The sequence below is a fragment of the Cynocephalus volans genome, chromosome 15 (genome assembly GCF_027409185.1).
Source record: "Cynocephalus volans isolate mCynVol1 chromosome 15, mCynVol1.pri, whole genome shotgun sequence".
Classification (NCBI taxonomy): domain Eukaryota; kingdom Metazoa; phylum Chordata; class Mammalia; order Dermoptera; family Cynocephalidae; genus Cynocephalus; species Cynocephalus volans.
The window spans coordinates 2,144,440-2,432,797 of record NC_084474.1 but is presented as its reverse complement, the minus strand read 5'-3'; positions in this window follow the sequence as shown (position 1 = coordinate 2,432,797).

Below are 288,358 nucleotides of genomic sequence, written 5' to 3'. Positions count from 1 at the left end.
TCTGCATAAAGAAAAAGTGAAAGACTCAGAAGATAGAATATTAAGGTTGTCAACCATGATTTGGAAGCTGGGGGCGTGGGGGATGAAAGAAAGAAATAAACTGTTGTATCCCATTTCCTTGAACATTCATGGAAATTTCAACAAAATAATAAAAAGATTGTTAATGTGCATAAAGAAAAAGAGTAAGAATGCAGAAGATAGAATATTAATGTTGTCAACCATGATTTGGTAGTTGGGGGGGGTGGGGGAAGAAAGAAAGTAAGAAAAACGGTTGTATCCCATTTCCTGGAACATTCATGGAAATTTCAATAAAATCATAAAAAGATTGTTAATCTGCATAACGAAAAAGAGTAAGAATGCAGAAGATAGAATATTAATGTTGTCAACCATGATTTGGAAGCTAGGGGGGTGGGGGATAAACGAAAGAAAGAAAAACTTTTATATCCCATTTCCTTTAACATTCATGGAAATTTAAATAAAATCATGAAAAGATTGTTAATCTGCATAACGAAAAAGAGTAAGAATGCAGAAGATAGAATATTAATGTTGTCAACCATGATTTGGAAGCTAGGGGGGTGGGGGATAAACGAAAGAAAGAAAAACTTTTATATCCCATTTCCTTTAACATTCATGGAAATTTAAATAAAATCATGAAAAGATTGTTAATCTGCATAACGAAAAAGAGTAAGAATGCAGAAGATAGAGTATTAATGTTGTCAACCATGATTTGGAAGCTGGGGGGGGGGTGGCGGAATAAAGAAAGTAAGAAAAACTGTTGTATCCCATTTCCTTGAACATTCATGGAAATTTCAACAAAATAATAAAAAGATTGTTAATCTGCATAAAGAAAAAGAGTAAGAATGCAGAAGATAGAATATTAATGTTGTCAAATATGATTTGGAAGCTGGGGGGGTGGAGGATAAAAGAAAGAGAGAAAAACTGTTGTATCCCATTTCCTTGAACATTCATGGAAATTTCAATATAACAGTAAAAAGATAGTAAATCTGCATAAAGAAAAAGAGTAAGAATGCAGAAGATAGAATATTAATGTTGTCAAACATGATTTGGAACCTAGGGGTGGTGGGGGATAAAAGAAAGAAAGAAAAACTGTTGTATCCCATTTCCTTGAACATTCATGGAAATTTCAATAAAATAATAAAAAGATTGTTAATCTGCATAGAGAAAAAGTGTAACAAAGTAGACGATAGAATATTAATGGTGTCAACCATGATTTGGAAGCTAGGGGTGGTGGGGGACAAAAGGAAGAAACAAAAACTGTTGTATCCCTTTTCCTTGAACATTCATGGAAATTTCAATAAAATAATAAAAAGATTGTTAATCTGCATAAAGAAAAAGAGTAAGAATGCAGAAGATAGAATATTAATGTTGTCAACCATGATTTGGTAGTTGGGGGGGGTGGGGGAAGAAAGAAAGTAAGAAAAACTGTTGTATCCCATTTCCTGGAACATTCATGGAAATTTCAATAAAATAATAAAAAGATTGTTAATGTGCATTAAGAAAAAGTGTAAGAATGCAGAAGATAGAATATTAATGGTGTCAAGCATGATTTGAAAGCTGGGGGGGTAGGGGGATTAAAGAAAGAAAGAAAAACTGTTGTATCCCATTTCCTTGAACATTCATGGAAATTTCAACAAAATAATAAAAAGATTGTTAATGTGCATAAAGAAAAAGAGTAAGAATTCAGAAGATAGAATATTAATGGTGTCAAGCATGATTTGAAAGCTGGGGTGGTAGGGGGATTAAAGAAAGAAAGAAAAACTGTTGTATCCCATTTCCTTGAACATTCATGGAAATTTCAACAAAATAATAAAAAGATTGTTAATCTGCATAAAGAAAATGAGTAAGAATGCAGAAGATAGAATATTAATGTTGTCAACCATGATTTGGTAGTTGGGGGGGTGGGGGAAGAAAGAAAGAAAGAAAAACTGTTGTATCCCATTTCCTGGAACATTCATGGAAATTTCAATAAAATAATAAAAAGATTGTTAATGTGCATAAAGAAAAAGAGTAAGAATGCAGAAGATAGAATATTAATGGTGTCAAGCATGATTTGAAAGCTGGGGGGGGTAGGGGGATTAAAGAAAGAAAGAAAAACTGTTGTATCCCTTTTCCTTGAACATTCATGGTAATATCAATAAAATAATAAAAAGATTGTGAATCTGCATAAAGAAAAAGTGAAAGACTCAGAAGATAGAATATTAAGGTTGTCAACCATGATTTGGAAGCTGGGGGCGTGGGGGATGAAAGAAAGAAATAAACTGTTGTATCCCATTTCCTTGAACATTCATGGAAATTTCAACAAAATAATAAAAAGATTGTTAATGTGCATAAAGAAAAAGAGTAAGAATGCAGAAGATAGAATATTAATGTTGTCAACCATGATTTGGTAGTTGGGGGGGGTGGGGGAAGAAAGAATGTAAGAAAAACGGTTGTATCCCATTTCCTGGAACATTCATGGAAATTTCAATAAAATCATAAAAAGATTGTTAATCTGCATAACGAAAAAGAGTAAGAATGCAGAAGATAGAATATTAATGTTATCAACCATGATGAGAAAGCGGGGGGGGTGGGGGATTAAAAAAAGAAAGAAAAACTGTTGTATCCCATTTCCTGCAACATTCATGGAAATTTCAACAAAATAATAAAAAGATTGTTAATCTGCATAAAGGAAAAGAATAAGAATGCAGAAGATAGTATATTAATGTTGTCAAGCATGATTTGGAAGCTCGGGGTGCTGGGGGATAAAAGAAAGAAAGAAAAACTGTTGTATCCCATTTCCTTGAACATTCATGGAAATTTCAATAAAATAATAAAAAGATTGTTAATCTGCATAAAGAAAAAGTGTAAGAATGCAGAAGATTCAATATTAATGTTGTCAACCATGATTTGGAAGATGGGGGGGTGGGGGATGAAAGGAAGAAAAAAACTGTTGTATCCCATTTCCTTGAACATTCATGGAAATTTCAATAAAATAATAAAAAGATTGTTAATCTGCATAAAGAAAAAGAGTAAGAATGAAGAAGATAGAATATTAATGGTGTCAAGCATGATTTGAAAGCTGGGGTGGTGGGGGATTAAAGAAAGAAAGAAAAACTGCTGTATCCCATTTCCTTGAACATTCATGGGAATTTCAATAAAATAATAAAAAGATTGTTAATCTGAATAAAGAAAAAGAGTAAGAATGCAGAAGATAGAATATTAATGTTGTCAACCATGATTTGGAAGCTAGGGGGGTGGGGGATAAACGAAAGAAAGAAAAACTTTTGTATCCCATTTCCTTTAACATTCATGGAAATTTAAATAAAATCATGAAAAGATTGTTAATCTGCATAACGAAAAAGAGTAAGAATGCAGAAGATAGAATATTAATGTTGTCAACCATGATTTGGAAGCTGGGGGGGGTGGGGGAATAAAGAAAGTAAGAAAAACTGTTGTATCCCATTTCCTTGAACATTCATGGAAATTTCAACAAAATAATAAAAAGATTGTTAATCTGCATAAAGAAAAAGAGTAAGAATGCAGAAGATAGAATATTAATGTTGTCAAATATGATTTGGAAGCTGGGGGTGTGGAGGATAAAAGAAAGAGAGAAAAACTGTTGTATCCCATTTCCTTGAACATTCATGGAAATTTCAATATAATAGTAAAAAGATTGTTAATCTGCATAAAGAAAAAGAGTAAGAATGCAGAAGATAGAATATTAATGTTGTCAAACATGATTTGGAACCTAGGGGTGGTGGGGGATAAAAGAAAGAAAGAAAAACTGTTGTATCCCATTTCCTTGAACATTCATGGAAATTTCAATAAAATAATAAAAAGATTGTTAATCTGCATAGAGAAAAAGTGTAAGAAAGTAGACGATAGAATATTAATGGTGTCAACCATGATTTGGAAGCTAGGGGTGGTGGGGGACAAAAGGAAGAAAGAAAAACTGTTGTATCCCATTTCCTTGAACATTCATGGAAATTTCAATAAAATAATAAAAAGATTGTTAATCTGCATAAAGAAAAAGAGTAAGAATGCAGAAGATAGAATATTAATGTTGTCAACCATGATTTGGTAGTTGGGGGGGGTGGGGGAAGAAAGAAAGTAAGAAAAACTGTTGTATCCCATTTCCTGGAACATTCATGGAAATTTCAATAAAATAATAAAAAGATTGTTAATGTGCATTAAGAAAAAGTGTAAGAATGCAGAAGATAGAATATTAATGGTGTCAAGCATGATTTGAAAGCTGGGGGGGTAGGGGGATTAAAGAAAGAAAGAAAAACTGTTGTATCCCATTTCCTTGAACATTCATGGAAATTTCAACAAAATAATAAAAAGATTGTTAATGTGCATAAAGAAAAAGAGTAAGAATTCAGAAGATAGAATATTAATGGTGTCAAGCATGATTTGAAAGCTGGGGTGGTAGGGGGATTAAAGAAAGAAAGAAAAACTGTTGTATCCCATTGCCTTGAACATTCATGGAAATTTCAACAAAATAATAAAAAGATTGTTAATCTGCATAAAGAAAATGAGTAAGAATGCAGAAGATAGAATATTAATGGTGTCAAGCATGATTTGAAAGCTGGGGTGGTGGAGGATTAAAGAAAGAAAGAAAAACTGCTGTATCCCATTTCCTTGAACATTCATGGGAATTTCAAAAAAATAATAAAAAGATTGTTAATCTGAATAAAGAAATAGAGTAAGAATGCAGAAGATAGAATATTAATGGTGTCAAGCATGATGTGAAAGCTGGGGTAGTGGGGGATTCAAGAAAGAAAGAAGAACTGCTGTATCCCATTTCCATGAACATTCATGGAAATTTCAATAAAATAATTAAAAGATTGTTAATCTGAATAAAGAAAAAGAGTAAGAATACAGAAGATAGAATATTAATGTTGTCAACCATGATTTGGAAGCTAGGGGTTGGGGGATAAAAGAAAGAAAGTAGAACTGCTGTATCCCATTTCCTTTAACATTCATGGAAATTTAAATAAAATCATGAAAAGATAGTTAATCTGCATAACGAAAAAGAGTAAGAATGCAGAAGATAGAATATTAATGTTGTCAACCATGATTTGGAAGCTGGGCGGGGTGGGGGAATAAAGAAAGTAAGAAAAACTGTTGTATCCCATTTCCTTGAACATTCATGGAAATTTCAACAAAATAATAAAAAGATTTTTAATGTGCATAAAGAAAAAGAGTAAGAATGCAGAAGATAGAATATTAATGTTGTCAAATATGATTTGGAAGCTGGGGGGTGGAGGATAAAAGAAAGAGAGAAAAACTGTTGTATCCCATTTCCTTGAACATTCATGGAAATTTCAATATAATAGTAAAAAGATAGTTAATCTGCATAAAGAAAAAGAGTAAGAATGCAGAAGATAGAATATTAATGTTGTCAACCATGATTTGGAAGCTAGGGGGGTGGGGGATAAAAGAAAGAAAGAAAAACTGTTGTATCCCATTTCCTTGAACATTCATGGAAATTTTAATAAAATAATAAAAAGATTGTTAATCTGCATAGAGAAAAAGTGTAAGAAAGTAGACGATAGAATATTAATGGTGTCAACCATGATTTGGAAGCTAGGGGTGGTGGGGGACAAAAGGAAGAAAGAAAAACTGTTGTATCCCATTTCCTTGAACATTCATGGAAATTTCAATAAAATAATAAAAAGATTGTTAATCTGCATAAAGAAAAAGAGTAAGAATGCAGAAGATAGAATATTAATGTTGTCAACCATGATTTGGTAGTTGGGGGGGGTGGGGGAAGAAAGAAAGTAAGAAAAACTGTTGTATCCCATTTCCTGGTACATTCATGGAAATTTCATTATAATCATGAAAAGATTGTTAATCGGCATAACGAAAAAGATTAAGAATGCAGAAGATAGAATATTAATGCTGTCAACCATGATTTGGAAGTTGGGGGGTGTGGGGGAAGAAAGAAAGTAAGAAAAACTGTTGTATCCCATTTCCTGGAACATTCATGGAAATTTCAATAAAATAATAAAAAGATTGTTAATGTGCATTAAGAAAAAGTGTAAGAATGCAGAAGATAGAATATTAATGGTGTCAAGCATGATTTGAAAGCTGGGGGGGTAGGGGGATTAAAGAAAGAAAGAAAAACTGTTGTATCCCATTTCCTTGAACATTCATGGAAATTTCAACAAAATAATAAAAAGATTGTTAATGTGCATAAAGAAAAAGAGTAAGAATTCAGAAGATAGAATATTAATGGTGTCAAGCATGATTTGAAAGCTGGGGTGGTACGGGGATTAAAGAAAGAACGAAAAACTGTTGTATCCCATGTCCTTGAACATTCATCTAAATTTCAACAAAATAATAAAAAGATTGTTAATCTGCATAAAGAAAAAGAGTAAGAATGCAGAAGATAGAATATTAATGTTGTCAACCATGATTTGGTAGTTGGGGGGGGTGGGGGAAGAAAGAAAGTAAGAAAAACTGTTGTATCCCATTTCCTGGAACATTCATGGAAATTTCATTATAATCATGAAAAATTGTTAATCGGCATAACGAAAAAGATTAAGAATGCAGAAGATAGAATATTAATGCTGTCAAGCATGATTTGGAAGCTGGGGGGTGTGGGGGAAGAAAGAAAGTAAGAAAAACTGTTGTATCCCATTTCCTGGAACATTCATGGAAATTTCAATAAAATCATAAAAAGATTGTTAATCTGCATAACGAAAAAGAGTAAGAATGCAGAAGATAGAATATTAATGTTATCAACCATGATGAGAAAGCGGGGGGGGTGGGGGATTAAAAAAAGAAAGAAAAACTGTTGTATCCCATTTCCTGCAACATTCATGGAAATTTCAACAAAATAATAAAAAGATTTTTAATCTGCATAAAGGAAAAGAATAAGAATGCAGAAGATAGTATATTAATGTTGTCAAGCATGATTTGGAAGCTCGGGGTGCTGGGGGATAAAAGAAAGAAAGAAAAACTGTTGTATCCCATTTCCTTGAACATTCATGGAAATTTCAATAAAATAATAAAAAGATTGTTAATCTGCATAAAGAAAAAGTGTAAGAATGCAGAAGATTCAATATTAATGTTGTCAACCATGATTTGGAAGATGGGGGGGTGGGGGATGAAAGAAAGAAAAAAACTGTTGTATCCCATTTCCTTGAACATTCATGGAAATTTCAATAAAATAATAAAAAGATTGTTAATCTGCATAAAGAAAAAGAGTAAGAATGAAGAAGATAGAATATTAATGGTGTCAAGCATGATTTGAAAGCTGGGGTGGTGGGGGATTAAAGAAAGAAAGAAAAACTGCTGTATCCCATTTCCTTGAACATTCATGGGAATTTCAATAAAATAATAAAAAGATTGTTAATCTGAATAAAGAAAAAGAGTAAGAATGCAGAAGATAGAATATTAATGTTGTCAACCATCATTTGGAAGCTAGGGGGGTGGGGGATAAACGAAAGAAAGAAAAACTTTTGTATCCCATTTCCTTTAACATTCATGGAAATTTAAATAAAATCATGAAAAGATTGTTAATCTGCATAACGAAAAAGAGTAAGAATGCAGAAGATAGAATATTAATGTTGTCAACCATGATTTGGAAGCTGGGGGGGGGGTGGGGGAATAAAGAAAGTAAGAAAAACTGTTGTATCCCATTTCCTTGAACATTCATGGAAATTTCAACAAAATAATAAAAAGATTGTTATTCTGCATAAAGAAAAAGAGTAAGAATGCAGAAGATAGAATATTAATGTTGTCAACCATTATTTGGTAGTTGGGGGGGGTGGGGGAAGAAAGAAAGTAAGAAAAACTGTTGTATCCCATTTCCTGGAACATTCATGGAAATTTCATTATAATCATGAAAAGATTGTTAATGTGCATTAAGAAAAAGTGTAAGAATGCAGAAGATAGAATATTAATGGTGTCAAGCATGATTTGAAAGCTGGGGGGGAGGAGGATTAAAGATAGAAAGAAAAACTGTTGTATCCCATTTCCTTGAACATTCATGGAAATTTCAACAAAATAATAAAAAGATTGTTAATGTGCATAAAGAAAAAGTGTAAGTATTCAGAAGATAGAATATTAATTTTGTCAAGCATGATTTGAAAGCTGGGGTGGTAGGGGGATTAAAGAAAGAAAGAAAAACTGTTGTATCCCATTTCCTTGAACATTCATGGAAATTTCAACAAAATAATAAAAAGATTGTTAATCTGCATAAAGAAAAAGAGTAAGAATGCAGAAGATAGAATATTAATGTTGTCAACCATGATTTGGTAGTTGGGGGGGGTGGGGGAAGAAAGAAAGTAAGAAAAACTGTTGTATCCCTTTTCCTGGAACATTCATGGAAATTTCATTATAATCATGAAAAATTGTTAATCGGCATAACGAAAAAGATTAAGAATGCAGAAGATAGAATATTAATGCTGTCAAGCATGATTTGGAAGCTGGGTGGTGTGGGGGAAGAAAGAATGTAAGAAAAACTGTTGTGTCCCATTTCCTGGAACATTCATGGAAATTTAAATAAAATAATAAAAAGATTGTTAATGTGCATAAAGAAAAAGAGTAAGAATGCAGAAGATAGAATATTAATGGTGTCAAGCATGATTTGAAAGCTGGGGGTGTAGGGGGATTAAAGAAAGAAAGAAAAACTGTTGTATCCCATTTCCTTGAACATTCATGGAAATTTCAATGAAATAATAAAAAGATTGTTAATCTGCATAAAGAAAAAGAGTAAGAATGCAGAAGATAGAACATTAATGTAGTCAACCATGATTTGTAAGCTGGGGGGCGTGGGGGATAAAAGAAAGAAAGAAAAACTGTTGTATCCCATTTCCTTGAACATTCATGGAAATTTAAATAAAATAATAAAACGATTGTGAATCTGCATAAAGAAAAAGAGTAAGAATGCAGAAGATAGAATATTAATGTTGTCAACCATGATTTGGAAGCTGGGGGGGTTGGGGGAAGAAAGAAAGTAAGAAAAACAGTTGTATCCCATTTCCTTGAACTTTCATGGAAATTTCAACAAAATAATAAAAAGATTGTTAATCTGCATAAAGAAAAAGAGTAAGAATGCAGAAGATACAATATTAATGTTGTCAAGCATGATTTGGAAGATGGGGGTGTCGGGGGATGAAAGGAAGAAAGAAAAAGTGTTGTATCCCATTTCCTTGAACATTCATGGTAATATCAATAAAATAATAAAAAGATTGTGAATCTGCATAAAGAAAAAGAGTAAGAATGCAGAAGATAGGATATTAATGTTGTCAACCATGATTTGGAAGCTGGGGGGGGGTGGGGGATAAAAGAAAGAAAGAAAAACTGTTGTATCCCATTTCCTGGAACATTCATGGAAATTTCAATAAAATCATAAAAAGATTGTTAATCTGCATAAAGAAAAAGAGTAAGAATGAAGAAGATAGAATATTAATGGTGTCAAGCATGATTTGAAAGCTGGGGTGGTGGGGGATTAAAGAAAGAAAGAAAAACTGCTGTATCCCATTTCCTTGAACATTCATGGGAATTTCAATAAAATAATACAAAGATTGTTAATCTGAATAAAGAAAAAGAGTAAGAATGCAGAAGATAGAATATTAATGTTGTCAACCATGATTTGGAAGCTAGGGGGGTGGGGGATAAACGAAAGAAAGAAAAACTTTTGTATCCCATTTCCTTTAACATTCATGGAAATTTAAATAAAATCATGAAAAGATTGTTAATCTGCATAACGAAAAAGAGTAAGAATGCAGAAGATAGAATATTAATGTTGTCAACCATGATTTGGAAGCTGGGGGGGGGTGGGGGAATAAAGAAAGTAAGAAAAACTGTTGTATCCCATTTCCTTGAACATTCATGGAAATTTCAACAAAATAATAAAAAGATTGTTATTCTGCATAAAGAAAAAGAGTAAGAATGCAGAAGATAGAATATTAATGTTGTCAACCATTATTTGGTAGTTGGGGGGGTGGGGGAAGAAAGAAAGTAAGAAAAACTGTTGTATCCCATTTCCTGGAACATTCATGGAAATTTCATTATAATCATGAAAAGATTGTTAATGTGCATTAAGAAAAAGTGTAAGAATGCAGAAGATAGAATATTAATGGTGTCAAGCATGATTTGAAAGCTGGGGGGGGTAGGAGGATTAAAGATAGAAAGAAAAACTGTTGTATCCCATTTCCTTGAACATTCATTGAAATTTCAACAAAATAATAAAAAGATTGTTAATGTGCATAAAGAAAAAGTGTAAGTATTCAGAAGATAGAATATTAATTTTGTCAAGCATGATTTGAAAGCTGGGGTGGTAGGGGGATTAAAGAAAGAAAGAAAAACTGTTGTATCCCATTTCCTTGAACATTCATGGAAATTTCAACAAAATAATAAAAAGATTGTTAATCTGCATAAAGAAAAAGAGTAAGAATGCAGAAGATAGAATATTAATGTTGTCAACCATGATTTGGTAGTTGGGGGGGGTGGGGGAAGAAAGAAAGTAAGAAAAACTGTTGTATCCCTTTTCCTGGAACATTCATGGAAATTTCATTATAATCATGAAAAATTGTTAATCGGCATAACGAAAAAGATTAAGAATGCAGAAGATAGAATACTAATGCTGTCAAGCATGATTTGGAAGCTGGGTGGTGTGGGGGAAGAAAGAATGTAAGAAAAACTGTTGTGTCCCATTTCCTGGAACATTCATGGAAATTTAAATAAAATAATAAAAAGATTGTTAATGTGCATAAAGAAAAAGAGTAAGAATGCAGAAGATAGAATATTAATGGTGTCAAGCATGATTTGAAAGCTGGGGGGGTAGGGGGATTAAAGAAAGAAAGAAAAACTGTTGTATCCCATTTCCTTGAACATTCATGGAAATTTCAATGAAATAATAAAAAGATTGTTAATCTGCATAAAGAAAAAGAGTAAGAATGCAGAAGATAGAACATTAATGTAGTCAACCATGATTTGTAAACTGGGGGGCGTGGGGGATAAAAGAAAGAAAGAAAAACTGTTGTATCCCATTTCCTTGAACATTCATGGAAATTTAAATAAAATAATAAAACGATTGTGAATCTGCATAAAGAAAAAGAGTAAGAATGCAGAAGATAGAATATTAATGTTGTCAACCATGATTTGGAAGCTGGGGGGGTTGGGGGAAGAAAGAAAGTAAGAAAAACAGTTGTATCCCATTTCCTTGAACTTTCATGGAAATTTCAACAAAATAATAAAAAGATTGTTAATCTGCATAAAGAAAAAGAGTAAGAATGCAGAAGATACAATATTAATGTTGTCAAGCATGATTTGGAAGATGGGGGTGTCGGGGGATGAAAGAAAGAAAGAAAAAGTGTTGTATCCCATTTCCTTGAACATTCATGGTAATATCAATAAAATAATAAAAAGATTGTGAATCTGCATAAAGAAAAAGAGTAAGAATGCAGAAGATAGGATATTAATGTTGTCAACCATGATTTGGAAGCTGGGGGGGGGGTGGGGGATAAAAGAAAGAAAGAAAAACTGTTGTATCCCATTTCCTGGAACATTCATGGAAATTTCAATAAAATCATAAAAAGATTGTTAATCTGCATAACGAAAAAGAGTAAGAATGCAGAAGATAGAATATTAATGTTATCAACCATGATGAGAAAGCGGGGGGGTTGGGAGATTAAAAAAAGAAATAAAAACTGTTGTATCCCATTTCCTGCAACATTCATGGAAATTTCAACAAAATAATAAAAAGATTGTTAATCTGCATAAAGGAAAAGAATAAGAATGCAGAAGATAGTATATTAATGTTGTCAAGCATGATTTGGAAGCTGGGGGTGGTGGGGGATAAAAGAAAGAAAGAAAAACTGTTGTATCCCATTTCCTTGAACATTCATGGAAATTTCAATAAAATAATAAAAAGATTGTTAATCTGCATAAAGAAAAAGTGTAAGAATGCAGAAGATTCAATATTAATGTTGTCAACCATGATTTGGAAGCTGGGGGTTGGTGGGGGATAAAAGAAAGAAAGAAAAACTGTTGTATCCCATTACCCTGAACATTCATGGAAATTTCAATAAAATAATAAAAGATTGTTAATCTGCATAAAGAAAAAGAGTTAGAATGCAGAAGATAGAATATTAATGTTGTCAACCATGATTTGGAAGATGGGGGGGTGGGGGATGAAAGAAAGAAAAAAACTGTTGTATCCCATTTCCTTGAACATCCATGGAAATTTCAACAAAATAATAAAAAGATTGTTAATCTGAATAAAGAAATAGAGTAAGAATGCAGAAGATAGAATATTAATGGTGTCAAGCATGATGTGAAAGCTGGGGTAGTGGGGGATTAAAAAAAGAAAGAAGAACTGCTGTATCCCATTTCCATGAACATTCATGGAAATTTCAATAAAATAATTAAAAGATTGTTAATCTGAATAAAGAAAAAGAGTAAGAATACAGAAGATAGAGTATTAATGTTGTCAACCATGATTTGGAAGCTAGGGGTTGGGGGATAAAAGAAAGAAAGAAGAACTGCTGTATCCCATTTCCTTTAACATTCATGGAAATTTAAATAAAATCATGAAAAGATTGTTAATCTGCATAACGAAAAAGAGTAAGAATGCAGAAGATAGAATATTAATGTTGTCAACCATGATTTGGAAGCTGGGGGGGGTGGGGGAATAAAGAAAGTAAGAAAAACTGTTGTATCCCATTTCCTGGAACTTTCATGGAAATTTCAACAAAATAATAAAAAGATTGTTAATCTGCATAAAGAAAAAGAGTAAGAATGCAGAAGATACAATATTAATGTTGTCAAGCATGATTTGGAATATCGGGGTGTCGGGGGATGAAAGAAAGAAAGAAAAAGTGTTGTATCCCATTTCCTTGAACATTCATGGTAATATCAATAAAATAATAAAAAGATTGTGAATCTGCATAAAGAAAAAGATTAAGAATGCAGAAGATAGAATATTAATGCTGTCAAGCATGATTTGGAAGCTGGGTGGTGTGGGGGAAGAAAGAATGTAAGAAAAACTGTTGTGTCCCATTTCCTGGAACATTCATGGAAATTTAAATAAAATAATAAAAAGATTGTTAATGTGCATAAAGAAAAAGAGTAAGAATGCAGAAGATAGAATATTAATGGTGTCAAGCATGATTTGAAAGCTGGGGGTGTAGGGGGATTAAAGAAAGAAAGAAAAACTGTTGTATCCCATTTCCTTGAACATTCATGGAAATTTCAATGAAATAATAAAAAGATTGTTAATCTGCATAAAGAAAAAGAGTAAGAATGCAGAAGATAGAACATTAATGTAGTCAACCATGATTTGTAAGCTGGGGGGCGTGGGGGATAAAAGAAAGAAAGAAAAACTGTTGTATCCCATTTCCTTGAACATTCATGGAAATTTAAATAAAATAATAAAACGATTGTGAATCTGCATAAAGAAAAAGAGTAAGAATGCAGAAGATAGAATATTAATGTTGTCAACCATGATTTGGAAGCTGGGGGGGTTGGGGGAAGAAAGAAAGTAAGAAAAACAGTTGTATCCCATTTTCTTGAACTTTCATGGAAATTTCAACAAAATAATAAAAAGATTGTTAATCTGCATAAAGAAAAAGAGTAAGAATGCAGAAGATACAATATTAATGTTGTCAAGCATGATTTGGAAGATGGGGGTGTCGGGGGATGAAAGAAAGAAAGAAAAAGTGTTGTATCCCATTTCCTTGAACATTCATGGTAATATCAATAAAATAATAAAAAGATTGTGAATCTGCATAAAGAAAAAGAGTAAGAATGCAGAAGATAGGATATTAATGTTGTCAACCATGATTTGGAAGCTGGGGGGGGGTGGGGGATAAAAGAAAGAAAGAAAAACTGTTGTATCCCATTTCCTGGAACATTCATGGAAATTTCAATAAAATCATAAAAAGATTGTTAATCTGCATAAAGAAAAAGAGTAAGAATGAAGAAGATAGAATATTAATGGTGTCAAGCATGATTTGAAAGCTGGGGTGGTGGGGGATTAAAGAAAGAAAGAAAAACTGCTGTATCCCATTTCCTTGAACATTCATGGGAATTTCAATAAAATAATAAAAAGATTGTTAATCTGAATAAAGAAAAAGAGTAAGAATGCAGAAGATAGAATATTAATGTTGTCAACCATGATTTGGAAGCTAGGGGGGTGGGGGATAAACGAAAGAAAGAAAAACTTTTGTATCCCATTTCCTTTAACATTCATGGAAATTTAAATAAAATCATGAAAAGATTGTTAATCTGCATAACGAAAAAGAGTAAGAATGCAGAAGATAGAATATTAATGTTGTCAACCATGATTTGGAAGCTGGGGGGGGGTGGGGGAATAAAGAAAGTAAGAAAAACTGTTGTATCCCATTTCCTTGAACATTCATGGAAATTTCAACAAAATAATAAAAAGATTGTTATTCTGCATAAAGAAAAAGAGTAAGAATGCAGAAGATAGAATATTAATGTTGTCAACCATTATTTGGTAGTTGGGGGGGGTGGGGGAAGAAAGAAAGTAAGAAAAACTGTTGTATCCCATTTCCTGGAACATTCATGGAAATTTCATTATAATCATGAAAAGATTGTTAATGTGCATTAAGAAAAAGTGTAAGAATGCAGAAGATAGAATATTAATGGTGTCAAGCATGATTTGAAAGCTGGGGGGGGTAGGAGGATTAAAGATAGAAAGAAAAACTGTTGTATCCCATTTCCTTGAACATTCATGGAAATTTCAACAAAATAATAAAAAGATTGTTAATGTGCATAAAGAAAAAGTGTAAGTATTCAGAAGATAGAATATTAATTTTGTCAAGCATGATTTGAAAGCTGGGGTGGCAGGGGGATTAAAGAAAGAAAGAAAAACTGTTGTATCCCATTTCCTTGAACATTCATGGAAATTTCAACAAAATAATAAAAAGATTGTTAATCTGCATAAAGAAAAAGAGTAAGAATGCAGAAGATAGAATATTAATGTTGTCAACCATGATTTGGTAGTTGGGGGGGGTGGAGGAAGAAAGAAAGTAAGAAAAACTGTTGTATCCCTTTTCCTGGAACATTCATGGAAATTTCATTATAATCATGAAAAATTGTTAATCGGCATAACGAAAAAGATTAAGAATGCAGAAGATAGAATATTAATGCTGTCAAGCATGATTTGGAAGCTGGGTGGTGTGGGGGAAGAAAGAATGTAAGAAAAACTGTTGTGTCCCATTTCCTGGAACATTCATGGAAATTTAAATAAAATAATAAAAAGATTGTTAATGTGCATAAAGAAAAAGAGTAAGAATGCAGAAGATAGAATATTAATGGTGTCAAGCATGATTTGAAAGCTGGGGGTGTAGGGGGATTAAAGAAAGAAAGAAAAACTGTTGTATCCCATTTCCTTGAACATTCATGGAAATTTCAATGAAATAATAAAAAGATTGTTAATCTGCATAAAGAAAAAGAGTAAGAATGCAGAAGATAGAACATTAATGTAGTCAACCATGAGTTGTAAGCTGGGGGGCGTGGGGGATAAAAGAAAGAAAGAAAAACTGTTGTATCCCATTTCCTTGAACATTCATGGAAATTTAAATAAAATAATAAAACGATTGTGAATCTGCATAAAGAAAAAGAGTAAGAATGCAGAAGATAGAATATTAATGTTGTCAACCATGATTTGGAAGCTGGGGGGGTTGGGGGAAGAAAGAAAGTAAGAAAAACAGTTGTATCCCATTTCCTTGAACTTTCATGGAAATTTCAACAAAATAATAAAAAGATTGTTAATCTGCATAAAGAAAAAGAGTAAGAATGCAGAAGATACAATATTAATGTTGTCAAGCATGATTTGGAAGATGGGGGTGTCGGGGGATGAAAGAAAGAAAGAAAAAGTGTTGTATCCCATTTCCTTGAACATTCATGGTAATATCAATAAAATAATAAAAAGATTGTGAATCTGCATAAAGAAAAAGAGTAAGAATGCAGAAGATAGGATATTAATGTTGTCAACCATGATTTGGAAGCTGGGGGGGGGGGTGGGGGATAAAAGAAAGAAAGAAAAACTGTTGTATCCCATTTCCTGGAACATTCATGGAAATTTCAATAAAATCATAAAAAGATTGTTAATCTGCATAACGAAAAAGAGTAAGAATGCAGAAGATAGAATATTAATGTTATCAACCATGATGAGAAAGCGGGGGGGTTGGGAGATTAAAAAAAGAAATAAAAACTGTTGTATCCCATTTCCTGCAACATTCATGGAAATTTCAACAAAATAATAAAAAGATTGTTAATCTGCATAAAGGAAAAGAATAAGAATGCAGAAGATAGTATATTAATGTTGTCAAGCATGATTTGGAAGCTGGGGGTGGTGGGGGATAAAAGAAAGAAAGAAAAACTGTTGTATCCCATTTCCTTGAACATTCATGGAAATTTCAATAAAATAATAAAAAGATTGTTAATCTGCATAAAGAAAAAGTGTAAGAATGCAGAAGATTCAATATTAATGTTGTCAACCATGATTTGGAAGCTGGGGGTTGGTGGGGGATAAAAGAAAGAAAGAAAAACTGTTGTATCCCATTACCCTGAACATTCATGGAAATTTCAATAAAATAATAAAAGATTGTTAATCTGCATAAAGAAAAAGAGTTAGAATGCAGAAGATAGAATATTAATGTTGTCAACCATGATTTGGAAGATGGGGGGGTGGGGGATGAAAGAAAGAAAAAAACTGTTGTATCCCATTTCCTTGAACATTCATGGAAATTTCAACAAAATAATAAAAAGATTGTTAATCTGAATAAAGAAATAGAGTAAGAATGCAGAAGATAGAATATTAATGGTGTCAAGCATGATGTGAAAGCTGGGGTAGTGGGGGATTAAAAAAAGAAAGAAGAACTGCTGTATCCCATTTCCATGAACATTCATGGAAATTTCAATAAAATAATTAAAAGATTGTTAATCTGAATAAAGAAAAAGAGTAAGAATACAGAAGATAGAGTATTAATGTTGTCAACCATGATTTGGAAGCTAGGGGTTGGGGGATAAAAGAAAGAAAGAAGAACTGCTGTATCCCATTTCCTTTAACATTCATGGAAATTTAAATAAAATCATGAAAAGATTGTTAATCTGCATAACGAAAAAGAGTAAGAATGCAGAAGATAGAATATTAATGTTGTCAACCATGATTTGGAAGCTGGGGGGGGTGGGGGAATAAAGAAAGTAAGAAAAACTGTTGTATCCCATTTCCTGGAACTTTCATGGAAATTTCAACAAAATAATAAAAAGATTGTTAATCTGCATAAAGAAAAAGAGTAAGAATGCAGAAGATACAATATTAATGTTGTCAAGCATGATTTGGAATATCGGGGTGTCGGGGGATGAAAGAAAGAAAGAAAAAGTGTTGTATCCCATTTCCTTGAACATTCATGGTAATATCAATAAAATAATAAAAAGATTGTGAATCTGCATAAAGAAAAAGAGTAAGAATGCAGAAGATAGAATATTAATGTTGTCAACCATGATTTGGAAGCTGGGGGGGGGTTGGGGATAAAAGAAAGAAAGAAAAACTGTTGTATCCCATTTCCTTGAACATTCATGGAAATTTCAATAAAATAATAAAAAGATTGTTAATCTGCATAAAGAAAAAGAGTAAGAATGCAGAAGATAGAACATTAATGTAGTCAACCATGATTTGTAAGCTGGGGGGCGTGGGGGATAAAAGAAAGAAAGAAAAACTGTTGTATCCCATTTCCTTGAACATTCATGGAAATTTAAATAAAATAATAAAACGATTGTGAATCTGCATAAAGAAAAAGAGTAAGAATGCAGAAGATAGAATATTAATGTTGTCAACCATGATTTGGAAGCTGGGGGGATTGGGGGAAGAAAGAAAGTAAGAAAAACAGTTGTATCCCATTTCCTTGAACTTTCATGGAAATTTCAACAAAATAATAAAAAGATTGTTAATGTGCATAAAGAAAAAGAGTAAGAATGCAGAAGATACAATATTAATGTTGTCAAGCATGATTTGGAAGATGGGGGTGTCGGGGGATGAAAGAAAGAAAGAAAAAATGTTGTATCCCATTTCCTTGAACATTCATGGTAATATCAATAAAATAATAAAAAGATTGTGAATCTGCATAAAGAAAAAGAGTAAGAATGCAGAAGATAGAATATTAATGTTGTCAACCATGATTTGGAAGCTGGGGGGGGTGGGGGATAAAAGAAAGAAAGAAAAACTGTTGTATCCCATTTCCATGAACATTCATGGAAATTTCAATAAAATAATAAAAAGATTGTTAATCTGCATAAAGAAAAAGAGTAAGAATGCAGAAGATAGAACATTAATGTAGTCAACCATGATTTGTAAGCTGGGGGGCGTGGGGGATAAAAGAAAGAAAGAAAAACTGTTGTATCCCATTTCCTTGAACATTCATGGAAATTTAAATAAAATAATAAAATGATTGTGAATCTGCATAAAGAAAAAGAGTAAGAATGCAGAAGATAGAATATTAATGTTGTCAACCATGATTTGGAAGCTGGGGGGATTGGGGGAAGAAAGAAAGTAAGAAAAACAGTTGTATCCCATTTCCTTGAACTTTCATGGAAATTTCAACAAAATAATAAAAAGATTGTTAATGTGCATAAAGAAAAAGTGTAAGAATGCAGAAGATACAATATTAATGTTGTCAAGCATGATTTGGAAGATGGGGGTGTCGGGGGATGAAAGAAAGAAAGAAAAAGTGTTGTATCCCATTTCCTTGAACATTCATGGTAATATCAATAAAATAATAAAAAGATTGTGAATCTGCATAAAGAAAAAGAGTAAGAATGCAGAAGATAGAATATTAATGTTGTCAACCATGATTTGGAAGCTGGGGGTGTGGGGGATAAAAGAAAGAAAGAAAAACTGTTGTATCCCATTTCCTGGAACATTCATGGAAATTTCAATAAAATCATAAAAAGATTGTTAATCTGCATAACGAAAAAGAGTGAGAATGCAGAAGATAGAATATTAATGTTATCAACCATGATGAGAAAGCGGGGGGGGTGGGGGATTAAAAAAAGAAAGAAAAACTGTTGTATCCCATTTCCTGCAACATTCATGGAAATTTCAACAAAATAATAAAAAGATTGTTAATCTGCATAAAGGAAAAGAATAAGAATGCAGAAGATAGTATATTAATGTTGTCAAGCATGATTTGGAAGCTGGGGGTGGTGGGGGATAAAAGAAAGAAAGAAAAACTGTTGTATCCCATTTCCTTGAACATTCATGGAAATTTCAATAAAATAATAAAAAGATTGTTAATCTGCATAAAGAAAAAGTGTAAGAATGCAGAAGATTCAATATTAATGTTGTCAATCATGATTTGGAAGCTGGGGGTTGGTGGGGGATAAAAGAAAGAAAGAAAAACTGTTGTATCCCATTACCCTGAACATTCATGGAAATTTCAATAAAATAATAAAAGATTGTTAATCTGCATAAAGAAAAAGAGTTAGAATGCAGAAGATAGAATATTAATGTTGTCAACCATGATTTGGAAGATGGGGGGGTGGGGGATGAAAGAAAGAAAAAAACTGTTGTATCCCATTTCCTTGAACATTCATGGAAATTTCAACAAAATAATAAAAAGATTGTTAATCTGAATAAAGAAATAGAGTAAGAATGCAGAAGATAGAATATTAATGGTGTCAAGCATGATGTGAAAGCTGGGGTAGTGGGGGATTAAAAAAAGAAAGAAGAACTGCTGTATCCCATTTCCATGAACATTCATGGAAATTTCAATAAAATAATTAAAAGATTGTTAATCTGAATAAAGAAAAAGAGTAAGAATACAGAAGATAGAGTATTAATGTTGTCAACCATGATTTGGAAGCTAGGGGTTGGGGGATAAAAGAAAGAAAGAAGAACTGCTGTATCCCATTTCCTTTAACATTCATGGAAATTTAAATAAAATCATGAAAAGATTGTTAATCTGCATAACGAAAAAGAGTAAGAATGCAGAAGATAGAATATTAATGTTGTCAACCATGATTTGGAAGCTGGGGGGGGTGGGGGAATAAAGAAAGTAAGAAAAACTGTTGTATCCCATTTCCTGGAACTTTCATGGAAATTTCAACAAAATAATAAAAAGATTGTTAATCTGCATAAAGAAAAAGAGTAAGAATGCAGAAGATACAATATTAATGTTGTCAAGCATGATTTGGAATATCGGGGTGTCGGGGGATGAAAGAAAGAAAGAAAAAGTGTTGTATCCCATTTCCTTGAACATTCATGGTAATATCAATAAAATAATAAAAAGATTGTGAATCTGCATAAAGAAAAAGAGTAAGAATGCAGAAGATAGAATATTAATGTTGTCAACCATGATTTGGAAGCTGGGGGGGGGTTGGGGATAAAAGAAAGAAAGAAAAACTGTTGTATCCCATTTCCTTGAACATTCATGGAAATTTCAATAAAATAATAAAAAGATTGTTAATCTGCATAAAGAAAAAGAGTAAGAATGCAGAAGATAGAACATTAATGTAGTCAACCATGATTTGTAAGCTGGGGGGCGTGGGGGATAAAAGAAAGAAAGAAAAACTGTTGTATCCCATTTCCTTGAACATTCATGGAAATTTAAATAAAATAATAAAACGATTGTGAATCTGCATAAAGAAAAAGAGTAAGAATGCAGAAGATAGAATATTAATGTTGTCAACCATGATTTGGAAGCTGGGGGGATTGGGGGAAGAAAGAAAGTAAGAAAAACAGTTGTATCCCATTTCCTTGAACTTTCATGGAAATTTCAACAAAATAATAAAAAGATTGTTAATGTGCATAAAGAAAAAGAGTAAGAATGCAGAAGATACAATATTAATGTTGTCAAGCATGATTTGGAAGATGGGGGTGTCGGGGGATGAAAGAAAGAAAGAAAAAATGTTGTATCCCATTTCCTTGAACATTCATGGTAATATCAATAAAATAATAAAAAGATTGTGAATCTGCATAAAGAAAAAGAGTAAGAATGCAGAAGATAGAATATTAATGTTGTCAACCATGATTTGGAAGCTGGGGGGGGTGGGGGATAAAAGAAAGAAAGAAAAACTGTTGTATCCCATTTCCATGAACATTCATGGAAATTTCAATAAAATAATAAAAAGATTGTTAATCTGCATAAAGAAAAAGAGTAAGAATGCAGAAGATAGAACATTAATGTAGTCAACCATGATTTGTAAGCTGGGGGGCGTGGGGGATAAAAGAAAGAAAGAAAAACTGTTGTATCCCATTTCCTTGAACATTCATGGAAATTTAAATAAAATAATAAAATGATTGTGAATCTGCATAAAGAAAAAGAGTAAGAATGCAGAAGATAGAATATTAATGTTGTCAACCATGATTTGGAAGCTGGGGGGATTGGGGGAAGAAAGAAAGTAAGAAAAACAGTTGTATCCCATTTCCTTGAACTTTCATGGAAATTTCAACAAAATAATAAAAAGATTGTTAATGTGCATAAAGAAAAAGTGTAAGAATGCAGAAGATACAATATTAATGTTGTCAAGCATGATTTGGAAGATGGGGGTGTCGGGGGATGAAAGAAAGAAAGAAAAAGTGTTGTATCCCATTTCCTTGAACATTCATGGTAATATCAATAAAATAATAAAAAGATTGTGAATCTGCATAAAGAAAAAGAGTAAGAATGCAGAAGATAGAATATTAATGTTGTCAACCATGATTTGGAAGCTGGGGGTGTGGGGGATAAAAGAAAGAAAGAAAAACTGTTGTATCCCATTTCCTGGAACATTCATGGAAATTTCAATAAAATCATAAAAAGATTGTTAATCTGCATAACGAAAAAGAGTGAGAATGCAGAAGATAGAATATTAATGTTATCAACCATGATGAGAAAGCGGGGGGGGTGGGGGATTAAAAAAAGAAAGAAAAACTGTTGTATCCCATTTCCTGCAACATTCATGGAAATTTAAACAAAATAATAAAAAGATTGTTAATCTGCATAAAGGAAAAGAATAAGAATGCAGAAGATAGTATATTAATGTTGTCAAGCATGATTTGGAAGCTGGGGGTGCTGGGGGATAAAAGAAAGAAAGAAAAACTGTTGTATCCCATTTCCTTGTACATTCATGGAAATTTCAATAAAATAATAAAAAGATTGTTAATCTGCATAAAGAAAAAGTGTAAGAATGCAGAAGATTCAATATTAATGTTGTCAACCATGATTTGGAAGATGGGGGGGTGGGGGATGAAAGAAAGAAAAAAACTGTTGTATCCCATTTCCTTGAACATTCATGGAAATTTCAATAAAATAATAAAAAGATTGTTAATCTGCATAAAGAAAAAGAGTAAGAATGCAGAAGATAGAATATTAATGGTGTCAAGCATGATTTGAAAGCTGGGGTGGTGGGGGATTAAAGAAAGAAAGAAAAACTGCTGTATCCCATTTCCTTGAACATTCATGGGAATTTCAATAAAATAATAAAAAGATTGTTAATCTGAATAAAGAAAAAGAGTAAGAATGCAGAAGATAGAATATTAATGTTGTCAACCATGATTTGGAAGCTAGGGGGGTGGGGGATAAACGAAAGAAAGAAAAACTTTTGTATCCCATTTCCTTTAACATTCATGGAAATTTAAATAAAATCATGAAAAGATTGTTAATCTGCATAACGAAAAAGAGTAAGAATGCAGAAGATAGAATATTAATGTTGTCAACCATGATTTGGAAGCTGGGGGGGGTGGGGGAATAAAGAAAGTAAGAAAAACTGTTGTATCCCATTTCCTTGAACATTCACGGAAATTTCAACAAAATAATAAAAAGATTGTTAATCTGCATAAAGAAAAAGAGTAAGAATGCAGAAGATAGAATATTAATGTTGTCAAATATGATTTGGAAGCTGGGGGGGTGGAGGATAAAAGAAAGAGAGAAAAACTGTTGTATCCCATTTCCTTGAACATTCATGGAAATTTCAATATAACAGTAAAAAGATAGTTAATCTGCATAAAGAAAAAGAGTAAGAATGCAGAAGATAGAATATTAATGTTGTCAACCATGATTTGGAAGCTAGGGGGGGTGGGGGATAAAAGAAAGAAAGAAAAACTGTTGTATCCCATTTCCTTGAACAATCATGGAAATTTTAATAAAATAATAAAAAGATTGTTAATCTGCATAGAGAAAAAGTGTAAGAAAGTAGACGATAGAATATTAATGGTGTCAACCATGATTTGGAAGCTAGGGGTGGTGGGGGACAAAAGGAAGAAAGAAAAACTGTTGTATCCCATTTCCTTGAACATTCATGGAAATTTCAATAAAATAATAAAAAGATTGTTAATCTGCATAAAGAAAAAGAGTAAGAATGCAGAAGATAGAATATTAATGTTGTCAACCATGATTTGGTAGTTGGGGGGGGTGGGGGAAGAAAGAAAGTAAGAAAAACTGTTGTATCCCATTTCCTGGAACATTCATGGAAATTTCTTTATAATCATGAAAAGATTGTTAATCGGCATAACGAAAAAGATTAAGAATGCAGAAGATAGAATATTAATGCTCTCAACCATGATTTGGAAGCTGGGGGGTGTGGGGGAAGAAAGAAAGTAAGAAAAACTGTTGTATCCCATTTCCTGGAACATTCATGGAAATTTCAATAAAATAATAAAAAGATTGTTAATGTGCATTAAGAAAAAGTGTAAGAATGCAGAAGATAGAATATTAATGGTGTCAAGAATGATTTGAAAGCTGGGGGTGTAGGGGGATTAAAGAAAGAAAGAAAAACTGTTGTATCCCATTTCCTTGAACATTCATGGAAATTTCAACAAAATAATAAAAAGATTGTTAATGTGCATAAAGAAAAAGTTTAAGAATTCAGAAGATAGAATATTAATGGTGTCAAGCATGATTTGAAAGCTGGGGTGGTAGGGGGATTAAAGAAAGAAAGAAAAACTGTTGTATCCCATTTCCTTGAACATTCATGGAAATTTCAACAAAATAATAAAAAGATTGTTAATCTGCATAAAGAAAAAGAGTAAGAATGCAGAAGATAGAATATTAATGTTGTCAACCATGATTTGGTAGTTGGGGGGGTGGGGGAAGAAAGAAAGTAAGAAAAACTGTTGCATCCCATTTCCTGGAACATTCATGGAAATTTCATTATAATCATGAAAAATTGTTAATCGGCATAACGAAAAAGATTAAGAATGCAGAAGATAGAATATTAATGCTGTCAAGCATGATTTGGAAGCTGGGGGGTGTGGGGGAAGAAAGAAAGTAAGAAAAACTGTTGTATCCCATTTCCTGGAACATTCATGGATATTTCAATAAAATAATAAAAAGATTGTTAATGTGCATAAAGAAAAAGAGTAAGAATGCAGAAGATAGAATATTAATGGTGTCAAGCATGATTTGAAAGCTGCGGGGGTAGGGGGATTAAAGAAAGAAAGAAAAACTGTTGTATCCCATTTCCTTGAACATTCATGGTAATATCAATAAAATAATAAAAAGATTGTGAATCTGCATAAAGAAAAAGAGTAAGAATGCAGAAGATAGTATATTAATGTTGTCAAGCATGATTTGGAAGCTGGGGGTGGTGGGGGATAAAAGAAAGAAAGAAAAACTGTTGTATCCCATTTCCTTGAACATTCATGGAAATTTCAATAAAATAATAAAAAGATTGTTAATCTGCATAAAGAAAAAGTGTAAGAATGCAGAAGATTCAATATTAATGTTGTCAACCATGATTTGGAAGCTGGGGGGTGGTGGGGGATAAAAGAAAGAAAGAGAAACTGTTGTATCCCATTACCCTGAACATTCATGGAAATTTCAATAAAATAATAAAAGATTGTTAATCTGCATAAAGAAAAAGAGTTAGAATGCAGAAGATAGAATATTAATGTTGTCAACCATGATTTGGAAGATGGGGGGGTGGGGGATGAAAGAAAGAAAAAAACTGTTGTATCCCATTTCCTTGAACATTCATGGAAATTTCAATAAAATAATAAAAAGATTTTTAATCTGAATAAAGAAATAGAGTAAGAATGCAGAAGATAGAATATTAATGGTGTCAAGCTTGATGTGAAAGCTGGGGTAGTGGGGGATTAAAGAAAGAAAGAAGAACTGCTGTATCCCATTTCCATGAACATTCATGGAAATTTCAATAAAATAATTAAAAGATTGTTAATCTGAATAAAGAAAAAGAGTAAGAATACAGAAGATAGTGTATTAATGTTGTCAACCATGATTTGGAAGCTAGGGGTTGGGGGATAAAAGAAAGAAAGAAGAACTGCTGTATCCCATTTCCTTTAACATTCATGGAAATTTAAATAAAATCATGAAAAGATTGTTAATCTGCATAACGAAAAAGAGTAAGAATGCAGAAGATAGAATATTAATGTTGTCAACCATGATTTGGAAGCTGGGGGGGGTGGGGGAATTAAGAAAGTAAGAAAAACTGTTGTATCCCATTTCCTGGAACTTTCATGGAAATTTCAACAAAATAATAAAAAGATTGTTAATCTGCATAAAGAAAAAGAGTAAGAATGCAGAAGATACAATATTAATGTTGTCAAGCATGATTTGGAAGATCGGGGTGTCGGGGGAAGAAAGAAAGAAAGAAAAAGTGTTGTATCCCATTTCCATGAACATTCATGGTAATATCAATAAAATAATAAAAAGATTGTGAATCTGCATAAAGAAAAAGAGTAAGAATGCAGAAGATAGAATATTAATGTTGTCAACCATGATTTGGAAGCTGGGGGGGGGTGGGGGATAAAAGAAAGAAAGAAAAACTGTTGTATCCCATTTCCTTGAACATTCATGGAAATTTCAATAAAATAATAAAAAGATTGTTAATCTGCATAAAGAAAAAGAGTAAGAATGCAGAAGATAGAACATTAATGTAGTCAACCATGATTTGTAAGCTGGGGGGCGTGGGGGATAAAAGAAAGAAAGAAAAACTGTTGTATCCCATTTCCTTGAACATTCATGGAAATTTAAATAAAATAATAAAACGATTGTGAATCTGCATAAAGAAAAAGAGTAAGAATGCAGAAGATAGAATATTAATGTTGTCAACCATGATTTGGAAGCTGGGGGGATTGGGGGAAGAAAGAAAGTAAGAAAAACAGTTGTATCCCATTTCCTTGAACTTTCATGGAAATTTCAACAAAATAATAAAAAGATTGTTAATGTGCATAAAGAAAAAGAGTAAGAATGCAGAAGATACAATATTAATGTTGTCAAGCATGATTTGGAAGATGGGGGTGTCGGGGGATGAAAGAAAGAAAGAAAAAGTGTTGTATCCCATTTCCTTGAACATTCATGGTAATATCAATAAAATAATAAAAAGATAGTGAATCTGCATAAAGAAAAAGAGTAAGAATGCAGAAGATAGAATATTAATGTTGTCAACCATGATTTGGAAGCTGGGGGGGGTGGGGGATAAAAGAAAGAAAGAAAAATTGTTGTATCCCATTTCCTGGAACATTCATGGAAATTTCAATAAAATCATAAAAAGATTGTTAATCTGCATAACGAAAAAGAGTGAGAATGCAGAAGATAGAATATTAATGTTATCAACCATGATGAGAAAGCGGGGGGGGGTGGGGGATTAAAAAAAGAAAGAAAAACTGTTGTATCCCATTTCCTGCAACATTCATGGAAATTTAAACAAAATAATAAAAAGATTGTTAATCTGCATAAAGGAAAAGAATAAGAATGCAGAAGATAGTATATTAATGTTGTCAAGCATGATTTGGAAGCTGGGGGTGCTGGGGGATAAAAGAAAGAAAGAAAAACTGTTGTATCCCATTTCCTTGAACATTCATGGAAATTTCAATAAAATAATAAAAAGATTGTTAATCTGCATAAAGAAAAAGTGTAAGAATGCAGAAGATTCAATATTAATGTTGTCAACCATGATTTGGAAGATGGGGGGGGTGTGGATGAAAGAAAGAAAAAAACTGTTGTATCCCATTTCCCTGAACATTCATGGAAATTTCAATAAAATAATAAAAAGATTGTTAATCTGCATAAAGAAAAAGAGTAAGAATGCAGAAGATAGAATATTAATGGTGTCAAGCATGATTTGAAAGCTGGGGTGGTGGGGGATTAAAGAAAGAAAGAAAAACTGCTGTATCCCATTTCCTTGAACATTCATGGGAATTTCAATAAAATAATAAAAAGATTGTTAATCTGAATAAAGAAAAAGAGTAAGAATGCAGAAGATAGAATATTAATGTTGTCAACCATGATTTGGAAGCTAGGGGGGTGGGGGATAAACGAAAGAAAGTAGAACTCCTGTATCCCATTTCCTTTAACATTCATGGAAATTTAAATAAAATCATGAAAAGATAGTTAATCTGCATAACGAAAAAGAGTAAGAATGCAGAAGATAGAATATTAATGTTGTCAACCATGATTTGGAAGCTGGGGGGGGGTGGGGGAATAAAGAAAGTAAGAAAAACTGTTGTATCCCATTTCCTTGAACATTCATGGAAATTTCAACAAAATAATAAAAAGATTGTTAATCTGCATAAAGAAAAAGAGTAAGAATGCAGAAGATAGAATATTAATGTTGTCAACCATGATTTGGAAGCTAGGGGGGTGGGGGATAAAAGAAAGAAAGAAAAACTGTTGTATCCCATTTCCTTGAACATTCATGGAAATTTTAATAAAATAGTAAAAAGATAGTTAATCTGCATAAAGAAAAAGAGTAAGAATGCAGAAGATAGAATATTAATGTTGTCAACCATGATTTGGAAGCTAGGGGGGTGGGGGATAAAAGAAAGAAAGAAAAACTGTTGTATCCCATTTCCTTGAACATTCATGGAAATTTTAATAAAATAATAAAAAGATTGTTAATCTGCATAGAGAAAAAGTGTAAGAAAGTAGACGATAGAATATTAATGGTGTCAACCATGATTTGGAAGCTAGGGGTGGTGGGGGACAAAAGGAAGAAAGAAAAACTGTTGTATCCCATTTCCTTGAACATTCATGGAAATTTCAATAAAATAATAAAAAGATTGTTAATCTGCATAAAGAAATAGAGTAAGAATGCAGAAGATAGAATATTAATGGTGTCAAGCATGATGTGAAAGCTGGGGTAGTGGGGGATTCAAGAAAGAAAGAAGAACTGCTGTATCCCATTTCCATGAACATTCATGGAAATTTCAATAAAATAATTAAAAGATTGTTAATCTGAATAAAGAAAAAGAGTAAGAATACAGAAGATAGAATATTAATGTTGTCAACCATGATTTGGAAGCTAGGGGTTGGGGGATAAAAGAAAGAAAGTAGAACTCCTGTATCCCATTTCCTTTAACATTCATGGAAATTTAAATAAAATCATGAAAAGATAGTTAATCTGCATAACGAAAAAGAGTAAGAATGCAGAAGATAGAATATTAATGTTGTCAACCATGATTTGGAAGCTGGGGGGGGTGGGGGAATAAAGAAAGTAAGAAAAACTGTTGTATCCCATTTCCTTGAACATTCATGGAAATTTCAACAAAATAATAAAAAGATTGTTAATCTGCATAAAGAAAAAGAGTAAGAATGCAGAAGATAGAATATTAATGTTGTCAACCATGATTTGGAAGCTAGGGGGGTGGGGGATAAAAGAAAGAAAGAAAAACTGTTGTATCCCATTTCCTTGAACATTCATGGAAATTTTAATAAAATAGTAAAAAGATAGTTAATCTGCATAAAGAAAAAGAGTAAGAATGCAGAAGATAGAATATTAATGTTGTCAACCATGATTTGGAAGCTAGGGGGGTGGGGGATAAAAGAAAGAAAGAAAAACTGCTGTATCCCATTTCCTTGAACATTCATGGAAATTTTAATAAAATAATAAAAAGATTGTTAATCTGCATAGAGAAAAAGTGTAAGAAAGTAGACGATAGAATATTAATGGTGTCAACCATGATTTGGAAGCTAGGGGTGGTGGGGGACAAAAGGAAGAAAGAAAAACTGTTGTATCCCATTTCCTTGAACATTCATGGAAATTTCAATAAAATAATAAAAAGATTGTTAATCTGCATAAAGAAAAAGAGTAAGAATGCAGAAGATAGAATATTAATGTTGTCAACCATGATTTGGTAGTTGGGGGGGGTGGGGGAAGAAAGAAAGTAAGAAAAACTGTTGTATCCCATTTCCTGGAACATTCATGGAAATTTCATTATAATCATGAAAAGATTGTTAATCGGCATAACGAAAAAGATTAAGAATGCAGAAGATAGAATATAAATGCTGTCAACCATGATTTGGAAGCTGGGGGGTGTGGGGGAAGAAAGAAAGTAAGAAAAACTGTTGTATCCCATTTCCTGGAACATTCATGGAAATTTCAATAAAATAATAAAAAGATTGTTAATGTGCATTAAGAAAAAGTGTAAGAATGCAGAAGATAGAATATTAATGGTGTCAAGCATGATTTGAAAGCTGGGGGGGTAGGGGGATTAAAGAAAGAAAGAAAAACTGTTGTATCCCATTTCCTTGAACATTCATGGAAATTTCAACAAAATAATAAAAAGATTGTTAATGTGCATAAAGAAAAAGAGTAAGAATTCAGAAGATAGAATATTAATGGTGTCAAGCATGATTTGAAAGCTGGGGTGGTAGGGGGATTAAAGAAAGAAAGAAAAACTGTTGTATCCCATTTCCTTGAACATTCATGGAAATTTCAACAAAATAATAAAAAGATTGTTAATCTGCATAAAGAAAAAGAGTAAGAATGCAGAAGATAGAATATTAATGTTCTCAACCATGATTTGGTAGTTGGGGGGGGTGGGGGAAGAAAGAAAGTAAGAAAAACTGTTGTATCCCATTTCCTGGAACATTCATGGAAATTTCATTATAATCATGAAAAATTGTTAATCGGCATAACGAAAAAGATTAAGAATGCAGAAGATAGAATATTAATGCTGTCAAGCATGATTTGGAAGCTGGGGGGTGTGGGGGAAGAAAGAAAGTAAGAAAAACTGTTGTATCCCATTTCCTGGAACATTCATGGAAATTTCAATAAAATCATAAAAAGATTGTTAATCTGCATAACGAAAAAGAGTAAGAATGCAGAAGATAGAATATTAATGTTATCAACCATGATGAGAAAGCGGGGGGGGGTGGGGGATTAAAAAAAGAAAGAAAAACTGTTGTATCCCATTTCCTGCAACATTCATGGAAATTTCAACAAAATAATAAAAAGATTTTTAATCTGCATAAAGGAAAAGAATAAGAGTGCAGAAGATAGTATATTAATGTTGTCAAGCATGATTTGGAAGCTCGGGGTGCTGGGGGATAAAAGAAAGAAAGAAAAACTGTTGTATCCCATTTCCTTGAACATTCATGGAAATTTCAATAAAATAATAAAAAGATTGTTAATCTGCATAAAGAAAAAGTGTAAGAATGCAGAAGATTCAATATTAATGTTGTCAACCATGATTTGGAAGATGGGGGGGTGGGGGATGAAAGAAAGAAAAAAACTGTTGTATCCCATTTCCTTGAACATTCATGGAAATTTCAATAAAATAATAAAAAGATTGTTAATCTGCATAAAGAAAAAGAGTAAGAATGAAGAAGATAGAATATTAATGGTGTCAAGCATGATTTGAAAGCTGGGGTGGTGGGGGATTAAAGAAAGAAAGAAAAACTGCTGTATCCCATTTCCTTGAACATTCATGGGAATTTCAATAAAATAATAAAAAGATTGTTAATCTGAATAAAGAAAAAGAGTAAGAATGCAGAAGATAGAATATTAATGTTGTCAACCATGATTTGGAAGCTAGGGGGGTGGGGGATAAACGAAAGAAAGAAAAACTTTTGTATCCCATTTCCTTTAACATTCATGGAAATTTAAATAAAATCATGAAAAGATAGTTAATCTGCATAACGAAAAAGAGTAAGAATGCAGAAGATAGAATATTAATGTTGTCAACCATGATTTGGAAGCTGGGGGGGGTGGGGGAATAAAGAAAGTAAGAAAAACTGTTGTATCCCATTTCCTTGAACATTCATGGAAATTTCAACAAAATAATAAAAAGATTGTTAATCTGCATAAAGAAAAAGAGTAAGAATGCAGAAGATAGAATATTAATGTTGTCAAATATGATTTGGAAGCTGGGGGTGTGGAGGATAAAAGAAAGAGAGAAAAACTGTTGTATCCCATTTCCTTGAACATTCATGGAAATTTCAATATAATAGTAAAAAGATAGTTAATCTGCATAAAGAAAAAGAGTAAGAATGCAGAAGATAGAATATTAATGTTGTCAAACATGATTTGGAACCTAGGGGTGGTGGGGGATAAAAGAAAGAAAGAAAAACTGTTGTATCCCATTTCCTTGAACATTCATGGAAATTTCAATAAAATAATAAAAAGATTGTTAATCTGCATAGAGAAAAAGTGTAAGAAAGTAGACGATAGAATATTAATGGTGTCAACCATGATTTGGAAGCTAGGGGTGGTGGGGGACAAAAGGAAGAAAGAAAAACTGTTGTATCCCATTTCCTTGAACATTCATGGAAATTTCAATAAAATAATAAAAAGATTGTTAATCTGCATAAAGAAAAAGAGTAAGAATGCAGAAGATAGAATATTAATGTTGTCAACCATGATTTGGTAGTTGGGGGGGGTGGGGGAAGAAAGAAAGTAAGAAAAACTGTTGTATCCCATTTCCTGGAACATTCATGGAAATTTCAATAAAATAATAAAAAGATTGTTAATGTGCATTAAGAAAAAGTGTAAGAATGCAGAAGATAGAATATTAATGGTGTCAAGCATGATTTGAAAGCTGGGGGGGTAGGGGGATTAAAGAAAGAAAGAAAAACTGTTGTATCCCATTTCCTTGAACATTCATGGAAATTTCAACAAAATAATAAAAAGATTGTTAATGTGCATAAAGAAAAAGAGTAAGAATTCAGAAGATAGAATATTAATGGTGTCAAGCATGATTTGAAAGCTGGGGTGGTAGGGGGATTAAAGAAAGAAAGAAAAACTGTTGTATCCCATTTCCTTGAACATTCATGGAAATTTCAACAAAATAATAAAAAGATTGTTAATCTGCATAAAGAAAATGAGTAAGAATGCAGAAGATAGAATATTAATGTTGTCAACCATGATTTGGTAGTTGGGGGGGTGGGGGAAGAAAGAAAGAAAGAAAAACTGTTGTATCCCATTTCCTGGAACATTCATGGAAATTTCATTATAATCATGAAAAATTGTTAATCGGCATAACGAAAAAGATTAAGAATGCAGAAGATAGAATAGTAATGCTGTCAAGCATGATTTGGAAGCTGGGGGCTGTGGGGGAAGAAAGAAAGTAAGAAAAACTGTTGTATCCCATTTCCTGGAACATTCATGGAAATTTCAATAAAATAATAAAAAGATTGTTAATGTGCATAAAGAAAAAGAGTAAGAATGCAGAAGATAGAATATTAATGGTGTCAAGCATGATTTGAAAGCTGGGGGGGGGTAGGGGGATTAAAGAAAGAAAGAAAAACTGTTGTATCCCATTTCCTTGAACATTCATGTTAATATCAATAAAATAATAAAAAGATTGTGAATCTTCATAAAGGAAAAGTGTAAGAATGCAGAAGATAGAACATTAATGTAGTCAACCATGATTTGTAAGCTGGGGGTCGTGGGGGATAGAAGAAAGAAAGAAAAACTGTTGTATCCCATTTCCTTGAACATTCATGGAAATTTAAATAAAATAATAAAACGATTGTGAATCTGCATAAAGAAAAAGAGTAAGAATGCAGAAGATAGAATATTAATGTTGTCAACCATGATTTGGAAGCTGGGGGGTGTGGGGGAAGAAAGAAAGTAAGAGAAACAGTTGTATCCCATTTCCTGGAACATTCACGGAAATTTCAATAAAATAATAAAAGATTGTTAATCTGCATAAAGAAAAAGAGTAAGAATGCAGAAGATAGAATATTAATGTTGTCAACCATGATTTGTAAGCTGGGGGTCGTGGGGGATAGAAGAAAGAAAGAAAAACTGTTGTATCCCATTTCCTTGTACATTCACGGAAATTTCAATAAAATAATAAAAGATTGTTAATCTGCATAAAGAAAAAGAGTAAGAATGCAGAAGATAGAATATTAATGTTGTCAAACATGATTTGGAAGGTGGGGGGGGATGAAAGAAAGAAAGAAAAACTGTTGTATCCCATTTCCATGAATATTCATGGAAATTTCAATAAAATAATAAAAAGACTGTGAATATGCATAAAGAAAAAGTGAAAGACTCAGAAGATAGAATATTAAGGTTGTCAACCATGATTTGGAAGCTGGGGGCGTTGGGGATGAAAGAAAGAAAGAAAAACTCTTGTATCCCATTTCCTTGAACAGTCATGGAAATTTCAATTAAATACTAAAAAGATTGTTAATCTGCATAAAGAAAAGGTGTAAGAATGCGGGAGATAGAATATTAATGTTGTCAACCATGATTTGGAAGCTGGGGGGGCGTGGGGGATGAAAGAAAGAAAAAAACTGTTGTATCCCATTTCCTTGAACATTCATGGAAATTTCAACAAAATAATAAAAAGATTGTTAATGTGCATAAAGAAAAAGAGTAAGAATGCAGAAGATAGAATATTAATGTTGTCAACCATGATTTGGTAGTTGGGGGGGGTGGGGGAAGAAAGAAAGTAAGAAAAACTGTTGTATCCCATTTCCTGGAACATTCATGGAAATTTCATTATAATCATGAAAAATTGTTAATCGGCATAACGAAAAAGAATAAGAATGTAGAAGATAGAATATTAATGCTGTCAAGCATGATTTGGAAGCTGGGTGGTGTGGGGGAAGAAAGAAAGTAAGAAAAACTGTTGTATCCCATTTCCTGGAACATTCATGGAAATTTCAATAAAATCATAAAAAGATTGTTAATCTGCATAACGAAAAAGAGTAAGAATGCAGAAGATAGAATATTAATGTTATCAACCATGATGAGAAAGCGGGGGGGGGTGGGGGATTAAAAAAAGAAAGAAAAACTGTTGTATCCCATTTCCTGCAACATTCATGGAAATTTCAACAAAATAATAAAAAGATTGTTAATCTGCATAAAGGAAAAGAATAAGAATGCAGAAGATAGTATATTAATGTTGTCAAGCATGATTTGGAAGCTCGGGGTGCTGGGGGATAAAAGAAAGAAAGAAAAACTGTTGTATCCCATTTCCTTGAACATTCATGGAAATTTCAATAAAATAATAAAAAGATTGTTAATCTGCATAAAGAAAAAGTGTAAGAATGCAGAAGATTCAATATTAATGTTGTCAACCATGATTTGGAAGATGGGGGGGGTGGGGGATGAAAGGAAGAAAAAAACTGTTGTATCCCATTTCCTTGAACATTCATGGAAATTTCAATAAAATAATAAAAAGATTGTTAATCTGCATAAAGAAAAAGAGTAAGAATGAAGAAGATAGAATATTAATGGTGTCAAGCATGATTTGAAAGCTGGGGTGGTGGGGGATTAAAGAAAGAAAGAAAAACTGCTGTATCCCATTTCCTTGAACATTCATGGGAATTTCAATAAAATAATAAAAAGATTGTTAATCTGAATAAAGAAAAAGAGTAAGAATGCAGAAGATAGAATATTAATGTTGTCAACCATGATTTGGAAGCTAGGGGGGTGGGGGATAAACGAAAGAAAGAAAAACTTTTGTATCCCATTTCCTTTAACATTCATGGAAATTTAAATAAAATCATGAAAAGATTGTTAATCTGCATAACGAAAAAGAGTAATAATGCAGAAGATAGAATATTAATGTTGTCAACCATGATTTGGAAGCTGGGGGGGGTGGGGGAATAAAGAAAGTAAGAAAAACTGTTGTATCCCATTTCCTTGAACATTCATGGAAATTTCAACAAAATAATAAAAAGATTGTTAATCTGCATAAAGAAAAAGAGTAAGAATGCAGAAGATAGAATATTAATGTTGTCAAATATGATTTGGAAGCTGGGGGTGTGGAGGATAAAAGAAAGAGAGAAAAACTGTTGTATCCCATTTCCTTGAACATTCATGGAAATTTCAATATAATAGTAAAAAGATAGTTAATCTGCATAAAGAAAAAGAGTAAGAATGCAGAAGATAGAATATTAATGTTGTCAAACATGATTTGGAACCTAGGGGTGGTGGGGGATAAAAGAAAGAAAGAAAAACTGTTGTATCCCATTTCCTTGAACATTCATGGAAATTTCAATAAAATAATAAAAAGATTGTTAATCTGCATAGAGAAAAAGTGTAAGAAAGTAGACGATAGAATATTAATGGTGTCAACCATGATTTGGAAGCTAGGGGTGGTGGGGGACAAAAGGAAGAAAGAAAAACTGTTGTATCCCATTTCCTTGAACATTCATGGAAATTTCAATAAAATAATAAAAAGATTGTTAATCTGCATAAAGAAAAAGAGTAAGAATGCAGAAGATAGAATATTAATGTTGTCAACCATGATTTGGTAGTTGGGGGGGGTGGGGGAAGAAAGAAAGTAAGAAAAACTGTTGTATCCCATTTCCTGGAACATTCATGGAAATTTCAATAAAATAATAAAAAGATTGTTAATGTGCATTAAGAAAAAGTGTAAGAATGCAGAAGATAGAATATTAATGGTGTCAAGCATGATTTGAAAGCTGGGGGGGTAGGGGGATTAAAGAAAGAAAGAAAAACTGTTGTATCCCATTTCCTTGAACATTCATGGAAATTTCAACAAAATAATAAAAAGATTGTTAATGTGCATAAAGAAAAAGAGTAAGAATTCAGAAGATAGAATATTAATGGTGTCAAGCATGATTTGAAAGCTGGGGTGGTAGGGGGATTAAAGAAAGAAAGAAAAACTGTTGTATCCCATTTCCTTGAACATTCATGGAAATTTCAACAAAATAATAAAAAGATTGTTAATCTGCATAAAGAAAATGAGTAAGAATGCAGAAGATAGAATATTAATGGTGTCAAGCATGATTTGAAAGCTGGGGTGGTGGAGGATTAAAGAAAGAAAGAAAAACTGCTGTATCCCATTTCCTTGAACATTCATGGGAATTTCAATAAAATAATAAAAAGATTGTTAATCTGAATAAAGAAATAGAGTAAGAATGCAGAAGATAGAATATTAATGGTGTCAAGCATGATGTGAAAGCTGGGGTAGTGGGGGATTCAAGAAAGAAAGAAGAACTGCTGTATCCCATTTCCATGAACATTCATGGAAATTTCAATAAAATAATTAAAAGATTGTTAATCTGAATAAAGAAAAAGAGTAAGAATACAGAAGATAGAATATTAATGTTGTCAACCATGATTTGGAAGCTAGGGGTTGGGGGATAAAAGAAAGAAAGTAGAACTGTTGTATCCCATTTCCTTTAACATTCATGGAAATTTAAATAAAATCATGAAAAGATAGTTAATCTGCATAACGAAAAAGAGTAAGAATGCAGAAGATAGAATATTAATGTTGTCAACCATGATTTGGAAGCTGGGGGGGGTGGGGGAATAAAGAAAGTAAGAAAAACTGTTGTATCCCATTTCCTTGAACATTCATGGAAATTTCAACAAAATAATAAAAAGATTGTTAATCTGCATAAAGAAAAAGAGTAAGAATGCAGAAGATAGAATATTAATGTTGTCAAATATGATTTGGAAGCTGGGGGGTGGAGGATAAAAGAAAGAGAGAAAAACTGTTGTATCCCATTTCCTTGAACATTCATGGAAATTTCAATATAATAGTAAAAAGATAGTTAATCTGCATAAAGAAAAAGAGTAAGAATGCAGAAGATAGAATATTAATGTTGTCAACCATGATTTGGAAGCTAGGGGGGTGGGGGATAAAAGAAAGAAAGAAAAACTGTTGTATCCCATTTCCTTGAACATTCATGGAAATTTTAATAAAATAATAAAAAGATTGTTAATCTGCATAGAGAAAAAGTGTAAGAAAGTAGACGATAGAATATTAATGGTGTCAACCATGATTTGGAAGCTAGGGGTGGTGGGGGACAAAAGGAAGAAAGAAAAACTGTTGTATCCCATTTCCTTGAACATTCATGGAAATTTCAATAAAATAATAAAAAGATTGTTAATCTGCATAAAGAAAAAGAGTAAGAATGCAGAAGATAGAATATTAATGTTGTCAACCATGATTTGGTAGTTGGGGGGGGTGGGGGAAGAAAGAAAGTAAGAAAAACTGTTGTATCCCATTTCCTGGAACATTCATGGAAATTTCATTATAATCATGAAAAGATTGTAAATCGGCATAACGAAAAAGATTAAGAATGCAGAAGATAGAATATTAATGCTGTCAACCATGATTTGGAAGCTGGGGGGTGTGGGGGAAGAAAGAAAGTAAGAAAAACTGTTGTATCCCATTTCCTGGAACATTCATGGAAATTTCAATAAAATAATAAAAAGATTGTTAATGTGCATTAAGAAAAAGTGTAAGAATGCAGAAGATAGAATATTAATGGTGTCAAGCATGATTTGACAGCTGGGGGGGTAGGGGGATTAAAGAAAGAAAGAAAAACTGTTGTATCCCATTTCCTTGAACATTCATGGAAATTTCAACAAAATAATAAAAAGATTGTTAATGTGCATAAAGAAAAAGAGTAAGAATTCAGAAGATAGAATATTAATGGTGTCAAGCATGATTTGAAAGCTGGGGTGGTAGGGGGATTAAAGAAAGAAAGAAAAACTGTTGTATCCCATTTCCTTGAACATTCATGGAAATTTCAACAAAATAATAAAAAGATTGTTAATCTGCATAAAGAAAAAGAGTAAGAATTCAGAAGATAGAATATTAATGTTGTCAACCATGATTTGGTAGTTGGGGGGGGTGGGGGAAGAAAGAAAGTAAGAAAAACTGTTGTATCCCATTTCCTGGAACATTCATGGAAATTTCATTATAATCATGAAAAATTGTTAATCGGCATAACGAAAAAGATTAAGAATGCAGAAGATAGAATATTAATGCTGTCAAGCATGATTTGGAAGCTGGGGGGTGTGGGGGAAGAAAGAAAGTAAGAAAAACTGTTGTATCCCATTTCCTGGAACATTCATGGAAATTTCAATAAAATCATAAAAAGATTGTTAATCTGCATAACGAAAAAGAGTAAGAATGCAGAAGACAGAATATTAATGTTATCAACCATGATGAGAAAGCGGGGGGGGTGGGGGATTAAAAAAAGAAAGAAAAACTGTTGTATCCCATTTCCTGCAACATTCATGGAAATTTCAACAAAATAATAAAAAGATTTTTAATCTGCATAAAGGAAAAGAATAAGAATGCAGAAGATAGTATATTAATGTTGTCAAGCATGATTTGGAAGCTCGGGGTGCTGGGGGATAAAAGAAAGAAAGAAAAACTGTTGTATCCCATTTCCTTGAACATTCATGGAAATTTCAATAAAATAATAAAAAGATTGTTAATCTGCATAAAGAAAAAGTGTAAGAATGCAGAAGATTCAATATTAATGTTGTCAACCATGATTTGGAAGATGGGGGGGTGGGGGATGAAAGAAAGAAAAAACTGTTGTATCCCATTTCCTTGAACATTCATGGAAATTTCAATAAAATAATAAAAAGATTGTTAATCTGCATAAAGAAAAAGAGTAAGAATGAAGAAGATAGAATATTAATGGTGTCAAGCATGATTTGAAAGCTGGGGTGGTGGGGGATTAAAGAAAGAAAGAAAAACTGCTGTATCCCATTTCCTTGAACATTCATGGGAATTTCAATAAAATAATAAAAAGATTGTTAATCTGAATAAAGAAAAAGAGTAAGAATGCAGAAGATAGAATATTAATGTTGTCAACCATGATTTGGAAGCTAGGGGGGTGGGGGATAAACGAAAGAAAGAAAAACTTTTGTATCCCATTTCCTTTAACATTCATGGAAATTTAAATAAAATCATGAAAAGATTGTTAATCTGCATAACGAAAAAGAGTAAGAATGCAGAAGATAGAATATTAATGTTGTCAACCATGATTTGGAAGCTGGGGGGGGTGGGGGAATAAAGAAAGAAAGAAAAACTGTTGTATCCCATTTCCTTGAACATTCATGGAAATTTCAATAAAATAATAAAAAGATTGTTAATCTGCATAAAGAAAAAGAGTAAGAATGCAGAAGATAGAACATTAATGTAGTCAACCATGATTTGTAAGCTGGGGGGCGTGGGGGATAAAAGAAAGAAAGAAAAACTGTTGTATCCCATTTCCTTGAACATTCATGGAAATTTAAATAAAATAATAAAACGATTGTGAATCTGCATAAAGAAAAAGAGTAAGAATGCAGAAGATAGAATATTAATGTTGTCAACCATGATTTGGAAGCTGGGGGGATTGGGGGAAGAAAGAAAGTAAGAAAAACAGTTGTATCCCATTTCCTTGAACTTTCATGGAAATTTCAACAAAATAATAAAAAGATTGTTAATCTGCATAAAGGAAAAGAATAAGAATGCAGAAGATAGTATATTAATGTTGTCAAGCATGATTTGGAAGCTGGGGGTGCTGGGGGATAAAAGAAAGAAAGAAAAACTGTTGTATCCCATTTCCTTGTACATTCATGGAAATTTCAATAAAATAATAAAAAGATTGTTAATCTGCATAAAGAAAAAGTGTAAGAATGCAGAAGATTCAATATTAATGTTGTCAACCATGATTTGGAAGATGGGGGGGTGGGGGATGAAAGAAAGAAAAAAACTGTTGTATCCCATTTCCTTGAACATTCATGGAAATTTCAATAAAATAATAAAAAGATTGTTAATCTGCATAAAGAAAAAGAGTAAGAATGCAGAAGATAGAATATTAATGGTGTCAAGCATGATTTGAAAGCTGGGGTGGTGGGGGATTAAAGAAAGAAAGAAAAACTGTTGTATCCCATTTCCTTGAACATTCATGGAAATTTCAACAAAATAATAAAAAGATTGTTAATCTGCATAAAGAAAAAGAGTAAGAATGCAGAAGATAGAATATTAATGTTGTCAAATATGATTTGGAAGCTGGGGGGGTGGAGGATAAAAGAAAGAGAGAAAAACTGTTGTATCCCATTTCCTTGAACATTCATGGAAATTTCAATATAACAGTAAAAAGATAGTTAATCTGCATAAAGAAAAAGAGTAAGAATGCAGAAGATAGAATATTAATGTTGTCAACCATGATTTGGAAGCTAGGGGGGGTGGGGGATAAAAGAAAGAAAGAAAAACTGTTGTATCCCATTTCCTTGAACAATCATGGAAATTTTAATAAAATAATAAAAAGATTGTTAATCTGCATAGAGAAAAAGTGTAAGAAAGTAGACGATAGAATATTAATGGTGTCAACCATGATTTGGAAGCTAGGGGTGGTGGGGGACAAAAGGAAGAAAGAAAAACTGTTGTATCCCATTTCCTTGAACATTCATGGAAATTTCAATAAAATAATAAAAAGATTGTTAATCTGCATAAAGAAAAAGAGTAAGAATGCAGAAGATAGAATATTAATGTTGTCAACCATGATTTGGTAGTTGGGGGGGGTGGGGGAAGAAAGAAAGTAAGAAAAACTGTTGTATCCCATTTCCTGGAACATTCATGGAAATTTCTTTATAATCATGAAAAGATTGTTAATCGGCATAACGAAAAAGATTAAGAATGCAGAAGATAGAATATTAATGCTCTCAACCATGATTTGGAAGCTGGGGGGTGTGGGGGAAGAAAGAAAGTAAGAAAAACTGTTGTATCCCATTTCCTGGAACATTCATGGAAATTTCAATAAAATAATAAAAAGATTGTTAATGTGCATTAAGAAAAAGTGTAAGAATGCAGAAGATAGAATATTAATGGTGTCAAGAATGATTTGAAAGCTGGGGGTGTAGGGGGATTAAAGAAAGAAAGAAAAACTGTTGTATCCCATTTCCTTGAACATTCATGGAAATTTCAACAAAATAATAAAAAGATTGTTAATGTGCATAAAGAAAAAGTTTAAGAATTCAGAAGATAGAATATTAATGGTGTCAAGCCTGAATTGAAAGCTGGGGTGGTAGGGGGATTAAAGAAAGAAAGAAAAACTGTTGTATCCCATTTCCTTGAACATTCATGGAAATTTCAACAAAATAATAAAAAGATTGTTAATCTGCATAAAGAAAAAGAGTAAGAATGCAGAAGATAGAATATTAATGTTGTCAACCATGATTTGGTAGTTGGGGGGGTGGGGGAAGAAAGAAAGTAAGAAAAACTGTTGCATCCCATTTCCTGGAACATTCATGGAAATTTCATTATAATCATGAAAAATTGTTAATCGGCATAACGAAAAAGATTAAGAATGCAGAAGATAGAATATTAATGCTGTCAAGCATGATTTGGAAGCTGGGGGGTGTGGGGGAAGAAAGAAAGTAAGAAAAACTGTTGTATCCCATTTCCTGGAACATTCATGGATATTTCAATAAAATAATAAAAAGATTGTTAATGTGCATAAAGAAAAAGAGTAAGAATGCAGAAGATAGAATATTAATGGTGTCAAGCATGATTTGAAAGCTGCGGGGGTAGGGGGATTAAAGAAAGAAAGAAAAACTGTTGTATCCCATTTCCTTGAACATTCATGGTAATATCAATAAAATAATAAAAAGATTGTGAATCTGCATAAAGAAAAAGAGTAAGAATGCAGAAGATAGTATATTAATGTTGTCAAGCATGATTTGGAAGCTGGGGGTGGTGGGGGATAAAAGAAAGAAAGAAAAACTGTTGTATCCCATTTCCTTGAACATTCATGGAAATTTCAATAAAATAATAAAAAGATTGTTAATCTGCATAAAGAAAAAGTGTAAGAATGCAGAAGATTCAATATTAATGTTGTCAACCATGATTTGGAAGCTGGGGGGTGGTGGGGGATAAAAGAAAGAAAGAAAAACTGTTGTATCCCATTACCCTGAACATTCATGGAAATTTCAATAAAATAATAAAAGATTGTTAATCTGCATAAAGAAAAAGAGTTAGAATGCAGAAGATAGAATATTAATGTTGTCAACCATGATTTGGAAGATGGGGGGGTGGGGGATGAAAGAAAGAAAAAAACTGTTGTATCCCATTTCCTTGAACATTCATGGAAATTTCAATAAAATAATAAAAAGATTTTTAATCTGAATAAAGAAATAGAGTAAGAATGCAGAAGATAGAATATTAATGGTGTCAAGCATGATGTGAAAGCTGGGGTAGTGGGGGATTAAAGAAAGAAAGAAGAACTGCTGTATCCCATTTCCATGAACATTCATGGAAATTTCAATAAAATAATTAAAAGATTGTTAATCTGAATAAAGAAAAAGAGTAAGAATACAGAAGATAGTGTATTAATGTTGTCAACCATGATTTGGAAGCTAGGGGTTGGGGGATAAAAGAAAGAAAGAAGAACTGCTGTATCCCATTTCCTTTAACATTCATGGAAATTTAAATAAAATCATGAAAAGATTGTTAATCTGCATAACGAAAAAGAGTAAGAATGCAGAAGATAGAATATTAATGTTGTCAACCATGATTTGGAAGCTGGGGGGGGTGGGGGAATTAAGAAAGTAAGAAAAACTGTTGTATCCCATTTCCTGGAACTTTCATGGAAATTTCAACAAAATAATAAAAAGATTGTTAATCTGCATAAAGAAAAAGAGTAAGAATGCAGAAGATACAATATTAATGTTGTCAAGCATGATTTGGAAGATCGGGGTGTCGGGGGAAGAAAGAAAGAAAGAAAAAGTGTTGTATCCCATTTCCATGAACATTCATGGTAATATCAATAAAATAATAAAAAGATTGTGAATCTGCATAAAGAAAAAGAGTAAGAATGCAGAAGATAGAATATTAATGTTGTCAACCATGATTTGGAAGCTGGGGGGGGGTGGGGGATAAAAGAAAGAAAGAAAAACTGTTGTATCCCATTTCCTTGAACATTCATGGAAATTTCAATAAAATAATAAAAAGATTGTTAATCTGCATAAAGAAAAAGAGTAAGAATGCAGAAGATAGAACATTAATGTAGTCAACCATGATTTGTAAGCTGGGGGGCGTGGGGGATAAAAGAAAGAAAGAAAAACTGTTGTATCCCATTTCCTTGAACATTCATGGAAATTTAAATAAAATAATAAAACGATTGTGAATCTGCATAAAGAAAAAGAGTAAGAATGCAGAAGATAGAATATTAATGTTGTCAACCATGATTTGGAAGCTGGGGGGATTGGGGGAAGAAAGAAAGTAAGAAAAACAGTTGTATCCCATTTCCTTGAACTTTCATGGAAATTTCAACAAAATAATAAAAAGATTGTTAATGTGCATAAAGAAAAAGAGTAAGAATGCAGAAGATACAATATTAATGTTGTCAAGCATGATTTGGAAGATGGGGGTGTCGGGGGATGAAAGAAAGAAAGAAAAAGTGTTGTATCCCATTTCCTTGAACATTCATGGTAATATCAATAAAATAATAAAAAGATAGTGAATCTGCATAAAGAAAAACAGTAAGAATGCAGAAGATAGAATATTAATGTTGTCAACAATGATTTGGAAGCTGGGGGGGGTGGGGGATAAAAGAAAGAAAGAAAAATTGTTGTATCCCATTTCCTGGAACATTCATGGAAATTTCAATAAAATCATAAAAAGATTGTTAATCTGCATAACGAAAAAGAGTGAGAATGCAGAAGATAGAATATTAATGTTATCAACCATGATGAGAAAGCGGGGGGGGGTGGGGGATTAAAAAAAGAAAGAAAAACTGTTGTATCCCATTTCCTGCAACATTCATGGAAATTTAAACAAAATAATAAAAAGATTGTTAATCTGCATAAAGGAAAAGAATAAGAATGCAGAAGATAGTATATTAATGTTGTCAAGCATGATTTGGAAGCTGGGGGTGCTGGGGGATAAAAGAAAGAAAGAAAAACTGTTGTATCCCATTTCCTTGAACATTCATGGAAATTTCAATAAAATAATAAAAAGATTGTTAATCTGCATAAAGAAAAAGTGTAAGAATGCAGAAGATTCAATATTAATGTTGTCAACCATGATTTGGAAGATGGGGGGGGTGTGGATGAAAGAAAGAAAAAAACTGTTGTATCCCATTTCCTTGAACATTCATGGAAATTTCAATAAAATAATAAAAAGATTGTTAATCTGCATAAAGAAAAAGAGTAAGAATGCAGAAGATAGAATATTAATGGTGTCAAGCATGATTTGAAAGCTGGGGTGGTGGGGGATTAAAGAAAGAAAGAAAAACTGCTGTATCCCATTTCCTTGAACATTCATGGGAATTTCAATAAAATAATAAAAAGATTGTTAATCTGAATAAAGAAAAAGAGTAAGAATGCAGAAGATAGAATATTAATGTTGTCAACCATGATTTGGAAGCTAGGGGGGTGGGGGATAAACGAAAGAAAGTAGAACTCCTGTATCCCATTTCCTTTAACATTCATGGAAATTTAAATAAAATCATGAAAAGATAGTTAATCTGCATAACGAAAAAGAGTAAGAATGCAGAAGATAGAATATTAATGTTGTCAACCATGATTTGGAAGCTGGGGGGGGTGGGGGAATAAAGAATGTAAGAAAAACTGTTGTATCCCATTTCCTTGAACATTCATGGAAATTTCAACAAAATAATAAAAAGATTGTTAATCTGCATAAAGAAAAAGAGTAAGAATGCAGAAGATAGAATATTAATGTTGTCAACCATGATTTGGAAGCTAGGGGGGTGGGGGATAAAAGAAAGAAAGAAAAACTGTTGTATCCCATTTCCTTGAACATTCATGGAAATTTTAATAAAATAGTAAAAAGATAGTTAATCTGCATAAAGAAAAAGAGTAAGAATGCAGAAGATAGAATATTAATGTTGTCAACCATGATTTGGAAGCTAGGGGGGTGGGGGATAAAAGAAAGAAAGAAAAACTGTTGTATCCCATTTCCTTGAACATTCATGGAAATTTTAATAAAATAATAAAAAGATTGTTAATCTGCATAGAGAAAAAGTGTAAGAAAGTAGACGATAGAATATTAATGGTGTCAACCATGATTTGGAAGCTAGGGGTGGTGGGGGACAAAAGGAAGAAAGAAAAACTGTTGTATCCCATTTCCTTGAACATTCATGGAAATTTCAATAAAATAATAAAAAGATTGTTAATCTGCATAAAGAAATAGAGTAAGAATGCAGAAGATAGAATATTAATGGTGTCAAGCATGATGTGAAAGCTGGGGTAGTGGGGGATTCAAGAAAGAAAGAAGAACTGCTGTATCCCATTTCCATGAACATTCATGGAAATTTCAATAAAATAATTAAAAGATTGTTAATCTGAATAAAGAAAAAGAGTAAGAATACAGAAGATAGAATATTAATGTTGTCAACCATGATTTGGAAGCTAGGGGTTGGGGGATAAAAGAAAGAAAGTAGAACTCCTGTATCCCATTTCCTTTAACATTCATGGAAATTTAAATAAAATCATGAAAAGATAGTTAATCTGCATAACGAAAAAGAGTAAGAATGCAGAAGATAGAATATTAATGTTGTCAACCATGATTTGGAAGCTGGGGGGGTGGGGGAATAAAGAAAGTAAGAAAAACTGTTGTATCCCATTTCCTTGAACATTCATGGAAATTTCAACAAAATAATAAAAAGATTGTTAATCTGCATAAAGAAAAAGAGTAAGAATGCAGAAGATAGAATATTAATGTTGTCAACCATGATTTGGAAGCTAGGGGGGTGGGGGATAAAAGAAAGAAAGAAAAACTGTTGTATCCCATTTCCTTGAACATTCATGGAAATTTTAATAAAATAGTAAAAAGATAGTTAATCTGCATAAAGAAAAAGAGTAAGAATGCAGAAGATAGAATATTAATGTTGTCAACCATGATTTGGAAGCTAGGGGGGTGGGGGATAAAAGAAAGAAAGAAAAACTGCTGTATCCCATTTCCTTGAACATTCATGGAAATTTTAATAAAATAATAAAAAGATTGTTAATCTGCATAGAGAAAAAGTGTAAGAAAGTAGACGATAGAATATTAATGGTGTCAACCATGATTTGGAAGCTAGGGGTGGTGGGGGACAAAAGGAAGAAAGAAAAACTGTTGTATCCCATTTCCTTGAACATTCATGGAAATTTCAATAAAATAATAAAAAGATTGTTAATCTGCATAAAGAAAAAGAGTAAGAATGCAGAAGATAGAATATTAATGTTGTCAACCATGATTTGGTAGTTGGGGGGGGTGGGGGAAGAAAGAAAGTAAGAAAAACTGTTGTATCCCATTTCCTGGAACATTCATGGAAATTTCATTATAATCATGAAAAGATTGTTAATCGGCATAACGAAAAAGATTAAGAATGCAGAAGATAGAATATTAATGCTGTCAACCATGATTTGGAAGCTGGGGGGTGTGGGGGAAGAAAGAAAGTAAGAAAAACTGTTGTATCCCATTTCCTGGAACATTCATGGAAATTTCAATAAAATAATAAAAAGATTGTTAATGTGCTTTAAGAAAAAGTGTAAGAATGCAGAAGATAGAATATTAATGGTGTCAAGCATGATTTGAAAGCTGGGGGGGTAGGGGGATTAAAGAAAGAAAGAAAAACTGTTGTATCCCATTTCCTTGAACATTCATGGAAATTTCAACAAAATAATAAAAAGATTGTTAATGTGCATAAAGAAAAAGAGTAAGAATTCAGAAGATAGAATATTAATGGTGTCAAGCATGATTTGAAAGCTGGGGTGGTAGGTGGATTAAAGAAAGAAAGAAAAACTGTTGTATCCCATTTCCTTGAACATTCATGGAAATTTCAACAAAATAATAAAAAGATTGTTAATCTGCATAAAGAAAAAGAGTAAGAATGCAGAAGATAGAATATTAATGTTCTCAACCATGATTTGGTAGTTGGGGGGGGTGGGGGAAGAAAGAAAGTAAGAAAAACTGTTGTATCCCATTTCCTGGAACATTCATGGAAATTTCATTATAATCATGAAAAATTGTTAATCGGCATAACGAAAAAGAATAAGAATGTAGAAGATAGAATATTAATGCTGTCAAGCATGATTTGGAAGCTGGGTGGTGTGGGGGAAGAAAGAAAGTAAGAAAAACTGTTGTATCCCATTTCCTGGAACATTCATGGAAATTTCAATAAAATCATAAAAAGATTGTTAATCTGCATAACGAAAAAGAGTAAGAATGCAGAAGATAGAATATTAATGTTATCAACCATGATGAGAAAGCGGGGGGGGTGGGGGATTAAAAAAAGAAAGAAAAACTGTTGTATCCCATTTCCTGCAACATTCATGGAAATTTCAACAAAATAATAAAAAGATTGTTAATCTGCATAAAGGAAAAGAATAAGAATGCAGAAGATAGTATATTAATGTTGTCAAGCATGATTTGGAAGCTCGGGGTGCTGGGGGATAAAAGAAAGAAAGAAAAACTGTTGTATCCCATTTCCTTGAACATTCATGGAAATTTCAATAAAATAATAAAAAGATTGTTAATCTGCATAAAGAAAAAGTGTAAGAATGCAGAAGATTCAATATTAATGTTGTCAACCATGATTTGGAAGATGGGGGGGGTGGGGGATGAAAGGAAGAAAAAAACTGTTGTATCCCATTTCCTTGAACATTCATGGAAATTTCAATAAAATAATAAAAAGATTGTTAATCTGCATAAAGAAAAAGAGTAAGAATGAAGAAGATAGAATATTAATGGTGTCAAGCATGATTTGAAAGCTGGGGTGGTGGGGGATTAAAGAAAGAAAGAAAAACTGCTGTATCCCATTTCCTTGAACATTCATGGGAATTTCAATAAAATAATAAAAAGATTGTTAATCTGAATAAAGAAAAAGAGTAAGAATGCAGAAGATAGAATATTAATGTTGTCAACCATGATTTGGAAGCTAGGGGGGTGGGGGATAAACGAAAGAAAGAAAAACTTTTGTATCCCATTTCCTTTAACATTCATGGAAATTTAAATAAAATCATGAAAAGATTGTTAATCTGCATAACGAAAAAGAGTAAGAATGCAGAAGATAGAATATTAATGTTGTCAACCATGATTTGGAAGCTGGGGGGGGGTGGGGGAATAAAGAAAGTAAGAAAAACTGGTGTATCCCATTTCCTTGAACATTCATGGAAATTTCAACAAAATAATAAAAAGATTGTTAATCTGCATAAAGAAAAAGAGTAAGAATGCAGAAGATAGAATATTAATGTTGTCAAATATGATTTGGAAGCTGGGGGTGTGGAGGATAAAAGAAAGAGAGAAAAACTGTTGTATCCCATTTCCTTGAACATTCATGGAAATTTCAATATAATAGTAAAAAGATAGTTAATCTGCATAAAGAAAAAGAGTAAGAATGCAGAAGATAGAATATTAATGTTGTCAAACATGATTTGGAACCTAGGGGTGGTGGGGGATAAAAGAAAGAAAGAAAAACTGTTGTATCCCATTTCCTTGAACATTCATGGAAATTTCAATAAAATAATAAAAAGATTGTTAATCTGCATAGAGAAAAAGTGTAAGAAAGTAGACGATAGAATATTAATGGTGTCAACCATGATTTGGAAGCTAGGGGTGGTGGGGGACAAAAGGAAGAAAGAAAAACTGTTGTATCCCATTTCCTTGAACATTCATGGAAATTTCAATAAAATAATAAAAAGATTGTTAATCTGCATAAAGAAAAAGAGTAAGAATGCAGAAGATAGAATATTAATGTTGTCAACCATGATTTGGTAGTTGGGGGGGGTGGGGGAAGAAAGAAAGTAAGAAAAACTGTTGTATCCCATTTCCTGGAACATTCATGGAAATTTCAATAAAATAATAAAAAGATTGTTAATGTGCATTAAGAAAAAGTGTAAGAATGCAGAAGATAGAATATTAATGGTGTCAAGCATGATTTGAAAGCTGGGGGGGTAGGGGGATTAAAGAAAGAAAGAAAAACTGTTGTATCCCATTTCCTTGAACATTCATGGAAATTTCAACAAAATAATAAAAAGATTGTTAATGTGCATAAAGAAAAAGAGTAAGAATTCAGAAGATAGAATATTAATGGTGTCAAGCATGATTTGAAAGCTGGGGTGGTAGGGGGATTAAAGAAAGAAAGAAAAACTGTTGTATCCCATTTCCTTGAACATTCATGGAAATTTCAACAAAATAATAAAAAGATTGTTAATCTGCATAAAGAAAATGAGTAAGAATGCAGAAGATAGAATATTAATGTTGTCAACCATGATTTGGTAGTTGGGGGGGTGGGGGAAGAAAGAAAGAAAGAAAAACTGTTGTATCCCATTTCCTGGAACATTCATGGAAATTTCATTATAATCATGAAAAATTGTTAATCGGCATAACGAAAAAGATTAAGAATGCAGAAGATAGAATAGTAATGCTGTCAAGCATGATTTGGAAGCTGGGGGCTGTGGGGGAAGAAAGAAAGTAAGAAAAACTGTTGTATCCCATTTCCTGGAACATTCATGGAAATTTCAATAAAATAATAAAAAGATTGTTAATGTGCATAAAGAAAAAGAGTAAGAATGCAGAAGATAGAATATTAATGGTGTCAAGCATGATTTGAAAGCTGGGGGGGGGGTAGGGGGATTAAAGAAAGAAAGAAAAACTGTTGTATCCCATTTCCTTGAACATTCATGTTAATATCAATAAAATAATAAAAAGATTGTGAATCTTCATAAAGGAAAAGTGTAAGAATGCAGAAGATAGAACATTAATGTAGTCAACCATGATTTGTAAGCTGGGGGTCGTGGGGGATAGAAGAAAGAAAGAAAAACTGTTGTATCCCATTTCCTTGAACATTCATGGAAATTTAAATAAAATAATAAAACGATTGTGAATCTGCATAAAGAAAAAGAGTAAGAATGCAGAAGATAGAATATTAATGTTGTCAACCATGATTTGGAAGCTGGGGGGTGTGGGGGAAGAAAGAAAGTAAGAGAAACAGTTGTATCCCATTTCCTGGAACATTCACGGAAATTTCAATAAAATAATAAAAGATTGTTAATCTGCATAAAGAAAAAGAGTAAGAATGCAGAAGATAGAATATTAATGTTGTCAACCATGATTTGGTAGTTGGGGGGGGTGGGGGAAGAAAGAAAGTAAGAAAAACTGTTGTATCCCATTTCCTGGAACATTCATGGAAATTTCATTATAATCATGAAAAGATTGTTAATCGGCATAACGAAAAAGATTAAGAATGCAGAAGATAGAATATTAATGCTGTCAACCATGATTTGGAAGTTGGGGGGTGTGGGGGAAGAAAGAAAGTAAGAAAAACTGTTGTATCCCATTTCCTGGAACATTCATGGAAATTTCAATAAAATAATAAAAAGATTGTTAATGTGCATTAAGAAAAAGTGTAAGAATGCAGAAGATAGAATATTAATGGTGTCAAGCATGATTTGAAAGCTGGGGGGGTAGGGGGATTAAAGAAAGAAAGAAAAACTGTTGTATCCCATTTCCTTGAACATTCATGGAAATTTCAACAAAATAATAAAAAGATTGTTAATGTGCATAAAGAAAAAGAGTAAGAATTCAGAAGATAGAATATTAATGGTGTCAAGCATGATTTGAAAGCTGGGGTGGTACGGGGATTAAAGAAAGAACGAAAAACTGTTGTATCCCATTTCCTTGAACATTCATCTAAATTTCAACAAAATAATAAAAAGATTGTTAATCTGCATAAAGAAAAAGAGTAAGAATGCAGAAGATAGAATATTAATGTTGTCAACCATGATTTGGTAGTTGGGGGGGGTGGGGGAAGAAAGAAAGTAAGAAAAACTGTTGTATCCCATTTCCTGGAACATTCATGGAAATTTCATTATAATCATGAAAAATTGTTAATCGGCATAACGAAAAAGATTAAGAATGCAGAAGATAGAATATTAATGCTGTCAAGCATGATTTGGAAGCTGGGGGGTGTGGGGGAAGAAAGAAAGTAAGAAAAACTGTTGTATCCCATTTCCTGGAACATTCATGGAAATTTCAATAAAATCATAAAAAGATTGTTAATCTGCATAACGAAAAAGAGTAAGAATGCAGAAGATAGAATATTAATGTTATCAACCATGATGAGAAAGCGGGGGGGGTGGGGGATTAAAAAAAGAAAGAAAAACTGTTGTATCCCATTTCCTGCAACATTCATGGAAATTTCAACAAAATAATAAAAAGATTTTTAATCTGCATAAAGGAAAAGAATAAGAATGCAGAAGATAGTATATTAATGTTGTCAAGCATGATTTGGAAGCTCGGGGTGCTGGGGGATAAAAGAAAGAAAGAAAAACTGTTGTATCCCATTTCCTTGAACATTCATGGAAATTTCAATAAAATAATAAAAAGATTGTTAATCTGCATAAAGAAAAAGTGTAAGAATGCAGAAGATTCAATATTAATGTTGTCAACCATGATTTGGAAGATGGGGGGGTGGGGGATGAAAGAAAGAAAAAAACTGTTGTATCCCATTTCCTTGAACATTCATGGAAATTTCAATAAAATAATAAAAAGATTGTTAATCTGCATAAAGAAAAAGAGTAAGAATGAAGAAGATAGAATATTAATGGTGTCAAGCATGATTTGAAAGCTGGGGTGGTGGGGGATTAAAGAAAGAAAGAAAAACTGCTGTATCCCATTTCCTTGAACATTCATGGGAATTTCAATAAAATAATAAAAAGATTGTTAATCTGAATAAAGAAAAAGAGTAAGAATGCAGAAGATAGAATATTAATGTTGTCAACCATCATTTGGAAGCTAGGGGGGTGGGGGATAAACGAAAGAAAGAAAAACTTTTGTATCCCATTTCCTTTAACATTCATGGAAATTTAAATAAAATCATGAAAAGATTGTTAATCTGCATAACGAAAAAGAGTAAGAATGCAGAAGATAGAATATTAATGTTGTCAACCATGATTTGGAAGCTGGGGGGGGGGTGGGGGAATAAAGAAAGTAAGAAAAACTGTTGTATCCCATTTCCTTGAACATTCATGGAAATTTCAACAAAATAATAAAAAGATTGTTATTCTGCATAAAGAAAAAGAGTAAGAATGCAGAAGATAGAATATTAATGTTGTCAACCATTATTTGGTAGTTGGGGGGGGTGGGGGAAGAAAGAAAGTAAGAAAAACTGTTGTATCCCATTTCCTGGAACATTCATGGAAATTTCATTATAATCATGAAAAGATTGTTAATGTGCATTAAGAAAAAGTGTAAGAATGCAGAAGATAGAATATTAATGGTGTCAAGCATGATTTGAAAGCTGGGGGGGAGGAGGATTAAAGATAGAAAGAAAAACTGTTGTATCCCATTTCCTTGAACATTCATGGAAATTTCAACAAAATAATAAAAAGATTGTTAATGTGCATAAAGAAAAAGTGTAAGTATTCAGAAGATAGAATATTAATTTTGTCAAGCATGATTTGAAAGCTGGGGTGGTAGGGGGATTAAAGAAAGAAAGAAAAACTGTTGTATCCCATTTCCTTGAACATTCATGGAAATTTCAACAAAATAATAAAAAGATTGTTAATCTGCATAAAGAAAAAGAGTAAGAATGCAGAAGATAGAATATTAATGTTGTCAACCATGATTTGGTAGTTGGGGGGGGTGGGGGAAGAAAGAAAGTAAGAAAAACTGTTGTATCCCTTTTCCTGGAACATTCATGGAAATTTCATTATAATCATGAAAAATTGTTAATCGGCATAACGAAAAAGATTAAGAATGCAGAAGATAGAATATTAATGCTGTCAAGCATGATTTGGAAGCTGGGTGGTGTGGGGGAAGAAAGAATGTAAGAAAAACTGTTGTGTCCCATTTCCTGGAACATTCATGGAAATTTAAATAAAATAATAAAAAGATTGTTAATGTGCATAAAGAAAAAGAGTAAGAATGCAGAAGATAGAATATTAATGGTGTCAAGCATGATTTGAAAGCTGGGGGTGTAGGGGGATTAAAGAAAGAAAGAAAAACTGTTGTATCCCATTTCCTTGAACATTCATGGAAATTTCAATGAAATAATAAAAAGATTGTTAATCTGCATAAAGAAAAAGAGTAAGAATGCAGAAGATAGAACATTAATGTAGTCAACCATGATTTGTAAGCTGGGGGGCGTGGGGGATAAAAGAAAGAAAGAAAAACTGTTGTATCCCATTTCCTTGAACATTCATGGAAATTTAAATAAAATAATAAAACGATTGTGAATCTGCATAAAGAAAAAGAGTAAGAATGCAGAAGATAGAATATTAATGTTGTCAACCATGATTTGGAAGCTGGGGGGGTTGGGGGAAGAAAGAAAGTAAGAAAAACAGTTGTATCCCATTTCCTTGAACTTTCATGGAAATTTCAACAAAATAATAAAAAGATTGTTAATCTGCATAAAGAAAAAGAGTAAGAATGCAGAAGATACAATATTAATGTTGTCAAGCATGATTTGGAAGATGGGGGTGTCGGGGGATGAAAGAAAGAAAGAAAAAGTGTTGTATCCCATTTCCTTGAACATTCATGGTAATATCAATAAAATAATAAAAAGATTGTGAATCTGCATAAAGAAAAAGAGTAAGAATGCAGAAGATAGGATATTAATGTTGTCAACCATGATTTGGAAGCTGGGGGGGGGTGGGGGATAAAAGAAAGAAAGAAAAACTGTTGTATCCCATTTCCTGGAACATTCATGGAAATTTCAATAAAATCATAAAAAGATTGTTAATCTGCATAAAGAAAAAGAGTAAGAATGAAGAAGATAGAATATTAATGGTGTCAAGCATGATTTGAAAGCTGGGGTGGTGGGGGATTAAAGAAAGAAAGAAAAACTGCTGTATCCCATTTCCTTGAACATTCATGGGAATTTCAATAAAATAATACAAAGATTGTTAATCTGAATAAAGAAAAAGAGTAAGAATGCAGAAGATAGAATATTAATGTTGTCAACCATGATTTGGAAGCTAGGGGGGTGGGGGATAAACGAAAGAAAGAAAAACTTTTGTATCCCATTTCCTTTAACATTCATGGAAATTTAAATAAAATCATGAAAAGATTGTTAATCTGCATAACGAAAAAGAGTAAGAATGCAGAAGATAGAATATTAATGTTGTCAACCATGATTTGGAAGCTGGGGGGGGGTGGGGGAATAAAGAAAGTAAGAAAAACTGTTGTATCCCATTTCCTTGAACATTCATGGAAATTTCAACAAAATAATAAAAAGATTGTTATTCTGCATAAAGAAAAAGAGTAAGAATGCAGAAGATAGAATATTAATGTTGTCAACCATTATTTGGTAGTTGGGGGGGGTGGGGGAAGAAAGAAAGTAAGAAAAACTGTTGTATCCCATTTCCTGGAACATTCATGGAAATTTCATTATAATCATGAAAAGATTGTTAATGTGCATTAAGAAAAAGTGTAAGAATGCAGAAGATAGAATATTAATGGTGTCAAGCATGATTTGAAAGCTGGGGGGGGTAGGAGGATTAAAGATAGAAAGAAAAACTGTTGTATCCCATTTCCTTGAACATTCATTGAAATTTCAACAAAATAATAAAAAGATTGTTAATGTGCATAAAGAAAAAGTGTAAGTATTCAGAAGATAGAATATTAATTTTGTCAAGCATGATTTGAAAGCTGGGGTGGTAGGGGGATTAAAGAAAGAAAGAAAAACTGTTGTATCCCATTTCCTTGAACATTCATGGAAATTTCAACAAAATAATAAAAAGATTGTTAATCTGCATAAAGAAAAAGAGTAAGAATGCAGAAGATAGAATATTAATGTTGTCAACCATGATTTGGTAGTTGGGGGGGGTGGGGGAAGAAAGAAAGTAAGAAAAACTGTTGTATCCCTTTTCCTGGAACATTCATGGAAATTTCATTATAATCATGAAAAATTGTTAATCGGCATAACGAAAAAGATTAAGAATGCAGAAGATAGAATATTAATGCTGTCAAGCATGATTTGGAAGCTGGGTGGTGTGGGGGAAGAAAGAATGTAAGAAAAACTGTTGTGTCCCATTTCCTGGAACATTCATGGAAATTTAAATAAAATAATAAAAAGATTGTTAATGTGCATAAAGAAAAAGAGTAAGAATGCAGAAGATAGAATATTAATGGTGTCAAGCATGATTTGAAAGCTGGGGGGGTAGGGGGATTAAAGAAAGAAAGAAAAACTGTTGTATCCCATTTCCTTGAACATTCATGGAAATTTCAATGAAATAATAAAAAGATTGTTAATCTGCATAAAGAAAAAGAGTAAGAATGCAGAAGATAGAACATTAATGTAGTCAACCATGATTTGTAAGCTGGGGGGCGTGGGGGATAAAAGAAAGAAAGAAAAACTGTTGTATCCCATTTCCTTGAACATTCATGGAAATTTAAATAAAATAATAAAACGATTGTGAATCTGCATAAAGAAAAAGAGTAAGAATGCAGAAGATAGAATATTAATGTTGTCAACCATGATTTGGAAGCTGGGGGGGTTGGGGGAAGAAAGAAAGTAAGAAAAACAGTTGTATCCCATTTCCTTGAACTTTCATGGAAATTTCAACAAAATAATAAAAAGATTGTTAATCTGCATAAAGAAAAAGAGTAAGAATGCAGAAGATACAATATTAATGTTGTCAAGCATGATTTGGAAGATGGGGGTGTCGGGGGATGAAAGAAAGAAAGAAAAAGTGTTGTATCCCATTTCCTTGAACATTCATGGTAATATCAATAAAATAATAAAAAGATTGTGAATCTGCATAAAGAAAAAGAGTAAGAATGCAGAAGATAGGATATTAATGTTGTCAACCATGATTTGGAAGCTGGGGGGGGGGGGTGGGGGATAAAAGAAAGAAAGAAAAACTGTTGTATCCCATTTCCTGGAACATTCATGGAAATTTCAATAAAATCATGAAAAGATTGTTAATCTGCATAACGAAAAAGAGTAAGAATGCAGAAGATAGAATATTAATGTTATCAACCATGATGAGAAAGCGGGGGGGTTGGGAGATTAAAAAAAGAAATAAAAACTGTTGTATCCCATTTCCTGCAACATTCATGGAAATTTCAACAAAATAATAAAAAGATTGTTAATCTGCATAAAGGAAAAGAATAAGAATGCAGAAGATAGAATATTAATGTTGTCAAGCATGATTTGGAAGCTGGGGGTGGTGGGGGATAAAAGAAAGAAAGAAAAACTGTTGTATCCCATTTCCTTGAACATTCATGGAAATTTCAATAAAATAATAAAAAGATTGTTAATCTGCATAAAGAAAAAGTGTAAGAATGCAGAAGATTCAATATTAATGTTGTCAACCATGATTTGGAAGCTGGGGGTTGGTGGGGGATAAAAGAAAGAAAGAAAAACTGTTGTATCCCATTACCCTGAACATTCATGGAAATTTCAATAAAATAATAAAAGATTGTTAATCTGCATAAAGAAAAAGAGTTAGAATGCAGAAGATAGAATATTAATGTTGTCAACCATGATTTGGAAGATGGGGGGGTGGGGGATGAAAGAAAGAAAAAAACTGTTGTATCCCATTTCCTTGAACATTCATGGAAATTTCAACAAAATAATAAAAAGATTGTTAATCTGAATAAAGAAATAGAGTAAGAATGCAGAAGATAGAATATTAATGGTGTCAAGCATGATGTGAAAGCTGGGGTAGTGGGGGATTAAAAAAAGAAAGAAGAACTGCTGTATCCCATTTCCATGAACATTCATGGAAATTTCAATAAAATAATTAAAAGATTGTTAATCTGAATAAAGAAAAAGAGTAAGAATACAGAAGATAGAGTATTAATGTTGTCAACCATGATTTGGAAGCTAGGGGTTGGGGGATAAAAGAAAGAAAGAAGAACTGCTGTATCCCATTTCCTTTAACATTCATGGAAATTTAAATAAAATCATGAAAAGATTGTTAATCTGCATAACGAAAAAGAGTAAGAATGCAGAAGATAGAATATTAATGTTGTCAACCATGATTTGGAAGCTGGGGGGGGTGGGGGAATAAAGAAAGTAAGAAAAACTGTTGTATCCCATTTCCTGGAACTTTCATGGAAATTTCAACAAAATAATAAAAAGATTGTTAATCTGCATAAAGAAAAAGAGTAAGAATGCAGAAGATACAATATTAATGTTGTCAAGCATGATTTGGAATATCGGGGTGTCGGGGGATGAAAGAAAGAAAGAAAAAGTGTTGTATCCCATTTCCTTGAACATTCATGGTAATATCAATAAAATAATAAAAAGATTGTGAATCTGCATAAAGAAAAAGATTAAGAATGCAGAAGATAGAATATTAATGCTGTCAAGCATGATTTGGAAGCTGGGTGGTGTGGGGGAAGAAAGAATGTAAGAAAAACTGTTGTGTCCCATTTCCTGGAACATTCATGGAAATTTAAATAAAATAATAAAAAGATTGTTAATGTGCATAAAGAAAAAGAGTAAGAATGCAGAAGATAGAATATTAATGGTGTCAAGCATGATTTGAAAGCTGGGGGTGTAGGGGGATTAAAGAAAGAAAGAAAAACTGTTGTATCCCATTTCCTTGAACATTCATGGAAATTTCAATGAAATAATAAAAAGATTGTTAATCTGCATAAAGAAAAAGAGTAAGAATGCAGAAGATAGAACATTAATGTAGTCAACCATGATTTGTAAGCTGGGGGGCGTGGGGGATAAAAGAAAGAAAGAAAAACTGTTGTATCCCATTTCCTTGAACATTCATGGAAATTTAAATAAAATAATAAAACGATTGTGAATCTGCATAAAGAAAAAGAGTAAGAATGCAGAAGATAGAATATTAATGTTGTCAACCATGATTTGGAAGCTGGGGGGTGTGGGGGAAGAAAGAAAGTAAGAGAAACAGTTGTATCCCATTTCCTGGAACATTCACGGAAATTTCAATAAAATAATAAAAGATTGTTAATCTGCATAAAGAAAAAGAGTAAGAATGCAGAAGATAGAATATTAATGTTGTCAACCATGATTTGGTAGTTGGGGGGGGTGGGGGAAGAAAGAAAGTAAGAAAAACTGTTGTATCCCATTTCCTGGAACATTCATGGAAATTTCATTATAATCATGAAAAGATTGTTAATCGGCATAACGAAAAAGATTAAGAATGCAGAAGATAGAATATTAATGCTGTCAACCATGATTTGGAAGTTGGGGGGTGTGGGGGAAGAAAGAAAGTAAGAAAAACTGTTGTATCCCATTTCCTGGAACATTCATGGAAATTTCAATAAAATAATAAAAAGATTGTTAATGTGCATTAAGAAAAAGTGTAAGAATGCAGAAGATAGAATATTAATGGTGTCAAGCATGATTTGAAAGCTGGGGGGGTAGGGGGATTAAAGAAAGAAAGAAAAACTGTTGTATCCCATTTCCTTGAACATTCATGGAAATTTCAACAAAATAATAAAAAGATTGTTAATGTGCATAAAGAAAAAGAGTAAGAATTCAGAAGATAGAATATTAATGGTGTCAAGCATGATTTGAAAGCTGGGGTGGTACGGGGATTAAAGAAAGAACGAAAAACTGTTGTATCCCATTTCCTTGAACATTCATCTAAATTTCAACAAAATAATAAAAAGATTGTTAATCTGCATAAAGAAAAAGAGTAAGAATGCAGAAGATAGAATATTAATGTTGTCAACCATGATTTGGTAGTTGGGGGGGGTGGGGGAAGAAAGAAAGTAAGAAAAACTGTTGTATCCCATTTCCTGGAACATTCATGGAAATTTCATTATAATCATGAAAAATTGTTAATCGGCATAACGAAAAAGATTAAGAATGCAGAAGATAGAATATTAATGCTGTCAAGCATGATTTGGAAGCTGGGGGGTGTGGGGGAAGAAAGAAAGTAAGAAAAACTGTTGTATCCCATTTCCTGGAACATTCATGGAAATTTCAATAAAATCATAAAAAGATTGTTAATCTGCATAACGAAAAAGAGTAAGAATGCAGAAGATAGAATATTAATGTTATCAACCATGATGAGAAAGCGGGGGGGGTGGGGGATTAAAAAAAGAAAGAAAAACTGTTGTATCCCATTTCCTGCAACATTCATGGAAATTTCAACAAAATAATAAAAAGATTTTTAATCTGCATAAAGGAAAAGAATAAGAATGCAGAAGATAGTATATTAATGTTGTCAAGCATGATTTGGAAGCTCGGGGTGCTGGGGGATAAAAGAAAGAAAGAAAAACTGTTGTATCCCATTTCCTTGAACATTCATGGAAATTTCAATAAAATAATAAAAAGATTGTTAATCTGCATAAAGAAAAAGTGTAAGAATGCAGAAGATTCAATATTAATGTTGTCAACCATGATTTGGAAGATGGGGGGGTGGGGGATGAAAGAAAGAAAAAAACTGTTGTATCCCATTTCCTTGAACATTCATGGAAATTTCAATAAAATAATAAAAAGATTGTTAATCTGCATAAAGAAAAAGAGTAAGAATGAAGAAGATAGAATATTAATGGTGTCAAGCATGATTTGAAAGCTGGGGTGGTGGGGGATTAAAGAAAGAAAGAAAAACTGCTGTATCCCATTTCCTTGAACATTCATGGGAATTTCAATAAAATAATAAAAAGATTGTTAATCTGAATAAAGAAAAAGAGTAAGAATGCAGAAGATAGAATATTAATGTTGTCAACCATCATTTGGAAGCTAGGGGGGTGGGGGATAAACGAAAGAAAGAAAAACTTTTGTATCCCATTTCCTTTAACATTCATGGAAATTTAAATAAAATCATGAAAAGATTGTTAATCTGCATAACGAAAAAGAGTAAGAATGCAGAAGATAGAATATTAATGTTGTCAACCATGATTTGGAAGCTGGGGGGGGGGGTGGGGGAATAAAGAAAGTAAGAAAAACTGTTGTATCCCATTTCCTTGAACATTCATGGAAATTTCAACAAAATAATAAAAAGATTGTTATTCTGCATAAAGAAAAAGAGTAAGAATGCAGAAGATAGAATATTAATGTTGTCAACCATTATTTGGTAGTTGGGGGGGGTGGGGGAAGAAAGAAAGTAAGAAAAACTGTTGTATCCCATTTCCTGGAACATTCATGGAAATTTCATTATAATCATGAAAAGATTGTTAATGTGCATTAAGAAAAAGTGTAAGAATGCAGAAGATAGAATATTAATGGTGTCAAGCATGATTTGAAAGCTGGGGGGGAGGAGGATTAAAGATAGAAAGAAAAACTGTTGTATCCCATTTCCTTGAACATTCATGGAAATTTCAACAAAATAATAAAAAGATTGTTAATGTGCATAAAGAAAAAGTGTAAGTATTCAGAAGATAGAATATTAATTTTGTCAAGCATGATTTGAAAGCTGGGGTGGTAGGGGGATTAAAGAAAGAAAGAAAAACTGTTGTATCCCATTTCCTTGAACATTCATGGAAATTTCAACAAAATAATAAAAAGATTGTTAATCTGCATAAAGAAAAAGAGTAAGAATGCAGAAGATAGAATATTAATGTTGTCAACCATGATTTGGTAGTTGGGGGGGGTGGGGGAAGAAAGAAAGTAAGAAAAACTGTTGTATCCCTTTTCCTGGAACATTCATGGAAATTTCATTATAATCATGAAAAATTGTTAATCGGCATAACGAAAAAGATTAAGAATGCAGAAGATAGAATATTAATGCTGTCAAGCATGATTTGGAAGCTGGGTGGTGTGGGGGAAGAAAGAATGTAAGAAAAACTGTTGTGTCCCATTTCCTGGAACATTCATGGAAATTTAAATAAAATAATAAAAAGATTGTTAATGTGCATAAAGAAAAAGAGTAAGAATGCAGAAGATAGAATATTAATGGTGTCAAGCATGATTTGAAAGCTGGGGGTGTAGGGGGATTAAAGAAAGAAAGAAAAACTGTTGTATCCCATTTCCTTGAACATTCATGGAAATTTCAATGAAATAATAAAAAGATTGTTAATCTGCATAAAGAAAAAGAGTAAGAATGCAGAAGATAGAACATTAATGTAGTCAACCATGATTTGTAAGCTGGGGGGCGTGGGGGATAAAAGAAAGAAAGAAAAACTGTTGTATCCCATTTCCTTGAACATTCATGGAAATTTAAATAAAATAATAAAACGATTGTGAATCTGCATAAAGAAAAAGAGTAAGAATGCAGAAGATAGAATATTAATGTTGTCAACCATGATTTGGAAGCTGGGGGGGTTGGGGGAAGAAAGAAAGTAAGAAAAACAGTTGTATCCCATTTCCTTGAACTTTCATGGAAATTTCAACAAAATAATAAAAAGATTGTTAATCTGCATAAAGAAAAAGAGTAAGAATGCAGAAGATACAATATTAATGTTGTCAAGCATGATTTGGAAGATGGGGGTGTCGGGGGATGAAAGAAAGAAAGAAAAAGTGTTGTATCCCATTTCCTTGAACATTCATGGTAATATCAATAAAATAATAAAAAGATTGTGAATCTGCATAAAGAAAAAGAGTAAGAATGCAGAAGATAGGATATTAATGTTGTCAACCATGATTTGGAAGCTGGGGGGGGGTGGGGGATAAAAGAAAGAAAGAAAAACTGTTGTATCCCATTTCCTGGAACATTCATGGAAATTTCAATAAAATCATAAAAAGATTGTTAATCTGCATAAAGAAAAAGAGTAAGAATGAAGAAGATAGAATATTAATGGTGTCAAGCATGATTTGAAAGCTGGGGTGGTGGGGGATTAAAGAAAGAAAGAAAAACTGCTGTATCCCATTTCCTTGAACATTCATGGGAATTTCAATAAAATAATACAAAGATTGTTAATCTGAATAAAGAAAAAGAGTAAGAATGCAGAAGATAGAATATTAATGTTGTCAACCATGATTTGGAAGCTAGGGGGGTGGGGGATAAACGAAAGAAAGAAAAACTTTTGTATCCCATTTCCTTTAACATTCATGGAAATTTAAATAAAATCATGAAAAGATTGTTAATCTGCATAACGAAAAAGAGTAAGAATGCAGAAGATAGAATATTAATGTTGTCAACCATGATTTGGAAGCTGGGGGGGGGTGGGGGAATAAAGAAAGTAAGAAAAACTGTTGTATCCCATTTCCTTGAACATTCATGGAAATTTCAACAAAATAATAAAAAGATTGTTATTCTGCATAAAGAAAAAGAGTAAGAATGCAGAAGATAGAATATTAATGTTGTCAACCATTATTTGGTAGTTGGGGGGGGTGGGGGAAGAAAGAAAGTAAGAAAAACTGTTGTATCCCATTTCCTGGAACATTCATGGAAATTTCATTATAATCATGAAAAGATTGTTAATGTGCATTAAGAAAAAGTGTAAGAATGCAGAAGATAGAATATTAATGGTGTCAAGCATGATTTGAAAGCTGGGGGGGGTAGGAGGATTAAAGATAGAAAGAAAAACTGTTGTATCCCATTTCCTTGAACATTCATTGAAATTTCAACAAAATAATAAAAAGATTGTTAATGTGCATAAAGAAAAAGTGTAAGTATTCAGAAGATAGAATATTAATTTTGTCAAGCATGATTTGAAAGCTGGGGTGGTAGGGGGATTAAAGAAAGAAAGAAAAACTGTTGTATCCCATTTCCTTGAACATTCATGGAAATTTCAACAAAATAATAAAAAGATTGTTAATCTGCATAAAGAAAAAGAGTAAGAATGCAGAAGATAGAATATTAATGTTGTCAACCATGATTTGGTAGTTGGGGGGGGTGGGGGAAGAAAGAAAGTAAGAAAAACTGTTGTATCCCTTTTCCTGGAACATTCATGGAAATTTCATTATAATCATGAAAAATTGTTAATCGGCATAACGAAAAAGATTAAGAATGCAGAAGATAGAATATTAATGCTGTCAAGCATGATTTGGAAGCTGGGTGGTGTGGGGGAAGAAAGAATGTAAGAAAAACTGTTGTGTCCCATTTCCTGGAACATTCATGGAAATTTAAATAAAATAATAAAAAGATTGTTAATGTGCATAAAGAAAAAGAGTAAGAATGCAGAAGATAGAATATTAATGGTGTCAAGCATGATTTGAAAGCTGGGGGGGTAGGGGGATTAAAGAAAGAAAGAAAAACTGTTGTATCCCATTTCCTTGAACATTCATGGAAATTTCAATGAAATAATAAAAAGATTGTTAATCTGCATAAAGAAAAAGAGTAAGAATGCAGAAGATAGAACATTAATGTAGTCAACCATGATTTGTAAGCTGGGGGGCGTGGGGGATAAAAGAAAGAAAGAAAAACTGTTGTATCCCATTTCCTTGAACATTCATGGAAATTTAAATAAAATAATAAAACGATTGTGAATCTGCATAAAGAAAAAGAGTAAGAATGCAGAAGATAGAATATTAATGTTGTCAACCATGATTTGGAAGCTGGGGGGGTTGGGGGAAGAAAGAAAGTAAGAAAAACAGTTGTATCCCATTTCCTTGAACTTTCATGGAAATTTCAACAAAATAATAAAAAGATTGTTAATCTGCATAAAGAAAAAGAGTAAGAATGCAGAAGATACAATATTAATGTTGTCAAGCATGATTTGGAAGATGGGGGTGTCGGGGGATGAAAGAAAGAAAGAAAAAGTGTTGTATCCCATTTCCTTGAACATTCATGGTAATATCAATAAAATAATAAAAAGATTGTGAATCTGCATAAAGAAAAAGAGTAAGAATGCAGAAGATAGGATATTAATGTTGTCAACCATGATTTGGAAGCTGGGGGGGGGGGTGGGGGATAAAAGAAAGAAAGAAAAACTGTTGTATCCCATTTCCTGGAACATTCATGGAAATTTCAATAAAATCATGAAAAGATTGTTAATCTGCATAACGAAAAAGAGTAAGAATGCAGAAGATAGAATATTAATGTTATCAACCATGATGAGAAAGCGGGGGGGTTGGGAGATTAAAAAAAGAAATAAAAACTGTTGTATCCCATTTCCTGCAACATTCATGGAAATTTCAACAAAATAATAAAAAGATTGTTAATCTGCATAAAGGAAAAGAATAAGAATGCAGAAGATAGAATATTAATGTTGTCAAGCATGATTTGGAAGCTGGGGGTGGTGGGGGATAAAAGAAAGAAAGAAAAACTGTTGTATCCCATTTCCTTGAACATTCATGGAAATTTCAATAAAATAATAAAAAGATTGTTAATCTGCATAAAGAAAAAGTGTAAGAATGCAGAAGATTCAATATTAATGTTGTCAACCATGATTTGGAAGCTGGGGGTTGGTGGGGGATAAAAGAAAGAAAGAAAAACTGTTGTATCCCATTACCCTGAACATTCATGGAAATTTCAATAAAATAATAAAAGATTGTTAATCTGCATAAAGAAAAAGAGTTAGAATGCAGAAGATAGAATATTAATGTTGTCAACCATGATTTGGAAGATGGGGGGGTGGGGGATGAAAGAAAGAAAAAAACTGTTGTATCCCATTTCCTTGAACATTCATGGAAATTTCAACAAAATAATAAAAAGATTGTTAATCTGAATAAAGAAATAGAGTAAGAATGCAGAAGATAGAATATTAATGGTGTCAAGCATGATGTGAAAGCTGGGGTAGTGGGGGATTAAAAAAAGAAAGAAGAACTGCTGTATCCCATTTCCATGAACATTCATGGAAATTTCAATAAAATAATTAAAAGATTGTTAATCTGAATAAAGAAAAAGAGTAAGAATACAGAAGATAGAGTATTAATGTTGTCAACCATGATTTGGAAGCTAGGGGTTGGGGGATAAAAGAAAGAAAGAAGAACTGCTGTATCCCATTTCCTTTAACATTCATGGAAATTTAAATAAAATCATGAAAAGATTGTTAATCTGCATAACGAAAAAGAGTAAGAATGCAGAAGATAGAATATTAATGTTGTCAACCATGATTTGGAAGCTGGGGGGGGTGGGGGAATAAAGAAAGTAAGAAAAACTGTTGTATCCCATTTCCTGGAACTTTCATGGAAATTTCAACAAAATAATAAAAAGATTGTTAATCTGCATAAAGAAAAAGAGTAAGAATGCAGAAGATACAATATTAATGTTGTCAAGCATGATTTGGAATATCGGGGTGTCGGGGGATGAAAGAAAGAAAGAAAAAGTGTTGTATCCCATTTCCTTGAACATTCATGGTAATATCAATAAAATAATAAAAAGATTGTGAATCTGCATAAAGAAAAAGATTAAGAATGCAGAAGATAGAATATTAATGCTGTCAAGCATGATTTGGAAGCTGGGTGGTGTGGGGGAAGAAAGAATGTAAGAAAAACTGTTGTGTCCCATTTCCTGGAACATTCATGGAAATTTAAATAAAATAATAAAAAGATTGTTAATGTGCATAAAGAAAAAGAGTAAGAATGCAGAAGATAGAATATTAATGGTGTCAAGCATGATTTGAAAGCTGGGGGTGTAGGGGGATTAAAGAAAGAAAGAAAAACTGTTGTATCCCATTTCCTTGAACATTCATGGAAATTTCAATGAAATAATAAAAAGATTGTTAATCTGCATAAAGAAAAAGAGTAAGAATGCAGAAGATAGAACATTAATGTAGTCAACCATGATTTGTAAGCTGGGGGGCGTGGGGGATAAAAGAAAGAAAGAAAAACTGTTGTATCCCATTTCCTTGAACATTCATGGAAATTTAAATAAAATAATAAAACGATTGTGAATCTGCATAAAGAAAAAGAGTAAGAATGCAGAAGATAGAATATTAATGTTGTCAACCATGATTTGGAAGCTGGGGGGGTTGGGGGAAGAAAGAAAGTAAGAAAAACAGTTGTATCCCATTTTCTTGAACTTTCATGGAAATTTCAACAAAATAATAAAAAGATTGTTAATCTGCATAAAGAAAAAGAGTAAGAATGCAGAAGATACAATATTAATGTTGTCAAGCATGATTTGGAAGATGGGGGTGTCGGGGGATGAAAGAAAGAAAGAAAAAGTGTTGTATCCCATTTCCTTGAACATTCATGGTAATATCAATAAAATAATAAAAAGATTGTGAATCTGCATAAAGAAAAAGAGTAAGAATGCAGAAGATAGGATATTAATGTTGTCAACCATGATTTGGAAGCTGGGGGGGGGTGGGGGATAAAAGAAAGAAAGAAAAACTGTTGTATCCCATTTCCTGGAACATTCATGGAAATTTCAATAAAATCATAAAAAGATTGTTAATCTGCATAAAGAAAAAGAGTAAGAATGAAGAAGATAGAATATTAATGGTGTCAAGCATGATTTGAAAGCTGGGGTGGTGGGGGATTAAAGAAAGAAAGAAAAACTGCTGTATCCCATTTCCTTGAACATTCATGGGAATTTCAATAAAATAATAAAAAGATTGTTAATCTGAATAAAGAAAAAGAGTAAGAATGCAGAAGATAGAATATTAATGTTGTCAACCATGATTTGGAAGCTAGGGGGGTGGGGGATAAACGAAAGAAAGAAAAACTTTTGTATCCCATTTCCTTTAACATTCATGGAAATTTAAATAAAATCATGAAAAGATTGTTAATCTGCATAACGAAAAAGAGTAAGAATGCAGAAGATAGAATATTAATGTTGTCAACCATGATTTGGAAGCTGGGGGGGGGTGGGGGAATAAAGAAAGTAAGAAAAACTGTTGTATCCCATTTCCTTGAACATTCATGGAAATTTCAACAAAATAATAAAAAGATTGTTATTCTGCATAAAGAAAAAGAGTAAGAATGCAGAAGATAGAATATTAATGTTGTCAACCATTATTTGGTAGTTGGGGGGGGTGGGGGAAGAAAGAAAGTAAGAAAAACTGTTGTATCCCATTTCCTGGAACATTCATGGAAATTTCATTATAATCATGAAAAGATTGTTAATGTGCATTAAGAAAAAGTGTAAGAATGCAGAAGATAGAATATTAATGGTGTCAAGCATGATTTGAAAGCTGGGGGGGGTAGGAGGATTAAAGATAGAAAGAAAAACTGTTGTATCCCATTTCCTTGAACATTCATGGAAATTTCAACAAAATAATAAAAAGATTGTTAATGTGCATAAAGAAAAAGTGTAAGTATTCAGAAGATAGAATATTAATTTTGTCAAGCATGATTTGAAAGCTGGGGTGGCAGGGGGATTAAAGAAAGAAAGAAAAACTGTTGTATCCCATTTCCTTGAACATTCATGGAAATTTCAACAAAATAATAAAAAGATTGTTAATCTGCATAAAGAAAAAGAGTAAGAATGCAGAAGATAGAATATTAATGTTGTCAACCATGATTTGGTAGTTGGGGGGGGTGGGGGAAGAAAGAAAGTAAGAAAAACTGTTGTATCCCTTTTCCTGGAACATTCATGGAAATTTCATTATAATCATGAAAAATTGTTAATCGGCATAACGAAAAAGATTAAGAATGCAGAAGATAGAATATTAATGCTGTCAAGCATGATTTGGAAGCTGGGTGGTGTGGGGGAAGAAAGAATGTAAGAAAAACTGTTGTGTCCCATTTCCTGGAACATTCATGGAAATTTAAATAAAATAATAAAAAGATTGTTAATGTGCATAAAGAAAAAGAGTAAGAATGCAGAAGATAGAATATTAATGGTGTCAAGCATGATTTGAAAGCTGGGGGTGTAGGGGGATTAAAGAAAGAAAGAAAAACTGTTGTATCCCATTTCCTTGAACATTCATGGAAATTTCAATGAAATAATAAAAAGATTGTTAATCTGCATAAAGAAAAAGAGTAAGAATGCAGAAGATAGAACATTAATGTAGTCAACCATGATTTGTAAGCTGGGGGGCGTGGGGGATAAAAGAAAGAAAGAAAAACTGTTGTATCCCATTTCCTTGAACATTCATGGAAATTTAAATAAAATAATAAAACGATTGTGAATCTGCATAAAGAAAAAGAGTAAGAATGCAGAAGATAGAATATTAATGTTGTCAACCATGATTTGGAAGCTGGGGGGGTTGGGGGAAGAAAGAAAGTAAGAAAAACAGTTGTATCCCATTTCCTTGAACTTTCATGGAAATTTCAACAAAATAATAAAAAGATTGTTAATCTGCATAAAGAAAAAGAGTAAGAATGCAGAAGATACAATATTAATGTTGTCAAGCATGATTTGGAAGATGGGGGTGTCGGGGGATGAAAGAAAGAAAGAAAAAGTGTTGTATCCCATTTCCTTGAACATTCATGGTAATATCAATAAAATAATAAAAAGATTGTGAATCTGCATAAAGAAAAAGAGTAAGAATGCAGAAGATAGGATATTAATGTTGTCAACCATGATTTGGAAGCTGGGGGGGGGGGGTGGGGGATAAAAGAAAGAAAGAAAAACTGTTGTATCCCATTTCCTGGAACATTCATGGAAATTTCAATAAAATCATAAAAAGATTGTTAATCTGCATAACGAAAAAGAGTAAGAATGCAGAAGATAGAATATTAATGTTATCAACCATGATGAGAAAGCGGGGGGGTTGGGAGATTAAAAAAAGAAATAAAAACTGTTGTATCCCATTTCCTGCAACATTCATGGAAATTTCAACAAAATAATAAAAAGATTGTTAATCTGCATAAAGGAAAAGAATAAGAATGCAGAAGATAGTATATTAATGTTGTCAAGCATGATTTGGAAGCTGGGGGTGGTGGGGGATAAAAGAAAGAAAGAAAAACTGTTGTATCCCATTTCCTTGAACATTCATGGAAATTTCAATAAAATAATAAAAAGATTGTTAATCTGCATAAAGAAAAAGTGTAAGAATGCAGAAGATTCAATATTAATGTTGTCAACCATGATTTGGAAGCTGGGGGTTGGTGGGGGATAAAAGAAAGAAAGAAAAACTGTTGTATCCCATTACCCTGAACATTCATGGAAATTTCAATAAAATAATAAAAGATTGTTAATCTGCATAAAGAAAAAGAGTTAGAATGCAGAAGATAGAATATTAATGTTGTCAACCATGATTTGGAAGATGGGGGGGTGGGGGATGAAAGAAAGAAAAAAACTGTTGTATCCCATTTCCTTGAACATTCATGGAAATTTCAACAAAATAATAAAAAGATTGTTAATCTGAATAAAGAAATAGAGTAAGAATGCAGAAGATAGAATATTAATGGTGTCAAGCATGATGTGAAAGCTGGGGTAGTGGGGGATTAAAAAAAGAAAGAAGAACTGCTGTATCCCATTTCCATGAACATTCATGGAAATTTCAATAAAATAATTAAAAGATTGTTAATCTGAATAAAGAAAAAGAGTAAGAATACAGAAGATAGAGTATTAATGTTGTCAACCATGATTTGGAAGCTAGGGGTTGGGGGATAAAAGAAAGAAAGAAGAACTGCTGTATCCCATTTCCTTTAACATTCATGGAAATTTAAATAAAATCATGAAAAGATTGTTAATCTGCATAACGAAAAAGAGTAAGAATGCAGAAGATAGAATATTAATGTTGTCAACCATGATTTGGAAGCTGGGGGGGGTGGGGGAATAAAGAAAGTAAGAAAAACTGTTGTATCCCATTTCCTGGAACTTTCATGGAAATTTCAACAAAATAATAAAAAGATTGTTAATCTGCATAAAGAAAAAGAGTAAGAATGCAGAAGATACAATATTAATGTTGTCAAGCATGATTTGGAATATCGGGGTGTCGGGGGATGAAAGAAAGAAAGAAAAAGTGTTGTATCCCATTTCCTTGAACATTCATGGTAATATCAATAAAATAATAAAAAGATTGTGAATCTGCATAAAGAAAAAGAGTAAGAATGCAGAAGATAGAATATTAATGTTGTCAACCATGATTTGGAAGCTGGGGGGGGGTTGGGGATAAAAGAAAGAAAGAAAAACTGTTGTATCCCATTTCCTTGAACATTCATGGAAATTTCAATAAAATAATAAAAAGATTGTTAATCTGCATAAAGAAAAAGAGTAAGAATGCAGAAGATAGAACATTAATGTAGTCAACCATGATTTGTAAGCTGGGGGGCGTGGGGGATAAAAGAAAGAAAGAAAAACTGTTGTATCCCATTTCCTTGAACATTCATGGAAATTTAAATAAAATAATAAAACGATTGTGAATCTGCATAAAGAAAAAGAGTAAGAATGCAGAAGATAGAATATTAATGTTGTCAACCATGATTTGGAAGCTGGGGGGATTGGGGGAAGAAAGAAAGTAAGAAAAACAGTTGTATCCCATTTCCTTGAACTTTCATGGAAATTTCAACAAAATAATAAAAAGATTGTTAATGTGCATAAAGAAAAAGAGTAAGAATGCAGAAGATACAATATTAATGTTGTCAAGCATGATTTGGAAGATGGGGGTGTCGGGGGATGAAAGAAAGAAAGAAAAAATGTTGTATCCCATTTCCTTGAACATTCATGGTAATATCAATAAAATAATAAAAAGATTGTGAATCTGCATAAAGAAAAAGAGTAAGAATGCAGAAGATAGAATATTAATGTTGTCAACCATGATTTGGAAGCTGGGGGGGGTGGGGGATAAAAGAAAGAAAGAAAAACTGTTGTATCCCATTTCCATGAACATTCATGGAAATTTCAATAAAATAATAAAAAGATTGTTAATCTGCATAAAGAAAAAGAGTAAGAATGCAGAAGATAGAACATTAATGTAGTCAACCATGATTTGTAAGCTGGGGGGCGTGGGGGATAAAAGAAAGAAAGAAAAACTGTTGTATCCCATTTCCTTGAACATTCATGGAAATTTAAATAAAATAATAAAATGATTGTGAATCTGCATAAAGAAAAAGAGTAAGAATGCAGAAGATAGAATATTAATGTTGTCAACCATGATTTGGAAGCTGGGGGGATTGGGGGAAGAAAGAAAGTAAGAAAAACAGTTGTATCCCATTTCCTTGAACTTTCATGGAAATTTCAACAAAATAATAAAAAGATTGTTAATGTGCATAAAGAAAAAGTGTAAGAATGCAGAAGATACAATATTAATGTTGTCAAGCATGATTTGGAAGATGGGGGTGTCGGGGGATGAAAGAAAGAAAGAAAAAGTGTTGTATCCCATTTCCTTGAACATTCATGGTAATATCAATAAAATAATAAAAAGATTGTGAATCTGCATAAAGAAAAAGAGTAAGAATGCAGAAGATAGAATATTAATGTTGTCAACCATGATTTGGAAGCTGGGGGTGTGGGGGATAAAAGAAAGAAAGAAAAACTGTTGTATCCCATTTCCTGGAACATTCATGGAAATTTCAATAAAATCATAAAAAGATTGTTAATCTGCATAACGAAAAAGAGTGAGAATGCAGAAGATAGAATATTAATGTTATCAACCATGATGAGAAAGCGGGGGGGGTGGGGGATTAAAAAAAGAAAGAAAAACTGTTGTATCCCATTTCCTGCAACATTCATGGAAATTTCAACAAAATAATAAAAAGATTGTTAATCTGCATAAAGGAAAAGAATAAGAATGCAGAAGATAGTATATTAATGTTGTCAAGCATGATTTGGAAGCTGGGGGTGGTGGGGGATAAAAGAAAGAAAGAAAAACTGTTGTATCCCATTTCCTTGAACATTCATGGAAATTTCAATAAAATAATAAAAAGATTGTTAATCTGCATAAAGAAAAAGTGTAAGAATGCAGAAGATTCAATATTAATGTTGTCAACCATGATTTGGAAGCTGGGGGTTGGTGGGGGATAAAAGAAAGAAAGAAAAACTGTTGTATCCCATTACCCTGAACATTCATGGAAATTTCAATAAAATAATAAAAGATTGTTAATCTGCATAAAGAAAAAGAGTTAGAATGCAGAAGATAGAATATTAATGTTGTCAACCATGATTTGGAAGATGGGGGGGTGGGGGATGAAAGAAAGAAAAAAACTGTTGTATCCCATTTCCTTGAACATTCATGGAAATTTCAACAAAATAATAAAAAGATTGTTAATCTGAATAAAGAAATAGAGTAAGAATGCAGAAGATAGAATATTAATGGTGTCAAGCATGATGTGAAAGCTGGGGTAGTGGGGGATTAAAAAAAGAAAGAAGAACTGCTGTATCCCATTTCCATGAACATTCATGGAAATTTCAATAAAATAATTAAAAGATTGTTAATCTGAATAAAGAAAAAGAGTAAGAATACAGAAGATAGAGTATTAATGTTGTCAACCATGATTTGGAAGCTAGGGGTTGGGGGATAAAAGAAAGAAAGAAGAACTGCTGTATCCCATTTCCTTTAACATTCATGGAAATTTAAATAAAATCATGAAAAGATTGTTAATCTGCATAACGAAAAAGAGTAAGAATGCAGAAGATAGAATATTAATGTTGTCAACCATGATTTGGAAGCTGGGGGGGGTGGGGGAATAAAGAAAGTAAGAAAAACTGTTGTATCCCATTTCCTGGAACTTTCATGGAAATTTCAACAAAATAATAAAAAGATTGTTAATCTGCATAAAGAAAAAGAGTAAGAATGCAGAAGATACAATATTAATGTTGTCAAGCATGATTTGGAATATCGGGGTGTCGGGGGATGAAAGAAAGAAAGAAAAAGTGTTGTATCCCATTTCCTTGAACATTCATGGTAATATCAATAAAATAATAAAAAGATTGTGAATCTGCATAAAGAAAAAGAGTAAGAATGCAGAAGATAGAATATTAATGTTGTCAACCATGATTTGGAAGCTGGGGGGGGGTTGGGGATAAAAGAAAGAAAGAAAAACTGTTGTATCCCATTTCCTTGAACATTCATGGAAATTTCAATAAAATAATAAAAAGATTGTTAATCTGCATAAAGAAAAAGAGTAAGAATGCAGAAGATAGAACATTAATGTAGTCAACCATGATTTGTAAGCTGGGGGGCGTGGGGGATAAAAGAAAGAAAGAAAAACTGTTGTATCCCATTTCCTTGAACATTCATGGAAATTTAAATAAAATAATAAAACGATTGTGAATCTGCATAAAGAAAAAGAGTAAGAATGCAGAAGATAGAATATTAATGTTGTCAACCATGATTTGGAAGCTGGGGGGATTGGGGGAAGAAAGAAAGTAAGAAAAACAGTTGTATCCCATTTCCTTGAACTTTCATGGAAATTTCAACAAAATAATAAAAAGATTGTTAATGTGCATAAAGAAAAAGAGTAAGAATGCAGAAGATACAATATTAATGTTGTCAAGCATGATTTGGAAGATGGGGGTGTCGGGGGATGAAAGAAAGAAAGAAAAAATGTTGTATCCCATTTCCTTGAACATTCATGGTAATATCAATAAAATAATAAAAAGATTGTGAATCTGCATAAAGAAAAAGAGTAAGAATGCAGAAGATAGAATATTAATGTTGTCAACCATGATTTGGAAGCTGGGGGGGGTGGGGGATAAAAGAAAGAAAGAAAAACTGTTGTATCCCATTTCCATGAACATTCGTGGAAATTTCAATAAAATAATAAAAAGATTGTTAATCTGCATAAAGAAAAAGAGTAAGAATGCAGAAGATAGAACATTAATGTAGTCAACCATGATTTGTAAGCTGGGGGGCGTGGGGGATAAAAGAAAGAAAGAAAAACTGTTGTATCCCATTTCCTTGAACATTCATGGAAATTTAAATAAAATAATAAAATGATTGTGAATCTGCATAAAGAAAAAGAGTAAGAATGCAGAAGATAGAATATTAATGTTGTCAACCATGATTTGGAAGCTGGGGGGATTGGGGGAAGAAAGAAAGTAAGAAAAACAGTTGTATCCCATTTCCTTGAACTTTCATGGAAATTTCAACAAAATAATAAAAAGATTGTTAATGTGCATAAAGAAAAAGTGTAAGAATGCAGAAGATACAATATTAATGTTGTCAAGCATGATTTGGAAGATGGGGGTGTCGGGGGATGAAAGAAAGAAAGAAAAAGTGTTGTATCCCATTTCCTTGAACATTCATGGTAATATCAATAAAATAATAAAAAGATTGTGAATCTGCATAAAGAAAAAGAGTAAGAATGCAGAAGATAGAATATTAATGTTGTCAACCATGATTTGGAAGCTGGGGGTGTGGGGGATAAAAGAAAGAAAGAAAAACTGTTGTATCCCATTTCCTGGAACATTCATGGAAATTTCAATAAAATCATAAAAAGATTGTTAATCTGCATAACGAAAAAGAGTGAGAATGCAGAAGATAGAATATTAATGTTATCAACCATGATGAGAAAGCGGGGGGGGTGGGGGATTAAAAAAAGAAAGAAAAACTGTTGTATCCCATTTCCTGCAACATTCATGGAAATTTAAACAAAATAATAAAAAGATTGTTAATCTGCATAAAGGAAAAGAATAAGAATGCAGAAGATAGTATATTAATGTTGTCAAGCATGATTTGGAAGCTGGGGGTGCTGGGGGATAAAAGAAAGAAAGAAAAACTGTTGTATCCCATTTCCTTGTACATTCATGGAAATTTCAATAAAATAATAAAAAGATTGTTAATCTGCATAAAGAAAAAGTGTAAGAATGCAGAAGATTCAATATTAATGTTGTCAACCATGATTTGGAAGATGGGGGGGTGGGGGATGAAAGAAAGAAAAAAACTGTTGTATCCCATTTCCTTGAACATTCATGGAAATTTCAATAAAATAATAAAAAGATTGTTAATCTGCATAAAGAAAAAGAGTAAGAATGCAGAAGATAGAATATTAATGGTGTCAAGCATGATTTGAAAGCTGGGGTGGTGGGGGATTAAAGAAAGAAAGAAAAACTGCTGTATCCCATTTCCTTGAACATTCATGGGAATTTCAATAAAATAATAAAAAGATTGTTAATCTGAATAAAGAAAAAGAGTAAGAATGCAGAAGATAGAATATTAATGTTGTCAACCATGATTTGGAAGCTAGGGGGGTGGGGGATAAACGAAAGAAAGAAAAACTTTTGTATCCCATTTCCTTTAACATTCATGGAAATTTAAATAAAATCATGAAAAGATTGTTAATCTGCATAACGAAAAAGAGTATGAATGCAGAAGATAGAATATTAATGTTGTCAACCATGATTTGGAAGCTGGGGGGGGTGGGGGAATAAAGAAAGTAAGAAAAACTGTTGTATCCCATTTCCTTGAACATTCATGGAAATTTCAACAAAATAATAAAAAGATTGTTAATCTGCATAAAGAAAAAGAGTAAGAATGCAGAAGATAGAATATTAATGTTGTCAAATATGATTTGGAAGCTGGGGGGGTGGAGGATAAAAGAAAGAGAGAAAAACTGTTGTATCCCATTTCCTTGAACATTCATGGAAATTTCAATATAACAGTAAAAAGATAGTTAATCTGCATAAAGAAAAAGAGTAAGAATGCAGAAGATAGAATATTAATGTTGTCAACCATGATTTGGAAGCTAGGGGGGGTGGGGGATAAAAGAAAGAAAGAAAAACTGTTGTATCCCATTTCCTTGAACAATCATGGAAATTTTAATAAAATAATAAAAAGATTGTTAATCTGCATAGAGAAAAAGTGTAAGAAAGTAGACGATAGAATATTAATGGTGTCAACCATGATTTGGAAGCTAGGGGTGGTGGGGGACAAAAGGAAGAAAGAAAAACTGTTGTATCCCATTTCCTTGAACATTCATGGAAATTTCAATAAAATAATAAAAAGATTGTTAATCTGCATAAAGAAAAAGAGTAAGAATGCAGAAGATAGAATATTAATGTTGTCAACCATGATTTGGTAGTTGGGGGGGGTGGGGGAAGAAAGAAAGTAAGAAAAACTGTTGTATCCCATTTCCTGGAACATTCATGGAAATTTCTTTATAATCATGAAAAGATTGTTAATCGGCATAACGAAAAAGATTAAGAATGCAGAAGATAGAATATTAATGCTCTCAACCATGATTTGGAAGCTGGGGGGTGTGGGGGAAGAAAGAAAGTAAGAAAAACTGTTGTATCCCATTTCCTGGAACATTCATGGAAATTTCAATAAAATAATAAAAAGATTGTTAATGTGCATTAAGAAAAAGTGTAAGAATGCAGAAGATAGAATATTAATGGTGTCAAGAATGATTTGAAAGCTGGGGGTGTAGGGGGATTAAAGAAAGAAAGAAAAACTGTTGTATCCCATTTCCTTGAACATTCATGGAAATTTCAACAAAATAATAAAAAGATTGTTAATGTGCATAAAGAAAAAGTTTAAGAATTCAGAAGATAGAATATTAATGGTGTCAAGCATGATTTGAAAGCTGGGGTGGTAGGGGGATTAAAGAAAGAAAGAAAAACTGTTGTATCCCATTTCCTTGAACATTCATGGAAATTTCAACAAAATAATAAAAAGATTGTTAATCTGCATAAAGAAAAAGAGTAAGAATGCAGAAGATAGAATATTAATGTTGTCAACCATGATTTGGTAGTTGGGGGGGTGGGGGAAGAAAGAAAGTAAGAAAAACTGTTGCATCCCATTTCCTGGAACATTCATGGAAATTTCATTATAATCATGAAAAATTGTTAATCGGCATAACGAAAAAGATTAAGAATGCAGAAGATAGAATATTAATGCTGTCAAGCATGATTTGGAAGCTGGGGGGTGTGGGGGAAGAAAGAAAGTAAGAAAAACTGTTGTATCCCATTTCCTGGAACATTCATGGATATTTCAATAAAATAATAAAAAGATTGTTAATGTGCATAAAGAAAAAGAGTAAGAATGCAGAAGATAGAATATTAATGGTGTCAAGCATGATTTGAAAGCTGCGGGGGTAGGGGGATTAAAGAAAGAAAGAAAAACTGTTGTATCCCATTTCCTTGAACATTCATGGTAATATCAATAAAATAATAAAAAGATTGTGAATCTGCATAAAGAAAAAGAGTAAGAATGCAGAAGATAGTATATTAATGTTGTCAAGCATGATTTGGAAGCTGGGGGTGGTGGGGGATAAAAGAAAGAAAGAAAAACTGTTGTATCCCATTTCCTTGAACATTCATGGAAATTTCAATAAAATAATAAAAAGATTGTTAATCTGCATAAAGAAAAAGTGTAAGAATGCAGAAGATTCAATATTAATGTTGTCAACCATGATTTGGAAGCTGGGGGGTGGTGGGGGATAAAAGAAAGAAAGAGAAACTGTTGTATCCCATTACCCTGAACATTCATGGAAATTTCAATAAAATAATAAAAGATTGTTAATCTGCATAAAGAAAAAGAGTTAGAATGCAGAAGATAGAATATTAATGTTGTCAACCATGATTTGGAAGATGGGGGGGTGGGGGATGAAAGAAAGAAAAAAACTGTTGTATCCCATTTCCTTGAACATTCATGGAAATTTCAATAAAATAATAAAAAGATTTTTAATCTGAATAAAGAAATAGAGTAAGAATGCAGAAGATAGAATATTAATGGTGTCAAGCTTGATGTGAAAGCTGGGGTAGTGGGGGATTAAAGAAAGAAAGAAGAACTGCTGTATCCCATTTCCATGAACATTCATGGAAATTTCAATAAAATAATTAAAAGATTGTTAATCTGAATAAAGAAAAAGAGTAAGAATACAGAAGATAGTGTATTAATGTTGTCAACCATGATTTGGAAGCTAGGGGTTGGGGGATAAAAGAAAGAAAGAAGAACTGCTGTATCCCATTTCCTTTAACATTCATGGAAATTTAAATAAAATCATGAAAAGATTGTTAATCTGCATAACGAAAAAGAGTAAGAATGCAGAAGATAGAATATTAATGTTGTCAACCATGATTTGGAAGCTGGGGGGGGTGGGGGAATTAAGAAAGTAAGAAAAACTGTTGTATCCCATTTCCTGGAACTTTCATGGAAATTTCAACAAAATAATAAAAAGATTGTTAATCTGCATAAAGAAAAAGAGTAAGAATGCAGAAGATACAATATTAATGTTGTCAAGCATGATTTGGAAGATCGGGGTGTCGGGGGAAGAAAGAAAGAAAGAAAAAGTGTTGTATCCCATTTCCATGAACATTCATGGTAATATCAATAAAATAATAAAAAGATTGTGAATCTGCATAAAGAAAAAGAGTAAGAATGCAGAAGATAGAATATTAATGTTGTCAACCATGATTTGGAAGCTGGGGGGGGGTGGGGGATAAAAGAAAGAAAGAAAAACTGTTGTATCCCATTTCCTTGAACATTCATGGAAATTTCAATAAAATAATAAAAAGATTGTTAATCTGCATAAAGAAAAAGAGTAAGAATGCAGAAGATAGAACATTAATGTAGTCAACCATGATTTGTAAGCTGGGGGGCGTGGGGGATAAAAGAAAGAAAGAAAAACTGTTGTATCCCATTTCCTTGAACATTCATGGAAATTTAAATAAAATAATAAAACGATTGTGAATCTGCATAAAGAAAAAGAGTAAGAATGCAGAAGATAGAATATTAATGTTGTCAACCATGATTTGGAAGCTGGGGGGATTGGGGGAAGAAAGAAAGTAAGAAAAACAGTTGTATCCCATTTCCTTGAACTTTCATGGAAATTTCAACAAAATAATAAAAAGATTGTTAATGTGCATAAAGAAAAAGAGTAAGAATGCAGAAGATACAATATTAATGTTGTCAAGCATGATTTGGAAGATGGGGGTGTCGGGGGATGAAAGAAAGAAAGAAAAAGTGTTGTATCCCATTTCCTTGAACATTCATGGTAATATCAATAAAATAATAAAAAGATAGTGAATCTGCATAAAGAAAAAGAGTAAGAATGCAGAAGATAGAATATTAATGTTGTCAACCATGATTTGGAAGCTGGGGGGGGTGGGGGATAAAAGAAAGAAAGAAAAATTGTTGTATCCCATTTCCTGGAACATTCATGGAAATTTCAATAAAATCATAAAAAGATTGTTAATCTGCATAACGAAAAAGAGTGAGAATGCAGAAGATAGAATATTAATGTTATCAACCATGATGAGAAAGCGGGGGGGGGGTGGGGGATTAAAAAAAGAAAGAAAAACTGTTGTATCCCATTTCCTGCAACATTCATGGAAATTTAAACAAAATAATAAAAAGATTGTTAATCTGCATAAAGGAAAAGAATAAGAATGCAGAAGATAGTATATTAATGTTGTCAAGCATGATTTGGAAGCTGGGGGTGCTGGGGGATAAAAGAAAGAAAGAAAAACTGTTGTATCCCATTTCCTTGAACATTCATGGAAATTTCAATAAAATAATAAAAAGATTGTTAATCTGCATAAAGAAAAAGTGTAAGAATGCAGAAGATTCAATATTAATGTTGTCAACCATGATTTGGAAGATGGGGGGGGTGTGGATGAAAGAAAGAAAAAAACTGTTGTATCCCATTTCCCTGAACATTCATGGAAATTTCAATAAAATAATAAAAAGATTGTTAATCTGCATAAAGAAAAAGAGTAAGAATGCAGAAGATAGAATATTAATGGTGTCAAGCATGATTTGAAAGCTGGGGTGGTGGGGGATTAAAGAAAGAAAGAAAAACTGCTGTATCCCATTTCCTTGAACATTCATGGGAATTTCAATAAAATAATAAAAAGATTGTTAATCTGAATAAAGAAAAAGAGTAAGAATGCAGAAGATAGAATATTAATGTTGTCAACCATGATTTGGAAGCTAGGGGGGTGGGGGATAAACGAAAGAAAGTAGAACTCCTGTATCCCATTTCCTTTAACATTCATGGAAATTTAAATAAAATCATGAAAAGATAGTTAATCTGCATAACGAAAAAGAGTAAGAATGCAGAAGATAGAATATTAATGTTGTCAACCATGATTTGGAAGCTGGGGGGGGGTGGGGGAATAAAGAAAGTAAGAAAAACTGTTGTATCCCATTTCCTTGAACATTCATGGAAATTTCAACAAAATAATAAAAAGATTGTTAATCTGCATAAAGAAAAAGAGTAAGAATGCAGAAGATAGAATATTAATGTTGTCAACCATGATTTGGAAGCTAGGGGGGTGGGGGATAAAAGAAAGAAAGAAAAACTGTTGTATCCCATTTCCTTGAACATTCATGGAAATTTTAATAAAATAGTAAAAAGATAGTTAATCTGCATAAAGAAAAAGAGTAAGAATGCAGAAGATAGAATATTAATGTTGTCAACCATGATTTGGAAGCTAGGGGGGTGGGGGATAAAAGAAAGAAAGAAAAACTGTTGTATCCCATTTCCTTGAACATTCATGGAAATTTTAATAAAATAATAAAAAGATTGTTAATCTGCATAGAGAAAAAGTGTAAGAAAGTAGACGATAGAATATTAATGGTGTCAACCATGATTTGGAAGCTAGGGGTGGTGGGGGACAAAAGGAAGAAAGAAAAACTGTTGTATCCCATTTCCTTGAACATTCATGGAAATTTCAATAAAATAATAAAAAGATTGTTAATCTGCATAAAGAAATAGAGTAAGAATGCAGAAGATAGAATATTAATGGTGTCAAGCATGATGTGAAAGCTGGGGTAGTGGGGGATTCAAGAAAGAAAGAAGAACTGCTGTATCCCATTTCCATGAACATTCATGGAAATTTCAATAAAATAATTAAAAGATTGTTAATCTGAATAAAGAAAAAGAGTAAGAATACAGAAGATAGAATATTAATGTTGTCAACCATGATTTGGAAGCTAGGGGTTGGGGGATAAAAGAAAGAAAGTAGAACTCCTGTATCCCATTTCCTTTAACATTCATGGAAATTTAAATAAAATCATGAAAAGATAGTTAATCTGCATAACGAAAAAGAGTAAGAATGCAGAAGATAGAATATTAATGTTGTCAACCATGATTTGGAAGCTGGGGGGGGTGGGGGAATAAAGAAAGTAAGAAAAACTGTTGTATCCCATTTCCTTGAACATTCATGGAAATTTCAACAAAATAATAAAAAGATTGTTAATCTGCATAAAGAAAAAGAGTAAGAATGCAGAAGATAGAATATTAATGTTGTCAACCATGATTTGGAAGCTAGGGGGGTGGGGGATAAAAGAAAGAAAGAAAAACTGTTGTATCCCATTTCCTTGAACATTCATGGAAATTTTAATAAAATAGTAAAAAGATAGTTAATCTGCATAAAGAAAAAGAGTAAGAATGCAGAAGATAGAATATTAATGTTGTCAACCATGATTTGGAAGCTAGGGGGGTGGGGGATAAAAGAAAGAAAGAAAAACTGCTGTATCCCATTTCCTTGAACATTCATGGAAATTTTAATAAAATAATAAAAAGATTGTTAATCTGCATAGAGAAAAAGTGTAAGAAAGTAGACGATAGAATATTAATGGTGTCAACCATGATTTGGAAGCTAGGGGTGGTGGGGGACAAAAGGAAGAAAGAAAAACTGTTGTATCCCATTTCCTTGAACATTCATGGAAATTTCAATAAAATAATAAAAAGATTGTTAATCTGCATAAAGAAAAAGAGTAAGAATGCAGAAGATAGAATATTAATGTTGTCAACCATGATTTGGTAGTTGGGGGGGGTGGGGGAAGAAAGAAAGTAAGAAAAACTGTTGTATCCCATTTCCTGGAACATTCATGGAAATTTCATTATAATCATGAAAAGATTGTTAATCGGCATAACGAAAAAGATTAAGAATGCAGAAGATAGAATATAAATGCTGTCAACCATGATTTGGAAGCTGGGGGGTGTGGGGGAAGAAAGAAAGTAAGAAAAACTGTTGTATCCCATTTCCTGGAACATTCATGGAAATTTCAATAAAATAATAAAAAGATTGTTAATGTGCATTAAGAAAAAGTGTAAGAATGCAGAAGATAGAATATTAATGGTGTCAAGCATGATTTGAAAGCTGGGGGGGTAGGGGGATTAAAGAAAGAAAGAAAAACTGTTGTATCCCATTTCCTTGAACATTCATGGAAATTTCAACAAAATAATAAAAAGATTGTTAATGTGCATAAAGAAAAAGAGTAAGAATTCAGAAGATAGAATATTAATGGTGTCAAGCATGATTTGAAAGCTGGGGTGGTAGGGGGATTAAAGAAAGAAAGAAAAACTGTTGTATCCCATTTCCTTGAACATTCATGGAAATTTCAACAAAATAATAAAAAGATTGTTAATCTGCATAAAGAAAAAGAGTAAGAATGCAGAAGATAGAATATTAATGTTCTCAACCATGATTTGGTAGTTGGGGGGGGTGGGGGAAGAAAGAAAGTAAGAAAAACTGTTGTATCCCATTTCCTGGAACATTCATGGAAATTTCATTATAATCATGAAAAATTGTTAATCGGCATAACGAAAAAGATTAAGAATGCAGAAGATAGAATATTAATGCTGTCAAGCATGATTTGGAAGCTGGGGGGTGTGGGGGAAGAAAGAAAGTAAGAAAAACTGTTGTATCCCATTTCCTGGAACATTCATGGAAATTTCAATAAAATCATAAAAAGATTGTTAATCTGCATAACGAAAAAGAGTAAGAATGCAGAAGATAGAATATTAATGTTATCAACCATGATGAGAAAGCGGGGGGGGGTGGGGGATTAAAAAAAGAAAGAAAAACTGTTGTATCCCATTTCCTGCAACATTCATGGAAATTTCAACAAAATAATAAAAAGATTTTTAATCTGCATAAAGGAAAAGAATAAGAGTGCAGAAGATAGTATATTAATGTTGTCAAGCATGATTTGGAAGCTCGGGGTGCTGGGGGATAAAAGAAAGAAAGAAAAACTGTTGTATCCCATTTCCTTGAACATTCATGGAAATTTCAATAAAATAATAAAAAGATTGTTAATCTGCATAAAGAAAAAGTGTAAGAATGCAGAAGATTCAATATTAATGTTGTCAACCATGATTTGGAAGATGGGGGGGTGGGGGATGAAAGAAAGAAAAAAACTGTTGTATCCCATTTCCTTGAACATTCATGGAAATTTCAATAAAATAATAAAAAGATTGTTAATCTGCATAAAGAAAAAGAGTAAGAATGAAGAAGATAGAATATTAATGGTGTCAAGCATGATTTGAAAGCTGGGGTGGTGGGGGATTAAAGAAAGAAAGAAAAACTGCTGTATCCCATTTCCTTGAACATTCATGGGAATTTCAATAAAATAATAAAAAGATTGTTAATCTGAATAAAGAAAAAGAGTAAGAATGCAGAAGATAGAATATTAATGTTGTCAACCATGATTTGGAAGCTAGGGGGGTGGGGGATAAACGAAAGAAAGAAAAACTTTTGTATCCCATTTCCTTTAACATTCATGGAAATTTAAATAAAATCATGAAAAGATAGTTAATCTGCATAACGAAAAAGAGTAAGAATGCAGAAGATAGAATATTAATGTTGTCAACCATGATTTGGAAGCTGGGGGGGGTGGGGGAATAAAGAAAGTAAGAAAAACTGTTGTATCCCATTTCCTTGAACATTCATGGAAATTTCAACAAAATAATAAAAAGATTGTTAATCTGCATAAAGAAAAAGAGTAAGAATGCAGAAGATAGAATATTAATGTTGTCAAATATGATTTGGAAGCTGGGGGTGTGGAGGATAAAAGAAAGAGAGAAAAACTGTTGTATCCCATTTCCTTGAACATTCATGGAAATTTCAATATAATAGTAAAAAGATAGTTAATCTGCATAAAGAAAAAGAGTAAGAATGCAGAAGATAGAATATTAATGTTGTCAAACATGATTTGGAACCTAGGGGTGGTGGGGGATAAAAGAAAGAAAGAAAAACTGTTGTATCCCATTTCCTTGAACATTCATGGAAATTTCAATAAAATAATAAAAAGATTGTTAATCTGCATAGAGAAAAAGTGTAAGAAAGTAGACGATAGAATATTAATGGTGTCAACCATGATTTGGAAGCTAGGGGTGGTGGGGGACAAAAGGAAGAAAGAAAAACTGTTGTATCCCATTTCCTTGAACATTCATGGAAATTTCAATAAAATAATAAAAAGATTGTTAATCTGCATAAAGAAAAAGAGTAAGAATGCAGAAGATAGAATATTAATGTTGTCAACCATGATTTGGTAGTTGGGGGGGGTGGGGGAAGAAAGAAAGTAAGAAAAACTGTTGTATCCCATTTCCTGGAACATTCATGGAAATTTCAATAAAATAATAAAAAGATTGTTAATGTGCATTAAGAAAAAGTGTAAGAATGCAGAAGATAGAATATTAATGGTGTCAAGCATGATTTGAAAGCTGGGGGGGTAGGGGGATTAAAGAAAGAAAGAAAAACTGTTGTATCCCATTTCCTTGAACATTCATGGAAATTTCAACAAAATAATAAAAAGATTGTTAATGTGCATAAAGAAAAAGAGTAAGAATTCAGAAGATAGAATATTAATGGTGTCAAGCATGATTTGAAAGCTGGGGTGGTAGGGGGATTAAAGAAAGAAAGAAAAACTGTTGTATCCCATTTCCTTGAACATTCATGGAAATTTCAACAAAATAATAAAAAGATTGTTAATCTGCATAAAGAAAATGAGTAAGAATGCAGAAGATAGAATATTAATGTTGTCAACCATGATTTGGTAGTTGGGGGGGTGGGGGAAGAAAGAAAGAAAGAAAAACTGTTGTATCCCATTTCCTGGAACATTCATGGAAATTTCATTATAATCATGAAAAATTGTTAATCGGCATAACGAAAAAGATTAAGAATGCAGAAGATAGAATAGTAATGCTGTCAAGCATGATTTGGAAGCTGGGGGCTGTGGGGGAAGAAAGAAAGTAAGAAAAACTGTTGTATCCCATTTCCTGGAACATTCATGGAAATTTCAATAAAATAATAAAAAGATTGTTAATGTGCATAAAGAAAAAGAGTAAGAATGCAGAAGATAGAATATTAATGGTGTCAAGCATGATTTGAAAGCTGGGGGGGGGTAGGGGGATTAAAGAAAGAAAGAAAAACTGTTGTATCCCATTTCCTTGAACATTCATGTTAATATCAATAAAATAATAAAAAGATTGTGAATCTTCATAAAGGAAAAGTGTAAGAATGCAGAAGATAGAACATTAATGTAGTCAACCATGATTTGTAAGCTGGGGGTCGTGGGGGATAGAAGAAAGAAAGAAAAACTGTTGTATCCCATTTCCTTGAACATTCATGGAAATTTAAATAAAATAATAAAACGATTGTGAATCTGCATAAAGAAAAAGAGTAAGAATGCAGAAGATAGAATATTAATGTTGTCAACCATGATTTGGAAGCTGGGGGGTGTGGGGGAAGAAAGAAAGTAAGAGAAACAGTTGTATCCCATTTCCTGGAACATTCACGGAAATTTCAATAAAATAATAAAAGATTGTTAATCTGCATAAAGAAAAAGAGTAAGAATGCAGAAGATAGAATATTAATGTTGTCAACCATGATTTGTAAGCTGGGGGTCGTGGGGGATAGAAGAAAGAAAGAAAAACTGTTGTATCCCATTTCCTTGTACATTCACGGAAATTTCAATAAAATAATAAAAGATTGTTAATCTGCATAAAGAAAAAGAGTAAGAATGCAGAAGATAGAATATTAATGTTGTCAAACATGATTTGGAAGGTGGGGGGGGATGAAAGAAAGAAAGAAAAACTGTTGTATCCCATTTCCATGAATATTCATGGAAATTTCAATAAAATAATAAAAAGACTGTGAATATGCATAAAGAAAAAGTGAAAGACTCAGAAGATAGAATATTAAGGTTGTCAACCATGATTTGGAAGCTGGGGGCGTTGGGGATGAAAGAAAGAAAGAAAAACTCTTGTATCCCATTTCCTTGAACAGTCATGGAAATTTCAATTAAATACTAAAAAGATTGTTAATCTGCATAAAGAAAAGGTGTAAGAATGCGGGAGATAGAATATTAATGTTGTCAACCATGATTTGGAAGCTGGGGGGGCGTGGGGGATGAAAGAAAGAAAAAAACTGTTGTATCCCATTTCCTTGAACATTCATGGAAATTTCAACAAAATAATAAAAAGATTGTTAATGTGCATAAAGAAAAAGAGTAAGAATGCAGAAGATAGAATATTAATGTTGTCAACCATGATTTGGTAGTTGGGGGGGGTGGGGGAAGAAAGAAAGTAAGAAAAACTGTTGTATCCCATTTCCTGGAACATTCATGGAAATTTCATTATAATCATGAAAAATTGTTAATCGGCATAACGAAAAAGAATAAGAATGTAGAAGATAGAATATTAATGCTGTCAAGCATGATTTGGAAGCTGGGTGGTGTGGGGGAAGAAAGAAAGTAAGAAAAACTGTTGTATCCCATTTCCTGGAACATTCATGGAAATTTCAATAAAATCATAAAAAGATTGTTAATCTGCATAACGAAAAAGAGTAAGAATGCAGAAGATAGAATATTAATGTTATCAACCATGATGAGAAAGCGTGGGGGGTGGGGGATTAAAAAAAGAAAGAAAAACTGTTGTATCCCATTTCCTGCAACATTCATGGAAATTTCAACAAAATAATAAAAAGATTGTTAATCTGCATAAAGGAAAAGAATAAGAATGCAGAAGATAGTATATTAATGTTGTCAAGCATGATTTGGAAGCTCGGGGTGCTGGGGGATAAAAGAAAGAAAGAAAAACTGTTGTATCCCATTTCCTTGAACATTCATGGAAATTTCAATAAAATAATAAAAAGATTGTTAATCTGCATAAAGAAAAAGTGTAAGAATGCAGAAGATTCAATATTAATGTTGTCAACCATGATTTGGAAGATGGGGGGGGTGGGGGATGAAAGGAAGAAAAAAACTGTTGTATCCCATTTCCTTGAACATTCATGGAAATTTCAATAAAATAATAAAAAGATTGTTAATCTGCATAAAGAAAAAGAGTAAGAATGAAGAAGATAGAATATTAATGGTGTCAAGCATGATTTGAAAGCTGGGGTGGTGGGGGATTAAAGAAAGAAAGAAAAACTGCTGTATCCCATTTCCTTGAACATTCATGGGAATTTCAATAAAATAATAAAAAGATTGTTAATCTGAATAAAGAAAAAGAGTAAGAATGCAGAAGATAGAATATTAATGTTGTCAACCATGATTTGGAAGCTAGGGGGGTGGGGGATAAACGAAAGAAAGAAAAACTTTTGTATCCCATTTCCTTTAACATTCATGGAAATTTAAATAAAATCATGAAAAGATTGTTAATCTGCATAACGAAAAAGAGTAATAATGCAGAAGATAGAATATTAATGTTGTCAACCATGATTTGGAAGCTGGGGGGGGTGGGGGAATAAAGAAAGTAAGAAAAACTGTTGTATCCCATTTCCTTGAACATTCATGGAAATTTCAACAAAATAATAAAAAGATTGTTAATCTGCATAAAGAAAAAGAGTAAGAATGCAGAAGATAGAATATTAATGTTGTCAAATATGATTTGGAAGCTGGGGGTGTGGAGGATAAAAGAAAGAGAGAAAAACTGTTGTATCCCATTTCCTTGAACATTCATGGAAATTTCAATATAATAGTAAAAAGATAGTTAATCTGCATAAAGAAAAAGAGTAAGAATGCAGAAGATAGAATATTAATGTTGTCAAACATGATTTGGAACCTAGGGGTGGTGGGGGATAAAAGAAAGAAAGAAAAACTGTTGTATCCCATTTCCTTGAACATTCATGGAAATTTCAATAAAATAATAAAAAGATTGTTAATCTGCATAGAGAAAAAGTGTAAGAAAGTAGACGATAGAATATTAATGGTGTCAACCATGATTTGGAAGCTAGGGGTGGTGGGGGACAAAAGGAAGAAAGAAAAACTGTTGTATCCCATTTCCTTGAACATTCATGGAAATTTCAATAAAATAATAAAAAGATTGTTAATCTGCATAAAGAAAAAGAGTAAGAATGCAGAAGATAGAATATTAATGTTGTCAACCATGATTTGGTAGTTGGGGGGGGTGGGGGAAGAAAGAAAGTAAGAAAAACTGTTGTATCCCATTTCCTGGAACATTCATGGAAATTTCAATAAAATAATAAAAAGATTGTTAATGTGCATTAAGAAAAAGTGTAAGAATGCAGAAGATAGAATATTAATGGTGTCAAGCATGATTTGAAAGCTGGGTGGGTAGGGGGATTAAAGAAAGAAAGAAAAACTGTTGTATCCCATTTCCTTGAACATTCATGGAAATTTCAACAAAATAATAAAAAGATTGTTAATGTGCATAAAGAAAAAGAGTAAGAATTCAGAAGATAGAATATTAATGGTGTCAAGCATGATTTGAAAGCTGGGGTGGTAGGGGGATTAAAGAAAGAAAGAAAAACTGTTGTATCCCATTTCCTTGAACATTCATGGAAATTTCAACAAAATAATAAAAAGATTGTTAATCTGCATAAAGAAAATGAGTAAGAATGCAGAAGATAGAATATTAATGGTGTCAAGCATGATTTGAAAGCTGGGGTGGTGGAGGATTAAAGAAAGAAAGAAAAACTGCTGTATCCCATTTCCTTGAACATTCATGGGAATTTCAATAAAATAATAAAAAGATTGTTAATCTGAATAAAGAAATAGAGTAAGAATGCAGAAGATAGAATATTAATGGTGTCAAGCATGATGTGAAAGCTGGGGTAGTGGGGGATTCAAGAAAGAAAGAAGAACTGCTGTATCCCATTTCCATGAACATTCATGGAAATTTCAATAAAATAATTAAAAGATTGTTAATCTGAATAAAGAAAAAGAGTAAGAATACAGAAGATAGAATATTAATGTTGTCAACCATGATTTGGAAGCTAGGGGTTGGGGGATAAAAGAAAGAAAGTAGAACTGTTGTATCCCATTTCCTTTAACATTCATGGAAATTTAAATAAAATCATGAAAAGATAGTTAATCTGCATAACGAAAAAGAGTAAGAATGCAGAAGATAGAATATTAATGTTGTCAACCATGATTTGGAAGCTGGGGGGGGTGGGGGAATAAAGAAAGTAAGAAAAACTGTTGTATCCCATTTCCTTGAACATTCATGGAAATTTCAACAAAATAATAAAAAGATTGTTAATCTGCATAAAGAAAAAGAGTAAGAATGCAGAAGATAGAATATTAATGTTGTCAAATATGATTTGGAAGCTGGGGGGTGGAGGATAAAAGAAAGAGAGAAAAACTGTTGTATCCCATTTCCTTGAACATTCATGGAAATTTCAATATAATAGTAAAAAGATAGTTAATCTGCATAAAGAAAAAGAGTAAGAATGCAGAAGATAGAATATTAATGTTGTCAACCATGATTTGGAAGCTAGGGGGGTGGGGGATAAAAGAAAGAAAGAAAAACTGTTGTATCCCATTTCCTTGAACATTCATGGAAATTTTAATAAAATAATAAAAAGATTGTTAATCTGCATAGAGAAAAAGTGTAAGAAAGTAGACGATAGAATATTAATGGTGTCAACCATGATTTGGAAGCTAGGGGTGGTGGGGGACAAAAGGAAGAAAGAAAAACTGTTGTATCCCATTTCCTTGAACATTCATGGAAATTTCAATAAAATAATAAAAAGATTGTTAATCTGCATAAAGAAAAAGAGTAAGAATGCAGAAGATAGAATATTAATGTTGTCAACCATGATTTGGTAGTTGGGGGGGGTGGGGGAAGAAAGAAAGTAAGAAAAACTGTTGTATCCCATTTCCTGGAACATTCATGGAAATTTCATTATAATCATGAAAAGATTGTAAATCGGCATAACGAAAAAGATTAAGAATGCAGAAGATAGAATATTAATGCTGTCAACCATGATTTGGAAGCTGGGGGGTGTGGGGGAAGAAAGAAAGTAAGAAAAACTGTTGTATCCCATTTCCTGGAACATTCATGGAAATTTCAATAAAATAATAAAAAGATTGTTAATGTGCATTAAGAAAAAGTGTAAGAATGCAGAAGATAGAATATTAATGGTGTCAAGCATGATTTGACAGCTGGGGGGGTAGGGGGATTAAAGAAAGAAAGAAAAACTGTTGTATCCCATTTCCTTGAACATTCATGGAAATTTCAACAAAATAATAAAAAGATTGTTAATGTGCATAAAGAAAAAGAGTAAGAATTCAGAAGATAGAATATTAATGGTGTCAAGCATGATTTGAAAGCTGGGGTGGTAGGGGGATTAAAGAAAGAAAGAAAAACTGTTGTATCCCATTTCCTTGAACATTCATGGAAATTTCAATAAAATCATAAAAAGATTGTTAATCTGCATAACGAAAAAGAGTAAGAATGCAGAAGATAGAATATTAATGTTATCAACCATGATGAGAAAGCGGGGGGGGTGGGGGATTAAAAAAAGAAAGAAAAACTGTTGTATCCCATTTCCTGCAACATTCATGGAAATTTCAACAAAATAATAAAAAGATTTTTAATCTGCATAAAGGAAAAGAATAAGAATGCAGAAGATAGTATATTAATGTTGTCAAGCATGATTTGGAAGCTCGGGGTGCTGGGGGATAAAAGAAAGAAAGAAAAACTGTTGTATCCCATTTCCTTGAACATTCATGGAAATTTCAATAAAATAATAAAAAGATTGTTAATCTGCATAAAGAAAAAGTGTAAGAATGCAGAAGATTCAATATTAATGTTGTCAACCATGATTTGGAAGATGGGGGGGTGGGGGATGAAAGAAAGAAAAAACTGTTGTATCCCATTTCCTTGAACATTCATGGAAATTTCAATAAAATAATAAAAAGATTGTTAATCTGCATAAAGAAAAAGAGTAAGAATGAAGAAGATAGAATATTAATGGTGTCAAGCATGATTTGAAAGCTGGGGTGGTGGGGGATTAAAGAAAGAAAGAAAAACTGCTGTATCCCATTTCCTTGAACATTCATGGGAATTTCAATAAAATAATAAAAAGATTGTTAATCTGAATAAAGAAAAAGAGTAAGAATGCAGAAGATAGAATATTAATGTTGTCAACCATGATTTGGAAGCTAGGGGGGTGGGGGATAAACGAAAGAAAGAAAAACTTTTGTATCCCATTTCCTTTAACATTCATGGAAATTTAAATAAAATCATGAAAAGATTGTTAATCTGCATAACGAAAAAGAGTAAGAATGCAGAAGATAGAATATTAATGTTGTCAACCATGATTTGGAAGCTGGGGGGGGTGGGGGAATAAAGAAAGAAAGAAAAACTGTTGTATCCCATTTCCTTGAACATTCATGGAAATTTCAATAAAATAATAAAAAGATTGTTAATCTGCATAAAGAAAAAGAGTAAGAATGCAGAAGATAGAACATTAATGTAGTCAACCATGATTTGTAAGCTGGGGGGCGTGGGGGATAAAAGAAAGAAAGAAAAACTGTTGTATCCCATTTCCTTGAACATTCATGGAAATTTAAATAAAATAATAAAACGATTGTGAATCTGCATAAAGAAAAAGAGTAAGAATGCAGAAGATAGAATATTAATGTTGTCAACCATGATTTGGAAGCTGGGGGGATTGGGGGAAGAAAGAAAGTAAGAAAAACAGTTGTATCCCATTTCCTTGAACTTTCATGGAAATTTCAACAAAATAATAAAAAGATTGTTAATCTGCATAAAGGAAAAGAATAAGAATGCAGAAGATAGTATATTAATGTTGTCAAGCATGATTTGGAAGCTGGGGGTGCTGGGGGATAAAAGAAAGAAAGAAAAACTGTTGTATCCCATTTCCTTGTACATTCATGGAAATTTCAATAAAATAATAAAAAGATTGTTAATGTGCATAAAGAAAAAGAGTAAGAATGCAGAAGATAGAATATTAATGGTGTCAAGCATGATTTGAAAGCTGGGGGGGGGTAGGGGGATTAAAGAAAGAAAGAAAAACTGTTGTATCCCATTTCCTTGAACATTCATGTTAATATCAATAAAATAATAAAAAGATTGTGAATCTTCATAAAGGAAAAGTGTAAGAATGCAGAAGATAGAACATTAATGTAGTCAACCATGATTTGTAAGCTGGGGGTCGTGGGGGATAGAAGAAAGAAAGAAAAACTGTTGTATCCCATTTCCTTGAACATTCATGGAAATTTAAATAAAATAATAAAACGATTGTGAATCTGCATAAAGAAAAAGAGTAAGAATGCAGAAGATAGAATATTAATGTTGTCAACCATGATTTGGAAGCTGGGGGGTGTGGGGGAAGAAAGAAAGTAAGAGAAACAGTTGTATCCCATTTCCTGGAACATTCACGGAAATTTCAATAAAATAATAAAAGATTGTTAATCTGCATAAAGAAAAAGAGTAAGAATGCAGAAGATAGAATATTAATGTTGTCAACCATGATTTGTAAGCTGGGGGTCGTGGGGGATAGAAGAAAGAAAGAAAAACTGTTGTATCCCATTTCCTTGTACATTCACGGAAATTTCAATAAAATAATAAAAGATTGTTAATCTGCATAAAGAAAAAGAGTAAGAATGCAGAAGATAGAATATTAATGTTGTCAAACATGATTTGGAAGGTGGGGGGGGATGAAAGAAAGAAAGAAAAACTGTTGTATCCCATTTCCATGAATATTCATGGAAATTTCAATAAAATAATAAAAAGACTGTGAATATGCATAAAGAAAAAGTGAAAGACTCAGAAGATAGAATATTAAGGTTGTCAACCATGATTTGGAAGCTGGGGGCGTTGGGGATGAAAGAAAGAAAGAAAAACTCTTGTATCCCATTTCCTTGAACAGTCATGGAAATTTCAATTAAATACTAAAAAGATTGTTAATCTGCATAAAGAAAAGGTGTAAGAATGCGGGAGATAGAATATTAATGTTGTCAACCATGATTTGGAAGCTGGGGGGGCGTGGGGGATGAAAGAAAGAAAAAAACTGTTGTATCCCATTTCCTTGAACATTCATGGAAATTTCAACAAAATAATAAAAAGATTGTTAATGTGCATAAAGAAAAAGAGTAAGAATGCAGAAGATAGAATATTAATGTTGTCAACCATGATTTGGTAGTTGGGGGGGGTGGGGGAAGAAAGAAAGTAAGAAAAACTGTTGTATCCCATTTCCTGGAACATTCATGGAAATTTCATTATAATCATGAAAAATTGTTAATCGGCATAACGAAAAAGAATAAGAATGTAGAAGATAGAATATTAATGCTGTCAAGCATGATTTGGAAGCTGGGTGGTGTGGGGGAAGAAAGAAAGTAAGAAAAACTGTTGTATCCCATTTCCTGGAACATTCATGGAAATTTCAATAAAATCATAAAAAGATTGTTAATCTGCATAACGAAAAAGAGTAAGAATGCAGAAGATAGAATATTAATGTTATCAACCATGATGAGAAAGCGGGGGGGGGTGGGGGATTAAAAAAAGAAAGAAAAACTGTTGTATCCCATTTCCTGCAACATTCATGGAAATTTCAACAAAATAATAAAAAGATTGTTAATCTGCATAAAGGAAAAGAATAAGAATGCAGAAGATAGTATATTAATGTTGTCAAGCATGATTTGGAAGCTCGGGGTGCTGGGGGATAAAAGAAAGAAAGAAAAACTGTTGTATCCCATTTCCTTGAACATTCATGGAAATTTCAATAAAATAATAAAAAGATTGTTAATCTGCATAAAGAAAAAGTGTAAGAATGCAGAAGATTCAATATTAATGTTGTCAACCATGATTTGGAAGATGGGGGGGGTGGGGGATGAAAGGAAGAAAAAAACTGTTGTATCCCATTTCCTTGAACATTCATGGAAATTTCAATAAAATAATAAAAAGATTGTTAATCTGCATAAAGAAAAAGAGTAAGAATGAAGAAGATAGAATATTAATGGTGTCAAGCATGATTTGAAAGCTGGGGTGGTGGGGGATTAAAGAAAGAAAGAAAAACTGCTGTATCCCATTTCCTTGAACATTCATGGGAATTTCAATAAAATAATAAAAAGATTGTTAATCTGAATAAAGAAAAAGAGTAAGAATGCAGAAGATAGAATATTAATGTTGTCAACCATGATTTGGAAGCTAGGGGGGTGGGGGATAAACGAAAGAAAGAAAAACTTTTGTATCCCATTTCCTTTAACATTCATGGAAATTTAAATAAAATCATGAAAAGATTGTTAATCTGCATAACGAAAAAGAGTAATAATGCAGAAGATAGAATATTAATGTTGTCAACCATGATTTGGAAGCTGGGGGGGGTGGGGGAATAAAGAAAGTAAGAAAAACTGTTGTATCCCATTTCCTTGAACATTCATGGAAATTTCAACAAAATAATAAAAAGATTGTTAATCTGCATAAAGAAAAAGAGTAAGAATGCAGAAGATAGAATATTAATGTTGTCAAATATGATTTGGAAGCTGGGGGTGTGGAGGATAAAAGAAAGAGAGAAAAACTGTTGTATCCCATTTCCTTGAACATTCATGGAAATTTCAATATAATAGTAAAAAGATAGTTAATCTGCATAAAGAAAAAGAGTAAGAATGCAGAAGATAGAATATTAATGTTGTCAAACATGATTTGGAACCTAGGGGTGGTGGGGGATAAAAGAAAGAAAGAAAAACTGTTGTATCCCATTTCCTTGAACATTCATGGAAATTTCAATAAAATAATAAAAAGATTGTTAATCTGCATAGAGAAAAAGTGTAAGAAAGTAGACGATAGAATATTAATGGTGTCAACCATGATTTGGAAGCTAGGGGTGGTGGGGGACAAAAGGAAGAAAGAAAAACTGTTGTATCCCATTTCCTTGAACATTCATGGAAATTTCAATAAAATAATAAAAAGATTGTTAATCTGCATAAAGAAAAAGAGTAAGAATGCAGAAGATAGAATATTAATGTTGTCAACCATGATTTGGTAGTTGGGGGGGGTGGGGGAAGAAAGAAAGTAAGAAAAACTGTTGTATCCCATTTCCTGGAACATTCATGGAAATTTCAATAAAATAATAAAAAGATTGTTAATGTGCATTAAGAAAAAGTGTAAGAATGCAGAAGATAGAATATTAATGGTGTCAAGCATGATTTGAAAGCTGGGGGGGTAGGGGGATTAAAGAAAGAAAGAAAAACTGTTGTATCCCATTTCCTTGAACATTCATGGAAATTTCAACAAAATAATAAAAAGATTGTTAATGTGCATAAAGAAAAAGAGTAAGAATTCAGAAGATAGAATATTAATGGTGTCAAGCATGATTTGAAAGCTGGGGTGGTAGGGGGATTAAAGAAAGAAAGAAAAACTGTTGTATCCCATTTCCTTGAACATTCATGGAAATTTCAACAAAATAATAAAAAGATTGTTAATCTGCATAAAGAAAATGAGTAAGAATGCAGAAGATAGAATATTAATGGTGTCAAGCATGATTTGAAAGCTGGGGTGGTGGAGGATTAAAGAAAGAAAGAAAAACTGCTGTATCCCATTTCCTTGAACATTCATGGGAATTTCAATAAAATAATAAAAAGATTGTTAATCTGAATAAAGAAATAGAGTAAGAATGCAGAAGATAGAATATTAATGGTGTCAAGCATGATGTGAAAGCTGGGGTAGTGGGGGATTCAAGAAAGAAAGAAGAACTGCTGTATCCCATTTCCATGAACATTCATGGAAATTTCAATAAAATAATTAAAAGATTGTTAATCTGAATAAAGAAAAAGAGTAAGAATACAGAAGATAGAATATTAATGTTGTCAACCATGATTTGGAAGCTAGGGGTTGGGGGATAAAAGAAAGAAAGTAGAACTGTTGTATCCCATTTCCTTTAACATTCATGGAAATTTAAATAAAATCATGAAAAGATAGTTAATCTGCATAACGAAAAAGAGTAAGAATGCAGAAGATAGAATATTAATGTTGTCAACCATGATTTGGAAGCTGGGGGGGGTGGGGGAATAAAGAAAGTAAGAAAAACTGTTGTATCCCATTTCCTTGAACATTCATGGAAATTTCAACAAAATAATAAAAAGATTGTTAATCTGCATAAAGAAAAAGAGTAAGAATGCAGAAGATAGAATATTAATGTTGTCAAATATGATTTGGAAGCTGGGGGGTGGAGGATAAAAGAAAGAGAGAAAAACTGTTGTATCCCATTTCCTTGAACATTCATGGAAATTTCAATATAATAGTAAAAAGATAGTTAATCTGCATAAAGAAAAAGAGTAAGAATGCAGAAGATAGAATATTAATGTTGTCAACCATGATTTGGAAGCTAGGGGGGTGGGGGATAAAAGAAAGAAAGAAAAACTGTTGTATCCCATTTCCTTGAACATTCATGGAAATTTTAATAAAATAATAAAAAGATTGTTAATCTGCATAGAGAAAAAGTGTAAGAAAGTAGACGATAGAATATTAATGGTGTCAACCATGATTTGGAAGCTAGGGGTGGTGGGGGACAAAAGGAAGAAAGAAAAACTGTTGTATCCCATTTCCTTGAACATTCATGGAAATTTCAATAAAATAATAAAAAGATTGTTAATCTGCATAAAGAAAAAGAGTAAGAATGCAGAAGATAGAATATTAATGTTGTCAACCATGATTTGGTAGTTGGGGGGGGTGGGGGAAGAAAGAAAGTAAGAAAAACTGTTGTATCCCATTTCCTGGAACATTCATGGAAATTTCATTATAATCATGAAAAGATTGTAAATCGGCATAACGAAAAAGATTAAGAATGCAGAAGATAGAATATTAATGCTGTCAACCATGATTTGGAAGCTGGGGGGTGTGGGGGAAGAAAGAAAGTAAGAAAAACTGTTGTATCCCATTTCCTGGAACATTCATGGAAATTTCAATAAAATAATAAAAAGATTGTTAATGTGCATTAAGAAAAAGTGTAAGAATGCAGAAGATAGAATATTAATGGTGTCAAGCATGATTTGACAGCTGGGGGGGTAGGGGGATTAAAGAAAGAAAGAAAAACTGTTGTATCCCATTTCCTTGAACATTCATGGAAATTTCAACAAAATAATAAAAAGATTGTTAATGTGCATAAAGAAAAAGAGTAAGAATTCAGAAGATAGAATATTAATGGTGTCAAGCATGATTTGAAAGCTGGGGTGGTAGGGGGATTAAAGAAAGAAAGAAAAACTGTTGTATCCCATTTCCTTGAACATTCATGGAAATTTCAACAAAATAATAAAAAGATTGTTAATCTGCATAAAGAAAAAGAGTAAGAATTCAGAAGATAGAATATTAATGTTGTCAACCATGATTTGGTAGTTGGGGGGGGTGGGGGAAGAAAGAAAGTAAGAAAAACTGTTGTATCCCATTTCCTGGAACATTCATGGAAATTTCATTATAATCATGAAAAATTGTTAATCGGCATAACGAAAAAGATTAAGAATGCAGAAGATAGAATATTAATGCTGTCAAGCATGATTTGGAAGCTGGGGGGTGTGGGGGAAGAAAGAAAGTAAGAAAAACTGTTGTATCCCATTTCCTGGAACATTCATGGAAATTTCAATAAAATCATAAAAAGATTGTTAATCTGCATAACGAAAAAGAGTAAGAATGCAGAAGACAGAATATTAATGTTATCAACCATGATGAGAAAGCGGGGGGGGTGGGGGATTAAAAAAAGAAAGAAAAACTGTTGTATCCCATTTCCTGCAACATTCATGGAAATTTCAACAAAATAATAAAAAGATTTTTAATCTGCATAAAGGAAAAGAATAAGAATGCAGAAGATAGTATATTAATGTTGTCAAGCATGATTTGGAAGCTCGGGGTGCTGGGGGATAAAAGAAAGAAAGAAAAACTGTTGTATCCCATTTCCTTGAACATTCATGGAAATTTCAATAAAATAATAAAAAGATTGTTAATCTGCATAAAGAAAAAGTGTAAGAATGCAGAAGATTCAATATTAATGTTGTCAACCATGATTTGGAAGATGGGGGGGTGGGGGATGAAAGAAAGAAAAAACTGTTGTATCCCATTTCCTTGAACATTCATGGAAATTTCAATAAAATAATAAAAAGATTGTTAATCTGCATAAAGAAAAAGAGTAAGAATGAAGAAGATAGAATATTAATGGTGTCAAGCATGATTTGAAAGCTGGGGTGGTGGGGGATTAAAGAAAGAAAGAAAAACTGCTGTATCCCATTTCCTTGAACATTCATGGGAATTTCAATAAAATAATAAAAAGATTGTTAATCTGAATAAAGAAAAAGAGTAAGAATGCAGAAGATAGAATATTAATGTTGTCAACCATGATTTGGAAGCTAGGGGGGTGGGGGATAAACGAAAGAAAGAAAAACTTTTGTATCCCATTTCCTTTAACATTCATGGAAATTTAAATAAAATCATGAAAAGATTGTTAATCTGCATAACGAAAAAGAGTAAGAATGCAGAAGATAGAATATTAATGTTGTCAACCATGATTTGGAAGCTGGGGGGGGTGGGGGAATAAAGAAAGAAAGAAAAACTGTTGTATCCCATTTCCTTGAACATTCATGGAAATTTCAATAAAATAATAAAAAGATTGTTAATCTGCATAAAGAAAAAGAGTAAGAATGCAGAAGATAGAACATTAATGTAGTCAACCATGATTTGTAAGCTGGGGGGCGTGGGGGATAAAAGAAAGAAAGAAAAACTGTTGTATCCCATTTCCTTGAACATTCATGGAAATTTAAATAAAATAATAAAACGATTGTGAATCTGCATAAAGAAAAAGAGTAAGAATGCAGAAGATAGAATATTAATGTTGTCAACCATGATTTGGAAGCTGGGGGGATTGGGGGAAGAAAGAAAGTAAGAAAAACAGTTGTATCCCATTTCCTTGAACTTTCATGGAAATTTCAACAAAATAATAAAAAGATTGTTAATCTGCATAAAGGAAAAGAATAAGAATGCAGAAGATAGTATATTAATGTTGTCAAGCATGATTTGGAAGCTGGGGGTGCTGGGGGATAAAAGAAAGAAAGAAAAACTGTTGTATCCCATTTCCTTGTACATTCATGGAAATTTCAATAAAATAATAAAAAGATTGTTAATCTGCATAAAGAAAAAGTGTAAGAATGCAGAAGATTCAATATTAATGTTGTCAACCATGATTTGGAAGATGGGGGGGTGGGGGATGAAAGAAAGAAAAAAACTGTTGTATCCCATTTCCTTGAACATTCATGGAAATTTCAATAAAATAATAAAAAGATTGTTAATCTGCATAAAGAAAAAGAGTAAGAATGCAGAAGATAGAATATTAATGGTGTCAAGCATGATTTGAAAGCTGGGGTGGTGGGGGATTAAAGAAAGAAAGAAAAACTGTTGTATCCCATTTCCTTGAACATTCATGGAAATTTCAACAAAATAATAAAAAGATTGTTAATCTGCATAAAGAAAAAGAGTAAGAATGCAGAAGATAGAATATTAATGTTGTCAAATATGATTTGGAAGCTGGGGGGGTGGAGGATAAAAGAAAGAGAGAAAAACTGTTGTATCCCATTTCCTTGAACATTCATGGAAATTTCAATATAACAGTAAATAGATAGTTAATCTGCATAAAGAAAAAGAGTAAGAATGCAGAAGATAGAATATTAATGTTGTCAACCATGATTTGGAAGCTAGGGGGGGTGGGGGATAAAAGAAAGAAAGAAAAACTGTTGTATCCCATTTCCTTGAACAATCATGGAAATTTTAATAAAATAATAAAAAGATTGTTAATCTGCATAGAGAAAAAGTGTAAGAAAGTAGACGATAGAATATTAATGGTGTCAACCATGATTTGGAAGCTAGGGGTGGTGGGGGACAAAAGGAAGAAAGAAAAACTGTTGTATCCCATTTCCTTGAACATTCATGGAAATTTCAATAAAATAATAAAAAGATTGTTAATCTGCATAAAGAAAAAGAGTAAGAATGCAGAAGATAGAATATTAATGTTGTCAACCATGATTTGGTAGTTGGGGGGGGTGGGGGAAGAAAGAAAGTAAGAAAAACTGTTGTATCCCATTTCCTGGAACATTCATGGAAATTTCTTTATAATCATGAAAAGATTGTTAATCGGCATAACGAAAAAGATTAAGAATGCAGAAGATAGAATATTAATGCTCTCAACCATGATTTGGAAGCTGGGGGGTGTGGGGGAAGAAAGAAAGTAAGAAAAACTGTTGTATCCCATTTCCTGGAACATTCATGGAAATTTCAATAAAATAATAAAAAGATTGTTAATGTGCATTAAGAAAAAGTGTAAGAATGCAGAAGATAGAATATTAATGGTGTCAAGAATGATTTGAAAGCTGGGGGTGTAGGGGGATTAAAGAAAGAAAGAAAAACTGTTGTATCCCATTTCCTTGAACATTCATGGAAATTTCAACAAAATAATAAAAAGATTGTTAATGTGCATAAAGAAAAAGTTTAAGAATTCAGAAGATAGAATATTAATGGTGTCAAGCATGAATTGAAAGCTGGGGTGGTAGGGGGATTAAAGAAAGAAAGAAAAACTGTTGTATCCCATTTCCTTGAACATTCATGGAAATTTCAACAAAATAATAAAAAGATTGTTAATCTGCATAAAGAAAAAGAGTAAGAATGCAGAAGATAGAATATTAATGTTGTCAACCATGATTTGGTAGTTGGGGGGGTGGGGGAAGAAAGAAAGTAAGAAAAACTGTTGCATCCCATTTCCTGGAACATTCATGGAAATTTCATTATAATCATGAAAAATTGTTAATCGGCATAACGAAAAAGATTAAGAATGCAGAAGATAGAATATTAATGCTGTCAAGCATGATTTGGAAGCTGGGGGGTGTGGGGGAAGAAAGAAAGTAAGAAAAACTGTTGTATCCCATTTCCTGGAACATTCATGGATATTTCAATAAAATAATAAAAAGATTGTTAATGTGCATAAAGAAAAAGAGTAAGAATGCAGAAGATAGAATATTAATGGTGTCAAGCATGATTTGAAAGCTGCGGGGGTAGGGGGATTAAAGAAAGAAAGAAAAACTGTTGTATCCCATTTCCTTGAACATTCATGGTAATATCAATAAAATAATAAAAAGATTGTGAATCTGCATAAAGAAAAAGAGTAAGAATGCAGAAGATAGTATATTAATGTTGTCAAGCATGATTTGGAAGCTGGGGGTGGTGGGGGATAAAAGAAAGAAAGAAAAACTGTTGTATCCCATTTCCTTGAACATTCATGGAAATTTCAATAAAATAATAAAAAGATTGTTAATCTGCATAAAGAAAAAGTGTAAGAATGCAGAAGATTCAATATTAATGTTGTCAACCATGATTTGGAAGCTGGGGGGTGGTGGGGGATAAAAGAAAGAAAGAAAAACTGTTGTATCCCATTACCCTGAACATTCATGGAAATTTCAATAAAATAATAAAAGATTGTTAATCTGCATAAAGAAAAAGAGTTAGAATGCAGAAGATAGAATATTAATGTTGTCAACCATGATTTGGAAGATGGGGGGGTGGGGGATGAAAGAAAGAAAAAAACTGTTGTATCCCATTTCCTTGAACATTCATGGAAATTTCAATAAAATAATAAAAAGATTTTTAATCTGAATAAAGAAATAGAGTAAGAATGCAGAAGATAGAATATTAATGGTGTCAAGCATGATGTGAAAGCTGGGGTAGTGGGGGATTAAAGAAAGAAAGAAGAACGGCTGTATCCCATTTCCATGAACATTCATGGAAATTTCAATAAAATAATTAAAAGATTGTTAATCTGAATAAAGAAAAAGAGTAAGAATACAGAAGATAGTGTATTAATGTTGTCAACCATGATTTGGAAGCTAGGGGTTGGGGGATAAAAGAAAGAAAGAAGAACTGCTGTATCCCATTTCCTTTAACATTCATGGAAATTTAAATAAAATCATGAAAAGATTGTTAATCTGCATAACGAAAAAGAGTAAGAATGCAGAAGATAGAATATTAATGTTGTCAACCATGATTTGGAAGCTGGGGGGGGTGGGGGAATTAAGAAAGTAAGAAAAACTGTTGTATCCCATTTCCTGGAACTTTCATGGAAATTTCAACAAAATAATAAAAAGATTGTTAATCTGCATAAAGAAAAAGAGTAAGAATGCAGAAGATACAATATTAATGTTGTCAAGCATGATTTGGAAGATCGGGGTGTCGGGGGAAGAAAGAAAGAAAGAAAAAGTGTTGTATCCCATTTCCATGAACATTCATGGTAATATCAATAAAATAATAAAAAGATTGTGAATCTGCATAAAGAAAAAGAGTAAGAATGCAGAAGATAGAATATTAATGTTGTCAACCATGATTTGGAAGCTGGGGGGGGGTGGGGGATAAAAGAAAGAAAGAAAAACTGTTGTATCCCATTTCCTTGAACATTCATGGAAATTTCAATAAAATAATAAAAAGATTGTTAATCTGCATAAAGAAAAAGAGTAAGAATGCAGAAGATAGAACATTAATGTAGTCAACCATGATTTGTAAGCTGGGGGGCGTGGGGGATAAAAGAAAGAAAGAAAAACTGTTGTATCCCATTTCCTTGAACATTCATGGAAATTTAAATAAAATAATAAAACGATTGTGAATCTGCATAAAGAAAAAGAGTAAGAATGCAGAAGATAGAATATTAATGTTGTCAACCATGATTTGGAAGCTGGGGGGATTGGGGGAAGAAAGAAAGTAAGAAAAACAGTTGTATCCCATTTCCTTGAACTTTCATGGAAATTTCAACAAAATAATAAAAAGATTGTTAATGTGCATAAAGAAAAAGAGTAAGAATGCAGAAGATACAATATTAATGTTGTCAAGCATGATTTGGAAGATGGGGGTGTCGGGGGATGAAAGAAAGAAAGAAAAAGTGTTGTATCCCATTTCCTTGAACATTCATGGTAATATCAATAAAATAATAAAAAGATAGTGAATCTGCATAAAGAAAAACAGTAAGAATGCAGAAGATAGAATATTAATGTTGTCAACAATGATTTGGAAGCTGGGGGGGGTGGGGGATAAAAGAAAGAAAGAAAAATTGTTGTATCCCATTTCCTGGAACATTCATGGAAATTTCAATAAAATCATAAAAAGATTGTTAATCTGCATAACGAAAAAGAGTGAGAATGCAGAAGATAGAATATTAATGTTATCAACCATGATGAGAAAGCGGGGGGGGGTGGGGGATTAAAAAAAGAAAGAAAAACTGTTGTATCCCATTTCCTGCAACATTCATGGAAATTTAAACAAAATAATAAAAAGATTGTTAATCTGCATAAAGGAAAAGAATAAGAATGCAGAAGATAGTATATTAATGTTGTCAAGCATGATTTGGAAGCTGGGGGTGCTGGGGGATAAAAGAAAGAAAGAAAAACTGTTGTATCCCATTTCCTTGAACATTCATGGAAATTTCAATAAAATAATAAAAAGATTGTTAATCTGCATAAAGAAAAAGTGTAAGAATGCAGAAGATTCAATATTAATGTTGTCAACCATGATTTGGAAGATGGGGGGGGTGTGGATGAAAGAAAGAAAAAAACTGTTGTATCCCATTTCCTTGAACATTCATGGAAATTTCAATAAAATAATAAAAAGATTGTTAATCTGCATAAAGAAAAAGAGTAAGAATGCAGAAGATAGAATATTAATGGTGTCAAGCATGATTTGAAAGCTGGGGTGGTGGGGGATTAAAGAAAGAAAGAAAAACTGCTGTATCCCATTTCCTTGAACATTCATGGGAATTTCAATAAAATAATAAAAAGATTGTTAATCTGAATAAAGAAAAAGAGTAAGAATGCAGAAGATAGAATATTAATGTTGTCAACCATGATTTGGAAGCTAGGGGGGTGGGGGATAAACGAAAGAAAGTAGAACTCCTGTATCCCATTTCCTTTAACATTCATGGAAATTTAAATAAAATCATGAAAAGATAGTTAATCTGCATAACGAAAAAGAGTAAGAATGCAGAAGATAGAATATTAATGTTGTCAACCATGATTTGGAAGCTGGGGGGGGTGGGGGAATAAAGAATGTAAGAAAAACTGTTGTATCCCATTTCCTTGAACATTCATGGAAATTTCAACAAAATAATAAAAAGATTGTTAATCTGCATAAAGAAAAAGAGTAAGAATGCAGAAGATAGAATATTAATGTTGTCAACCATGATTTGGAAGCTAGGGGGGTGGGGGATAAAAGAAAGAAAGAAAAACTGTTGTATCCCATTTCCTTGAACATTCATGGAAATTTTAATAAAATAGTAAAAAGATAGTTAATCTGCATAAAGAAAAAGAGTAAGAATGCAGAAGATAGAATATTAATGTTGTCAACCATGATTTGGAAGCTAGGGGGGTGGGGGATAAAAGAAAGAAAGAAAAACTGTTGTATCCCATTTCCTTGAACATTCATGGAAATTTTAATAAAATAATAAAAAGATTGTTAATCTGCATAGAGAAAAAGTGTAAGAAAGTAGACGATAGAATATTAATGGTGTCAACCATGATTTGGAAGCTAGGGGTGGTGGGGGACAAAAGGAAGAAAGAAAAACTGTTGTATCCCATTTCCTTGAACATTCATGGAAATTTCAATAAAATAATAAAAAGATTGTTAATCTGCATAAAGAAATAGAGTAAGAATGCAGAAGATAGAATATTAATGGTGTCAAGCATGATGTGAAAGCTGGGGTAGTGGGGGATTCAAGAAAGAAAGAAGAACTGCTGTATCCCATTTCCATGAACATTCATGGAAATTTCAATAAAATAATTAAAAGATTGTTAATCTGAATAAAGAAAAAGAGTAAGAATACAGAAGATAGAATATTAATGTTGTCAACCATGATTTGGAAGCTAGGGGTTGGGGGATAAAAGAAAGAAAGTAGAACTCCTGTATCCCATTTCCTTTAACATTCATGGAAATTTAAATAAAATCATGAAAAGATAGTTAATCTGCATAACGAAAAAGAGTAAGAATGCAGAAGATAGAATATTAATGTTGTCAACCATGATTTGGAAGCTGGGGGGGTGGGGGAATAAAGAAAGTAAGAAAAACTGTTGTATCCCATTTCCTTGAACATTCATGGAAATTTCAACAAAATAATAAAAAGATTGTTAATCTGCATAAAGAAAAAGAGTAAGAATGCAGAAGATAGAATATTAATGTTGTCAACCATGATTTGGAAGCTAGGGGGGTGGGGGATAAAAGAAAGAAAGAAAAACTGTTGTATCCCATTTCCTTGAACATTCATGGAAATTTTAATAAAATAGTAAAAAGATAGTTAATCTGCATAAAGAAAAAGAGTAAGAATGCAGAAGATAGAATATTAATGTTGTCAACCATGATTTGGAAGCTAGGGGGGTGGGGGATAAAAGAAAGAAAGAAAAACTGCTGTATCCCATTTCCTTGAACATTCATGGAAATTTTAATAAAATAATAAAAAGATTGTTAATCTGCATAGAGAAAAAGTGTAAGAAAGTAGACGATAGAATATTAATGGTGTCAACCATGATTTGGAAGCTAGGGGTGGTGGGGGACAAAAGGAAGAAAGAAAAACTGTTGTATCCCATTTCCTTGAACATTCATGGAAATTTCAATAAAATAATAAAAAGATTGTTAATCTGCATAAAGAAAAAGAGTAAGAATGCAGAAGATAGAATATTAATGTTGTCAACCATGATTTGGTAGTTGGGGGGGGTGGGGGAAGAAAGAAAGTAAGAAAAACTGTTGTATCCCATTTCCTGGAACATTCATGGAAATTTCATTATAATCATGAAAAGATTGTTAATCGGCATAACGAAAAAGATTAAGAATGCAGAAGATAGAATATTAATGCTGTCAACCATGATTTGGAAGCTGGGGGGTGTGGGGGAAGAAAGAAAGTAAGAAAAACTGTTGTATCCCATTTCCTGGAACATTCATGGAAATTTCAATAAAATAATAAAAAGATTGTTAATGTGCTTTAAGAAAAAGTGTAAGAATGCAGAAGATAGAATATTAATGGTGTCAAGCATGATTTGAAAGCTGGGGGGGTAGGGGGATTAAAGAAAGAAAGAAAAACTGTTGTATCCCATTTCCTTGAACATTCATGGAAATTTCAACAAAATAATAAAAAGATTGTTAATGTGCATAAAGAAAAAGAGTAAGAATTCAGAAGATAGAATATTAATGGTGTCAAGCATGATTTGAAAGCTGGGGTGGTAGGGGGATTAAAGAAAGAAAGAAAAACTGTTGTATCCCATTTCCTTGAACATTCATGGAAATTTCAACAAAATAATAAAAAGATTGTTAATCTGCATAAAGAAAAAGAGTAAGAATGCAGAAGATAGAATATTAATGTTCTCAACCATGATTTGGTAGTTGGGGGGGGTGGGGGAAGAAAGAAAGTAAGAAAAACTGTTGTATCCCATTTCCTGGAACATTCATGGAAATTTCATTATAATCATGAAAAATTGTTAATCGGCATAACGAAAAAGAATAAGAATGTAGAAGATAGAATATTAATGCTGTCAAGCATGATTTGGAAGCTGGGTGGTGTGGGGGAAGAAAGAAAGTAAGAAAAACTGTTGTATCCCATTTCCTGGAACATTCATGGAAATTTCAATAAAATCATAAAAAGATTGTTAATCTGCATAACGAAAAAGAGTAAGAATGCAGAAGATAGAATATTAATGTTATCAACCATGATGAGAAAGCGGGGGGGGTGGGGGATTAAAAAAAGAAAGAAAAACTGTTGTATCCCATTTCCTGCAACATTCATGGAAATTTCAACAAAATAATAAAAAGATTGTTAATCTGCATAAAGGAAAAGAGTAAGAATGCAGAAGATAGAATATTAATGGTGTCAAGCATGATTTGAAAGCTGGGGTGGTGGGGGATTAAAGAAAGAAAGAAAAACTGCTGTATCCCATTTCCTTGAACATTCATGGGAATTTCAATAAAATAATAAAAAGATTGTTAATCTGAATAAAGAAAAAGAGTAAGAATGCAGAAGATAGAATATTAATGTTGTCAACCATGATTTGGAAGCTAGGGGGGTGGGGGATAAACGAAAGAAAGTAGAACTCCTGTATCCCATTTCCTTTAACATTCATGGAAATTTAAATAAAATCATGAAAAGATAGTTAATCTGCATAACGAAAAAGAGTAAGAATGCAGAAGATAGAATATTAATGTTGTCAACCATGATTTGGAAGCTGGGGGGGGTGGGGGAATAAAGAATGTAAGAAAAACTGTTGTATCCCATTTCCTTGAACATTCATGGAAATTTCAACAAAATAATAAAAAGATTGTTAATCTGCATAAAGAAAAAGAGTAAGAATGCAGAAGATAGAATATTAATGTTGTCAACCATGATTTGGAAGCTAGGGGGGTGGGGGATAAAAGAAAGAAAGAAAAACTGTTGTATCCCATTTCCTTGAACATTCATGGAAATTTTAATAAAATAGTAAAAAGATAGTTAATCTGCATAAAGAAAAAGAGTAAGAATGCAGAAGATAGAATATTAATGTTGTCAACCATGATTTGGAAGCTAGGGGGGTGGGGGATAAAAGAAAGAAAGAAAAACTGTTGTATCCCATTTCCTTGAACATTCATGGAAATTTTAATAAAATAATAAAAAGATTGTTAATCTGCATAGAGAAAAAGTGTAAGAAAGTAGACGATAGAATATTAATGGTGTCAACCATGATTTGGAAGCTAGGGGTGGTGGGGGACAAAAGGAAGAAAGAAAAACTGTTGTATCCCATTTCCTTGAACATTCATGGAAATTTCAATAAAATAATAAAAAGATTGTTAATCTGCATAAAGAAATAGAGTAAGAATGCAGAAGATAGAATATTAATGGTGTCAAGCATGATGTGAAAGCTGGGGTAGTGGGGGATTCAAGAAAGAAAGAAGAACTGCTGTATCCCATTTCCATGAACATTCATGGAAATTTCAATAAAATAATTAAAAGATTGTTAATCTGAATAAAGAAAAAGAGTAAGAATACAGAAGATAGAATATTAATGTTGTCAACCATGATTTGGAAGCTAGGGGTTGGGGGATAAAAGAAAGAAAGTAGAACTCCTGTATCCCATTTCCTTTAACATTCATGGAAATTTAAATAAAATCATGAAAAGATAGTTAATCTGCATAACGAAAAAGAGTAAGAATGCAGAAGATAGAATATTAATGTTGTCAACCATGATTTGGAAGCTGGGGGGGTGGGGGAATAAAGAAAGTAAGAAAAACTGTTGTATCCCATTTCCTTGAACATTCATGGAAATTTCAACAAAATAATAAAAAGATTGTTAATCTGCATAAAGAAAAAGAGTAAGAATGCAGAAGATAGAATATTAATGTTGTCAACCATGATTTGGAAGCTAGGGGGGTGGGGGATAAAAGAAAGAAAGAAAAACTGTTGTATCCCATTTCCTTGAACATTCATGGAAATTTTAATAAAATAGTAAAAAGATAGTTAATCTGCATAAAGAAAAAGAGTAAGAATGCAGAAGATAGAATATTAATGTTGTCAACCATGATTTGGAAGCTAGGGGGGTGGGGGATAAAAGAAAGAAAGAAAAACTGCTGTATCCCATTTCCTTGAACATTCATGGAAATTTTAATAAAATAATAAAAAGATTGTTAATCTGCATAGAGAAAAAGTGTAAGAAAGTAGACGATAGAATATTAATGGTGTCAACCATGATTTGGAAGCTAGGGGTGGTGGGGGACAAAAGGAAGAAAGAAAAACTGTTGTATCCCATTTCCTTGAACATTCATGGAAATTTCAATAAAATAATAAAAAGATTGTTAATCTGCATAAAGAAAAAGAGTAAGAATGCAGAAGATAGAATATTAATGTTGTCAACCATGATTTGGTAGTTGGGGGGGGTGGGGGAAGAAAGAAAGTAAGAAAAACTGTTGTATCCCATTTCCTGGAACATTCATGGAAATTTCATTATAATCATGAAAAGATTGTTAATCGGCATAACGAAAAAGATTAAGAATGCAGAAGATAGAATATTAATGCTGTCAACCATGATTTGGAAGCTGGGGGGTGTGGGGGAAGAAAGAAAGTAAGAAAAACTGTTGTATCCCATTTCCTGGAACATTCATGGAAATTTCAATAAAATAATAAAAAGATTGTTAATGTGCTTTAAGAAAAAGTGTAAGAATGCAGAAGATAGAATATTAATGGTGTCAAGCATGATTTGAAAGCTGGGGGGGTAGGGGGATTAAAGAAAGAAAGAAAAACTGTTGTATCCCATTTCCTTGAACATTCATGGAAATTTCAACAAAATAATAAAAAGATTGTTAATGTGCATAAAGAAAAAGAGTAAGAATTCAGAAGATAGAATATTAATGGTGTCAAGCATGATTTGAAAGCTGGGGTGGTAGGGGGATTAAAGAAAGAAAGAAAAACTGTTGTATCCCATTTCCTTGAACATTCATGGAAATTTCAACAAAATAATAAAAAGATTGTTAATCTGCATAAAGAAAAAGAGTAAGAATGCAGAAGATAGAATATTAATGTTCTCAACCATGATTTGGTAGTTGGGGGGGGTGGGGGAAGAAAGAAAGTAAGAAAAACTGTTGTATCCCATTTCCTGGAACATTCATGGAAATTTCATTATAATCATGAAAAATTGTTAATCGGCATAACGAAAAAGAATAAGAATGTAGAAGATAGAATATTAATGCTGTCAAGCATGATTTGGAAGCTGGGTGGTGTGGGGGAAGAAAGAAAGTAAGAAAAACTGTTGTATCCCATTTCCTGGAACATTCATGGAAATTTCAATAAAATCATAAAAAGATTGTTAATCTGCATAACGAAAAAGAGTAAGAATGCAGAAGATAGAATATTAATGTTATCAACCATGATGAGAAAGCGGGGGGGGTGGGGGATTAAAAAAAGAAAGAAAAACTGTTGTATCCCATTTCCTGCAACATTCATGGAAATTTCAACAAAATAATAAAAAGATTGTTAATCTGCATAAAGGAAAAGAATAAGAATGCAGAAGATAGTATATTAATGTTGTCAAGCATGATTTGGAAGCTCGGGGTGCTGGGGGATAAAAGAAAGAAAGAAAAACTGTTGTATCCCATTTCCTTGAACATTCATGGAAATTTCAATAAAATAATAAAAAGATTGTTAATCTGCATAAAGAAAAAGTGTAAGAATGCAGAAGATTCAATATTAATGTTGTCAACCATGATTTGGAAGATGGGGGGGGTGGGGGATGAAAGGAAGAAAAAAACTGTTGTATCCCATTTCCTTGAACATTCATGGAAATTTCAATAAAATAATAAAAAGATTGTTAATCTGCATAAAGAAAAAGAGTAAGAATGAAGAAGATAGAATATTAATGGTGTCAAGCATGATTTGAAAGCTGGGGTGGTGGGGGATTAAAGAAAGAAAGAAAAACTGCTGTATCCCATTTCCTTGAACATTCATGGGAATTTCAATAAAATAATAAAAAGATTGTTAATCTGAATAAAGAAAAAGAGTAAGAATGCAGAAGATAGAATATTAATGTTGTCAACCATGATTTGGAAGCTAGGGGGGTGGGGGATAAACGAAAGAAAGAAAAACTTTTGTTTCCCATTTCCTTTAACATTCATGGAAATTTAAATAAAATCATGAAAAGATTGTTAATCTGCATAACGAAAAAGAGTAAGAATGCAGAAGATAGAATATTAATGTTGTCAACCATGATTTGGAAGCTGGGGGGGGTGGGGGAATAAAGAAAGTAAGAAAAACTGGTGTATCCCATTTCCTTGAACATTCATGGAAATTTCAACAAAATAATAAAAAGATTGTTAATCTGCATAAAGAAAAAGAGTAAGAATGCAGAAGATAGAATATTAATGTTGTCAAATATGATTTGGAAGCTGGGGGTGTGGAGGATAAAAGAAAGAGAGAAAAACTGTTGTATCCCATTTCCTTGAACATTCATGGAAATTTCAATATAATAGTAAAAAGATAGTTAATCTGCATAAAGAAAAAGAGTAAGAATGCAGAAGATAGAATATTAATGTTGTCAAACATGATTTGGAACCTAGGGGTGGTGGGGGATAAAAGAAAGAAAGAAAAACTGTTGTATCCCATTTCCTTGAACATTCATGGAAATTTCAATAAAATAATAAAAAGATTGTTAATCTGCATAGAGAAAAAGTGTAAGAAAGTAGACGATAGAATATTAATGGTGTCAACCATGATTTGGAAGCTAGGGGTGGTGGGGGACAAAAGGAAGAAAGAAAAACTGTTGTATCCCATTTCCTTGAACATTCATGGAAATTTCAATAAAATAATAAAAAGATTGTTAATCTGCATAAAGAAAAAGAGTAAGAATGCAGAAGATAGAATATTAATGTTGTCAACCATGATTTGGTAGTTGGGGGGGGTGGGGGAAGAAAGAAAGTAAGAAAAACTGTTGTATCCCATTTCCTGGAACATTCATGGAAATTTCAATAAAATAATAAAAAGATTGTTAATGTGCATTAAGAAAAAGTGTAAGAATGCAGAAGATAGAATATTAATGGTGTCAAGCATGATTTGAAAGCTGGGGGGGTAGGGGGATTAAAGAAAGAAAGAAAAACTGTTGTATCCCATTTCCTTGAACATTCATGGAAATTTCAACAAAATAATAAAAAGATTGTTAATGTGCATAAAGAAAAAGAGTAAGAATTCAGAAGATAGAATATTAATGGTGTCAAGCATGATTTGAAAGCTGGGGTGGTAGGGGGATTAAAGAAAGAAAGAAAAACTGTTGTATCCCATTTCCTTGAACATTCATGGAAATTTCAACAAAATAATAAAAAGATTGTTAATCTGCATAAAGAAAATGAGTAAGAATGCAGAAGATAGAATATTAATGTTGTCAACCATGATTTGGTAGTTGGGGGGGTGGGGGAAGAAAGAAAGAAAGAAAAACTGTTGTATCCCATTTCCTGGAACATTCATGGAAATTTCATTATAATCATGAAAAATTGTTAATCGGCATAACGAAAAAGATTAAGAATGCAGAAGATAGAATAGTAATGCTGTCAAGCATGATTTGGAAGCTGGGGGCTGTGGGGGAAGAAAGAAAGTAAGAAAAACTGTTGTATCCCATTTCCTGGAACATTCATGGAAATTTCAATAAAATAATAAAAAGATTGTTAATGTGCATAAAGAAAAAGAGTAAGAATGCAGAAGATAGAATATTAATGGTGTCAAGCATGATTTGAAAGCTGGGGGGGGGGTAGGGGGATTAAAGAAAGAAAGAAAAACTGTTGTATCCCATTTCCTTGAACATTCATGTTAATATCAATAAAATAATAAAAAGATTGTGAATCTTCATAAAGGAAAAGTGTAAGAATGCAGAAGATAGAACATTAATGTAGTCAACCATGATTTGTAAGCTGGGGGTCGTGGGGGATAGAAGAAAGAAAGAAAAACTGTTGTATCCCATTTCCTTGAACATTCATGGAAATTTAAATAAAATAATAAAACGATTGTGAATCTGCATAAAGAAAAAGAGTAAGAATGCAGAAGATAGAATATTAATGTTGTCAACCATGATTTGGAAGCTGGGGGGTGTGGGGGAAGAAAGAAAGTAAGAGAAACAGTTGTATCCCATTTCCTGGAACATTCACGGAAATTTCAATAAAATAATAAAAGATTGTTAATCTGCATAAAGAAAAAGAGTAAGAATGCAGAAGATAGAATATTAATGTTGTCAACCATGATTTGGTAGTTGGGGGGGGTGGGGGAAGAAAGAAAGTAAGAAAAACTGTTGTATCCCATTTCCTGGAACATTCATGGAAATTTCATTATAATCATGAAAAGATTGTTAATCGGCATAACGAAAAAGATTAAGAATGCAGAAGATAGAATATTAATGCTGTCAACCATGATTTGGAAGTTGGGGGGTGTGGGGGAAGAAAGAAAGTAAGAAAAACTGTTGTATCCCATTTCCTGGAACATTCATGGAAATTTCAATAAAATAATAAAAAGATTGTTAATGTGCATTAAGAAAAAGTGTAAGAATGCAGAAGATAGAATATTAATGGTGTCAAGCATGATTTGAAAGCTGGGGGGGTAGGGGGATTAAAGAAAGAAAGAAAAACTGTTGTATCCCATTTCCTTGAACATTCATGGAAATTTCAACAAAATAATAAAAAGATTGTTAATGTGCATAAAGAAAAAGAGTAAGAATTCAGAAGATAGAATATTAATGGTGTCAAGCATGATTTGAAAGCTGGGGTGGTACGGGGATTAAAGAAAGAACGAAAAACTGTTGTATCCCATTTCCTTGAACATTCATCTAAATTTCAACAAAATAATAAAAAGATTGTTAATCTGCATAAAGAAAAAGAGTAAGAATGCAGAAGATAGAATATTAATGTTGTCAACCATGATTTGGTAGTTGGGGGGGGTGGGGGAAGAAAGAAAGTAAGAAAAACTGTTGTATCCCATTTCCTGGAACATTCATGGAAATTTCATTATAATCATGAAAAATTGTTAATCGGCATAACGAAAAAGATTAAGAATGCAGAAGATAGAATATTAATGCTGTCAAGCATGATTTGGAAGCTGGGGGCTGTGGGGGAAGAAAGAAAGTAAGAAAAACTGTTGTATCCCATTTCCTGGAACATTCATGGAAATTTCAATAAAATCATAAAAAGATTGTTAATCTGCATAACGAAAAAGAGTAAGAATGCAGAAGATAGAATATTAATGTTATCAACCATGATGAGAAAGCGGGGGGGGTGGGGGATTAAAAAAAGAAAGAAAAACTGTTGTATCCCATTTCCTGCAACATTCATGGAAATTTCAACAAAATAATAAAAAGATTTTTAATCTGCATAAAGGAAAAGAATAAGAATGCAGAAGATAGTATATTAATGTTGTCAAGCATGATTTGGAAGCTCGGGGTGCTGGGGGATAAAAGAAAGAAAGAAAAACTGTTGTATCCCATTTCCTTGAACATTCATGGAAATTTCAATAAAATAATAAAAAGATTGTTAATCTGCATAAAGAAAAAGTGTAAGAATGCAGAAGATTCAATATTAATGTTGTCAACCATGATTTGGAAGATGGGGGGGTGGGGGATGAAAGAAAGAAAAAAACTGTTGTATCCCATTTCCTTGAACATTCATGGAAATTTCAATAAAATAATAAAAAGATTGTTAATCTGCATAAAGAAAAAGAGTAAGAATGAAGAAGATAGAATATTAATGGTGTCAAGCATGATTTGAAAGCTGGGGTGGTGGGGGATTAAAGAAAGAAAGAAAAACTGCTGTATCCCATTTCCTTGAACATTCATGGGAATTTCAATAAAATAATAAAAAGATTGTTAATCTGAATAAAGAAAAAGAGTAAGAATGCAGAAGATAGAATATTAATGTTGTCAACCATCATTTGGAAGCTAGGGGGGTGGGGGATAAACGAAAGAAAGAAAAACTTTTGTATCCCATTTCCTTTAACATTCATGGAAATTTAAATAAAATCATGAAAAGATTGTTAATCTGCATAACGAAAAAGAGTAAGAATGCAGAAGATAGAATATTAATGTTGTCAACCATGATTTGGAAGCTGGGGGGGGGGTGGGGGAATAAAGAAAGTAAGAAAAACTGTTGTATCCCATTTCCTTGAACATTCATGGAAATTTCAACAAAATAATAAAAAGATTGTTATTCTGCATAAAGAAAAAGAGTAAGAATGCAGAAGATAGAATATTAATGTTGTCAACCATTATTTGGTAGTTGGGGGGGGTGGGGGAAGAAAGAAAGTAAGAAAAACTGTTGTATCCCATTTCCTGGAACATTCATGGAAATTTCATTATAATCATGAAAAGATTGTTAATGTGCATTAAGAAAAAGTGTAAGAATGCAGAAGATAGAATATTAATGGTGTCAAGCATGATTTGAAAGCTGGGGGGGAGGAGGATTAAAGATAGAAAGAAAAACTGTTGTATCCCATTTCCTTGAACATTCATGGAAATTTCAACAAAATAATAAAAAGATTGTTAATGTGCATAAAGAAAAAGTGTAAGTATTCAGAAGATAGAATATTAATTTTGTCAAGCATGATTTGAAAGCTGGGGTGGTAGGGGGATTAAAGAAAGAAAGAAAAACTGTTGTATCCCATTTCCTTGAACATTCATGGAAATTTCAACAAAATAATAAAAAGATTGTTAATCTGCATAAAGAAAAAGAGTAAGAATGCAGAAGATAGAATATTAATGTTGTCAACCATGATTTGGTAGTTGGGGGGGGTGGGGGAAGAAAGAAAGTAAGAAAAACTGTTGTATCCCTTTTCCTGGAACATTCATGGAAATTTCATTATAATCATGAAAAATTGTTAATCGGCATAACGAAAAAGATTAAGAATGCAGAAGATAGAATATTAATGCTGTCAAGCATGATTTGGAAGCTGGGTGGTGTGGGGGAAGAAAGAATGTAAGAAAAACTGTTGTGTCCCATTTCCTGGAACATTCATGGAAATTTAAATAAAATAATAAAAAGATTGTTAATGTGCATAAAGAAAAAGAGTAAGAATGCAGAAGATAGAATATTAATGGTGTCAAGCATGATTTGAAAGCTGGGGGTGTAGGGGGATTAAAGAAAGAAAGAAAAACTGTTGTATCCCATTTCCTTGAACATTCATGGAAATTTCAATGAAATAATAAAAAGATTGTTAATCTGCATAAAGAAAAAGAGTAAGAATGCAGAAGATAGAACATTAATGTAGTCAACCATGATTTGTAAGCTGGGGGGCGTGGGGGATAAAAGAAAGAAAGAAAAACTGTTGTATCCCATTTCCTTGAACATTCATGGAAATTTAAATAAAATAATAAAACGATTGTGAATCTGCATAAAGAAAAAGAGTAAGAATGCAGAAGATAGAATATTAATGTTGTCAACCATGATTTGGAAGCTGGGGGGGTTGGGGGAAGAAAGAAAGTAAGAAAAACAGTTGTATCCCATTTCCTTGAACTTTCATGGAAATTTCAACAAAATAATAAAAAGATTGTTAATCTGCATAAAGAAAAAGAGTAAGAATGCAGAAGATACAATATTAATGTTGTCAAGCATGATTTGGAAGATGGGGGTGTCGGGGGATGAAAGAAAGAAAGAAAAAGTGTTGTATCCCATTTCCTTGAACATTCATGGTAATATCAATAAAATAATAAAAAGATTGTGAATCTGCATAAAGAAAAAGAGTAAGAATGCAGAAGATAGGATATTAATGTTGTCAACCATGATTTGGAAGCTGGGGGGGGGTGGGGGATAAAAGAAAGAAAGAAAAACTGTTGTATCCCATTTCCTGGAACATTCATGGAAATTTCAATAAAATCATAAAAAGATTGTTAATCTGCATAAAGAAAAAGAGTAAGAATGAAGAAGATAGAATATTAATGGTGTCAAGCATGATTTGAAAGCTGGGGTGGTGGGGGATTAAAGAAAGAAAGAAAAACTGCTGTATCCCATTTCCTTGAACATTCATGGGAATTTCAATAAAATAATACAAAGATTGTTAATCTGAATAAAGAAAAAGAGTAAGAATGCAGAAGATAGAATATTAATGTTGTCAACCATGATTTGGAAGCTAGGGGGGTGGGGGATAAACGAAAGAAAGAAAAACTTTTGTATCCCATTTCCTTTAACATTCATGGAAATTTAAATAAAATCATGAAAAGATTGTTAATCTGCATAACGAAAAAGAGTAAGAATGCAGAAGATAGAATATTAATGTTGTCAACCATGATTTGGAAGCTGGGGGGGGGTGGGGGAATAAAGAAAGTAAGAAAAACTGTTGTATCCCATTTCCTTGAACATTCATGGAAATTTCAACAAAATAATAAAAAGATTGTTATTCTGCATAAAGAAAAAGAGTAAGAATGCAGAAGATAGAATATTAATGTTGTCAACCATTATTTGGTAGTTGGGGGGGGTGGGGGAAGAAAGAAAGTAAGAAAAACTGTTGTATCCCATTTCCTGGAACATTCATGGAAATTTCATTATAATCATGAAAAGATTGTTAATGTGCATTAAGAAAAAGTGTAAGAATGCAGAAGATAGAATATTAATGGTGTCAAGCATGATTTGAAAGCTGGGGGGGGTAGGAGGATTAAAGATAGAAAGAAAAACTGTTGTATCCCATTTCCTTGAACATTCATTGAAATTTCAACAAAATAATAAAAAGATTGTTAATGTGCATAAAGAAAAAGTGTAAGTATTCAGAAGATAGAATATTAATTTTGTCAAGCATGATTTGAAAGCTGGGGTGGTAGGGGGATTAAAGAAAGAAAGAAAAACTGTTGTATCCCATTTCCTTGAACATTCATGGAAATTTCAACAAAATAATAAAAAGATTGTTAATCTGCATAAAGAAAAAGAGTAAGAATGCAGAAGATAGAATATTAATGTTGTCAACCATGATTTGGTAGTTGGGGGGGGTGGGGGAAGAAAGAAAGTAAGAAAAACTGTTGTATCCCTTTTCCTGGAACATTCATGGAAATTTCATTATAATCATGAAAAATTGTTAATCGGCATAACGAAAAAGATTAAGAATGCAGAAGATAGAATATTAATGCTGTCAAGCATGATTTGGAAGCTGGGTGGTGTGGGGGAAGAAAGAATGTAAGAAAAACTGTTGTGTCCCATTTCCTGGAACATTCATGGAAATTTAAATAAAATAATAAAAAGATTGTTAATGTGCATAAAGAAAAAGAGTAAGAATGCAGAAGATAGAATATTAATGGTGTCAAGCATGATTTGAAAGCTGGGGGGGTAGGGGGATTAAAGAAAGAAAGAAAAACTGTTGTATCCCATTTCCTTGAACATTCATGGAAATTTCAATGAAATAATAAAAAGATTGTTAATCTGCATAAAGAAAAAGAGTAAGAATGCAGAAGATAGAACATTAATGTAGTCAACCATGATTTGTAAGCTGGGGGGCGTGGGGGATAAAAGAAAGAAAGAAAAACTGTTGTATCCCATTTCCTTGAACATTCATGGAAATTTAAATAAAATAATAAAACGATTGTGAATCTGCATAAAGAAAAAGAGTAAGAATGCAGAAGATAGAATATTAATGTTGTCAACCATGATTTGGAAGCTGGGGGGGTTGGGGGAAGAAAGAAAGTAAGAAAAACAGTTGTATCCCATTTCCTTGAACTTTCATGGAAATTTCAACAAAATAATAAAAAGATTGTTAATCTGCATAAAGAAAAAGAGTAAGAATGCAGAAGATACAATATTAATGTTGTCAAGCATGATTTGGAAGATGGGGGTGTCGGGGGATGAAAGAAAGAAAGAAAAAGTGTTGTATCCCATTTCCTTGAACATTCATGGTAATATCAATAAAATAATAAAAAGATTGTGAATCTGCATAAAGAAAAAGAGTAAGAATGCAGAAGATAGGATATTAATGTTGTCAACCATGATTTGGAAGCTGGGGGGGGGGGTGGGGGATAAAAGAAAGAAAGAAAAACTGTTGTATCCCATTTCCTGGAACATTCATGGAAATTTCAATAAAATCATAAAAAGATTGTTAATCTGCATAACGAAAAAGAGTAAGAATGCAGAAGATAGAATATTAATGTTATCAACCATGATGAGAAAGCGGGGGGGTTGGGAGATTAAAAAAAGAAATAAAAACTGTTGTATCCCATTTCCTGCAACATTCATGGAAATTTCAACAAAATAATAAAAAGATTGTTAATCTGCATAAAGGAAAAGAATAAGAATGCAGAAGATAGAATATTAATGTTGTCAAGCATGATTTGGATGCTGGGGGTGGTGGGGGATAAAAGAAAGAAAGAAAAACTGTTGTATCCCATTTCCTTGAACATTCATGGAAATTTCAATAAAATAATAAAAAGATTGTTAATCTGCATAAAGAAAAAGTGTAAGAATGCAGAAGATTCAATATTAATGTTGTCAACCATGATTTGGAAGCTGGGGGTTGGTGGGGGATAAAAGAAAGAAAGAAAAACTGTTGTATCCCATTACCCTGAACATTCATGGAAATTTCAATAAAATAATAAAAGATTGTTAATCTGCATAAAGAAAAAGAGTTAGAATGCAGAAGATAGAATATTAATGTTGTCAACCATGATTTGGAAGATGGGGGGGTGGGGGATGAAAGAAAGAAAAAAACTGTTGTATCCCATTTCCTTGAACATTCATGGAAATTTCAACAAAATAATAAAAAGATTGTTAATCTGAATAAAGAAATAGAGTAAGAATGCAGAAGATAGAATATTAATGGTGTCAAGCATGATGTGAAAGCTGGGGTAGTGGGGGATTAAAAAAAGAAAGAAGAACTGCTGTATCCCATTTCCATGAACATTCATGGAAATTTCAATAAAATAATTAAAAGATTGTTAATCTGAATAAAGAAAAAGAGTAAGAATACAGAAGATAGAGTATTAATGTTGTCAACCATGATTTGGAAGCTAGGGGTTGGGGGATAAAAGAAAGAAAGAAGAACTGCTGTATCCCATTTCCTTTAACATTCATGGAAATTTAAATAAAATCATGAAAAGATTGTTAATCTGCATAACGAAAAAGAGTAAGAATGCAGAAGATAGAATATTAATGTTGTCAACCATGATTTGGAAGCTGGGGGGGGTGGGGGAATAAAGAAAGTAAGAAAAACTGTTGTATCCCATTTCCTGGAACTTTCATGGAAATTTCAACAAAATAATAAAAAGATTGTTAATCTGCATAAAGAAAAAGAGTAAGAATGCAGAAGATACAATATTAATGTTGTCAAGCATGATTTGGAATATCGGGGTGTCGGGGGATGAAAGAAAGAAAGAAAAAGTGTTGTATCCCATTTCCTTGAACATTCATGGTAATATCAATAAAATAATAAAAAGATTGTGAATCTGCATAAAGAAAAAGATTAAGAATGCAGAAGATAGAATATTAATGCTGTCAAGCATGATTTGGAAGCTGGGTGGTGTGGGGGAAGAAAGAATGTAAGAAAAACTGTTGTGTCCCATTTCCTGGAACATTCATGGAAATTTAAATAAAATAATAAAAAGATTGTTAATGTGCATAAAGAAAAAGAGTAAGAATGCAGAAGATAGAATATTAATGGTGTCAAGCATGATTTGAAAGCTGGGGGTGTAGGGGGATTAAAGAAAGAAAGAAAAACTGTTGTATCCCATTTCCTTGAACATTCATGGAAATTTCAATGAAATAATAAAAAGATTGTTAATCTGCATAAAGAAAAAGAGTAAGAATGCAGAAGATAGAACATTAATGTAGTCAACCATGATTTGTAAGCTGGGGGGCGTGGGGGATAAAAGAAAGAAAGAAAAACTGTTGTATCCCATTTCCTTGAACATTCATGGAAATTTAAATAAAATAATAAAACGATTGTGAATCTGCATAAAGAAAAAGAGTAAGAATGCAGAAGATAGAATATTAATGTTGTCAACCATGATTTGGAAGCTGGGGGGGTTGGGGGAAGAAAGAAAGTAAGAAAAACAGTTGTATCCCATTTTCTTGAACTTTCATGGAAATTTCAACAAAATAATAAAAAGATTGTTAATCTGCATAAAGAAAAAGAGTAAGAATGCAGAAGATACAATATTAATGTTGTCAAGCATGATTTGGAAGATGGGGGTGTCGGGGGATGAAAGAAAGAAAGAAAAAGTGTTGTATCCCATTTCCTTGAACATTCATGGTAATATCAATAAAATAATAAAAAGATTGTGAATCTGCATAAAGAAAAAGAGTAAGAATGCAGAAGATAGGATATTAATGTTGTCAACCATGATTTGGAAGCTGGGGGGGGGTGGGGGATAAAAGAAAGAAAGAAAAACTGTTGTATCCCATTTCCTGGAACATTCATGGAAATTTCAATAAAATCATAAAAAGATTGTTAATCTGCATAAAGAAAAAGAGTAAGAATGAAGAAGATAGAATATTAATGGTGTCAAGCATGATTTGAAAGCTGGGGTGGTGGGGGATTAAAGAAAGAAAGAAAAACTGCTGTATCCCATTTCCTTGAACATTCATGGGAATTTCAATAAAATAATAAAAAGATTGTTAATCTGAATAAAGAAAAAGAGTAAGAATGCAGAAGATAGAATATTAATGTTGTCAACCATGATTTGGAAGCTAGGGGGGTGGGGGATAAACGAAAGAAAGAAAAACTTTTGTATCCCATTTCCTTTAACATTCATGGAAATTTAAATAAAATCATGAAAAGATTGTTAATCTGCATAACGAAAAAGAGTAAGAATGCAGAAGATAGAATATTAATGTTGTCAACCATGATTTGGAAGCTGGGGGGGGGTGGGGGAATAAAGAAAGTAAGAAAAACTGTTGTATCCCATTTCCTTGAACATTCATGGAAATTTCAACAAAATAATAAAAAGATTGTTATTCTGCATAAAGAAAAAGAGTAAGAATGCAGAAGATAGAATATTAATGTTGTCAACCATTATTTGGTAGTTGGGGGGGGTGGGGGAAGAAAGAAAGTAAGAAAAACTGTTGTATCCCATTTCCTGGAACATTCATGGAAATTTCATTATAATCATGAAAAGATTGTTAATGTGCATTAAGAAAAAGTGTAAGAATGCAGAAGATAGAATATTAATGGTGTCAAGCATGATTTGAAAGCTGGGGGGGGTAGGAGGATTAAAGATAGAAAGAAAAACTGTTGTATCCCATTTCCTTGAACATTCATGGAAATTTCAACAAAATAATAAAAAGATTGTTAATGTGCATAAAGAAAAAGTGTAAGTATTCAGAAGATAGAATATTAATTTTGTCAAGCATGATTTGAAAGCTGGGGTGGCAGGGGGATTAAAGAAAGAAAGAAAAACTGTTGTATCCCATTTCCTTGAACATTCATGGAAATTTCAACAAAATAATAAAAAGATTGTTAATCTGCATAAAGAAAAAGAGTAAGAATGCAGAAGATAGAATATTAATGTTGTCAACCATGATTTGGTAGTTGGGGGGGGTGGGGGAAGAAAGAAAGTAAGAAAAACTGTTGTATCCCTTTTCCTGGAACATTCATGGAAATTTCATTATAATCATGAAAAATTGTTAATCGGCATAACGAAAAAGATTAAGAATGCAGAAGATAGAATATTAATGCTGTCAAGCATGATTTGGAAGCTGGGTGGTGTGGGGGAAGAAAGAATGTAAGAAAAACTGTTGTGTCCCATTTCCTGGAACATTCATGGAAATTTAAATAAAATAATAAAAAGATTGTTAATGTGCATAAAGAAAAAGAGTAAGAATGCAGAAGATAGAATATTAATGGTGTCAAGCATGATTTGAAAGCTGGGGGTGTAGGGGGATTAAAGAAAGAAAGAAAAACTGTTGTATCCCATTTCCTTGAACATTCATGGAAATTTCAATGAAATAATAAAAAGATTGTTAATCTGCATAAAGAAAAAGAGTAAGAATGCAGAAGATAGAACATTAATGTAGTCAACCATGATTTGTAAGCTGGGGGGCGTGGGGGATAAAAGAAAGAAAGAAAAACTGTTGTATCCCATTTCCTTGAACATTCATGGAAATTTAAATAAAATAATAAAACGATTGTGAATCTGCATAAAGAAAAAGAGTAAGAATGCAGAAGATAGAATATTAATGTTGTCAACCATGATTTGGAAGCTGGGGGGGTTGGGGGAAGAAAGAAAGTAAGAAAAACAGTTGTATCCCATTTCCTTGAACTTTCATGGAAATTTCAACAAAATAATAAAAAGATTGTTAATCTGCATAAAGAAAAAGAGTAAGAATGCAGAAGATACAATATTAATGTTGTCAAGCATGATTTGGAAGATGGGGGTGTCGGGGGATGAAAGAAAGAAAGAAAAAGTGTTGTATCCCATTTCCTTGAACATTCATGGTAATATCAATAAAATAATAAAAAGATTGTGAATCTGCATAAAGAAAAAGAGTAAGAATGCAGAAGATAGGATATTAATGTTGTCAACCATGATTTGGAAGCTGGGGGGGGGGGGTGGGGGATAAAAGAAAGAAAGAAAAACTGTTGTATCCCATTTCCTGGAACATTCATGGAAATTTCAATAAAATCATAAAAAGATTGTTAATCTGCATAACGAAAAAGAGTAAGAATGCAGAAGATAGAATATTAATGTTATCAACCATGATGAGAAAGCGGGGGGGTTGGGAGATTAAAAAAAGAAATAAAAACTGTTGTATCCCATTTCCTGCAACATTCATGGAAATTTCAACAAAATAATAAAAAGATTGTTAATCTGCATAAAGGAAAAGAATAAGAATGCAGAAGATAGTATATTAATGTTGTCAAGCATGATTTGGAAGCTGGGGGTGGTGGGGGATAAAAGAAAGAAAGAAAAACTGTTGTATCCCATTTCCTTGAACATTCATGGAAATTTCAATAAAATAATAAAAAGATTGTTAATCTGCATAAAGAAAAAGTGTAAGAATGCAGAAGATTCAATATTAATGTTGTCAACCATGATTTGGAAGCTGGGGGTTGGTGGGGGATAAAAGAAAGAAAGAAAAACTGTTGTATCCCATTACCCTGAACATTCATGGAAATTTCAATAAAATAATAAAAGATTGTTAATCTGCATAAAGAAAAAGAGTTAGAATGCAGAAGATAGAATATTAATGTTGTCAACCATGATTTGGAAGATGGGGGGGTGGGGGATGAAAGAAAGAAAAAAACTGTTGTATCCCATTTCCTTGAACATTCATGGAAATTTCAACAAAATAATAAAAAGATTGTTAATCTGAATAAAGAAATAGAGTAAGAATGCAGAAGATAGAATATTAATGGTGTCAAGCATGATGTGAAAGCTGGGGTAGTGGGGGATTAAAAAAAGAAAGAAGAACTGCTGTATCCCATTTCCATGAACATTCATGGAAATTTCAATAAAATAATTAAAAGATTGTTAATCTGAATAAAGAAAAAGAGTAAGAATACAGAAGATAGAGTATTAATGTTGTCAACCATGATTTGGAAGCTAGGGGTTGGGGGATAAAAGAAAGAAAGAAGAACTGCTGTATCCCATTTCCTTTAACATTCATGGAAATTTAAATAAAATCATGAAAAGATTGTTAATCTGCATAACGAAAAAGAGTAAGAATGCAGAAGATAGAATATTAATGTTGTCAACCATGATTTGGAAGCTGGGGGGGGTGGGGGAATAAAGAAAGTAAGAAAAACTGTTGTATCCCATTTCCTGGAACTTTCATGGAAATTTCAACAAAATAATAAAAAGATTGTTAATCTGCATAAAGAAAAAGAGTAAGAATGCAGAAGATACAATATTAATGTTGTCAAGCATGATTTGGAATATCGGGGTGTCGGGGGATGAAAGAAAGAAAGAAAAAGTGTTGTATCCCATTTCCTTGAACATTCATGGTAATATCAATAAAATAATAAAAAGATTGTGAATCTGCATAAAGAAAAAGATTAAGAATGCAGAAGATAGAATATTAATGCTGTCAAGCATGATTTGGAAGCTGGGTGGTGTGGGGGAAGAAAGAATGTAAGAAAAACTGTTGTGTCCCATTTCCTGGAACATTCATGGAAATTTAAATAAAATAATAAAAAGATTGTTAATGTGCATAAAGAAAAAGAGTAAGAATGCAGAAGATAGAATATTAATGGTGTCAAGCATGATTTGAAAGCTGGGGGTGTAGGGGGATTAAAGAAAGAAAGAAAAACTGTTGTATCCCATTTCCTTGAACATTCATGGAAATTTCAATGAAATAATAAAAAGATTGTTAATCTGCATAAAGAAAAAGAGTAAGAATGCAGAAGATAGAACATTAATGTAGTCAACCATGATTTGTAAGCTGGGGGGCGTGGGGGATAAAAGAAAGAAAGAAAAACTGTTGTATCCCATTTCCTTGAACATTCATGGAAATTTAAATAAAATAATAAAACGATTGTGAATCTGCATAAAGAAAAAGAGTAAGAATGCAGAAGATAGAATATTAATGTTGTCAACCATGATTTGGAAGCTGGGGGGGTTGGGGGAAGAAAGAAAGTAAGAAAAACAGTTGTATCCCATTTCCTTGAACTTTCATGGAAATTTCAACAAAATAATAAAAAGATTGTTAATCTGCATAAAGAAAAAGAGTAAGAATGCAGAAGATACAATATTAATGTTGTCAAGCATGATTTGGAAGATGGGGGTGTCGGGGGATGAAAGAAAGAAAGAAAAAGTGTTGTATCCCATTTCCTTGAACATTCATGGTAATATCAATAAAATAATAAAAAGATTGTGAATCTGCATAAAGAAAAAGAGTAAGAATGCAGAAGATAGGATATTAATGTTGTCAACCATGATTTGGAAGCTGGGGGGGGGTGGGGGATAAAAGAAAGAAAGAAAAACTGTTGTATCCCATTTCCTGGAACATTCATGGAAATTTCAATAAAATCATAAAAAGATTGTTAATCTGCATAAAGAAAAAGAGTAAGAATGAAGAAGATAGAATATTAATGGTGTCAAGCATGATTTGAAAGCTGGGGTGGTGGGGGATTAAAGAAAGAAAGAAAAACTGCTGTATCCCATTTCCTTGAACATTCATGGGAATTTCAATAAAATAATACAAAGATTGTTAATCTGAATAAAGAAAAAGAGTAAGAATGCAGAAGATAGAATATTAATGTTGTCAACCATGATTTGGAAGCTAGGGGGGTGGGGGATAAACGAAAGAAAGAAAAACTTTTGTATCCCATTTCCTTTAACATTCATGGAAATTTAAATAAAATCATGAAAAGATTGTTAATCTGCATAACGAAAAAGAGTAAGAATGCAGAAGATAGAATATTAATGTTGTCAACCATGATTTGGAAGCTGGGGGGGGGTGGGGGAATAAAGAAAGTAAGAAAAACTGTTGTATCCCATTTCCTTGAACATTCATGGAAATTTCAACAAAATAATAAAAAGATTGTTATTCTGCATAAAGAAAAAGAGTAAGAATGCAGAAGATAGAATATTAATGTTGTCAACCATTATTTGGTAGTTGGGGGGGGTGGGGGAAGAAAGAAAGTAAGAAAAACTGTTGTATCCCATTTCCTGGAACATTCATGGAAATTTCATTATAATCATGAAAAGATTGTTAATGTGCATTAAGAAAAAGTGTAAGAATGCAGAAGATAGAATATTAATGGTGTCAAGCATGATTTGAAAGCTGGGGGGGGTAGGAGGATTAAAGATAGAAAGAAAAACTGTTGTATCCCATTTCCTTGAACATTCATTGAAATTTCAACAAAATAATAAAAAGATTGTTAATGTGCATAAAGAAAAAGTGTAAGTATTCAGAAGATAGAATATTAATTTTGTCAAGCATGATTTGAAAGCTGGGGTGGTAGGGGGATTAAAGAAAGAAAGAAAAACTGTTGTATCCCATTTCCTTGAACATTCATGGAAATTTCAACAAAATAATAAAAAGATTGTTAATCTGCATAAAGAAAAAGAGTAAGAATGCAGAAGATAGAATATTAATGTTGTCAACCATGATTTGGTAGTTGGGGGGGGTGGGGGAAGAAAGAAAGTAAGAAAAACTGTTGTATCCCTTTTCCTGGAACATTCATGGAAATTTCATTATAATCATGAAAAATTGTTAATCGGCATAACGAAAAAGATTAAGAATGCAGAAGATAGAATATTAATGCTGTCAAGCATGATTTGGAAGCTGGGTGGTGTGGGGGAAGAAAGAATGTAAGAAAAACTGTTGTGTCCCATTTCCTGGAACATTCATGGAAATTTAAATAAAATAATAAAAAGATTGTTAATGTGCATAAAGAAAAAGAGTAAGAATGCAGAAGATAGAATATTAATGGTGTCAAGCATGATTTGAAAGCTGGGGGGGTAGGGGGATTAAAGAAAGAAAGAAAAACTGTTGTATCCCATTTCCTTGAACATTCATGGAAATTTCAATGAAATAATAAAAAGATTGTTAATCTGCATAAAGAAAAAGAGTAAGAATGCAGAAGATAGAACATTAATGTAGTCAACCATGATTTGTAAGCTGGGGGGCGTGGGGGATAAAAGAAAGAAAGAAAAACTGTTGTATCCCATTTCCTTGAACATTCATGGAAATTTAAATAAAATAATAAAACGATTGTGAATCTGCATAAAGAAAAAGAGTAAGAATGCAGAAGATAGAATATTAATGTTGTCAACCATGATTTGGAAGCTGGGGGGGTTGGGGGAAGAAAGAAAGTAAGAAAAACAGTTGTATCCCATTTCCTTGAACTTTCATGGAAATTTCAACAAAATAATAAAAAGATTGTTAATCTGCATAAAGAAAAAGAGTAAGAATGCAGAAGATACAATATTAATGTTGTCAAGCATGATTTGGAAGATGGGGGTGTCGGGGGATGAAAGAAAGAAAGAAAAAGTGTTGTATCCCATTTCCTTGAACATTCATGGTAATATCAATAAAATAATAAAAAGATTGTGAATCTGCATAAAGAAAAAGAGTAAGAATGCAGAAGATAGGATATTAATGTTGTCAACCATGATTTGGAAGCTGGGGGGGGGGGTGGGGGATAAAAGAAAGAAAGAAAAACTGTTGTATCCCATTTCCTGGAACATTCATGGAAATTTCAATAAAATCATAAAAAGATTGTTAATCTGCATAACGAAAAAGAGTAAGAATGCAGAAGATAGAATATTAATGTTATCAACCATGATGAGAAAGCGGGGGGGTTGGGAGATTAAAAAAAGAAATAAAAACTGTTGTATCCCATTTCCTGCAACATTCATGGAAATTTCAACAAAATAATAAAAAGATTGTTAATCTGCATAAAGGAAAAGAATAAGAATGCAGAAGATAGAATATTAATGTTGTCAAGCATGATTTGGATGCTGGGGGTGGTGGGGGATAAAAGAAAGAAAGAAAAACTGTTGTATCCCATTTCCTTGAACATTCATGGAAATTTCAATAAAATAATAAAAAGATTGTTAATCTGCATAAAGAAAAAGTGTAAGAATGCAGAAGATTCAATATTAATGTTGTCAACCATGATTTGGAAGCTGGGGGTTGGTGGGGGATAAAAGAAAGAAAGAAAAACTGTTGTATCCCATTACCCTGAACATTCATGGAAATTTCAATAAAATAATAAAAGATTGTTAATCTGCATAAAGAAAAAGAGTTAGAATGCAGAAGATAGAATATTAATGTTGTCAACCATGATTTGGAAGATGGGGGGGTGGGGGATGAAAGAAAGAAAAAAACTGTTGTATCCCATTTCCTTGAACATTCATGGAAATTTCAACAAAATAATAAAAAGATTGTTAATCTGAATAAAGAAATAGAGTAAGAATGCAGAAGATAGAATATTAATGGTGTCAAGCATGATGTGAAAGCTGGGGTAGTGGGGGATTAAAAAAAGAAAGAAGAACTGCTGTATCCCATTTCCATGAACATTCATGGAAATTTCAATAAAATAATTAAAAGATTGTTAATCTGAATAAAGAAAAAGAGTAAGAATACAGAAGATAGAGTATTAATGTTGTCAACCATGATTTGGAAGCTAGGGGTTGGGGGATAAAAGAAAGAAAGAAGAACTGCTGTATCCCATTTCCTTTAACATTCATGGAAATTTAAATAAAATCATGAAAAGATTGTTAATCTGCATAACGAAAAAGAGTAAGAATGCAGAAGATAGAATATTAATGTTGTCAACCATGATTTGGAAGCTGGGGGGGGTGGGGGAATAAAGAAAGTAAGAAAAACTGTTGTATCCCATTTCCTGGAACTTTCATGGAAATTTCAACAAAATAATAAAAAGATTGTTAATCTGCATAAAGAAAAAGAGTAAGAATGCAGAAGATACAATATTAATGTTGTCAAGCATGATTTGGAATATCGGGGTGTCGGGGGATGAAAGAAAGAAAGAAAAAGTGTTGTATCCCATTTCCTTGAACATTCATGGTAATATCAATAAAATAATAAAAAGATTGTGAATCTGCATAAAGAAAAAGATTAAGAATGCAGAAGATAGAATATTAATGCTGTCAAGCATGATTTGGAAGCTGGGTGGTGTGGGGGAAGAAAGAATGTAAGAAAAACTGTTGTGTCCCATTTCCTGGAACATTCATGGAAATTTAAATAAAATAATAAAAAGATTGTTAATGTGCATAAAGAAAAAGAGTAAGAATGCAGAAGATAGAATATTAATGGTGTCAAGCATGATTTGAAAGCTGGGGGTGTAGGGGGATTAAAGAAAGAAAGAAAAACTGTTGTATCCCATTTCCTTGAACATTCATGGAAATTTCAATGAAATAATAAAAAGATTGTTAATCTGCATAAAGAAAAAGAGTAAGAATGCAGAAGATAGAACATTAATGTAGTCAACCATGATTTGTAAGCTGGGGGGCGTGGGGGATAAAAGAAAGAAAGAAAAACTGTTGTATCCCATTTCCTTGAACATTCATGGAAATTTAAATAAAATAATAAAACGATTGTGAATCTGCATAAAGAAAAAGAGTAAGAATGCAGAAGATAGAATATTAATGTTGTCAACCATGATTTGGAAGCTGGGGGGGTTGGGGGAAGAAAGAAAGTAAGAAAAACAGTTGTATCCCATTTTCTTGAACTTTCATGGAAATTTCAACAAAATAATAAAAAGATTGTTAATCTGCATAAAGAAAAAGAGTAAGAATGCAGAAGATACAATATTAATGTTGTCAAGCATGATTTGGAAGATGGGGGTGTCGGGGGATGAAAGAAAGAAAGAAAAAGTGTTGTATCCCATTTCCTTGAACATTCATGGTAATATCAATAAAATAATAAAAAGATTGTGAATCTGCATAAAGAAAAAGAGTAAGAATGCAGAAGATAGGATATTAATGTTGTCAACCATGATTTGGAAGCTGGGGGGGGGTGGGGGATAAAAGAAAGAAAGAAAAACTGTTGTATCCCATTTCCTGGAACATTCATGGAAATTTCAATAAAATCATAAAAAGATTGTTAATCTGCATAAAGAAAAAGAGTAAGAATGAAGAAGATAGAATATTAATGGTGTCAAGCATGATTTGAAAGCTGGGGTGGTGGGGGATTAAAGAAAGAAAGAAAAACTGCTGTATCCCATTTCCTTGAACATTCATGGGAATTTCAATAAAATAATAAAAAGATTGTTAATCTGAATAAAGAAAAAGAGTAAGAATGCAGAAGATAGAATATTAATGTTGTCAACCATGATTTGGAAGCTAGGGGGGTGGGGGATAAACGAAAGAAAGAAAAACTTTTGTATCCCATTTCCTTTAACATTCATGGAAATTTAAATAAAATCATGAAAAGATTGTTAATCTGCATAACGAAAAAGAGTAAGAATGCAGAAGATAGAATATTAATGTTGTCAACCATGATTTGGAAGCTGGGGGGGGGTGGGGGAATAAAGAAAGTAAGAAAAACTGTTGTATCCCATTTCCTTGAACATTCATGGAAATTTCAACAAAATAATAAAAAGATTGTTATTCTGCATAAAGAAAAAGAGTAAGAATGCAGAAGATAGAATATTAATGTTGTCAACCATTATTTGGTAGTTGGGGGGGGTGGGGGAAGAAAGAAAGTAAGAAAAACTGTTGTATCCCATTTCCTGGAACATTCATGGAAATTTCATTATAATCATGAAAAGATTGTTAATGTGCATTAAGAAAAAGTGTAAGAATGCAGAAGATAGAATATTAATGGTGTCAAGCATGATTTGAAAGCTGGGGGGGGTAGGAGGATTAAAGATAGAAAGAAAAACTGTTGTATCCCATTTCCTTGAACATTCATGGAAATTTCAACAAAATAATAAAAAGATTGTTAATGTGCATAAAGAAAAAGTGTAAGTATTCAGAAGATAGAATATTAATTTTGTCAAGCATGATTTGAAAGCTGGGGTGGCAGGGGGATTAAAGAAAGAAAGAAAAACTGTTGTATCCCATTTCCTTGAACATTCATGGAAATTTCAACAAAATAATAAAAAGATTGTTAATCTGCATAAAGAAAAAGAGTAAGAATGCAGAAGATAGAATATTAATGTTGTCAACCATGATTTGGTAGTTGGGGGGGGTGGGGGAAGAAAGAAAGTAAGAAAAACTGTTGTATCCCTTTTCCTGGAACATTCATGGAAATTTCATTATAATCATGAAAAATTGTTAATCGGCATAACGAAAAAGATTAAGAATGCAGAAGATAGAATATTAATGCTGTCAAGCATGATTTGGAAGCTGGGTGGTGTGGGGGAAGAAAGAATGTAAGAAAAACTGTTGTGTCCCATTTCCTGGAACATTCATGGAAATTTAAATAAAATAATAAAAAGATTGTTAATGTGCATAAAGAAAAAGAGTAAGAATGCAGAAGATAGAATATTAATGGTGTCAAGCATGATTTGAAAGCTGGGGGTGTAGGGGGATTAAAGAAAGAAAGAAAAACTGTTGTATCCCATTTCCTTGAACATTCATGGAAATTTCAATGAAATAATAAAAAGATTGTTAATCTGCATAAAGAAAAAGAGTAAGAATGCAGAAGATAGAACATTAATGTAGTCAACCATGATTTGTAAGCTGGGGGGCGTGGGGGATAAAAGAAAGAAAGAAAAACTGTTGTATCCCATTTCCTTGAACATTCATGGAAATTTAAATAAAATAATAAAACGATTGTGAATCTGCATAAAGAAAAAGAGTAAGAATGCAGAAGATAGAATATTAATGTTGTCAACCATGATTTGGAAGCTGGGGGGGTTGGGGGAAGAAAGAAAGTAAGAAAAACAGTTGTATCCCATTTCCTTGAACTTTCATGGAAATTTCAACAAAATAATAAAAAGATTGTTAATCTGCATAAAGAAAAAGAGTAAGAATGCAGAAGATACAATATTAATGTTGTCAAGCATGATTTGGAAGATGGGGGTGTCGGGGGATGAAAGAAAGAAAGAAAAAGTGTTGTATCCCATTTCCTTGAACATTCATGGTAATATCAATAAAATAATAAAAAGATTGTGAATCTGCATAAAGAAAAAGAGTAAGAATGCAGAAGATAGGATATTAATGTTGTCAACCATGATTTGGAAGCTGGGGGGGGGGGGTGGGGGATAAAAGAAAGAAAGAAAAACTGTTGTATCCCATTTCCTGGAACATTCATGGAAATTTCAATAAAATCATAAAAAGATTGTTAATCTGCATAACGAAAAAGAGTAAGAATGCAGAAGATAGAATATTAATGTTATCAACCATGATGAGAAAGCGGGGGGGTTGGGAGATTAAAAAAAGAAATAAAAACTGTTGTATCCCATTTCCTGCAACATTCATGGAAATTTCAACAAAATAATAAAAAGATTGTTAATCTGCATAAAGGAAAAGAATAAGAATGCAGAAGATAGTATATTAATGTTGTCAAGCATGATTTGGAAGCTGGGGGTGGTGGGGGATAAAAGAAAGAAAGAAAAACTGTTGTATCCCATTTCCTTGAACATTCATGGAAATTTCAATAAAATAATAAAAAGATTGTTAATCTGCATAAAGAAAAAGTGTAAGAATGCAGAAGATTCAATATTAATGTTGTCAACCATGATTTGGAAGCTGGGGGTTGGTGGGGGATAAAAGAAAGAAAGAAAAACTGTTGTATCCCATTACCCTGAACATTCATGGAAATTTCAATAAAATAATAAAAGATTGTTAATCTGCATAAAGAAAAAGAGTTAGAATGCAGAAGATAGAATATTAATGTTGTCAACCATGATTTGGAAGATGGGGGGGTGGGGGATGAAAGAAAGAAAAAAACTGTTGTATCCCATTTCCTTGAACATTCATGGAAATTTCAACAAAATAATAAAAAGATTGTTAATCTGAATAAAGAAATAGAGTAAGAATGCAGAAGATAGAATATTAATGGTGTCAAGCATGATGTGAAAGCTGGGGTAGTGGGGGATTAAAAAAAGAAAGAAGAACTGCTGTATCCCATTTCCATGAACATTCATGGAAATTTCAATAAAATAATTAAAAGATTGTTAATCTGAATAAAGAAAAAGAGTAAGAATACAGAAGATAGAGTATTAATGTTGTCAACCATGATTTGGAAGCTAGGGGTTGGGGGATAAAAGAAAGAAAGAAGAACTGCTGTATCCCATTTCCTTTAACATTCATGGAAATTTAAATAAAATCATGAAAAGATTGTTAATCTGCATAACGAAAAAGAGTAAGAATGCAGAAGATAGAATATTAATGTTGTCAACCATGATTTGGAAGCTGGGGGGGGTGGGGGAATAAAGAAAGTAAGAAAAACTGTTGTATCCCATTTCCTGGAACTTTCATGGAAATTTCAACAAAATAATAAAAAGATTGTTAATCTGCATAAAGAAAAAGAGTAAGAATGCAGAAGATACAATATTAATGTTGTCAAGCATGATTTGGAATATCGGGGTGTCGGGGGATGAAAGAAAGAAAGAAAAAGTGTTGTATCCCATTTCCTTGAACATTCATGGTAATATCAATAAAATAATAAAAAGATTGTGAATCTGCATAAAGAAAAAGAGTAAGAATGCAGAAGATAGAATATTAATGTTGTCAACCATGATTTGGAAGCTGGGGGGGGGTTGGGGATAAAAGAAAGAAAGAAAAACTGTTGTATCCCATTTCCTTGAACATTCATGGAAATTTCAATAAAATAATAAAAAGATTGTTAATCTGCATAAAGAAAAAGAGTAAGAATGCAGAAGATAGAACATTAATGTAGTCAACCATGATTTGTAAGCTGGGGGGCGTGGGGGATAAAAGAAAGAAAGAAAAACTGTTGTATCCCATTTCCTTGAACATTCATGGAAATTTAAATAAAATAATAAAACGATTGTGAATCTGCATAAAGAAAAAGAGTAAGAATGCAGAAGATAGAATATTAATGTTGTCAACCATGATTTGGAAGCTGGGGGGATTGGGGGAAGAAAGAAAGTAAGAAAAACAGTTGTATCCCATTTCCTTGAACTTTCATGGAAATTTCAACAAAATAATAAAAAGATTGTTAATGTGCATAAAGAAAAAGAGTAAGAATGCAGAAGATACAATATTAATGTTGTCAAGCATGATTTGGAAGATGGGGGTGTCGGGGGATGAAAGAAAGAAAGAAAAAATGTTGTATCCCATTTCCTTGAACATTCATGGTAATATCAATAAAATAATAAAAAGATTGTGAATCTGCATAAAGAAAAAGAGTAAGAATGCAGAAGATAGAATATTAATGTTGTCAACCATGATTTGGAAGCTGGGGGGGGTGGGGGATAAAAGAAAGAAAGAAAAACTGTTGTATCCCATTTCCATGAACATTCATGGAAATTTCAATAAAATAATAAAAAGATTGTTAATCTGCATAAAGAAAAAGAGTAAGAATGCAGAAGATAGAACATTAATGTAGTCAACCATGATTTGTAAGCTGGGGGGCGTGGGGGATAAAAGAAAGAAAGAAAAACTGTTGTATCCCATTTCCTTGAACATTCATGGAAATTTAAATAAAATAATAAAATGATTGTGAATCTGCATAAAGAAAAAGAGTAAGAATGCAGAAGATAGAATATTAATGTTGTCAACCATGATTTGGAAGCTGGGGGGATTGGGGGAAGAAAGAAAGTAAGAAAAACAGTTGTATCCCATTTCCTTGAACTTTCATGGAAATTTCAACAAAATAATAAAAAGATTGTTAATGTGCATAAAGAAAAAGTGTAAGAATGCAGAAGATACAATATTAATGTTGTCAAGCATGATTTGGAAGATGGGGGTGTCGGGGGATGAAAGAAAGAAAGAAAAAGTGTTGTATCCCATTTCCTTGAACATTCATGGTAATATCAATAAAATAATAAAAAGATTGTGAATCTGCATAAAGAAAAAGAGTAAGAATGCAGAAGATAGAATATTAATGTTGTCAACCATGATTTGGAAGCTGGGGGTGTGGGGGATAAAAGAAAGAAAGAAAAACTGTTGTATCCCATTTCCTGGAACATTCATGGAAATTTCAATAAAATCATAAAAAGATTGTTAATCTGCATAACGAAAAAGAGTGAGAATGCAGAAGATAGAATATTAATGTTATCAACCATGATGAGAAAGCGGGGGGGGTGGGGGATTAAAAAAAGAAAGAAAAACTGTTGTATCCCATTTCCTGCAACATTCATGGAAATTTCAACAAAATAATAAAAAGATTGTTAATCTGCATAAAGGAAAAGAATAAGAATGCAGAAGATAGTATATTAATGTTGTCAAGCATGATTTGGAAGCTGGGGGTGGTGGGGGATAAAAGAAAGAAAGAAAAACTGTTGTATCCCATTTCCTTGAACATTCATGGAAATTTCAATAAAATAATAAAAAGATTGTTAATCTGCATAAAGAAAAAGTGTAAGAATGCAGAAGATTCAATATTAATGTTGTCAACCATGATTTGGAAGCTGGGGGTTGGTGGGGGATAAAAGAAAGAAAGAAAAACTGTTGTATCCCATTACCCTGAACATTCATGGAAATTTCAATAAAATAATAAAAGATTGTTAATCTGCATAAAGAAAAAGAGTTAGAATGCAGAAGATAGAATATTAATGTTGTCAACCATGATTTGGAAGATGGGGGGGTGGGGGATGAAAGAAAGAAAAAAACTGTTGTATCCCATTTCCTTGAACATTCATGGAAATTTCAACAAAATAATAAAAAGATTGTTAATCTGAATAAAGAAATAGAGTAAGAATGCAGAAGATAGAATATTAATGGTGTCAAGCATGATGTGAAAGCTGGGGTAGTGGGGGATTAAAAAAAGAAAGAAGAACTGCTGTATCCCATTTCCATGAACATTCATGGAAATTTCAATAAAATAATTAAAAGATTGTTAATCTGAATAAAGAAAAAGAGTAAGAATACAGAAGATAGAGTATTAATGTTGTCAACCATGATTTGGAAGCTAGGGGTTGGGGGATAAAAGAAAGAAAGAAGAACTGCTGTATCCCATTTCCTTTAACATTCATGGAAATTTAAATAAAATCATGAAAAGATTGTTAATCTGCATAACGAAAAAGAGTAAGAATGCAGAAGATAGAATATTAATGTTGTCAACCATGATTTGGAAGCTGGGGGGGGTGGGGGAATAAAGAAAGTAAGAAAAACTGTTGTATCCCATTTCCTGGAACTTTCATGGAAATTTCAACAAAATAATAAAAAGATTGTTAATCTGCATAAAGAAAAAGAGTAAGAATGCAGAAGATACAATATTAATGTTGTCAAGCATGATTTGGAATATCGGGGTGTCGGGGGATGAAAGAAAGAAAGAAAAAGTGTTGTATCCCATTTCCTTGAACATTCATGGTAATATCAATAAAATAATAAAAAGATTGTGAATCTGCATAAAGAAAAAGAGTAAGAATGCAGAAGATAGAATATTAATGTTGTCAACCATGATTTGGAAGCTGGGGGGGGGTTGGGGATAAAAGAAAGAAAGAAAAACTGTTGTATCCCATTTCCTTGAACATTCATGGAAATTTCAATAAAATAATAAAAAGATTGTTAATCTGCATAAAGAAAAAGAGTAAGAATGCAGAAGATAGAACATTAATGTAGTCAACCATGATTTGTAAGCTGGGGGGCGTGGGGGATAAAAGAAAGAAAGAAAAACTGTTGTATCCCATTTCCTTGAACATTCATGGAAATTTAAATAAAATAATAAAACGATTGTGAATCTGCATAAAGAAAAAGAGTAAGAATGCAGAAGATAGAATATTAATGTTGTCAACCATGATTTGGAAGCTGGGGGGATTGGGGGAAGAAAGAAAGTAAGAAAAACAGTTGTATCCCATTTCCTTGAACTTTCATGGAAATTTCAACAAAATAATAAAAAGATTGTTAATGTGCATAAAGAAAAAGAGTAAGAATGCAGAAGATACAATATTAATGTTGTCAAGCATGATTTGGAAGATGGGGGTGTCGGGGGATGAAAGAAAGAAAGAAAAAATGTTGTATCCCATTTCCTTGAACATTCATGGTAATATCAATAAAATAATAAAAAGATTGTGAATCTGCATAAAGAAAAAGAGTAAGAATGCAGAAGATAGAATATTAATGTTGTCAACCATGATTTGGAAGCTGGGGGGGGTGGGGGATAAAAGAAAGAAAGAAAAACTGTTGTATCCCATTTCCATGAACATTCATGGAAATTTCAATAAAATAATAAAAAGATTGTTAATCTGCATAAAGAAAAAGAGTAAGAATGCAGAAGATAGAACATTAATGTAGTCAACCATGATTTGTAAGCTGGGGGGCGTGGGGGATAAAAGAAAGAAAGAAAAACTGTTGTATCCCATTTCCTTGAACATTCATGGAAATTTAAATAAAATAATAAAATGATTGTGAATCTGCATAAAGAAAAAGAGTAAGAATGCAGAAGATAGAATATTAATGTTGTCAACCATGATTTGGAAGCTGGGGGGATTGGGGGAAGAAAGAAAGTAAGAAAAACAGTTGTATCCCATTTCCTTGAACTTTCATGGAAATTTCAACAAAATAATAAAAAGATTGTTAATGTGCATAAAGAAAAAGTGTAAGAATGCAGAAGATACAATATTAATGTTGTCAAGCATGATTTGGAAGATGGGGGTGTCGGGGGATGAAAGAAAGAAAGAAAAAGTGTTGTATCCCATTTCCTTGAACATTCATGGTAATATCAATAAAATAATAAAAAGATTGTGAATCTGCATAAAGAAAAAGAGTAAGAATGCAGAAGATAGAATATTAATGTTGTCAACCATGATTTGGAAGCTGGGGGTGTGGGGGATAAAAGAAAGAAAGAAAAACTGTTGTATCCCATTTCCTGGAACATTCATGGAAATTTCAATAAAATCATAAAAAGATTGTTAATCTGCATAACGAAAAAGAGTGAGAATGCAGAAGATAGAATATTAATGTTATCAACCATGATGAGAAAGCGGGGGGGGTGGGGGATTAAAAAAAGAAAGAAAAACTGTTGTATCCCATTTCCTGCAACATTCATGGAAATTTAAACAAAATAATAAAAAGATTGTTAATCTGCATAAAGGAAAAGAATAAGAATGCAGAAGATAGTATATTAATGTTGTCAAGCATGATTTGGAAGCTGGGGGTGCTGGGGGATAAAAGAAAGAAAGAAAAACTGTTGTATCCCATTTCCTTGTACATTCATGGAAATTTCAATAAAATAATAAAAAGATTGTTAATCTGCATAAAGAAAAAGTGTAAGAATGCAGAAGATTCAATATTAATGTTGTCAACCATGATTTGGAAGATGGGGGGGTGGGGGATGAAAGAAAGAAAAAAACTGTTGTATCCCATTTCCTTGAACATTCATGGAAATTTCAATAAAATAATAAAAAGATTGTTAATCTGCATAAAGAAAAAGAGTAAGAATGCAGAAGATAGAATATTAATGGTGTCAAGCATGATTTGAAAGCTGGGGTGGTGGGGGATTAAAGAAAGAAAGAAAAACTGCTGTATCCCATTTCCTTGAACATTCATGGGAATTTCAATAAAATAATAAAAAGATTGTTAATCTGAATAAAGAAAAAGAGTAAGAATGCAGAAGATAGAATATTAATGTTGTCAACCATGATTTGGAAGCTAGGGGGGTGGGGGATAAACGAAAGAAAGAAAAACTTTTGTATCCCATTTCCTTTAACATTCATGGAAATTTAAATAAAATCATGAAAAGATTGTTAATCTGCATAACGAAAAAGAGTATGAATGCAGAAGATAGAATATTAATGTTGTCAACCATGATTTGGAAGCTGGGGGGGGTGGGGGAATAAAGAAAGTAAGAAAAACTGTTGTATCCCATTTCCTTGAACATTCATGGAAATTTCAACAAAATAATAAAAAGATTGTTAATCTGCATAAAGAAAAAGAGTAAGAATGCAGAAGATAGAATATTAATGTTGTCAAATATGATTTGGAAGCTGGGGGGGTGGAGGATAAAAGAAAGAGAGAAAAACTGTTGTATCCCATTTCCTTGAACATTCATGGAAATTTCAATATAACAGTAAAAAGATAGTTAATCTGCATAAAGAAAAAGAGTAAGAATGCAGAAGATAGAATATTAATGTTGTCAACCATGATTTGGAAGCTAGGGGGGGTGGGGGATAAAAGAAAGAAAGAAAAACTGTTGTATCCCATTTCCTTGAACAATCATGGAAATTTTAATAAAATAATAAAAAGATTGTTAATCTGCATAGAGAAAAAGTGTAAGAAAGTAGACGATAGAATATTAATGGTGTCAACCATGATTTGGAAGCTAGGGGTGGTGGGGGACAAAAGGAAGAAAGAAAAACTGTTGTATCCCATTTCCTTGAACATTCATGGAAATTTCAATAAAATAATAAAAAGATTGTTAATCTGCATAAAGAAAAAGAGTAAGAATGCAGAAGATAGAATATTAATGTTGTCAACCATGATTTGGTAGTTGGGGGGGGTGGGGGAAGAAAGAAAGTAAGAAAAACTGTTGTATCCCATTTCCTGGAACATTCATGGAAATTTCTTTATAATCATGAAAAGATTGTTAATCGGCATAACGAAAAAGATTAAGAATGCAGAAGATAGAATATTAATGCTCTCAACCATGATTTGGAAGCTGGGGGGTGTGGGGGAAGAAAGAAAGTAAGAAAAACTGTTGTATCCCATTTCCTGGAACATTCATGGAAATTTCAATAAAATAATAAAAAGATTGTTAATGTGCATTAAGAAAAAGTGTAAGAATGCAGAAGATAGAATATTAATGGTGTCAAGAATGATTTGAAAGCTGGGGGTGTAGGGGGATTAAAGAAAGAAAGAAAAACTGTTGTATCCCATTTCCTTGAACATTCATGGAAATTTCAACAAAATAATAAAAAGATTGTTAATGTGCATAAAGAAAAAGTTTAAGAATTCAGAAGATAGAATATTAATGGTGTCAAGCATGATTTGAAAGCTGGGGTGGTAGGGGGATTAAAGAAAGAAAGAAAAACTGTTGTATCCCATTTCCTTGAACATTCATGGAAATTTCAACAAAATAATAAAAAGATTGTTAATCTGCATAAAGAAAAAGAGTAAGAATGCAGAAGATAGAATATTAATGTTGTCAACCATGATTTGGTAGTTGGGGGGGTGGGGGAAGAAAGAAAGTAAGAAAAACTGTTGCATCCCATTTCCTGGAACATTCATGGAAATTTCATTATAATCATGAAAAATTGTTAATCGGCATAACGAAAAAGATTAAGAATGCAGAAGATAGAATATTAATGCTGTCAAGCATGATTTGGAAGCTGGGGGGTGTGGGGGAAGAAAGAAAGTAAGAAAAACTGTTGTATCCCATTTCCTGGAACATTCATGGATATTTCAATAAAATAATAAAAAGATTGTTAATGTGCATAAAGAAAAAGAGTAAGAATGCAGAAGATAGAATATTAATGGTGTCAAGCATGATTTGAAAGCTGCGGGGGTAGGGGGATTAAAGAAAGAAAGAAAAACTGTTGTATCCCATTTCCTTGAACATTCATGGTAATATCAATAAAATAATAAAAAGATTGTGAATCTGCATAAAGAAAAAGAGTAAGAATGCAGAAGATAGTATATTAATGTTGTCAAGCATGATTTGGAAGCTGGGGGTGGTGGGGGATAAAAGAAAGAAAGAAAAACTGTTGTATCCCATTTCCTTGAACATTCATGGAAATTTCAATAAAATAATAAAAAGATTGTTAATCTGCATAAAGAAAAAGTGTAAGAATGCAGAAGATTCAATATTAATGTTGTCAACCATGATTTGGAAGCTGGGGGGTGGTGGGGGATAAAAGAAAGAAAGAGAAACTGTTGTATCCCATTACCCTGAACATTCATGGAAATTTCAATAAAATAATAAAAGATTGTTAATCTGCATAAAGAAAAAGAGTTAGAATGCAGAAGATAGAATATTAATGTTGTCAACCATGATTTGGAAGATGGGGGGGTGGGGGATGAAAGAAAGAAAAAAACTGTTGTATCCCATTTCCTTGAACATTCATGGAAATTTCAATAAAATAATAAAAAGATTTTTAATCTGAATAAAGAAATAGAGTAAGAATGCAGAAGATAGAATATTAATGGTGTCAAGCTTGATGTGAAAGCTGGGGTAGTGGGGGATTAAAGAAAGAAAGAAGAACTGCTGTATCCCATTTCCATGAACATTCATGGAAATTTCAATAAAATAATTAAAAGATTGTTAATCTGAATAAAGAAAAAGAGTAAGAATACAGAAGATAGTGTATTAATGTTGTCAACCATGATTTGGAAGCTAGGGGTTGGGGGATAAAAGAAAGAAAGAAGAACTGCTGTATCCCATTTCCTTTAACATTCATGGAAATTTAAATAAAATCATGAAAAGATTGTTAATCTGCATAACGAAAAAGAGTAAGAATGCAGAAGATAGAATATTAATGTTGTCAACCATGATTTGGAAGCTGGGGGGGGTGGGGGAATTAAGAAAGTAAGAAAAACTGTTGTATCCCATTTCCTGGAACTTTCATGGAAATTTCAACAAAATAATAAAAAGATTGTTAATCTGCATAAAGAAAAAGAGTAAGAATGCAGAAGATACAATATTAATGTTGTCAAGCATGATTTGGAAGATCGGGGTGTCGGGGGAAGAAAGAAAGAAAGAAAAAGTGTTGTATCCCATTTCCATGAACATTCATGGTAATATCAATAAAATAATAAAAAGATTGTGAATCTGCATAAAGAAAAAGAGTAAGAATGCAGAAGATAGAATATTAATGTTGTCAACCATGATTTGGAAGCTGGGGGGGGGTGGGGGATAAAAGAAAGAAAGAAAAACTGTTGTATCCCATTTCCTTGAACATTCATGGAAATTTCAATAAAATAATAAAAAGATTGTTAATCTGCATAAAGAAAAAGAGTAAGAATGCAGAAGATAGAACATTAATGTAGTCAACCATGATTTGTAAGCTGGGGGGCGTGGGGGATAAAAGAAAGAAAGAAAAACTGTTGTATCCCATTTCCTTGAACATTCATGGAAATTTAAATAAAATAATAAAACGATTGTGAATCTGCATAAAGAAAAAGAGTAAGAATGCAGAAGATAGAATATTAATGTTGTCAACCATGATTTGGAAGCTGGGGGGATTGGGGGAAGAAAGAAAGTAAGAAAAACAGTTGTATCCCATTTCCTTGAACTTTCATGGAAATTTCAACAAAATAATAAAAAGATTGTTAATGTGCATAAAGAAAAAGAGTAAGAATGCAGAAGATACAATATTAATGTTGTCAAGCATGATTTGGAAGATGGGGGTGTCGGGGGATGAAAGAAAGAAAGAAAAAGTGTTGTATCCCATTTCCTTGAACATTCATGGTAATATCAATAAAATAATAAAAAGATAGTGAATCTGCATAAAGAAAAAGAGTAAGAATGCAGAAGATAGAATATTAATGTTGTCAACCATGATTTGGAAGCTGGGGGGGGTGGGGGATAAAAGAAAGAAAGAAAAATTGTTGTATCCCATTTCCTGGAACATTCATGGAAATTTCAATAAAATCATAAAAAGATTGTTAATCTGCATAACGAAAAAGAGTGAGAATGCAGAAGATAGAATATTAATGTTATCAACCATGATGAGAAAGCGGGGGGGGGTGGGGGATTAAAAAAAGAAAGAAAAACTGTTGTATCCCATTTCCTGCAACATTCATGGAAATTTAAACAAAATAATAAAAAGATTGTTAATCTGCATAAAGGAAAAGAATAAGAATGCAGAAGATAGTATATTAATGTTGTCAAGCATGATTTGGAAGCTGGGGGTGCTGGGGGATAAAAGAAAGAAAGAAAAACTGTTGTATCCCATTTCCTTGAACATTCATGGAAATTTCAATAAAATAATAAAAAGATTGTTAATCTGCATAAAGAAAAAGTGTAAGAATGCAGAAGATTCAATATTAATGTTGTCAACCATGATTTGGAAGATGGGGGGGGTGTGGATGAAAGAAAGAAAAAAACTGTTGTATCCCATTTCCCTGAACATTCATGGAAATTTCAATAAAATAATAAAAAGATTGTTAATCTGCATAAAGAAAAAGAGTAAGAATGCAGAAGATAGAATATTAATGGTGTCAAGCATGATTTGAAAGCTGGGGTGGTGGGGGATTAAAGAAAGAAAGAAAAACTGCTGTATCCCATTTCCTTGAACATTCATGGGAATTTCAATAAAATAATAAAAAGATTGTTAATCTGAATAAAGAAAAAGAGTAAGAATGCAGAAGATAGAATATTAATGTTGTCAACCATGATTTGGAAGCTAGGGGGGTGGGGGATAAACGAAAGAAAGTAGAACTCCTGTATCCCATTTCCTTTAACATTCATGGAAATTTAAATAAAATCATGAAAAGATAGTTAATCTGCATAACGAAAAAGAGTAAGAATGCAGAAGATAGAATATTAATGTTGTCAACCATGATTTGGAAGCTGGGGGGGGGTGGGGGAATAAAGAAAGTAAGAAAAACTGTTGTATCCCATTTCCTTGAACATTCATGGAAATTTCAACAAAATAATAAAAAGATTGTTAATCTGCATAAAGAAAAAGAGTAAGAATGCAGAAGATAGAATATTAATGTTGTCAACCATGATTTGGAAGCTAGGGGGGTGGGGGATAAAAGAAAGAAAGAAAAACTGTTGTATCCCATTTCCTTGAACATTCATGGAAATTTTAATAAAATAGTAAAAAGATAGTTAATCTGCATAAAGAAAAAGAGTAAGAATGCAGAAGATAGAATATTAATGTTGTCAACCATGATTTGGAAGCTAGGGGGGTGGGGGATAAAAGAAAGAAAGAAAAACTGTTGTATCCCATTTCCTTGAATATTCATGGAAATTTTAATAAAATAATAAAAAGATTGTTAATCTGCATAGAGAAAAAGTGTAAGAAAGTAGACGATAGAATATTAATGGTGTCAACCATGATTTGGAAGCTAGGGGTGGTGGGGGACAAAAGGAAGAAAGAAAAACTGTTGTATCCCATTTCCTTGAACATTCATGGAAATTTCAATAAAATAATAAAAAGATTGTTAATCTGCATAAAGAAATAGAGTAAGAATGCAGAAGATAGAATATTAATGGTGTCAAGCATGATGTGAAAGCTGGGGTAGTGGGGGATTCAAGAAAGAAAGAAGAACTGCTGTATCCCATTTCCATGAACATTCATGGAAATTTCAATAAAATAATTAAAAGATTGTTAATCTGAATAAAGAAAAAGAGTAAGAATACAGAAGATAGAATATTAATGTTGTCAACCATGATTTGGAAGCTAGGGGTTGGGGGATAAAAGAAAGAAAGTAGAACTCCTGTATCCCATTTCCTTTAACATTCATGGAAATTTAAATAAAATCATGAAAAGATAGTTAATCTGCATAACGAAAAAGAGTAAGAATGCAGAAGATAGAATATTAATGTTGTCAACCATGATTTGGAAGCTGGGGGGGGTGGGGGAATAAAGAAAGTAAGAAAAACTGTTGTATCCCATTTCCTTGAACATTCATGGAAATTTCAACAAAATAATAAAAAGATTGTTAATCTGCATAAAGAAAAAGAGTAAGAATGCAGAAGATAGAATATTAATGTTGTCAACCATGATTTGGAAGCTAGGGGGGTGGGGGATAAAAGAAAGAAAGAAAAACTGTTGTATCCCATTTCCTTGAACATTCATGGAAATTTTAATAAAATAGTAAAAAGATAGTTAATCTGCATAAAGAAAAAGAGTAAGAATGCAGAAGATAGAATATTAATGTTGTCAACCATGATTTGGAAGCTAGGGGGGTGGGGGATAAAAGAAAGAAAGAAAAACTGCTGTATCCCATTTCCTTGAACATTCATGGAAATTTTAATAAAATAATAAAAAGATTGTTAATCTGCATAGAGAAAAAGTGTAAGAAAGTAGACGATAGAATATTAATGGTGTCAACCATGATTTGGAAGCTAGGGGTGGTGGGGGACAAAAGGAAGAAAGAAAAACTGTTGTATCCCATTTCCTTGAACATTCATGGAAATTTCAATAAAATAATAAAAAGATTGTTAATCTGCATAAAGAAAAAGAGTAAGAATGCAGAAGATAGAATATTAATGTTGTCAACCATGATTTGGTAGTTGGGGGGGGTGGGGGAAGAAAGAAAGTAAGAAAAACTGTTGTATCCCATTTCCTGGAACATTCATGGAAATTTCATTATAATCATGAAAAGATTGTTAATCGGCATAACGAAAAAGATTAAGAATGCAGAAGATAGAATATAAATGCTGTCAACCATGATTTGGAAGCTGGGGGGTGTGGGGGAAGAAAGAAAGTAAGAAAAACTGTTGTATCCCATTTCCTGGAACATTCATGGAAATTTCAATAAAATAATAAAAAGATTGTTAATGTGCATTAAGAAAAAGTGTAAGAATGCAGAAGATAGAATATTAATGGTGTCAAGCATGATTTGAAAGCTGGGGGGGTAGGGGGATTAAAGAAAGAAAGAAAAACTGTTGTATCCCATTTCCTTGAACATTCATGGAAATTTCAACAAAATAATAAAAAGATTGTTAATGTGCATAAAGAAAAAGAGTAAGAATTCAGAAGATAGAATATTAATGGTGTCAAGCATGATTTGAAAGCTGGGGTGGTAGGGGGATTAAAGAAAGAAAGAAAAACTGTTGTATCCCATTTCCTTGAACATTCATGGAAATTTCAACAAAATAATAAAAAGATTGTTAATCTGCATAAAGAAAAAGAGTAAGAATGCAGAAGATAGAATATTAATGTTCTCAACCATGATTTGGTAGTTGGGGGGGGTGGGGGAAGAAAGAAAGTAAGAAAAACTGTTGTATCCCATTTCCTGGAACATTCATGGAAATTTCATTATAATCATGAAAAATTGTTAATCGGCATAACGAAAAAGATTAAGAATGCAGAAGATAGAATATTAATGCTGTCAAGCATGATTTGGAAGCTGGGGGGTGTGGGGGAAGAAAGAAAGTAAGAAAAACTGTTGTATCCCATTTCCTGGAACATTCATGGAAATTTCAATAAAATCATAAAAAGATTGTTAATCTGCATAACGAAAAAGAGTAAGAATGCAGAAGATAGAATATTAATGTTATCAACCATGATGAGAAAGCGGGGGGGGGTGGGGGATTAAAAAAAGAAAGAAAAACTGTTGTATCCCATTTCCTGCAACATTCATGGAAATTTCAACAAAATAATAAAAAGATTTTTAATCTGCATAAAGGAAAAGAATAAGAGTGCAGAAGATAGTATATTAATGTTGTCAAGCATGATTTGGAAGCTCGGGGTGCTGGGGGATAAAAGAAAGAAAGAAAAACTGTTGTATCCCATTTCCTTGAACATTCATGGAAATTTCAATAAAATAATAAAAAGATTGTTAATCTGCATAAAGAAAAAGTGTAAGAATGCAGAAGATTCAATATTAATGTTGTCAACCATGATTTGGAAGATGGGGGGGTGGGGGATGAAAGAAAGAAAAAAACTGTTGTATCCCATTTCCTTGAACATTCATGGAAATTTCAATAAAATAATAAAAAGATTGTTAATCTGCATAAAGAAAAAGAGTAAGAATGAAGAAGATAGAATATTAATGGTGTCAAGCATGATTTGAAAGCTGGGGTGGTGGGGGATTAAAGAAAGAAAGAAAAACTGCTGTATCCCATTTCCTTGAACATTCATGGGAATTTCAATAAAATAATAAAAAGATTGTTAATCTGAATAAAGAAAAAGAGTAAGAATGCAGAAGATAGAATATTAATGTTGTCAACCATGATTTGGAAGCTAGGGGGGTGGGGGATAAACGAAAGAAAGAAAAACTTTTGTATCCCATTTCCTTTAACATTCATGGAAATTTAAATAAAATCATGAAAAGATAGTTAATCTGCATAACGAAAAAGAGTAAGAATGCAGAAGATAGAATATTAATGTTGTCAACCATGATTTGGAAGCTGGGGGGGGTGGGGGAATAAAGAAAGTAAGAAAAACTGTTGTATCCCATTTCCTTGAACATTCATGGAAATTTAAACAAAATAATAAAAAGATTGTTAATCTGCATAAAGAAAAAGAGTAAGAATGCAGAAGATAGAATATTAATGTTGTCAAATATGATTTGGAAGCTGGGGGTGTGGAGGATAAAAGAAAGAGAGAAAAACTGTTGTATCCCATTTCCTTGAACATTCATGGAAATTTCAATATAATAGTAAAAAGATAGTTAATCTGCATAAAGAAAAAGAGTAAGAATGCAGAAGATAGAATATTAATGTTGTCAAACATGATTTGGAACCTAGGGGTGGTGGGGGATAAAAGAAAGAAAGAAAAACTGTTGTATCCCATTTCCTTGAACATTCATGGAAATTTCAATAAAATAATAAAAAGATTGTTAATCTGCATAGAGAAAAAGTGTAAGAAAGTAGACGATAGAATATTAATGGTGTCAACCATGATTTGGAAGCTAGGGGTGGTGGGGGACAAAAGGAAGAAAGAAAAACTGTTGTATCCCATTTCCTTGAACATTCATGGAAATTTCAATAAAATAATAAAAAGATTGTTAATCTGCATAAAGAAAAAGAGTAAGAATGCAGAAGATAGAATATTAATGTTGTCAACCATGATTTGGTAGTTGGGGGGGGTGGGGGAAGAAAGAAAGTAAGAAAAACTGTTGTATCCCATTTCCTGGAACATTCATGGAAATTTCAATAAAATAATAAAAAGATTGTTAATGTGCATTAAGAAAAAGTGTAAGAATGCAGAAGATAGAATATTAATGGTGTCAAGCATGATTTGAAAGCTGGGTGGGTAGGGGGATTAAAGAAAGAAAGAAAAACTGTTGTATCCCATTTCCTTGAACATTCATGGAAATTTCAACAAAATAATAAAAAGATTGTTAATGTGCATAAAGAAAAAGAGTAAGAATTCAGAAGATAGAATATTAATGGTGTCAAGCATGATTTGAAAGCTGGGGTGGTAGGGGGATTAAAGAAAGAAAGAAAAACTGTTGTATCCCATTTCCTTGAACATTCATGGAAATTTCAACAAAATAATAAAAAGATTGTTAATCTGCATAAAGAAAATGAGTAAGAATGCAGAAGATAGAATATTAATGGTGTCAAGCATGATTTGAAAGCTGGGGTGGTGGAGGATTAAAGAAAGAAAGAAAAACTGCTGTATCCCATTTCCTTGAACATTCATGGGAATTTCAATAAAATAATAAAAAGATTGTTAATCTGAATAAAGAAATAGAGTAAGAATGCAGAAGATAGAATATTAATGGTGTCAAGCATGATGTGAAAGCTGGGGTAGTGGGGGATTCAAGAAAGAAAGAAGAACTGCTGTATCCCATTTCCATGAACATTCATGGAAATTTCAATAAAATAATTAAAAGATTGTTAATCTGAATAAAGAAAAAGAGTAAGAATACAGAAGATAGAATATTAATGTTGTCAACCATGATTTGGAAGCTAGGGGTTGGGGGATAAAAGAAAGAAAGTAGAACTGTTGTATCCCATTTCCTTTAACATTCATGGAAATTTAAATAAAATCATGAAAAGATAGTTAATCTGCATAACGAAAAAGAGTAAGAATGCAGAAGATAGAATATTAATGTTGTCAACCATGATTTGGAAGCTGGGGGGGGTGGGGGAATAAAGAAAGTAAGAAAAACTGTTGTATCCCATTTCCTTGAACATTCATGGAAATTTCAACAAAATAATAAAAAGATTGTTAATCTGCATAAAGAAAAAGAGTAAGAATGCAGAAGATAGAATATTAATGTTGTCAAATATGATTTGGAAGCTGGGGGGTGGAGGATAAAAGAAAGAGAGAAAAACTGTTGTATCCCATTTCCTTGAACATTCATGGAAATTTCAATATAATAGTAAAAAGATAGTTAATCTGCATAAAGAAAAAGAGTAAGAATGCAGAAGATAGAATATTAATGTTGTCAACCATGATTTGGAAGCTAGGGGGGTGGGGGATAAAAGAAAGAAAGAAAAACTGTTGTATCCCATTTCCTTGAACATTCATGGAAATTTTAATAAAATAATAAAAAGATTGTTAATCTGCATAGAGAAAAAGTGTAAGAAAGTAGACGATAGAATATTAATGGTGTCAACCATGATTTGGAAGCTAGGGGTGGTGGGGGACAAAAGGAAGAAAGAAAAACTGTTGTATCCCATTTCCTTGAACATTCATGGAAATTTCAATAAAATAATAAAAAGATTGTTAATCTGCATAAAGAAAAAGAGTAAGAATGCAGAAGATAGAATATTAATGTTGTCAACCATGATTTGGTAGTTGGGGGGGGTGGGGGAAGAAAGAAAGTAAGAAAAACTGTTGTATCCCATTTCCTGGAACATTCATGGAAATTTCATTATAATCATGAAAAGATTGTAAATCGGCATAACGAAAAAGATTAAGAATGCAGAAGATAGAATATTAATGCTGTCAACCATGATTTGGAAGCTGGGGGGTGTGGGGGAAGAAAGAAAGTAAGAAAAACTGTTGTATCCCATTTCCTGGAACATTCATGGAAATTTCAATAAAATAATAAAAAGATTGTTAATGTGCATTAAGAAAAAGTGTAAGAATGCAGAAGATAGAATATTAATGGTGTCAAGCATGATTTGACAGCTGGGGGGGTAGGGGGATTAAAGAAAGAAAGAAAAACTGTTGTATCCCATTTCCTTGAACATTCATGGAAATTTCAACAAAATAATAAAAAGATTGTTAATGTGCATAAAGAAAAAGAGTAAGAATTCAGAAGATAGAATATTAATGGTGTCAAGCATGATTTGAAAGCTGGGGTGGTAGGGGGATTAAAGAAAGAAAGAAAAACTGTTGTATCCCATTTCCTTGAACATTCATGGAAATTTCAACAAAATAATAAAAAGATTGTTAATCTGCATAAAGAAAAAGAGTAAGAATTCAGAAGATAGAATATTAATGTTGTCAACCATGATTTGGTAGTTGGGGGGGGTGGGGGAAGAAAGAAAGTAAGAAAAACTGTTGTATCCCATTTCCTGGAACATTCATGGAAATTTCATTATAATCATGAAAAATTGTTAATCGGCATAACGAAAAAGATTAAGAATGCAGAAGATAGAATATTAATGCTGTCAAGCATGATTTGGAAGCTGGGGGGTGTGGGGGAAGAAAGAAAGTAAGAAAAACTGTTGTATCCCATTTCCTGGAACATTCATGGAAATTTCAATAAAATCATAAAAAGATTGTTAATCTGCATAACGAAAAAGAGTAAGAATGCAGAAGATAGAATATTAATGTTATCAACCATGATGAGAAAGCGGGGGGGGTGGGGGATTAAAAAAAGAAAGAAAAACTGTTGTATCCCATTTCCTGCAACATTCATGGAAATTTCAACAAAATAATAAAAAGATTTTTAATCTGCATAAAGGAAAAGAATAAGAATGCAGAAGATAGTATATTAATGTTGTCAAGCATGATTTGGAAGCTCGGGGTGCTGGGGGATAAAAGAAAGAAAGAAAAACTGTTGTATCCCATTTCCTTGAACATTCATGGAAATTTCAATAAAATAATAAAAAGATTGTTAATCTGCATAAAGAAAAAGTGTAAGAATGCAGAAGATTCAATATTAATGTTGTCAACCATGATTTGGAAGATGGGGGGGTGGGGGATGAAAGAAAGAAAAAACTGTTGTATCCCATTTCCTTGAACATTCATGGAAATTTCAATAAAATAATAAAAAGATTGTTAATCTGCATAAAGAAAAAGAGTAAGAATGAAGAAGATAGAATATTAATGGTGTCAAGCATGATTTGAAAGCTGGGGTGGTGGGGGATTAAAGAAAGAAAGAAAAACTGCTGTATCCCATTTCCTTGAACATTCATGGGAATTTCAATAAAATAATAAAAAGATTGTTAATCTGAATAAAGAAAAAGAGTAAGAATGCAGAAGATAGAATATTAATGTTGTCAACCATGATTTGGAAGCTAGGGGGGTGGGGGATAAACGAAAGAAAGAAAAACTTTTGTATCCCATTTCCTTTAACATTCATGGAAATTTAAATAAAATCATGAAAAGATTGTTAATCTGCATAACGAAAAAGAGTAAGAATGCAGAAGATAGAATATTAATGTTGTCAACCATGATTTGGAAGCTGGGGGGGGTGGGGGAATAAAGAAAGAAAGAAAAACTGTTGTATCCCATTTCCTTGAACATTCATGGAAATTTCAATAAAATAATAAAAAGATTGTTAATCTGCATAAAGAAAAAGAGTAAGAATGCAGAAGATAGAACATTAATGTAGTCAACCATGATTTGTAAGCTGGGGGGCGTGGGGGATAAAAGAAAGAAAGAAAAACTGTTGTATCCCATTTCCTTGAACATTCATGGAAATTTAAATAAAATAATAAAACGATTGTGAATCTGCATAAAGAAAAAGAGTAAGAATGCAGAAGATAGAATATTAATGTTGTCAACCATGATTTGGAAGCTGGGGGGATTGGGGGAAGAAAGAAAGTAAGAAAAACAGTTGTATCCCATTTCCTTGAACTTTCATGGAAATTTCAACAAAATAATAAAAAGATTGTTAATCTGCATAAAGGAAAAGAATAAGAATGCAGAAGATAGTATATTAATGTTGTCAAGCATGATTTGGAAGCTGGGGGTGCTGGGGGATAAAAGAAAGAAAGAAAAACTGTTGTATCCCATTTCCTTGTACATTCATGGAAATTTCAATAAAATAATAAAAAGATTGTTAATCTGCATAAAGAAAAAGTGTAAGAATGCAGAAGATTCAATATTAATGTTGTCAACCATGATTTGGAAGATGGGGGGGTGGGGGATGAAAGAAAGAAAAAAACTGTTGTATCCCATTTCCTTGAACATTCATGGAAATTTCAATAAAATAATAAAAAGATTGTTAATCTGCATAAAGAAAAAGAGTAAGAATGCAGAAGATAGAATATTAATGGTGTCAAGCATGATTTGAAAGCTGGGGTGGTGGGGGATTAAAGAAAGAAAGAAAAACTGTTGTATCCCATTTCCTTGAACATTCATGGAAATTTCAACAAAATAATAAAAAGATTGTTAATCTGCATAAAGAAAAAGAGTAAGAATGCAGAAGATAGAATATTAATGTTGTCAAATATGATTTGGAAGCTGGGGGGGTGGAGGATAAAAGAAAGAGAGAAAAACTGTTGTATCCCATTTCCTTGAACATTCATGGAAATTTCAATATAACAGTAAAAAGATAGTTAATCTGCATAAAGAAAAAGAGTAAGAATGCAGAAGATAGAATATTAATGTTGTCAACCATGATTTGGAAGCTAGGGGGGGTGGGGGATAAAAGAAAGAAAGAAAAACTGTTGTATCCCATTTCCTTGAACAATCATGGAAATTTTAATAAAATAATAAAAAGATTGTTAATCTGCATAGAGAAAAAGTGTAAGAAAGTAGACGATAGAATATTAATGGTGTCAACCATGATTTGGAAGCTAGGGGTGGTGGGGGACAAAAGGAAGAAAGAAAAACTGTTGTATCCCATTTCCTTGAACATTCATGGAAATTTCAATAAAATAATAAAAAGATTGTTAATCTGCATAAAGAAAAAGAGTAAGAATGCAGAAGATAGAATATTAATGTTGTCAACCATGATTTGGTAGTTGGGGGGGGTGGGGGAAGAAAGAAAGTAAGAAAAACTGTTGTATCCCATTTCCTGGAACATTCATGGAAATTTCTTTATAATCATGAAAAGATTGTTAATCGGCATAACGAAAAAGATTAAGAATGCAGAAGATAGAATATTAATGCTCTCAACCATGATTTGGAAGCTGGGGGGTGTGGGGGAAGAAAGAAAGTAAGAAAAACTGTTGTATCCCATTTCCTGGAACATTCATGGAAATTTCAATAAAATAATAAAAAGATTGTTAATGTGCATTAAGAAAAAGTGTAAGAATGCAGAAGATAGAATATTAATGGTGTCAAGAATGATTTGAAAGCTGGGGGTGTAGGGGGATTAAAGAAAGAAAGAAAAACTGTTGTATCCCATTTCCTTGAACATTCATGGAAATTTCAACAAAATAATAAAAAGATTGTTAATGTGCATAAAGAAAAAGTTTAAGAATTCAGAAGATAGAATATTAATGGTGTCAAGCATGAATTGAAAGCTGGGGTGGTAGGGGGATTAAAGAAAGAAAGAAAAACTGTTGTATCCCATTTCCTTGAACATTCATGGAAATTTCAACAAAATAATAAAAAGATTGTTAATCTGCATAAAGAAAAAGAGTAAGAATGCAGAAGATAGAATATTAATGTTGTCAACCATGATTTGGTAGTTGGGGGGGTGGGGGAAGAAAGAAAGTAAGAAAAACTGTTGCATCCCATTTCCTGGAACATTCATGGAAATTTCATTATAATCATGAAAAATTGTTAATCGGCATAACGAAAAAGATTAAGAATGCAGAAGATAGAATATTAATGCTGTCAAGCATGATTTGGAAGCTGGGGGGTGTGGGGGAAGAAAGAAAGTAAGAAAAACTGTTGTATCCCATTTCCTGGAACATTCATGGATATTTCAATAAAATAATAAAAAGATTGTTAATGTGCATAAAGAAAAAGAGTAAGAATGCAGAAGATAGAATATTAATGGTGTCAAGCATGATTTGAAAGCTGCGGGGGTAGGGGGATTAAAGAAAGAAAGAAAAACTGTTGTATCCCATTTCCTTGAACATTCATGGTAATATCAATAAAATAATAAAAAGATTGTGAATCTGCATAAAGAAAAAGAGTAAGAATGCAGAAGATAGTATATTAATGTTGTCAAGCATGATTTGGAAGCTGGGGGTGGTGGGGGATAAAAGAAAGAAAGAAAAACTGTTGTATCCCATTTCCTTGAACATTCATGGAAATTTCAATAAAATAATAAAAAGATTGTTAATCTGCATAAAGAAAAAGTGTAAGAATGCAGAAGATTCAATATTAATGTTGTCAACCATGATTTGGAAGCTGGGGGGTGGTGGGGGATAAAAGAAAGAAAGAAAAACTGTTGTATCCCATTACCCTGAACATTCATGGAAATTTCAATAAAATAATAAAAGATTGTTAATCTGCATAAAGAAAAAGAGTTAGAATGCAGAAGATAGAATATTAATGTTGTCAACCATGATTTGGAAGATGGGGGGGTGGGGGATGAAAGAAAGAAAAAAACTGTTGTATCCCATTTCCTTGAACATTCATGGAAATTTCAATAAAATAATAAAAAGATTTTTAATCTGAATAAAGAAATAGAGTAAGAATGCAGAAGATAGAATATTAATGGTGTCAAGCATGATGTGAAAGCTGGGGTAGTGGGGGATTAAAGAAAGAAAGAAGAACTGCTGTATCCCATTTCCATGAACATTCATGGAAATTTCAATAAAATAATTAAAAGATTGTTAATCTGAATAAAGAAAAAGAGTAAGAATACAGAAGATAGTGTATTAATGTTGTCAACCATGATTTGGAAGCTAGGGGTTGGGGGATAAAAGAAAGAAAGAAGAACTGCTGTATCCCATTTCCTTTAACATTCATGGAAATTTAAATAAAATCATGAAAAGATTGTTAATCTGCATAACGAAAAAGAGTAAGAATGCAGAAGATAGAATATTAATGTTGTCAACCATGATTTGGAAGCTGGGGGGGGTGGGGGAATTAAGAAAGTAAGAAAAACTGTTGTATCCCATTTCCTGGAACTTTCATGGAAATTTCAACAAAATAATAAAAAGATTGTTAATCTGCATAAAGAAAAAGAGTAAGAATGCAGAAGATACAATATTAATGTTGTCAAGCATGATTTGGAAGATCGGGGTGTCGGGGGAAGAAAGAAAGAAAGAAAAAGTGTTGTATCCCATTTCCATGAACATTCATGGTAATATCAATAAAATAATAAAAAGATTGTGAATCTGCATAAAGAAAAAGAGTAAGAATGCAGAAGATAGAATATTAATGTTGTCAACCATGATTTGGAAGCTGGGGGGGGGTGGGGGATAAAAGAAAGAAAGAAAAACTGTTGTATCCCATTTCCTTGAACATTCATGGAAATTTCAATAAAATAATAAAAAGATTGTTAATCTGCATAAAGAAAAAGAGTAAGAATGCAGAAGATAGAACATTAATGTAGTCAACCATGATTTGTAAGCTGGGGGGCGTGGGGGATAAAAGAAAGAAAGAAAAACTGTTGTATCCCATTTCCTTGAACATTCATGGAAATTTAAATAAAATAATAAAACGATTGTGAATCTGCATAAAGAAAAAGAGTAAGAATGCAGAAGATAGAATATTAATGTTGTCAACCATGATTTGGAAGCTGGGGGGATTGGGGGAAGAAAGAAAGTAAGAAAAACAGTTGTATCCCATTTCCTTGAACTTTCATGGAAATTTCAACAAAATAATAAAAAGATTGTTAATGTGCATAAAGAAAAAGAGTAAGAATGCAGAAGATACAATATTAATGTTGTCAAGCATGATTTGGAAGATGGGGGTGTCGGGGGATGAAAGAAAGAAAGAAAAAGTGTTGTATCCCATTTCCTTGAACATTCATGGTAATATCAATAAAATAATAAAAAGATAGTGAATCTGCATAAAGAAAAACAGTAAGAATGCAGAAGATAGAATATTAATGTTGTCAACCATGATTTGGAAGCTGGGGGGGGTGGGGGATAAAAGAAAGAAAGAAAAATTGTTGTATCCCATTTCCTGGAACATTCATGGAAATTTCAATAAAATCATAAAAAGATTGTTAATCTGCATAACGAAAAAGAGTGAGAATGCAGAAGATAGAATATTAATGTTATCAACCATGATGAGAAAGCGGGGGGGGGTGGGGGATTAAAAAAAGAAAGAAAAACTGTTGTATCCCATTTCCTGCAACATTCATGGAAATTTAAACAAAATAATAAAAAGATTGTTAATCTGCATAAAGGAAAAGAATAAGAATGCAGAAGATAGTATATTAATGTTGTCAAGCATGATTTGGAAGCTGGGGGTGCTGGGGGATAAAAGAAAGAAAGAAAAACTGTTGTATCCCATTTCCTTGAACATTCATGGAAATTTCAATAAAATAATAAAAAGATTGTTAATCTGCATAAAGAAAAAGTGTAAGAATGCAGAAGATTCAATATTAATGTTGTCAACCATGATTTGGAAGATGGGGGGGGTGTGGATGAAAGAAAGAAAAAAACTGTTGTATCCCATTTCCTTGAACATTCATGGAAATTTCAATAAAATAATAAAAAGATTGTTAATCTGCATAAAGAAAAAGAGTAAGAATGCAGAAGATAGAATATTAATGGTGTCAAGCATGATTTGAAAGCTGGGGTGGTGGGGGATTAAAGAAAGAAAGAAAAACTGCTGTATCCCATTTCCTTGAACATTCATGGGAATTTCAATAAAATAATAAAAAGATTGTTAATCTGAATAAAGAAAAAGAGTAAGAATGCAGAAGATAGAATATTAATGTTGTCAACCATGATTTGGAAGCTAGGGGGGTGGGGGATAAACGAAAGAAAGTAGAACTCCTGTATCCCATTTCCTTTAACATTCATGGAAATTTAAATAAAATCATGAAAAGATAGTTAATCTGCATAACGAAAAAGAGTAAGAATGCAGAAGATAGAATATTAATGTTGTCAACCATGATTTGGAAGCTGGGGGGGGTGGGGGAATAAAGAAAGTAAGAAAAACTGTTGTATCCCATTTCCTTGAACATTCATGGAAATTTCAACAAAATAATAAAAAGATTGTTAATCTGCATAAAGAAAAAGAGTAAGAATGCAGAAGATAGAATATTAATGTTGTCAACCATGATTTGGAAGCTAGGGGGGTGGGGGATAAAAGAAAGAAAGAAAAACTGTTGTATCCCATTTCCTTGAACATTCATGGAAATTTTAATAAAATAGTAAAAAGATAGTTAATCTGCATAAAGAAAAAGAGTAAGAATGCAGAAGATAGAATATTAATGTTGTCAACCATGATTTGGAAGCTAGGGGGGTGGGGGATAAAAGAAAGAAAGAAAAACTGTTGTATCCCATTTCCTTGAACATTCATGGAAATTTTAATAAAATAATAAAAAGATTGTTAATCTGCATAGAGAAAAAGTGTAAGAAAGTAGACGATAGAATATTAATGGTGTCAACCATGATTTGGAAGCTAGGGGTGGTGGGGGACAAAAGGAAGAAAGAAAAACTGTTGTATCCCATTTCCTTGAACATTCATGGAAATTTCAATAAAATAATAAAAAGATTGTTAATCTGCATAAAGAAATAGAGTAAGAATGCAGAAGATAGAATATTAATGGTGTCAAGCATGATGTGAAAGCTGGGGTAGTGGGGGATTCAAGAAAGAAAGAAGAACTGCTGTATCCCATTTCCATGAACATTCATGGAAATTTCAATAAAATAATTAAAAGATTGTTAATCTGAATAAAGAAAAAGAGTAAGAATACAGAAGATAGAATATTAATGTTGTCAACCATGATTTGGAAGCTAGGGGTTGGGGGATAAAAGAAAGAAAGTAGAACTCCTGTATCCCATTTCCTTTAACATTCATGGAAATTTAAATAAAATCATGAAAAGATAGTTAATCTGCATAACGAAAAAGAGTAAGAATGCAGAAGATAGAATATTAATGTTGTCAACCATGATTTGGAAGCTGGGGGGGTGGGGGAATAAAGAAAGTAAGAAAAACTGTTGTATCCCATTTCCTTGAACATTCATGGAAATTTCAACAAAATAATAAAAAGATTGTTAATCTGCATAAAGAAAAAGAGTAAGAATGCAGAAGATAGAATATTAATGTTGTCAACCATGATTTGGAAGCTAGGGGGGTGGGGGATAAAAGAAAGAAAGAAAAACTGTTGTATCCCATTTCCTTGAACATTCATGGAAATTTTAATAAAATAGTAAAAAGATAGTTAATCTGCATAAAGAAAAAGAGTAAGAATGCAGAAGATAGAATATTAATGTTGTCAACCATGATTTGGAAGCTAGGGGGGTGGGGGATAAAAGAAAGAAAGAAAAACTGCTGTATCCCATTTCCTTGAACATTCATGGAAATTTTAATAAAATAATAAAAAGATTGTTAATCTGCATAGAGAAAAAGTGTAAGAAAGTAGACGATAGAATATTAATGGTGTCAACCATGATTTGGAAGCTAGGGGTGGTGGGGGACAAAAGGAAGAAAGAAAAACTGTTGTATCCCATTTCCTTGAACATTCATGGAAATTTCAATAAAATAATAAAAAGATTGTTAATCTGCATAAAGAAAAAGAGTAAGAATGCAGAAGATAGAATATTAATGTTGTCAACCATGATTTGGTAGTTGGGGGGGGTGGGGGAAGAAAGAAAGTAAGAAAAACTGTTGTATCCCATTTCCTGGAACATTCATGGAAATTTCATTATAATCATGAAAAGATTGTTAATCGGCATAACGAAAAAGATTAAGAATGCAGAAGATAGAATATTAATGCTGTCAACCATGATTTGGAAGCTGGGGGGTGTGGGGGAAGAAAGAAAGTAAGAAAAACTGTTGTATCCCATTTCCTGGAACATTCATGGAAATTTCAATAAAATAATAAAAAGATTGTTAATGTGCTTTAAGAAAAAGTGTAAGAATGCAGAAGATAGAATATTAATGGTGTCAAGCATGATTTGAAAGCTGGGGGGGTAGGGGGATTAAAGAAAGAAAGAAAAACTGTTGTATCCCATTTCCTTGAACATTCATGGAAATTTCAACAAAATAATAAAAAGATTGTTAATGTGCATAAAGAAAAAGAGTAAGAATTCAGAAGATAGAATATTAATGGTGTCAAGCATGATTTGAAAGCTGGGGTGGTAGGGGGATTAAAGAAAGAAAGAAAAACTGTTGTATCCCATTTCCTTGAACATTCATGGAAATTTCAACAAAATAATAAAAAGATTGTTAATCTGCATAAAGAAAAAGAGTAAGAATGCAGAAGATAGAATATTAATGTTCTCAACCATGATTTGGTAGTTGGGGGGGGTGGGGGAAGAAAGAAAGTAAGAAAAACTGTTGTATCCCATTTCCTGGAACATTCATGGAAATTTCATTATAATCATGAAAAATTGTTAATCGGCATAACGAAAAAGAATAAGAATGTAGAAGATAGAATATTAATGCTGTCAAGCATGATTTGGAAGCTGGGTGGTGTGGGGGAAGAAAGAAAGTAAGAAAAACTGTTGTATCCCATTTCCTGGAACATTCATGGAAATTTCAATAAAATCATAAAAAGATTGTTAATCTGCATAACGAAAAAGAGTAAGAATGCAGAAGATAGAATATTAATGTTATCAACCATGATGAGAAAGCGGGGGGGGTGGGGGATTAAAAAAAGAAAGAAAAACTGTTGTATCCCATTTCCTGCAACATTCATGGAAATTTCAACAAAATAATAAAAAGATTGTTAATCTGCATAAAGGAAAAGAATAAGAATGCAGAAGATAGTATATTAATGTTGTCAAGCATGATTTGGAAGCTCGGGGTGCTGGGGGATAAAAGAAAGAAAGAAAAACTGTTGTATCCCATTTCCTTGAACATTCATGGAAATTTCAATAAAATAATAAAAAGATTGTTAATCTGCATAAAGAAAAAGTGTAAGAATGCAGAAGATTCAATATTAATGTTGTCAACCATGATTTGGAAGATGGGGGGGGTGGGGGATGAAAGGAAGAAAAAAACTGTTGTATCCCATTTCCTTGAACATTCATGGAAATTTCAATAAAATAATAAAAAGATTGTTAATCTGCATAAAGAAAAAGAGTAAGAATGAAGAAGATAGAATATTAATGGTGTCAAGCATGATTTGAAAGCTGGGGTGGTGGGGGATTAAAGAAAGAAAGAAAAACTGCTGTATCCCATTTCCTTGAACATTCATGGGAATTTCAATAAAATAATAAAAAGATTGTTAATCTGAATAAAGAAAAAGAGTAAGAATGCAGAAGATAGAATATTAATGTTGTCAACCATGATTTGGAAGCTAGGGGGGTGGGGGATAAACGAAAGAAAGAAAAACTTTTGTATCCCATTTCCTTTAACATTCATGGAAATTTAAATAAAATCATGAAAAGATTGTTAATCTGCATAACGAAAAAGAGTAAGAATGCAGAAGATAGAATATTAATGTTGTCAACCATGATTTGGAAGCTGGGGGGGGGTGGGGGAATAAAGAAAGTAAGAAAAACTGGTGTATCCCATTTCCTTGAACATTCATGGAAATTTCAACAAAATAATAAAAAGATTGTTAATCTGCATAAAGAAAAAGAGTAAGAATGCAGAAGATAGAATATTAATGTTGTCAAATATGATTTGGAAGCTGGGGGTGTGGAGGATAAAAGAAAGAGAGAAAAACTGTTGTATCCCATTTCCTTGAACATTCATGGAAATTTCAATATAATAGTAAAAAGATAGTTAATCTGCATAAAGAAAAAGAGTAAGAATGCAGAAGATAGAATATTAATGTTGTCAAACATGATTTGGAACCTAGGGGTGGTGGGGGATAAAAGAAAGAAAGAAAAACTGTTGTATCCCATTTCCTTGAACATTCATGGAAATTTCAATAAAATAATAAAAAGATTGTTAATCTGCATAGAGAAAAAGTGTAAGAAAGTAGACGATAGAATATTAATGGTGTCAACCATGATTTGGAAGCTAGGGGTGGTGGGGGACAAAAGGAAGAAAGAAAAACTGTTGTATCCCATTTCCTTGAACATTCATGGAAATTTCAATAAAATAATAAAAAGATTGTTAATCTGCATAAAGAAAAAGAGTAAGAATGCAGAAGATAGAATATTAATGTTGTCAACCATGATTTGGTAGTTGGGGGGGGTGGGGGAAGAAAGAAAGTAAGAAAAACTGTTGTATCCCATTTCCTGGAACATTCATGGAAATTTCAATAAAATAATAAAAAGATTGTTAATGTGCATTAAGAAAAAGTGTAAGAATGCAGAAGATAGAATATTAATGGTGTCAAGCATGATTTGAAAGCTGGGGGGGTAGGGGGATTAAAGAAAGAAAGAAAAACTGTTGTATCCCATTTCCTTGAACATTCATGGAAATTTCAACAAAATAATAAAAAGATTGTTAATGTGCATAAAGAAAAAGAGTAAGAATTCAGAAGATAGAATATTAATGGTGTCAAGCATGATTTGAAAGCTGGGGTGGTAGGGGGATTAAAGAAAGAAAGAAAAACTGTTGTATCCCATTTCCTTGAACATTCATGGAAATTTCAACAAAATAATAAAAAGATTGTTAATCTGCATAAAGAAAATGAGTAAGAATGCAGAAGATAGAATATTAATGTTGTCAACCATGATTTGGTAGTTGGGGGGGTGGGGGAAGAAAGAAAGAAAGAAAAACTGTTGTATCCCATTTCCTGGAACATTCATGGAAATTTCATTATAATCATGAAAAATTGTTAATCGGCATAACGAAAAAGATTAAGAATGCAGAAGATAGAATAGTAATGCTGTCAAGCATGATTTGGAAGCTGGGGGCTGTGGGGGAAGAAAGAAAGTAAGAAAAACTGTTGTATCCCATTTCCTGGAACATTCATGGAAATTTCAATAAAATAATAAAAAGATTGTTAATGTGCATAAAGAAAAAGAGTAAGAATGCAGAAGATAGAATATTAATGGTGTCAAGCATGATTTGAAAGCTGGGGGGGGGTAGGGGGATTAAAGAAAGAAAGAAAAACTGTTGTATCCCATTTCCTTGAACATTCATGTTAATATCAATAAAATAATAAAAAGATTGTGAATCTTCATAAAGGAAAAGTGTAAGAATGCAGAAGATAGAACATTAATGTAGTCAACCATGATTTGTAAGCTGGGGGTCGTGGGGGATAGAAGAAAGAAAGAAAAACTGTTGTATCCCATTTCCTTGAACATTCATGGAAATTTAAATAAAATAATAAAACGATTGTGAATCTGCATAAAGAAAAAGAGTAAGAATGCAGAAGATAGAATATTAATGTTGTCAACCATGATTTGGAAGCTGGGGGGTGTGGGGGAAGAAAGAAAGTAAGAGAAACAGTTGTATCCCATTTCCTGGAACATTCACGGAAATTTCAATAAAATAATAAAAGATTGTTAATCTGCATAAAGAAAAAGAGTAAGAATGCAGAAGATAGAATATTAATGTTGTCAACCATGATTTGTAAGCTGGGGGTCGTGGGGGATAGAAGAAAGAAAGAAAAACTGTTGTATCCCATTTCCTTGTACATTCACGGAAATTTCAATAAAATAATAAAAGATTGTTAATCTGCATAAAGAAAAAGAGTAAGAATGCAGAAGATAGAATATTAATGTTGTCAAACATGATTTGGAAGGTGGGGGGGGATGAAAGAAAGAAAGAAAAACTGTTGTATCCCATTTCCATGAATATTCATGGAAATTTCAATAAAATAATAAAAAGACTGTGAATATGCATAAAGAAAAAGTGAAAGACTCAGAAGATAGAATATTAAGGTTGTCAACCATGATTTGGAAGCTGGGGGCGTTGGGGATGAAAGAAAGAAAGAAAAACTCTTGTATCCCATTTCCTTGAACAGTCATGGAAATTTCAATTAAATACTAAAAAGATTGTTAATCTGCATAAAGAAAAGGTGTAAGAATGCGGGAGATAGAATATTAATGTTGTCAACCATGATTTGGAAGCTGGGGGGGCGTGGGGGATGAAAGAAAGAAAAAAACTGTTGTATCCCATTTCCTTGAACATTCATGGAAATTTCAACAAAATAATAAAAAGATTGTTAATGTGCATAAAGAAAAAGAGTAAGAATGCAGAAGATAGAATATTAATGTTGTCAACCATGATTTGGTAGTTGGGGGGGGTGGGGGAAGAAAGAAAGTAAGAAAAACTGTTGTATCCCATTTCCTGGAACATTCATGGAAATTTCATTATAATCATGAAAAATTGTTAATCGGCATAACGAAAAAGATTAAGAATGCAGAAGATAGAATATTAATGCTGTCAAGCATGATTTGGAAGCTGGGGGGTGAGGGGGAAGAAAGAAAGTAAGAAAAACTGTTGTATCCCATTTCCTGGAACATTCATGGAAATTTCAATAAAATCATAAAAAGATTGTTAATCTGCATAACGAAAAAGAGTAAGAATGCAGAAGATAGAATATTAATGTTATCAACCATGATGAGAAAGCGGGGGGGGTGGGGGATTAAAAAAAGAAAGAAAAACTGTTGTATCCCATTTCCTGGAACATTCATGGAAATTTCAATAAAATAATAAAAAGATTGTTAATGTGCATAAAGAAAAAGAGTAAGAATGCAGAAGATAGAATATTAATGGTGTCAAGCATGATTTGAAAGCTGGGGGGGGGTAGGGGGATTAAAGAAAGAAAGAAAAACTGTTGTATCCCATTTCCTTGAACATTCATGTTAATATCAATAAAATAATAAAAAGATTGTGAATCTTCATAAAGGAAAAGTGTAAGAATGCAGAAGATAGAACATTAATGTAGTCAACCATGATTTGTAAGCTGGGGGTCGTGGGGGATAGAAGAAAGAAAGAAAAACTGTTGTATCCCATTTCCTTGAACATTCATGGAAATTTAAATAAAATAATAAAACGATTGTGAATCTGCATAAAGAAAAAGAGTAAGAATGCAGAAGATAGAATATTAATGTTGTCAACCATGATTTGGAAGCTGGGGGGTGTGGGGGAAGAAAGAAAGTAAGAGAAACAGTTGTATCCCATTTCCTGGAACATTCACGGAAATTTCAATAAAATAATAAAAGATTGTTAATCTGCATAAAGAAAAAGAGTAAGAATGCAGAAGATAGAATATTAATGTTGTCAACCATGATTTGTAAGCTGGGGGTCGTGGGGGATAGAAGAAAGAAAGAAAAACTGTTGTATCCCATTTCCTTGTACATTCACGGAAATTTCAATAAAATAATAAAAGATTGTTAATCTGCATAAAGAAAAAGAGTAAGAATGCAGAAGATAGAATATTAATGTTGTCAAACATGATTTGGAAGGTGGGGGGGGATGAAAGAAAGAAAGAAAAACTGTTGTATCCCATTTCCATGAATATTCATGGAAATTTCAATAAAATAATAAAAAGACTGTGAATATGCATAAAGAAAAAGTGAAAGACTCAGAAGATAGAATATTAAGGTTGTCAACCATGATTTGGAAGCTGGGGGCGTTGGGGATGAAAGAAAGAAAGAAAAACTCTTGTATCCCATTTCCTTGAACAGTCATGGAAATTTCAATTAAATACTAAAAAGATTGTTAATCTGCATAAAGAAAAGGTGTAAGAATGCGGGAGATAGAATATTAATGTTGTCAACCATGATTTGGAAGCTGGGGGGGCGTGGGGGATGAAAGAAAGAAAAAAACTGTTGTATCCCATTTCCTTGAACATTCATGGAAATTTCAACAAAATAATAAAAAGATTGTTAATGTGCATAAAGAAAAAGAGTAAGAATGCAGAAGATAGAATATTAATGTTGTCAACCATGATTTGGTAGTTGGGGGGGGTGGGGGAAGAAAGAAAGTAAGAAAAACTGTTGTATCCCATTTCCTGGAACATTCATGGAAATTTCATTATAATCATGAAAAATTGTTAATCGGCATAACGAAAAAGATTAAGAATGCAGAAGATAGAATATTAATGCTGTCAAGCATGATTTGGAAGCTGGGGGGTGAGGGGGAAGAAAGAAAGTAAGAAAAACTGTTGTATCCCATTTCCTGGAACATTCATGGAAATTTCAATAAAATCATAAAAAGATTGTTAATCTGCATAACGAAAAAGAGTAAGAATGCAGAAGATAGAATATTAATGTTATCAACCATGATGAGAAAGCGGGGGGGGTGGGGGATTAAAAAAAGAAAGAAAAACTGTTGTATCCCATTTCCTGCAACATTCATGGAAATTTCAACAAAATAATAAAAAGATTGTTAATCTGCATAAAGGAAAAGAATAAGAATGCAGAAGATAGTATATTAATGTTGTCAAGCATGATTTGGAAGCTCGGGGTGCTGGGGGATAAAAGAAAGAAAGAAAAACTGTTGTATCCCATTTCCTTGAACATTCATGGAAATTTCAATAAAATAATAAAAAGATTGTTAATCTGCATAAAGAAAAAGTGTAAGAATGCAGAAGATTCAATATTAATGTTGTCAACCATGATTTGGAAGATGGGGGGGGTGGGGGATGAAAGAAAGAAAAAAACTGTTGTATCCCATTTCCTTGAACATTCATGGAAATTTCAATAAAATAATAAAAAGATTGTTAATCTGCATAAAGAAAAAGAGTAAGAATGAAGAAGATAGAATATTAATGGTGTCAAGCATGATTTGAAAGCTGGGGTGGTGGGGGATTAAAGAAAGAAAGAAAAACTGCTGTATCCCATTTCCTTGAACATTCATGGGAATTTCAATAAAATAATAAAAAGATTGTTAATCTGAATAAAGAAAAAGAGTAAGAATGCAGAAGATAGAATATTAATGTTGTCAACCATGATTTGGAAGCTAGGGGGGTGGGGGATAAACGAAAGAAAGAAAAACTTTTGTATCCCATTTCCTTTAACATTCATGGAAATTTAAATAAAATCATGAAAAGATTGTTAATCTGCATAACGAAAAAGAGTAAGAATGCAGAAGATAGAATATTAATGTTGTCAACCATGATTTGGAAGCTGGGGGGGGGGGGTGGGGGAATAAAGAAAGTAAGAAAAACTGTTGTATCCCATTTCCTTGAACATTCATGGAAATTTCAACAAAATAATAAAAAGATTGTTAATCTGCATAAAGAAAAAGAGTAAGAATGCAGAAGATAGAATATTAATGTTGTCAAATATGATTTGGAAGCTGGGGGTGTGGAGGATAAAAGAAAGAGAGAAAAACAGTTGTATCCCATTTCCTTGAACATTCATGGAAATTTCAATATAATAGTAAAAAGATAGTTAATCTGCATAAAGAAAAAGAGTAAGAATGCAGAAGATAGAATATTAATGTTGTCAAACATGATTTGGAACCTAGGGGTGGTGGGGGATAAAAGAAAGAAAGAAAAACTGTTGTATCCCATTTCCTTGAACATTCATGGAAATTTCAATAAAATAATAAAAAGATTGTTAATCTGCATAGAGAAAAAGTGTAAGAAAGTAGACGATAGAATATTAATGGTGTCAACCATGATTTGGAAGCTAGGGGTGGTGGGGGACAAAAGGAAGAAAGAAAAACTGTTGTATCCCATTTCCTTGAACATTCATGGAAATTTCAATAAAATAATAAAAAGATTGTTAATCTGCATAAAGAAAAAGAGTAAGAATGCAGAAGATAGAATATTAATGTTGTCAACCATGATTTGGTAGTTGGGGGGGGTGGGGGAAGAAAGAAAGTAAGAAAAACTGTTGTATCCCATTTCCTGGAACATTCATGGAAATTTCAATAAAATAATAAAAAGATTGTTAATGTGCATTAAGAAAAAGTGTAAGAATGCAGAAGATAGAATATTAATGGTGTCAAGCATGATTTGAAAGCTGGGGGGGTAGGGGGATTAAAGAAAGAAAGAAAAACTGTTGTATCCCATTTCCTTGAACATTCATGGAAATTTCAACAAAATAATAAAAAGATTGTTAATGTGCATAAAGAAAAAGAGTAAGAATTCAGAAGATAGAATATTAATGGTGTCAAGCATGATTTGAAAGCTGGGGGGGTAGGGGGATTAAAGAAAGAAAGAAAAACTGTTGTATCCCATTTCCTTGAACATTCATGGAAATTTCAACAAAATAATAAAAAGATTGTTAATGTGCATAAAGAAAAAGAGTAAGAATGCAGAAGATACAATATTAATGTTGTCAAGCATGATTTGGAAGATGGGGGTGTCGGGGGATGAAAGAAAGAAAGAAAAAGTGTTGTATCCCATTTCCTTGAACATTCATGGTAATATCAATAAAATAATAAAAAGATTGTGAATCTGCATAAAGAAAAAGAGTAAGAATGCAGAAGATAGGATATTAATGTTGTCAACCATGATTTGGAAGCTGGGGGGGGTGGGGGATAAAAGAAAGAAAGAAAAACTGTTGTATCCCATTTCCTGGAACATTCATGGAAATTTCAATAAAATCATAAAAAGATTGTTAATCTGCATAACGAAAAAGAGTAAGAATGCAGAAGATAGAATATTAATGTTATCAACCATGATGAGAAAGCGGGGGGGTTGGGAGATTAAAAAAAGAAATAAAAACTGTTGTATCCCATTTCCTGCAACATTCATGGAAATTTCAACAAAATAATAAAAAGATTGTTAATCTGTATAAAGGAAAAGAATAAGAATGCAGAAGATAGTATATTAATGTTGTCAAGCATGATTTGGAAGCTGGGGGTGGTGGGGGATAAAAGAAAGAAAGAAAAACTGTTGTATCCCATTTCCTTGAACATTCATGGAAATTTCAATAAAATAATAAAAAGATTGTTAATCTGCATAAAGAAAAAGTGTAAGAATGCAGAAGATTCAATATTAATGTTGTCAACCATGATTTGGAAGATGGGGGGGGTGGGGGATGAAAGAAAGAAAAAAACTGTTGTATCCCATTTCCTTGAACATTCATGGAAATTTCAATAAAATAATAAAAAGATTGTTAATCTGCATAAAGAAAAAGAGTAAGAATGCAGAAGATAGAATATTAATGGTGTCAAGCATGATTTGAAAGCTGGGGTGGTGGGGGATTAAAGAAAGAAAGAAAAACTGCTGTATCCCATTTCCTTGAACATTCATGGGAATTTCAATAAAATAATAAAAAGATTGTTAATCTGAATAAAGAAAAAGAGTAAGAATGCAGAAGATAGAATATTAATGTTGTCAACCATGATTTGGAAGCTAGGGGGGTGGGGGATAAACGAAAGAAAGAAAAACTTTTGTATCCCATTTCCTTTAACATTCATGGAAATTTAAATAAAATCATGAAAAGATTGTTAATCTGCATAACGAAAAAGAGTAAGAATGCAGAAGATAGAATATTAATGTTGTCAACCATGATTTGGAAGCTGGGGGGGGGGTGGGGGAATAAAGAAAGTAAGAAAAACTGTTGTATCCCATTTCCTTGAACATTCATGGAAATTTCAACAAAATAATAAAAAGATTGTTAATCTGCATAAAGAAAAAGAGTAAGAATGCAGAAGATAGAATATTAATGTTGTCAAATATGATTTGGAAGCTGGGGGGTGGAGGATAAAAGAAAGAGAGAAAAACTGTTGTATCCCATTTCCTTGAACATTCATGGAAATTTCAATATAATAGTAAAAAGATAGTTAATCTGCATAAAGAAAAAGAGTAAGAATGCAGAAGATAGAATATTAATGTTGTCAACCATGATTTGGAAGCTAGGGGGGGTGGGGGATAAAAGAAAGAAAGAAAAACTGTTGTATCCCATTTCCTTGAACAATCATGGAAATTTTAATAAAATAATAAAAAGATTGTTAATCTGCATAGAGAAAAAGTGTAAGAAAGTAGACGATAGAATATTAATGGTGTCAACCATGATTTGGAAGCTAGGGGTGGTGGGGGACAAAAGGAAGAAAGAAAAACTGTTGTATCCCATTTCCTTGAACATTCATGGTAATATCAATAAAATAATAAAAAGATTGTGAATCTGCATAAAGAAAAAGAGTAAGAATGCAGAAGATAGTATATTAATGTTGTCAAGCATGATTTGGAAGCTGGGGGTGGTGGGGGATAAAAGAAAGAAAGAAAAACTGTTGTATCCCATTTCCTTGAACATTCATGGAAATTTCAATAAAATAATAAAAAGATTGTTAATCTGCATAAAGAAAAAGTGTAAGAATGCAGAAGATTCAATATTAATGTTGTCAACCATGATTTGGAAGCTGGGGGGTGGTGGGGGATAAAAGAAAGAAAGAAAAACTGTTGTATCCCATTACCCTGAACATTCATGGAAATTTGAATAAAATAATAAAAGATTGTTAATCTGCATAAAGAAAAAGAGTTAGAATGCAGAAGATAGAATATTAATGTTGTCAACCATGATTTGGAAGATGGGGGGGTGGGGGATGAAAGAAAGAAAAAAACTGTTGTATCCCATTTCCTTGAACATTCATGGAAATTTCAATAAAATAATAAAAAGATTGTTAATCTGAATAAAGAAATAGAGTAAGAATGCAGAAGATAGAATATTAATGGTGTCAAGCATGATGTGAAAGCTGGGGTAGTGGGGGATTAAAGAAAGAAAGAAGAACTGCTGTATCCCATTTCCATGAACATTCATGGAAATTTCAATAAAATAATTAAAAGATTGTTAATCTGAATAAAGAAAAAGAGTAAGAATACAGAAGATAGAGTATTAATGTTGTCAACCATGATTTGGAAGCTAGGGGTTGGGGGATAAAAGAAAGAAAGAAGAACTTCTGTATCCCATTTCCTTTAACATTCATGGAAATTTAAATAAAATCATGAAAAGATTGTTAATCTGCATAACGAAAAAGAGTAAGAATGCAGAAGATAGAATATTAATGTTGTCAACCATGATTTGGAAGCTGGGGGAGGTGGGGGAATTAAGAAAGTAAGAAAAACTGTTGTATCCCATTTCCTTGAACATTCATGGAAATTTCAATAAAATAATAAAAAGATTGTTAATCTGCATAAAGAAAAAGAGTAAGAATGCAGAAGATAGAACATTAATGTAGTCAACCATGATTTGTAAGCTGGGGGGCGTGGGGGATAAAAGAAAGAAAGAAAAACTGTTGTATCCCATTTCCTTGAACATTCATGGTAATATCAATAAAATAATAAAAAGATTGTGAATCTGCATAAAGAAAAAGAGTAAGAATGCAGAAGATAGAATATTAATGTTGTCAACCATGATTTGGAAGCTGGGGGGGGGTGGGGGATAAAAGAAAGAAAGAAAAACTGTTGTATCCCATTTCCTTGAACATTCATGGAAATTTCAATAAAATAATAAAAAGATTGTTAATCTGCATAAAGAAAAAGAGTAAGAATGCAGAAGATAGAACATTAATGTAGTCAACCATGATTTGTAAGCTGGGGGGCGTGGGGGATAAAAGAAAGAAAGAAAAACTGTTGTATCCCATTTCCTTGAACATTCATGGAAATTTAAATAAAATAATAAAACGATTGTGAATCTGCATAAAGAAAACGAGTAAGAATGCAGAAGATAGAATATTAATGTTGTCAACCATGATTTGGAAGCTGGGGGGATTGGGGGAAGAAAGAAAGTAAGAAAAACAGTTGTATCCCATTTCCTTGAACTTTCATGGAAATTTCAACAAAATAATAAAAAGATTGTTAATGTGCATAAAGAAAAAGAGTAAGAATGCAGAAGATACAATATTAATGTTGTCAAGCATGATTTGGAAGATGGGGGTGTCGGGGGATGAAAGAAAGAAAGAAAAAGTGTTGTATCCCATTTCCTTGAACATTCATGGTAATATCAATAAAATAATAAAAAGATTGTGAATCTGCATAAAGAAAAAGAGTAAGAATGCAGAAGATAGAATATTAATGTTGTCAACCATGATTTGGAAGCTGGGGGGGGTGGGGGATAAAAGAAAGAAAGAAACACTGTTGTATCCCATTTCCTGGAACATTCATGGAAATTTCAATAAAATCATAAAAAGATTGTTAATCTGCATAACGAAAAAGAGTGAGAATGCAGAAGATAGAATATTAATGTTATCAACCATGATGAGAAAGCGGGGGGGGGGTGGGGGATTAAAAAAAGAAAGAAAAACTGTTGTATCCCATTTCCTGCAACATTCATGGAAATTTAAACAAAATAATAAAAAGATTGTTAATCTGCATAAAGGAAAAGAATAAGAATGCAGAAGATAGTATATTAATGTTGTCAAGCATGATTTGGAAGCTGGGGGTGCTGGGGGATAAAAGAAAGAAAGAAAAACTGTTGTATCCCATTTCCTTGAACATTCATGGAAATTTCAATAAAATAATAAAAAGATTGTTAATCTGCATAAAGAAAAAGTGTAAGAATGCAGAAGATTCAATATTAATGTTGTCAACCATGATTTGGAAGATGGGGGGGGTGGGGATGAAAGAAAGAAAAAAACTGTTGTATCCCATTTCCTTGAACATTCATGGAAATTTCAATAAAATAATAAAAAGATTGTTAATCTGCATAAAGAAAAAGAGTAAGAATGCAGAAGATAGAATATTAATGGTGTCAAGCATGATTTGAAAGCTGGGGTGGTGGGGGATTAAAGAAAGAAAGAAAAACTTTTGTATCCCATTTCCTTTAACATTCATGGAAATTTAAATAAAATCATGAAAAGATTGTTAATCTGCATAACGAAAAAGAGTAAGAATGCAGAAGATAGAATATTAATGTTGTCAACCATGATTTGGAAGCTGGGGGGGGTGGGGGAATAAAGAAAGTAAGAGAAACTGTTGTATCCCATTTCCTTGAACATTCATGGAAATTTCAACAAAATAATAAAAAGATTGTTAATCTGCATAAAGAAAAAGAGTAAGAATGCAGAAGATAGAATATTAATGTTGTCAAATATGATTTGGAAGCTGGGGGGGTGGAGGATAAAGAAAGAGAGAAAAACTGTTGTATCCCATTTCCTTGAACATTCATGGAAATTTCAATATAATAGTAAAAAGATAGTTAATCTGCATAAAGAAAAAGAGTAAGAATGCAGAAGATAGAATATTAATGTTGTCAACCATGATTTGGAAGCTAGGGGGGGTGGGGGATAAAAGAAAGAAAGAAAAACTGTTGTATCCCATTTCCTTGAACAATCATGGAAATTTTAATAAAATAATAAAAAGATTGTTAATCTGCATAGAGAAAAAGTGTAAGAAAGTAGACGATAGAATATTAATGGTGTCAACCATGATTTGGAAGGTAGGGGTGGTGGGGGACAAAAGGAAGAAAGAAAAACTGTTGTATCCCATTTCCTTGAACATTCATGGAAATTTCAATAAAATCATGAAAAGATTGTTAATCTGCATAACGAAAAAGAGTAAGAATGCAGAAGATAGAATATTAATGTTGTCAACCATGATTTGGAAGCTGGGGGGCGTGGGGGATAAAAGAAAGAAAGAAAAACTGTTGTATCCCATTTCCTGGAACATTCATGGAAATTTCAATAAAATCATAAAAAGATTGTTAATCTGCATAACGAAAAAGAGTAAGAATGCAGAAGATAGAATATTAATGTTATCAACCATGATGAGAAAGCGGGGGGGTGGGGGATTAAAAAAAGAAAGAAAAACTGTTGTATCCCATTTCCTGCAACATTCATGGAAATTACAACAAAATAATAAAAAGATTGTTAATCTGCATAAAGGAAAAGAATAAGAATGCAGAAGATATTATATTAATGTTGTCAATCATGATTTGGAAGCTGGGGGTGGTGGGGGATAAAAGAAAGAAAGAAAAACTGTTGTATCCCATTTCCTTGAACATTCATGGAAATTTCAATAAAATAATAAAAAGATTGTTAATCTGCATAAAGAAAAAGTGTAAGAATGCAGAAGATTCAATATTAATGTTGCCAACCATGATTTGGAAGCTGGGGGGTGGTGGGGGATAAAAGAAAGAAAGAAAAACTGTTGTATCCCATTACCCTGAACATTCATGGAAATTTCAATAAAATAATAAAAGATTGTTAATCTGCATGAAGAAAAAGAGTTAGAATGCAGAAGATAGAATATTAATGTTGTCAACCATGATTTGGAAGATGGGGGGGTGGGGGATGAAAGAAAGAAAAAAACTGTTGTATCCCATTTCCTTGAACATTCATGGAAATTTCAATAAAATAATAAAAAGATTGTTAATCTGCATAAAGAAAAGGAGTAAGAATGCAGAAGATATAATATTAATGGTGTCAAGCATGATTTGAAAGCTGGGGTGGTGGAGGATTAAAGAAAGAAAGAAAAACTGCTGTATCCCATTTCCTTGAACATTCATGGGAATTTCAATAAAATAATAAAAAGATTGTTAATCTGAATAAAGAAATAGAGTAAGAATGCAGAAGATAGAATATTAATGGTGTCAAGCATGATGTGAAAGCTGGGGTAGTGGGGGATTCAAGAAAGAAAGAAGAACTGCTGTATCCCATTTCCATGAACATTCATGGAAATTTCAATAAAATAATTAAAAGATTGTTAATCTGAATAAAGAAAAAGAGTAAGAATACAGAAGATAGAATATTAATGTTGTCAACCATGATTTGGAAGCTAGGGGTTGGGGGATAAAAGAAAGAAAGTAGAACTGCTGTATCCCATTTCCTTTAACATTCATGGAAATTTAAATAAAATCATGAAAAGATAGTTAATCTGCATAACGAAAAAGAGTAAGAATGCAGAAGATAGAATATTAATGTTGTCAACCATGATTTGGAAGCTGGGGGGGGTGGGGGAATAAAGAAAGTAAGAAAAACTGTTGTATCCCATTTCCTTGAACATTCATGGAAATTTCAACAAAATAATAAAAAGATTGTTAATCTGCATAAAGAAAAAGAGTAAGAATGCAGAAGATAGAATATTAATGTTGTCAACCATGATTTGGAAGCTAGGGGGGTGGGGGATAAAAGAAAGAAAGAAAAACTGTTGTATCCCATTTCCTTGAACATTCATGGAAATTTTAATAAAATAATAAAAAGATTGTTAATCTGCATAGAGAAAAAGTGTAAGAAAGTAGACGATAGAATATTAATGGTGTCAACCATGATTTGGAAGCTAGGGGTGGTGGGGGACAAAAGGAAGAAAGAAAAACTGTTGTATCCCATTTCCTAGAACATTCATGGAAATTTCAACAAAATAATAAAAAGATTGTTAATGTGCATAAAGAAAAAGTGTAAGAATTCAGAAGATAGAATATTAATGGTGTCAAGCATGATTTGAAAGCTGGGGTGGTAGGGGGATTAAAGAAAGAAAGAAAAACTGTTGTATCCCATTTCCTTGAACATTCATGGAAATTTCAACAAAATAATAAAAAGATTGTTAATCTGCATAAAGAAAAAGAGTAAGAATGCAGAAGATAGAATATTAATGTTGTCAACCATGATTTGGTAGTTGGGGGGGGTGGGGGAAGAAAGAAAGTAAGAAAAACTGTTGTATCCCATTTCCTGGAACATTCATGGAAATTTCATTATAATCATGAAAAGATTGTTAATCGGCATAACGAAAAAGATTAAGAATGCAGAAGATAGAATATTAATGCTGTCAACCATGATTTGGAAGCTGGGGGGTGTGGGGGAAGAAAGAAAGTAAGAAAAACTGTTGTATCCCATTTCCTGGAACATTCATGGAAATTTCAATAAAATAATAAAAAGATTGTTAATGTGCATTAAGAAAAAGTGTAAGAATGCAGAAGATAGAATATTAATGGTGTCAAGCAAGATTTGAAAGCTGGGGGGGTAGGGGGATTAAAGAAAGAAAGAAAAACTGTTGTATCCCATTTCCTTGAACATTCATGGAAATTTCAACAAAATAATAAAAAGATTGTTAATGTGCATAAAGAAAAAGAGTAAGAATTCAGAAGATAGAATATTAATGGTGTCAAGCATGATTTGAAAGCTGGGGTGGTAGGGGGATTAAAGAAAGAAAGAAAAACTGTTGTATCCCATTTCCTTGAACATTCATGGAAATTTCAACAAAATAATAAAAAGATTGTTAATCTGCATAAAGAAAAAGAGTAAGAATGCAGAAGATAGAATATTAATGTTGTCAACCATGATTTGGTAGTTGGGGGGGGTGGGGGAAGAAAGAAAGTAAGAAAAACTGTTGCATCCCATTTCCTGGAACATTCATGGAAATTTCATTATAATCATGAAAAATTGTTAATCGGCATAACGAAAAAGATTAAGAATGCAGAAGATAGAATATTAATGCTGTCAAGCATGATTTGGAAGCTGGGGGGTGTGGGGGAAGAAAGAAAGTAAGAAAAACTGTTGTATCCCATTTCCTGGAACATTCATGGAAATTTCAATAAAATCATAAAAAGATTGTTAATCTGCATAACGAAAAAGAGTAAGAATGCAGAAGATAGAATATTAATGTTATCAACCATGATGAGAAAGCGGGGGGGGTGGGGGATTAAAAAAAGAAAGAAAAACTGTTGTATCCCATTTCCTGCAACATTCATGGAAATTTCAACAAAATAATAAAAAGATTTTTAATCTGCATAACGGAAAAGAATAAGAATGCAGAAGATAGTATATTAATGTTGTCAAGCATGATTTGGAAGCTCGGGGTGCTGGGGGATAAAAGAAAGAAAGAAAAACTGTTGTATCCCATTTCCTTGAACATTCATGGAAATTTCAATAAAATAATAAAAAGATTGTTAATCTGCATAAAGAAAAAGTGTAAAAATGCAGAAGATTCAATATTAATGTTGTCAACCATGATTTGGAATATGGGGGGGTGGAGAATGAAAGAAAGAAAAAAACTGTTGTATCCCATTTCCTTGAACATTCATGGAAATTTCAATAAAATAATAAAAAGATTGTTAATCTGCATAAAGAAAAAGAGTAAGAATGAAGAAGATAGAATATTAATGGTGTCAAGCATGATTTGAAAGCTGGGGTGGTGGGGGATTAAAGAAAGAAAGAAAAACTGCTGTATCCAATTTCCTTGAACATTCATGGGAATTTCAATAAAATAATAAAAAGATTGTTAATCTGAATAAAGAAAAAGAGTAAGAATGCAGAAGATAGAATATTAATGTTGTCAACCATGATTTGGAAGCTAGGGGGGTGGGGGATAAACGAAAGAAAGAAAAACTTTTGTATCCCATTTCCTTTAACATTCATGGAAATTTAAATAAAATCATGAAAAGATTGTTAATCTGCATAACGAAAAAGAGTAAGAATGCAGAAGATAGAATATTAATGTTGTCAACCATGATTTGGAAGCTGGGGGTGGGTGGGGGAATAAAGAAAGTAAGAAAAACTGTTGTATCCCATTTCCTTGAACATTCATGAAAATTTCAACAAAATAATAAAAAGATTGTTAATCTGCATAAAGAAAAAGAGTAAGAATGCAGAAGATAGAATATTAATGTTGTCAAATATGATTTGGAAGCTTTGGGTGTGGAGGATAAAAGAAAGAGAGAAAAACTGTTGTATCCCATTTCCTTGAACATTCATGGAAATTTCAATATAATAGTAAAAAGATAGTTAATCTGCATAAAGAAAAAGAGTAAGAATGCAGAAGATAGAATATTAATGTTGTCAAACATGATTTGGAACCTAGGGGTGGTGGGGGATAAAAGAAAGAAAGAAAAACTGTTGTATCCCATTTCCTTGAACATTCATGGAAATTTCAATAAAATAATAAAAAGATTGTTAATCTGCATAGAGAAAAAGTGTAAGAAAGTAGACGATAGAATATTAATGGTGTCAACCATGATTTGGAAGCTAGGGGTGGTGGGGGACAAAAGGAAGAAAGAAAAACTGTTGTATCCCATTTCCTTGAACATTCATGGAAATTTCAATAAAATAATAAAAAGATTGTTAATCTGCATAAAGAAAAAGAGTAAGAATGCAGAAGATAGAATATTAATGTTGTCAACCATGATTTGGTAGTTGGGGGGGGTGGGGGAAGAAAGAAAGTAAGAAAAACTGTTGTATCCCATTTCCTGGAACATTCATGGAAATTTCAATAAAATAATAAAAAGATTGTTAATGTGCATTAAGAAAAAGTGTAAGAATGCAGAAGATAGAATATTAATGGTGTCAAGCATGATTTGAAAGCTGGGGGGGTAGGGGGATTAAAGAAAGAAAGAAAAACTGTTGTATCCCATTTCCTTGAACATTCATGGAAATTTCAACAAAATAATAAAAAGATTGTTAATGTGCATAAAGAAAAAGAGTAAGAATTCAGAAGATAGAATATTAATGGTGTCAAGCATGATTTGAAAGCTGGGGTGGTAGGGGGATTAAAGAAAGAAAGAAAAACTGTTGTATCCCATTTCCTTGAACATTCATGGAAATTTCAACAAAATAATAAAAAGATTGTTAATCTGCATAAAGAAAATGAGTAAGAATGCAGAAGATAGAATATTAATGTTGTCAACCATGATTTGGTAGTTGGGGGGGTGGGGGAAGAAAGAAAGAAAGAAAAACTGTTGTATCCCATTTCCTGGAACATTCATGGAAATTTCATTATAATCATGAAAAATTGTTAATCGGCATAACGAAAAAGATTAAGAATGCAGAAGATAGAATAGTAATGCTGTCAAGCATGATTTGGAAGCTGGGGGGTGTGGGGGAAGAAAGAAAGTAAGAAAAACTGTTGTATCCCATTTCCTGGAACATTCATAGAAATTTCAATAAAATAATAAAAAGATTGTTAATGTGCATAAAGAAAAAGAGTAAGAATGCAGAAGATAGAATATTAATGGTGTCAAGCATGATTTGAAAGCTGGGGGGGGTAGGGGGATTAAAGAAAGAAAGAAAAACTGTTGTATCCCATTTCCTTGAACATTCATGGTAATATCAATAAAATAATAAAAAGATTGTGAATCTGCATAAAGGAAAAGTGTAAGAATGCAGAAGATAGAACATTAATGTAGTCAACCGTGATTTGTAAGCTGGGGGTCGTGGGGGATAGAAGAAAAAAAGAAAAACTGTTGTATCCCATTTCCTTGAACATTCATGGAAATTTAAATAAAATAATAAAACGATTGTGAATCTGCATAAAGAAAAAGAGTAAGAATGCAGAAGATAGAATATTAATGTTGTCAACCATGATTTGGAAGCTGGGGGGTGTGGGGGAAGAAAGAAAGTAAGAGAAACTGTTGTATCCCATTTCCTGGAACATTCACGGAAATTTCAATAAAATAATAAAAGATTGTTAATCTGCATAAAGAAAAAGAGTAAGAATGCAGAAGATAGAATATTAATGTTGTCAACCATGATTTGTAAGCTGGGGGTCGTGGGGGATAGAAGAAAGAAAGAAAAACTGTTGTATCCCATTTCCTTGTACATTCACGGAAATTTCAATAAAATAATAAAAGATTGTTAATCTGCATAAAGAAAAAGAGTAAGAATGCAGAAGATAGAATATTAATGTTGTCAAACATGATTTGGAAGGTGGGGGGGGATGAAAGAATGAAAGAAAAACTGTTGTATCCCATTTCCATGAATATTCATGGAAATTTCAATAAAATAATAAAAAGACTGTGAATCTGCATAAAGAAAAAGTGAAAGACTCAGAAGATAGAATATTAAGGTTGTCAACCATGATTTGGAAGCTGGGGGCGTTGGGGATGAAAGAAAGAAAGAAAAACTCTTGTATCCAATTTCCTTGAACAGTCATGGAAATTTCAATAAAATACTAAAAAGATTGTTAATCTGCATAAAGAAAAGGTGTAAGAATGCGGGAGATAGAATATTAATGTTGTCAACCATGATTTGGAAGCTGGGGGGGCGTGGGGGATGAAAGAAAGAAAAAAAATGTTGTATCCCATTTCCTTGAACATTCATGGAAATTTCAACAAAATAATAAAAAGATTGTTAATGTGCATAAAGAAAAAGAGTAAGAATGCAGAAGATAGAATATTAATGTTGTCAACCATGATTTGGTAGTTGGGGGGGGTGGGGGAAGAAAGAAAGTAAGAAAAACTGTTGTATCCCATTTCCTGGAACATTCATGGAAATTTCATTATAATCATGAAAAATTGTTAATCGGCATAACGAAAAAGATTAAGAATGCAGAAGATAGAATATTAATGCTGTCAAGCATGATTTGGAAGCTGGGGGGTGTGGGGGAAGAAAGAAAGTAAGAAAAACTGTTGTATCCCATTTCCTGGAACATTCATGGAAATTTCAATAAAATCATAAAAAGATTGTTAATCTGCATAACGAAAAAGAGTAAGAATGCAGAAGATAGAATATTAATGTTATCAACCATGATGAGAAAGCGGGGGGGGTGGGGGATTAAAAAAAGAAAGAAAAACTGTTGTATCCCATTTCCTGCAACATTCATGGAAATTTCAACAAAATAATAAAAAGATTGTTAATCTGCATAAAGGAAAAGAATAAGAATGCAGAAGATAGTATATTAATGTTGTCAAGCATGATTTGGAAGCTCGGGGTGCTGGGGGATAAAAGAAAGAAAGAAAAACTGTTGTATCCCATTTCCTTGAACATTCATGGAAATTTCAATAAAATAATAAAAAGATTGTTAATCTGCATAAAGAAAAAGTGTAAGAATGCAGAAGATTCAATATTAATGTTGTCAACCATGATTTGGAAGATGGGGGGGGTGGGGGATGAAAGAAAGAAAAAAACTGTTGTATCCCATTTCCTTGAACATTCATGGAAATTTCAATAAAATAATAAAAAGATTGTTAATCTGCATAAAGAAAAAGAGTAAGAATGAAGAAGATAGAATATTAATGGTGTCAAGCATGATTTGAAAGCTGGGGTGGTGGGGGATTAAAGAAAGAAAGAAAAACTGCTGTATCCCATTTCCTTGAACATTCATGGGAATTTCAATAAAATAATAAAAAGATTGTTAATCTGAATAAAGAAAAAGAGTAAGAATGCAGAAGATAGAATATTAATGTTGTCAACCATGATTTGGAAGCTAGGGGGGTGGGGGATAAACGAAAGAAAGAAAAACTTTTGTATCCCATTTCCTTTAACATTCATGGAAATTTAAATAAAATCATGAAAAGATTGTTAATCTGCATAACGAAAGAGAGTAAGAATGCAGAAGATAGAATATTAATGTTGTCAACCATGATTTGGAAGCTGGGGGGGGTGGGGGAATAAAGAAAGTAAGAAAAACTGTTGTATCCCATTTCCTTGAACATTCATGGAAATTTCAACAAAATAATAAAAAGATTGTTAATCTGCATAAAGAAAAAGAGTAAGAATGCAGAAGATAGAATATTAATGTTGTCAAATATGATTTGGAAGCTGGGGATGTGGAGGATAAAAGAAAGAGAGAAAAACTGTTGTATCCCATTTCCTTGAACATTCATGGAAATTTCAATATACTAGTAAAAAGATAGTTAATCTGCATAAAGAAAAAGAGTAAGAATGCAGAAGATAGAATATTAATGTTGTCAAACATGATTTGGAACCTAGGGGTGGTGGGGGATAAAAGAAAGAAAGAAAAACTGTTGTATCCCATTTCCTTGAACATTCATGGAAATTTCAATAAAATAATAAAAAGATTGTTAATCTGCATAGAGAAAAAGTGTAAGAAAGTTTCTGATAGAATATTAATGGTGTCAACCATGATTTGGAAGCTAGGGGTGGTGGGGGACAAAAGGAAGAAAGAAAAACTGTTGTATCCCATTTCCTTGAACATTCATGGAAATTTCAATAAAATAATAAAAAGATTGTTAATCTGCATAAAGAAAAAGAGTAAGAATGCAGAAGATAGAATATTAATGTTGTCAACCATGATTTGGTAGTTGGGGGGGGTGGGGGAAGAAAGAAAGTAAGAAAAACTGTTGTATCCCATTTCCTTGAACATTCATGGAAATTTCAATAAAATAATAAAAAGATTGTTAATGTGCATTAAGAAAAAGTGCAAGAATGCAGAAGATAGAATATTAATGGTGTCAAGCATGATTTGAAAGCTGGGGGGGTAGGGGGATTAAAGAAAGAAAGAAAAACTGTTGTATCCCATTTCCTTGAACATTCATGGAAATTTCAACAAAATAATAAAAAGATTGTTAATGTGCATAAAGAAAAAGAGTAAGAATTCAGAAGATAGAATATTAATGGTGTCAAGCATGATTTGAAAGCTGGGGTGGTAGGGGGATTAAAGAAAGAAAGAAAAACTGTTGTATCCCATTTCCTTGAACATTCATGGAAATTTCAACAAAATAATAAAAAGATTGTTAATCTGCATAAAGAAAAAGAGTAAGAATGCAGAAGATAGAATATTAATGTTGTCAACCATGATTTGGTAGTTGGGGGGGGTGGGGGAAGAAAGAAAGTAAGAAAAACTGTTGTATCCCTTTTCCTGGAACATTCATGGAAATTTCATTATAATCATGAAAAATTGTTAATCGGCATAACGAAAAAGATTAAGAATGAAGAAGATAGAATATTAATGCTGTCAAGCATGATTTGGAAGCTGGGTGGTGTGGGGGAAGAAAGAATGTAAGAAAAACTGTTGTGTCCCATTTCCTGGAACATTCATGGAAATTTAAATAAAATAATAAAAAGATTGTTAATGTGCATAAAGAAAAAGAGTAAGAATGCAGAAGATAGAATATTAATGGTGTCAAGCATGATTTGAAAGCTGGGGGGGTAGGGGGATTAAAGAAAGAAAGAAAAACTGTTGTATCCCATTTCCTTGAACATTCATGGAAATTTCAATGAAATAATAAAAAGATTGTTAATCTGCATAAAGAAAAAGAGTAAGAATGCAGAAGATAGAACATTAATGTAGTCAACCATGATTTGTAAGCTGGGGGGCGTGGGGGATAAAAGAAAGAAAGAAAAACTGTTGTATCCCATTTCCTTGAACATTCATGGAAATTTAAATAAAATAATAAAACGATTGTGAATCTGCATAAAGAAAAAGAGTAAGAATGCAGAAGATAGAATATTAATGTTGTCAACCATGATTTGGAAGCTGGGGGGGTTGGGGGAAGAAAGAAAGTAAGAAAAACAGTTGTATCCCATTTCCTTGAACTTTCATGGAAATTTCAACAAAATAATAAAAAGATTGTTAATCTGCATAAAGAAAAAGAGTAAGAATGCAGAAGATACAATATTAATGTTGTCAAGCATGATTTGGAAGATGGGGGTGTCGGGGGATGAAAAAAAGAAAGAAAAAGTGTTGTATCCCATTTCCTTGAACATTCATGGTAATATCAATAAAATAATAAAAAGATTGTGAATCTGCATAAAGAAAAAGAGTAAGAATGCAGAAGATAGGATATTAATGTTGTCAACCATGATTTGGAAGCTGGGGGGGGGTGGGGGATAAAAGAAAGAAAGAAAAACTGTTGTATCCCATTTCCTGGAACATTCATGGAAATTTCAATAAAATCATAAAAAGATTGTTAATCTGCATAACGAAAAAGAGTAAGAATGCAGAAGATAGAATATTAATGTTATCAACCGTGATGAGAAAGCGGGGGGGTTGGGAGATTAAAAAAAGAAATAAAAACTGTTGTATCCCATTTCCTGCAACATTCATGGAAATTTCAACAAAATAATAAAAAGATTGTTAATCTGCATAAAGGAAAAGAATAAGAATGCAGAAGATAGTATATTAATGTTGTCAAGCATGATTTGGAAGCTGGGGGTGGTGGGGGATAAAAGAAAGAAAGAAAAACTGTTGTATCCCATTTCCTTGAACATTCATGGAAATTTCAATAAAATAATAAAAAGATTGTTAATCTGCATAAAGAAAAAGTGTAAGAATGCAGAAGATTCAATATTAATGTTGTCAACCATGATTTGGAAGCTGGGGGTTGGTGGGGGATAAAAGAAAGAAAGAAAAACTGTTGTATCCCATTACCCTGAACATTCATGGAAATTTCAATAAAATAATAAAAGATTGTTAATCTGCATAAAGAAAAAGAGTTAGAATGCAGAAGATAGAATATTAATGTTGTCAACCATGATTTGGAAGATGGGGGGGTGGGGGATGAAAGAAAGAAAAAAACTGTTGTATCCCATTTCCTTGAACATTCATGGAAATTTCAACAAAATAATAAAAAGATTGTTAATCTGAATAAAGAAATAGAGTAAGAATGCAGAAGATAGAATATTAATGGTGTCAAGCATGATGTGAAAGCTGGGGTAGTGGGGGATTAAAAAAAGAAAGAAGAACTGCTGTATCCCATTTCCATGAACATTCATGGAAATTTCAATAAAATAATTAAAAGATTGTTAATCTGAATAAAGAAAAAGAGTAAGAATACAGAAGATAGAGTATTAATGTTGTCAACCATGATTTGGAAGCTAGGGGTTGGGGGATAAAAGAAAGAAAGAAGAACTGCTGTATCCCATTTCCTTTAACATTCATGGAAATTTAAATAAAATCATGAAAAGATTGTTAATCTGCATAACGAAAAAGAGTAAGAATGCAGAAGATAGAATATTAATGTTGTCAACCATGATTTGGAAGCTGGGGGGGGTGGGGGAATAAAGAAAGTAAGAAAAACTGTTGTATCCCATTTCCTGGAACTTTCATGGAAATTTCAACAAAATAATAAAAAGATTGTTAATCTGCATAAAGAAAAAGAGTAAGAATGCAGAAGATACAATATTAATGTTGTCAAGCATGATTTGGAAGATCGGGGTGTCGGGGGATGAAAGAAAGAAAGAAAAAGTGTTGTATCCCATTTCCTTGAACATTCATGGTAATATCAATAAAATAATAAAAAGATTGTGAATCTGCATAAAGAAAAAGAGTAAGAATGCAGAAGATAGAATATTAATGTTGTCAACCATGATTTGGAAGCTGGGGGGGGGTTGGGGATAAAAGAAAGAAAGAAAAACTGTTGTATCCCATTTCCTTGAACATTCATGGAAATTTCAATAAAATAATAAAAAGATTGTTAATCTGCATAAAGAAAAAGAGTAAGAATGCAGAAGATAGAACATTAATGTAGTCAACCATGATTTGTAAGCTGGGGGGCGTGGGGGATAAAAGAAAGAAAGAAAAACTGTTGTATCCCATTTCCTTGAACATTCATGGAAATTTAAATAAAATAATAAAACGATTGTGAATCTGCATAAAGAAAAAGAGTAAGAATGCAGAAGATAGAATATTAATGTTGTCAAATATGATTTGGAAGCTGGGGGGTGGAGGATAAAAGAAAGAGAGAAAAACTGTTGTATCCCATTTCCTTGAACATTCATGGAAATTTCAATATACTAGTAAAAAGATAGTTAATCTGCATAAAGAAAAAGAGTAAGAATGCAGAAGATAGAATATTAATGTTGTCAAACATGATTTGGAACCTAGGGGTGGTGGGGGATAAAAGAAAGAAAGAAAAACTGTTGTATCCCATTTCCTTGAACATTCATGGAAATTTCAATAAAATAATAAAAAGATTGTTAATCTGCATAGAGAAAAAGTGTAAGAAAGTTTCTGATAGAATATTAATGGTGTCAACCATGATTTGGAAGCTAGGGGTGGTGGGGGACAAAAGGAAGAAAGAAAAACTGTTGTATCCCATTTCCTTGAACATTCATGGAAATTTCAATAAAATAATAAAAAGATTGTTAATCTGCATAAAGAAAAAGAGTAAGAATGCAGAAGATAGAATATTAATGTTGTCAACCATGATTTGGTAGTTGGGGGGGGTGGGGGAAGAAAGAAAGTAAGAAAAACTGTTGTATCCCATTTCCTGGAACATTCATGGAAATTTCAATAAAATAATAAAAAGATTGTTAATGTGCATTAAGAAAAAGTGTAAGAATGCAGAAGATAGAATATTAATGGTGTCAAGCATGATTTGAAAGCTGGGGGGGTAGGGGGATTAAAGAAAGAAAGAAAAACTGTTGTATCCCATTTCCTTGAACATTCATGGAAATTTCAACAAAATAATAAAAAGATTGTTAATGTGCATAAAGAAAAAGAGTAAGAATTCAGAAGATAGAATATTAATGGTGTCAAGCATGATTTGAAAGCTGGGGTGGTAGGGGGATTAAAGAAAGAAAGAAAAACTGTTGTATCCCATTTCCTTGAACATTCATGGAAATTTCAACAAAATAATAAAAAGATTGTTAATCTGCATAAAGAAAATGAGTAAGAATGCAGAAGATAGAATATTAATGGTGTCAAGCATGATTTGAAAGCTGGGGTGGTGGAGTATTAAAGAAAGAAAGAAAAACTGCTGTATCCCATTTCCTTGAACATTCATGGGAATTTCAATAAAATAATAAAAAGATTGTTAATCTGAATAAAGAAATAGAGTAAGAATGCAGAAGATAGAATATTAATGGTGTCAATCATGATGTGAAAGCTGGGGTAGTGGGGGATTCAAGAAAGAAAGAAGAACTGCTGTATCCCATTTCCATGAACATTCATGGAAATTTCAATAAAATAATTAAAAGATTGTTAATCTGAATAAAGAAAAAGAGTAAGAATACAGAAGATAGAATATTAATGTTGTCAACCATGATTTGGAAGCTAGGGGTTGGGGGATAAAAGAAAGAAAGTAGAACTGCTGTATCCCATTTCCTTTAACATTCATGGAAATTTAAATAAAATCATGAAAAGATAGTTAATCTGCATAACGAAAAAGAGTAAGAATGCAGAAGATAGAATATTAATGTTGTCAACCATGATTTGGAAGCTGGGGGGGGGTGGGGGAATAAATAAAGTAAGAAAAACTGTTGTATCCCATTTCCTTGAACATTCATGGAAATTTCAACAAAATAATAAAAAGATTGTTAATCTGCATAAAGAAAAAGAGTAAGAATGCAGAAGATAGAATATTAATGTTGTCAAATATGATTTGGAAGCTGGGGGGTGGAGGATAAAAGAAAGAGAGAAAAACTGTTGTATCCCATTTCCTTGAACATTCATGGAAATTTCAATATAATAGTAAAAAGATAGTTAATCTGCATAAAGAAAAAGTAAGAATGCAGAAGATAGAATATTAATGTTGTCAACCATGATTTGGAAGCTAGGGGGGTGGGGGATAAAAGAAAGAAAGAAAAACTGTTGTATCCCATTTCCTTGAACATTCATGGAAATTTTAATAAAATAATAAAAAGATTGTTAATCTGCATAGAGAAAAAGTGTAAGAAAGTAGACGATAGAATATTAATGGTGTCAACCATGATTTGGAAGCTAGGGGTGGTGGGGGACAAAAGGAAGAAAGAAAAACTGTTGTATCCCATTTCCTTGAACATTCATGGAAATTTCAATAAAATAATAAAAAGATTGTTAATCTGCATAAAGAAAAAGAGTAAGAATGCAGAAGATAGAATATTAATGTTGTCAACCATGATTTGGTAGTTGGGGGGGGTGGGGGAAGAAAGAAAGTAAGAAAAACTGTTGTATCCCATTTCCTGGAACATTCATGGAAATTTCATTATAATCATGAAAAGATTGTTAATCGGCATAACGAAAAAGATTAAGAATGCAGAAGATAGAATATTAATGCTGTCAACCATGATTTGGAAGCTGGGGGGTGTGGGGGAAGAAAGAATGTAAGAAAAACTGTTGTATCCCATTTCCTGGAACATTCATGGAAATTTCAATAAAATAATAAAAAGATTGTTAATGTGCATTAAGAAAAAGTGTAAGAATGCAGAAGATAGAATATTAATGGTGTCAAGCATGATTTGACAGCTGGGGGGGTAGGGGGATTAAAGAAAGAAAGAAAAACTGTTGTATCCCATTTCCTTGAACATTCATGGAAATTTCAACAAAATAATAAAAAGATTGTTAATGTGCATAAAGAAAAAGAGTAAGAATTCAGAAGATAGAATATTAATGGTGTCAAGCATGATTTGAAAGCTGGGGTGGTAGGGGGATTAAAGAAAGAAAGAAAAACTGTTGTATCCCATTTCCTTGAACATTCATGGAAATTTCAACAAAATAATAAAAAGATTGTTAATCTGCATAAAGAAAAAGAGTAAGAATGCAGAAGATAGAATATTAATGTTGTCAACCATGATTTGGTAGTTGGGGGGGGTGGGGGAAGAAAGAAAGTAAGAAAAACTGTTGTATCCCATTTCCTGGAACATTCATGGAAATTTCATTATAATCATGAAAAATTGTTAATCGGCATAACGAAAAAGATTAAGAATGCAGAAGATAGAATATTAATGCTGTCAAGCATGATTTGGAAGCTGGGGGGTGTGGGGGAAGAAAGAAAGTAAGAAAAACTGTTGTATCCCATTTCCTGGAACATTCATGGAAATTTCAATAAAATCATAAAAAGATTGTTAATCTGCATAACGAAAAAGAGTAAGAATGCAGAAGATAGAATATTAATGTTATCAACCATGATGAGAAAGCGGGGGGGGTGGGGGATTAAAAAAAGAAAGAAAAACTGTTGTATCCCATTTCCTGCAACATTCATGGAAATTTCAACAAAATAATAAAAAGATTGTTAATCTGCATAAAGGAAAAGAATAAGAATGCAGAAGATAGTATATTAATGTTGTCAAGCATGATTTGGAAGCTCGGGGTGCTGGGGGATAAAAGAAAGAAAGAAAAACTGTTGTATCCCATTTCCTTGAACATTCATGGAAATTTCAATAAAATAATAAAAAGATTGTTAATCTGCATAAAGAAAAAGTGTAAGAATGCAGAAGATTCAATATTAATGTTGTCAACCATGATTTGGAAGATGGGGGGGTGGGGGATGAAAGAAAGAAAAAAACTGTTGTATCCCATTTCCTTGAACATTCATGGAAATTTCAATAAAATAATAAAAAGATTGTTAATCTGCATAAAGAAAAAGAGTAAGAATGAAGAAGATAGAATATTAATGGTGTCAAGCATGATTTGAAAGCTGGGGTGGTGGGGGATTAAAGAAAGAAAGAAAAACTGCTGTATCCCATTTCCTTGAACATTCATGGGAATTTCAATAAAATAATAAAAAGATTGTTAATCTGAATAAAGAAAAAGAGTAAGAATGCAGAAGATAGAATATTAATGTTGTCAACCATGATTTGGAAGCTAGGGGGGTGGGGGATAAACGAAAGAAAGAAAAACTTTTGCATCCCATTTCCTTTAACATTCATGGAAATTTAAATAAAATCATGAAAAGATTGTTAATCTGCATAACGAAAAAGAGTAAGAATGCAGAAGATAGAATATTAATGTTGTCAACCATGATTTGGAAGCTGGGGGGGGGTGGGGGAATAAAGAAAGTAAGAAAAACTGTTGTATCCCATTTCCTTGAACATTCATGGAAATTTCAACAAAATAATAAAAAGATTGTTATTCTGCATAAAGAAAAAGAGTAAGAATGCAGAAGATAGAATATTAATGTTGTCAACCATTATTTGGTAGTTGGGGGGGGTGGGGGAAGAAAGAAAGTAAGAAAAACTGTTGTATCCCATTTCCTGGAACATTCATGGAAATTTCATTATAATCATGAAAAGATTGTTAATGTGCATTAAGAAAAAGTGTAAGAATGCAGAAGATAGAATATTAATGGTGTCAAGCATGATTTGAAAGCTGGGGGGGTAGGAGGATTAAAGATAGAAAGAAAAACTGTTGTATCCCATTTCCTTGAACATTCATGGAAATTTCAACAAAATAATAAAAAGATTGTTAATGTGCATAAAGAAAAAGTGTAAGAATTCAGAAGATAGAATATTAATTTTGTCAAGCATGATTTGAAAGCTGGGGTGGTAGGGGGATTAAAGAAAGAAAGAAAAACTGTTGTATCCCATTTCCTTGAACATTCATGGAAATTTCAACAAAATAATAAAAAGATTGTTAATCTGCATAAAGAAAAAGAGTAAGAATGCAGAAGATAGAATATTAATGTTGTCAACCATGATTTGGTAGTTGGGGGGGGTGGGGGAAGAAAGAAAGTAAGAAAAACTGTTGTATCCCATTTCCTTGAACATTCATGGAAATTTCATTATAATCATGAAAAATTGTTAATCGGCATAACGAAAAAGATTAAGAATGCAGAAGATAGAATATTAATGCTGTCAAGCATGATTTGTAAGCTGGGGGGCGTGGGGGATAAAAGAAAGAAAGAAAAACTGTTGTATCCCATTTCCTTGAACATTCATGGAAATTTAAATAAAATAATAAAACGATTGTGAATCTGCATAAAGAAAAAGAGTAAGAATGCAGAAGATAGAATATTAATGTTGTCAACCATGATTTGGAAGCTGGGGGGGTTGGGGGAAGAAAGAAAGTAAGAAAAACAGTTGTATCCCATTTCCTTGAACTTTCATGGAAATTTCAACAAAATAATAAAAAGATTGTTAATCTGCATAAAGAAAAAGAGTAAGAATGCAGAAGATACAATATTAATGTTGTCAAGCATGATTTGGAAGATGGGGGTGTCGGGGGATGAAAGAAAGAAAGAAAAAGTGTTGTATCCCATTTCCTTGAACATTCATGGTAATATCAATAAAATAATAAAAAGATTGTGAATCTGCATAAAGAAAAAGAGTAAGAATGCAGAAGATAGGATATTAATGTTGTCAACCATGATTTGGAAGCTGGGGGGGGTGGGGGATAAAAGAAAGAAAGAAAAACTGTTGTATCCCATTTCCTGGAACATTCATGGAAATTTCAATAAAATCATAAAAAGATTGTTAATCTGCATAACGAAAAAGAGTAAGAATGCAGAAGATAGAATATTAATGTTATCAACCGTGATGAGAAAGCGGGGGGGTTGGGAGATTAAAAAAAGAAATAAAAACTGTTGTATCCCATTTCCTGCAACATTCATGGAAATTTCAACAAAATAATAAAAAGATTGTTAATCTGCATAAAGGAAAAGAATAAGAATGCAGAAGATAGTATATTAATGTTGTCAAGCATGATTTGGAAGCTGGGGGTGGTGGGGGATAAAAGAAAGAAAGAAAAACTGTTGTATCCCATTTCCTTGAACATTCATGGAAATTTCAATAAAATAATAAAAAGATTGTTAATCTGCATAAAGAAAAAGTGTAAGAATGCAGAAGATTCAATATTAATGTTGTCAACCATGATTTGGAAGCTGGGGGTTGGTGGGGGATAAAAGAAAGAAAGAAAAACTGTTGTATCCCATTACCCTGAACATTCATGGAAATTTCAATAAAATAATAAAAGATTGTTAATCTGCATAAAGAAAAAGAGTTAGAATGCAGAAGATAGAATATTAATGTTGTCAACCATGATTTGGAAGATGGGGGGGTGGGGGATGAAAGAAAGAAAAAAACTGTTGTATCCCATTTCCTTGAACATTCATGGAAATTTCAACAAAATAATAAAAAGATTGTTAATCTGAATAAAGAAATAGAGTAAGAATGCAGAAGATAGAATATTAATGGTGTCAAGCATGATGTGAAAGCTGGGGTAGTGGGGGATTAAAAAAAGAAAGAAGAACTGCTGTATCCCATTTCCATGAACATTCATGGAAATTTCAATAAAATAATTAAAAGATTGTTAATCTGAATAAAGAAAAAGAGTAAGAATACAGAAGATAGAGTATTAATGTTGTCAACCATGATTTGGAAGCTAGGGGTTGGGGGATAAAAGAAAGAAAGAAGAACTGCTGTATCCCATTTCCTTTAACATTCATGGAAATTTAAATAAAATCATGAAAAGATTGTTAATCTGCATAACGAAAAAGAGTAAGAATGCAGAAGATAGAATATTAATGTTGTCAACCATGATTTGGAAGCTGGGGGGGGTGGGGGAATAAAGAAAGTAAGAAAAACTGTTGTATCCCATTTCCTGGAACTTTCATGGAAATTTCAACAAAATAATAAAAAGATTGTTAATCTGCATAAAGAAAAAGAGTAAGAATGCAGAAGATACAATATTAATGTTGTCAAGCATGATTTGGAAGATCGGGGTGTCGGGGGATGAAAGAAAGAAAGAAAAAGTGTTGTATCCCATTTCCTTGAACATTCATGGTAATATCAATAAAATAATAAAAAGATTGTGAATCTGCATAAAGAAAAAGAGTAAGAATGCAGAAGATAGAATATTAATGTTGTCAACCATGATTTGGAAGCTGGGGGGGGGTTGGGGATAAAAGAAAGAAAGAAAAACTGTTGTATCCCATTTCCTTGAACATTCATGGAAATTTCAATAAAATAATAAAAAGATTGTTAATCTGCATAAAGAAAAAGAGTAAGAATGCAGAAGATAGAACATTAATGTAGTCAACCATGATTTGTAAGCTGGGGGGCGTGGGGGATAAAAGAAAGAAAGAAAAACTGTTGTATCCCATTTCCTTGAACATTCATGGAAATTTAAATAAAATAATAAAACGATTGTGAATCTGCATAAAGAAAAAGAGTAAGAATGCAGAAGATAGAATATTAATGTTGTCAAATATGATTTGGAAGCTGGGGGGTGGAGGATAAAAGAAAGAGAGAAAAACTGTTGTATCCCATTTCCTTGAACATTCATGGAAATTTCAATATAATAGTAAAAAGATAGTTAATCTGCATAAAGAAAAAGAGTAAGAATGCAGAAGATAGAATATTAATGTTGTCAACCATGATTTGGAAGCTAGGGGGGTGGGGGATAAAAGAAAGAAAGAAAAACTGTTGTATCCCATTTCCTTGAACATTCATGGAAATTTTAATAAAATAATAAAAAGATTGTTAATCTGCATAGAGAAAAAGTGTAAGAAAGTAGACGATAGAATATTAATGGTGTCAACCATGATTTGGAAGCTAGGGGTGGTGGGGGACAAAAGGAAGAAAGAAAAACTGTTGTATCCCATTTCCTTGAACATTCATGGAAATTTCAATAAAATAATAAAAAGATTGTTAATCTGCATAAAGAAAAAGAGTAAGAATGCAGAAGATAGAGTATTAATGTTGTCAACCATGATTTGGTAGTTGGGGGGGGTGGGGGAAGAAAGAAAGTAAGAAAAACTGTTGTATCCCATTTCCTGGAACATTCATGGAAATTTCATTATAATCATGAAAAGATTGTTAATCGGCATAACGAAAAAGATTAAGAATGCAGAAGATAGAATATTAATGCTGTCAACCATGATTTGGAAGCTGGGGGGTGTGGGGGAAGAAAGAAAGTAAGAAAAACTGTTGTATCCCATTTCCTGGAACATTCATGGAAATTTCAATAAAATAATAAAAAGATTGTTAATGTGCATTAAGAAAAAGTGTAAGAATGCAGAAGATAGAATATTAATGGTGTCAAGCATGATTTGACAGCTGGGGGGGTAGGGGGATTAAAGAAAGAAAGAAAAACTGTTGTATCCCATTTCCTTGAACATTCATGGAAATTTCAACAAAATAATAAAAAGATTGTTAATGTGCATAAAGAAAAAGAGTAAGAATTCAGAAGATAGAATATTAATGGTGTCAAGCATGATTTGAAAGCTGGGGTGGTAGGGGGATTAAAGAAAGAAAGAAAAACTGTTGTATCCCATTTCCTTGAACATTCATGGAAATTTCAACAAAATAATAAAAAGATTGTTAATCTGCATAAAGAAAACGAGTAAGAATGCAGAAGATAGAATATTAATGTTGTCAACCATGATTTGGTAGTTGGGGGGGGTGGGGGAAGAAAGAAAGTAAGAAAAACTGTTGTATCCCATTTCCTGGAACATTCATGGAAATTTCATTATAATCATGAAAAATTGTTAATCGGCATAACGAAAAAGATTAAGAATGCAGAAGATAGAATATTAATGCTGTCAAGCATGATTTGGAAGCTGGGGGGTGTGGGGGAAGAAAGAAAGTAAGAAAAACTGTTGTATCCCATTTCCTGGAACATTCATGGAAATTTCAATAAAATCATAAAAAGATTGTTAATCTGCATAACGAAAAAGAGTAAGAATGCAGAAGATAGAATATTAATGTTATCAACCATGATGAGAAAGCGGGGGGGGTGGGGGATTAAAAAAAGAAAGAAAAACTGTTGTATCCCATTTCCTGCAACATTCATGGAAATTTCAACAAAATAATAAAAAGATTTTTAATCTGCATAAAGGAAAAGAATAAGAATGCAGAAGATAGTATATTAATGTTGTCAAGCATGATTTGGAAGCTCGGGGTGCTGGGGGATAAAAGAAAGAAAGAAAAACTGTTGTATCCCATTTCCTTGAACATTCATGGAAATTTCAATAAAATAATAAAAAGATTGTTAATCTGCATAAAGAAAAAGTGTAAGAATGCAGAAGATTCAATATTAATGTTGTCAACCATGATTTGGAAGATGGGGGGGTGGGGGATGAAAGAAAGAAAAAAACTGTTGTATCCCATTTCCTTGAACATTCATGGAAATTTCAATAAAATAATAAAAAGATTGTTAATCTGCATAAAGAAAAAGAGTAAGAATGAAGAAGATAGAATATTAATGGTGTCAAGCATGATTTGAAAGCTGGGGTGGTGGGGGATTAAAGAAAGAAAGAAAAACTGCTGTATCCCATTTCCTTGAACATTCATGGGAATTTCAATAAAATAATAAAAAGATTGTTAATCTGAATAAAGAAAAAGAGTAAGAATGCAGAAGATAGAATATTAATGTTGTCAACCATGATTTGGAAGCTAGGGGGGTGGGGGATAAACGAAAGAAAGAAAAACTTTTGTATCCCATTTCCTTTAACATTCATGGAAATTTAAATAAAATCATGAAAAGATTGTTAATCTGCATAACGAAAAAGAGTAAGAATGCAGAAGATAGAATATTAATGTTGTCAACCATGATTTGGAAGCTGGGGGGGGGTGGGGGAATAAAGAAAGTAAGAAAAACTGTTGTATCCCATTTCCTTGAACATTCATGGAAATTTCAACAAAATAATAAAAAGATTGTTATTCTGCATAAAGAAAAAGAGTAAGAATGCAGAAGATAGAATATTAATGTTGTCAACCATTATTTGGTAGTTGGGGGGGGTGGGGGAAGAAAGAAAGTAAGAAAAACTGTTGTATCCAATTTCCTGGAACATTCATGGAAATTTCATTATAATCATGAAAAGATTGTTAATGTGCATTAAGAAAAAGTGTAAGAATGCAGAAGATAGAATATTAATGGTGTCAAGCATGATTTGAAAGCTGGGGGGGTAGGAGGATTAAAGATAGAAAGAAAAACTGTTGTATCCCATTTCCTTGAACATTCATGGAAATTTCAACAAAATAATAAAAAGATTGTTAATGTGCATAAAGAAAAAGTGTAGGAATTCAGAAGATAGAATATTAATTTTGTCAAGCATGATTTGAAAGCTGGGGTGGTAGGGGGATTAAAGAAAGAAAGAAAAACTGTTGTATCCCATTTCCTTGAACATTCATGGAAATTTCAACAAAATAATAAAAAGATTGTTAATCTGCATAAAGAAAAAGAGTAAGAATGCAGAAGATAGAATATTAATGTTGTCAACCATGATTTGGTAGTTGGGGGGGGTGGGGGAAGAAAGAAAGTAAGAAAAACTGTTGTATCCCTTTTCCTGGAACATTCATGGAAATTTCATTATAATCATGAAAAATTGTTAATCGGCATAACGAAAAAGATTAAGAATGCAGAAGATAGAATATTAATGCTGTCAAGCATGATTTGGAAGCTGGGTGGTGTGGGGGAAGAAAGAATGTAAGAAAAACTGTTGTGTCCCATTTCCTGGAACATTCATGGAAATTTAAATAAAATAATAAAAAGATTGTTAATGTGCATAAAGAAAAAGAGTAAGAATGCAGAAGATAGAATATTAATGGTGTCAAGCATGATTTGAAAGCTGGGGGGGTAGGGGTATTAAAGAAAGAAAGAAAAACTGTTGTATCCCATTTCCTTGAACATTCATGGAAATTTCAATGAAATAATAAAAAGATTGTTAATCTGCATAAAGAAAAAGAGTAAGAATGCAGAAGATAGAACATTAATGTAGTCAACCATGATTTGTAAGCTGGGGGGCGTGGGGGATAAAAGAAAGAAAGAAAAACTGTTGTATCCCATTTCCTTGAACATTCATGGAAATTTAAATAAAATAATAAAACGATTGTGAATCTGCATAAAGAAAAAGAGTAAGAATGCAGATGATAGAATATTAATGTTGTCAACCATGATTTGGAAGCTGGGGGGGTTGGGGGAAGAAAGAAAGTAAGAAAAACAGTTGTATCCCATTTCCTTGAACTTTCATGGAAATTTCAACAAAATAATAAAAAGATTGTTAATCTGCATAAAGAAAAAGAGTAAGAATGCAGAAGATACAATATTAATGTTGTCAAGCATGATTTGGAAGATGGGGGTGTCGGGGGATGAAAGAAAGAAAGAAAAAGTGTTGTATCCCATTTCCTTGAACATTCATGGTAATATCAATAAAATAATAAAAAGATTGTGAATCTGCATAAAGAAAAAGAGTAAGAATGCAGAAGATAGGATATTAATGTTGTCAACCATGATTTGGAAGCTGGGGGGGGTGGGGGATAAAAGAAAGAAAGAAAAACTGTTGTATCCCATTTCCTGGAACATTCATGGAAATTTCAATAAAATCATAAAAAGATTGTTAATCTGCATAACGAAAAAGAGTAAGAATGCAGAAGATAGAATATTAATGTTATCAACCATGATGAGAAAGCGGGGGGGTTGGGAGATTAAAAAAAGAAATAAAAACTGTTGTATCCCATTTCCTGCAACATTCATGGAAATTTCAACAAAATAATAAAAAGATTGTTAATCTGCATAAAGGAAAAGAATAAGAATGCAGAAGATAGTATATTAATGTTGTCAAGCATGATTTGGAAGCTGGGGGTGGTGGGGGATAAAAGAAAGAAAGAAAAACTGTTGTATCCCATTTCCTTGAACATTCATGGAAATTTCAATAAAATAATAAAAAGATTGTTAATCTGCATAAAGAAAAAGTGTAAGAATGCAGAAGATTCAATATTAATGTTGTCAACCATGATTTGGAAGCTGGGGGTTGGTGGGGGATAAAAGAAAGAAAGAAAAACTGTTGTATCCCATTACCCTGAACATTCATGGAAATTTCAATAAAATAATAAAAGATTGTTAATCTGCATAAAGAAAAAGAGTTAGAATGCAGAAGATAGAATATTAATGTTGTCAACCATGATTTGGAAGATGGGGGGGTGGGGGATGAAAGAAAGAAAAAAACTGTTGTATCCCATTTCCTTGAACATTCATGGAAATTTCAACAAAATAATAAAAAGATTGTTAATCTGAATAAAGAAATAGAGTAAGAATGCAGAAGATAGAATATTAATGGTGTCAAGCATGATGTGAAAGCTGGGGTAGTGGGGGATTAAAAAAAGAAAGAAGAACTGCTGTATCCCATTTCCATGAACATTCATGGAAATTTCAATAAAATAATTAAAAGATTGTTAATCTGAATAAAGAAAAAGAGTAAGAATACAGAAGATAGAGTATTAATGTTGTCAACCATGATTTGGAAGCTAGGGGTTGGGGGATAAAAGAAAGAAAGAAGAACTGCTGTATCCCATTTCCTTTAACATTCATGGAAATTTAAATAAAATCATGAAAAGATTGTTAATCTGCATAACGAAAAAGAGTAAGAATGCAGAAGATAGAATATTAATGTTGTCAACCATGATTTGGAAGCTGGGGGGGGTGGGGGAATAAAGAAAGTAAGAAAAACTGTTGTATCCCATTTCCTGGAACTTTCATGGAAATTTCAACAAAATAATAAAAAGATTGTTAATCTGCATAAAGAAAAAGAGTAAGAATGCAGAAGATACAATATTAATGTTGTCAAGCATGATTTGGAAGATCGGGGTGTCGGGGGATGAAAGAAAGAAAGAAAAAGTGTTGTATCCCATTTCCTTGAACATTCATGGTAATATCAATAAAATAATAAAAAGATTGTGAATCTGCATAAAGAAAAAGAGTAAGAATGCAGAAGATAGAATATTAATGTTGTCAACCATGATTTGGAAGCTGGGGGGGGGTTGGGGATAAAAGAAAGAAAGAAAAACTGTTGTATCCCATTTCCTTGAACATTCATGGAAATTTCAATAAAATAATAAAAAGATTGTTAATCTGCATAAAGAAAAAGAGTAAGAATGCAGAAGATAGAACATTAATGTTGTCAACCATGATTTGTAAGCTGGGGGGCGTGGGGGATAAAAGAAAGAAAGAAAAACTGTTGTATCCCATTTCCTTGAACATTCATGGAAATTTAAATAAAATAATAAAACGATTGTGAATCTGCATAAAGAAAAAGAGTAAGAATGCAGAAGATAGAATATTAATGTTGTCAACCATGATTTGGAAGCTGGGGGGATTGGGGGAAGAAAGAAAGTAAGAAAAACAGTTGTATCCCATTTCCTTGAACTTTCATGGAAATTTCAACAAAATAATAAAAAGATTGTTAATGTGCATAAAGAAAAAGAGTAAGAATGCAGAAGATACAATATTAATGTTGTCAAGCATGATTTGGAAGATGGGGGTGTCGGGGGATGAAAGAAAGAAAGAAAAAGTGTTGTATCCCATTTCCTTGAACATTCATGGTAATATCAATAAAATAATAAAAAGATTGTGAATCTGCATAAAGAAAAAGAGTAAGAATGCAGGAGATAGAATATTAATGTTGTCAACCATGATTTGGAAGCTGGGGGGGTTGGGGGATAAAAGAAAGAAAGAAAAACTGTTGTATCCCATTTCCTTGAACATTCATGGAAATTTCAATAAAATAATAAAAAGATTGTTAATCTGCATAAAGAAAAAGAGTAAGAATGCAGAAGATAGAACATTAATGTAGTCAACCATGATTTGTAAGCTGGGGGGCGTGGGGGATAAAAGAAAGAAAGAAAAACTGTTGTATCCCATTTCCTTGAACATTCATGGAAATTTAAATAAAATAATAAAACGATTGTGAATCTGCATAAAGAAAAAGAGTAAGAATGCAGAAGATAGAATATTAATGTTGTCAACCATGATTTGGAAGCTGGGGGGATTGGGGGAAGAAAGAAAGTAAGAAAAACAGTTGTATCCCATTTCCTTGAACTTTCATGGAAATTTCAACAAAATAATAAAAAGATTGTTAATGTGCATAAAGAAAAAGTGTAAGAATGCTGAAGATACAATATTAATGTTGTCAAGCATGATTTGGAAGATGGGGGTGTCGGGGGATGAAAGAAAGAAAGAAAAAGTGTTGTATCCCATTTCCTTGAACATTCATGGTAATATCAATAAAATAATAAAAAGATTGTGAATCTGCATAAAGAAAAAGAGTAAGAATGCAGAAGATAGAATATTAATGTTGTCAACCATGATTTGGAAGCTGGGGGTGTGGGGGATAAAAGAAAGAAAGAAAAACTGTTGTATCCCATTTCCTGGAACATTCATGGAAATTTCAATAAAATCATAAAAAGATTGTTAATCTGCATAACGAAAAAGAGTGAGAATGCAGAAGATAGAATATTAATGTTATCAACCATGATGAGAAAGCGGGGGGGGTGGGGGATTAAAAAAAGAAAGAAAAACTGTTGTATCCCATTTCCTGCAACATTCATGGAAATTTAAACAAAATAATAAAAAGATTGTTAATCTGCATAAAGGAAAAGAATAAGAATGCAGAAGATAGTATATTAATGTTGTCAAGCATGATTTGGAAGCTGGGGGTGCTGGGGGATAAAAGAAAGAAAGAAAAACTGTTGTATCCCATTTCCTTGAACATTCATGGAAATTTCAATAAAATAATAAAAAGATTGTTAATCTGCATAAAGAAAAAGTGTAAGAATGCAGAAGATTCAATATTAATGTTGTCAACCATGATTTGGAAGATGGGGGGGTGGGGGATGAAAGAAAGAAAAAAACTGTTGTATCCCATTTCCTTGAACATTCATGGAAATTTCAATAAAATAATAAAAAGATTGTTAATCTGCATAAAGAAAAAGAGTAAGAATGCAGAAGATAGAATATTAATGGTGTCAAGCATGATTTGAAAGCTGGGGTGGTGGGGGATTAAAGAAAGAAAGAAAAACTGCTGTATCCCATTTCCTTGAACATTCATGGGAATTTCAATAAAATAATAAAAAGATTGTTAATCTGAATAAAGAAAAAGAGTAAGAATGCAGAAGATAGAATATTAATGTTGTCAACCATGATTTGGAAGCTAGGGGGGTGGGGGATAAACGAAAGAAAGAAAAACTTTTGTATCCCATTTCCTTTAACATTCATGGAAATTTAAATAAAATCATGAAAAGATTGTTAATCTGCATAACGAAAAAGAGTAAGAATGCAGAAGATAGAATATTAATGTTGTCAACCATGATTTGGAAGCTGGGGGGGGTGGGGGAATAAAGAAAGTAAGAAAAACTGTTGTATCCCATTTCCTTGAACATTCATGGAAATTTCAACAAAATAATAAAAAGATTGTTAATCTGCATAAAGAAAAAGAGTAAGAATGCAGAAGATAGAATATTAATGTTGTCAAATATGATTTGGAAGCTGGGGGGGTGGAGGATAAAAGAAAGAGAGAAAAACTGTTGTATCCCATTTCCTTGAACATTCATGGAAATTTCAATATAATAGTAAAAAGATAGTTAATCTGCATAAAGAAAAAGAGTAAGAATGCAGAAGATAGAATATTAATGTTGTCAACCATGATTTGGAAGCTAGGGGGGGTGGGGGATAAAAGAAAGAAAGAAAAACTGTTGTATCCCATTTCCTTGAACAATCATGGAAATTTCAACAAAATAATAAAAAGATTGTTAATCTGCATAGAGAAAAAGTGTAAGAAAGTAGACGATAGAATATTAATGGTATCAACCATGATTTGGAAGCTAGGGGTGGTGGGGGACAAAAGGAAGAAAGAAAAACTGTTGTATCCCATTTCCTTTAACATTCATGGAAATTTAAATAAAATCATGAAAAGATTGTTAATCTGCATAACGAAAAAGAGTAAGAATGCAGAAGATAGAATATTAATGTTGTCAACCATGATTTGGAAGCTGGGGGGGGTGGGGAAATAAAGAAAGTAAGAAAAACTGTTGTATCCCATTTCCTGGAACATTCATGGAAATTTCAATAAAATCATAAAAAGATTGTTAATCTGCATAACGAAAAAGAGTAAGAATGCAGAAGATAGAATATTAATGTTATCAACCATGATGAGAAAGCGGGGGGGTTGGGGGATTAAAAAAAGAAAGAAAAACTGTTGTATCCCATTTCCTGCAACATTCATGGAAATTACAACAAAATAATAAAAAGATTGTTAATCTGCATAAAGGAAAAGAATAAGAATGCAGAAGATATTATATTAATGTTGTCAATCATGATTTGGAAGCTGGGGGTGGTGGGGGATAAAAGAAAGAAAGAAAAACTGTTGTATCCCATTTCCTTGAACATTCATGGAAATTTCAATAAAATAATAAAAAGATTGTTAATCTGCATAAAGAAAAAGTGTAAGAATGCAGAAGATTCAATATTAATGTTGCCAACCATGATTTGGAAGCTGGGGGGTGGTGGGGGATAAAAGAAAGAAAGAAAAACTGTTGTATCCCATTACCCTGAACATTCATGGAAATTTCAATAAAATAATAAAAGATTGTTAATCTGCATGAAGAAAAAGAGTTAGAATGCAGAAGATAGAATATTAATGTTGTCAACCATGATTTGGAAGATGGGGGGGTGGGGGATGAAAGAAAGAAAAAAACTGTTGTATCCCATTTCCTTGAACATTCATGGAAATTTCAATAAAATAATAAAAAGATTGTTAATCTGCATAAAGAAAAGGAGTAAGAATGCAGAAGATATAATATTAATGGTGTCAAGCATGATTTGAAAGCTGGGGTGGTGGAGGATTAAAGAAAGAAAGAAAAACTGCTGTATCCCATTTCCTTGAACATTCATGGGAATTTCAATAAAATAATAAAAAGATTGTTAATCTGAATAAAGAAATAGAGTAAGAATGCAGAAGATAGAATATTAATGGTGTCAAGCATGATGTGAAAGCTGGGGTAGTGGGGGATTCAAGAAAGAAAGAAGAACTGCTGTATCCCATTTCCATGAACATTCATGGAAATTTCAATAAAATAATTAAAAGATTGTTAATCTGAATAAAGAAAAAGAGTAAGAATACAGAAGATAGAATATTAATGTTGTCAACCATGATTTGGAAGCTAGGGGTTGGGGGATAAAAGAAAGAAAGTAGAACTGCTGTATCCCATTTCCTTTAACGTTCATGGAAATTTAAATAAAATCATGAAAAGATAGTTAATCTGCATAACGAAAAAGAGTAAGAATGCAGAAGATAGAATATTAATGTTGTCAACCATGATTTGGAAGCTGGGGGGGTTGGGGGAATAAAGAAAGTAAGAAAAACTGTTGTATCCCATTTCCTTGAACATTCATGGAAATTTCAACAAAATAATAAAAAGATTGTTAATCTGCATAAAGAAAAAGAGTAAGAATGCAGAAGATAGAATATTAATGTTGTCAACCATGATTTGGAAGCGAGGGGGGTGGGGGATAAAAGAAAGAAAGAAAAACTGTTGTATCCCATTTCCTTGAACATTCATGGAAATTTTAATAAAATAGTAAAAAGATAGTTAATCTGCATAAAGAAAAAGAGTAAGAATGCAGAAGATAGAATATTAATGTTGTCAACCATGATTTGGAAGCTAGGGGGGTGGGGGATAAAAGAAAGAAAGAAAAACTGTTGTATCCCATTTCCTTGAACTTTCATGGAAATTTTAATAAAATAATAAAAAGATTGTTAATCTGCATAGAGAAAAAGTGTAAGAAAGTAGACGATAGAATATTAATGGTGTCAACCATGATTTGGAAGCTAGGGGTGGTGGGGGACAAAAGGAAGAAAGAAAAACTGTTGTATCCCATTTCCTTGAACATTCATGGAAATTTCAATAAAATAATAAAAAGATTGTTAATCTGCATAAAGAAAAAGAGTAAGAATGCAGAAGATAGAATATTAATGTTGTCAACCATGATTTGGTAGTTGGGGGGGGTGGGGGAAGAAAGAAAGTAAGAAAAACTGTTGTATCCCATTTCCTGGAACATTCATGGAAATTTCATTATAATCATGAAAAATTGTTAATCGGCATAACGAAAAAGAGTGAGAATGCAGAAGATAGAATATTAATGCTGTCAACCATGATTTGGAAGCTGGGGGGTGTGGGGGAAGAAAGAAAGTAAGAAAAACTGTTGTATCCCATTTCCTGGAACATTCATGGAAATTTCAATAAAATAATAAAAAGATTGTTAATGTGCATTAAGAAAAAGTGTAAGAATGCAGAAGATAGAATATTAATGGTGTCAAGCATGATTTGAAAGCTGGGGGGGTAGGGGGATTAAAGAAAGAAAGAAAAACTGTTGTATCCCATTTCCTTGAACATTCATGGAAATTTCAACAAAATAATAAAAAGATTGTTAATGTGCATAAAGAAAAAGAGTAAGAATTCAGAAGATAGAATATTAATGGTGTCAAGCATGATTTGAAAGCTGGGGTGGTAGGGGGATTAAAGAAAGAAAGAAAAACTGTTGTATCCCATTTCCTTGAACATTCATGGAAATTTCAACAAAATAATAAAAAGATTGTTAATCTGCATAAAGAAAAAGAGTAAGAATGCAGAAGATAGAATATTAATGTTGTCAACCATGATTTGGTAGTTGGGGGGGGTGGGGGAAGAAAGAAAGTAAGAAAAACTGTTGTATCCCATTTCCTGGAACATTCATGGAAATTTCATTATAATCATGAAAAATTGTTAATCGGCATAACGAAAAAGAGTGAGAATGCAGAAGATAGAATATTAATGTTATCAACCATGATGAGAAAGCGGGGGGGGGTGGTGGGGGATTAAAAAAAGAAAGAAAAACTGTTGTATCCCATTTCCTGCAACATTCATGGAAATTACAACAAAATAATAAAAAGATTGTTAATCTGCATAAAGGAAAAGAATAAGAATGCAGAAGATATTATATTAATGTTGTCAATCATGATTTGGAAGCTGGGGGTGGTGGGGGATAAAAGAAAGAAAGAAAAACTGTTGTATCCCATTTCCTTGAACATTCATGGAAATTTCAATAAAATAATAAAAAGATTGTTAATCTGCATAAAGAAAAAGTGTAAGAATGCAGAAGATTCAATATTAATGTTGCCAACCATGATTTGGAAGCTGGGGGGTGGTGGGGGATAAAAGAAAGAAAGAAAAACTGTTGTATCCCATTACCCTGAACATTCATGGAAATTTCAATAAAATAATAAAAGATTGTTAATCTGCATGAAGAAAAAGAGTTAGAATGCAGAAGATAGAATATTAATGTTGTCAACCATGATTTGGAAGATGGGGGGGTGGGGGATGAAAGAAAGAAAAAAACTGTTGTATCCCATTTCCTTGAACATTCATGGAAATTTCAATAAAATAATAAAAAGATTGTTAATCTGCATAAAGAAAAGGAGTAAGAATGCAGAAGATATAATATTAATGGTGTCAAGCATGATTTGAAAGCTGGGGTGGTGGAGGATTAAAGAAAGAAAGAAAAACTGCTGTATCCCATTTCCTTGAACATTCATGGGAATTTCAATAAAATAATAAAAAGATTGTTAATCTGAATAAAGAAATAGAGTAAGAATGCAGAAGATAGAATATTAATGGTGTCAAGCATGATGTGAAAGCTGGGGTAGTGGGGGATTCAAGAAAGAAAGAAGAACTGCTGTATCCCATTTCCATGAACATTCATGGAAATTTCAATAAAATAATTAAAAGATTGTTAATCTGAATAAAGAAAAAGAGTAAGAATACAGAAGATAGAATATTAATGTTGTCAACCATGATTTGGAAGCTAGGGGTTGGGGGATAAAAGAAAGAAAGTAGAACTGCTGTATCCCATTTCCTTTAACGTTCATGGAAATTTAAATAAAATCATGAAAAGATAGTTAATCTGCATAACGAAAAAGAGTAAGAATGCAGAAGATAGAATATTAATGTTGTCAACCATGATTTGGAAGCTGGGGGGGTTGGGGGAATAAAGAAAGTAAGAAAAACTGTTGTATCCCATTTCCTTGAACATTCATGGAAATTTCAACAAAATAATAAAAAGATTGTTAATCTGCATAAAGAAAAAGAGTAAGAATGCAGAAGATAGAATATTAATGTTGTCAACCATGATTTGGAAGCGAGGGGGGTGGGGGATAAAAGAAAGAAAGAAAAACTGTTGTATCCCATTTCCTTGAACATTCATGGAAATTTTAATAAAATAGTAAAAAGATAGTTAATCTGCATAAAGAAAAAGAGTAAGAATGCAGAAGATAGAATATTAATGTTGTCAACCATGATTTGGAAGCTAGGGGGGTGGGGGATAAAAGAAAGAAAGAAAAACTGTTGTATCCCATTTCCTTGAACTTTCATGGAAATTTTAATAAAATAATAAAAAGATTGTTAATCTGCATAGAGAAAAAGTGTAAGAAAGTAGACGATAGAATATTAATGGTGTCAACCATGATTTGGAAGCTAGGGGTGGTGGGGGACAAAAGGAAGAAAGAAAAACTGTTGTATCCCATTTCCTTGAACATTCATGGAAATTTCAATAAAATAATAAAAAGATTGTTAATCTGCATAAAGAAAAAGAGTAAGAATGCAGAAGATAGAATATTAATGTTGTCAACCATGATTTGGTAGTTGGGGGGGGTGGGGGAAGAAAGAAAGTAAGAAAAACTGTTGTATCCCATTTCCTGGAACATTCATGGAAATTTCATTATAATCATGAAAAATTGTTAATCGGCATAACGAAAAAGAGTGAGAATGCAGAAGATAGAATATTAATGCTGTCAACCATGATTTGGAAGCTGGGGGGTGTGGGGGAAGAAAGAAAGTAAGAAAAACTGTTGTATCCCATTTCCTGGAACATTCATGGAAATTTCAATAAAATAATAAAAAGATTGTTAATGTGCATTAAGAAAAAGTGTAAGAATGCAGAAGATAGAATATTAATGGTGTCAAGCATGATTTGAAAGCTGGGGGGGTAGGGGGATTAAAGAAAGAAAGAAAAACTGTTGTATCCCATTTCCTTGAACATTCATGGAAATTTCAACAAAATAATAAAAAGATTGTTAATGTGCATAAAGAAAAAGAGTAAGAATTCAGAAGATAGAATATTAATGGTGTCAAGCATGATTTGAAAGCTGGGGTGGTAGGGGGATTAAAGAAAGAAAGAAAAACTGTTGTATCCCATTTCCTTGAACATTCATGGAAATTTCAACAAAATAATAAAAAGATTGTTAATCTGCATAAAGAAAAAGAGTAAGAATGCAGAAGATAGAATATTAATGTTGTCAACCATGATTTGGTAGTTGGGGGGGGTGGGGGAAGAAAGAAAGTAAGAAAAACTGTTGTATCCCATTTCCTGGAACATTCATGGAAATTTCATTATAATCATGAAAAATTGTTAATCGGCATAACGAAAAAGAGTGAGAATGCAGAAGATAGAATATTAATGTTATCAACCATGATGAGAAAGCGGGGGGGGGTGGTGGGGGATTAAAAAAAGAAAGAAAAACTGTTGTATCCCATTTCCTGCAACATTCATGGAAATTTAAACAAAATAATAAAAAGATTGTTAATCTGCATAAAGGAAAAGAATAAGAATGCAGAAGATTGTATATTAATGTTGTCAAGCATGATTTGGAAGCTGGGGGTGCTGGGGGATAAAAGAGAGAAAGAAAAACTGTTGTATCCCATTTCCTTGAACATTCATGGAAATTTCAATAAAATAATAAAAAGATTGTTAATCTGCATAAAGAAAAAGTGTAAGAATGCAGAAGATTCAATATTAATGTTGTCAACCATGATTTGGAAGATGGGGGGGGTGTGGATGAAAGAAAGAAAAAAACTGTTGTATCCCATTTCCTTGAACATTCATGGAAATTTCAATAAAATAATAAAAAGTTTGTTAATCTGCATAAAGAAAAAGAGTAAGAATGCAGAAGATAGAATATTAATGGTGTCAAGCATGATTTGAAAGCTGGGGTGGTGGGGGATTAAAGAAAGAAAGAAAAACTGCTGTATCCCATTTCCTTGAACATTCATGGGAATTTCAATAAAATAATAAAAAGATTGTTAATCTGAATAAAGAAAAAGAGTAAGAATGCAGAAGATAGAATATTAATGTTGTCAACCATGATTTGGAAGCTAGGGGGGTGGGGGATAAACGAAAGAAAGAAAAACTTTTGTATCCCATTTCCTTTAACATTCATGGAAATTTAAATAAAATCATGAAAAGATTGTTAATCTGCATAACGAAAAAGAGTAAGAATGCAGAAGATAGAATATTAATGTTGTCAACCATGATTTGGAAGCTGGGGGGGGGTGGGGGAATAAAGAAAGTAAGAAAAACTGTTGTATCCCATTTCCTTGAACATTCATGGAAATTTCAACAAAATAATAAAAAGATTGTTAATCTGCATAAAGAAAAAGAGTAAGAATGCAGAAGATAGAATATTAATGTTGTCAAATATGATTTGGAAGCTGGGGGGGTGGAGGATAAAAGAAAGAGAGAAAAACTGTTGTATCCCATTTCCTTGAACATTCATGGAAATTTCAATATAATAGTAAAAAGATAGTTAATCTGCATAAAGAAAAAGAGTAAGAATGCAGAAGATAGAATATTAATGTTGTCAACCATGATTTGGAATCTAGGGGGGGTGGGGGATAAAAGAAAGAAAGAAAAACTGTTGTATCCCATTTCCTTGAACAATCATGGAAATTTTAATAAAATAATAAAAAGATTGTTAATCTGCATAGAGAAAAAGTGTAAGAAAGTAGACGATAGAATATTAATGGTGTCAACCATGATTTGGAACGTAGGGGTGTAGGGGGATTAAAGAAAGAAAGAAAAACTGTTGTATCCCATTTCCTTGAACATTCATGGAAATTTCAATAAAATAATAAAAAGATTGTTAATGTGCATTAAGAAAAAGTGTAAGAATGCAGAAGATAGAATATTAATGGTGCCAAGAATGATTTGAAAGCTGGGGGTGTAGGGGGATTAAAGAAAGAAAGAAAAACTGTTGTATCCCATTTCCTTGAACATTCATGGAAATTTCAACAAAATAATAAAAAGATTGTTAATGTGCATAAAGAAAAAGAGTAAGAATTCAGAAGATAGAATATTAATGGTGTCAAGCATGATTTGAAAGCTGGGGTGGTAGGGGGAATAAAGAAAGAAAGAAAAACTGTTGTATCCCATTTCCTTGAACATTCATGGAAATTTCAACAAAATAATAAAAAGATTGTTAATCTGCATAAAGAAAAAGAGCAAGAATGCAGAAGATAGAATATTAATGTTCTCAACCATGATTTGGTAGTTGGGGGGGTGGGGGAAGAAAGAAAGTAAGAAAAACTGTTGTATCCCATTTCCTGGAACATTCATGGAAATTTCATTATAATCATGAAAAATTGTTAATCGGCATAACGAAAAAGATTAAGAATGCAGAAGATAGAATATTAATGCTGTCAAGCATTATTTGGAAGCTGGGGGGTGTGGGGGAAGAAAGAAAGTAAGAAAAACTGTTGTATCCCATTTCCTGGAACATTCATGGTAATATCAATAAAATAATAAAAAGATTGTTAATCTGCATAAAGAAAAAGAGTAAGAATGCAGAAGATAGAACATTAATGTAGTCAACCATGATTTGTAAGCTGGGGGGCGTGGGGGATAAAAGAAAGAAAGAAAAACTGTTGTATCCCATATCCTTGAACATTCATGGAAATTTAAATAAAATAATAAAACGATTGTGAATCTGCATAAAGAAAACGAGTAAGAATGCAGAAGATAGAATATTAATGTTGTCAACCATGATTTGGAAGCTGGGGGGATTGGGGGAAGAAAGAAAGTAAGAAAAACAGTTGTATCCCATTTCCTTGAACTTTCATGGAAATTTCAACAAAATAATAAAAAGATTGTTAATGTGCATAAAGAAAAAGAGTAAGAATGCAGAAGATACAATATTAATGTTGTCAAGCATGATTTGGAAGATGGGGGTGTCGGGGGATGAAAGAAAGAAAGAAAAAGTGTTGTATCCCATTTCCTTGAACATTCATGGTAATATCAATAAAATAATAAAAAGATTGTGAATCTGCATAAAGAAAAAGAGTAAGAATGCAGAAGATAGAATATTAATGTTGTCAACCATGATTTGGAAGCTGGTGGGGGTGGGGGATAAAAGAAAGAAAGAAACACTGTTGTATCCCATTTCCTGGAACATTCATGGAAATTTCAATAAAATCATAAAAAGATTGTTAATCTGCATAACGAAAAAGAGTGAGAATGCAGAAGATAGAATATTAATGTTATCAACCATGATGAGAAAGCGGGGGGGGGGTGGGGGATTAAAAAAAGAAAGAAAAACTGTTGTATCCCATTTCCTGCAACATTCATGGAAATTTAAACAAAATAATAAAAAGATTGTTAATCTGCATAAAGGAAAAGAATAAGAATGCAGAAGATAGTATATTAATGTTGTCAAGCATGATTTGGAAGCTGGGGGTGCTGGGGGATAAAAGAAAGAAAGAAAAACTGTTGTATCCCATTTCCTTGAACATTCATGGAAATTTCAATAAAATAATAAAAAGATTGTTAATCTGCATAAAGAAAAAGTGTAAGAATGCAGAAGATTCAATATTAATGTTGTCAACCATGATTTGGAAGATGGGGGGGGTGGGGATGAAAGAAAGAAAAAAACTGTTGTATCCCATTTCCTTGAACATTCATGGAAATTTCAATAAAATAATAAAAAGATTGTTAATCTGCATAAAGAAAAAGAGTAAGAATGCAGAAGATAGAATATTAATGGTGTCAAGCATGATTTGAAAGCTGGGGTGGTGGGGGATTAAAGAAAGAAAGAAAAACTGCTGTATCCCATTTCCTTGAACATTCATGGGAATTTCAATAAAATAATAAAAAGATTGTTAATCTGAATAAAGAAAAAGAGTAAGAATGCAGAAGATAGAATATTAATGTTGTCAACCATGATTTGGAAGCTAGGGGGGTGGGGGATAAACGAAAGAAAGAAAAACTTTTGTATCCCATTTCCTTTAACATTCATGGAAATTTAAATAAAATCATGAAAAGATTGTTAATCTGCATAACGAAAAAGAGTAAGAATGCAGAAGATAGAATATTAATGTTGTCAACCATGATTTGGAAGCTGGGGGGGGTGGGGGAATAAAGAAAGTAAGAAAAACTGTTGTATCCCATTTCCTTGAACATTCATGGAAATTTCAACAAAATAATAAAAAGATTGTTAATCTGCATAAAGAAAAAGAGTAAGAATGCAGAAGATAGAATATTAATGTTGTCAAATATGATTTGGAAGCTGGGGGGGTGGAGGATAAAGAAAGAGACAAAAACTGTTGTATCCCATTTCCTTGAACATTCATGGAAATTTCAATATAATAGTAAAAAGATAGTTAATCTGCATAAAGAAAAAGAGTAAGAATGCAGAAGATAGAATATTAATGTTGTCAACCATGATTTGGAAGCTAGGGGGGGTGGGGGATAAAAGAAAGAAAGAAAAACTGTTGTATCCCATTTCCTTGAACAATCATGGAAATTTTAATAAAATAATAAAAAGATTGTTAATCTGCATAGAGAAAAAGTGTAAGAAAGTAGACGATAGAATATTAATGGTGTCAACCATGATTTGGAAGGTAGGGGTGGTGGGGGACAAAAGGAAGAAAGAAAAACTGTTGTATCCCATTTCCTTGAACATTCATGGAAATTTCAATAAAATCATGAAAAGATTGTTAATCTGCATAACGAAAAAGTGTAAGAATGCAGAAGATAGAATATTAATGTTGTCAACCATGATTTGGAAGCTGGGGGGGGTGGGGGATAAAAGAAAGAAAGAAAAACTGTTGTATCCCATTTCCTGGAACATTCATGGAAATTTCAATAAAATCATAAAAAGATTGTTAATCTGCATAACGAAAAAGAGTAAGAATGCAGAAGATAGAATATTAATGTTATCAACCATGATGAGAAAGCGGGGGGGTGGGGGATTAAAAAAAGAAAGAAAAACTGTTGTATCCCATTTCCTGCAACATTCATGGAAATTACAACAAAATAATAAAAAGATTGTTAATCTGCATAAAGGAAAAGAATAAGAATGCAGAAGATATTATATTAATGTTGTCAATCATGATTTGGAAGCTGGGGGTGGTGGGGGATAAAAGAAAGAAAGAAAAACTGTTGTATCCCATTTCCTTGAACATTCATGGAAATTTCAATAAAATAATAAAAAGATTGTTAATCTGCATAAAGAAAAAGTGTAAGAATGCAGAAGATTCAATATTAATGTTGCCAACCATGATTTGGAAGCTGGGGGGTGGTGGGGGATAAAAGAAAGAAAGAAAAACTGTTGTATCCCATTACCCTGAACATTCATGGAAATTTCAATAAAATAATAAAAGATTGTTAATCTGCATGAAGAAAAAGAGTTAGAATGCAGAAGATAGAATATTAATGTTGTCAACCATGATTTGGAAGATGGGGGGGTGGGGGATGAAAGAAAGAAAAAAACTGTTGTATCCCATTTCCTTGAACATTCATGGAAATTTCAATAAAATAATAAAAAGATTGTTAATCTGCATAAAGAAAAGGAGTAAGAATGCAGAAGATATAATATTAATGGTGTCAAGCATGATTTGAAAGCTGGGGTGGTGGAGGATTAAAGAAAGAAAGAAAAACTGCTGTATCCCATTTCCTTGAACATTCATGGGAATTTCAATAAAATAATAAAAAGATTGTTAATCTGAATAAAGAAATAGAGTAAGAATGCAGAAGATAGAATATTAATGGTGTCAAGCATGATGTGAAAGCTGGGGTAGTGGGGGATTCAAGAAAGAAAGAAGAACTGCTGTATCCCATTTCCATGAACATTCATGGAAATTTCAATAAAATAATTAAAAGATTGTTAATCTGAATAAAGAAAAAGAGTAAGAATACAGAAGATAGAATATTAATGTGGTCAACCATGATTTGGAAGCTAGGGGTTGGGGGATAAAAGAAAGAAAGTAGAACTGCTGTATCCCATTTCCTTTAACATTCATGGAAATTTAAATAAAATCATGAAAAGATAGTTAATCTGCATAACGAAAAAGAGTAAGAATGCAGAAGATAGAATATTAATGTTGTCAACCATGATTTGGAAGCTGGGGGGGGTGGGGGAATAAAGAAAGTAAGAAAAACTGTTGTATCCCATTTCCTTGAACATTCATGGAAATTTCAACAAAATATAAAAAGATTGTTAATCTGCATAAAGAAAAAGAGTAAGAATGCAGAAGATAGAATATTAATGTTGTCAACCATGATTTGGAAGCTAGGGGGGTGGGGGATAAAAGAAAGAAAGAAAAACTGTTGTATCCCATTTCCTTGAACATTCATGGAAATTTTAATAAAATAGTAAAAAGATAGTTAATCTGCATAAAGAAAAAGAGTAAGAATGCAGAAGATAGAATATTAATGTTGTCAACCATGATTTGGAAGCTAGGGGGGTGGGGGATAAAAGAAAGAAAGAAAAACTGTTGTATCCCATTTCCTTGAACATTCATGGAAATTTTAATAAAATAATAAAAAGATTGTTAATCTGCATAGAGAAAAAGTGTAAGAAAGTAGACGATAGAATATTAATGGTGTCAACCATGATTTGGTAGTTGGGGGGGGTGGGGGAAGAAAGAAAGTAAGAAAAACTGTTGTATCCCATTTCCTGGAACATTCATGGAAATTTCATTATAATCATGAAAAGATTGTTAATCGGCATAACGAAAAAGATTAAGAATGCAGAAGATAGAATATTAATGCTGTCAACCATGATTTGGAAGCTGGGGGGTGTGGGGGAAGAAAGAAAGTAAGAAAAACTGTTGTATCCCATTTCCTGGAACATTCATGGAAATTTCAATAAAATAATAAAAAGATTGTTAATGTGCATTAAGAAAAAGTGTAAGAATGCAGAAGATAGAATATTAATGGTGTCAAGCAAGATTTGAAAGCTGGGGGGGTAGGGGGATTAAAGAAAGAAAGAAAAACTGTTGTATCCCATTTCCTTGAACATTCATGGAAATTTCAACAAAATAATAAAAAGATTGTTAATGTGCATAAAGAAAAAGAGTAAGAATTCAGAAGATAGAATATTAATGGTGTCAAGCATGATTTGAAAGCTGGGGTGGTAGGGGGATTAAAGAAAGAAAGAAAAACTGTTGTATCCCATTTCCTTGAACATTCATGGAAATTTCAACAAAATAATAAAAAGATTGTTAATCTGCATAAAGAAAAAGAGTAAGAATGCAGAAGATAGAATATTAATGTTGTCAACCATGATTTGGTAGTTGGGGGGGGTGGGGGAAGAAAGAAAGTAAGAAAAACTGTTGTATCCCATTTCCTGGAACATTCATGGAAATTTCATTATAATCATGAAAAATTGTTAATCGGCATAACGAAAAAGATTAAGAATGCAGAAGATAGAATATTAATGCTGTCAAGCATGATTTGGAAGCTGGGGGGTGTGGGGGAAGAAAGAAAGTAAGAAAAACTGTTGTATCCCATTTCCTGGAACATTCATGGAAATTTCAATAAAATCATAAAAAGATTGTTAATCTGCATAACGAAAAAGAGTAAGAATGCAGAAGATAGAATATTAATGTTATCAACCATGATGAGAAAGCGGGGGGGGTGGGGGATTAAAAAAAGAAAGAAAAACTGTTGTATCCCATTTCCTGCAACATTCATGGAAATTTCAACAAAATAATAAAAAGATTTTTAATCTGCATAAAGGAAAAGAATAAGAATGCAGAAGATAGTATATTAATGTTGTCAAGCATGATTTGGAAGCTCGGGGTGCTGGGGGATAAAAGAAAGAAAGAAAAACTGTTGTATCCCATTTCCTTGAACATTCATGGAAATTTCAATAAAATAATAAAAAGATTGTTAATCTGCATAAAGAAAAAGTGTAAAAATGCAGAAGATTCAATATTAATGTTGTCAACCATGATTTGGAAGATGGGGGGGTGGGGGATGAAAGAAAGAAAAAAACTGTTGTATCCCATTTCCTTGAACATTCATGGAAATTTCAATAAAATAATAAAAAGATTGTTAATCTGCATAAAGAAAAAGAGTAAGAATGAAGAAGATAGAATATTAATGGTGTCAAGCATGATTTGAAAGCTGGGGTGGTGGGGGATTAAAGAAAGAAAGAAAAACTGCTGTATCCCATTTCCTTGAACATTCATGGGAATTTCAATAAAATAATAAAAAGATTGTTAATCTGAATAAAGAAAAAGAGTAAGAATGCAGAAGATAGAATATTAATGTTGTCAACCATGATTTGGAAGCTAGGGGGGTGGGGGATAAACGAAAGAAAGAAAAACTTTTGTATCCCATTTCCTTTAACATTCATGGAAATTTAAATAAAATCATGAAAAGATTGTTAATCTGCATAACGAAAAAGAGTAAGAATGCAGAAGATAGAATATTAATGTTGTCAACCATGATTTGGAAGCTGGGGGGGGGTGGGGGAATAAAGAAAGTAAGAAAAACTGTTGTATCCCATTTCCTTGAACATTCATGGAAATTTCAACAAAATAATAAAAAGATTGTTAATCTGCATAAAGAAAAAGAGTAAGAATGCAGAAGATAGAATATTAATGTTGTCAAATATGATTTGGAAGCTGGGGGTGTGGAGGATAAAAGAAAGAGAGAAAAACTGTTGTATCCCATTTCCTTGAACATTCATGGAAATTTCAATATAATAGTAAAAAGATAGTTAATCTGCATAAAGAAAAAGAGTAAGAATGCAGAAGATAGAATATTAATGTTGTCAAACATGATTTGGAACCTAGGGGTGGTGGGGGATAAAAGAAAGAAAGAAAAACTGTTGTATCCCATTTCCTTGAACATTCATGGAAATTTCAATAAAATAATAAAAAGATTGTTAATCTGCATAGAGAAAAAGTGTAAGAAAGTAGACGATAGAATATTAATGGTGTCAACCATGATTTGGAAGCTAGGGGTGGTGGGGGACAAAAGGAAGAAAGAAAAACTGTTGTATCCCATTTCCTTGAACATTCATGGAAATTTCAATAAAATAATAAAAAGATTGTTAATCTGCATAAAGAAAAAGAGTAAGAATGCAGAAGATAGAATATTAATGTTGTCAACCATGATTTGGTAGTTGGGGGGGGTGGGGGAAGAAAGAAAGTAAGAAAAACTGTTGTATCCCATTTCCTGGAACATTCATGGAAATTTCAATAAAATAATAAAAAGATTGTTAATGTGCATTAAGAAAAAGTGTAAGAATGCAGAAGATAGAATATTAATGGTGTCAAGCATGATTTGAAAGCTGGGGGGGTAGGGGGATTAAAGAAAGAAAGAAAAACTGTTGTATCCCATTTCCTTGAACATTCATGGAAATTTCAACAAAATAATAAAAAGATTGTTAATGTGCATAAAGAAAAAGAGTAAGAATTCAGAAGATAGAATATTAATGGTGTCAAGCATGATTTGAAAGCTGGGGTGGTAGGGGGATTAAAGAAAGAAAGAAAAACTGTTGTATCCCATTTCCTTGAACATTCATGGAAATTTCAACAAAATAATAAAAAGATTGTTAATCTGCATAAAGAAAATGAGTAAGAATGCAGAAGATAGAATATTAATGTTGTCAACCATGATTTGGTAGTTGGGGGGGTGGGGGAAGAAAGAAAGAAAGAAAAACTGTTGTATCCCATTTCCTGGAACATTCATGGAAATTTCATTATAATCATGAAAAATTGTTAATCGGCATAACGAAAAAGATTAAGAATGCAGAAGATAGAATAGTAATGCTGTCAAGCATGATTTGGAAGCTGGGGGGTGTGGGGGAAGAAAGAAAGTAAGAAAAACTGTTGTATCCCATTTCCTGGAACATTCATGGAAATTTCAATAAAATAATAAAAAGATTGTTAATGTGCATAAAGAAAAAGAGTAAGAATGCAGAAGATAGAATATTAATGGTGTCAAGCATGATTTGAAAGCTGGGGGGGGTAGGGGGATTAAAGAAAGAAAGAAAAACTGTTGTATCCCATTTCCTTGAACATTCATGGTAATATCAATAAAATAATAAAAAGATTGTGAATCTGCATAAAGGAAAAGTGTAAGAATGCAGAAGATAGAACATTAATGTAGTCAACCATGATTTGTAAGCTGGGGGTCGTGGGGGATAGAAGAAAGAAAGAAAAACTGTTGTATCCCATTTCCTTGAACATTCATGGAAATTTAAATAAAATAATAAAACGATTGTGAATCTGCATAAAGAAAAAGAGTAAGAATGCAGAAGATAGAATATTAATGTTGTCAACCATGATTTGGAAGCTGGGGGGTGTGGGGGAAGAAAGAAAGTAAGAGAAACTGTTGTATCCCATTTCCTGGAACATTCACGGAAATTTCAATAAAATAATAAAAGATTGTTAATCTGCATAAAGAAAAAGAGTAAGAATGCAGAAGATAGAATATTAATGTTGTCAACCATGATTTGTAAGCTGGGGGTCGTGGGGGATAGAAGAAAGAAAGAAAAACTGTTGTATCCCATTTCCTTGTACATTCACGGAAATTTCAATAAAATAATAAAAGATTGTTAATCTGCATAAAGAAAAAGAGTAAGAATGCAGAAGATAGAATATTAATGTTGTCAAACATGATTTGGAAGGTGGGGGGGATGAAAGAATGAAAGAAAAACTGTTGTATCCCATTTCCATGAATATTCATGGAAATTTCAATAAAATAATAAAAAGACTGTGAATCTGCATAAAGAAAAAGTGAAAGACTCAGAAGATAGAATATTAAGGTTGTCAACCATGATTTGGAAGCTGGGGGCGGTGGGGATGAAAGAATGAAACAAAAACTCTTGTATCCCATTTCCTTGAACAGTCATGGAAATTTCAATAAAATACTAAAAAGATTGTTAATCTGCATAAAGAAAAGGTGTAAGAATGCGGGAGATAGAATATTAATGTTGTCAACCATGATTTGGAAGGTGGGGGGGCGTGGGGGATGAAAGAAAGAAAAAAAATGTTGTATCCAATTTCCTTGAACATTCATGGAAATTTCAACAAAATAATAAAAAGATTGTTAATGTGCATAAAGAAAAAGAGTAAGAATGCAGAAGATAGAATATTAATGTTGTCAACCATGATTTGGTAGTTGGGGGGGTGGGGGAAGAAAGAAAGTAAGAAAAACTGTTGTATCCCATTTCCTGGAACATTCATGGAAATTTCATTATAATCATGAAAAATTGTTAATCGGCATAACGAAAAAGATTAAGAATGCAGAAGATAGAATATTAATGCTGTCAAGCATGATTTGGAAGCTGGGGGGTGTGGGGGAAGAAAGAAAGTAAGAAAAACTGTTGTATCCCATTTCCTGGAACATTCATGGAAATTTCAATAAAATCATAAAAAGATTGTTAATCTGCATAACGAAAAAGAGTAAGAATGCAGAAGATAGAATATTAATGTTATCAACCATGATGAGAAAGCGGGGGGGGTGGGGGATTAAAAAAAGAAAGAAAAACTGTTGTATCCCATTTCCTGCAACATTCATGGAAATTTCATCAAAATAATAAAAAGATTGTTAATCTGCATAAAGGAAAAGAATAAGAATGCAGAAGATAGTATATTAATGTTGTCAAGCATGATTTGGAAGCTCGGAGTGCTGGGGGATAAAAGAAAGAAAGAAAAACTGTTGTATCCCATTTCCTTGAACATTCATGGAAATTTCAATAAAATAATAAAAAGATTGTTAATCTGCATAAAGAAAAAGTGTAAGAATGCAGAAGATTCAATATTAATGTTGTCAACCATGATTTGGAAGATGGGGGGGGTGGGGGATGAAAGAAAGAAAAAAACTGTTGTATCCCATTTCCTTGAACATTCATGGAAATTTCAATAAAATAATAAAAAGATTGTTAATCTGCATAAAGAAAAAGAGTAAGAATGAAGAAGATAGAATATTAATGGTGTCAAGCATGATTTGAAAGCTGGGGTGGTGGGGGATTAAAGAAAGAAAGAAAAACTGCTGTATCCCATTTCCTTGAACATTCATGGGAATTTCAATAAAATAATAAAAAGATTGTTAATCTGAATAAAGAAAAAGAGTAAGAATGCAGAAGATAGAATATTAATGTTGTCAACCATGATTTGGAAGCTAGGGGGGTGGGGGATAAACGAAAGAAAGAAAAACTTTTGTATCCCATTTCCTTTAACATTCATGGAAATTTAAATAAAATCATGAAAAGATTGTTAATCTGCATAACGAAAGAGAGTAAGAATGCAGAAGATAGAATATTAATGTTGTCAACCATGATTTGGAAGCTGGGGGGGGTGGGGGAATAAAGAAAGTAAGAAAAACTGTTGTATCCCATTTCCTTGAACATTCATGGAAATTTCAACAAAATAATAAAAAGATTGTTAATCTGCATAAAGAAAAAGAGTAAGAATGCAGAAGATAGAATATTAATGTTGTCAAATATGATTTGGAAGCTGGGGATGTGGAGGATAAAAGAAAGAGAGAAAAACTGTTGTATCCCATTTCCTTGAACATTCATGGAAATTTCAATATAATAGTAAAAAGATAGTTCATCTGCATAAAGAAAAAGAGTAAGAATGCAGAAGATAGAATATTAATGTTGTCAAACATGATTTGGAACCTAGGGGTGGTGGGGGATAAAAGAAAGAAAAAAAACTGTTGTATCCCATTTCCTTGAACATTCATGGAAATTTCAATAAAATAATAAAAAGATTGTTAATCTGCATAGAGAAAAAGTGTAAGAAAGTTTCTGATAGAATATTAATGGTGTCAACCATGATTTGGAAGCTAGGGGTGGTGGGGGGACAAAAGGAAGAAAGAAAAACTGTTGTATCCCATTTCCTTGAACATTCATGGAAATTTCAATAAAATAATAAAAAGATTGTTAATCTGCATAAAGAAAAAGAGTAAGAATGCAGAAGATAGAATATTAATGTTGTCAACCATGATTTGGTAGTTGGGGGGGGTGGGGGAAGAAAGAAAGTAAGAAAAACTGTTGTATCCCATTTCCTGGAACATTCATGGAAATTTCAATAAAATAATAAAAAGATTGTTAATGTGCATTAAGAAAAAGTGTAAGAATGCAGAAGATAGAATATTAATGGTGTCAAGCATGATTTGAAAGCTGGGGGGGTAGGGGGATTAAAGAAAGAAAGAAAAACTGTTGTATCCCATTTCCTTGAACATTCATGGAAATTTCAACAAAATAATAAAAAGATTGTTAATGTGCATAAAGAAAAAGAGTAAGAATTCAGAAGATAGAATATTAATGGTGTCAAGCATGATTTGAAAGCTGGGGTGGTAGGGGGATTAAAGAAAGAAAGAAAAACTGTTGTATCCCATTTCCTTGAACATTCATGGAAATTTCAACAAAATAATAAAAAGATTGTTAATCTGCATAAAGAAAATGAGTAAGAATGCAGAAGATAGAATATTAATGGTGTCAAGCATGATTTGAAAGCTGGGGTGGTGGAGTATTAAAGAAAGAAAGAAAAACTGCTGTATCCCATTTCCTTGAACATTCATGGGAATTTCAATAAAATAATAAAAAGATTGTTAATCTGAATAAAGAAATAGAGTAAGAATGCAGAAGATAGAATATTAATGGTGTCAATCATGATGTGAAAGCTGGGGTAGTGGGGGATTCAAGAAAGAAAGAAGAACTGCTGTATCCCATTTCCATGAACATTCATGGAAATTTCAATAAAATAATTAAAAGATTGTTAATCTGAATAAAGAAAAAGAGTAAGAATACAGAAGATAGAATATTAATGTTGTCAACCATGATTTGGAAGCTAGGGGTTGGGGGATAAAAGAAAGAAAGTAGAACTGCTGTATCCCATTTCCTTTAACATTCATGGAAATTTAAATAAAATCATGAAAAGATAGTTAATCTGCATAACGAAAAAGAGTAAGAATGCAGAAGATAGAATATTAATGTTGTCAACCATGATTTGGAAGCTGGGGGGGGGGTGGGGGAATAAATAAAGTAAGAAAAACTGTTGTATCCCATTTCCTTGAACATTCATGGAAATTTCAACAAAATAATAAAAAGATTGTTAATCTGCATAAAGAAAAAGAGTAAGAATGCAGAAGATAGAATATTAATGTTGTCAAATATGATTTGGAAGCTGGGGGGTGGAGGATAAAAGAAAGAGAGAAAAACTGTTGTATCCCATTTCCTTGAACATTCATGGAAATTTCAATATAATAGTAAAAAGATAGTTAATCTGCATAAAGAAAAAGAGTAAGAATGCAGAAGATAGAATATTAATGTTGTCAACCATGATTTGGTAGTTGGGGGGGGTGGGGGAAGAAAGAAAGTAAGAAAAACTGTTGTATCCCATTTCCTGGAACATTCATGGAAATTTCATTATAATCATGAAAAGATTGTTAATCGGCATAACGAAAAAGATTAAGAATGCAGAAGATAGAATATTAATGCTGTCAACCATGATTTGGAAGCTGGGGGGTGTGGGGGAAGAAAGAAAGTAAGAAAAACTGTTGTATCCCATTTCCTGGAACATTCATGGAAATTTCAATAAAATAATAAAAAGATTGTTAATGTGCATTAAGAAAAAGTGTAAGAATGCAGAAGATAGAATATTAATGGTGTCAAGCATGATTTGACAGCTGGGGGGGTAGGGGGATTAAAGAAAGAAAGAAAAACTGTTGTATCCCATTTCCTTGAACATTCATGGAAATTTCAACAAAATAATAAAAAAGATTGTTAATGTGCATAAAGAAAAAGAGTAAGAATTCAGAAGATAGAATATTAATGGTGTCAAGCATGATTTGAAAGCTGGGGTGGTAGGGGGATTAAAGAAAGAAAGAAAAACTGTTGTATCCCATTTCCTTGAACATTCATGGAAATTTCAACAAAATAATAAAAAGATTGTTAATCTGCATAAAGAAAAAGAGTAAGAATGCAGAAGATAGAATATTAATGTTGTCAACCATGATTTGGTAGTTGGGGGGGGGTGGGGGAAGAAAGAAAGTAAGAAAAACTGTTGTATCCCATTTCCTGGAACATTCATGGAAATTTCATTATAATCATGAAAAATTGTTAATCGGCATAACGAAAAAGATTAAGAATGCAGAAGATAGAATATTAATGCTGTCAAGCATGATTTGGAAGCTGGGGGGTGTGGGGGAAGAAAGAAAGTAAGAAAAACTGTTGTATCCCATTTCCTGGAACATTCATGGAAATTTCAATAAAATCATAAAAAGATTGTTAATCTGCATAACGAAAAAGAGTAAGAATGCAGAAGATAGAATATTAATGTTATCAACCATGATGAGAAAGCGGGGGGGGTGGGGGATTAAAAAAAGAAAGAAAAACTGTTGTATCCCATTTCCTGCAACATTCATGGAAATTTAAACAAAATAATAAAAAGATTCTTAATCTGCATAAAGGAAAAGAATAAGAATGCAGAAGATAGTATATTAATGTTGTCAAGCATGATTTGGAAGCTCGGGGTGCTGGGGGATAAAAGAAAGAAAGAAAAACTGTTGTATCCCATTTCCTTGAACATTCATGGAAATTTCAATAAAATAATAAAAAGATTGTTAATCTGCATAAAGAAAAAGTGTAAGAATGCAGAAGATTCAATATTAATGTTGTCAACCATGATTTGGAAGATGGGGGGGTGGGGGATGAAAGAAAGAAAAAAACTGTTGTATCCCATTTCCTTGAACATTCATGGAAATTTCAATAAAATAATAAAAAGATTGTTAATCTGCATAAAGAAAAAGAGTAAGAATGAAGAAGATAGAATATTAATGGTGTCAAGCATGATTTGAAAGCTGGGGTGGTGGGGGATTAAAGAAAGAAAGAAAAACTGCTGTATCCCATTTCCTTGAACATTCATGGGAATTTCAATAAAATAATAAAAAGATTGTTAATCTGAATAAAGAAAAAGAGTAAGAATGCAGAAGATAGAATATTAATGTTGTCAACCATGATTTGGAAGCTAGGGGGGTGGGGGATAAACGAAAGAAAGAAAAACTTTTGTATCCCATTTCCTTTAACATTCATGGAAATTTAAATAAAATCATGAAAAGATTGTTAATCTGCATAACGAAAAAGAGTAAGAATGCAGAAGATACAATATTAATGTTGTCAACCATGATTTGGAAGCTGGGGGGGGGTGGGGGAATAAAGAAAGTAAGAAAAACTGTTGTATCCCATTTCCTTGAACATTCATGGAAATTTCAACAAAATAATAAAAAGATTGTTATTCTGCATAAAGAAAAAGAGTAAGAATGCAGAAGATAGAATATTAATGTTGTCAACCATTATTTGGTAGTTGGGGGGGGTGGGGGAAGAAAGAAAGTAAGAAAAACTGTTGTATCCCATTTCCTGGAACATTCATGGAAATTTCATTATAATCATGAAAAGATTGTTAATGTGCATTAAGAAAAAGTGTAAGAATGCAGAAGATAGAATATTAATGGTGTCAAGCATGATTTGAAAGCTGGGGGGGTAGGAGGATTAAAGATAGAAAGAAAAACTGTTGTATCCCATTTCCTTGAACATTCATGGAAATTTCAACAAAATAATAAAAAGATTGTTAATGTGCATAAAGAAAAAGTGTAAGAATTCAGAAGATAGAATATTAATTTTGTCAAGCATGATTTGAAAGCTGGGGTGGTAGGGGGATTAAAGAAAGAAAGAAAAACTGTTGTATCCCATTTCCTTGAACATTCATGGAAATTTCAACAAAATAATAAAAAGATTGTTAATCTGCATAAAGAAAAATAGTAAGAATGCAGAAGATAGAATATTAATGTTGTCAACCATGATTTGGTAGTTGGGGGGGGTGGGGGAAGAAAGAAAGTAAGAAAAACTGTTGTATCCCTTTTCCTGGAACATTCATGGAAATTTCATTATAATCATGAAAAATTGTTAATCGGCATAACGAAAAAGATTAAGAATGCAGAAGATAGAATATTAATGCTGTCAAGCATGATTTGGAAGCTGGGTGGTGTGGGGGAAGAAAGAATGTAAGAAAAACTGTTGTGTCCCATTTCCTGGAACATTCATGGAAATTTAAATAAAATAATAAAAAGATTGTTAATGTGCATAAAGAAAAAGAGTAAGAATGCAGAAGATAGAATATTAATGGTGTCAAGCATGATTTGAAAGCTGGGGGGGTAGGGGGATTAAAGAAAGAAAGAAAAACTGTTGTATCCCATTTCCTTGAACATTCATGGAAATTTCAATGAAATAATAAAAAGATTGTTAATCTGCATAAAGAAAAAGAGTAAGAATGCAGAAGATAGAACATTAATGTAGTCAACCATGATTTGTAAGCTGGGGGGCGTGGGGGATAAAAGAAAGAAAGAAAAACTGTTGTATCCCATTTCCTTGAACATTCATGGAAATTTAAATAAAATAATAAAACGATTGTGAATCTGCATAAAGAAAAAGAGTAAGAATGCAGAAGATAGAATATTAATGTTGTCAACCATGATTTGGAAGCTGGGGGGGTTGGGGGAAGAAAGAAAGTAAGAAAAACAGTTGTATCCCATTTCCTTGAACTTTCATGGAAATTTCAACAAAATAATAAAAAGATTGTTAATCTGCATAAAGAAAAAGAGTAAGAATGCAGAAGATACAATATTAATGTTGTCAAGCATGATTTGGAAGATGGGGGTGTCGGGGGATGAAAGAAAGAAAGAAAAAGTGTTGTATCCCATTTCCTTGAACATTCATGGTAATATCAATAAAATAATAAAAAGATTGTGAATCTGCATAAAGAAAAAGAGTAAGAATGCAGAAGATAGGATATTAATGTTGTCAACCATGATTTGGAAGCAGGGGGGGGGTGGGGGATAAAAGAAAGAAAGAAAAAGTGTTGTATCCCATTTCCTGGAACATTCATGGAAATTTCAATAAAATCATAAAAAGATTGTTAATCTGCATAACGAAAAAGAGTAAGAATGCAGAAGATAGAATATTAATGTTATCAACCATGATGAGAAAGCGGGGGGGTTGGGAGATTAAAAAAAGAAATAAAAACTGTTGTATCCCATTTCCTGCAACATTCATGGAAATTTCAACAAAATAATAAAAAGATTGTTAATCTGCATAAAGGAAAAGAATAAGAATGCAGAAGATAGTATATTAATGTTGTCAAGCATGATTTGGAAGCTGGGGGTGGTGGGGGATAAAAGAAAGAAAGAAAAACTGTTGTATCCCATTTCCTTGAACATTCATGGAAATTTCAATAAAATAATAAAAAGATTGTTAATCTGCATAAAGAAAAAGTGTAAGAATGCAGAAGATTCAATATTAATGTTGTCAACCATGATTTGGAAGCTGGGGGTTGGTGGGGGATAAAAGAAAGAAAGAAAAACTGTTGTATCCCATTACCCTGAACATTCATGGAAATTTCAATAAAATAATAAAAGATTGTTAATCTGCATAAAGAAAAAGAGTTAGAATGCAGAAGATAGAATATTAATGTTGTCAACCATGATTTGGAAGATGGGGGGGTGGGGGATGAAAGAAAGAAAAAAACTGTTGTATCCCATTTCCTTGAACATTCATGGAAATTTCAACAAAATAATAAAAAGATTGTTAATCTGAATAAAGAAATAGAGTAAGAATGCAGAAGATAGAATATTAATGGTGTCAAGCATGATGTGAAAGCTGGGGTAGTGGGGGATTAAAAAAAGAAAGAAGAACTGCTGTATCCCATTTCCATGAACATTCATGGAAATTTCAATAAAATAATTAAAAGATTGTTAATCTGAATAAAGAAAAAGAGTAAGAATACAGAAGATAGAGTATTAATGTTGTCAACCATGATTTGGAAGCTAGGGGTTGGGGGATAAAAGAAAGAAAGAAGAACTGCTGTATCCCATTTCCTTTAACATTCATGGAAATTTAAATAAAATCATGAAAAGATTGTTAATCTGCATAACGAAAAAGAGTAAGAATGCAGAAGATAGAATATTAATGTTGTCAACCATGATTTGGAAGCTGGGGGGGGTGGGGGAATAAAGAAAGTAAGAAAAACTGTTGTATCCCATTTCCTGGAACTTTCATGGAAATTTAAACAAAATAATAAAAAGATTGTTAATCTGCATAAAGAAAAAGAGTAAGAATGCAGAAGATACAATATTAATGTTGTCAAGCATGATTTGGAAGATCGGGGTGTCGGGGGATGAAAGAAAGAAAGAAAAAGTGTTGTATCCCATTTCCTTGAACATTCATGGTAATATCAATAAAATAATAAAAAGATTGTGAATCTGCATAAAGAAAAAGAGTAAGAATGCAGAAGATAGAATATTAATGTTGTCAACCATGATTTGGAAGCTGGGGGGGGGTTGGGGATAAAAGAAAGAAAGAAAAACTGTTGTATCCCATTTCCTTGAACATTCATGGAAATTTCAATAAAATAATAAAAAGATTGTTAATCTGCATAAAGAAAAAGAGTAAGAATGCAGAAGATAGAACATTAATGTAGTCAACCATGATTTGTAAGCTGGGGGGCGTGGGGGATAAAAGAAAGAAAGAAAAACTGTTGTATCCCATATCCTTGAACATTCATGGAAATTTAAATAAAATAATAAAACGATTGTGAATCTGCATAAAGAAAAAGAGTAAGAATGCAGAAGATAGAATATTAATGTTGTCAAATATGATTTGGAAGCTGGGGGGTGGAGGATAAAAGAAAGAGAGAAAAACTGTTGTATCCCATTTCCTTGAACATTCATGGAAATTTCAATATAATAGTAAAAAGATAGTTAATCTGCATAAAGAAAAAGAGTAAGAATGCAGAAGATAGAATATTAATGTTGTCAACCATGATTTGGAAGCTAGGGGGGTGGGGGATAAAAGAAAGAAAGAAAAACTGTTGTATCCCATTTCCTTGAACATTCATGGAAATTTTAATAAAATAATAAAAAGATTGTTAATCTGCATAGAGAAAAAGTGTAAGAAAGTAGACGATAGAATATTAATGGTGTCAACCATGATTTGGAAGCTAGGGGTGGTGGGGGACAAAAGGAAGAAAGAAAAACTGTTGTATCCCATTTCCTTGAACATTCATGGAAATTTCAATAAAATAATAAAAAGATTGTTAATCTGCATAAAGAAAAAGAGTAAGAATGCAGAAGATAGAATATTAATGTTGTCAACCATGATTTGGTAGTTGGGGGGGGTGGGGGAAGAAAGAAAGTAAGAAAAACTGTTGTATCCCATTTCCTGGAACATTCATGGAAATTTCATTATAATCATGAAAAGATTGTTAATCGGCATAACGAAAAAGATTAAGAATGCAGAAGATAGAATATTAATGCTGTCAACCATGATTTGGAAGCTGGGGGGTGTGGGGGAAGAAAGAAAGTAAGAAAAACTGTTGTATCCCATTTCCTGGAACATTCATGGAAATTTCAATAAAATAATAAAAAGATTGTTAATGTGCATTAAGAAAAAGTGTAAGAATGCAGAAGATAGAATATTAATGGTGTCAAGCATGATTTGACAGCTGGGGGGGTAGGGGGATTAAAGAAAGAAAGAAAAACTGTTGTATCCCATTTCCTTGAACATTCATGGAAATTTCAACAAAATAATAAAAAGATTGTTAATGTGCATAAAGAAAAAGAGTAAGAATTCAGAAGATAGAATATTAATGGTGTCAAGCATGATTTGAAAGCTGGGGTGGTAGGGGGATTAAAGAAAGAAAGAAAAACTGTTGTATCCCATTTCCTTGAACATTCATGGAAATTTCAACAAAATAATAAAAAGATTGTTAATCTGCATAAAGAAAAAGAGTAAGAATGCAGAAGATAGAATATTAATGTTGTCAACCATGATTTGGTAGTTGGGGGGGGTGGGGGATAAACGAAAGAAAGAAAAACTTTTGTATCCCATTTCCTTTAACATTCATGGAAATTTAAATAAAATCATGAAAAGATTGTTAATCTGCATAACGAAAAAGAGTAAGAATGCAGAAGATAGAATATTAATGTTGTCAACCATGATTTGGAAGCTGGGGGGGGGTGGGGGAATAAAGAAAGTAAGAAAAACTGTTGTATCCCATTTCCTTGAACATTCATGGAAATTTCAACAAAATAATAAAAAGATTGTTAATCTGCATAAAGAAAAAGAGTAAGAATGCAGAAGATAGAATATTAATGTTGTCAAATATGATTTGGAAGCTGGGGGTGTGGAGGATAAAAGAAAGAGAGAAAAACTGTTGTATCCCATTTCCTTGAACATTCATGGAAATTTCAATATAATAGTAAAAAGATAGTTAATCTGCATAAAGAAAAAGAGTAAGAATGCAGAAGATAGAATATTAATGTTGTCAAACATGATTTGGAACCTAGGGGTGGTGGGGGATAAAAGAAAGAAAGAAAAACTGTTGTATCCCATTTCCTTGAACATTCATGGAAATTTCAATAAAATAATAAAAAGATTGTTAATCTGCATAGAGAAAAAGTGTAAGAAAGTAGACGATAGAATATTAATGGTGTCAACCATGATTTGGAAGCTAGGGGTGGTGGGGGACAAAAGGAAGAAAGAAAAACTGTTGTATCCCATTTCCTTGAACATTCATGGAAATTTCAATAAAATAATAAAAAGATTGTTAATCTGCATAAAGAAAAAGAGTAAGAATGCAGAAGATAGAATATTAATGTTGTCAACCATGATTTGGTAGTTGGGGGGGGTGGGGGAAGAAAGAAAGTAAGAAAAACTGTTGTATCCCATTTCCTGGAACATTCATGGAAATTTCAATAAAATAATAAAAAGATTGTTAATGTGCATTAAGAAAAAGTGTAAGAATGCAGAAGATAGAATATTAATGGTGTCAAGCATGATTTGAAAGCTGGGGGGGTAGGGGGATTAAAGAAAGAAAGAAAAACTGTTGTATCCCATTTCCTTGAACATTCATGGAAATTTCAACAAAATAATAAAAAGATTGTTAATGTGCATAAAGAAAAAGAGTAAGAATTCAGAAGATAGAATATTAATGGTGTCAAGCATGATTTGAAAGCTGGGGTGGTAGGGGGATTAAAGAAAGAAAGAAAAACTGTTGTATCCCATTTCCTTGAACATTCATGGAAATTTCAACAAAATAATAAAAAGATTGTTAATCTGCATAAAGAAAATGAGTAAGAATGCAGAAGATAGAATATTAATGTTGTCAACCATGATTTGGTAGTTGGGGGGGTGGGGGAAGAAAGAAAGAAAGAAAAACTGTTGTATCCCATTTCCTGGAACATTCATGGAAATTTCATTATAATCATGAAAAATTGTTAATCGGCATAACGAAAAAGATTAAGAATGCAGAAGATAGAATAGTAATGCTGTCAAGCATGATTTGGAAGCTGGGGGGTGTGGGGGAAGAAAGAAAGTAAGAAAAACTGTTGTATCCCATTTCCTGGAACATTCATGGAAATTTCAATAAAATAATAAAAAGATTGTTAATGTGCATAAAGAAAAAGAGTAAGAATGCAGAAGATAGAATATTAATGGTGTCAAGCATGATTTGAAAGCTGGGGGGGGTAGGGGGATTAAAGAAAGAAAGAAAAACTGTTGTATCCCATTTCCTTGAACATTCATGGTAATATCAATAAAATAATAAAAAGATTGTGAATCTGCATAAAGGAAAAGTGTAAGAATGCAGAAGATAGAACATTAATGTAGTCAACCATGATTTGTAAGCTGGGGGTCGTGGGGGATAGAAGAAAGAAAGAAAAACTGTTGTATCCCATTTCCTTGAACATTCATGGAAATTTAAATAAAATAATAAAACGATTGTGAATCTGCATAAAGAAAAAGAGTAAGAATGCAGAAGATAGAATATTAATGTTGTCAACCATGATTTGGAAGCTGGGGGGTGTGGGGGAAGAAAGAAAGTAAGAGAAACTGTTGTATCCCATTTCCTGGAACATTCACGGAAATTTCAATAAAATAATAAAAGATTGTTAATCTGCATAAAGAAAAAGAGTAAGAATGCAGAAGATAGAATATTAATGTTGTCAACCATGATTTGTAAGCTGGGGGTCGTGGGGGATAGAAGAAAGAAAGAAAAACTGTTGTATCCCATTTCCTTGTACATTCACGGAAATTTCAATAAAATAATAAAAGATTGTTAATCTGCATAAAGAAAAAGAGTAAGAATGCAGAAGATAGAATATTAATGTTGTCAAACATGATTTGGAAGGTGGGGGGGATGAAAGAATGAAAGAAAAACTGTTGTATCCCATTTCCATGAATATTCATGGAAATTTCAATAAAATAATAAAAAGACTGTGAATCTGCATAAAGAAAAAGTGAAAGACTCAGAAGATAGAATATTAAGGTTGTCAACCATGATTTGGAAGCTGGGGGCGGTGGGGATGAAAGAATGAAACAAAAACTCTTGTATCCCATTTCCTTGAACAGTCATGGAAATTTCAATAAAATACTAAAAAGATTGTTAATCTGCATAAAGAAAAGGTGTAAGAATGCGGGAGATAGAATATTAATGTTGTCAACCATGATTTGGAAGGTGGGGGGGCGTGGGGGATGAAAGAAAGAAAAAAAATGTTGTATCCAATTTCCTTGAACATTCATGGAAATTTCAACAAAATAATAAAAAGATTGTTAATGTGCATAAAGAAAAAGAGTAAGAATGCAGAAGATAGAATATTAATGTTGTCAACCATGATTTGGTAGTTGGGGGGGTGGGGGAAGAAAGAAAGTAAGAAAAACTGTTGTATCCCATTTCCTGGAACATTCATGGAAATTTCATTATAATCATGAAAAATTGTTAATCGGCATAACGAAAAAGATTAAGAATGCAGAAGATAGAATATTAATGCTGTCAAGCATGATTTGGAAGCTGGGGGGTGTGGGGGAAGAAAGAAAGTAAGAAAAACTGTTGTATCCCATTTCCTGGAACATTCATGGAAATTTCAATAAAATCATAAAAAGATTGTTAATCTGCATAACGAAAAAGAGTAAGAATGCAGAAGATAGAATATTAATGTTATCAACCATGATGAGAAAGCGGGGGGGGTGGGGGATTAAAAAAAGAAAGAAAAACTGTTGTATCCCATTTCCTGCAACATTCATGGAAATTTCATCAAAATAATAAAAAGATTGTTAATCTGCATAAAGGAAAAGAATAAGAATGCAGAAGATAGTATATTAATGTTGTCAAGCATGATTTGGAAGCTCGGAGTGCTGGGGGATAAAAGAAAGAAAGAAAAACTGTTGTATCCCATTTCCTTGAACATTCATGGAAATTTCAATAAAATAATAAAAAGATTGTTAATCTGCATAAAGAAAAAGTGTAAGAATGCAGAAGATTCAATATTAATGTTGTCAACCATGATTTGGAAGATGGGGGGGGTGGGGGATGAAAGAAAGAAAAAAACTGTTGTATCCCATTTCCTTGAACATTCATGGAAATTTCAATAAAATAATAAAAAGATTGTTAATCTGCATAAAGAAAAAGAGTAAGAATGAAGAAGATAGAATATTAATGGTGTCAAGCATGATTTGAAAGCTGGGGTGGTGGGGGATTAAAGAAAGAAAGAAAAACTGCTGTATCCCATTTCCTTGAACATTCATGGGAATTTCAATAAAATAATAAAAAGATTGTTAATCTGAATAAAGAAAAAGAGTAAGAATGCAGAAGATAGAATATTAATGTTGTCAACCATGATTTGGAAGCTAGGGGGGTGGGGGATAAACGAAAGAAAGAAAAACTTTTGTATCCCATTTCCTTTAACATTCATGGAAATTTAAATAAAATCATGAAAAGATTGTTAATCTGCATAACGAAAGAGAGTAAGAATGCAGAAGATAGAATATTAATGTTGTCAACCATGATTTGGAAGCTGGGGGGGGTGGGGGAATAAAGAAAGTAAGAAAAACTGTTGTATCCCATTTCCTTGAACATTCATGGAAATTTCAACAAAATAATAAAAAGATTGTTAATCTGCATAAAGAAAAAGAGTAAGAATGCAGAAGATAGAATATTAATGTTGTCAAATATGATTTGGAAGCTGGGGATGTGGAGGATAAAAGAAAGAGAGAAAAACTGTTGTATCCCATTTCCTTGAACATTCATGGAAATTTCAATATAATAGTAAAAAGATAGTTCATCTGCATAAAGAAAAAGAGTAAGAATGCAGAAGATAGAATATTAATGTTGTCAAACATGATTTGGAACCTAGGGGTGGTGGGGGATAAAAGAAAGAAAGAAAAACTGTTGTATCCCATTTCCTTGAACATTCATGGAAATTTCAATAAAATAATAAAAAGATTGTTAATCTGCATAGAGAAAAAGTGTAAGAAAGTTTCTGATAGAATATTAATGGTGTCAACCATGATTTGGAAGCTAGGGGTGGTGGGGGACAAAAGGAAGAAAGAAAAACTGTTGTATCCCATTTCCTTGAACATTCATGGAAATTTCAATAAAATAATAAAAAGATTGTTAATCTGCATAAAGAAAAAGAGTAAGAATGCAGAAGATAGAATATTAATGTTGTCAACCATGATTTGGTAGTTGGGGGGGGTGGGGGAAGAAAGAAAGTAAGAAAAACTGTTGTATCCCATTTCCTGGAACATTCATGGAAATTTCAATAAAATAATAAAAAGATTGTTAATGTGCATTAAGAAAAAGTGTAAGAATGCAGAAGATAGAATATTAATGGTGTCAAGCATGATTTGAAAGCTGGGGGGGTAGGGGGATTAAAGAAAGAAAGAAAAACTGTTGTATCCCATTTCCTTGAACATTCATGGAAATTTCAACAAAATAATAAAAAGATTGTTAATGTGCATAAAGAAAAAGAGTAAGAATTCAGAAGATAGAATATTAATGGTGTCAAGCATGATTTGAAAGCTGGGGTGGTAGGGGGATTAAAGAAAGAAAGAAAAACTGTTGTATCCCATTTCCTTGAACATTCATGGAAATTTCAACAAAATAATAAAAAGATTGTTAATCTGCATAAAGAAAATGAGTAAGAATGCAGAAGATAGAATATTAATGGTGTCAAGCATGATTTGAAAGCTGGGGTGGTGGAGTATTAAAGAAAGAAAGAAAAACTGCTGTATCCCATTTCCTTGAACATTCATGGGAATTTCAATAAAATAATAAAAAGATTGTTAATCTGAATAAAGAAATAGAGTAAGAATGCAGAAGATAGAATATTAATGGTGTCAATCATGATGTGAAAGCTGGGGTAGTGGGGGATTCAAGAAAGAAAGAAGAACTGCTGTATCCCATTTCCATGAACATTCATGGAAATTTCAATAAAATAATTAAAAGATTGTTAATCTGAATAAAGAAAAAGAGTAAGAATACAGAAGATAGAATATTAATGTTGTCAACCATGATTTGGAAGCTAGGGGTTGGGGGATAAAAGAAAGAAAGTAGAACTGCTGTATCCCATTTCCTTTAACATTCATGGAAATTTAAATAAAATCATGAAAAGATAGTTAATCTGCATAACGAAAAAGAGTAAGAATGCAGAAGATAGAATATTAATGTTGTCAACCATGATTTGGAAGCTGGGGGGGGGGTGGGGGAATAAATAAAGTAAGAAAAACTGTTGTATCCCATTTCCTTGAACATTCATGGAAATTTCAACAAAATAATAAAAAGATTGTTAATCTGCATAAAGAAAAAGAGTAAGAATGCAGAAGATAGAATATTAATGTTGTCAAATATGATTTGGAAGCTGGGGGGTGGAGGATAAAAGAAAGAGAGAAAAACTGTTGTATCCCATTTCCTTGAACATTCATGGAAATTTCAATATAATAGTAAAAAGATAGTTAATCTGCATAAAGAAAAAGAGTAAGAATGCAGAAGATAGAATATTAATGTTGTCAACCATGATTTGGTAGTTGGGGGGGGTGGGGGAAGAAAGAAAGTAAGAAAAACTGTTGTATCCCATTTCCTGGAACATTCATGGAAATTTCATTATAATCATGAAAAGATTGTTAATCGGCATAACGAAAAAGATTAAGAATGCAGAAGATAGAATATTAATGCTGTCAACCATGATTTGGAAGCTGGGGGGTGTGGGGGAAGAAAGAAAGTAAGAAAAACTGTTGTATCCCATTTCCTGGAACATTCATGGAAATTTCAATAAAATAATAAAAAGATTGTTAATGTGCATTAAGAAAAAGTGTAAGAATGCAGAAGATAGAATATTAATGGTGTCAAGCATGATTTGACAGCTGGGGGGGTAGGGGGATTAAAGAAAGAAAGAAAAACTGTTGTATCCCATTTCCTTGAACATTCATGGAAATTTCAACAAAATAATAAAAAAGATTGTTAATGTGCATAAAGAAAAAGAGTAAGAATTCAGAAGATAGAATATTAATGGTGTCAAGCATGATTTGAAAGCTGGGGTGGTAGGGGGATTAAAGAAAGAAAGAAAAACTGTTGTATCCCATTTCCTTGAACATTCATGGAAATTTCAACAAAATAATAAAAAGATTGTTAATCTGCATAAAGAAAAAGAGTAAGAATGCAGAAGATAGAATATTAATGTTGTCAACCATGATTTGGTAGTTGGGGGGGGGTGGGGGAAGAAAGAAAGTAAGAAAAACTGTTGTATCCCATTTCCTGGAACATTCATGGAAATTTCATTATAATCATGAAAAATTGTTAATCGGCATAACGAAAAAGATTAAGAATGCAGAAGATAGAATATTAATGCTGTCAAGCATGATTTGGAAGCTGGGGGGTGTGGGGGAAGAAAGAAAGTAAGAAAAACTGTTGTATCCCATTTCCTGGAACATTCATGGAAATTTCAATAAAATCATAAAAAGATTGTTAATCTGCATAACGAAAAAGAGTAAGAATGCAGAAGATAGAATATTAATGTTATCAACCATGATGAGAAAGCGGGGGGGGTGGGGGATTAAAAAAAGAAAGAAAAACTGTTGTATCCCATTTCCTGCAACATTCATGGAAATTTAAACAAAATAATAAAAAGATTCTTAATCTGCATAAAGGAAAAGAATAAGAATGCAGAAGATAGTATATTAATGTTGTCAAGCATGATTTGGAAGCTCGGGGTGCTGGGGGATAAAAGAAAGAAAGAAAAACTGTTGTATCCCATTTCCTTGAACATTCATGGAAATTTCAATAAAATAATAAAAAGATTGTTAATCTGCATAAAGAAAAAGTGTAAGAATGCAGAAGATTCAATATTAATGTTGTCAACCATGATTTGGAAGATGGGGGGGTGGGGGATGAAAGAAAGAAAAAAACTGTTGTATCCCATTTCCTTGAACATTCATGGAAATTTCAATAAAATAATAAAAAGATTGTTAATCTGCATAAAGAAAAAGAGTAAGAATGAAGAAGATAGAATATTAATGGTGTCAAGCATGATTTGAAAGCTGGGGTGGTGGGGGATTAAAGAAAGAAAGAAAAACTGCTGTATCCCATTTCCTTGAACATTCATGGGAATTTCAATAAAATAATAAAAAGATTGTTAATCTGAATAAAGAAAAAGAGTAAGAATGCAGAAGATAGAATATTAATGTTGTCAACCATGATTTGGAAGCTAGGGGGGTGGGGGATAAACGAAAGAAAGAAAAACTTTTGTATCCCATTTCCTTTAACATTCATGGAAATTTAAATAAAATCATGAAAAGATTGTTAATCTGCATAACGAAAAAGAGTAAGAATGCAGAAGATACAATATTAATGTTGTCAACCATGATTTGGAAGCTGGGGGGGGGTGGGGGAATAAAGAAAGTAAGAAAAACTGTTGTATCCCATTTCCTTGAACATTCATGGAAATTTCAACAAAATAATAAAAAGATTGTTATTCTGCATAAAGAAAAAGAGTAAGAATGCAGAAGATAGAATATTAATGTTGTCAACCATTATTTGGTAGTTGGGGGGGGTGGGGGAAGAAAGAAAGTAAGAAAAACTGTTGTATCCCATTTCCTGGAACATTCATGGAAATTTCATTATAATCATGAAAAGATTGTTAATGTGCATTAAGAAAAAGTGTAAGAATGCAGAAGATAGAATATTAATGGTGTCAAGCATGATTTGAAAGCTGGGGGGGTAGGAGGATTAAAGATAGAAAGAAAAACTGTTGTATCCCATTTCCTTGAACATTCATGGAAATTTCAACAAAATAATAAAAAGATTGTTAATGTGCATAAAGAAAAAGTGTAAGAATTCAGAAGATAGAATATTAATTTTGTCAAGCATGATTTGAAAGCTGGGGTGGTAGGGGGATTAAAGAAAGAAAGAAAAACTGTTGTATCCCATTTCCTTGAACATTCATGGAAATTTCAACAAAATAATAAAAAGATTGTTAATCTGCATAAAGAAAAATAGTAAGAATGCAGAAGATAGAATATTAATGTTGTCAACCATGATTTGGTAGTTGGGGGGGGTGGGGGAAGAAAGAAAGTAAGAAAAACTGTTGTATCCCTTTTCCTGGAACATTCATGGAAATTTCATTATAATCATGAAAAATTGTTAATCGGCATAACGAAAAAGATTAAGAATGCAGAAGATAGAATATTAATGCTGTCAAGCATGATTTGGAAGCTGGGTGGTGTGGGGGAAGAAAGAATGTAAGAAAAACTGTTGTGTCCCATTTCCTGGAACATTCATGGAAATTTAAATAAAATAATAAAAAGATTGTTAATGTGCATAAAGAAAAAGAGTAAGAATGCAGAAGATAGAATATTAATGGTGTCAAGCATGATTTGAAAGCTGGGGGGGTAGGGGGATTAAAGAAAGAAAGAAAAACTGTTGTATCCCATTTCCTTGAACATTCATGGAAATTTCAATGAAATAATAAAAAGATTGTTAATCTGCATAAAGAAAAAGAGTAAGAATGCAGAAGATAGAACATTAATGTAGTCAACCATGATTTGTAAGCTGGGGGGCGTGGGGGATAAAAGAAAGAAAGAAAAACTGTTGTATCCCATTTCCTTGAACATTCATGGAAATTTAAATAAAATAATAAAACGATTGTGAATCTGCATAAAGAAAAAGAGTAAGAATGCAGAAGATAGAATATTAATGTTGTCAACCATGATTTGGAAGCTGGGGGGGTTGGGGGAAGAAAGAAAGTAAGAAAAACAGTTGTATCCCATTTCCTTGAACTTTCATGGAAATTTCAACAAAATAATAAAAAGATTGTTAATCTGCATAAAGAAAAAGAGTAAGAATGCAGAAGATACAATATTAATGTTGTCAAGCATGATTTGGAAGATGGGGGTGTCGGGGGATGAAAGAAAGAAAGAAAAAGTGTTGTATCCCATTTCCTTGAACATTCATGGTAATATCAATAAAATAATAAAAAGATTGTGAATCTGCATAAAGAAAAAGAGTAAGAATGCAGAAGATAGGATATTAATGTTGTCAACCATGATTTGGAAGCAGGGGGGGGGTGGGGGATAAAAGAAAGAAAGAAAAAGTGTTGTATCCCATTTCCTGGAACATTCATGGAAATTTCAATAAAATCATAAAAAGATTGTTAATCTGCATAACGAAAAAGAGTAAGAATGCAGAAGATAGAATATTAATGTTATCAACCATGATGAGAAAGCGGGGGGGTTGGGAGATTAAAAAAAGAAATAAAAACTGTTGTATCCCATTTCCTGCAACATTCATGGAAATTTCAACAAAATAATAAAAAGATTGTTAATCTGCATAAAGGAAAAGAATAAGAATGCAGAAGATAGTATATTAATGTTGTCAAGCATGATTTGGAAGCTGGGGGTGGTGGGGGATAAAAGAAAGAAAGAAAAACTGTTGTATCCCATTTCCTTGAACATTCATGGAAATTTCAATAAAATAATAAAAAGATTGTTAATCTGCATAAAGAAAAAGTGTAAGAATGCAGAAGATTCAATATTAATGTTGTCAACCATGATTTGGAAGCTGGGGGTTGGTGGGGGATAAAAGAAAGAAAGAAAAACTGTTGTATCCCATTACCCTGAACATTCATGGAAATTTCAATAAAATAATAAAAGATTGTTAATCTGCATAAAGAAAAAGAGTTAGAATGCAGAAGATAGAATATTAATGTTGTCAACCATGATTTGGAAGATGGGGGGGTGGGGGATGAAAGAAAGAAAAAAACTGTTGTATCCCATTTCCTTGAACATTCATGGAAATTTCAACAAAATAATAAAAAGATTGTTAATCTGAATAAAGAAATAGAGTAAGAATGCAGAAGATAGAATATTAATGGTGTCAAGCATGATGTGAAAGCTGGGGTAGTGGGGGATTAAAAAAAGAAAGAAGAACTGCTGTATCCCATTTCCATGAACATTCATGGAAATTTCAATAAAATAATTAAAAGATTGTTAATCTGAATAAAGAAAAAGAGTAAGAATACAGAAGATAGAGTATTAATGTTGTCAACCATGATTTGGAAGCTAGGGGTTGGGGGATAAAAGAAAGAAAGAAGAACTGCTGTATCCCATTTCCTTTAACATTCATGGAAATTTAAATAAAATCATGAAAAGATTGTTAATCTGCATAACGAAAAAGAGTAAGAATGCAGAAGATAGAATATTAATGTTGTCAACCATGATTTGGAAGCTGGGGGGGGTGGGGGAATAAAGAAAGTAAGAAAAACTGTTGTATCCCATTTCCTGGAACTTTCATGGAAATTTAAACAAAATAATAAAAAGATTGTTAATCTGCATAAAGAAAAAGAGTAAGAATGCAGAAGATACAATATTAATGTTGTCAAGCATGATTTGGAAGATCGGGGTGTCGGGGGATGAAAGAAAGAAAGAAAAAGTGTTGTATCCCATTTCCTTGAACATTCATGGTAATATCAATAAAATAATAAAAAGATTGTGAATCTGCATAAAGAAAAAGAGTAAGAATGCAGAAGATAGAATATTAATGTTGTCAACCATGATTTGGAAGCTGGGGGGGGGTTGGGGATAAAAGAAAGAAAGAAAAACTGTTGTATCCCATTTCCTTGAACATTCATGGAAATTTCAATAAAATAATAAAAAGATTGTTAATCTGCATAAAGAAAAAGAGTAAGAATGCAGAAGATAGAACATTAATGTAGTCAACCATGATTTGTAAGCTGGGGGGCGTGGGGGATAAAAGAAAGAAAGAAAAACTGTTGTATCCCATATCCTTGAACATTCATGGAAATTTAAATAAAATAATAAAACGATTGTGAATCTGCATAAAGAAAAAGAGTAAGAATGCAGAAGATAGAATATTAATGTTGTCAAATATGATTTGGAAGCTGGGGGGTGGAGGATAAAAGAAAGAGAGAAAAACTGTTGTATCCCATTTCCTTGAACATTCATGGAAATTTCAATATAATAGTAAAAAGATAGTTAATCTGCATAAAGAAAAAGAGTAAGAATGCAGAAGATAGAATATTAATGTTGTCAACCATGATTTGGAAGCTAGGGGGGTGGGGGATAAAAGAAAGAAAGAAAAACTGTTGTATCCCATTTCCTTGAACATTCATGGAAATTTTAATAAAATAATAAAAAGATTGTTAATCTGCATAGAGAAAAAGTGTAAGAAAGTAGACGATAGAATATTAATGGTGTCAACCATGATTTGGAAGCTAGGGGTGGTGGGGGACAAAAGGAAGAAAGAAAAACTGTTGTATCCCATTTCCTTGAACATTCATGGAAATTTCAATAAAATAATAAAAAGATTGTTAATCTGCATAAAGAAAAAGAGTAAGAATGCAGAAGATAGAATATTAATGTTGTCAACCATGATTTGGTAGTTGGGGGGGGTGGGGGAAGAAAGAAAGTAAGAAAAACTGTTGTATCCCATTTCCTGGAACATTCATGGAAATTTCATTATAATCATGAAAAGATTGTTAATCGGCATAACGAAAAAGATTAAGAATGCAGAAGATAGAATATTAATGCTGTCAACCATGATTTGGAAGCTGGGGGGTGTGGGGGAAGAAAGAAAGTAAGAAAAACTGTTGTATCCCATTTCCTGGAACATTCATGGAAATTTCAATAAAATAATAAAAAGATTGTTAATGTGCATTAAGAAAAAGTGTAAGAATGCAGAAGATAGAATATTAATGGTGTCAAGCATGATTTGACAGCTGGGGGGGTAGGGGGATTAAAGAAAGAAAGAAAAACTGTTGTATCCCATTTCCTTGAACATTCATGGAAATTTCAACAAAATAATAAAAAGATTGTTAATGTGCATAAAGAAAAAGAGTAAGAATTCAGAAGATAGAATATTAATGGTGTCAAGCATGATTTGAAAGCTGGGGTGGTAGGGGGATTAAAGAAAGAAAGAAAAACTGTTGTATCCCATTTCCTTGAACATTCATGGAAATTTCAACAAAATAATAAAAAGATTGTTAATCTGCATAAAGAAAAAGAGTAAGAATGCAGAAGATAGAATATTAATGTTGTCAACCATGATTTGGTAGTTGGGGGGGGTGGGGGAAGAAAGAAAGTAAGAAAAACTGTTGTATCCCATTTCCTGGAACATTCATGGAAATTTCATTATAATCATGAAAAATTGTTAATCGGCATAACGAAAAAGATTAAGAATGCAGAAGATAGAATATTAATGCTGTCAAGCATGATTTGGAAGCTGGGGGGTGTGGGGGAAGAAAGAAAGTAAGAAAAACTGTTGTATCCCATTTCCTGGAACATTCATGGAAATTTCAATAAAATCATAAAAAGATTGTTAATCTGCATAACGAAAAAGAGTAAGAATGCAGAAGATAGAATATTAATGTTATCAACCATGATGAGAAAGCGGGGGGGGTGGGGGATTAAAAAAAGAAAGAAAAACTGTTGTATCCCATTTCCTGCAACATTCATGGAAATTTCAACAAAATAATAAAAAGATTTTTAATCTGCATAAAGGAAAAGAATAAGAATGCAGAAGATAGTATATTAATGTTGTCAAGCATGATTTGGAAGCTCGGGGTGCTGGGGGATAAAAGAAAGAAAGAAAAACTGTTGTATCCCATTTCCTTGAACATTCATGGAAATTTCAATAAAATAATAAAAAGATTGTTAATCTGCATAAAGAAAAAGTGTAAGAATGCAGAAGATTCAATATTAATGTTGTCAACCATGATTTGGAAGATGGGGGGGTGGGGGATGAAAGAAAGAAAAAAACTGTTGTATCCCATTTCCTTGAACATTCATGGAAATTTCAACAAAATAATAAAAAGATTGTTAATCTGAATAAAGAAATAGAGTAAGAATGCAGAAGATAGAATATTAATGGTGTCAAGCATGATGTGAAAGCTGGGGTAGTGGGGGATTAAAAAAAGAAAGAAGAACTGCTGTATCCCATTTCCATGAACATTCATGGAAATTTCAATAAAATAATTAAAAGATTGTTAATCTGAATAAAGAAAAAGAGTAAGAATACAGAAGATAGAGTATTAATGTTGTCAACCATGATTTGGAAGCTAGGGGTTGGGGGATAAAAGAAAGAAAGAAGAACTGCTGTATCCCATTTCCTTTAACATTCATGGAAATTTAAATAAAATCATGAAAAGATTGTTAATCTGCATAACGAAAAAGAGTAAGAATGCAGAAGATAGAATATTAATGTTGTCAACCATGATTTGGAAGCTGGGGGGGGTGGGGGAATACAGAAAGTAAGAAAAACTGTTGTATCCCATTTCCTGGAACTTTCATGGAAATTTCAACAAAATAATAAAAAGATTGTTAATCTGCATAAAGAAAAAGAGTAAGAATGCAGAAGATACAATATTAATGTTGTCAAGCATGATTTGGAAGATCGGGGTGTCGGGGGATGAAAGAAAGAAAGAAAAAGTGTTGTATCCCATTTCCTTGAACATTCATGGTAATATCAATAAAATAATAAAAAGATTGTGAATCTGCATAAAGAAAAAGAGTAAGAATGCAGAAGATAGAATATTAATGTTGTCAACCATGATTTGGAAGCTGGGGGGGGGTTGGGGATAAAAGAAAGAAAGAAAAACTGTTGTATCCCATTTCCTTGAACATTCATGGAAATTTCAATAAAATAATAAAAAGATTGTTAATCTGCATAAAGAAAAAGAGTAAGAATGCAGAAGATAGAACATTAATGTAGTCAACCATGATTTGTAAGCTGGGGGGCGTGGGGGATAAAAGAAAGAAAGAAAAACTGTTGTATCCCATTTCCTTGAACATTCATGGAAATTTAAATAAAATAATAAAACGATTGTGAATCTGCATAAAGAAAAAGAGTAAGAATGCAGAAGATAGAATATTAATGTTGTCAAATATGATTTGGAAGCTGGGGGGTGGAGGATAAAAGAAAGAGAGAAAAACTGTTGTATCCCATTTCCTTGAACATTCATGGAAATTTCAATATAATAGTAAAAAGATAGTTAATCTGCATAAAGAAAAAGAGTAAGAATGCAGAAGATAGAATATTAATGTTGTCAACCATGATTTGGAAGCTAGGGGGGTGGGGGATAAAAGAAAGAAAGAAAAACTGTTGTATCCCATTTCCTTGAACATTCATGGAAATTTTAATAAAATAATAAAAAGATTGTTAATCTGCATAGAGAAAAAGTGTAAGAAAGTAGACGATAGAATATTAATGGTGTCAACCATGATTTGGAAGCTAGGGGTGGTGGGGGACAAAAGGAAGAAAGAAAAACTGTTGTATCCCATTTCCTTGAACATTCATGGAAATTTCAATAAAATAATAAAAAGATTGTTAATCTGCATAAAGAAAAAGAGTAAGAATGCAGAAGATAGAATATTAATGTTGTCAACCATGATTTGGTAGTTGGGGGGGGTGGGGGAAGAAAGAAAGTAAGAAAAACTGTTGTATCCCATTTCCTGGAACATTCATGGAAATTTCATTATAATCATGAAAAGATTGTTAATCGGCATAACGAAAAAGATTAAGAATGCAGAAGATAGAATATTAATGCTGTCAACCATGATTTGGAAGCTGGGGGGTGTGGGGGAAGAAAGAAAGTAAGAAAAACTGTTGTATCCCATTTCCTGGAACATTCATGGAAATTTCAATAAAATAATAAAAAGATTGTTAATGTGCATTAAGAAAAAGTGTAAGAATGCAGAAGATAGAATATTAATGGTGTCAAGCATGATTTGACAGCTGGGGGGGTAGGGGGATTAAAGAAAGAAAGAAAAACTGTTGTATCCCATTTCCTTGAACATTCATGGAAATTTCAACAAAATAATAAAAAGATTGTTAATGTGCATAAAGAAAAAGAGTAAGAATTCAGAAGATAGAATATTAATGGTGTCAAGCATGATTTGAAAGCTGGGGTGGTAGGGGGATTAAAGAAAGAAAGAAAAACTGTTGTATCCCATTTCCTTGAACATTCATGGAAATTTCAACAAAATAATAAAAAGATTGTTAATCTGCATAAATAAAAAGAGTAAGAATGCAGAAGATAGAATATTAATGTTGTCAACCATGATTTGGTAGTTGGGGGGGGGTGGGGGAAGAAAGAAAGTAAGAAAAACTGTTGAATCCCATTTCCTGGAACATTCATGGAAATTTCATTATAATCATGAAAAATTGTTAATCGGCATAACGAAAAAGATTAAGAATGCAGAAGATAGAATATTAATGCTGTCAAGCATGATTTGGAAGCTGGGGGGTGTGGGGGAAGAAAGAAAGTAAGAAAAACTGTTGTATCCCATTTCCTGGAACATTCATGGAAATTTCAATAAAATCATAAAAAGATTGTTAATCTGCATAACGAAAAAGAGTAAGAATGCAGAAGATAGAATATTAATGTTATCAACCATGATGAGAAAGCGGGGGGGGTGGGGGATTAAAAAAAGAAAGAAAAACTGTTGTATCCCATTTCCTGCAACATTCATGGAAATTTCAACAAAATAATAAAAAGATTTTTAATCTGCATAAAGGAAAAGAATAAGAATGCAGAAGATAGTATATTAATGTTGTCAAGCATGATTTGGAAGCTCGGGGTGCTGGGGGATAAAAGAAAGAAAGAAAAACTGTTGTATCCCATTTCCTTGAACATTCATGGAAATTTCAATAAAATAATAAAAAGATTGTTAATCTGCATAAAGAAAAAGTGTAAGAATGCAGAAGATTCAATATTAATGTTGTCAACCATGATTTGGAAGATGGGGGGGTGGGGGATGAAAGAAAGAAAAAAACTGTTGTATCCCATTTCCTTGAACATTCATGGAAATTTCAATAAAATAATAAAAAGATTGTTAATCTGCATAAAGAAAAAGAGTAAGAATGAAGAAGATAGAATATTAATGGTGTCAAGCATGATTTGAAAGCTGGGGTGGTGGGGGATTAAAGAAAGAAAGAAAAACTGCTGTATCCCATTTCCTTGAACATTCATGGGAATTTCAATAAAATAATAAAAAGATTGTTAATCTGAATAAAGAAAAAGAGTAAGAATGCAGAAGATAGAATATTAATGTTGTCAACCATGATTTGGAAGCTAGGGGCGTGGGGGATAAACGAAAGAAAGAAAAACTTTTGTATCCCATTTCCTTTAACATTCATGGAAATTTAAATAAAATCATGAAAAGATTGTTAATCTGCATAACGAAAAAGAGTAAGAATGCAGAAGATAGAATATTAATGTTGTCAACCATGATTTGGAAGCTGGGGGGGGGGTGGGGGAATAAAGAAAGTAAGAAAAACTGTTGTATCCCATTTCCTTGAACATTCATGGAAATTTCAACAAAATAATAAAAAGATTGTTATTCTGCATAAAGAAAAAGAGTAAGAATGCAGAAGATAGAATATTAATGTTGTCAACCATTATTTGGTAGTTGGGGGGGGTGGGGGAAGAAAGAAAGTAAGAAAAACTGTTGTATCCCATTTCCTGGAACATTCATGGAAATTTCATTATAATCATGAAAAGATTGTTAATGTGCATTAAGAAAAAGTGTAAGAATGCAGAAGATAGAATATTAATGGTGTCAAGCATGATTTGAAAGCTGGGGGGGTAGGAGGATTAAAGATAGAAAGAAAAACTGTTGTATCCCATTTCCTTGAACATTCATGGAAATTTCAACAAAATAATAAAAAGATTGTTAATGTGCATAAAGAAAAAGTGTAAGAATTCAGAAGATAGAATATTAATTTTGTCAAGCATGATTTGAAAGCTGGGGTGGTAGGGGGATTAAAGAAAGAAAGAAAAACTGTTGTATCCCATTTCCTTGAACATTCATGGAAATTTCAACAAAATAATAAAAAGATTGTTAATCTGCATAAAGAAAAAGAGTAAGAATGCAGAAGATAGAATATTAATGTTGTCAACCATGATTTGGTAGTTGGGGGGGGTGGGGGAAGAAAGAAAGTAAGAAAAACTGTTGTATCCCTTTTCCTGGAACATTCATGGAAATTTCATTATAATCATGAAAAATTGTTAATCGGCATAACGAAAAAGATTAAGAATGCAGAAGATAGAATATTAATGCTGTCAAGCATGATTTGGAAGCTGGGTGGTGTGGGGGAAGAAAGAATGTAAGAAAAACTGTTGTGTCCCATTTCCTGGAACATTCATGGAAATTTAAATAAAATAATAAAAAGATTGTTAATGTGCATAAAGAAAAAGAGTAAGAATGCAGAAGATAGAATATTAATGGTGTCAAGCATGATTTGAAAGCTGGGGGGGTAGGGGGATTAAAGAAAGAAAGAAAAACTGTTGTATCCCATTTCCTTGAACATTCATGGAAATTTCAATGAAATAATAAAAAGATTGTTAATCTGCATAAAGAAAAAGAGTAAGAATGCAGAAGATAGAACATTAATGTAGTCAACCATGATTTGTAAGCTGGGGGGCGTGGGGGATAAAAGAAAGAAAGAAAAACTGTTGTATCCCATTTCCTTGAACATTCATGGAAATTTAAATAAAATAATAAAACGATTGTGAATCTGCATAAAGAAAAAGAGTAAGAATGCAGATGATAGAATATTAATGTTGTCAACCATGATTTGGAAGCTGGGGGGGTTGGGGGAAGAAAGAAAGTAAGAAAAACAGTTGTATCCCATTTCCTTGAACTTTCATGGAAATTTCAACAAAATAATAAAAAGATTGTTAATCTGCATAAAGAAAAAGAGTAAGAATGCAGAAGATACAATATTAATGTTGTCAAGCATGATTTGGAAGATGGGGGTGTCGGGGGATGAAAGAAAGAAAGAAAAAGTGTTGTATCCCATTTCCTTGAACATTCATGGTAATATCAATAAAATAATAAAAAGATTGTGAATCTGCATAAAGAAAAAGAGTAAGAATGCAGAAGATAGGATATTAATGTTGTCAACCATGATTTGGAAGCTGGGGGGGGTGGGGGATAAAAGAAAGAAAGAAAAACTGTTGTATCCCATTTCCTGGAACATTCATGGAAATTTCAATAAAATCATAAAAAGATTGTTAATCTGCATAACGAAAAAGAGTAAGAATGCAGAAGATAGAATATTAATGTTATCAACCATGATGAGAAAGCGGGGGGGTTGGGAGATTAAAAAAAGAAATAAAAACTGTTGTATCCCATTTCCTGCAACATTCATGGAAATTTCAACAAAATAATAAAAAGATTGTTAATCTGCATAAAGGAAAAGAATAAGAATGCAGAAGATAGTATATTAATGTTGTCAAGCATGATTTGGAAGCTGGGGGTGGTGGGGGATAAAAGAAAGAAAGAAAAACTGTTGTATCCCATTTCCTTGAACATTCATGGAAATTTCAATAAAATAATAAAAAGATTGTTAATCTGCATAAAGAAAAAGTGTAAGAATGCAGAAGATTCAATAATAATGTTGTCAACCATGATTTGGAAGCTGGGGGTTGGTGGGGGATAAAAGAAAGAAAGAAAAACTGTTGTATCCCATTACCCTGAACATTCATGGAAATTTCAATAAAATAATAAAAGATTGTTAATCTGCATAAAGAAAAAGAGTTAGAATGCAGAAGATAGAATATTAATGTTGTCAACCATGATTTGGAAGATGGGGGGGTGGGGGATGAAAGAAAGAAAAAAACTGTTGTATCCCATTTCCTTGAACATTCATGGAAATTTCAACAAAATAATAAAAAGATTGTTAATCTGAATAAAGAAATAGAGTAAGAATGCAGAAGATAGAATATTAATGGTGTCAAGCATGATGTGAAAGCTGGGGTAGTGGGGGATTAAAAAAAGAAAGAAGAACTGCTGTATCCCATTTCCATGAACATTCATGGAAATTTCAATAAAATAATTAAAAGATTGTTAATCTGAATAAAGAAAAAGAGTAAGAATACAGAAGATAGAGTATTAATGTTGTCAACCATGATTTGGAAGCTAGGGGTTGGGGGATAAAAGAAAGAAAGAAGAACTGCTGTATCCCATTTCCTTTAACATTCATGGAAATTTAAATAAAATCATGAAAAGATTGTTAATCTGCATAACGAAAAAGAGTAAGAATGCAGAAGATAGAATATTAATGTTGTCAACCATGATTTGGAAGCTGGGGGGGGTGGGGGAATAAAGAAAGTAAGAAAAACTGTTGTATCCCATTTCCTGGAACTTTCATGGAAATTTCAACAAAATAATAAAAAGATTGTTAATCTGCATAAAGAAAAAGAGTAAGAATGCAGAAGATAGAATATTAATGGTGTCAAGCATGATTTGAAAGCTGGGGTGGTGGAGTATTAAAGAAAGAAAGAAAAACTGCTGTATCCCATTTCCTTGAACATTCATGGGAATTTCAATAAAATAATAAAAAGATTGTTAATCTGAATAAAGAAATAGAGTAAGAATGCAGAAGATAGAATATTAATGGTGTCAATCATGATGTGAAAGCTGGGGTAGTGGGGGATTCAAGAAAGAAAGAAGAACTGCTGTATCCCATTTCCATGAACATTCATGGAAATTTCAATAAAATAATTAAAAGATTGTTAATCTGAATAAAGAAAAAGAGTAAGAATACAGAAGATAGAATATTAATGTTGTCAACCATGATTTGGAAGCTAGGGGTTGGGGGATAAAAGAAAGAAAGTAGAACTGCTGTATCCCATTTCCTTTAACATTCATGGAAATTTAAATAAAATCATGAAAAGATAGTTAATCTGCATAACGAAAAAGAGTAAGAATGCAGAAGATAGAATATTAATGTTGTCAACCATGATTTGGAAGCTGGGGGGGGTGGGGGAATAAATAAAGTAAGAAAAACTGTTGTATCCCATTTCCTTGAACATTCATGGAAATTTCAACAAAATAATAAAAAGATTGTTAATCTGCATAAAGAAAAAGAGTAAGAATGCAGAAGATAGAATATTAATGTTGTCAAATATGATTTGGAAGCTGGGGGGTGGAGGATAAAAGAAAGAGAGAAAAACTGTTGTATCCCATTTCCTTGAACATTCATGGAAATTTCAATATAATAGTAAAAAGATAGTTAATCTGCATAAAGAAAAAGAGTAAGAATGCAGAAGATAGAATATTAATGTTGTCAACCATGATTTGGAAGCCAGGGGGGTGGGGGATAAAAGAAAGAAAGAAAGACTGTTGTATCCCATTTCCTTGAACATTCATGGAAATTTTAATAAAATAATAAAAAGATTGTTAATCTGCATAGAGAAAAAGTGTAAGAAAGTAGACGATAGAATATTAATGGTGTCAACCATGATTTGGAAGCTAGGGGTGGTGGGGGACAAAAGGAAGAAAGAAAAACTGTTGTATCCCATTTCCTTGAACATTCATGGAAATTTCAATAAAATAATAAAAAGATTGTTAATCTGCATAAAGAAAAAGAGTAAGAATGCAGAAGATAGAATATTAATGTTGTCAACCATGATTTGGTAGTTGGGGGGGGTGGGGGAAGAAAGAAAGTAAGAAAAACTGTTGTATCCCATTTCCTGGAACATTCATGGAAATTTCATTATAATCATGAAAAGATTGTTAATCGGCATAACGAAAAAGATTAAGAATGCAGAAGATAGAATATTAATGCTGTCAACCATGATTTGGAAGCTGGGGGGTGTGGGGGAAGAAAGAAAGTAAGAAAAACTGTTGTATCCCATTTCCTGGAACATTCATGGAAATTTCAATAAAATAAAAAAAGATTGTTAATGTGCATTAAGAAAAAGTGTAAGAATGCAGAAGATAGAATATTAATGGTGTCAAGCATGATTTGACAGCTGGGGGGGTAGGGGGATTAAAGAAAGAAAGAAAAACTGTTGTATCCCATTTCCTTGAACATTCATGGAAATTTCAACAAAATAATAAAAAGATTGTTAATGTGCATAAAGAAAAAGAGTAAGAATTCAGAAGATAGAATATTAATGGTGTCAAGCATGATTTGAAAGCTGGGGTGGTAGGGGGATTAAAGAAAGAAAGAAAAACTGTTGTATCCCATTTCCTTGAACATTCATGGAAATTTCAACAAAATAATAAAAAGATTGTTAATCTGCATAAAGAAAAAGAGTAAGAATGCAGAAGATAGAATATTAATGTTGTCAACCATGATTTGGTAGTTGGGGGGGGTGGGGGAAGAAAGAAAGTAAGAAAAACTGTTGTATCCCATTTCCTGGAACATTCATGGAAATTTCATTATAATCATGAAAAATTGTTAATCGGCATAACGAAAAAGATTAAGAATGCAGAAGATAGAATATTAATGCTGTCAAGCATGATTTGGAAGCTGGGGGGTGTGGGGGAAGAAAGAAAGTAAGAAAAACTGTTGTATCCCATTTCCTGGAACATTCATGGAAATTTCAATAAAATCATAAAAAGATTGTTAATCTGCATAACGAAAAAGAGTAAGAATGCAGAAGATAGAATATTAATGTTATCAACCATGATGAGAAAGCGGGGGGGGTGGGGGATTAAAAAAAGAAAGAAAAACTGTTGTATCCCATTTCCTGCAACATTCATGGAAATTTAAACAAAATAATAAAAAGATTCTTAATCTGCATAAAGGAAAAGAATAAGAATGCAGAAGATAGTATATTAATGTTGTCAAGCATGATTTGGAAGCTCGGGGTGCTGGGGGATAAAAGAAAGAAAGAAAAACTGTTGTATCCCATTTCCTTGAACATTCATGGAAATTTCAATAAAATAATAAAAAGATTGTTAATCTGCATAAAGAAAAAGTGTAAGAATGCAGAAGATTCAATATTAATGTTGTCAACCATGATTTGGAAGATGGGGGGGTGGGGGATGAAAGAAAGAAAAAAACTGTTGTATCCCATTTCCTTGAACATTCATGGAAATTTCAATAAAATAATAAAAAGATTGTTAATCTGCATAAAGAAAAAGAGTAAGAATGAAGAAGATAGAATATTAATGGTGTCAAGCATGATTTGAAAGCTGGGGTGGTGGGGGATTAAAGAAAGAAAGAAAAACTGCTGTATCCCATTTCCTTGAACATTCATGGGAATTTCAATAAAATAATAAAAAGATTGTTAATCTGAATAAAGAAAAAGAGTAAGAATGCAGAAGATAGAATATTAATGTTGTCAACCATGATTTGGAAGCTAGGGGGGTGGGGGATAAACGAAAGAAAGAAAAACTTTTGTATCCCATTTCCTTTAACATTCATGGAAATTTAAATAAAATCATGAAAAGATTGTTAATCTGCATAACGAAAAAGAGTAAGAATGCAGAAGATAGAATATTAATGTTGTCAACCATGATTTGGAAGCTGGGGGGGGGGTGGGGGAATAAAGAAAGTAAGAAAAACTGTTGTATCCCATTTCCTTGAACATTCATGGAAATTTCAACAAAATAATAAAAAGATTGTTATTCTGCATAAAGAAAAAGAGTAAGAATGCAGAAGATAGAATATTAATGTTGTCAACCATTATTTGGTAGTTGGGGGGGGTGGGGGAAGAAAGAAAGTAAGAAAAACTGTTGTATCCCATTTCCTGGAACATTCATGGAAATTTCATTATAATCATGAAAAGATTGTTAATGTGCATTAAGAAAAGGTGTAAGAATGCAGAAGATAGAATATTAATGGTGTCAAGCATGATTTGAAAGCTGGGGGGGTAGGAGGATTAAAGATAGAAAGAAAAACTGTTGTATCCCATTTCCTTGAACATTCATGGAAATTTCAACAAAATAATAAAAAGATTGTTAATGTGCATAAAGAAAAAGTGTAAGAATTCAGAAGATAGAATATTAATTTTGTCAAGCATGATTTGAAAGCTGGGGTGGTAGGGGGATTAAAGAAAGAAAGAAAAACTGTTGTATCCCATTTCCTTGAACATTCATGGAAATTTCAACAAAATAATAAAAAGATTGTTAATCTGCATAAAGAAAAAGAGTAAGAATGCAGAAGATAGAATATTAATGTTGTCAACCATGATTTGGTAGTTGGGGGGGGTGGGGGAAGAAAGAAAGTAAGAAAAACTGTTGTATCCCTTTTCCTGGAACATTCATGGAAATTTCATTATAATCATGAAAAATTGTTAATCGGCATAACGAAAAAGATTAAGAATGCAGAAGATAGAATATTAATGCTGTCAAGCATGATTTGGAAGCTGGGTGGTGTGGGGGAAGAAAGAATGTAAGAAAAACTGTTGTGTCCCATTTCCTGGAACATTCATGGAAATTTAAATAAAATAATAAAAAGATTGTTAATGTGCATAAAGAAAAAGAGTAAGAATGCAGAAGATAGAATATTAATGGTGTCAAGCATGATTTGAAAGCTGGGGGGGTAGGGGGATTAAAGAAAGAAAGAAAAACTGTTGTATCCCATTTCCTTGAACATTCATGGAAATTTCAATGAAATAATAAAAAGATTTTTAATCTGCATAAAGAAAAAGAGTAAGAATGCAGAAGATAGAACATTAATGTAGTCAACCATGATTTGTAAGCTGGGGGGCGTGGGGGATAAAAGAAAGAACGAAAAACTGTTGTATCCCATTTCCTTGAACATTCATGGAAATTTAAATAAAATAATAAAACGATTGTGAATCTGCATAAAGAAAAAGAGTAAGAATGCAGAAGATAGAATATTAATGTTGTCAACCATGATTTGGAAGCTGGGGGGGTTGGGGGAAGAAAGAAAGTAAGAAAAACAGTTGTATCCCATTTCCTTGAACTTTCATGGAAATTTCAACAAAATAATAAAAAGATTGTTAATCTGCATAAAGAAAAAGAGTAAGAATGCAGAAGATACAATATTAATGTTGTCAAGCATGATTTGGAAGATGGGGGTGTCGGGGGATGAAAGAAAGAAAGAAAAAGTGTTGTATCCCATTTCCTTGAACATTCATGGTAATATCAATAAAATAATAAAAAGATTGTGAATCTGCATAAAGAAAAAGAGTAAGAATGCAGAAGATAGGATATTAATGTTGTCAACCATGATTTGGAAGCTGGGGGGGGTGGGGGATAAAAGAAAGAAAGAAAAACTGTTGTATCCCATTTCCTGGAACATTCATGGAAATTTTAATAAAATAATAAAAAGATTGTTAATCTGCATAGAGAAAAAGTGTAAGAAAGTAGACGATAGAATATTAATGGTGTCAACCATGATTTGGAAGCTAGGGGTGGTGGGGGACAAAAGGAAGAAAGAAAAACTGTTGTATCCCATTTCCTTGAACATTCATGGAAATTTCAATAAAATAATAAAAAGATTGTTAATCTGCATAAAGAAAAAGAGTAAGAATGCAGAAGATAGAATATTAATGTTGTCAACCATGATTTGGTAGTTGGGGGGGGTGGGGGAAGAAAGAAAGTAAGAAAAACTGTTGTATCCCATTTCCTGGAACATTCATGGAAATTTCATTATAATCATGAAAAGATTGTTAATCGGCATAACGAAAAAGATTAAGAATGCAGAAGATAGAATATTAATGCTGTCAACCATGATTTGGAAGCTGGGGGGTGTGGGGGAAGAAAGAAAGTAAGAAAAACTGTTGTATCCCATTTCCTGGAACATTCATGGAAATTTCAATAAAATAATAAAAAGATTGTTAATGTGCATTAAGAAAAAGTGTAAGAATGCAGAAGATAGAATATTAATGGTGTCAAGCATGATTTGACAGCTGGGGGGGTAGGGGGATTAAAGAAAGAAAGAAAAACTGTTGTATCCCATTTCCTTGAACATTCATGGAAATTTCAACAAAATAATAAAAAGATTGTTAATGTGCATAAAGAAAAAGAGTAAGAATTCAGAAGATAGAATATTAATGGTGTCAAGCATGATTTGAAAGCTGGGGTGGTAGGGGGATTAAAGAAAGAAAGAAAAACTGTTGTATCCCATTTCCTTGAACATTCATGGAAATTTCAACAAAATAATAAAAAGATTGTTAATCTGCATAAATAAAAAGAGTAAGAATGCAGAAGATAGAATATTAATGTTGTCAACCATGATTTGGTAGTTGGGGGGGGGTGGGGGAAGAAAGAAAGTAAGAAAAACTGTTGAATCCCATTTCCTGGAACATTCATGGAAATTTCATTATAATCATGAAAAATTGTTAATCGGCATAACGAAAAAGATTAAGAATGCAGAAGATAGAATATTAATGCTGTCAAGCATGATTTGGAAGCTGGGGGGTGTGGGGGAAGAAAGAAAGTAAGAAAAACTGTTGTATCCCATTTCCTGGAACATTCATGGAAATTTCAATAAAATCATAAAAAGATTGTTAATCTGCATAACGAAAAAGAGTAAGAATGCAGAAGATAGAATATTAATGTTATCAACCATGATGAGAAAGCGGGGGGGGTGGGGGATTAAAAAAAGAAAGAAAAACTGTTGTATCCCATTTCCTGCAACATTCATGGAAATTTCAACAAAATAATAAAAAGATTTTTAATCTGCATAAAGGAAAAGAATAAGAATGCAGAAGATAGTATATTAATGTTGTCAAGCATGATTTGGAAGCTCGGGGTGCTGGGGGATAAAAGAAAGAAAGAAAAACTGTTGTATCCCATTTCCTTGAACATTCATGGAAATTTCAATAAAATAATAAAAAGATTGTTAATCTGCATAAAGAAAAAGTGTAAGAATGCAGAAGATTCAATATTAATGTTGTCAACCATGATTTGGAAGATGGGGGGGTGGGGGATGAAAGAAAGAAAAAAACTGTTGTATCCCATTTCCTTGAACATTCATGGAAATTTCAATAAAATAATAAAAAGATTGTTAATCTGCATAAAGAAAAAGAGTAAGAATGAAGAAGATAGAATATTAATGGTGTCAAGCATGATTTGAAAGCTGGGGTGGTGGGGGATTAAAGAAAGAAAGAAAAACTGCTGTATCCCATTTCCTTGAACATTCATGGGAATTTCAATAAAATAATAAAAAGATTGTTAATCTGAATAAAGAAAAAGAGTAAGAATGCAGAAGATAGAATATTAATGTTGTCAACCATGATTTGGAAGCTAGGGGCGTGGGGGATAAACGAAAGAAAGAAAAACTTTTGTATCCCATTTCCTTTAACATTCATGGAAATTTAAATAAAATCATGAAAAGATTGTTAATCTGCATAACGAAAAAGAGTAAGAATGCAGAAGATAGAATATTAATGTTGTCAACCATGATTTGGAAGCTGGGGGGGGGTGGGGGAATAAAGAAAGTAAGAAAAACTGTTGTATCCCATTTCCTTGAACATTCATGGAAATTTCAACAAAATAATAAAAAGATTGTTATTCTGCATAAAGAAAAAGAGTAAGAATGCAGAAGATAGAATATTAATGTTGTCAACCATTATTTGGTAGTTGGGGGGGGTGGGGGAAGAAAGAAAGTAAGAAAAACTGTTGTATCCCATTTCCTGGAACATTCATGGAAATTTCATTATAATCATGAAAAGATTGTTAATGTGCATTAAGAAAAAGTGTAAGAATGCAGAAGATAGAATATTAATGGTGTCAAGCATGATTTGAAAGCTGGGGGGGTAGGAGGATTAAAGATAGAAAGAAAAACTGTTGTATCCCATTTCCTTGAACATTCATGGAAATTTCAACAAAATAATAAAAAGATTGTTAATGTGCATAAAGAAAAAGTGTAAGAATTCAGAAGATAGAATATTAATTTTGTCAAGCATGATTTGAAAGCTGGGGTGGTAGGGGGATTAAAGAAAGAAAGAAAAACTGTTGTATCCCATTTCCTTGAACATTCATGGAAATTTCAACAAAATAATAAAAAGATTGTTAATCTGCATAAAGAAAAAGAGTAAGAATGCAGAAGATAGAATATTAATGTTGTCAACCATGATTTGGTAGTTGGGGGGGGTGGGGGAAGAAAGAAAGTAAGAAAAACTGTTGTATCCCTTTTCCTGGAACATTCATGGAAATTTCATTATAATCATGAAAAATTGTTAATCGGCATAACGAAAAAGATTAAGAATGCAGAAGATAGAATATTAATGCTGTCAAGCATGATTTGGAAGCTGGGTGGTGTGGGGGAAGAAAGAATGTAAGAAAAACTGTTGTGTCCCATTTCCTGGAACATTCATGGAAATTTAAATAAAATAATAAAAAGATTGTTAATGTGCATAAAGAAAAAGAGTAAGAATGCAGAAGATAGAATATTAATGGTGTCAAGCATGATTTGAAAGCTGGGGGGGTAGGGGGATTAAAGAAAGAAAGAAAAACTGTTGTATCCCATTTCCTTGAACATTCATGGAAATTTCAATGAAATAATAAAAAGATTGTTAATCTGCATAAAGAAAAAGAGTAAGAATGCAGAAGATAGAACATTAATGTAGTCAACCATGATTTGTAAGCTGGGGGGCGTGGGGGATAAAAGAAAGAAAGAAAAACTGTTGTATCCCATTTCCTTGAACATTCATGGAAATTTAAATAAAATAATAAAACGATTGTGAATCTGCATAAAGAAAAAGAGTAAGAATGCAGATGATAGAATATTAATGTTGTCAACCATGATTTGGAAGCTGGGGGGGTTGGGGGAAGAAAGAAAGTAAGAAAAACAGTTGTATCCCATTTCCTTGAACTTTCATGGAAATTTCAACAAAATAATAAAAAGATTGTTAATCTGCATAAAGAAAAAGAGTAAGAATGCAGAAGATACAATATTAATGTTGTCAAGCATGATTTGGAAGATGGGGGTGTCGGGGGATGAAAGAAAGAAAGAAAAAGTGTTGTATCCCATTTCCTTGAACATTCATGGTAATATCAATAAAATAATAAAAAGATTGTGAATCTGCATAAAGAAAAAGAGTAAGAATGCAGAAGATAGGATATTAATGTTGTCAACCATGATTTGGAAGCTGGGGGGGGTGGGGGATAAAAGAAAGAAAGAAAAACTGTTGTATCCCATTTCCTGGAACATTCATGGAAATTTCAATAAAATCATAAAAAGATTGTTAATCTGCATAACGAAAAAGAGTAAGAATGCAGAAGATAGAATATTAATGTTATCAACCATGATGAGAAAGCGGGGGGGTTGGGAGATTAAAAAAAGAAATAAAAACTGTTGTATCCCATTTCCTGCAACATTCATGGAAATTTCAACAAAATAATAAAAAGATTGTTAATCTGCATAAAGGAAAAGAATAAGAATGCAGAAGATAGTATATTAATGTTGTCAAGCATGATTTGGAAGCTGGGGGTGGTGGGGGATAAAAGAAAGAAAGAAAAACTGTTGTATCCCATTTCCTTGAACATTCATGGAAATTTCAATAAAATAATAAAAAGATTGTTAATCTGCATAAAGAAAAAGTGTAAGAATGCAGAAGATTCAATAATAATGTTGTCAACCATGATTTGGAAGCTGGGGGTTGGTGGGGGATAAAAGAAAGAAAGAAAAACTGTTGTATCCCATTACCCTGAACATTCATGGAAATTTCAATAAAATAATAAAAGATTGTTAATCTGCATAAAGAAAAAGAGTTAGAATGCAGAAGATAGAATATTAATGTTGTCAACCATGATTTGGAAGATGGGGGGGTGGGGGATGAAAGAAAGAAAAAAACTGTTGTATCCCATTTCCTTGAACATTCATGGAAATTTCAACAAAATAATAAAAAGATTGTTAATCTGAATAAAGAAATAGAGTAAGAATGCAGAAGATAGAATATTAATGGTGTCAAGCATGATGTGAAAGCTGGGGTAGTGGGGGATTAAAAAAAGAAAGAAGAACTGCTGTATCCCATTTCCATGAACATTCATGGAAATTTCAATAAAATAATTAAAAGATTGTTAATCTGAATAAAGAAAAAGAGTAAGAATACAGAAGATAGAGTATTAATGTTGTCAACCATGATTTGGAAGCTAGGGGTTGGGGGATAAAAGAAAGAAAGAAGAACTGCTGTATCCCATTTCCTTTAACATTCATGGAAATTTAAATAAAATCATGAAAAGATTGTTAATCTGCATAACGAAAAAGAGTAAGAATGCAGAAGATAGAATATTAATGTTGTCAACCATGATTTGGAAGCTGGGGGGGGTGGGGGAATAAAGAAAGTAAGAAAAACTGTTGTATCCCATTTCCTGGAACTTTCATGGAAATTTCAACAAAATAATAAAAAGATTGTTAATCTGCATAAAGAAAAAGAGTAAGAATGCAGAAGATAGAATATTAATGGTGTCAAGCATGATTTGAAAGCTGGGGTGGTGGAGTATTAAAGAAAGAAAGAAAAACTGCTGTATCCCATTTCCTTGAACATTCATGGGAATTTCAATAAAATAATAAAAAGATTGTTAATCTGAATAAAGAAATAGAGTAAGAATGCAGAAGATAGAATATTAATGGTGTCAATCATGATGTGAAAGCTGGGGTAGTGGGGGATTCAAGAAAGAAAGAAGAACTGCTGTATCCCATTTCCATGAACATTCATGGAAATTTCAATAAAATAATTAAAAGATTGTTAATCTGAATAAAGAAAAAGAGTAAGAATACAGAAGATAGAATATTAATGTTGTCAACCATGATTTGGAAGCTAGGGGTTGGGGGATAAAAGAAAGAAAGTAGAACTGCTGTATCCCATTTCCTTTAACATTCATGGAAATTTAAATAAAATCATGAAAAGATAGTTAATCTGCATAACGAAAAAGAGTAAGAATGCAGAAGATAGAATATTAATGTTGTCAACCATGATTTGGAAGCTGGGGGGGGTGGGGGAATAAATAAAGTAAGAAAAACTGTTGTATCCCATTTCCTTGAACATTCATGGAAATTTCAACAAAATAATAAAAAGATTGTTAATCTGCATAAAGAAAAAGAGTAAGAATGCAGAAGATAGAATATTAATGTTGTCAAATATGATTTGGAAGCTGGGGGGTGGAGGATAAAAGAAAGAGAGAAAAACTGTTGTATCCCATTTCCTTGAACATTCATGGAAATTTCAATATAATAGTAAAAAGATAGTTAATCTGCATAAAGAAAAAGAGTAAGAATGCAGAAGATAGAATATTAATGTTGTCAACCATGATTTGGAAGCCAGGGGGGTGGGGGATAAAAGAAAGAAAGAAAGACTGTTGTATCCCATTTCCTTGAACATTCATGGAAATTTTAATAAAATAATAAAAAGATTGTTAATCTGCATAGAGAAAAAGTGTAAGAAAGTAGACGATAGAATATTAATGGTGTCAACCATGATTTGGAAGCTAGGGGTGGTGGGGGACAAAAGGAAGAAAGAAAAACTGTTGTATCCCATTTCCTTGAACATTCATGGAAATTTCAATAAAATAATAAAAAGATTGTTAATCTGCATAAAGAAAAAGAGTAAGAATGCAGAAGATAGAATATTAATGTTGTCAACCATGATTTGGTAGTTGGGGGGGGTGGGGGAAGAAAGAAAGTAAGAAAAACTGTTGTATCCCATTTCCTGGAACATTCATGGAAATTTCATTATAATCATGAAAAGATTGTTAATCGGCATAACGAAAAAGATTAAGAATGCAGAAGATAGAATATTAATGCTGTCAACCATGATTTGGAAGCTGGGGGGTGTGGGGGAAGAAAGAAAGTAAGAAAAACTGTTGTATCCCATTTCCTGGAACATTCATGGAAATTTCAATAAAATAAAAAAAGATTGTTAATGTGCATTAAGAAAAAGTGTAAGAATGCAGAAGATAGAATATTAATGGTGTCAAGCATGATTTGACAGCTGGGGGGGTAGGGGGATTAAAGAAAGAAAGAAAAACTGTTGTATCCCATTTCCTTGAACATTCATGGAAATTTCAACAAAATAATAAAAAGATTGTTAATGTGCATAAAGAAAAAGAGTAAGAATTCAGAAGATAGAATATTAATGGTGTCAAGCATGATTTGAAAGCTGGGGTGGTAGGGGGATTAAAGAAAGAAAGAAAAACTGTTGTATCCCATTTCCTTGAACATTCATGGAAATTTCAACAAAATAATAAAAAGATTGTTAATCTGCATAAAGAAAAAGAGTAAGAATGCAGAAGATAGAATATTAATGTTGTCAACCATGATTTGGTAGTTGGGGGGGGTGGGGGAAGAAAGAAAGTAAGAAAAACTGTTGTATCCCATTTCCTGGAACATTCATGGAAATTTCATTATAATCATGAAAAATTGTTAATCGGCATAACGAAAAAGATTAAGAATGCAGAAGATAGAATATTAATGCTGTCAAGCATGATTTGGAAGCTGGGGGGTGTGGGGGAAGAAAGAAAGTAAGAAAAACTGTTGTATCCCATTTCCTGGAACATTCATGGAAATTTCAATAAAATCATAAAAAGATTGTTAATCTGCATAACGAAAAAGAGTAAGAATGCAGAAGATAGAATATTAATGTTATCAACCATGATGAGAAAGCGGGGGGGGTGGGGGATTAAAAAAAGAAAGAAAAACTGTTGTATCCCATTTCCTGCAACATTCATGGAAATTTAAACAAAATAATAAAAAGATTCTTAATCTGCATAAAGGAAAAGAATAAGAATGCAGAAGATAGTATATTAATGTTGTCAAGCATGATTTGGAAGCTCGGGGTGCTGGGGGATAAAAGAAAGAAAGAAAAACTGTTGTATCCCATTTCCTTGAACATTCATGGAAATTTCAATAAAATAATAAAAAGATTGTTAATCTGCATAAAGAAAAAGTGTAAGAATGCAGAAGATTCAATATTAATGTTGTCAACCATGATTTGGAAGATGGGGGGGTGGGGGATGAAAGAAAGAAAAAAACTGTTGTATCCCATTTCCTTGAACATTCATGGAAATTTCAATAAAATAATAAAAAGATTGTTAATCTGCATAAAGAAAAAGAGTAAGAATGAAGAAGATAGAATATTAATGGTGTCAAGCATGATTTGAAAGCTGGGGTGGTGGGGGATTAAAGAAAGAAAGAAAAACTGCTGTATCCCATTTCCTTGAACATTCATGGGAATTTCAATAAAATAATAAAAAGATTGTTAATCTGAATAAAGAAAAAGAGTAAGAATGCAGAAGATAGAATATTAATGTTGTCAACCATGATTTGGAAGCTAGGGGGGTGGGGGATAAACGAAAGAAAGAAAAACTTTTGTATCCCATTTCCTTTAACATTCATGGAAATTTAAATAAAATCATGAAAAGATTGTTAATCTGCATAACGAAAAAGAGTAAGAATGCAGAAGATAGAATATTAATGTTGTCAACCATGATTTGGAAGCTGGGGGGGGGTGGGGGAATAAAGAAAGTAAGAAAAACTGTTGTATCCCATTTCCTTGAACATTCATGGAAATTTCAACAAAATAATAAAAAGATTGTTATTCTGCATAAAGAAAAAGAGTAAGAATGCAGAAGATAGAATATTAATGTTGTCAACCATTATTTGGTAGTTGGGGGGGGTGGGGGAAGAAAGAAAGTAAGAAAAACTGTTGTATCCCATTTCCTGGAACATTCATGGAAATTTCATTATAATCATGAAAAGATTGTTAATGTGCATTAAGAAAAGGTGTAAGAATGCAGAAGATAGAATATTAATGGTGTCAAGCATGATTTGAAAGCTGGGGGGGTAGGAGGATTAAAGATAGAAAGAAAAACTGTTGTATCCCATTTCCTTGAACATTCATGGAAATTTCAACAAAATAATAAAAAGATTGTTAATGTGCATAAAGAAAAAGTGTAAGAATTCAGAAGATAGAATATTAATTTTGTCAAGCATGATTTGAAAGCTGGGGTGGTAGGGGGATTAAAGAAAGAAAGAAAAACTGTTGTATCCCATTTCCTTGAACATTCATGGAAATTTCAACAAAATAATAAAAAGATTGTTAATCTGCATAAAGAAAAAGAGTAAGAATGCAGAAGATAGAATATTAATGTTGTCAACCATGATTTGGTAGTTGGGGGGGGTGGGGGAAGAAAGAAAGTAAGAAAAACTGTTGTATCCCTTTTCCTGGAACATTCATGGAAATTTCATTATAATCATGAAAAATTGTTAATCGGCATAACGAAAAAGATTAAGAATGCAGAAGATAGAATATTAATGCTGTCAAGCATGATTTGGAAGCTGGGTGGTGTGGGGGAAGAAAGAATGTAAGAAAAACTGTTGTGTCCCATTTCCTGGAACATTCATGGAAATTTAAATAAAATAATAAAAAGATTGTTAATGTGCATAAAGAAAAAGAGTAAGAATGCAGAAGATAGAATATTAATGGTGTCAAGCATGATTTGAAAGCTGGGGGGGTAGGGGGATTAAAGAAAGAAAGAAAAACTGTTGTATCCCATTTCCTTGAACATTCATGGAAATTTCAATGAAATAATAAAAAGATTGTTAATCTGCATAAAGAAAAAGAGTAAGAATGCAGAAGATAGAACATTAATGTAGTCAACCATGATTTGTAAGCTGGGGGGCGTGGGGGATAAAAGAAAGAACGAAAAACTGTTGTATCCCATTTCCTTGAACATTCATGGAAATTTAAATAAAATAATAAAACGATTGTGAATCTGCATAAAGAAAAAGAGTAAGAATGCAGAAGATAGAATATTAATGTTGTCAACCATGATTTGGAAGCTGGGGGGGTTGGGGGAAGAAAGAAAGTAAGAAAAACAGTTGTATCCCATTTCCTTGAACTTTCATGGAAATTTCAACAAAATAATAAAAAGATTGTTAATCTGCATAAAGAAAAAGAGTAAGAATGCAGAAGATACAATATTAATGTTGTCAAGCATGATTTGGAAGATGGGGGTGTCGGGGGATGAAAGAAAGAAAGAAAAAGTGTTGTATCCCATTTCCTTGAACATTCATGGTAATATCAATAAAATAATAAAAAGATTGTGAATCTGCATAAAGAAAAAGAGTAAGAATGCAGAAGATAGGATATTAATGTTGTCAACCATGATTTGGAAGCTGGGGGGGGTGGGGGATAAAAGAAAGAAAGAAAAACTGTTGTATCCCATTTCCTGGAACATTCATGGAAATTTCAATAAAATCATAAAAAGATTGTTAATCTGCATAACGAAAAAGAGTAAGAATGCAGAAGATAGAATATTAATGTTATCAACCATGATGAGAAAGCGGGGGGGTTGGGAGATTAAAAAAAGAAATAAAAACTGTTGTATCCCATTTCCTGCAACATTCATGGAAATTTCAACAAAATAATAAAAAGATTGTTAATCTGCATAAAGGAAAAGAATAAGAATGCAGAAGATAGTATATTAATGTTGTCAAGCATGATTTGGAAGCTGGGGGTGGTGGGGGATAAAAGAAAGAAAGAAAAACTGTTGTATCCCATTTCCTTGAACATTCATGGAAATTTCAATAAAATAATAAAAAGATTGTTAATCTGCATAAAGAAAAAGTGTAAGAATGCAGAAGATTCAATATTAATGTTGTCAACCATGATTTGGAAGCTGGGGGTTGGTGGGGGATAAAAGAAAGAAAGAAAAACTGTCGTATCCCATTACCCTGAACATTCATGGAAATTTCAATAAAATAATAAAAGATTGTTAATCTGCATAAAGAAAAAGAGTTAGAATGCAGAAGATAGAATATTAATGTTGTCAACCATGATTTGGAAGATGGGGGGGTGGGGGATGAAAGAAAGAAAAAAACTGTTGTATCCCATTTCCTTGAACATTCATGGAAATTTCAACAAAATAATAAAAAGATTGTTAATCTGAATAAAGAAATAGAGTAAGAATGCAGAAGATAGAATATTAATGGTGTCAAGCATGATGTGAAAGCTGGGGTAGTGGGGGATTAAAAAAAGAAAGAAGAACTGCTGTATCCCATTTCCATGAACATTCATGGAAATTTCAATAAAATAATTAAAAGATTGTTAATCTGAATAAAGAAAAAGAGTAAGAATACAGAAGATAGAGTATTAATGTTGTCAACCATGATTTGGAAGCTAGGGGTTGGGGGATAAAAGAAAGAAAGAAGAACTGCTGTATCCCATTTCCTTTAACATTCATGGAAATTTAAATAAAATCATGAAAAGATTGTTAATCTGCATAACGAAAAAGAGTAAGAATGCAGAAGATAGAATATTAATGTTGTCAACCATGATTTGGAAGCTGGGGGGGGTGGGGGAATAAAGAAAGTAAGAAAAACTGTTGTATCCCATTTCCTGGAACTTTCATGGAAATTTCAACAAAATAATAAAAAGATTGTTAATCTGCATAAAGAAAAAGAGTAAGAATGCAGAAGATACAATATTAATGTTGTCAAGCATGATTTGGAAGATCGGGGTGTCGGGGGATGAAAGAAAGAAAGAAAAAGTGTTGTATCCCATTTCCTTGAACATTCATGGTAATATCAATAAAATAATAAAAAGATTGTGAATCTGCATAAAGAAAAAGAGTAAGAATGCAGAAGATAGAATATTAATGTTGTCAACCATGATTTGGAAGCTTGGGGGGGGTTGGGGATAAAAGAAAGAAAGAAAAACTGTTGTATCCCATTTCCTTGAACATTCATGGAAATTTCAATAAAATAATAAAAAGATTGTTAATCTGCATAAAGAAAAAGAGTAAGAATGCAGAAGATAGAACATTAATGTAGTCAACCATGATTTGTAAGGTGGGGGGCGTGGGGGATAAAAGAAAGAAAGAAAAACTGTTGTATCCCATTTCCTTGAACATTCATGGAAATTTAAATAAAATAATAAAACGATTGTGAATCTGCATAAAGAAAAAGAGTAAGAATGCAGAAGATAGAATATTAATGTTGTCAAATATGATTTGGAAGCTGGGGGGTGGAGGATAAAAGAAAGAGAGAAAAACTGTTGTATCCCATTTCCTTGAACATTCGTGGAAATTTCAATATAATAGTAAAAAGATAGTTAATCTGCATAAAGAAAAAGAGTAAGAATGCAGAAGATAGAATATTAATGTTGTCAACCATGATTTGGAAGCTAGGGGGGTGGGGGATAAAAGAAAGAAAGAAAAACTGTTGTATCCCATTTCCTTGAACATTCATGGAAATTTTAATAAAATAATAAAAAGATTGTTAATCTGCATAGAGAAAAAGTGTAAGAAAGTAGACGATAGAATATTAATGGTGTCAACCATGATTTGGAAGCTAGGGGTGGTGGGGGACAAAAGGAAGAAAGAAAAACTGTTGTATCCCATTTCCTTGAACATTCATGGAAATTTCAATAAAATAATAAAAAGATTGTTAATCTGCATAAAGAAAAAGAGTAAGAATGCAGAAGATAGAATATTAATGTTGTCAACCATGATTTGGTAGTTGGGGGGGGTGGGGGAAGAAAGAAAGTAAGAAAAACTTTTGTATCCCATTTCCTGGAACATTCATGGAAATTTCATTATAATCATGAAAAGATTGTTAATCGGCATAACGAAAAAGATTAAGAATGCAGAAGATAGAATATTAATGCTGTCAACCATGATTTGGAAGCTGGGGGGTGTGGGGGAAGAAAGAAAGTAAGAAAAACTGTTGTATCCCATTTCCTGGAACATTCATGGAAATTTCAATAAAATAATAAAAAGATTGTTAATGTGCATTAAGAAAAAGTGTAAGAATGCAGAAGATAGAATATTAATGGTGTCAAGCATGATTTGACAGCTGGGGGGGTAGGGGGATTAAAGAAAGAAAGAAAAACTGTTGTATCCCATTTCCTTGAACATTCATGGAAATTTCAACAAAATAATAAAAAGATTGTTAATGTGCATAAAGAAAAAGAGTAAGAATTCAGAAGATAGAATATTAATGGTGTCAAGCATGATTTGAAAGCTGGGGTGGTAGGGGGATTAAAGAAAGAAAGAAAAACTGTTGTATCCCATTTCCTTGAACATTCATGGAAATTTCAACAAAATAATAAAAAGATTGTTAATCTGCATAAAGAAAAAGAGTAAGAATGCAGAAGATAGAATATTAATGTTGTCAACCATGATTTGGTAGTTGGGGGGGGTGGGGGAAGAAAGAAAGTAAGAAAAACTGTTGTATCCCATTTCCTGGAACATTCATGGAAATTTCATTATAATCATGAAAAATTGTTAATCGGCATAACGAAAAAGATTAAGAATGCAGAAGATAGAATATTAATGCTGTCAAGCATGATTTGGAAGCTGGGGGGTGTGGGGGAAGAAAGAAAGTAAGAAAAACTGTTGTATCCCATTTCCTGGAACATTCATGGAAATTTCAATAAAATCATAAAAAGATTGTTAATCTGCATAACGAAAAAGAGTAAGAATGCAGAAGATAGAATATTAATGTTATCAACCATGATGAGAAAGCGGGGGGGGGTGGGGGATTAAAAAAAGAAAGAAAAACTGTTGTATCCCATTTCCTGCAACATTCATGGAAATTTCAACAAAATAATAAAAAGATTTTTAATCTGCATAAAGGAAAAGAATAAGAATGCAGAAGATAGTATATTAATGTTGTCAAGCATGATTTGGAAGCTCGGGGTGCTGGGGGATAAAAGAAAGAAAGAAAAACTGTTGTATCCCATTTCCTTGAACATTCATGGAAATTTCAATAAAATAATAAAAAGATTGTTAATCTGCATAAAGAAAAAGTGTAAGAATGCAGAAGATTCAATATTAATGTTGTCAACCATGATTTGGAAGATGGGGGGGTGGGGGATGAAAGAAAGAAAAAAACTGTTGTATCCCATTTCCTTGAACATTCATGGAAATTTCAACAAAATAATAAAAAGATTGTTAATCTGAATAAAGAAATAGAGTAAGAATGCAGAAGATAGAATATTAATGGTGTCAAGCATGATGTGAAAGCTGGGGTAGTGGGGGATTAAAAAAAGAAAGAAGAACTGCTGTATCCCATTTCCATGAACATTCATGGAAATTTCAATAAAATAATTAAAAGATTGTTAATCTGAATAAAGAAAAAGAGTAAGAATACAGAAGATAGAGTATTAATGTTGTCAACCATGATTTGGAAGCTAGGGGTTGGGGGATAAAAGAAAGAAAGAAGAACTGCTGTATCCCATTTCCTTTAACATTCATGGAAATTTAAATAAAATCATGAAAAGATTGTTAATCTGCATAACGAAAAAGAGTAAGAATGCAGAAGATAGAATATTAATGTTGTCAACCATGATTTGGAAGCTGGGGGGGGGTGGGGGAATACAGAAAGTAAGAAAAACTGTTGTATCCCATTTCCTGGAACTTTCATGGAAATTTCAACAAAATAATAAAAAGATTGTTAATCTGCATAAAGAAAAAGAGTAAGAATGCAGAAGATACAATATTAATGTTGTCAAGCATGATTTGGAAGATCGGGGTGTCGGGGGATGAAAGAAAGAAAGAAAAAGTGTTGTATCCCATTTCCTTGAACATTCATGGTAATATCAATAAAATAATAAAAAGATTGTGAATCTGCATAAAGAAAAAGAGTAAGAATGCAGAAGATAGAATATTAATGTTGTCAACCATGATTTGGAAGCTGGGGGGGGGTTGGGGATAAAAGAAAGAAAGAAAAACTGTTGTATCCCATTTCCTTGAACATTCATGGAAATTTCAATAAAATAATAAAAAGATTGTTAATCTGCATAAAGAAAAAGAGTAAGAATGCAGAAGATAGAACATTAATGTAGTCAACCATGATTTGTAAGCTGGGGGGCGTGGGGGATAAAAGAAAGAAAGAAAAACTGTTGTATCCCATTTCCTTGAACATTCATGGAAATTTAAATAAAATAATAAAACGATTGTGAATCTGCATAAAGAAAAAGAGTAAGAATGCAGAAGATAGAATATTAATGTTGTCAAATATGATTTGGAAGCTGGGGGGTGGAGGATAAAAGAAAGAGAGAAAAACTGTTGTATCCCATTTCCTTGAACATTCATGGAAATTTCAATATAATAGTAAAAAGATAGTTAATCTGCATAAAGAAAAAGAGTAAGAATGCAGAAGATAGAATATTAATGTTGTCAACCATGATTTGGAAGCTAGGGGGGTGGGGGATAAAAGAAAGAAAGAAAAACTGTTGTATCCCATTTCCTTGAACATTCATGGAAATTTTAATAAAATAATAAAAAGATTGTTAATCTGCATAGAGAAAAAGTGTAAGAAAGTAGACGATAGAATATTAATGGTGTCAACCATGATTTGGAAGCTAGGGGTGGTGGGGGACAAAAGGAAGAAAGAAAAACTGTTGTATCCCATTTCCTTGAACATTCATGGAAATTTCAATAAAATAATAAAAAGATTGTTAATCTGCATAAAGAAAAAGAGTAAGAATGCAGAAGATAGAATATTAATGTTGTCAACCATGATTTGGTAGTTGGGGGGGGTGGGGGAAGAAAGAAAGTAAGAAAAACTGTTGTATCCCATTTCCTGGAACATTCATGGAAATTTCATTATAATCATGAAAAGATTGTTAATCGGCATAACGAAAAAGATTAAGAATGCAGAAGATAGAATATTAATGCTGTCAACCATGATTTGGAAGCTGGGGGGTGTGGGGGAAGAAAGAAAGTAAGAAAAACTGTTGTATCCCATTTCCTGGAACATTCATGGAAATTTCAATAAAATAATAAAAAGATTGTTAATGTGCATTAAGAAAAAGTGTAAGAATGCAGAAGATAGAATATTAATGGTGTCAAGCATGATTTGACAGCTGGGGGGGTAGGGGGATTAAAGAAAGAAAGAAAAACTGTTGTATCCCATTTCCTTGAACATTCATGGAAATTTCAACAAAATAATAAAAAGATTGTTAATGTGCATAAAGAAAAAGAGTAAGAATTCAGAAGATAGAATATTAATGGTGTCAAGCATGATTTGAAAGCTGGGGTGGTAGGGGGATTAAAGAAAGAAAGAAAAACTGTTGTATCCCATTTCCTTGAACATTCATGGAAATTTCAACAAAATAATAAAAAGATTGTTAATCTGCATAAAGAAAAAGAGTAAGAATGCAGAAGATAGAATATTAATGTTGTCAACCATGATTTGGTAGTTGGGGGGGGTGGGGGAAGAAAGAAAGTAAGAAAAACTGTTGTATCCCATTTCCTGGAACATTCATGGAAATTTCATTATAATCATGAAAAATTGTTAATCGGCATAACGAAAAAGATTAAGAATGCAGAAGATAGAATATTAATGCTGTCAAGCATGATTTGGAAGCTGGGGGGTGTGGGGGAAGAAAGAAAGTAAGAAAAACTGTTGTATCCCATTTCCTGGAACATTCATGGAAATTTCAATAAAATCATAAAAAGATTGTTAATCTGCATAACGAAAAAGAGTAAGAATGCAGAAGATAGAATATTAATGTTATCAACCATGATGAGAAAGCGGGGGGGTGGGGGATTAAAAAAAGAAAGAAAAACTGTTGTATCCCATTTCCTGCAACATTCATGGAAATTTCAACAAAATAATAAAAAGATTTTTAATCTGCATAAAGGAAAAGAATAAGAATGCAGAAGATAGTATATTAATGTTGTCAAGCATGATTTGGAAGCTCGGGGTGCTGGGGGATAAAAGAAAGAAAGAAAAACTGTTGTATCCCATTTCCTTGAACATTCATGGAAATTTCAATAAAATAATAAAAAGATTGTTAATCTGCATAAAGAAAAAGTGTAAGAATGCAGAAGATTCAATATTAATGTTGTCAACCATGATTTGGAAGATGGGGGGGTGGGGGATGAAAGAAAGAAAAAAACTGTTGTATCCCATTTCCTTGAACATTCATGGAAATTTCAATAAAATAATAAAAAGATTGTTAATCTGCATAAAGAAAAAGAGTAAGAATGAAGAAGATAGAATATTAATGGTGTCAAGCATGATTTGAAAGCTGGGGTGGTGGGGGATTAAAGAAAGAAAGAAAAACTGCTGTATCCCATTTCCTTGAACATTCATGGGAATTTCAATAAAATAATAAAAAGATTGTTAATCTGAATAAAGAAAAAGAGTAAGAATGCAGAAGATAGAATATTAATGTTGTCAACCATGATTTGGAAGCTAGGGGGGTGGGGGATAAACGAAAGAAAGAAAAACTTTTGTATCCCATTTCCTTTAACATTCATGGAAATTTAAATAAAATCATGAAAAGATTGTTAATCTGCATAACGAAAAAGAGTAAGAATGCAGAAGATAGAATATTAATGTTGTCAACCATGATTTGGAAGCTGGGGGGGGGGGTGGGGGAATAAAGAAAGTAAGAAAAACTGTTGTATCCCATTTCCTTGAACATTCATGGAAATTTCAACAAAATAATAAAAAGATTGTTATTCTGCATAAAGAAAAAGAGTAAGAATGCAGAAGATAGAATATTAATGTTGTCAACCATTATTTGGTAGTTGGGGGGGGTGGGGGAAGAAAGAAAGTAAGAAAAACTGTTGTATCCCATTTCCTGGAACATTCATGGAAATTTCATTATAATCATGAAAAGATTGTTAATGTGCATTAAGAAAAAGTGTAAGAATGCAGAAGATAGAATATTAATGGTGTCAAGCATGATTTGAAAGCTGGGGGGGTAGGAGGATTAAAGATAGAAAGAAAAACTGTTGTATCCCATTTCCTTGAACATTCATGGAAATTTCAACAAAATAATAAAAAGATTGTTAATGTGCATAAAGAAAAAGTGTAAGAATTCAGAAGATAGAATATTAATTTTGTCAAGCATGATTTGAAAGCTGGGGTGGTAGGGGGATTAAAGAAAGAAAGAAAAACTGTTGTATCCCATTTACTTGAACATTCATGGAAATTTCAACAAAATAATAAAAAGATTGTTAATCTGCATAAAGAAAAAGAGTAAGAATGCAGAAGATAGAATATTAATGTTGTCAACCATGATTTGGTAGTTGGGGGGGGTGGGGGAAGAAAGAAAGTAAGAAAAACTGTTGTATCCCTTTTCCTGGAACATTCATGGAAATTTCATTATAATCATGAAAAATTGTTAATCGGCATAACGAAAAAGATTAAGAATGCAGAAGATAGAATATTAATGCTGTCAAGCATGATTTGGAAGCTGGGTGGTGTGGGGGAAGAAAGAATGTAAGAAAAACTGTTGTGTCCCATTTCCTGGAACATTCATGGAAATTTAAATAAAATAATAAAAAGATTGTTAATGTGCATAAAGAAAAAGAGTAAGAATGCAGAAGATAGAATATTAATGGTGTCAAGCATGATTTGAAAGCTGGGGGGGTAGGGGGATTAAAGAAAGAAAGAAAAACTGTTGTATCCCATTTCCTTGAACATTCATGGAAATTTCAATGAAATAATAAAAAGATTGTTAATCTGCATAAAGAAAAAGAGTAAGAATGCAGAAGATAGAACATTAATGTAGTCAACCATGATTTGTAAGCTGGGGGGCGTGGGGGATAAAAGAAAGAAAGAAAAACTGTTGTATCCCATTTCCTTGAACATTCATGGAAATTTAAATAAAATAATAAAACGATTGTGAATCTGCATAAAGAAAAAGAGTAAGAATGCAGATGATAGAATATTAATGTTGTCAACCATGATTTGGAAGCTGGGGGGGTTGGGGGAAGAAAGAAAGTAAGAAAAACAGTTGTATCCCATTTCCTTGAACTTTCATGGAAATTTCAACAAAATAATAAAAAGATTGTTAATCTGCATAAAGAAAAAGAGTAAGAATGCAGAAGATACAATATTAATGTTGTCAAGCATGATTTGGAAGATGGGGGTGTCGGGGGATGAAAGAAAGAAAGAAAAAGTGTTGTATCCCATTTCCTTGAACATTCATGGTAATATCAATAAAATAATAAAAAGATTGTGAATCTGCATAAAGAAAAAGAGTAAGAATGCAGAAGATAGGATATTAATGTTGTCAACCATGATTTGGAAGCAGGGGGGGGTGGGGGATAAAAGAAAGAAAGAAAAACTGTTGTGTCCCATTTCCTGGAACATTCATGGAAATTTCAATAAAATCATAAAAAGATTGTTAATCTGCATAACGAAAAAGAGTAAGAATGCAGAAGATAGAATATTAATGTTATCAACCATGATGAGAAAGCGGGGGGGTTGGGAGATTAAAAAAAGAAATAAAAACTGTTGTATCCCATTTCCTGCAACATTCATGGAAATTTCAACAAAATAATAAAAAGATTGTTAATCTGCATAAAGGAAAAGAATAAGAATGCAGAAGATAGTATATTAATGTTGTCAAGCATGATTTGGAAGCTGGGGGTGGTGGGGGATAAAAGAAAGAAAGAAAAACTGTTGTATCCCATTTCCTTGAACATTCATGGAAATTTCAATAAAATAATAAAAAGATTGTTAATCTGCATAAAGAAAAAGTGTAAGAATGCAGAAGATTCAATAATAATGTTGTCAACCATGATTTGGAAGCTGGGGGTTGGTGGGGGATAAAAGAAAGAAAGAAAAACTGTTGTATCCCATTACCCTGAACATTCATGGAAATTTCAATAAAATAATAAAAGATTGTTAATCTGCATAAAGAAAAAGAGTTAGAATGCAGAAGATAGAATATTAATGTTGTCAACCATGATTTGGAAGATGGGGGGGTGGGGGATGAAAGAAAGAAAAAAACTGTTGTATCCCATTTCCTTGAACATTCATGGAAATTTCAACAAAATAATAAAAAGATTGTTAATCTGAATAAAGAAATAGAGTAAGAATGCAGAAGATAGAATATTAATGGTGTCAAGCATGATGTGAAAGCTGGGGTAGTGGGGGATTAAAAAAAGAAAGAAGAACTGCTGTATCCCATTTCCATGAACATTCATGGAAATTTCAATAAAATAATTAAAAGATTGTTAATCTGAATAAAGAAAAAGAGTAAGAATACAGAAGATAGAGTATTAATGTTGTCAACCATGATTTGGAAGCTTGGGGTTGGGGGATAAAAGAAAGAAAGAAGAACTGCTGTATCCCATTTCCTTTAACATTCATGGAAATTTAAATAAAATCATGAAAAGATTGTTAATCTGCATAACGAAAAAGAGTAAGAATGCAGAAGATAGAATATTAATGTTGTCAACCATGATTTGGAAGCTGGGGGGGGTGGGGGAATAAAGAAAGTAAGAAAAACTGTTGTATCCCATTTCCTGGAACTTTCATGGAAATTTCAACAAAATAATAAAAAGATTGTTAATCTGCATAAAGAAAAAGAGTAAGAATGCAGAAGATACAATATTAATGTTGTCAAGCATGATTTGGAAGATCGGGGTGTCGGGGGATGAAAGAAAGAAAGAAAAAGTGTTGTATCCCATTTCCTTGAACATTCATGGTAATATCAATAAAATAATAAAAAGATTGTGAATCTGCATAAAGAAAAAGAGTAAGAATGCAGAAGATAGAATATTAATGTTGTCAACCATGATTTGGAAGCTGGGGGGGGTTGGGGATAAAAGAAAGAAAGAAAAACTGTTGTATCCCATTTCCTTGAACATTCATGGAAATTTCAATAAAATAATAAAAAGATTGTTAATCTGCATAAAGAAAAAGAGTAAGAATGCAGAAGATAGAACATTAATGTAGTCAACCATGATTTGTAAGCTGGGGGGCGTGGGGGATAAAAGAAAGAAAGAAAAACTGTTGTATCCCATTTCCTTGAACATTCATGGAAATTTAAATAAAATAATAAAACGATTGTGAATCTGCATAAAGAAAAATAGTAAGAATGCAGAAGATAGAATATTAATGTTGTCAACCATGATTTGGAAGCTGGGGGGATTGGGGGAAGAAAGAAAGTAAGAAAAACAGTTGTATCCCATTTCCTTGAACTTTCATGGAAATTTCAACAAAATAATAAAAAGATTGTTAATGTGCATAAAGAAAAAGAGTAAGAATGCAGAAGATACAATATTAATGTTGTCAAGCATGATTTGGAAGATGGGGGTGTCGGGGGATGAAAGAAAGAAAGAAAAAGTGTTGTATCCCATTTCCTTGAACATTCATGGTAATATCAATAAAATAATAAAAAGATTGTGAATCTGCATAAAGAAAAAGAGTAAGAATGCAGAAGATAGAATATTAATGTTGTCAACCATGATTTGGAAGCTGGGGGGGGTGGGGGATAAAAGAAAGAAAGAAAAACTGTTGTATCCCATTTCCTTGAACATTCATGGAAATTTCAATAAAATAATAAAAAGATTGTTAATCTGCATAAAGAAAAAGAGTAAGAATGCAGAAGATAGAACATTAATGTAGTCAACCATGATTTGTAAGCTGGGGGGCGTGGGGGATAAAAGAAAGAAAGAAAAACTGTTGTATCCCATTTCCTTGAACATTCATGGAAATTTAAATAAAATAATAAAACGATTGTGAATCTGCATAAAGAAAAAGAGTAAGAATGCAGAAGATAGAATATTAATGTTGTCAACCATGATTTGGAAGCTGGGGGGATTGGGGGAAGAAAGAAAGTAAGAAAAACAGTTGTATCCCATTTCCTTGAACTTTCATGGAAATTTCAACAAAATAATAAAAAGATTGTTAATGTGCATAAAGAAAAAGTGTAAGAATGCAGAAGATACAATATTAATGTTGTCAAGCATGATTTGGAAGATGGGGGTGTCGGGGGATGAAAGAAAGAAAGAAAAAGTGTTGTATCCCATTTCCTTGAACATTCATGGTAATATCAATAAAATAATAAAAAGATTGTGAATCTGCATAAAGAAAAAGAGTAAGATTGCAGAAGATAGAATATTAATGTTGTCAACCATGATTTGGAAGCTGGGGGTGTGGGGGATAAAAGAAAGAAAGAAAAACTGTTGTATCCCATTTCCTGGAACATTCATGGAAATTTCAATAAAATCATAAAAAGATTGTTAATCTGCATAACGAAAAAGAGTGAGAATGCAGAAGATAGAATATTAATGTTATCAACCATGATGAGAAAGCGGGGGGGGTGGGGGATTAAAAAAAGAAAGAAAAACTGTTGTATCCCATTTCCTGCAACATTCATGGAAATTTAAACAAAATAATAAAAAGATTGTTAATCTGCATAAAGGAAAAGAATAAGAATGCAGAAGATAGTATATTAATGTTGTCAAGCATGATTTGGAAGCTGGGGGTGCTGGGGGATAAAAGAAAGAAAGAAAAACTGTTGTATCCCATTTCCTTGTACATTCATGGAAATTTCAATAAAATAATAAAAAGATTGTTAATCTGCATAAAGAAAAAGTGTAAGAATGCAGAAGATTCAATATTAATGTTGTCAACCATGATTTGGAAGATGGGGGGGTGGGGGATGAAAGAAAGAAAGAAAAACTGCTGTATCCCATTTCCTTGAACATTCATGGGAATTTCAATAAAATAATAAAAAGATTGTTAATCTGAATAAAGAAAAAGAGTAAGAATGCAGAAGATAGAATATTAATGTTGTCAACCATGATTTGGAAGCTAGGGGGGTGGGGGATAAACGAAAGAAAGAAAAACTTTTGTATCCCATTTCCTTTAACATTCATGGAAATTTAAATAAAATCATGAAAAGATTGTTAATCTGCATAACGAAAAAGAGTAAGAATGCAGAAGATAGAATATTAATGTTGTCAACCATGATTTGGAAGCTGGGGGGGGTGGGGGAATAAAGAAAGTAAGAAAAACTGTTGTATCCCATTTCCTTGAACATTCATGGAAATTTCAACAAAATAATAAAAAGATTGTTAATCTGCATAAAGAAAAAGAGTAAGAATGCAGAAGATAGAATATTAATGTTGTCAAATATGATTTGGAAGCTGGGGGGGTGGAGGATAAAAGAAAGAGAGAAAAACTGTTGTATCCCATTTCCTTGAACATTCATGGAGATTTCAATATAATAGTAAAAAGATAGTTAATCTGCATAAAGAAAAAGAGTAAGAATGCAGAAGATAGAATATTAATGTTGTCAACCATGATTTGGAAGCTAGGGGGGGTGGGGGATAAAAGAAAGAAAGAAAAACTGTTGTATCCCATTTCCTTGAACAATCATGGAAATTTCAACAAAATAATAAAAAGATTGTTAATCTGCATAGAGAAAAAGTGTAAGAAAGTAGACGATAGAATATTAATGGTGTCAACCATGATTTGGAAGCTAGGGGTGGTGGGGGACAAAAGGAAGAAAGAAAAACTGTTGTATCCCATTTCCTTGAACATTCATGGAAATTTCAATAAAATAATAAAAAGATTGTTAATCTGCATAAAGAAAAAGAGTAAGAATGCAGAAGATAGAATATTAATGTTGTCAACCATGATTTGGTAGTTGGGGGGGGTGGGGGAAGAAAGAAAGTAAGAAAAACTGTTGTATCCCATTTCCTGGAACATTCATGGAAATTTCATTATAATCATGAAAAGATTGTTAATCGGCATAACGAAAAAGATTAAGAATGCAGAAGATAGAATATTAATGCTGTCAACCATGATTTGGAAGCTGGGGGGTGTGGGGGAAGAAAGAAAGTAAGAAAAACTGTTGTATCCCATTTCCTGGAACATTCATGGAAATTTCAATAAAATAATAAAAAGATTGTTAATGTGCATTAAGAAAAAGTGTAAGAATGCAGAAGATAGAATATTAATGGTGTCAAGAATGATTTGAAAGCTGGGGGTGTAGGGGGATTAAAGAAAGAAAGAAAAACTTTTGTATCCCATTTCCTTGAACATTCATGGAAATTTCAACAAAATAATAAAAAGATTGTTAATGTGCATAAAGAAAAAGAGTAAGAATTCAGAAGATAGAATATTAATGGTGTCAAGCATGATTTGAAAGCTGGGGTGGTAGGGGGATTAAAGAAAGAAAGAAAAACTGTTGTATCCCATTTCCTTGAACATTCATGGAAATTTCAACAAAATAATAAAAAGATTGTTAATCTGCATAAAGAAAAAGAGTAAGAATGCAGAAGATAGAATATTAATGTTGTCAACCATGATTTGGTAGTTGGGGGGGTGGGGGAAGAAAGAAAGTAAGAAAAACTGTTGCATCCCATTTCCTGGAACATTCATGGAAATTTCATTATAATCATGAAAAATTGTTAATCGGCATAACGAAAAAGATTAAGAATGCAGAAGATAGAATATTAATGCTGTCAAGCATGATTTGGAAGCTGGGGGGTGTGGGGGAAGAAAGAAAGTAAGAAAAACTGTTGTATCCCATTTCCTGGAACATTCATGGATATTTCAATAAAATAATAAAAAGATTGTTAATGTGCATAAAGAAAAAGAGTAAGAATGCAGAAGATAGAATATTAATGGTGTCAAGCATGATTTGAAAGCTGCGGGGGTAGGGGGATTAAAGAAAGAAAGAAAAACTGTTGTATCCCATTTCCTTGAACATTCATGGTAATATCAATAAAATAATAAAAAGATTGTGAATCTGCATAAAGAAAAAGAGTAAGAATGCAGAAGATAGTATATTAATGTTGTCAAGCATGATTTGGAAGCTGGGGGTGGTGGGGGATAAAAGAAAGTAAGAAAAACTGTTGTATCTCATTTCCTTGAACATTCATGGAAATTTCAATAAAATAATAAAAAGATTGTTAATCTGCATAAAGAAAAAGTGTAAGAATGCAGAAGATTCAATATTAATGTTGTCAACCATGATTTGGAAGCTGGGGGCTGGTGGGGGATAAAAGAAAGAAAGAAAAACTGTTGTATCCCATTACCCTGAACATTCATGGAAATTTCAATAAAATAATAAAAGATTGTTAATCTGCATAAAGAAAAAGAGTTAGAATGCAGAAGATAGAATATTAATGTTGTCAACCATGATTTGGAAGATGGGGGGGTGGGGGATGAAAGAAAGAAAAAAACTGTTGTATCCCATTTCCTTGAACATTCATGGAAATTTCAATAAAATAATAAAAAGATTTTTAATCTGAATAAAGAAATAGAGTAAGAATGCAGAAGATAGAATATTAATGGTGTCAAGCATGATGTGAAAACTGGGGTAGTGGGGGATTAAAGAAAGAAAGAAGAACTGCTGTATCCCATTTCCATGAACATTCATGGAAATTTCAATAAAATAATTAAAAGATTGTTAATCTGAATAAAGAAAAAGAGTAAGAATACAGAAGATAGTGTATTAATGTTGTCAACCATGATTTGGAAGCTAGGGGTTGGGGGATAAAAGAAAGAAAGAAGAACTGCTGTATCCCATTTCCTTTAACATTCATGGAAATTTAAATAAAATCATGAAAAGATTGTTAATCTGCATAACGAAAAAGAGTAAGAATGCAGAAGATAGAATATTAATGTTGTCAACCATGATTTGGAAGCTGGGGGGGGTGGGGGAATTAAGAAAGTAAGAAAAACTGTTGTATCCCATTTCCTGGAACTTTCATGGAAATTTCAACAAAATAATAAAAAGATTGTTAATCTGCATAAAGAAAAAGAGTAAGAATGCAGAAGATACAATATTAATGTTGTCAAGCATGATTTGGAAGATCGGGGTGTCGGGGGAAGAAAGAAAGAAAGAAAAAGTGTTGTATCCCATTTCCTTGAACATTCATGGTAATATCAATAAAATAATAAAAAGATTGTGAATCTGCATAAAGAAAAAGAGTAAGAATGCAGAAGATAGAATATTAATGTTGTCAACCATGATTTGGAAGCTGGGGGGGGTGGGGGATAAAAGAGAGAAAGAAAAACTGTTGTATCCCATTTCCTTGAGCATTCATGGAAATTTCAATAAAATAATAAAAAGATTGTTAATCTGCATAAAGAAAAAGAGTAAGAATGCAGAAGATAGAACATTAATGTAGTCAACCATGATTTGTAAGCTGGGGGGCGTGGGGGATAAAAGAAAGAAAGAAAAACTGTTGTATCCCATTTCCTTTAACATTCATGGAAATTTAAATAAAATAGTAAAACGATTGTGAATCTGCATAAAGAAAAAGAGTAAGAATGCAGAAGATAGAATATTAATGTTGTCAACCATGATTTGGAAGCTGGGGGGATTGGGGGAAGAAAGAAAGTAAGAAAAACAGTTGTATCCCATTTCCTTGAACTTTCATGGAAATTTCAACAAAATAATAAAAAGATTGTTAATGTGCATAAAGAAAAAGAGTAAGAATGCAGAAGATACAATATTAATGTTGTCAAGCATGATTTGGAAGATGGGGGTGTCGGGGGATGAAAGAAAGAAAGAAAAAGTGTTGTATCCCATTTCCTTGAACATTCATGGTAATATCAATAAAATAATGAAAAGATTGTGAATCTGCATAAAGAAAAAGAGTAAGAATGCAGAAGATAGAATATTAATGTTGTCAACCATGATTTGGAAGCTGGGGGGGGTGGGGGATAAAAGAAAGAAAGAAAAACTCTTGTATCCCATTTCCTGGAACATTCATGGAAATTTCAATAAAATCATAAAAAGATTGTTAATCTGCATAACGAAAAAGAGTGAGAATGCAGAAGATAGAATATTAATGTTATCAACCATGATGAGAAAGCGGGGGGGGGGTGGGGGATTAAAAAAAGAAAGAAAAACTGTTGTATCCCATTTCCTGCAACATTCATGGAAATTTAAACAAAATAATAAAAAGATTGTTAATCTGCATAAAGGAAAAGAATAAGAATGCAGAAGATAGTATATTAATGTTGTCAAGCATGATTTGGAAGCTGGGGGTGCTGGGGGATAAAAGAAAGAAAGAAAAACTGTTGTATCCCATTTCCTTGAACATTCATGGAAATTTCAATAAAATAATAAAAAGATTGTTAATCTGCATAAAGAAAAAGTGTAAGAATGCAGAAGATTCAATATTAATGTTGTCAACCATGATTTGGAAGATGGGGGGGGTGTGGATGAAAGAAAGAAAAAAACTGTTGTATCCCATTTCCTTGAACATTCATGGAAATTTCAATAAAATAATAAAAAGATTGTTAATCTGCATAAAGAAAAAGAGTAAGAATGCAGAAGATAGAATATTAATGGTGTCAAGCATGATTTGAAAGCTGGGGTGGTGGGGGATTAAAGAAAGAAAGAAAAACTGCTGTATCCCATTTCCTTGAACATTCATGGGAATTTCAATAAAATAATAAAAAGATTGTTAATCTGAATAAAGAAAAAGAGTAAGAATGCAGAAGATAGAATATTAATGTTGTCAACCATGATTTGGAAGCTAGGGGGGTGGGGGATAAACGAAAGAAAGAAAAACTTTTGTATCCCATTTCCTTTAACATTCATGGAAATTTAAATAAAATCATGAAAAGATTGTTAATCTGCATAACGAAAAAGAGTAAGAATGCAGAAGATAGAATATTAATGTTGTCAACCATGATTTGGAAGCTGGGGGGGGTGGGGGAATAAAGAAAGTAAGAAAAACTGTTGTATCCCATTTCCTGGAACATTCATGGAAATTTCAATAAAATCATAAAAAGATTGTTAATCTGCATAACGAAAAAGAGTAAGAATGCAGAAGATAGAATATTAATGTTATCAACCATGATGAGAAAGCGGGGGGGTTGGGGGATTAAAAAAAGAAAGAAAAACTGTTGTATCCCATTTCCTGCAACATTCATGGAAATTACAACAAAATAATAAAAAGATTGTTAATCTGCATAAAGGAAAAGAATAAGAATGCAGAAGATATTATATTAATGTTGTAAATCATGATTTGGAAGCTGGGGGTGGTGGGGGATAAAAGAAAGAAAGAAAAACTGTTGTATCCCATTTCCTTGAACATTCATGGAAATTTCAATAAAATAATAAAAAGATTGTTAATCTGCATAAAGAAAAAGTGTAAGAATGCAGAAGATTCAATATTAATGTTGCCAACCATGATTTGGAAGCTGGGGGGTGGTGGGGGATAAAAGAAAGAAAGAAAAACTGTTGTATCCCATTACCCTGAACATTCATGGAAATTTCAATAAAATAATAAAAGATTGTTAATCTGCATGAAGAAAAAGAGTTAGAATGCAGAAGATAGAATATTAATGTTGTCAACCATGATTTGGAAGATGGGGGGGTGGGGGATGAAAGAAAGAAAAAAACTGTTGTATCCCATTTCCTTGAACATTCATGGAAATTTCAATAAAATAATAAAAAGATTGTTAATCTGCATAAAGAAAAGGAGTAAGAATGCAGAAGATATAATATTAATGGTGTCAAGCATGATTTGAAAGCTGGGGTGGTGGAGGATTAAAGAAAGAAAGAAAAACTGCTGTATCCCATTTCCTTGAACATTCATGGGAATTTCAATAAAATAATAAAAAGATTGTTAATCTGAATAAAGAAATAGAGTAAGAATGCAGAAGATAGAATATTAATGGTGTCAAGCATGATGTGAAAGCTGGGGTAGTGGGGGATTCAAGAAAGAAAGAAGAACTGCTGTATCCCATTTCCATGAACATTCATGGAAATTTCAATAAAATAATTAAAAGATTGTTAATCTGAATAAAGAAAAAGAGTAAGAATACAGAAGATAGAATATTAATGTTGTCAACCATGATTTGGAAGCTAGGGGTTGGGGGATAAAAGAAAGAAAGTAGAACTGCTGTATCCCATTTCCTTTAACGTTCATGGAAATTTAAATAAAATCATGAAAAGATAGTTAATCTGCATAACGAAAAAGAGTAAGAATGCAGAAGATAGAATATTAATGTTGTCAACCATGATTTGGAAGCTGGGTGGGGTGGGGGAATAAAGAAAGTAAGAAAAACTGTTGTATCCCATTTCCTTGAACATTCATGGAAATTTCAACAAAATAATAAAAAGATTGTTAATCTGCATAAAGAAAAAGAGTAAGAATGCAGAAGATAGAATATTAATGTTGTCAACCATGATTTGGAAGCTAGGGGGGTGGGGGATAAAAGAAAGAAAGAAAAACTGTTGTATCCCATTTCCTTGAACATTCATGGAAATTTTAATAAAATAGTAAAAAGATAGTTAATCTGCATAAAGAAAAAGAGTAAGAATGCAGAAGATAGAATATTAATGTTGTCAACCATGATTTGGAAGCTAGGGGGGTGGGGGATAAAAGAAAGAAAGAAAAACTGTTGTATCCCATTTCCTTGAACTTTCATGGAAATTTTAATAAAATAATAAAAAGATTGTTAATCTGCATAGAGAAAAAGTGTAAGAAAGTAGACGATAGAATATTAATGGTGTCAACCATGATTTGGAAGCTAGGGGTGGTGGGGGACAAAAGGAAGAAAGAAAAACTGTTGTATCCCATTTCCTTGAACATTCATGGAAATTTCAATAAAATAATAAAAAGATTGTTAATCTGCATAAAGAAAAAGAGTAAGAATGCAGAAGATAGAATATTAATGTTGTCAACCATGATTTGGTAGTTGGGGGGGGTGGGGGAAGAAAGAAAGTAAGAAAAACTGTTGTATCCCATTTCCTGGAACATTCATGGAAATTTCATTATAATCATGAAAAGATTGTTAATCGGCATAACGAAAAAGATTAAGAATGCAGAAGATAGAATATTAATGCTGTCAACCATGATTTGGAAGCTGGGGGGTGTGGGGGAAGAAAGAAAGTAAGAAAAACTGTTGTATCCCATTTCCTGGAACATTCATGGAAATTTCAATAAAATAATAAAAAGATTGTTAATGTGCATTAAGAAAAAGTGTAAGAATGCAGAAGATAGTATATTAATGGTGTCAAGCATGATTTGAAAGCTGGGGGGGTAGGGGGATTAAAGAAAGAAAGAAAAACTGTTGTATCCCATTTCCTTGAACATTCATGGAAATTTCAACAAAATAATAAAAAGATTGTTAATGTGCATAAAGAAAAAGAGTAAGAATTCAGAAGATAGAATATTAATGGTGTCAAGCATGATTTGAAAGCTGGGGTGGTAGGGGGATTAAAGAAAGAAAGAAAAACTGTTGTATCCCATTTCCTTGAACATTCATGGAAATTTCAACAAAATAATAAAAAGATTGTTAATCTGCATAAAGAAAAAGAGTAAGAATGCAGAAGATAGAATATTAATGTTGTCAACCATGATTTGGTAGTTGGGGGGGGTGGGGGAAGAAAGAAAGTAAGAAAAACTGTTGTATCCCATTTCCTGGAACATTCATGGAAATTTCATTATAATCATGAAAAATTGTTAATCGGCATAACGAAAAAGAGTGAGAATGCAGAAGATAGAATATTAATGTTATCAACCATGATGAGAAAGCGGGGGGGGGGGGTGGGGGATTAAAAAAAGAAAGAAAAACTGTTGTATCCCATTTCCTGCAACATTCATGGAAATTTAAACAAAATAATAAAAAGATTGTTAATCTGCATAAAGGAAAAGAATAAGAATGCAGAAGATAGTATATTAATGTTGTCAAGCATGATTTGGAAGCTGGGGGTGCTGGGGGATAAAAGAAAGAAAGAAAAACTGTTGTATCCCATTTCCTTGAACATTCATGGAAATTTCAATAAAATAATAAAAAGATTGTTAATCTGCATAAAGAAAAAGTGTAAGAATGCAGAAGATTCAATATTAATGTTGTCAACCATGATTTGGAAGATGGGGGGGGTGTGGATGAAAGAAAGAAAAAAACTGTTGTATCCCATTTCCTTGAACATTCATGGAAATTTCAATAAAATAATAAAAAGATTGTTAATCTGCATAAAGAAAAAGAGTAAGAATGCAGAAGATAGAATATTAATGGTGTCAAGCATGATTTGAAAGCTGGGGTGGTGGGGGATTAAAGAAAGAAAGAAAAACTGCTGTATCCCATTTCCTTGAACATTCATGGGAATTTCAATAAAATAATAAAAAGATTGTTAATCTGAATAAAGAAAAAGAGTAAGAATGCAGAAGATAGAATATTAATGTTGTCAACCATGATTTGGAAGCTAGGGGGGTGGGGGATAAACGAAAGAAAGAAAAACTTTTGTATCCCATTTCCTTTAACATTCATGGAAATTTAAATAAAATCATGAAAAGATTGTTAATCTGCATAACGAAAAAGAGTAAGAATGCAGAAGATAGAATATTAATGTTGTCAACCATGATTTGGAAGCTGGGGGGGGTGGGGGAATAAAGAAAGTAAGAAAAACTGTTGTATCCCATTTCCTTGAACATTCATGGAAATTTCAACAAAATAATAAAAAGATTGTTAATCTGCATAAAGAAAAAGAGTAAGAATGCAGAAGATAGAATATTAATGTTGTCAAATATGATTTGGAAGCTGGGGGGGTGGAGGATAAAAGAAAGAGAGAAAAACTGTTGTATCCCATTTCCTTGAACATTCATGGAAATTTCAATATAATAGTAAAAAGATAGTTAATCTGCATAAAGAAAAAGAGTAAGAATGCAGAAGATAGAATATTAATGTTGTCAACCATGATTTGGAATCTAGGGGGGGTGGGGGATAAAAGAAAGAAAGAAAAACTGTTGTATCCCATTTCCTTGAACAATCATGGAAATTTTAATAAAATAATAAAAAGATTGTTAATCTGCATAGAGAAAAAGTGTAAGAAAGTAGACGATAGAATATTAATGGTGTCAACCATGATTTGGAACGTAGGGGTGTAGGGGGATTAAAGAAACAAAGAAAAACTGTTGTATCCCATTTCCTTGAACATTCATGGAAATTTCAATAAAATAATAAAAAGATTGTTAATGTGCATTAAGAAAAAGTGTAAGAATGCAGAAGATAGAATATTAATGGTGTCAAGAATGATTTGAAAGCTGGGGGTGTAGGGGGATTAAAGAAAGAAAGAAAAACTGTTGTATCCCATTTCCTTGAACATTCATGGAAATTTCAACAAAATAATAAAAAGATTGTTAATGTGCATAAAGAAAAAGAGTAAGAATTCAGAAGATAGAATATTAATGGTGTCAAGCATGATTTGAAAGCTGGGGTGGTAGGGGGAATAAAGAAAGAAAGAAAAACTGTTGTATCCCATTTCCTTGAACATTCATGGAAATTTCAACAAAATAATAAAAAGATTGTTAATCTGCATAAAGAAAAAGAGTAAGAATGCAGAAGATAGAATATTAATGTTGTCAACCATGATTTGGTAGTTGGGGGGGTGGGGGAAGAAAGAAAGTAAGAAAAACTGTTGTATCCCATTTCCTGGAACATTCATGGAAATTTCATTATAATCATGAAAAATTGTTAATCGGCATAACGAAAAAGATTAAGAATGCAGAAGATAGAATATTAATGCTGTCAAGCATGATTTGGAAGCTGGGGGGTGTGGGGGAAGAAAGAAAGTAAGAAAAACTGTTGTATCCCATTTCCTGGAACATTCATGGATATTTCAATAAAATAATAAAAAGATTGTTAATGTGCATAAAGAAAAAGAGTAAGAATGCAGAAGATAGAATATTAATTGTGTCAAGCATGATTTGAAAGCTGCGGGGGTAGGGGGATTAAAGAAAGAAAGAAAAACTGTTGTATCCCATTTCCTTGAACATTCATGGTAATATCAATAAAATAATAAAAAGATTGTGAATCTGCATAAAGAAAAAGAGTAAGAATGCAGAAGATAGAATATTAATGTTGTCCACCATGATTTGGAAGCTGGGGGGGTTGGGGGAAGAAAGAAAGTAAGAAAAACAGTTGTATCCCATTTCCTTGAACATTCATGGAAATTTAAATAAAATAATAAAACGATTGTGAATCTGCATAAAGAAAAAGAGTAAGAATGCAGAAGATAGAATATTAATGTTGTCAACCATGATTTGGAAGCTGGGGGGGTTGGGGGAAGAAAGAAAGTAAGAAAAACAGTTGTATCCCATTTCCTTGAACTTTCATGGAAATTTCAACAAAATAATAAAAAGATTGTTAATCTGCATAAAGAAAAAGAGTAAGAATGCAGAAGATACAATATTAATGTTGTCAAGCATGATTTGGAAGATGGGGGTGTCGGGGGATGAAAGAAAGAAAGAAAAAGTGTTGTATCCCATTTCCTTGAACATTCATGGTAATATCAATAAAATAATAAAAAGATTGTGAATCTGCATAAAGAAAAAGAGTATGAATGCAGAAGATAGTATATTAATGTTGTCAACCATGATTTGGAAGCTGGGGGGGGTGGGGGATAAAAGAAAGAAAGAAAAACTGTTGTATCCCATTTCCTGGAACATTCATGGAAATTTCAATAAAATCATAAAAAGATTGTTAATCTGCATAACGAAAAAGAGTAAGAATGCAGAAGATAGAATATTAATGTTATCAACCATGATGAGAAAGCGGGGGGGTTGGGGGATTAAAAAAAGAAAGAAAAACTGTTGTATCCCATTTCCTGCAACATTCATGGAAATTACAACAAAATAATAAAAAGATTGTTAATCTGCATAAAGGAAAAGAATAAGAATGCAGAAGATATTATATTAATGTTGTCAATCATGATTTGGAAGCTGGGGGTGGTGGGGGATAAAAGAAAGAAAGAAAAACTGTTGTATCCCATTTCCTTGAACATTCATGGAAATTTCAATAAAATAATAAAAAGATTGTTAATCTGCATAAAGAAAAAGTGTAAGAATGCAGAAGATTCAATATTAATGTTGCCAACCATGATTTGGAAGCTGGGGGGTGGTGGGGGATAAAAGAAAGAAAGAAAAACTGTTGTATCCCATTACCCTGAACATTCATGGAATTTTCAATAAAATAATAAAAGATTGTTAATCTGCATGAAGAAAAAGAGTTAGAATGCAGAAGATAGAATATTAATGTTGTCAACCATGATTTGGAAGATGGGGGGGTGGGGGATGAAAGAAAGAAAAAAACTGTTGTATCCCATTTCCTTGAACATTCATGGAAATTTCAACAAAATAATAAAAAGATTGTTAATCTGAATAAAGAAAAAGAGTAAGAATGCAGAAGATAGAATATTAATGTTGTCAACCATGATTTGGAAGCTAGGGGGGTGGGGGATAAACGAAAGAAAGAAAAACGGCTGTATCCCATTTCCTTGAACATTCATGGGAATTTCAATAAAATAATAAAAAGATTGTTAATCTGAATAAAGAAATAGAGTAAGAATGCAGAAGATAGAATATTAATGGTGTCAAGCATGATGTGAAAGCTGGGGTAGTGGGGGATTCAAGAAAGAAAGAAGAACTGCTGTATCCCATTTCCATGAACATTCATGGAAATTTCAATAAAATAATTAAAAGATTGTTAATCTGAATAAAGAAAAAGAGTAAGAATACAGAAGATAGAATATTAATGTTGTCAACCATGATTTGGAAGCTAGGGGTTGGGGGATAAAAGAAAGAAAGTAGAACTGCTGTATCCCATTTCCTTTAACATTCATGGAAATTTAAATAAAATCATGAAAAGATAGTTAATCTGCATAACGAAAAAGAGTAAGAATGCAGAAGATAGAATATTAATGTTGTCAACCATGATTTGGAAGCTGGGGGGGGTCGGGGAATAAAGAAAGTAAGAAAAACTGTTGTATCCCATTTCCTTGAACATTCATGGAAATTTCAACAAAATAATAAAAAGATTGTTAATCTGCATAAAGAAAAAGAGTAAGAATGCAGAAGATAGAATATTAATGTTGTCAACCATGATTTGGAAGCTAGGGGGGTGGGGGATAAAAGAAAGAAAGTAAAACTGTTGTATCCCATTTCCTTGAACATTCATGGAAATTTTAATAAAATAGTAAAAAGATAGTTAATCTGCATAAAGAAAAAGAGTAAGAATGCAGAAGATAGAATATTAATGTTGTCAACCATGATTTGGAAGCTAGGGGGGTGGGGGATAAAAGAAAGAAAGAAAAACTGTTGTATCCCATTTCCTTGAACATTCATGGAAATTTTAATAAAATAATAAAAAGATTGTTAATCTGCATAGAGAAAAAGTGTAAGAAAGTAGACGATAGAATATTAATGGTGTCAACCATGATTTGGAAGCTAGGGGTGGTGGGGGACAAAAGGAAGAAAGAAAAACTGTTGTATCCCATTTCCTTGAACATTCATGGAAATTTCAATAAAATAATAAAAAGATTGTTAATCTGCATAAAGAAAAAGAGTAAGAATGCAGAAGATAGAATATTAATGTTGTCAACCATGATTTGGTAGTTGGGGGGGGTGGGGGAAGAAAGAAAGTAAGAAAAACTGTTGTATCCCATTTCCTGGAACATTCATGGAAATTTCATTATAATCATGAAAAGATTGTTAATCGGCATAACGAAAAAGATTAAGAATGCAGAAGATAGAATATTAATGCTATCAACCATGATTTGGAAGCTGGGGGGTGTGGGGGAAGAAAGAAAGTAAGAAAAACTGTTGTATCCCATTTCCTGGAACATTCATGGAAATTTCAATAAAATAATAAAAAGATTGTTAATGTGCATTAAGAAAAAGTGTAAGAATGCAGAAGATAGTATATTAATGGTGTCAAGCATGATTTGAAAGCTGGGGGGGTAGGGGGATTAAAGAAAGAAAGAAAAACTGTTGTATCCCATTTCCTTGAACATTCATGGAAATTTCAACAAAATAATAAAAAGATTGTTAATGTGCATAAAGAAAAAGAGTAAGAATTCAGAAGATAGAATATTAATGGTGTCAAGCATGATTTGAAAGCTGGGGTGGTAGGGGGATTAAAGAAAGAAAGAAAAACTGTTGTATCCCATTTCCTTGAACATTCATGGAAATTTCAACAAAATAATAAAAAGATTGTTAATCTGCATAAAGAAAAAGAGTAAGAATGCAGAAGATAGAATATTAATGTTGTCAACCATGATTTGGTAGTTGGGGGGGGGTGGGGGAAGAAAGAAAGTAAGAAAAACTGTTGTATCCCATTTCCTGGAACATTCATGGAAATTTCATTATAATCATGAAAAATTGTTAATCGGCATAACGAAAAAGAGTGAGAATGCAGAAGATAGAATATTAATGTTATCAACCATGATGAGAAAGCGGGGGGGGGGGTGGGGGATTAAAAAAAGAAAGAAAAACTGTTGTATCCCATTTCCTGCAACATTCATGGAAATTTAAACAAAATAATAAAAAGATTGTTAATCTGCATAAAGGAAAAGAATAAGAATGCAGAAGATAGTATATTAATGTTGTCAAGCATGATTTGGAAGCTGGGGGTGCTGGGGGATAAAAGAAAGAAAGAAAAACTGTTGTATCCCATTTCCTTGAACATTCATGGAAATTTCAATAAAATAATAAAAAGATTGTTAATCTGCATAAAGAAAAAGTGTAAGAATGCAGAAGATTCAATATTAATGTTGTCAACCATGATTTGGAAGATGGGGGGGGTGTGGATGAAAGAAAGAAAAAAACTGTTGTATCCCATTTCCTTGAACATTCATGGAAATTTCAATAAAATAATAAAAAGATTGTTAATCTGCATAAAGAAAAAGAGTAAGAATGCAGAAGATAGAATATTAATGGTGTCAAGCATGATTTGAAAGCTGGGGTGGTGGGGGATTAAAGAAAGAAAGAAAAACTGCTGTATCCCATTTCCTTGAACATTCATGGGAATTTCAATAAAATAATAAAAAGATTGTTAATCTGAATAAAGAAAAAGAGTAAGAATGCAGAAGATAGAATATTAATGTTGTCAACCATGATTTGGAAGCTAGGGGGGTGGGGGATAAACGAAAGAAAGAAAAACTTTTGTATCCCATTTCCTTTAACATTCATGGAAATTTAAATAAAATCATGAAAAGATTGTTAATCTGCATAACGAAAAAGAGTAAGAATGCAGAAGATAGAATATTAATGTTGTCAACCATGATTTGGAAGCTGGGGGGGGGTGGGGGAATAAAGAAAGTAAGAAAAACTGTTGTATCCCATTTCCTTGAACATTCATGGAAATTTCAACAAAATAATAAAAAGATTGTTAATCTGCATAAAGAAAAAGAGTAAGAATGCAGAAGATAGAATATTAATGTTGTCAAATATGATTTGGAAGCTGGGGGGGTGGAGGATAAAAGAAAGAGAGAAAAACTGTTGTATCCCATTTCCTTGAACATTCATGGAAATTTCAATATAATAGTAAAAAGATAGTTAATCTGCATAAAGAAAAAGAGTAAGAATGCAGAAGATAGAATATTAATGTTGTCAACCATGATTTGGAATCTAGGGGGGGTGCGGGATAAAAGAAAGAAAGAAAAACTGTTGTATCCCATTTCCTTGAACAATCATGGAAATTTTAATAAAATAATAAAAAGATTGTTAATCTGCATAGAGAAAAAGTGTAAGAAAGTAGACGATAGAATATTAATGGTGTCAACCATGATTTGGAACGTAGGGGTGTAGGGGGATTAAAGAAAGAAAGAAAAACTGTTGTATCCCATTTCCTTGAACATTCATGGAAATTTCAATAAAATAATAAAAAGATTGTTAATGTGCATTAAGAAAAAGTGTAAGAATGCAGAAGATAGAATATTAATGGTGTCAAGAATGATTTGAAAGCTGGGGGTGTAGGGGGATTAAAGAAAGAAAGAAAAACTGTTGTATCCCATTTCCTTGAACATTCATGGAAATTTCAACAAAATAATAAAAAGATTGTTAATGTGCATAAAGAAAAAGAGTAAGAATTCAGAAGATAGAATATTAATGGTGTCAAGCATGATTTGAAAGCTGGGGTGGTAGGGGGAATAAAGAAAGAAAGAAAAACTGTTGTATCCCATTTCCTTGAACATTCATGGAAATTTCAACAAAATAATAAAAAGATTGTTAATCTGCATAAAGAAAAAGAGTAAGAATGCAGAAGATAGAATATTAATGTTGTCAACCATGATTTGGTAGTTGGGGGGGTGGGGGAAGAAAGAAAGTAAGAAAAACTGTTGTATCCCATTTCCTGGAACATTCATGGAAATTTCATTATAATCATGAAAAATTGTTAATCGGCATAACGAAAAAGATTAAGAATGCAGAAGATAGAATATTAATGCTGTCAAGCATGATTTGGAAGCTGGGGGGTGTGGGGGAAGAAAGAAAGTAAGAAAAACTGTTGTATCCCAATTCCTGGAACATTCATGGATATTTCAATAAAATAATAAAAAGATTGTTAATGTGCATAAAGAAAAAGAGTAAGAATGCAGAAGATAGAATATTAATTGTGTCAAGCATGATTTGAAAGCTGCGGGGGTAGGGGGATTAAAGAAAGAAAGAAAAACTGTTGTATCCCATTTCCTTGAACATTCATGGTAATATCAATAAAATAATAAAAAGATTGTGAATCTGCATAAAGAAAAAGAGTAAGAATGCAGAAGATAGAATATTAATGTTGTCCACCATGATTTGGAAGCTGGGGGGGTTGGGGGAAGAAAGAAAGTAAGAAAAACAGTTGTATCCCATTTCCTTGAACATTCATGGAAATTTAAATAAAATAATAAAACGATTGTGAATCTGCATAAAGAAAAAGAGTAAGAATGCAGAAGATAGAATATTAATGTTGTCAACCATGATTTGGAAGCTGGGGGGGTTGGGGGAAGAAAGAAAGTAAGAAAAACAGTTGTATCCCATTTCCTTGAACTTTCATGGAAATTTCAACAAAATAATAAAAAGATTGTTAATCTGCATAAAGAAAAAGAGTAAGAATGCAGAAGATACAATATTAATGTTGTCAAGCATGATTTGGAAGATGGGGGTGTCGGGGGATGAAAGAAAGAAAGAAAAAGTGTTGTATCCCATTTCCTTGAACATTCATGGTAATATCAATAAAATAATAAAAAGATTGTGAATCTGCATAAAGAAAAAGAGTATGAATGCAGAAGATAGAATATTAATGTTGTCAACCATGATTTGGAAGCTGGGGGGGGTGGGGGATAAAAGAAAGAAAGAAAAACTGTTGTATCCCATTTCCTGGAACATTCATGGAAATTTCAATAAAATCATAAAAAGATTGTTAATCTGCATAACGAAAAAGAGTAAGAATGCAGAAGATAGAATATTAATGTTATCAACCATGATGAGAAAGCGGGGGGGTTGGGGGATTAAAAAAAGAAAGAAAAACTGTTGTATCCCATTTCCTGCAACATTCATGGAAATTACAACAAAATAATAAAAAGATTGTTAATCTGCATAAAGGAAATGAATAAGAATGCAGAAGATATTATATTAATGTTGTCAATCATGATTTGGAAGCTGGGGGTGGTGGGGGATAAAAGAAAGAAAGAAAAACTGTTGTATCCCATTTCCTTGAACATTCATGGAAATTTCAATAAAATAATAAAAAGATTGTTAATCTGCATAAAGAAAAAGTGTAAGAATGCAGAAGATTCAATATT